This window comes from Bactrocera oleae, chromosome 2, assembly GCF_042242935.1.
Source record: "Bactrocera oleae isolate idBacOlea1 chromosome 2, idBacOlea1, whole genome shotgun sequence".
Lineage (NCBI taxonomy): Eukaryota > Metazoa > Arthropoda > Insecta > Diptera > Tephritidae > Bactrocera > Bactrocera oleae.
In genome coordinates this window covers 23,880,660-24,138,201 of record NC_091536.1, presented here as the reverse complement: position 1 = coordinate 24,138,201, position 257,542 = coordinate 23,880,660, and the positions used below count along the sequence as shown (strand labels likewise).

General features: G+C 34.8%; 21 protein-coding genes and 2 non-coding genes across 45 annotated transcripts; 10 read left to right on the top strand and 13 right to left on the bottom strand.

Annotated features, from left to right (window-relative positions):
* Nucleotides 1-18,938: 18,938 nt before the first annotated feature.
* Nucleotides 18,939-20,295, bottom strand: mdlc (RING finger protein mdlc). Its single transcript, XM_014233215.3, has 3 exons — nucleotides 20,075-20,295; nucleotides 19,296-20,010; nucleotides 18,939-19,231 (listed from the first exon to the last, which is right to left on the bottom strand). The coding sequence occupies exons 1-3, from the start codon at nucleotides 20,172-20,174 to the stop codon at nucleotides 19,060-19,062; spliced, it is 987 nt and encodes a 328-aa protein (XP_014088690.3). The 5' UTR covers nucleotides 20,175-20,295; the 3' UTR covers nucleotides 18,939-19,059.
* A 213-nt stretch (nucleotides 20,296-20,508) lies between these two features.
* LOC106616523 (S-formylglutathione hydrolase) lies at nucleotides 20,509-21,789 on the top strand. Its single transcript, XM_014233209.3, has 2 exons — nucleotides 20,509-20,656; nucleotides 20,726-21,789. The coding sequence occupies exons 1-2, from the start codon at nucleotides 20,608-20,610 to the stop codon at nucleotides 21,589-21,591; spliced, it is 915 nt and encodes a 304-aa protein (XP_014088684.2). The 5' UTR covers nucleotides 20,509-20,607; the 3' UTR covers nucleotides 21,592-21,789.
* An 844-nt stretch (nucleotides 21,790-22,633) lies between these two features.
* LOC106616539 (uncharacterized) lies at nucleotides 22,634-43,967 on the top strand. Its single transcript, XM_014233229.3, has 3 exons — nucleotides 22,634-23,067; nucleotides 38,061-38,667; nucleotides 42,672-43,967. Exons 2-3 carry the CDS (start codon nucleotides 38,607-38,609, stop codon nucleotides 42,815-42,817), a joined length of 207 nt encoding a protein of 68 aa, XP_014088704.1. The 5' UTR covers nucleotides 22,634-23,067; nucleotides 38,061-38,606; the 3' UTR covers nucleotides 42,818-43,967.
* Nucleotides 43,968-49,951: 5,984 nt separating this feature from the next.
* idc (identity crisis) lies at nucleotides 49,952-54,242 on the bottom strand. The gene is made up of 12 exons (XM_014233281.3): nucleotides 54,007-54,242; nucleotides 53,577-53,945; nucleotides 52,821-53,278; nucleotides 52,619-52,753; nucleotides 52,448-52,558; nucleotides 52,327-52,393; nucleotides 51,466-51,669; nucleotides 51,052-51,378; nucleotides 50,650-50,996; nucleotides 50,442-50,576; nucleotides 50,270-50,380; nucleotides 49,952-50,213 (listed from the first exon to the last, which is right to left on the bottom strand). Exons 1-12 carry the CDS (start codon nucleotides 54,136-54,138, stop codon nucleotides 50,048-50,050), a joined length of 2,562 nt encoding a protein of 853 aa, XP_014088756.2. The 5' UTR covers nucleotides 54,139-54,242; the 3' UTR covers nucleotides 49,952-50,047.
* A 169-nt stretch (nucleotides 54,243-54,411) lies between these two features.
* On the top strand, nucleotides 54,412-56,250 carry LOC106616566 (transcription factor Ouib). Its single transcript, XM_014233282.3, has 5 exons — nucleotides 54,412-54,676; nucleotides 54,732-55,294; nucleotides 55,378-55,512; nucleotides 55,572-55,682; nucleotides 55,774-56,250. Exons 1-5 carry the CDS (start codon nucleotides 54,527-54,529, stop codon nucleotides 55,931-55,933), a joined length of 1,119 nt encoding a protein of 372 aa, XP_014088757.1. The 5' UTR covers nucleotides 54,412-54,526; the 3' UTR covers nucleotides 55,934-56,250.
* A 420-nt stretch (nucleotides 56,251-56,670) lies between these two features.
* Nucleotides 56,671-62,106, bottom strand: psidin (phagocyte signaling impaired). Of its 2 annotated transcripts, XM_014233250.3 has the most exons (9): nucleotides 61,501-62,106; nucleotides 61,145-61,369; nucleotides 59,898-60,091; nucleotides 59,544-59,842; nucleotides 59,268-59,421; nucleotides 58,903-59,175; nucleotides 57,439-58,821; nucleotides 57,178-57,376; nucleotides 56,671-57,082 (listed from the first exon to the last, which is right to left on the bottom strand). In XM_014233250.3, exons 1-9 carry the CDS (start codon nucleotides 61,556-61,558, stop codon nucleotides 56,898-56,900), a joined length of 2,970 nt encoding a protein of 989 aa, XP_014088725.1. In that variant the 5' UTR covers nucleotides 61,559-62,106; the 3' UTR covers nucleotides 56,671-56,897. The 2 variants fall into 2 exon arrangements, with proteins under 2 accessions (XP_014088725.1, XP_069968472.1); XM_070112371.1 differs by lacking the exons at nucleotides 61,145-61,369; nucleotides 61,501-62,106 and adding an exon at nucleotides 60,202-60,220.
* A 796-nt stretch (nucleotides 62,107-62,902) lies between these two features.
* LOC106616550 (coiled-coil domain-containing protein 174) lies at nucleotides 62,903-65,031 on the top strand. Its single transcript, XM_014233247.3, has one exon. The coding sequence runs from the start codon at nucleotides 62,997-62,999 to the stop codon at nucleotides 64,749-64,751; it is 1,755 nt and encodes a 584-aa protein (XP_014088722.2). The 5' UTR covers nucleotides 62,903-62,996; the 3' UTR covers nucleotides 64,752-65,031.
* LOC106616551 (uncharacterized) lies at nucleotides 65,032-68,410 on the bottom strand. Of its 3 annotated transcripts, none has more exons than XM_014233249.3 (8): nucleotides 68,259-68,410; nucleotides 67,935-68,096; nucleotides 67,279-67,460; nucleotides 66,752-66,876; nucleotides 66,445-66,686; nucleotides 66,165-66,371; nucleotides 65,886-66,094; nucleotides 65,032-65,818 (listed from the first exon to the last, which is right to left on the bottom strand). In XM_014233249.3, exons 2-8 carry the CDS (start codon nucleotides 68,049-68,051, stop codon nucleotides 65,593-65,595), a joined length of 1,308 nt encoding a protein of 435 aa, XP_014088724.1. In that variant the 5' UTR covers nucleotides 68,052-68,096; nucleotides 68,259-68,410; the 3' UTR covers nucleotides 65,032-65,592. The 3 variants fall into 3 exon arrangements, with proteins under 3 accessions (XP_014088724.1, XP_036233182.1, XP_036233183.1); XM_036377289.2 differs by lacking the exon at nucleotides 68,259-68,410 and adding an exon at nucleotides 68,155-68,217; XM_036377290.2 differs by lacking the exon at nucleotides 68,259-68,410 and having other exon boundaries at nucleotides 67,279-67,490; nucleotides 67,935-68,039.
* TRNAG-UCC (transfer RNA glycine (anticodon UCC)) lies at nucleotides 67,093-67,164 on the top strand. The gene has a single exon. It is a non-coding gene; the product is annotated as a tRNA-Gly (tRNA).
* A 2,559-nt stretch (nucleotides 68,411-70,969) lies between the features above and the next one.
* TRNAG-UCC (transfer RNA glycine (anticodon UCC)) lies at nucleotides 70,970-71,041 on the bottom strand. The gene has a single exon. It is a non-coding gene; the product is annotated as a tRNA-Gly (tRNA).
* Nucleotides 71,042-73,142: 2,101 nt separating this feature from the next.
* Nucleotides 73,143-84,759, bottom strand: LOC106616541 (hexosaminidase D). 6 transcript variants are annotated; one of them, XM_070112291.1, is made up of 10 exons: nucleotides 82,498-82,585; nucleotides 82,307-82,445; nucleotides 76,365-77,118; nucleotides 75,871-76,014; nucleotides 75,258-75,818; nucleotides 75,057-75,200; nucleotides 74,281-74,978; nucleotides 74,027-74,227; nucleotides 73,646-73,955; nucleotides 73,143-73,581 (listed from the first exon to the last, which is right to left on the bottom strand). In XM_070112291.1, exons 4-10 carry the CDS (start codon nucleotides 76,012-76,014, stop codon nucleotides 73,366-73,368), a joined length of 2,274 nt encoding a protein of 757 aa, XP_069968392.1. In that variant the 5' UTR covers nucleotides 76,365-77,118; nucleotides 82,307-82,445; nucleotides 82,498-82,585; the 3' UTR covers nucleotides 73,143-73,365. The 6 variants fall into 6 exon arrangements, with proteins under 6 accessions (XP_069968392.1, XP_069968393.1, XP_036233204.2 ...); XM_070112292.1 differs by lacking the exons at nucleotides 82,307-82,445; nucleotides 82,498-82,585 and adding an exon at nucleotides 84,603-84,759; XM_036377311.2 differs by lacking the exons at nucleotides 76,365-77,118; nucleotides 82,307-82,445; nucleotides 82,498-82,585 and adding an exon at nucleotides 84,603-84,759 and having other exon boundaries at nucleotides 75,258-75,556; nucleotides 75,632-75,818.
* A 793-nt stretch (nucleotides 84,760-85,552) lies between these two features.
* Ssdp (Sequence-specific single-stranded DNA-binding protein) lies at nucleotides 85,553-93,455 on the top strand. The gene is made up of 2 exons (XM_036377313.2): nucleotides 85,553-86,382; nucleotides 87,892-93,455. The coding sequence occupies exon 2, from the start codon at nucleotides 88,910-88,912 to the stop codon at nucleotides 90,233-90,235; it is 1,326 nt and encodes a 441-aa protein (XP_036233206.1). The 5' UTR covers nucleotides 85,553-86,382; nucleotides 87,892-88,909; the 3' UTR covers nucleotides 90,236-93,455.
* A 265-nt stretch (nucleotides 93,456-93,720) lies between these two features.
* LOC138857979 (uncharacterized) lies at nucleotides 93,721-94,954 on the bottom strand. The gene is made up of 2 exons (XM_070112338.1): nucleotides 94,198-94,954; nucleotides 93,721-94,121 (listed from the first exon to the last, which is right to left on the bottom strand). Exons 1-2 carry the CDS (start codon nucleotides 94,630-94,632, stop codon nucleotides 93,873-93,875), a joined length of 684 nt encoding a protein of 227 aa, XP_069968439.1. The 5' UTR covers nucleotides 94,633-94,954; the 3' UTR covers nucleotides 93,721-93,872.
* Nucleotides 94,955-95,099: 145 nt separating this feature from the next.
* On the bottom strand, nucleotides 95,100-97,449 carry MED17 (mediator complex subunit 17). Its single transcript, XM_014233284.3, has 5 exons — nucleotides 97,252-97,449; nucleotides 96,450-97,200; nucleotides 95,823-96,394; nucleotides 95,332-95,752; nucleotides 95,100-95,270 (listed from the first exon to the last, which is right to left on the bottom strand). The coding sequence occupies exons 1-5, from the start codon at nucleotides 97,344-97,346 to the stop codon at nucleotides 95,187-95,189; spliced, it is 1,923 nt and encodes a 640-aa protein (XP_014088759.1). The 5' UTR covers nucleotides 97,347-97,449; the 3' UTR covers nucleotides 95,100-95,186.
* A 348-nt stretch (nucleotides 97,450-97,797) lies between these two features.
* LOC106616562 (RNA-binding protein 42) lies at nucleotides 97,798-98,896 on the top strand. Its single transcript, XM_014233272.3, has one exon. It carries the CDS (start codon nucleotides 97,894-97,896, stop codon nucleotides 98,836-98,838), a length of 945 nt encoding a protein of 314 aa, XP_014088747.1. The 5' UTR covers nucleotides 97,798-97,893; the 3' UTR covers nucleotides 98,839-98,896.
* Nucleotides 98,897-99,101: 205 nt separating this feature from the next.
* On the bottom strand, nucleotides 99,102-101,800 carry LOC106616560 (PA-phosphatase related-family protein DDB_G0275547). Its single transcript, XM_014233270.3, has 5 exons — nucleotides 101,643-101,800; nucleotides 101,179-101,380; nucleotides 100,382-100,797; nucleotides 99,777-100,192; nucleotides 99,102-99,702 (listed from the first exon to the last, which is right to left on the bottom strand). Exons 2-5 carry the CDS (start codon nucleotides 101,362-101,364, stop codon nucleotides 99,296-99,298), a joined length of 1,425 nt encoding a protein of 474 aa, XP_014088745.1. The 5' UTR covers nucleotides 101,365-101,380; nucleotides 101,643-101,800; the 3' UTR covers nucleotides 99,102-99,295.
* Nucleotides 101,801-101,901: 101 nt separating this feature from the next.
* LOC106616527 (coiled-coil domain-containing protein 115) lies at nucleotides 101,902-102,918 on the top strand. Its single transcript, XM_014233212.3, has 2 exons — nucleotides 101,902-102,280; nucleotides 102,658-102,918. Exons 1-2 carry the CDS (start codon nucleotides 102,006-102,008, stop codon nucleotides 102,857-102,859), a joined length of 477 nt encoding a protein of 158 aa, XP_014088687.1. The 5' UTR covers nucleotides 101,902-102,005; the 3' UTR covers nucleotides 102,860-102,918.
* LOC106616526 (oxaloacetate tautomerase FAHD1, mitochondrial) lies at nucleotides 102,861-104,107 on the bottom strand. The gene is made up of 3 exons (XM_014233211.3): nucleotides 103,723-104,107; nucleotides 103,562-103,658; nucleotides 102,861-103,495 (listed from the first exon to the last, which is right to left on the bottom strand). The coding sequence occupies exons 1-3, from the start codon at nucleotides 103,854-103,856 to the stop codon at nucleotides 103,004-103,006; spliced, it is 723 nt and encodes a 240-aa protein (XP_014088686.1). The 5' UTR covers nucleotides 103,857-104,107; the 3' UTR covers nucleotides 102,861-103,003.
* Nucleotides 104,108-105,066: 959 nt separating this feature from the next.
* LOC106616564 (dipeptidyl peptidase 9) lies at nucleotides 105,067-114,251 on the top strand. 7 transcript variants are annotated; one of them, XM_036377300.2, is made up of 11 exons: nucleotides 105,067-105,260; nucleotides 105,891-107,522; nucleotides 107,594-107,813; nucleotides 109,525-109,801; nucleotides 109,884-110,163; nucleotides 110,714-110,876; nucleotides 110,956-111,261; nucleotides 111,315-111,884; nucleotides 111,942-112,164; nucleotides 112,221-112,413; nucleotides 112,496-114,251. In XM_036377300.2, exons 2-11 carry the CDS (start codon nucleotides 106,459-106,461, stop codon nucleotides 112,695-112,697), a joined length of 3,498 nt encoding a protein of 1,165 aa, XP_036233193.2. In that variant the 5' UTR covers nucleotides 105,067-105,260; nucleotides 105,891-106,458; the 3' UTR covers nucleotides 112,698-114,251. The 7 variants fall into 7 exon arrangements, with proteins under 7 accessions (XP_036233193.2, XP_014088753.2, XP_036233191.2 ...); XM_014233278.3 differs by having other exon boundaries at nucleotides 105,067-105,361; nucleotides 106,459-107,522; XM_036377298.2 differs by having other exon boundaries at nucleotides 105,067-105,361; nucleotides 106,014-107,522.
* Nucleotides 114,252-115,112: 861 nt separating this feature from the next.
* Nucleotides 115,113-209,156, bottom strand: InR (Insulin-like receptor). 4 transcript variants are annotated; one of them, XM_070112270.1, is made up of 22 exons: nucleotides 208,885-209,156; nucleotides 208,279-208,701; nucleotides 207,384-207,759; nucleotides 140,819-142,985; nucleotides 127,741-128,156; nucleotides 127,527-127,665; nucleotides 127,296-127,462; nucleotides 126,941-127,220; nucleotides 126,733-126,880; nucleotides 126,458-126,666; nucleotides 126,185-126,362; nucleotides 125,890-126,097; nucleotides 125,681-125,795; nucleotides 125,366-125,564; nucleotides 124,818-125,299; nucleotides 124,400-124,707; nucleotides 123,758-124,327; nucleotides 123,534-123,705; nucleotides 123,338-123,465; nucleotides 123,024-123,285; nucleotides 122,721-122,901; nucleotides 115,113-122,016 (listed from the first exon to the last, which is right to left on the bottom strand). In XM_070112270.1, the coding sequence occupies exons 4-22, from the start codon at nucleotides 142,686-142,688 to the stop codon at nucleotides 120,252-120,254; spliced, it is 7,797 nt and encodes a 2,598-aa protein (XP_069968371.1). In that variant the 5' UTR covers nucleotides 142,689-142,985; nucleotides 207,384-207,759; nucleotides 208,279-208,701; nucleotides 208,885-209,156; the 3' UTR covers nucleotides 115,113-120,251. The 4 variants fall into 4 exon arrangements, with proteins under 4 accessions (XP_069968371.1, XP_069968375.1, XP_014088693.2 ...); XM_070112274.1 differs by lacking the exon at nucleotides 208,885-209,156 and adding an exon at nucleotides 180,784-180,814 and having other exon boundaries at nucleotides 208,279-208,870; XM_014233218.3 differs by lacking the exons at nucleotides 207,384-207,759; nucleotides 208,279-208,701; nucleotides 208,885-209,156 and adding an exon at nucleotides 156,925-158,468.
* Nucleotides 209,157-235,868: 26,712 nt separating this feature from the next.
* LOC106616536 (uncharacterized) lies at nucleotides 235,869-237,797 on the bottom strand. 3 transcript variants are annotated; one of them, XM_036377321.2, is made up of 6 exons: nucleotides 237,595-237,797; nucleotides 237,261-237,538; nucleotides 237,023-237,176; nucleotides 236,659-236,961; nucleotides 236,371-236,587; nucleotides 235,869-236,184 (listed from the first exon to the last, which is right to left on the bottom strand). In XM_036377321.2, the coding sequence occupies exons 1-6, from the start codon at nucleotides 237,697-237,699 to the stop codon at nucleotides 236,003-236,005; spliced, it is 1,239 nt and encodes a 412-aa protein (XP_036233214.2). In that variant the 5' UTR covers nucleotides 237,700-237,797; the 3' UTR covers nucleotides 235,869-236,002. The 3 variants fall into 3 exon arrangements, with proteins under 3 accessions (XP_036233214.2, XP_014088701.2, XP_014088700.2); XM_014233226.3 differs by having other exon boundaries at nucleotides 237,023-237,173; XM_014233225.3 differs by having other exon boundaries at nucleotides 237,023-237,191; nucleotides 237,595-237,796.
* Nucleotides 237,798-242,018: 4,221 nt separating this feature from the next.
* LOC106616518 (uncharacterized) lies at nucleotides 242,019-244,055 on the top strand. The gene is made up of 6 exons (XM_014233203.3): nucleotides 242,019-242,178; nucleotides 242,253-242,533; nucleotides 242,649-242,814; nucleotides 242,913-243,215; nucleotides 243,459-243,675; nucleotides 243,728-244,055. Exons 1-6 carry the CDS (start codon nucleotides 242,065-242,067, stop codon nucleotides 243,904-243,906), a joined length of 1,260 nt encoding a protein of 419 aa, XP_014088678.1. The 5' UTR covers nucleotides 242,019-242,064; the 3' UTR covers nucleotides 243,907-244,055.
* LOC106616519 (uncharacterized) lies at nucleotides 243,960-252,635 on the bottom strand. Of its 4 annotated transcripts, none has more exons than XM_014233205.3 (5): nucleotides 251,654-252,635; nucleotides 245,253-245,703; nucleotides 245,026-245,191; nucleotides 244,427-244,955; nucleotides 243,960-244,163 (listed from the first exon to the last, which is right to left on the bottom strand). In XM_014233205.3, the coding sequence occupies exons 2-5, from the start codon at nucleotides 245,636-245,638 to the stop codon at nucleotides 244,126-244,128; spliced, it is 1,119 nt and encodes a 372-aa protein (XP_014088680.1). In that variant the 5' UTR covers nucleotides 245,639-245,703; nucleotides 251,654-252,635; the 3' UTR covers nucleotides 243,960-244,125. The 4 variants fall into 4 exon arrangements, with proteins under 4 accessions (XP_014088680.1, XP_069968355.1, XP_014088679.1 ...); XM_070112254.1 differs by having other exon boundaries at nucleotides 243,960-244,182; nucleotides 251,654-252,627; XM_014233204.3 differs by having other exon boundaries at nucleotides 243,960-244,182; nucleotides 252,417-252,627.
* Between the last annotated feature and the right edge of the window lie 4,907 nt (nucleotides 252,636-257,542).

Genomic DNA, 257,542 nt, shown 5'->3' with positions numbered 1-257,542 from the left:
CAAGGCTGAAATCAAACCGCGAAAAGTTGAATAAGAAAAATATTGCGAAATTGCAAATACAAAAGTTTTATAAATTCACTTATATTTCATAATAATGGAAAATAACAAATATATGTCAACAAAACTTATTGCATACAATTTTATTTCAAACACCAAGCAAAGGTAGCACAACCTCCGCTGTACAAAAAAAAATTTTTTTTTGTTAAATTGAAAGAAAAGCAGAAGAAGTGTTGGCAACGTGAAATACTACTGTGGCACAGCGCCATCCTCCACTTGGTCCCTTAATATTTCGATAATGGTTTTCATTTCAAGTTAAACTTATATGCTTTCTTTTTGCTCATATTACGTATACGCCCTGGAGGGGCCCAACAAATAATATAATGCCAAATCTTTTTGACGCCCTTGGCAAAATGTTCAATTGTTTATGTGGGGTCGATATAGCAGTTACATACGGTTAGTAACGGTTGTGCTGAGTTTAACTCTTTCTTTCATTACTGCTTCGGCTCACAAATCTCTGGGAAGTTGTTATTGATAGGCGCAAATACACCAAGTTTTTTATGCTGTTGTATAAAAGTTCTTTGATTTCGAACAGGTGTTTGTTATTACTATGAAATACAAAACGAAGAGACTGGCATAAACTGTATAAGTACATAAAAGTATTTCAAAACAAATAACATAAAATCATAATACATAAAATGAAAGTAATGCTACAAATACATATGTATGTGTATATATATTATTGGGGGAGAAAAATATTATTATTACAAAGGCAAAGCATTAAAAAACTGATTTAGAGCAAAAGTAAATTGCGATTATATTAGAAAAATGTTAAAAAAATAAGGTGGCCATTAAAGTAGCAGTCAATTTGCTATTTGACTTTCGACCTGATCTTAATCATTTCATAGAAATATAGCTATCAAATCAATATAAACATTAAAATTTTATTTCATTCGTGGGTTTTTTACTTTTACTTTTCACATCACATCGGCTAATTTTTTTTTTTTTTTTTTTTAATTTACTAAAATAAAATTTAACCGGAAGTCTCGCATTTAATTTCCGTTTAGATTGTTCAAAAGAACAAAACTTCTCTTTTAACTCAAACAAAATGCTACGCAAATGCCAGTTATGATGGAGGGCGAAACTCGGGCTACGAATAAGTTGGCATCCATCAACAGTAAGGAAAGAAGAGTAGTTGACAGCACATGTGGCATTCAAATTTCAATGACATCCGCCGTCGCTTGCAAATATATGATTTGCTCGCTTGTCTCCTCACACATTCACGCTGGGTTATGAGGCGCTGTCAAATTTAATTTTGACTTAAACAAAGCGCAACGGGGCTTTGCGCCAACAAGCAACCATTCAGACATCAAACCAAGCCAACACCGCAGTAAGGACAACGCCTTAACCACTCGCTGCTTGCCGCTTTAGCTGTCAATATCAGCATATATTCCCGGCATGCCTACAAATTTTGTCGCAATAGTCACACTGTGAAGCCAGGCAGAAACGCGACCCACTGAGAGCCTGAGATAGAAAATAGAATTCATAAATTTGGAATTCAGCCAAATTGAAGAGCTAAATTGCCTCCGTTAATATTTAAATCTTAAACATGTTTTCGGTATCGAAAACTTGTGATTTGGCAGGCGTTACAACCTTTAATCCTTTTTCGTCACCCGAAATGATCATTATCGACCAAAAGGCAGTTGCAGTGCCCGGCGACTAAGAATGTCATGGTAAATGTCCAGACTGTAATTTGTCGATTTTTAATTGGCTTAGTAGGTCTATGCAAAAGAGCATATTTCGATTTTGCCGCTCAATGGCCCACGGTTAACCACTCTGCGTCACATTATGCCGCCCGCAGCGCGAGAAAGTTACACTTAGCTGACAAACGCATAGGTGAATGCACGTAGCAGGAACCCAACCCACACACAAGATAAGACACGAGTGCTTACAGTCGAGTTCTACTCCTAAACTACGCCTGCCGCAAACGCTACTTGTGAACACGAACTGTAAGCGTGGCATGCAGCACCAACAACGGATGTCTCCATAAGCACTTAACTTGTTGCTTACTTTATCTTCCATATGCAGCATATATTCCAGCGTCTTTATCTTTAATCTGTTCGTCGGCTTCCTTCCCGTCTGCTTCTTGCGTCGGTTCAGAGTTCACTTCAAAATATGCCTTTTGCAATAGCAACCATGTTTGAGCATCTTGTGTATATATCTGAGAGTCGATGTATGTACATACATACATTGTTGTGGTGTGTCTTTTTATTTTATGAACTTCTTATTGCAAGCAAACAAAAAGCTAAGGAGCCAGCAAGTTGCAGACAATATGGAAAATTTAGCTTTGCTTTAGTTACTCCCATCGCCGAGATGTATATATGTATGTTTATGTGCATACCGCAAGTATGTAAGTACCATATCTGTGTGTGTACATAACCACTGTAGAGTTTTGCGCCTCGCTGATGCAAACAGTTTTGAAAGTTCGCCGCCAATCTCACTTTTTGCCTTCGTTTACAATGCGCTCTGCCTAATTTTTGCGCTTCCAGCGCCATTTAGAAAGACTTTCCGCTAGACACGCTGAATTGCTGGTTTAATCGATTTTCGTCTCGCCTCTAAATTTTCATAAATTTATAAAACGGCAAACACAGGTGTATGTGTGTTATTTACAGTTATATTCGAGTAAGTGTATTACGGTATAACAACATGAACTACTCATATGATGCTTTTCCTTTGGCAGACGCTTACCCGTGCATTGTCTTTTTCTTTATTTTTATACCCTCACAACTTGTGGCAATAGAGTATAATAGTTTTGTTCACCTAACTCTAGCTTTTAATACCTAAAACTAATCGATATACATTGGTAAAAAATTATATATGTATATCAAATTTATGAGGATTGTAAAACGAGTTGAATTCCGCGTGATTATCTATCCGCCTATTCTGTGCAAGCGATTACTTGAGCAAAAACTAAGGTATATTGACGAAACTTAATACAGGTGTTCTCTGACACTATAAGAAAGTTGCCACCATTGCCAAGCCCAAAAACATTGTTAAGTGAAAAACTAAAAAGACTACAAATTAAGATAATAAACTGTAATTTTATACAGGGAATCGCAGAAAATCGTAGAAATTTCTATTTGTAGTTTTAATATTTTTCAAAATTAAGCGTGACCCGGCACTAATTGACATAATGTAATTTCAAACAAAATTATTTAGACTAAATATTTTTAGCATCACTTACTATGGGAGAAATCAGATGATAACCACGCCCACACCCCATTTTAACAGTTATATTGAAAAGTAATAAAAGTGCGATAACTCACTAAATAAATTTGTTAAAAAAAAAATATTTTCAAGAAAAAAAAAATTTTTCGGGCGACATCTTAGGCTTGCCAAATCCAGTTAAAGTTAAAAGTTTTTGGAAAATTTTTTTCTTACCTTATATCGATCGGAAATTTAATTCGCAAAAATATTCTATATAGCTAGAGCAAGCTCGAGCTTATTCACAAATCCTACTAAAATTCTCAACAAAATTGAAATTTTAGAACCAGTCTTGCGGATGAATATTTTTGAAAGCATTTAAAAATATAGATTAAAAAAAGAATACTATTCTAGTAATAAAGAAAAAGCACAGTTGAATTAGTATGAAGTTGATTTTGATAATTTTTTGAATTCGTCAGCAGCTCGACCTTGACAAGCCGATAAGCCTCTTTTATTTTGAATCGGCTTCAGTTAATTTCGTGAGGAAAAGCAGAAACGTGGCAAGTTCTTCTGATTTCTCCCAAAACCAAGGGTACTACAAGTACTGGCAAGAAGAGTTTACTTTTTGGAACCATCCTTTTGTAGGAGCTATAATTCGTTGCTGTGGTTGCAGTCAGGCAAATGGAAGGCTAAAGTTTTCAACGCCCTCAGGCATGTATAAAATTATTTGCAGAACCGTAAATTCCCAATTCAATTGATTTAATGTGGAAAATTTCCGCAACTCTATAAAAGCTCAATGCAAAATAGAAACTTTTTCCAACAACGTAAGCTCTCGCCGCTTTTTACGCCAATCAGATTACTGATGCAATGGTACTTAATGGCGGTGAGGCGATTTCCATGGACTAATAAAGATATTTATGTGTATTCTCGGGTTTATTCTAGCGCTACCGCGTCGTTTGTAAAAAAAAAATGCGGGCCACGGTACGTCAATTTAAATGTAAAGTAATCATGTCACGTGCGAATTGATTGAATTTTTTTCTGTCACACCGTCAACGACTCACACTGCTTTGGCTTGCTGCTTTGGCATAGTGAATAGCTGGGATGTTGGAACCTCCATTGTGCTTCGGCGAAAAATGTGGACCTAAACATTTTCCATTGCAATTCGTATGCAGCGAATGCCGTTGAGCTTTTCGTGCGCGTGTGGCTGATTTAACTTTCAACATGCGAAAGTTTCTGCGCGAAATGCCGTTGTGCTTTACCTTAATTCGCACTTGACCGCCACCCTAAGTGTGTGCTTGTGTGCGCAGCTAAGAAAATGTGCGTGAAAGAGCGAAAATTGCTTGCGATTAGATTAATTAAAGCCGTTTACAGATTTTACTCGCAAATTAGATTTTCTGGCAATTAATGGATACTAATGGATGAAATTTACTTCTGGTTTCCTACAAAAAGAATTTTTTACTTATATCGAATGGCGCTAGTAATCGAGAGTCTAGAGAACCACAAATAATTAGTACTTTAATTAGTACTTTTAGTGTTTTAAAGAGTTTGACATTTTGTGCAAAAATAGTGTATGTTAAGTTTGCCACAAAGGTTGTTACACCCCGACGTCTTTAGAGATCTTAGAAATAATCTAAGTAGATAAATGATCAGTATGGCGAGCTGAGTCGACTTAGCCATGTCCGCCTGTCCGTCTGTATATAGGCTTTCCCAGAGACCCAGCTGCTCATTTGTCGGAGTCGTCGACAATAGCATATAGCTACCATACCAATTGACTTACCAAAATCATGATGAAGATCTTTTTATACCCCTTAATGCTGTAAGAAATGCATCTGTGAAGAGTTTTATAATTTCGGTTCAAGCGAAGTTTACATTTTTTTTGTGTGTTTTACTTTATTTTGTAGTCGATACTGACTAAAACTCGTTTTAAATAATTTTATTAAAACAATTCTTTTCTGGTAAAAAAAAAACCACATATTAAAGTAATGTCTTGTATCTCTATAAGCTTTTCTAGAGCTTTTCATACAAAACCATTTGTAAAATGTGAATAACACCACTACGCACAAATTTTAATATTTTTTTACTCAAAACGGACCACTGCCCCGCCCACATACGTATCTCCTGAACCACTAACGCTTAAATAACTAAATTCGCTTAGCACACATTCTTTAAGAGCCCCTACCGACAGTGTGAAAATGGATGAAATCGGATTATAACCCCGTCCTCTCCCCATATAACGGTTTTGTTAAAAGCTACTAAAAGCGCGATAAATCAATAACTAAATACGCCAGGAACATTAAATTTTACACCCAGCATGATAAAGGAGGGCTTAATAGGAGCAGTGGTCAAAATCACATATCTCCGGATCTATTTAACCAAACTCGGTACATAACATTATTCTGACGATCCTGTATTACATTGTGAAAATGGGCGCAACCGGACTACAACCACGTCTACGTCACATATCATATAGTACAATTTTAAATTCCATATGATTCTTTCACTTTCCAGTACACAAATCATGCACCAATAAATATATTAAGATGCAACAAAATAGACATCCAATAGCCAATCGATCGCATTCCCGCCATCAGTGAAGCCAACGAATAACCAACTTTTATGACTTCCAGCAGTTATGAAAAAAATAACTAAAAATACAAAAATAAACCATACAAAGTTTTATTTTATTATTTTTTTTTTAATTATGAAAAGAAATAACAGTAAAGCAAATCAATGAATATATCTTACCCTAATTGAATTGCTGAAACTTTATACGAAACTCTAACATTTGCAGTTGGCGAAAAGCGAACGACGCCACTTTTGTTGAATGGTCATCATTTGGCAATTGCTGATAACGACATTCATCAACAGGACCACCATGCCAACGCTCCCTCGCCCCCTACACACACACACACAGGCACACTGGTGGTGGCGACGCTGGTTTTCGCATGCAACGATTGGCTCGTAAATTATTGTTTGCTGGCCTTTTCTTATTTCATCGACGTGCGTTCACCGTTATTGCTGCGTGCAACTTGTGCAAATGAAGTTTTTACAAACGCCAACAGCCTCAATTCTATACCAAGCACCTACCTCCCCTCCCCCCCACAACAAGCAAACACAGTTTGGCAATCACACAAAAAAGTAAATATAAAAACCACAATAATTTTGTTAGTGTTGCCATTGTTTGCATGTCGCATGACGCAGACACACACACACAAATAATCACAAAAGTGTCATCATATTTTTGCAATTTCACACAATTTTTTAGGACTCCACCAAGCCTGACCACCATCACTGGTGTCGCTTTTAAAAAATATTAGAATTTGAACTGTGGCGCTCAACTTGGTCCGCAGAAAACCCGTTAGTTTTTCAATTACGCCACACGCAGATTACGTTGATAGTTTTCTCATGACTGTGTTGGTGTCAGCCGCACGCTGCATTGCAAGCCCAAATGCATTCAAGCGAGTCAGAGAGGCATTTACGTTACGCGTGGCCCTCCGCCAATCACAAATATACGAATGTGTGTGTCTGTATGTAGAATTTCACATCGAGTTGTGGTAGAGATTCAATTCAATAAAGCTAAAAATCAGATGGAGCAGAGGAAAATTCAAGGAATTTTAATCGAAATTCGTCGCTTTAACATTCCCCGACAGTGAAGGCTAGGTAAACAAAAATTGGCATAAATAATAAACAAATATAGTTTTAAAAACTAAAAAAAAGACGCTTTTAAAACACTTCAAACTGAAAAATGAAAAATAATTCCTTATATAAACTGACAGCATGGATATTTGATGCTTTTAGCTGCATAGTTTTATAGCCGGTGTACGATTTCGCTTATTTTCACAGTGTGTGATAGGAATGGCTGATTAAATTCACATACCAAATTTGGTTAAAATAAGTTCGATAGTTACTGAGTTAAAGGATTTCAACTAAACGTTGGTGATACCACGCCCATTTTCCAATTTTTACACCTCCTCCTATAAAGCTCTTCTCTAACATCTTGCTTGTGAAATTTATTGCTTATGGCGCATTAATTTAGTGAGTTATCGCACTTTTAGTAGTTTTCAACATAACCGTTATATGGGAGTAGGCGTGGTTATTATCTGATTTACATTCATTTTCACAGCGCATGAAAAAGTGTTAAAAAGACTTCCTCCCAGCAAATTTGATTGAATTATCTTCAGCGGTTTGGAAGCTGTGTACGTTAAACCATTTAGAGGGCGGAGCTAAATAGTTCAGCCAATACTTGTCCCTTATTACCGTGATTCCCTGCACCAAATTACAGTTCGGCATCTTATATAGATTTTCTTTATTGGTGTTTTGTGGGCGCGGCAGTGATCGGATTACGCTCATCTGCAATACCAACCTCTCTTGTGCGTCAAGGAACATACAAGTTTCATCAAGATATCTCAATTTATACTTAAGTTATCGCTGGCACAGACAAAACATACAAAAATACAGCTGAAGATAATAAAAGCGTTTTAGGTTTAAAGGCAAGAGACCATAATAAGTTCAAGGCTATACTAAGCGCCGCGCGGCTCTTATTATGCAACAAATTCGCTTGGTTTATCCCATTCGCTATAACTCATATTCATGCAACTGGAAGCGCATCCCAAGTCCATTGTCTAAATTATTTAGTGCATATGTGAGGCCACGCCATTGCATTTACGACAATATATGATTATGTGCGATGTGTTTGTATGGGCGAAGGCGCACATCCGCAGAATGAAAGAGGCAAAACTTCCTTGAACAACTTATGCCATTTCCGTTTCCGTGAACAAACAACAAAGCCGAACCGGCGTACAGGCGTCCAACAATAGACAACACAATCAAGGCGGCAAACGCGACAAGAACTTCCATAAATTATACACACACACGCACACACCCAAAAACATACAGCAAATGAAGAGGCAGGAGGTTAAAAAATACGAGAAGCAAGTAGGAAATAAAAGGGGTTCAACAACAGTAAGCAAACCAAGGTAATACATGAATATGGAAAGAAAAAGAGAAAAGCGATAAACTTTCGAAGGCATTGGCGCTTTGTTGACCAAGAATAATTTTTCGAAGCATTATTTTCGTGTAAAGAAACTCGAAACTTTTCTGCAACTGCAACACCTAAATGAAGTTTACGTGGACTCGCAAATATCGGCGTCACGATGTCAACAGAACACGCCAAGCGAGACGATGGAAATTTGAAGATGAGAAAGTGTATGCAAGTATGTGGTTTCAGTCAAATCGAGAAGAAGAAGAGACGCAAAGAGAACAATAAAGTGGTAAGGAAGATGTACGTAACTTTTTAAAATTGCCAAAGTTTACTTTTCGCCACAAATGCTTGGATTACCACAGCGGCTCGCTCGCGCCATCGGCCATCAATACATGATGTGTGTGTGTGTGTGCTGCAAATACAAAATTGCATAAAAAATGTGCGCTCGATATACACGTGTGCTCAATTCTTGTCTAAGTCGCCAACGGGTTAATAAAGTAAGTGGCAAGTGGGCGATAAAGGCGAACGTAATAAGCGGCAGTCAAGGAAAGTAGAGATGTTTATGGTGACAGCAGATCAGGGCGAGGGCGAGGTGTGTTAAAAAAATGCAGTGAGGAAATGCGCAAATGTAGCGTAATGGCAGCTTTAGGTGCAACTGGAATGCGCGTGAAAGCAGCTTACTTCCTGCGCCTGTGTTTGTTTGTGTGTCTGCTACTGTTTCACGCATAATGCAACTGGACGCCAAATGCATGCAACTCATGCAACAATGGCGCACGTTAAGTAGCTTGACTTCATGGCTACTTTGGTCATTGCAAATGTTATGCGGCAAGTGAGTCGTTGTAATATTTTATGGTGTTTTCGCACAATACGGTACTGTGTTAGCGTTAGCGGCAATAAGTGCGCCAAGCTGGTGCAAAAATGAGCCCCACAATTGCCATACACATAACTTCGCATATGAAATGCCTTACTTTATCAGACTTTATTCCATTAGCCAGCACTAATGAAGCGTTGCGGCAGGTGGCGAGAAAAAAAAGAAAACAAACCAAAGCGTAAATGTTGTTGTGCGCTAGAAAACTTGTGTTAAAAATAAGATATTTATAATTTAAAATTTATAATAATAACATTTATAGTTTTGTTCTCACTAAACTGATGTCCTGAATCCTGAACGATTAATATGTTAGTTCAATAGAAGGTGTGTTACGAGCCGAATAACTATATGTTATAGGTACCTAATTATACCATATCAAGGCTAACGGGCTCTCCATTGGTCATTAGTTTGGATCCAATAGAAGCGAAAAGTTAATATTGCAAAGAGGAACTAAAAAACTTGGTACTAAAAATCTTGTATAAAACGGATTAATTTTGAAGTGAATATTTCCTTTGAGACATTATAGTCATTTGTACTAATGTTCCATTAATTTCCTTAAAATAATTAACTCATTTATTATTAACGTTTAATACCTATATTCCCACCTTCAATTACGATCTTCGCAAAAAACTAAAAACAAGACAAAATTTAACTTCGGCTGTACCGAAGCTATAATACCCTTCACAACTGCACTTCTTATAGCATAAATGATATAAAAAAATCGTTATCCTGCTTTTGCTCGCTCAGTTTGTATCACAGCTATTTCCTACAGTGATCCGACCTTATCAATATATTTGGAGATTGTAGCGTTGCATTAGAAATAATCTATTCATAAATTCGTGAAGATATCTTGTTCAATAAAAAATATTTCCATACAAGGACTGGATTTGAATCATTCAGTTTGTATAGCAGTTAGTATATGCTTTAGTGGTCCAGTATCGACGACTTCTTGGGGAGAAAAGAGCATGTGCAAAATTTCAAATTGATGTCTTAAAAACTGAGAGACTAGTTCGCATTGGTAAATCGACTCTGCCCTTCACAACGATAATTTTTATAAATATTATATAATGTCTATACCATAGCTCCCTGGTTTATTGTAATATTTAATTCCAGAGACTTAAAAATACGCGTCTTAACTTACATTTAATCGCTTTAAAACATTCTACTAGACGTATAACATCAAATATCAAATGTTAGAAAAGAAAAATCTAACAGATATACAATGAAAATGTTCACAACACGATAAAAATATATAACAGAGACAACACTGCAAATATCGAAAAGAGCTGCCATGGATTTCACTTGAATTTCAAATGAAAATATATTGTATTTTTTCTGTTTCTTTTGTTTTTGAAATTATTTCGCCGATGGATTTTCGTCGCTTAACCACCTGTGGTGTTTTACAGTTGATTTGCAGCACGTGGCCAAATCTTTTAAGGCAGCACGCTGGTTGGATTTACGCTTCACTGAGCAAGTCGGGTTTTTCATTTTTCATTTTTCTTATTTATGCTTTTATTATTTTTTGTTCCCGACCAACGCTGAATTGTTTCGGTAAATCTGTACTGACGGATATGGGGTGTGTTGCATGACATGCCAATAGGCATATTGTTTGGAATAACTGTCATTAACCAAGTTACCAATGCAGACATTCAAAAGACATCAACAATGCGTTTACTTAAAGTGTTCTACAAAAGCAATCGAATCAAGGCAGACTGGTATGTTTCCTGGTCTCCTTGCGCCGTCCACCTGACAAACAAGCACGAAAAAAATGGAATTTCAATTCAAGCATGAATCGATTGACACAATGCGGAATTCGCAAGAACAGTTGCCGAAGACAACACTTACGAAATGATAAAGCTGTCATCTGGATATATAAATAATTTAAGTAAAGCCGCACTGAGATCAATATGTGAGAAGGGTGGTTAAAAAGCCGGTAGCTTCTGCTGCATGCAATACCAAAGCATTAAATCGCAAGCACAGGATCATAATACAAGAATTTACTTACCCTATTTTGGCTAAGCAGATGAACTGAGATGCTTGGGTTCAATATCACAATCTCATGTTTCAACGCATCATACACATAGCAATTGAATAAGCGCCTACTTAGGCGACCACAGGCTGCCTTTCAGGATGAAGGAGAAGTTCAAGGCTGCAACTAACAGCTGCCGCAAATTCATACAAGTTTAAGGAGGCACACGCCTGTTTATTCCATAGCACTGAAACTGATTTTCAGCAGTTTCACATCCACCATTCTGTCCCCAATATAACTTTCACATCTGTATTGCGTGTACACTGTGGAGCACAAGTGAAATCGAAGAAGCTCTTTGCGCCGTCATTGTGAACTACAAACCTTACAAAGACATTGGCATGGTTCAGCCTTCAGAAACAGTGCACAGGCGATACTCTAGAATGAATACGGAGGAGATGTGAACTTGAGGCGAAATTGAAAATGATAAAGTCGAATTGAAGGTAAAAGACCATCGGCTTGGTGTAGTATTGCAGTAAAATGATAATCACCGCCTGTGCACACTCACTGGAACATTTCGTCTTATTTGTTTTTGTGGATCAAGGCTTCGATCTACATAAATAAATGAGTTGAGTGATTTCTGGACAGGCGAATTATGTGCTGTATGGCGAACCAGCTTACACTTCTCCTTTTTCTAATCTGCTACTTCATTTCTTGTCTTCTCTCTTTTTTTTAATTAAGTCATTAGGAAATCACCGCAGGCGGAATTCGTATACTTTGTATTGAGTTAGAGACAATAGTACTTCATTGAGTCCTTAAAAAAATTCAATCGGTCTAAAGACATAACTTAATTATCATGTAGTCACCTGGAAATGGTTAAAGTGCGATATAGATGTAGACAAGACCGATGAATAAGTAAAGTCCAAACAAGCGTTAAAACAAAATATATATCCGTATTCCCCCTCAGCGTGGCCGGTCGGTGGACATTTAAACGCCTTTTATACACATTCAATAATAAATTCAATAAGCGAGTAGGGTTTATGGCTCGCCGTGAACGGCAACGCCCGCTTCGCTGTACATGCGAACGGTACTTCAGAAACAACAACATACGGACGGTTAATAGCTGGACCGCCAAAACGCCCAGCAGCGCATTACACAAACACGCACGTACGTCCAACACACAAAAGGCATATTTAAAATTCAAAAGTGCACTTTATTGCCTGTAAGTGTTGCCAATGTGCAGAACAGTGCGATTTGTGCATACCAATCTTATCGTAAATCGTAAAATGGTTAAATGGTATATGGTAAATGCTAAATTGGACGTTCAAGCGCGCGCCTCCCATTTTGGCGGCTCTTTAGGGCAACCCAAGTTGGCCGCACGAAGGAAAACGTGCCAGAGATGGGTGTCGGTGCGCAAGGGGAAGCACAAGGCGTACACAATGGAGAACAATGATTTTTATGGCCAAACAAAAAGTCAAATCTATAGCCGGGCGAACAATTGCTCTTCATACAACAAATATATATATATATGTATATAGTATCATATATGTATGTGTATTTGCCTCTTGCTTTTTCCCATTGTTGGCGCGCTGCATATTGCTGGCAGCGCAGCGGGTGCACATCGTGAAGCTGCAGACGAGTGATGAAAGAAAAACCAACGCAAACGAAAGAAGCCCAACTGAGAAAGAGAAATATTTCCATATTGGATTAGGGCACACAAAGAACGCGGTCATGCAGAGCAGTCGGAAAGGATTCGCACCAAAGACCACACCGCTCAATTCACCACACCAGTACAATGGCAGTATAACGACAGTTCAATTCGCCCACATCCGTTAGGCGCATATTCCCTGCACAAACAAAGATGTGTGTTGGATGCAAGCTCATAGATTTAAGAATTGTTTGCTTTGGGGCATTTTGATGTGCCGCTCGATAGTCGGACGGGGACGATTACAATGTGCTTGAGGTTGCTGGTACGCCACTTTGGGCATTTCGAATTATGAATAGTTCATCGGATAATGCGGCGGATAGTAAATGGCCTCAAGGGCGACACAAAGGAAGAGAGTAAAAGCGAAAAAATAAAGAGCGAATATTAAAGCGATTTATTACGAAATCAGATGTTGCCAGCAAATGCCTTTGCCTGTTGTGGAATGGAATGGTGTATGGCATGCAGCAATAGCAGCAGTATTTAAGGCTACGTCCAACTGAAGTTTTACACGAATTAAAGTAACTATTGTATTACTAAACTAATCTCTTTTAGAGCGGCAATACGTTATCTGCTATAAAGACCATAAATAGTTGACTGAGCCTGTTAGCACATAATTGGCCAAAATTTTGTATAACATATTCCGAAATCTTAAGCAGAAAAAATGCCTTAAGCATAAGAGAAATTTCGCCATGCTTAATACAAGGCACCACAGATAAAAACAAACCGCGCATCCATAACAAAGCTCACTTCATAACCAAATGTTTACTTTTTGGACTTTTGAACACAGCTCTTATTTGCAAGCAAACTGAAATCTTAATTTCTTTCATGGGGGTAATAACTTACAAGCGTTTCCATCATATATTTTTCTCAAATATTTTACCGAAAAGGACACATTTTCTCAACGTTTAAACAGCAACTGAAAAGTCGTAATTTTGGTTACCATTTGGAAAATTTAACACATCAACAGCAGCTGCTTGGTATGTCCAACATTTCTACACAGTGCATTAAGACGCTCCAAACTTTCAATTTTTTCATCGAAAAAATTCTAGCAAATTCACCTGAATTCAATTTATTTGCACGACGAAAGTCCAGAACTTTGCAGTTAAAGCAGCACGCTTTGTGAGCTCAGCGCCCTCAACCATTCTATTCGGAGACAGTCAGTGCCTAGCCAACACCCAACTGTGACTGCCCACAACAAACACACTCGCCTGAACGGTTCCTTACACTTATTTCACACTTTTCCGTATTTGACAGCAAAGGATCAACTTGTCGTTTATTGTGTCAATTATCATTAAGTCCATCCGCAAGACAACAATACGATACAAGTGTGTTGTTTTTATTGTAACGTTTGTAAATTATCGTTATTGTTATTATTGTGCCAGATTGACTGTGCATAAGTATAGCTCGGCTTTGGTCTGCCAGGCATTTTGACACTTGGCTTGGCAGAATTTGTGGCTTGCGTTGAACGGAAGTTAAATACTGTTATTTACTTGCTCAATTTCGTGTAAAAGGTTTACCGAACGAAGTTGTTATTATTGTGTTTGCTTGTTTTCTAAAATTAGAGTCTTTATTGCATCGGATGTCATAGGTTCCGTGGTAATTGTTGTTATTAGCAAAGCTGAAAGTTCTCGTTTATGAAATACTAAACACAATTAATATTCGTGACATTTACAGTTCTTTTATTATTAAACATATTACGACAAAATTAGTTACACATTACAATGACAAATAGTTTCGGAGATGTGAGCGTATTTGTAAGATTTTTTATAACTTGGTGTAATCGGAGCTCAAAAATTTAAACGCGTTTTTCTCGAAACGCTGTTTTCAGAGTCGGTGAGTAAAATTACTTCGAAATAGATTCGTCAGATATTTTTCGAAGGAATAAGAGCCACGCTCAAGCGTAACGCTTTTCAAGAAAAAAAAAACATTTTTTTATGCCGCTATTTAGTCAAAAATCAAAATTTTGACCAGCACTTCGATTTTCATCTTTATCATAATATATTTTATTGGTTTTAAGATTGGAGATTAAGCAGCAAAATCTTGCTCAACGTAAGACAACTTGTTTCACAAAAAATGGTATTTCTTCTGACTTGCAAGTGATTGAACCCCCTTAAGAGCAATATGCATCGATAGCGCTTACTAGGATTAGAATTTTTCTATCAGCTTGACCAGTACAGTCAGTAAGTACTTATTTAGGTTAGTTTGGATAGTTACACTTTTAAAATACGTTCAGGATATTAGTCAAATGAAATACACCAAAAATTTATAAATTGAGTGACGTTACAATTTCTTAAACGATATGAAACTACATCTAGTTGTTGTTATTTAGCACTTTGGTTATATGATGCAAGGTTAATTTGTTTTTGTTATGTACAGGTTTCAATTTATGACAACAAAGGTCAACAAAAAAGTTTAAATTGGTGCATTGAATTGTTCCGAAAAGTTCTCCAACTCAAGCAGCGAGCGAGTCGAGCACTAAAAAGTGCTATCCGCCCACATGGTTTCGCCTCCCGAAAAATTTTAAACACAGACCGGCCAAACAGCGGATGAAGCAAACGGACGCAAAGCCAAAACATGAATTTTATGTCATGCAAATTCTTTCTTTGTTCTTGTGTTTGTCTTTGTTTTACAAAAGCCAACCACACCGGAAAGCAGAGAAAAACAGTGTCAAAAAACAAAAATATGAAAAACCCTGTGCCCTGTGAACGGTTGGATGGAACGACACGCGAACTGACAACTGGAGCCTCAGAGAGCCGAAGGGGAGAGTACGTATAACACTTCAGATTTGGGTTCATGGGTATTAGGTATATACGAATATGGGCCAAACCAAATGACACAAACAACAAGTGTATGAGAAACGAATTTTATAACAACTACAACAAACGAAGCAAAGCAACTATAACAATAACGAAACAGCTAAACAACCGCGTGACTGACTTTTGATTCCCACCGGAGAAGGCAACGGCAGCAGCAACGGCAAACAATAACCGGGACTTACGGTGTTGCAGCTGCAATAATAATAACAGCACGAGTACACAAGCGCAATTTGTTGCACGAAGTTGCTGCCGCAGACAACCAACACAACTTGAAGCACCCTACGTCGTCCACTTATAAACGACTGCGGCGCTAATGGCGGCGTTGGTGGCGGGCGTTGTTGGCGGCAATGTTCTGTCACACTGACTTCTCTTCGCTTTTGACATTTTTGATATAAATATTTTTACCGCATTGTTGGGCTTAATCCTATTGCTCATTGCTTGCTGGCGGCTTTCTCTGCTTTGTAAACTGTTTTTATGTTTCACAGACTGAGTTCAAATCGTGTTGTTGCTTTTCGTTAAGTTTGTTTAAGTGTTTTGTCTTTGTAGTTGTGGAAAATGTCGTTATTACATAGTGTTGTGGCGTTGAATGAGTTTTGCGACAAAGTTTGCACACAACAATTTGGCTAATGTCCCATTTTCAGTTGATTTCCTTCTTTTCTTTTCGTTGGTCTGGCGACTTTTCTTAAGTATACAAAGATTGGAAGCAAAGTGCGCTGTTTATTACATATTTAACCAATTTCCTTGTTTGTTGTTTGTAGGTACATATACATAAATATACGGATAAGGACCGGTGGATAATCAAAAAAAGTTTACTAATTTAGTAAACGAAAGCACAAATAAACATTAACAATAGTTATAACAAGAAAATATGCTTAAAATATCACAGATTACAGATTACACGTACCAACACGGAAATAAATTCTGCATGATTTTATTTACTAGAGTGAGTGGTATAACTATTGTATTTGACTTTCAAATGAACATCTAAAAAGAAGTCAGGAGGAACCAAAGCTTGATCTGGGTGGTCAGTAAATGGTAACTCTTCCTAATAACCAAATTTTTATTGCATAAACTAAACTGATGCACAGGGTGGCATGGCGCAGCGTCTTAATGAAACCAATAATTGTAAAGAAAATTTGAAAGTGGACATAGTGAGCCAAAATGTATCCAATTCTCACAACAGCCGGTTCTGTCTTTCGGAATTAATACGGATTTTATCCGGCAAGGGCTGTAATTGCGGCGCTCTAATCCTGTTTGGATCGGTAAGTTTTAAGTTAAGCCAAAATCTATCGATTGCTTCAGTTTGTTTGAAGATATGGATCAATAACGGTTTTGGCATAAACAGCAATAATTTGCATTTAATTATCTTAAATATTAGATTCAAAAAGAATATTTAAGCGCTTTGATAACGTATGTGGATATCTCATTGGCTGTATTATAGCCAGTCTTTTGCGCTTATACCGGTTGTTTGTGCGATTCTACACCTGCCAAGATCGGCCGAATCGAAAACACTAAAACAATATTCATCAATTCTTTTGCATATGTTTACCAAAAAACTATAAATATTGTATATTATCACACTGGAATAGTAGCAAATACACAGAAGTTTGCAGCACAACAACGTAACACATACTTATCCGTCGATATCATTTAAAGGTTTTAGGCGCTCTAGCTTAACAAACAGCCAATCAAACGCTGACGCACAAAGTCACAGGTTGACAGGTTTCCGCAACAACGCTTAAACATTGATTCGATTTTTTAATAAGAATGATGTAACTAACTGACGAAAAATAGTAGTAAATTCATTTTTACTAAATTCATTTTTACTTAAAACACTAATGCTATACATATATTGCTAATGGACCGTACATCATTAGAAATGTATTGGTAGAATATAGATTCAAGCGAGATTTACAATTTGTAGATATGGATGCCATTAATATCGATAAAGCGCAGACTAGTGTCACCCAAAAATTGTGTTTAGTTTGTTTAGCATAAGACAACAAAAATAAGAAAAAACGTTAACGGCGGTTGCATTGAAGCGAGAATACCCTTCACAAATAGAAAAAGTTTTTATACAAGAATTTGATTTTCATCGGTCGGTAAGTTTAATTTTCATTTTTTAATGAAATCCCAACATCGGGATTACGAAATAAAAATTAAATTTTGAATCTAAAATTTTTGAATTAAAAATTCGCAACCCTGAGACAGACACACAGGCGGACATGACTAAATCGAATCTGACATTTTATATAAATATGTATGTATATATACTTTATAGAGTTGCCGACGTTTCTTTCTGGACGTTACAAACTTCGTGGCAAACTTAACATACACTGTTCAGGGTATAAAAAGCGCAATTTACGTCATACATCTTTGGAGGTCACACTTTATATTCACATGCATAGATTTCGTTGCTGTTCCATCGAGTGTCATCGCCTATGCTGTTTTGGAACGTAAGCATAAAGGATGTGCCTCACAGCTATCAACTTGCCATCGCACAGAAATACGCTTTATCAATGCAACGAACTTATAGAATTTCATTGGGTGTGCGTGTATGTACTATGTACATGTGTGTACGCATGTTGCGTATCGATAACAGAAACTGCTATTCTTCGTTATTGCCTTACAACCTAATATCCAATATTGGCTTTTTTGACTTCTCTTTTTGCTGCTTGTGTGCCGGAATCGCTTATTTGACTTGGCATCTGTCTATTTGTCTACTTCGAATGTTTGCAATACGTGCAAGCTTCATGCTGCTTCCTATCAGTATTGCTCTGACCTGATGTAACACATATACATGGCTATGTACATTTGAAACTCTACTACATGTACATATGTATATAAATGTTATATATGTGGCAACAACCCTGACCTAGAGGATTGGCATTGCATTTTACTCAAGATATTTAGTTTTGTGGAGAATACAAAAAAAAAATAATTTCTGTCATGGCTTTCATATTCAATTTCAGGAAGATATAAAAAAAAAAATAAGGTAAGGTGTATTCGCTTTTAAATTCAATAAAAGGTGGGATATTCAGCCCGAGTGCATTAGAATATGTACGCTTAAACATAAAACATATAATATGTGTATAGATACGTTCATGTGAGTTAAAGATTATTGCTATTTAATAGTATTAAAACAAAGGAAAACCTCTTAGGTACTTACAAGTATATTCAGCCAAGACGATACCTGTCGATACCTTGGTATTAGTAGTTCGTAGCTGGTATATTTTCTATATTTGGTTTTTCTGTTAATTTGTCCGATAAGCAAGGTTTTACCAGAGAACTTAGAAGAACTAGTTAGAGTTAGAACTAGTTAGAGTTCTTCTAAGTTGTCTGGTTTTACTATGCATGCAAAAATGTATTGTAAAATGGTTTTAATAATTATTGCTATGAAGTTCATTTAAAACTTTTAATAATCATTGCTTTATTTTGCCACAGAGCATAAAAAAGTAAAAAATATTATTTCCAATGACAACTCTATACACTAACAACTATATATGTATTAACTACTTAAGGCTAGTCACTGTCAGATGAAACGCATTTCCCACTTTCGGATTCGTTCTTAAAACGCGCTAATAATTCCTTTGCAGGATTAAAAATGCCATTTGTCTGTTGTGAACAAATAATGCACCGCTGTGACTTTTTATAATTTTCCAAAGCACATTTTTCGCAGAAGTAATGTTTGCACCTAAAAATAAAAAATATTTTGGAGTAACTTTTGCCCACATGGATATGTGTGAGATTATACTTACTTCGTCACTACCGGATTTTCAAAACTATTTCGACATATGAAACATTTAAACGGCAACGTCTCCTCATCTGAATGTATTTCATATTTCGCATCGTCCTCATCGGATTCGGCTTCACCACGTTGCTGTGCTGCATGATCGAGTTCCAGTTGCCAACCAGCTTTATAGTCACTTCGATCATGCAAAAATTTACAACTATCGCCAAACCCGCAATAACCGGTTTCTTTATAATCTTTACATATATCAGGCTGATAGTCCCACCGCACAGTGGCACGCAAATGAGCTGGTGCACGAATCGGTCCTTTCCTAACCATCCCAGAACTGGCATTGCCTTGTGCTGTGCCTTCTTTTTTATAGTATTGTGCGTAGTTATTAAGACCGCGATAGACTTTATCATCCGCCTTGCCTTCAAGTTCTTTATTAATTTTCAACATTTTCTCATGTAAAGCTTGTGCATCACGATCCTGTGCTGTGTCTGTTTCATTTATAGAAGTAGCCCCTTGATCTTGTGGTCCACTAGGCAAAGCACTTCGTTTCGACTTATAAAAGACACTTATTTTGTTATCCTCATCTTCATTCCCACTTTCAGAGGAAGCCTCAGTTTTTCGTTCCCTCTTGTTGACCAATTGTTTGGTACTTTGAAAATTGGGATTTGACCGTTTACGTTGATTATCACTACGCACAACTGCTGAGGTAGTTTCACCATCGCTATTCTTCTCTACAATTTATACAATAAGTAAATTCATTAAATATGTATAAAATTACAATTAATAGCTGAGTACCTGATTCTGAACTGCTACTTTGTTTACGACGTATGGTTGCTTGTTTTCTAATATTTCGTTTCTTAAAACCAAACGAAGAAGTGCTGGCATCCTCGGACATATTGAAAATATTATAAATTATTCAAATATCGATAAATGCAATAAAATTAGCCTGTCCAAAGCATCTTATTATTATAGTTTTCTCTGTTGTTGTTTGTAAAACCTTTTGGTTGGCGCGAAAATCAGCTGTTTACCTGTTAATAGGTGATGCCACACTTTATGACTATTGTGCAGCATGTACACACCAGAGTTGCATTCAACAAATTTGTTAAGTACTATTAGATTATAATAAATTGTTTTTGTTTATATGAGGATATATTTTTTATTTAAAAGCTTTTACAACGTTACATTGTTTAGCCAAAATTAATAAAGCAGCAGCTAGCCAAATATTTAATTATATTTTTTTTTCAGATTTTTTAGACTAAATTTAGGCAACACTACATTTTGTAAAATTCATTGCAATATTCATTTTGATTCATTTAACCGGCAATCAAATGAGACTCATCAACAGCAGTCTTAGTAAATTTTTCAAAGTACAAGAAGGTCAATTCTTAATCTGATAATTGATGTCATTTAGATACACTTGATAATTCAACGTTCTTCATTTTTTAGGACCCAGAATGGCGCTGAAATTGTTGTCGACCGTTAAATGCTTTGGTGGAGAACAGCGGGTTTATTCGCATACATCTGAAATTCTGGGTTGTGAAATGAAATTTGGTGTCTACATGCCACCACTTGCTGTCGACGACCATATGGAATGCCCTGTTTTATATTTCCTCAGCGGACTAACCTGCACTCACGAAAATTTCATTCAGAAGTCTGGCTTTCAGCAGTCCGCAGCAAAGCATGGCATTGTGGTTGTTAATCCAGACACTTCACCCCGAGGCTTGAACCTTCCAGGAGAGAACGATAATTGGGATTTTGGTAGTGGTGCCGGTTTTTATGTAGACTCCACGGAAGCGCCATGGTCTAAAAACTACAAAATGTATTCTTACGTTACAAGCGAATTAGTCGAAATAGTGAATGCCAGTTTGCCAGTGCTACCTAACAAACGTGGTATTTTCGGGCACAGCATGGGTGGTCATGGTGCTTTAATATGTGCTTTGAAAAATCCAGGTGTGTACCAGTCAGTGTCTGCATTTGCACCTATATCAAACCCAATTGAATGTCCATGGGGTAAAAAAGCGTTCAAAGGTTATTTAGGTACAAATGAAGAGTCTTGGAAAGATTGGGATGCTACTATGTTAGCTACCAACTATGCTGGTATACCTTTGGAAATATTAGTCGATCAAGGCTCGGATGACAATTTCTTAAAAGAGAAACAATTGTTACCTGAAAATCTGTTGGGTGTCGCCGCTGATAACGACCATTTGCAATTGATCTATAAAAAACGTGAAGGTTATGATCACAGCTATTTCTTCATTTCTACCTTCATTGCAGAACATTTTGATCATCACGCCAAGTTCTTGAAGACATAACCTTTGGTAGCTAGTTACTAAATATTTGCTGTCAAATCAAGTAACGTCACACTATGTGTACTCTATAACTGCGCCAGACCCAAATTAATTTAAATTGGTTAAAAGGCGAAGGACATAAAATATGTATTGTGTCTTTTAAAGTTCTTATAAACAGAATGTTAGTTTAAATAAAATATTTCTTTCATCTGTATCGGTTTAGTTAGTGGAATTTTATTTTGAAATTTTTTATTATATATTTTATAGGGTCTCCTGATTTTCCCCTATTCACCGTATATTAAAACTTTATGAAATGCAGTGCCAATACAATGAACTGTTTTCATAAGGGTAGTGTAATTGACAGATAGATGGCGCTAACAGGAACTTTTTAACTACAATAATATCGAATATATTTAAAACCGATACCATCTGCTGTTAATTTGACCCTTGACAGCTCTACTGGAAGAAATTCCTAAATTTATGCTCTAAATTACGATATCGAAGTTATTGCTTCTGGTAGCACAACTAGGAGATAACTCTTAAGTTCCAATAGTAATTCATAACTTCATCCGAACGATATGTGGCAAATGCGCTAATGCAGCGTTCTTCAATTGATAATCTTGCATGTTGCAGTAATCCTTAATCAACTACCAAATTTCATTGACTAGTTAAGTACCTCAGGTCCAATGTGTTGTTGACTTTCTAATAATACATTGTGACCACAACAAACGCATATATAAATATACTTGAATCCTTATATAATATGCACAAGTTAATGCATATAGCTACACAAACAATTCAAATGTCGCTAACCCCAGCTTCCCTTGTATAACATACAAACAATTTTGTGACAGCAATTCACTTCAGGCTATCATTAGCTTTTCGTAGTAAAAGCACACACAATACAGACAAAGCAAATTATTCGTATTCTCGATTGGAGCTTTCATTCATAAAACCCAGCTGATGGCATTTTGGCGCCATCAGTTTGTCGCTTCGGTCGTGAGTTCGTTTGCTACGCAGCATCCTTGTGCTGCTGTGGCGAGTGAATAGCAAATCAGTCGAAGACAGACAATTAAATATACTGGAAGTGTTTGGCATTTTACGCTCCCTGTCTAGAACGGCTCTCAGTAATTGAGCAAAGTGCGTGTAGGTTTTTTGCTAAGCAGAACATCAGCTAAACAAATTGCGCCAAATAAAAGATAACCATACCTGAGGCGATAGTCAGAAGTGAAATAAATAAAATAGAAGTAAAACATAATGCAACGAATTTTGACGCATTACTCATACGCAATGTCATACTGCGTGCCGTGCGAAGCGTGAGAACGCTCGATTCGTTTGCTTGCTATGTCCATCCAATAAAGACGCCACAAGACATTTATCAGCCTTTGGCGCCACAAGATTTTAAGACAAATCGCGAGGGGTGTGGAGTTAACAGTGATACTGTAGTGAGTCGAGACAGAGGCGGCAATGCTGGCGGCGTCAACGACCGCAACATTACAAGTAAGCGTTAGATTGTGGTAGAGTAGAGTAGAGTATGGCGTTTGAATTAGTTTGTGTGTATGCCGAATGCCATGTTTAACCGAATGAAATTCCTGATTTTTGTTGGGGTCTTCTACCCTGAAAAGGATGCTAGACCATTTAGCGAAACTGCGAGCCTTTTGCATTTATTTATGTTTGAGCTGGGAGAGACAATTTTGCCACGTCTTCTTTGACTATCTCATTCACGAGCTTTTGTTGATTGATGTGTGCACTTCTTTGTTCGAAATATTTTTATTTGTACGTCCGCAATTTCAAAGTCACTCCTAACGAAAGTTTCTTCCGTTTCTACATTCGTTTACTGTTTACTTCAATTGTTCGTTTGCTCTGAGTAAGCTATTCAATTATTTCCGAGATTGCAAATGCTGGTGATGGAAAGACGGCTGCATTAGCTAAACAAACAGACCTTAAATTGCTTCACACAAAGAATGAGAGTGTGTGTGTGTGTGTAAAGAAAATAATAGGTTTAAAAGCATTATAGCATGAGTGCGTGACATCATCGAGAATCATAATTGATTGTTGCCGTAAATTTTATAATGTGTTTACATATACTACATATATTTGCAGTTGTTTGGCCGATCTGCCTAGCACAGGTGTCAAAATTATTCTAAAATGCGTGATCAGCGAATGTCTGTTAAATTAGTTTGCAAAATTTTAGCATTATAGGAATTCACTCGGAGGTTTGACTTAAAAACAATATTCACAGTTCTATATTATACCATGTCTGGGTTTTCACCCCTCTACCTATGAAACGACGGTCACAAAACTACAACTGTCAAATGTCGAGTTGCACATAAGTATATTGTTTGATTTTTTACGAAACCATATTCAGTGTGCAACAATGGCTTACTTTGCGCGTGCCGTACGTGCGAAGCTGCTCGAATTGCCTAATGTGCGAATGTCATCTATATATGTACTATATACATTTATAGGTTTTAAAAATTGTTTTAAATTTCATTCGCACACTGTGAGTTACTGTTTTTACATCAGGAAAATTTCTTTTGGAGAAAAAGTGAAACATTTTTTTTGTTTAATTCTGCGCATAAGTAGAAAGTTTTTCGTAGGGATTTTTCTAGTTTTAAAACTTGCCGTAAATCACTCAAATGTAAACGTTTTGTGTATGTATTTCAATAATATATCAGGGTATTATTAAAATTTTTCTGCTATGTATAACTATCTGCATTGTTATACATCAGCTCAATTTTATTTTTTATCATTTTCATTTGCGAATTAAACGCCAAAGTATCAGAAGACAAATCCTTTAATCAAATACCTTTAAATTTCGTATTTCCTTTTCTTTTTTTACTTTGGATATATTATTAGTGATCTTGAACGGCGGTAACAAATCTCTTCGTTCACATATTATATTTTTTGAAGTTGCAGTCTTTCAAGTTGCTAAACGTCAAACCTAACCGATTCAGGCAACTGTCAAACGTACGTACCCACTCTTGGTGTACGCTCACAAGTTTTTCAATTTCCATTTACTCGAGAGTTGTACATTTCTTTATTTCTGATCTATATGATTTCATGACTGCTGAAATATCTAAAAAGATTTTGAAAATTTTTAACCGTTAAGAAAGACAAACAACGCTTAGCAGTGGTGGAGATTATTTCGGTTGATATTCGTCTACCATATGCAACGAAAATACATGTACATATCGCTATACTTGTGTGCTAAAAAAGTTTCTCCAAAGGCTCCCTTTTTGTCTTGTAGTGGATGGAGCAATTTGTTATTTCATATACAGCATAATTACCTGTTGGTTGTTCACTCCACCTACACCTCATTTATCTCCATTATTTTAACCACTTTCCAGTTATTTTGCAGCTGAGTTTCCGCCATTAGTAACGGATGTTTGTGCCTAACAGTGTTGTGTTTTTGGTCAGTTACAAAAGCTATACTGCTGTCGTTATTAATATTTATGTACAGATTTTGGATTGAAGGTCATACTACCAATTCCAACACCGGACGTGCGCATACACTTCCATTTAAATTTAATGATGAACTATTTTCCAAAAAAAATTTGCTTATATTTTTAAATTTTTTATAGAAAAATTTTTATAACCGCATGCTATGTTATATTGTTAAAGTTAATTCGTGCGAAAACACGCATGTTTTGGTGAACTTTTTGTGGCGACACAGTTTAAATCGCTTTATTAAAACCAATAGAACATTTAAATATGACATTCGAAAAATGTTGTATACAAAATTAATGAGGAAATATTGGAAAATACGGTCAGGGTTTAGTCATTAGATAATACTTAGTTTCCCCCTGTAAAGCTGAGAAGGTTTTTCGAAATTTCAATTCTTTTTAGCACTTTGAAGAGTAAAAATTATTAACAAATTTGAAAATAACTCTCCGGTGTTAGCTTGGAAATTATGTACAAAAATAGTGTTCAAAATTTCAAAATAATCGCTACAGTAGTTTTAAAACTGACTTTGAAAAAGTGTGTTGTTTGGAAAACGCTTTAAAGTTTTAACACTAAAAAATCTTATGTGAAACGTTCATAAGACAGGTATAAAATGACTCGTAAATTTTATTTAGCTGACTTAAAATTGTTACTCATTATTATTGAAATATTATGTATTCAACTAAAAAAAACATAAAATATATTTAATCCCATTTTAAGGTGCAGTCTGCGCGTAGTTAGCGCCACCTTAATTGCATTGTTTGTTTCTCTTTATACGCCATGGTTGTAACACAGTCCTCGACCGCGACACGACATTAAATACCTGAAATATTTAGCAAACGTTTATGGTTGCCGAAAACAAGCGCTCACACTCACAACACCTACGCACTACACACATATGTATATCTATAAGCATGAGTGTCGTGCGTCCATTCAGCCACTCGCTGTTATAACGGCAATTTATCTCCTCCATATGCGCCAATATGCCAAGATGTGTACGTGCCTTAACGGGGGCAAGCTTCCAAAAGTGCTTCAACTTTATACACACATAACTATGTGTGAGTGGTTAGGTTTAAAAGCCCTGCAGGGAAACACGAAATGGTTAATCAAATTATATAGTTTAGAAACTAGAATAACTTTGTAAAACTCGTGGAATTTGGTGGTTGTTTATCCTCTCTATCGCTCTCTGCGACTGCAACAACGAGAAAAATTTTTAATGTATAGGTATTTATATATAATTCTCCATACTACTACCAGTTTTTTTAATCTGATTATAAATTTAAGTTTCGACCGTAGGTCACTGTATGGGCAATATCTTCCAGTAGAAAATTTTATTTATTAAAATTTAGTTGTTTCTCCTAACCAACCAACTAGAGCATTTCTTGCAAGGTATGCACGTCGCAAGTGTCATGATGGGCCTATATTTACGGCTGTATATGTACTATTATCTTGCAAATTAGATCAATCAAAACTAACTCGATGGAATATTAAAAATAGATTCAATTTTATAGCCTAATATGTATGGAGGAAAAAATTTAAATGATTTAATATTGCACAAAAATATGCGTTATTTTATAAGCCTGGTGCAGAAACATTTGAAAACTCTAAAAAGTAAAAACAAAAAATTAAAGGAAAAATAAATTACGGGTGTTTTGGATCAGGGCCGTAAGGTGGTTAAAAAAGTTTAAAACGATATCTCGATTTTCGGTAAAACTACGAGTCCTATGGACCATGGACAAAAACTAAAACTTCGTTAAATAAATTCTAAGGTTCCTGCTTGAAAAATTATCGATCATCACACAAAGGTACATAGCACGCAAATGCAAATTAAGAATCTTTTGATGTGGGCGTCAATTCATTTTGCTATGAGAATTTTTTTTAAAATGGTTATAAACTTGACCACAACCTTTAGTTATCTTCCAAATAAGGAACTAGAATTTTTTACGCATTGAAGTTCTAAGAATTGTCAATTGGGAGATTTCAGTCAAACTTTTTCAATACAAATGTCTTTAATAACTGTTTAGTTTAACTGGGAGCACCTTTCAATTAATCGCAGAGTTTATGCTTTTTCCAAGATAGACGAAATTGATTACAAATTCGAGATTTGTGACATTTCGTAGTGACTATGACAGACATACGTTGACTGTTAAGTTTATGACAACAGAATATTCATTTCGTTAATTAACGGCACAGTTTCTAAGGCCGATGATATCAATGTTATCAGCAGTTTTCACTCTTATAACATGTTCTATTTCAACTCTCTACTCTTTTGGTATTGAATCGACAAAACTACGTTTCTCGTAAAAATCGCCGTACCTTTGGTAGAGCTTTCGGCAGTTGTTGCTCTCTGACAGCCCTTTCAAGCAGATTACACTCAAATCTATCGAACCGATACATTTTTTTCAAAATGGGGTTAAACTATTCGGAGCTATTCCACAACCACACGTATATCCGATATCTGCATGCTTTATGAATAAATTATACACATACATATACCAATGTATGTATTTTGGAAATCATTTAAGTTTTTTGTAAATATTTATTTTTACAGCGAGCGCAAAAATTAAATTTGTTTTCATAATAATGTATGAGTGTCTGTATCCTGATAGTTGTTTCATCGGCTTATATTATTTGATTGACAAGTCGCTTGCGTGCTAAAATGGAGTGGCATGTTTGCTTCACATACAATGTATACGGTATTTTGTTTTGTTCATATGTATGCATGTTTTCCAAGCTTGACTCGGTTTAAAGTCAGCAGAGGTGCGTGGGTGCATGCAAATAAATCGTCGCATGCATACATGAGCTTGCCCTTGGCTTCATGTAACAGTAGCACTAATAACGATGGCTTATCTCTGTAAGCTATACGAGCCTGCAACTACATGCTTGCCCACAAATTGCCACACTGCGATACTACCGTAAGCTGATGCATATGTGTCTGTTTCCGACACATATACAGGCGTACTTCGCATGACACACGAATATTCACTCATCCTCAGCCTTCTTCATAGCACATTCCCCATTTTACGCAGGCTCAGCACTCACTCATTCAGTGCCAAGCCAATAAAGGCTAGCAGAGATTAAATGCAGATAGAATGCATAAATCGTACGCACTAAGTATGCGTGCATCCATATACATATTTATAAACATTCACATCATTATAGAAATATGTTTAGGAATGTAGTTGCAGTTTGGGAAAGTTGACATGCCTCATAGAAGTTTTTTATTCGGATGCAGCGGTAGAGTAATTAAAACTTTAATCAAGGCAGGGCCGTAATGCATTGTCATTCATACCAACCATACCAACCAAACCATACAAAAAGTTCTACAGAGTTGCTAGCACTCTTGTTGTTGTCTATAAGTAATTATCACAAATTATGTATGAGGCACATGCCAAGCTTCTCTTCCGCGTTAAATTTCATTTTAGTTGCTAATTGTCGCATTAGGCCCCAAGCAGTATGGACAATGAAAGAGTAAATAAGGTTTGCCGCTTCAAATTATAGCCAATAGCTAAATTATTGAAAACGTTTATACTAAAAAATATCACCAAAAAATAAATGAAATCTTCGAGAACTTTCCTCGCTCGAAAAAGTTTGCTTTCAAACTCTTATTCGTATGGAAACCTTTCGTAGCGAAAAAGCTGTATGATATATAAAAATATGTGTACATACGAGTCCATTAACATTGAGGTCACTTAGAAATGTCACATTTCAACTTTTGCAAGGCTGATGAGAATGTGTAAATAATCCATTTGTTAAAAGCATACAACCTTCCACCGGAATCAAAGTATGCAATTCAATAATCTTTATTATAAGACTGAACAATATAGCAGCCAATGCATTGATATTTGCTTTATTTTTTTGATAGAATTAAAACTTAATAATTTATTACAATAGACATTGCATATACCCAGCAGACCCGACGGGCATTCAAATTGAGATGCCCGAGGCGACAACTTAAATCAATCTCTCGCCACACACCATTGCGATGTGACTCACAAAAACACACAAAGAAAGAGTTTGCAAAAGGATAGAGCTAATGGATATTGAACGTCTCTGTGTTGGGATCGAATGTGATAGCAGCGAAGGTGGGAAGCTTTTGACGGTGAACGGTGAATTCGAGTAGATGTCAAGAGCTGCAAGGCGACCAAAAAACCAAAGAAGAGGCAGGCTGAATAAATACTTGTAAGTCAACAAAAAGCGAAACCCAACCACTATGCTAAAATTAGTGAAATTAGAAAAATGGGAAGAACTGAATCGATATAATAAAAGGCTTTTTGCCGGTGCGGTTAGCGACCGCAGAACACAAATGCGCTGTTTGTCCGCGAATTCCCTACAGAACAGACACCCACTCATAAAGTCGACGAACGAACGGATGAACGCTCGGTTGAATGAAAGGCTGTTCGTCGATTGGACACTGTTGATGTGAGTACGTACTTACAAACATACATAAGTACACGTAATGCTGCTGGCTGTTCATGTGTAGTTGCTAGCTGAAAAGAGGAGTTTTTACACCAAAATTCAAATGCTCGAAGCATAATAGTTGAATTATTTTTTTATCAGTTTTCAACAACCGAATTGGCGTGTGCTCTTCATTTACCAACACCCACATGCAAACATAGAAATTTGAACCGGTTTGCTGGTTGGCTAGCCACACATGTCTTGAGCGCAAATCGAAACACTGACGTGGTACGTCAAAACTTTTCGACTGGTCAACAAGGGATCGATGCACCCACCATTGTAGTGTGTTGTTTTCATGATATCGGCGACGTGTGTTGGAGAGGCGTACGTTGCTATGAGCTTGGAACTACGAACTGTATTAGATTCTGGTAACAAAGGCCGCATTTGGCGATGTATCTGTTCATTTTCACAGTAATTTGCATGCTGCTGCTTTGTGCTCCACTGCAACCGTTCTAGCGTAAATTTGGTGCTTAATAAGTGCACTACGCAGTATGTACATATATATATACTTGTATATATACATATAAACCATGCATATACAAATGTATGTAATAATATTAAACTCGCAACTATACTTATTATTACGCTGTTGACTTTGCTATGCATACAGGGCTTCTTAAGTTCGTCAAAAAGAAGTGCGTGAGAGAAAATTACTTTTCGGCAAAAGTTTCGACTTATTATCACAAACTATAAAAATAATCCACCCATCTGTGGTTGAAAATATTTTTTGACAGCTTAGCACGCTAGCATTTTCTTTGACTTTTGCTTACTTTTCACGACTTGGGTGCTTTCTTCGTGGATTTTCTCGCAAATGTTGGAAAACTTTTGCGTTACTAAGCATAAAAAGTCAACTCATTAACGACACAACACTACAAATGATGGCATCGTTCCTAACCATTTTCTCGCTTTGATATCTTACCGCCAAATACTCTAAGCAAAAACAACTATTTTTTTAGAAACCGACTTAACAATATACAAATTTTGCTTAACTGTATATAGGTTGAGTATTTTTACTGTTGTTGATTACCTTCTCACACAAATTTTTGAAAGCAATAACAATCGATTAAGAACCAAAGAGTGAAGTGTGAGTTATAATAACATAGCGCCAAGAGAATTTCAAATATTTACCCTTAAATTATTCTGACTGAATGAGTTCTCTCATTGTAATTACAAATTTGAGCAAGCGATTTCGCTCATAAAAGACTTAACTCGAGAAAACAAAATAAAAATTCAAATAAGTATGGACTGAATTCACACGGAACTATATGTATGTTATAATATGTTAAACTACAACTTACTATCAATTTTGTGTATTAATATTAATATTTATATAATTTTTCGGAAAATTATGTTAGTGACTATTTTAGGTTGAATTGTGATAAAAGCTAAAACACTTTTATATCACATATATATTATTTGTATAGTGTTATATACTATACAATTTACAAATGCTTCTCTAATTTGAATATTGAAAAATCGTGTGCTCTTTACATTATGTGTATCTGCAACACTCATACGTCACGGTGCTCTGCGATTTCTCAATCTAGATTAATGAAACTAAGATGTTTCGAAGTTATTTGCAATCATTTAATTTCCATGTGTTTTTGTGGTCGAACTTATTCATTATCGGAACCTTCAGTGCTTGGCTGCCGTGGAGAAAATCTCTTTTCGTTGAATTCTGATGCAACATCGGCGAAAACGAAAATAATATTGCGATCGGTTTTGATATAGTAAACTCCGCGGATGATGTCGGACAATGGAGCAGCTGGGTTCTTAGTACATATCATTTGACCACATGCTTTACATTGACTTGCTATTTTTTTGCTGAATTCGAAAGAATTATTTCTTCTTATTTTAGCCAGATTTAAAAATTCATATAAAATATATATATAAATGTATGTATAAAGTGATTAGTATGTTTGAATAAAACATTTCTATTCAATCTTTCACTTTTCGTTTAAAGTTTAATTATGCATGCACTGTAATTAGTGCTATAAACCACTAGCTGGATTCAAGTGAACACATAGTTTTAATGGCAATATGAAATATGCATGAGCGTCTGCCAGTTAATGATTATAATTAATAATTATTATATATGATTTGTTTGATATTGTTTTTTTTTATCAAACATTCCCTTAAATATTAATGAAACTGCAAAAATTCTGCTTTTGCTTCCTGTAATTAAGTGCATATACAGTTTACAAAAGCACGTTTGTGGACTCTTATGTACACATATACACACACAAATAAAGATCGAATCACCAAAACAAGAAAAAACATTAACGTCGGCTGCACCGCAACCATAATACCCTTTACCGGTGCGTAGCTTACAATTTAAAAGGATATAAAAATATATTTATTTCAATATTGATCGTTCAGTTTGTTTGGCAGCTATATGCTATAGTGGTTCGATAGCGGCGGTTCTGACAAATAAGCAGCTTCTGGGGAAAAGGACGTGTGCTAAATTTCAACTTGATATCTCAAAAATTGAGAACTAGTTCGGGTATATACAAAGAGACGTACAAGGACTCAACACGTCAGCCTTATCGTTTATATATGTATGTACTTCTCTTCCTCTTGAATGTTGCAAACTTTACTGGACGTAAAAACATCGTGGCAAACTTAATATAAACTGTTTAGGGTACAAAAATGTCGTAATAAGTATTATGCAGAAATAATGAAAATTTAATTAGGTACGTACAATTAAGGGGTATACCATTATGCAGAAAATAATAATATATTTTAAATTTTTATTATTCTATGCTTTGCTGTTTACAAGCGCATTTTTCTATAGCTTTCTGTGTAAATTACAGTATTAGTAATCAACACGTTTTCTACAGAAAAATATCAATATCTGCTGAGCCTTCTTGACTCTTCTTTATTGCTAGCAATAACAATTGCTCAGAGTATTTGAATGGATGCATTATTTTGACAGCTTCTGTAAACTATTTTATGAAGATGTGAGTAAGTGGATTTGTGGTAATGCCGAGAAATTGTTAATTGGATATAAGGGATTTGTGGCGCTTTTTTGCAAATCACTTCCTAATCTCACATAGATCCAGTTGTTAACACAGTTATTGTTTTTATAACAAGTGCTAACCTAATGTAGGCTTTACGTACAACTTTATAAGCATGCGAGAATTTTTTCAAAGAGAAGATTCCCAATATTAATTTCAACCAAGATTTTACAGAATGCAATTACGTACACACGTATTTATATTTACTTAATCTCATGTAATGGTTGGATGTATGCGCATGCAATTGAATTTTTCGTATATTACGAGTATATAATTCATCTTTGACGGCTGCCCTTGAAAACTTACCAGTATTCTAGTAATTGCATTAATTGACATTTTGGCCTCTTGCTTTTGTGCAATTTACACATGTCTGTACAATTTTTAAGACTGAAAAATAGAATCAACATCTCGTTGCAATTTCGAAAATGAATTCGATCAATTCGAATAGCAAATAAAGCAAATGCCATGCTTAATATGGCCCCGTACAAACACAGGATTATATTATTTAAGGAGAAAACCACATTTTTAAGTGCGTAGGATGTTCATATGTGCAACTAGAAGCATTGTTAGAAAATACTTTTGCTTTTACTTATTTATTCAACCAATTTTGTATAGTTGAACTTTTTCTCTTTGACAAAGACACTCGTACTTTCTCAATTTTTTTTTATAATATTTACATTATATATATTTATCAACGTTTTGCTTTTACTGATATATTTAATATATTATATATATATATTTATATAAAGTGTATATTATATACCATATATATGTATGCATATAACAGTCCTTTCGACTTAACTCAGCTTTGGTGTTCATCATAGGACCTGACGAACGTTTTTTTACGATCGGAACAGAAATATGTATGTTCATGGATCGCGAATCAGTAAATCTTTTACAGTATGCCACTCAAATGTGCAGTTATTTAAAAGAAAAAACTCAGTCCGATGTCAATTCAAACAAATGTGCTCGTAGTCATGGCACGATTTTCGGGCATCATAAATTGGAAACATCCTTAAATTCAACTCCCAAATTTCTATACATATGTACATTCTTACATGCGTAGAGAGCTCGTTTCATTCCATTTTGCATAGAGTGAAACATGCATGATTATATACTTACACACATACATATGTACGTTTTCTCAAAATCGTATTTTTTCCAGTGGATGCTCTTGAGTTTGCCTTTTCAGTGATGCGTTTATATTTGCACGCAAAATTGTTATTTTAATATTATGCTTAGTGCTCGAGTTGCTTTACTTGATTGGCTTAGGAAACAAATGCAAACGAGTGCTATACATTAGGGTGTTCACTGTGGTATAAAAATATCTAAATTTAGGTTAATAAGCAGAATAATAATATATTACGTACATACGGCAGCCTATTTAGTTTGATGCCAAGCCAAAATTGGAAGTGGAATCGTAAAAAAGTATTTACGTATGTTACTACAAATTTTGTAATACCCACAAGGAAATGTCAGAGACCCTATAATATACATAGGTTTGAGTATATTATATAATTGATTAGTGTGACGAGCTAAGTCGATTTATCAATGTCCATCTGGCTGTACATACACGAACTAGAAACTGCTGTCCCCTTTTTTTGAGGAATCCATCCGGTGCTGTGCAGCTCTTTTGTCGGAACCGCCAATAACGGATCACTATAGCTTATAGTTAAGCAATTTCGGTTTTTAGTGCAATTTAAACACAAAAAGCAAATTTACTCTTTCAGCAATCTTCCGAGTTGTTATTCGGACCACGGACCACATTTTATGCACATCGGCTTCATTAGGCCTTCCAGGACGAAATTTTGCAAACCAGTTTTGCCAAAATTTTCGGATTGCTTGAACTGCATTTTTACCCTTTTGATAATAAAACAGCAAAATAATGCTGTTTTCGAACTTTAATCTTCGGTAGAGCACAAAACAAAGGATATTCCAAAAAATTTAAGAAAATTCTATACAAACAAGCCTTACTATATCAGCTGTTCAAATATACATATAACGGTAAAGAGGTTAAGTGTAAAGTTGACTGCGAAAATACTCAATAAAGTCAGCTGTTGTCATCAAACGCAACTACTTAGTGAACGACCCAATATACATATACCATATAAATATATACAATATAATATACAATATACATATATCGTTTCGCTCATTTGCTCTTAAAGTGCATGCATACTTAAACGGGCTTTAGTACTTTTATCCATACATATGTACTTGTGTACTTATTTCACATTTGAACCTTAATTTTTCCTATTGCATTCGCAAATTTTTAAAAAACGCAGAACTTTTTCGCATTGGAACGCATTTGCTGACAAATTCAAGCAAGATTAGAGTAAGTTAGCATGTTGTCTCTGCTTCCATTATGAATTTAAGTTCTACTTATGTACACATACATATACATACAAAGAGTTGCATTCGATCGAAAAAAAACATTGAATAAAATGGCAAGAATAAACAGTATCTCGCGTTTTTATTATTTTCATTTGGTTTTCTCTCATTTCACTGGTTTTAGTAATTTTAATCAGTTTAAGAGTGCCAAAACAAAGAAAACAATTTATGTATGGGTAATGCAGGGATAAGGTGTATGGGTAATTTTATTGTCATTGAATTCTTCGTGCTAAAACTCATTGCACTTCTCTCAGTTCCGCTAATTTAATGAATTATTTTTGTTTAAGTAGAGCATCCTTACCGTTGGATACCTTACGCTTTACTCATTACATAAACACATACAGATATACATACACACCTACACGAACAAAATGCTTCAGCCGTTCGTCGTCATGGCGGCCATAAATTTATTTGATGTCAGTGAATATTTGCACATACATATCTATGTATGTATTTAAAAAAAAAATGCCTTCCTTTGTACACCGAACAATTTGCGGACTTCATTTACGAAGTACGAGTACGAGCGAACGCACTACATACAATTGGGAAGTAAGCAAAAATTTCTCAATAAACTCATTTTTATTCACTTCTTCTCACTAATCAGATCAACTTCAAAATGAGAAAAAAAATTGCGAGACAAGTGCAAATAAAATAAAATTAAAAAACTTCATATTTTTTTCTTCTACGTTTATTTGCATTTCTCCAAGGACATTTAGCATATATATTCCAAATGAACTGCTAAAATGCGAGTACGAAAATATAATTTCCAATGGTGTCCATTCTAACCTAGATGGTTGAGTTTTAGCTATGTACCCGTTCTGAGGTCCTGCCATAAAATGTGTCTTCAATTCGAAATTTTTTCCATCGAAATGACAGTCTAACCAATTTCTTAACTTATTTTGTCTGGCGCTTAATAGTTTTATACTTGTTTCTTTGCTTTTGTTTTTTCTCTGTACTATTTCTCTAATATTTTTATTGCCCTTCAGCCATTGAAAGTGCCCATTGCCGTTCATTAAATTCTTTACGTCAGCACTTTGCTCATTTTCGACAATGCACGCATTATAATAAAGGATTTTACTCACGATTGACACTTAAAATTTAAAAGGAGCTTACCGCTCTGCGAATTGAGCGCTGCCTTTTATTTATTTATTTTTTGAGTGCCAAATTGCGCTGTGCTATCTTTCGGGACAAGTTCATATGCACACGCTTACTTGCACACGCATGGCTTAACCACGCGAAGTAGCTCAGTCTTTTATCGAAATGTGAATAAACCTTTGATACACACATAATGCTTTCGGGAAGGAGAGTTAAATTGGCTATGTTCAGTTATAAATTTTGGAAATCATTTCCTCCATTACCATTTCAGTTTTCAGTATTCAACAATCAAATTTGGGTTGTGCTTCATTGAGCTCTTTGGAATTTTATCTGCTGCTCCTTTATCAATTACCGCCGCACGATTATTACAATTGAACAGCTCCAAAAAAAGATAAGAATCATCAGTTCATTGTTGTTTTGGGTCTATTGTGAGCTTTACATAGCGCTTTGGCATAACCAAATAACTTTTTCATGTTTTCGGCATTCATATGGCCTCTACAGAATTTATCAAACCAAATGGTTGCTTCCCCGGCGCTGTGTCCATGTAACACGCATAAAGCCAATTTTTGATATTAGCAATATTTTTTTCACCAAAAAACTCGATTTCATTAGCGCACAAGTTTTGTTTTTATCAATTTTTATACCCTGAACATATTAAGTTTGCCACGAGGCTTATAACACCCAGAAGCAAATGTCGGAGACCCTATATAAAGTCTATAAATAAGTGATCAGCGTGACAAGTTGAGTCGATTCATATAAAAGATCTGGCCGTAATTTTCTCTTCAAGAGTCTATTAAACAAAAGTGTAAAAATCTTACTTCTAAAAGGCAGACAAAGCGAAACTTTCTGTGGTCAGTCATTTGTAATTTTATGCGCCACATTAGTGCAGTAAAAGTAGAAGTACTTTAGTGCACGCATACCAAGATATTAAAAGCTTTCAGTATAAAAAGTAGGTACATATGTACCTACATATGCGTCGAAAACGCTTTCCTTTATAGAACAGGCGGTAAAGCAGAACATATAAAATCCTTATAGAGAATTAAAATGCGTTAGCGAAAAAATGGAATAAACAAAGCAATTAGCAGCGATGAAACAGAAAGGCAAACTAATGACTATAATCAAGAATGAAATATATCCCATAATAAAGTATGTAGATAGGCTTATTATTCATTAATAAGGACATCATAGCCATACATACTCAAATGTCAACTAAATAATACCGCAAAAACGCTCAGAACTAAGTGCATTGGCGCCAAAAAAATACACAAATTGTGATGCTTACAATATGTTTTTATATAAGAATGTGCATATCCTGACTATATTTTTAGCGAATTTTGTTGAATTCAGATCGAACAATATGTCCGAAAGAAGTTAAACAGATTTATATCGGATATATTACGAAATTATTCATTGTGCATACTATTTGAGAACAGTGGTGGCTAAGAAGTTTGGTATGAAATGCAGCATTTCCTAAAGAAAGCAAAATGAGAACATAAAAAAGTACATGTTAGGGTTTTTGACTAAGTCTCTTTAGTTTTTTTTTCAAAGCAGAAATTGAAGGCAATTTACTGTAGAACCGTGTTAAATAATTTATTAATAAATTCAAATAAACAAATATATATTTCGTGATTGTCTTAGGTAGTCAGTAAATGATTCGTATGCTTTAAAATTTGTGTTTAGACCTTTATTCCTTTATTTTTATTTCTAACGGCTATTTGAAAACTACATTTTTCTAACAAGTGAAATAATAATAACCTACGTTTCAACTAGTATACTACCATACAAACATTTCATAAGCTTTGGTCAGCCCTTCACTAATCACATACCTGTGCAAAATAGACAAACCAAATCTAGTTTTCTTACGACCCAAAACTGTTAGTTTTTTTTTTACATAAATCGCAAATTCATAGGAATAGTAGTAAATAATAGTAGTTTGGTCATCAGTTTGATGTTTCAATGAGGAGTATTAGGGTGTATGTATTGGTAAACTTTCCTTCTTTTCTACAATTTATGGGCAAGTTTTATTTTATATGACCATCGCTGCCATGGAGTTCATTAATTTTCGTCTATTCTATCCATTTTCGACAGGCAAAGTCAATTTCCATCAGAAGTGGCTACAACAATTCACAAAGAGCATAATAAAAGCGATTGTTGGCGCATCATCAATGAGTACCATATATTTCGGAAAGTTTCCACGGGATAGCATCAACAGAATCTAAGCAGCTAACACTACGTTTGGAAGTGGCAAACAGCAACGGCGGTAAAAAGAGGGAGGTGCAAAAATTTGCAAAGGCCATAGGGAACATAACGCTTGACAGCTCAGCATCGGCGAAAATAGCTTTCCACTACCGCAACACTGTCGACTTCTTAAAGTCACATTGTCAGCGTAGTCTCGTCAATCACAAAGAAAACACAAAACCAACAACAACACAAACTATACATCTATTTACTACTGAATCAGGCGGGAAACTAAACGCTCTTCCCACAGTTGTCAGCTGTCACCGTTAGCAAACAGAGCAGTCATAAGCGTTAGCTCACCCGTCTGCTAACGCCTCTAATCTATAAATTCACTTGGCTACATTGGCTTAGCTACGCTTCTCCGTTTCGTTTCGTGGACAAAATACTGCACAAAAAATGCCTGTGGGTGGGCGCACAGCCGGCAAATACGGATATTCCGACAACAGTTACTACAGTGGTAAGTTCATACTTTTATTCAGGGCAAATCAACTCACACACGCACTAACCTTTCGGCCAGAAATGCTACTACCAATAGCACAGCGAACAGTTTAATAATAGAAAATCAGAACTCCCAGTGCCACCCCCCGCCTTTGAACCACCCCAATTTCTAATGATACAGAGTTGTTTTATACACTTGTATACATAGAGAAGAATAAATGTGCGTAGCACCAACTATGCTTTGACACATTTCCTTGTCACCGAAAGGCAGCATGGTTCCAGCGTATCGGAGCAAGAGTGTGAACATTAAACTCTCAGCAGCATCAAACAAGAGCAGAAAGTACAAACAAACTGGTAAGGAAGGGCTAAGTTCGTGTGTAACCGAACATTGCAAACTATTGCAATTTGCAACGAACAAAGGTGAAAGAACACCTTCAGGTATTAGCAGAAAAGATACTTTCTGAATTTCATTAAGATTTCTTACATATTGACCAATAGATGCGGTTTGAAGTGAATCGGAGGTTCGAAAATATTTATGTTAGGTATATGTTGGCTAAGGGAAGTGTTGACCTGCTTTTACCCATTTTTGGCACAAGTTATAGTGCGTTTTCGACAATTTTTGGACGTAAGATGAAATACCTTGATGACACTATTTGTGCAAAGTTTTATTCTGATAACCTTATTGATGTTTGATTTGTATACTGTAAAGTGAAAGAATCAAACGAGATTTGAAAACTTTTTTATATGGTAATTGGACTTGTGCAGTTTCTAATGGGAATGTTTGGGTAATCTCACACACCAAATTTGGTTAAAATATTTCGTATAGTTCCTGAGACATAGGATTTCAGCTAAAGGTAGGCGGTGCCACGCCCAGCAAGCTTGGTTGGTATATCTTAAGCGGTTTGGTAGGTATGTATATTAAACCATTTAGAGGGCGGAACCACTCTTACTTTAAAAAAATGTCTAGCCCCCAGTGACCCTTGCTACTCACCCGGGTCACTGGATTTCGACTCATCTCGTCATCCTGATCATTTATATATATATAACTGTATATCTATCACGATTAAATTTAGGTGATACAAGCAACCATTAGGTGAACAAAACTATTATACTCTGTAACAACATGTTGCAAGAGTATAAAACAACGAATGACTTTTGCGCAAAAAAGCTAAAAAATGGTAGTAAACAAGCATGGTGGAATCTCAGCGCTTAGCGTTTAATACAAATGGCCAACATGCTCTTGCTGCTTATTCATACATATATACATATACTTACAAGCTATCAGAATAAAAGCGCATTGACAGTTGCTCAGTGACCGAATTCAATGAGCCGAAAAAGTACCAATATATCACGTTTTTGCCCACCGCAATCTCCATTTGACTTTTGTAACATAAACTCATGTTCACCCACACGATTCAATCTTATTATTGCTATACAATCATCACTCTTTTCATTTTCGTTTAACGCTCTCAATGACACGCGACAGACTCCTTAATGCTCGCAATGGGGTGGAGACATGAAATAAAACCACAACAGCTCGACCTTCATTAAGACTTCCTCGAGCTAGCTATTTTGGACGAATTTCGAGCTTTGAGCGCTCATTCATTTTTTGATGCAAAAAAATTACAATAAAATTTCTGACACCGGAATGGGGTCAATGCAAAATCTATTTCCACGAGTAATGTCCCACTTAGAGTGTTTTAAATCATTTTATTATGATATATGAAATTCGTAGATTAAAACAACATCTCAATGGATTTAAGAAATAATGGAAAATGAAAGAAATTGGACCTTTGAAGGAAAAGAATCACCGTGTATAGCATTCGATTCTTTGATTTCAATGAGCCATTTCCCTTCCAAAAACTAGAATCGAATCGCCGAAATTTCTCTTCGATATCTTTATTATGTGGACTATACAAAAGAGTAATAGGATGACTGTGACATCTGCTTGCAGCTTGACTTTTTATTTGGCTTCAAACGTGCAACACATGCTTTATATGGTATATGAGTACCGGTGGTAAAATGGACCAACAAAAGTTTTTTTTATTTAATGTATTCCTAACGACTACCTTGTTAACACTTTTATTACTCAGTAAGTTTGAAAGACTTGCATGGTTCCATTGGCTGCGAGAACTTTTTACTATTGTTTTCGCTCAATTTACAAGTTTCGCTGCATCTAAATGTGCTTCATGGTAAATAGGAATATGCATAAAAGTTCATATTTTATTTACTCGTTTACTTATTTGAATTGAAATCTTAACGTGAAAAGTTTAACAGTTACATATATATATATAGATACACAGCATTTTCACGGATGACTTTTTGTTAAGGATTAAAAGAACAAAGGTTAGCGAAGTGCCCGAAGTGGCCGAAGGTGTTGAAAGCAGATGAAACGAAATACAAGCGCACTTAAACGTTGTTGTTAGGTAGCTGCCAGTAATTGGTGATGTCGATTGCAGGGCTTTGCAGAGTGGACTGAAGAGAGTCGAAACTGACAAGCTGAATAAATTTCAAGTGGCGTTTCGGTGACAGCTTCCAGCGCTATTCGTTAATGAACGCCACCATGTGCTTTCCAAAAAATCTTTTATATATTTAATTTACTATATTGCAGGTGCATATGCATTTTTATAAGTAAGCAACGGGAACATGAATCCATATCTAGTTCAGATTATATTTTAAAATTGTACCACTCATATTAAACCGGACTGTTATAACTAATTATAATATTTAGTACTTGGTGGCGAATCTTTTGTTGTTTAGAACTGCCCGCAAGTGCTTAGGAATAGAATTCACCAAGTTATCGCATACTTCTGGTTCTCCTAGCGAATTATTTCCAGATATAAATATTAAATAAGATTAAGGTCAGAAACTATTTTTTCTTACTCGAATTATTTAATTGAAGATTCTACTTAACGACGAAAGTAAATTTAATTTATATGGATCCGATGAGAAGATGTTTGTATTGCGCCAACTCAAAAGACAAATTCGAGCCGAAAAACACAGAGGCCACAGTAAAACATGAATGAGGTTCTATGATGGTTTGATGTTGCATTGTGATGCTATGGATGGTTTTATGTATATGTTTGCAAACCTTAAACGAGCCATATTTTTTAAACCAAGCAAAACAGTCTCATTATGTCGAACCGCAAATGTCTAAAACACAAAAATGTATGCTTACGGTCAAAAAGAGTTGAGATGGGCTGACAGCTTTGATCTTAAATTCGGCTCACCTTACTTGTTTTTTTACGGTTATTTGAAATTAAAAATTCGTACGGCAATGGACCGCACAGACAAACATCCTGTAATCAAAGCGTCTCATCATCCCGACCCTTGACTCAAGATCTAATTTGAGCTGCACTGGTCCATTAAAACTGCACGCCCAAATCGAAATAATAAAGATGTTTTTCCTAGATTGCAGATAACAGAGGGATCGCGTCGTAAACAAACACACGATAATTGACATATTGAGATCAAACTTCACACGAACATAAAAAAGGTTGTACCAATCCGGGTTAAATTGGATCTTGAGACATATCGTTTAGTTTTCCATGAACTATACAGCCTATTGGTAGGAATATAATGTGGAAAATCATGTAATTTCAAACACAAATGAAGCAATGAAGGTGTTTTTATTCAGATCTAGATAGACTTTATAGGTGCCCAAGCATGTGGATTTCTACTTTGAAAACTTAAAAAATGTTTACACTTGCTAAATATGCAGTGGTGTTTTTATATTGATTTAAATTGGAAGAAAATTTCATCGCCATCTAAAAAAATCACCATGACAGCAATCTTTCTCAAAATCCATGTTTCAAGATCGGAACAACGTGCGTGTCTGCCAGATAATGGCATATGGCGTGGAGAAGGAGAGTAACGCATTTAGTAGTAACTATAAATGCTTTCATATCACAAACCGAATAAGAATAAAAACCGAACACACATAATTGCTTTGAAGCTTGCATTAAGCACTCAAATCAAATTACTCCTTTTTCTATATTTTTCCCCCTTGCCTACCTTTTGCAGGCCATTCCTACAAAAGCATCAACGATGAAATTATTTGGGTGAGCATCGGCATGGGCGTCACTATAATTGTTCTAATCACCATAGCGCTGTGCTACATCGCTTACGAGAAATGCCACAAGAAACGTGAATACTACATTAATGCATAACGCGGTACCTTGGAGACGGTGAATTTTAATAGCAACTGGCAGCCAATTATGGAAGCGAACGGCATGCAGGGTCATGTGGCACGCAGCACATGCAACGAAAGCCAATTTGCAAAAAAGATAGCCGAAATGTATTCAGAACGCAAAAGTGTACGCGATATGAAGGTGCCGCCATAACTGAAGAAGATAAAAGTATACCGAGCAGCGTGAGGGAGTGCATAGCAAACCGCAAAGTTAACAGCGCATTGGCATAAATAAAAGTGCCGCCTCCCACCAACCATCGACCGCAAACCGCTTGCTCCGTTTACTGCAACTGCACTTCGCACTTCCTCTTACACACACAAATGCAATGTACACACATATGCACACATGCTGTTGTAATAATATGCGGTAGATCTAGTTTGTATGATGCGCATTTCGAAATATCTGAGCCAAAAAGCGCCAAATCCCCCACAAAATTACATTTTTCAAACGCGCAGAAAACATTTGCACTTGCAACCAGAAGCGCTTAATGGCAATTGCTTAGCCATTTTCTTTGCTTGGCTACTCGTATTTTGGTCATCATGAATGTGTTTATATGGTATATTTAGGTTTCCCTCGCTTGTACAGGAACAGCAAGTCAAATCCCGTTAAGTTGGGTCAAAGCGTCGAAATGGAGGACAATGGTGCAGTCAACCATATAAACATATTTACATTGCGCTCTGTACGTATGAGCCGTTTGCAATGGCAATTTAGAGAGGTGAGCTTATAAGGAAAAATAATACTCCCACATTTAAAAAGCTTTAAATAAAATAAGGTAAGGCCTTTGAAAATTCGATTGAATTGAAATAACTTAAAAATAAATTAAAATAAAAAACGATGATATTTAAAAGACCTGAATATATTACTTTAAAGATGAAATATTAGTAAACGAATTTTAATAGAAAATGTATAAATCTACTTATAAATATTATATATATACACATATATAAATGGCATCCTGTTTTAAACAAATTAAAACTATTTACTGTATATAAATGTCAATGAAGATCCTGAATACAGAATTAGATATCTAGTAATGTACCAAATTCAATGTTAAATTTACATTTCCAAGAACTATAACTAAATAGGTTGATCTCAACCAACTATACGACTTTTTAGGCTATGTGTGAGTATTTTTCTTACGTGTAAAACGTTAAATAAAAATCTTTTAAAAAGTTATAAAAATGTGGAGATTATACTATACAAGAATAGTTACTAAAAAAAACATTTTTAATTATAAATAAATAATATTTTGATAGGATTTTTCCTAACACACCTGCATAGTATTACTAAGAAGATTGTGTTTATCTTCAACTTCAAACTTCATTTAACTATAAAATTACTTAAAAATACGTGGTGTCCCACCAATAACTGAATATTTTGGTTATAAATGCACTATATATTATTCTTGAAATTTATTATTTATTCAAAATAAGTTCCATTATACTCAATACAACGTTTAAAACGATTAACCATCATATGTATAGATTTTTTGTCATTTATAGGAATGTTCTTCAGCACCTCGGTTATGGCTGCTTGAATCGCTCGGATCATCATAAATAATACATAAAATACATAAGTTTCAGAAATAGAAAATAGTCACATGGTGATAGATCAGGCGAAAACGGAGGCTGCTTGCTGAAAGAAATCGGTTTTTTCAACAAAAACTTTATCAGTCCTTTGGTATTTCATTCATTTATGTGAAACAAAACGCGCAAAGGCCATTCTTTAAGCTCTTTCTTAGCCAACATTCTCGTTGTAAAAATTGCATTGATTCCAATAATTCAGCACGATTACTAGCTTCTGGACGACATGGCCTTTGGTCGTCGTTTAAAGCATCACGAACATTTTTAAATCGTGTAAACCACGTATAAACTTGACTACGACTCATACAATCATCGCTTTAAACTTTTTTCAACAATTCATTTGTCTCAGCGAATTTTTTTTCAACTTTAACACAAAATTTTATATTTGCTGTTTTGTAGAAATAACTGTAACTTTAACATCCGTTTTACATGAAGTTAGGTGCATTTGAAAGAGAATGAATGTATCCATTTAATGCTGCAATTTTTCAATAGATAAAGCTGCATGTTGTATGATTAAAATATATAGTTTGGTTATTTTTGGGACACATATCAAGTAGAGGTCAGATAAAAAGTATTAAATAACTAGAAGCGTCCGAAAGCATCTTATTATATTGTTTAAAAAAAAACACAGAGTTTAAAAAAAATAAGAAATAAAATAATCGATATATGCTATATACTTCGCCAGCCCAACACCTGAACTTAAGTAAAAGCAATCTCATGCAAGATTTATAATTTATTTTTTCTGACTCTTACAAGTAAATTATATACACGTAATTAAAAGTTACAAGTTTCATTATATTTCAGTTTAACTTTGGTGTTCTTTTGAGAATTTCAGTCCAGTCTATTGCATTTCTTGGTGTTGTAACTTTAGACCTATCGTTTGTAGTGAACTAAAAACATTTGGTTTTTAAAGTGCCACCCTCGTATTGCAATTAGTATTTTGTAAATTGTGTCAGCCAGTTCCAATGAAAAGTGGCTGATATGATAAGCTTTACTAAAGTAATAATATACCACACGGTGCAGAAGCCAAAATCGTTAAAACGAAAAAATAACACATATTCAAAGTGATATTACGACTTATATATATGTATTCAAAATTTTTAACTGTACTGTAGATAACCTTGAACTCTGAGCGCTGTTAAAACCGACTTATAACATTTTGATGTTTTCCCTGTAAAGGTTCATCCTTAGCACAACTACTTTAAACTTATTATAAACATAATTGGGCGTGGATATACGAGCATTAGCATTTACTAGCTGTACAATGTGTGTACGAGTAGCTGAAGTAATCACCTAGTGTTTCATATCACATACTATAGATCTAGTAATAGTAAGTACCATATTAACTGCAGTTCTACCAGTATTCACTTAGTAGTAGATACACAGACTATAAACTTACTTGCTTGCATGAACACATTTGACGCCAGATGAGTTAAAACAAAAAACACTTAGCAGCACACACTATAGAGGATCAAGCAAGCGAGGTTAGAGGAAGAAATTTTGGAAGTGGAAAAAGTAAATTTTGTACATACATACATACATAGACCTAGTATATATATGTATATATGTACATTTACCTAAACGCATATAAAATGATATAATAACTCTCACGCATCGTTGTAGAGTAGAACCGTTTTGTGTTTATTCTTTTTTTTTTTTTGCAACGCGGTCAGGCATCGCTCTAAGGATATTAGTAACATGAAAACAAGCAAAAGAAAGAACGGAACTCAATAGAGAAAATGTCGTTGAAAGGCAAACGGAAAAACGTTGCACCTAATGTAATAAGCTTTAATATGTATTCGTGTGATGTATGTTGGTATTAGTGTTGTCAAGTACGTAATGAGCTGCGGAAATTAGTATCGACATCATTAGAAGCTAATGCTAAGCTCACTTTGCTCAAAACAGCCAGTCATATGTTACATAAATGCTTTTTGGTTTAACATTTACTATAGAATATTTTTTTGTCAAGTACAACCGTTATTTTTGACATGAAAGTATAGAATTTCAACTTTTTATCTCGTTAAAGTTGAACATTGTTTTGTTCTCTGTCACGCTACTGATATAATAATATACATGGAATATGAGATGAGAGAATGTGAGAATATGATAACGTAAATGGAATATAGGAGATATTAAGTCGAGCGCTTGATTCTTCATGTGTTTTCCTCCAAATTTCTGGTAAAGTTACTTATTTTTAAAGAGTGTGAATGTCTTTTACACTTCTTTACGAATTAAGTATGTGAACAAATACTTACCGTGGCCCCGAATTGAGGAAACTTTGTATCTTGGTTAATGTTCATACATTCGAAATTTTTCTCATTCGCATACAAAAATAAGATACAATGTTAAATGCTGCACCGAAGCTGTAATATGGCAGCTATGTGCTATGATGGTCCGATCTGAACAATACGTTCGAAAATTGTAGCGTTGCCTTGGACAATAATCTATGTCAAATTTTGTGAAGATACTTTGACAAAAAAAAAGATACTTTTCCATAAAAAGACTAGAGTTTGTTCGATCAGTTTGTACGGCAGCTGTAGTTGTTAGCTGTTCGATCGGAACAATTTGTTCGGTAGCAGCAGATTGTAGCAGCAATGTATATGCTATAGTTATCCGATATCGGTGACTTCGACAAGTGTGCAGCTTAATGGGAAGAAAAGGAAGTGTCGAAATTTCCGACCGATATCCCAAAACGTGATGGACTAGTTCACATATATACAGATAGTCAGAGAGGCATAACTAAGTCGGTTCAGTTCGACACACAGATCGTTTATATACATACATACATACTCGTATGTATATAGGTACTTTATAAGGTCTCCGACTTTTCTTTCTGGGTTTATCAAACTTCGATGTGCAACTACAAAGCTCCATTTGGATACATACATCCGTGCAAACTCTCATATTCTATTTATAGCCAAAGTACAATATTTTGCGACAAAGTCAAGCGTTAAAACACATATGTACAAGTTTACTCTGGTCAATCACGTCAAGCATACTGATATGTCCCGATGATTGCACATACAGAAAAACAAACAGTTGACCTGATGTGACTGCTCATCAGTATTTTACACCCCCATACATGGGTTCGGACATGTGTACACAGATTTACACTCAAATATGGAAGCAGTGGGAGAATGCATCAGAAAAGCATAAAAACAAAATAGTGAAAATTGCAATATTTTATGAGCTTCGAAAAAGTGTCGCAAGCAAAAGTTCGACGTATAGCTATTACATGGCCGCGAAGAATTCCTAGAAAAATGTATTCTGAGTATTCAAAAGGCTTGAGTGCAAATTTATATGGTATTTCAAAATTTCTTTTGCATATACATATGGTATATCGAATGTACATATGTTAATTATTTGGAACTTAGAGTGAGCTTTTCGAGCTTTGGCGACAGCGAATGCAGCGATAATTGTTTGGAAATCCAACTTATTAAATAATTCTGCTTCTGGACACGATTTTGCATTCATTATAAATTGCTTTCCACGGTTCGCGCACAAATTGCAAATCCACAAAAAGACTTTCTATATTGCTATCATTGATTGACTGAAGGCCATCAAAACGCACTCAAATTTACTCATATATAATATTTCAAAATCAACGTCTAGACGAGTTTCTGCCGTAGGGTTGAGTTTTTTAACGTCTTTCAAAGGGTTTATCAACCCGGGAAGACAGTGAAGTGGATTGGGTATTTTGGATTTCAGAATTTCCCAACGTATTTCTACGTTGGATGTGATCTTGCCCTCCTTTAGCAACAGCTTTGCCGGATTTTTCGTGACAATCTATAAAAGCAAGAAAAGGTTCAGTTATCGGTAAACACAATGTTTAAATAAATGCTCGATTCTCGAATCACCTATCATAAGCATTCTCATTTTAAACTATTCACTCAATTTCTGGAAATCACGACACCCTTCCCCTCCCTTAATTTCCTGTGGTAGGGCGCTCTTTGAGAATAGCAAATAACTATAAGTATTATAATGAATTATATTAATTAAACGTATGTGTATAATATTATAGCCACCAACACACACAAACATACTCGATGTAAGTGTACGCATTTACAAATAAATATGTTAATATTACAAGGCAAAAATGCTGGTTTATATTATATTATATTATCGCCTTGGGCACATGCATTTGATTGATGAATGAAACCTAACTATTGCATTACTTTATATACACATATTATATATGTATATGTATATATACCTACATATAAGAATTTTGGTGACAGTAATATATTAAAGTCCAAAAGCAAACAACCACACGCACACAAATAAAAATATATATTTACTACATGGAAAATAAAACAAATAAAATACTATAATATTTCCGTATATTTTACAATGAACAGTTAAAGCATTACAATGTAAAAAAAGTGTTGAGAATAAATGTATGACAAGTAGAAACACTCTAGTATACCCGAAAATAAAGCAATCGCTCGATCGTTGGTAAATATAACCAACTTCTCTTATAATACGTGTTTTGTGGTTCTAAATATATACAAGTATGTACATATTGTGTTCGGCTATTTGCTATAATTTTTTATTTCTTAAAAATATTGTTACAATAAATGTGTTCGCATGAATTTTTATTAATTCAAAATAAATCAATAATATTATAATTAAATTATTTCCAATAAGAAATTTTAAACTAATTTTTTCTATTTAAATATTATTACGTGGTTGATTTAGTTAAATAATTTAACTCCCAATATTCATTTTGATATTAACGGCACAACAAAGCGGATTACTAACCAAAAACACTTTTGAAAGTTATAAAAAAAGAAAAAGAGATATGAGTTTGCCGACGATTACATAGAGACTTTGTCCTATAAAAGTTTCATATATTTATCTATTAATGTTTACATATGTATGTATGTTACTAATCAAAATATACTCGAGTATGTATTCAACACTAGTCTTATAAAAATAATTACATTTATTGCTATATACGAAAACAATTTTTTAAATATAATAATATTGATATAAATAAAAATAATATGTTTATGGCAGCGTTAATATGTGTGTTTGTATAATTTTTTATGTTTTATTATTTATCTAAATAAAACTGATTACCAAAACAAACCAAGTATTATTCTTAACTCAAATTTAAAAAAGATAATCAGATGGTCCGTATTAAAATTGAGCCTATGGATGTTGAGTTCACTCGCACATAACTAATGTAGAACTTCAATCAGTTACAATAGCCAGACTGCAATATCAGGCTTATTTGACATCCACAAGCATTTCAAGCCCTTCGCTCGATTTCGCTTTTTTTTAAAGAAACCGGAATGTGTTATAAGTTCAAATTTTTAATTATTATTTTACCGAGTACTTTTCTAAAGCTCTATATTTAAAAACAAAATGAATTAGCAACACCATGTTTAGTATTTTCTATTTTTATTCAAGGGCTTATATTAAATCAAATAATCATAAATGCCCGCTACATAAATTTTTAAAAATATGTCTGAGGTCTAACGTGGTTTTTACATTCAGCACTTTATTAAATAAATAAAGAGTTGCATTTTATTTGTGTGTATTTAGTTTAAATATAACTTTCCATTTATTGCATAAACGTAATAAAAATCCGAAATATTTTATGAAAAGAAAAGTTGTTAGTTTATATTTCTAAGATCTGCGTGGTAGCGGTAACTACTTCGTGATAACTTTCCAATGTTTCCACTTCTATCGGTTCTATTTTGACTCCAACGCCTTTTCGCTCATGTGTCATTTTGTGATTACGCAGTTTGTAAGCTTGTTGAAAGCCTTTACCACAAATATCACATCTGCATAAATAAACAATTAAAATACATGTAGCGAAGTACACAAATTTAAAGCTTACACATGTGGTTTTTCTCCCGTGTGTATCATCTTGTGAAATTTCAAAGTGTTTGTATATGTAAAGGATTTTCCACAAACATCGCATACATATGGCCTTTCATTCGTGTGTATCCTATTTATGAAACGATACATAAACAATAATTGTTTGATATTAAAAAAATTGAAGAACATACCTATGATGTTTATTACGAGTGGAAAGGTCAGCAAAAGCTGCTGGACAATAACTGCATTTATATGGGCGATTTCCGGTGTGAGTATTCATATGTCGCGTTAATTGCTGTGTCTGTGCAAAGCAGTGTCCACAAATCCTAGTGTTATAATGTGTTTTATAAATAAGCAATATTTATCACGTGTTAATGTTACATATTTATTAATACTTACTCGCACTCATGCGGTTTGATACCCTTATGCAATTTTATATGTTCAGTAAGACGTCCTTGCGATGGATAAATGTTTCCACAAATATCGCAAATATATGACGTAGGTTTGACTTTTTTCGGTTTGGGTCCTCGCTTTGCCGGCGAGGTCTTTTCTTTCTTAACTAAATCCCGATTTACTGTTTGTTTAGATGTTGCTCCTGCTCCTTTTTTTAAATTCTTTGGCGGTCTTCCTCTACCTCGCTTAGGTGCCTCTTCTTTCATTGGTACATACTCTTCATCCGAATATTGGAATTCATAATTAATATCTTCTAAGTACTCGGCACCGTCGGAAATAGCTGAGCCTGACCGCTATAAGTAATAAAATTATTATAAATCTACCACGATTAATTCAGTTTCTACTTACATCAATTGTGTCGAACTCTTCAAAAACCTCCGCATCTTCCTCAATTGGCTCATAAATATCTAGAACTTCAGTTTCCTCCGGATCCGAGAGTTCCTGCTTAATTTCAGTAAGATCAGGCTCAACTTTCAGAGCTTCTACTTCCTCCACCTCAATGGGTAAATATTCCGTTACTTCTTCCTCAACCTGTGTATCTACTACAGCTGGTGCTATGAATCTACTAAGGTGTTTATGTGACCTCTGGCAGGTAACACGAAACTTATATGCCACACGCAAATATTTTATACATTTGCAACATATTTTATCCGGATAATGATCAAAACGTTTAATCTGCATTGAAATATATTAAGTAGTCGCAGAAAAACCATACGGCAGAACTAGTTAATAAAAATAACTTTGCGCGCGGCAAATACTTACTGGTACTCCGCCACACTCCAAAATCATTTGCGTCATGTCTTTTTCGTCATCCCTATCAAATATAGTCGTCATCACTTCTTCGGGCTGCTTTAAACAAACCCTGCATACAATCCATTTTTCGTTTAAACTAGATTTCATAATTTGATGTTTACTATTTGGATCCTTGGTTGTGCCAATGCACCCAATATATCTTTTGTTTTTAAGAAAATGTTACAATACGAGAACGCTGTGACGCGATGCCAGTCTGCTTGGTCTGCTTTTTCACACTTTGACTCACAAGGCCTGCAGATGTCAATCTTCGAAACATTTCGGGTACAGTTGGCAGCGCATATACAGGGTTGTTTGAGTATGAAAATACAAAAAATATACTAAAATGCCTTGTAGTCCACTACTTTTTTATAAATCCCTTTAAAATTATTATTTGTCATAAATAATTTATCGTTCTATTGTATAATACAGAAAATAAGTTCAATTTTAATTTTAATTCATTAATGTAAAGTTCCTACGAAATACAACTCTGAAAATATTTGTACACATACGAGTACGTATATGCTACGACTAAATATGTATGTTGGCCTTTTTTAACAATTCGTACAAAAATCATTATATAAGCCTAGATTTATACAATGACAAAAATGTTGTAGAATCAACATTAACAAACCGATTCAAATCGAAGAATTGAATTATTTCTGGAAATACTTATTCCACTTACAACTATGCATATAAAGTAGCCCCAAATAAATAAAATTAAAAAAATTTGCTAAAGAAATATGAATTTACCAATAACATTTTTTTATCACCGACCAATTGGCAGAGATAAAACAATTTCTTAAGTATATATATAACATATTTCTTCTATTATGTGTGAGTGCGCTCATGGGTTCTCCTGTGATGTGATTGAGTAAATTTTTTTCCACAGTATTTACAGCTAAAAAAATTCAACAATTACAACATAAACGAAAAATTAAGCTGGTATATTTACTTGTATGGTTTCTCTCCTGTATGGGACATGACATGAACTTTGAGTACGTTCGAATAAGAAAATGCTTTGCCGCAGGTTTCGCAAATGTACGGTCGCTCCTGTGTATGAATCCTATGTAAAATATTATATAACTTAAATATTTTTTTTGTATATAAACGTTGTTTAACGAACCGTTGATGTTTAATACAAGTTGATGGATCTGCAAAACTAGCTTTACAAAACTTGCATTTAAATGGTCGGTTACCTGTGTGCGAATTCATATGACGAGCCAATTGAGGCGTTTGAGAAAATCGTTTATGACAAATTCTAAAAAACAAATATAAATGTATATGATTAAAATAAGCTAATATATACAGGAATGTCTTGTACTTACTCGCATTCATGCGGTTTCTCTTTGGTGTGTATCCTTAAATGTAATGTTAATTTAGACTTTTCATTATAAACGTTACCACAATAACTACATATAAAATTATTTGTCTTCTTTTGCCAATTCCTGGAGGAATTTTTGCCGTTTTCAGTTTTATTTTTCGGCGTAGTTTTCATTACATTAGTAATTTTTTTACGGCCTCGTGCTACTGGAGCTTTTAAGGACACAATTTTAGTATTCACTTGAAATTCACATTCGACTGATTCACTAACTTTTTGCTGATATTTTTTTAATTTGTGTGTCGAGTCTCCACATAAGAGTTTTTCAATATGACCCTCGGAGCTAAGAGTTTCTTCTTCTTTTAATTCCTCGTATTGTGTATTGGAGTAATATACCAGTTCATCAGATTGTTCTGTATTCGCATCTTCCAAAAAATCCATTCGATCAGCTTCGATTTCCACAAACTAAAAAGTAAGAATTAAATATACACATATTTATATATAAAGCAGAAAGTGTTGAGAAAAAACACATACTGGTTTAAATTTATAATAAGATATTTTACGAAAAGCGGTCAAATATGGATAGGATTTGGAAATGAATATAAATTTCTTAAAATATACCTAGAAATAACGGTCGAATGTAAGATCTTCCTTTAGGAAATTTGGCAACGCTTGATTTTCTATTAAGCTCGATGGCAACGCTACGTTTAAATTTGTTTACATGGATATTTAAGATTCATGAGAATGCTCAGCATATACAAACCTCAGCCTCGTTCGAATCTAATATGTTATCATCAGCTACATCACAATCCTCCGTAAAGCCTTCTATAACTTCAAACACAAAATTATTCTCATCACCTACTTCTTGGCTTGGCTCGTCAATCAGTACTAAAGATTTTTCACATTTTTTGTTTTCAGACGTATGTTTACTAGAACTGCTTTTATTTAAAATCTCTACAAATTCGTCGGTTTTATCAACAGGCTCTTTTAGATTGCGCTCTTCAGTAAATTGATGTAAATCTTGCCATTGTTTGATTGAGTGTTGACAAAGCTTTCGAAACTTTTCTGCTGCTTTTAGCAATAAAAGGCATCTATTACATATTCGATCTGACCAATGTTGGAATTCATTCATCTACATGAAATAAAATATAATTATATATAAGTAGCTCTAAAGTATTGTCAATATTACATACTGCGATGGAGCCATAATCAGCTATTTGTTCAGCAAGATCTGACTCCGCATCAAATATAGCAATCATCTCAGTTTCCGACGTTTTCAAGCAAATTCGGCAAACGATCCATTTACTTAAACAATGTTCGTTCATTGTTTTTACTATTTATTTAGAAGCGCACAAAACATTTACAATACTCAATTTTATTAATATAGTTGGCAATGAAGTATGCTGTTTCTTCGTTGCCAAAGTTTGTTTGGCATACTGTCTCCAACTGTTCTCAATTCGAAAGAATTCTTGTAAATAAAGTGTTGTATTTTTTGGCATGTTTTCGAAAAATGTAATTTCTTTCATAACCACTTGCATATAAAATAACATTTTCACCAAAATTATAAATTTATTTGGCAACACCGCGACTCATTCTGACGTTTTAGTATTGTTGGTGTCTCAATGTTTACAATAATTTTATATTAAAAAGAACTTACCTTATTTATTAACATATTAATATATATTAATTGCAAATTAGTAAAAATAAGTTATTATGGATGTAAAGTTGGAAGTTGATACATTATCAATGTGTCGTATATGCCTACAAAATAGTGAAGAAGGTGAAGAAATGGCGTCTATTTTCGACCAAGATGCAGATTCAATATGTCTGTACGAAAAAATTGAAAGTTGTGGAGGCATAAAGGCAAATTTTTGAATATATAAAATATTTTACATTTTTTAAGATAATTTGTTAACAGATTCTCACCGAACCTGAACTTCCAACCCGTATTTGTACGAAATGTAATGCATTCCTTACAATCGCACATAAGTTTCGTATAATATGCAAAAATTCTGACGATTATCTGCGTGAATTTGTTTGCAAATCTTCTGATGACTGCGAAGATGAGGACAATAATTCAGAGTACACAATGGAGTATAGTCCAAAAACATCAGTTGCACAAAGTCTGCAGCAATCTGGTCACACTAACGACGAGGCGATTGATTATGAAGAAGTGGCAGTATACTCAGAAATTTGGTTGCAGGATGGTGACAATGGGGATGATCTGATTGTTGAAGACCACGGAGATGGTTTACAGCAACTCCAAACACCTCAAAATCAGATTACAAATCCCAGCCCTTCAAGGAAAACATTAGGTATATCGTCGGACGGTGCGGCTATTATACGTGTGAGAAATGACCGACAACCAAATAAAGATAAGCAAATTCACATATGTGACATCTGTGGTAATGTGTATCCGCGTAAGTATGCGCTAGAGGCGCATATGAGGCGACATCGTAATGAACGACCATATGAATGCGAGTAAGTTAAGATTTACAAAACACAGGTGTTGTATTTATCGCATAAAAGGTTATAAACGAAATAAATATCTTGAATTGTCACAGAATCTGTTCGCAATCATTTCATCTAAATTTTCAACTAACGCGCCATATCCGCAAACATACCGGTGTGCGGCCATATGCGTGCCAGTATTGCAAAAGAACATTTGCTGATCGATCCACAATGCTTAAGCATGAGAGGTAAAGTTCGCAATGATTATTATTATATTGGGCAATAAATATTTAATATTTCTGTATAGGATTCATCGCAATGAACGGCCTTATACATGCGATGTTTGTGGAAAAAGCTTTACCTATTCCAGTGTTCTAAAAGTTCATACGCTAACACACACGGGAGAAAAACCTTTTATGTAAGTATCTACTCATGGCTAATATTTATATCTTAATTACTAATTATTTAAAGCTTTGTTTTTAATACAATCAATATTATTTACCAAATAGATGCGGAATTTGCGGTAAACGATTTTCTCGTGCTCATCACCTGCGAGCACATTTGGAAACGCTATTGCATCAGAGTGATCCTCGTTCCAAAATACTGCTCAAGCAAATCAAACGTGAAGAAAGTCTAGGAAACGTATGTGAAGAATTACTAAATTCGTAATAAAAACTTGTCAAGACATTGACATTGGCTACTAAGTGTAGAGATTATTTACTGTAAAACATTTCATTTTCAAGTTGAACCATGGCAAATTGTATGCGAAGACAGCCTATGGTAAATATTTGTAAAATGATCTTGGGTCGCAAAAATGATTAAATAATTTTGCTTGTCTGAATCAACTGTTTGTAAAGCTAAAAAAAAAAAATTTGAATTGTACCACTCGATCATTTTAAAAATAGTTAGTACGATTGTATTATTACAATTTATTTTTTTTTTTTTACAGTTAAGCTATATATGAATATTAAAGAAACAGTAAAATATTCAGCAAAATCTTTATTATATGAATGTTGGCATAAAAGATCACACTGTGGTTTCCACGTTTTGTAAAGGATTTGTCACTATCATAGTCAACTATTAACGAAAATGATTACATTTATTAAATTACACACTGAATATTCACTTTTATTGTATCAAATATACAGAAATTCATTGGGCAAAATTAAGGATAGACTTTGTTGTTAAAAGTGCAAAACAGTAATAATTTTCCATTACGTTTTGCTTCTAGAATGTAAAAAAATCAAATGAAATAAATATCCCAATTAAGTTTATTTTTTTAACTAAAAATTAAATAACAAAACATACGCGTTTATTGTCCATAAGTTGTACGCAAACGCTTTAATTACATAATAAGAATGGATAAATTAAATAACCAGGATATGAAAGAGTACTGTTCCATTCAGTTCTTTTTTTTTTTGAATTTCAAATAAACTTTCCTAATGTTATAATTTGTTATTATAAACTTGCATCCAACTTTTTATTACAATATTGATGTTAATAGCATTTTCTCATTTAATTTCATGTTTTCGTTTTATAACTACTGAATTTTATGTTTTCTGTTATATATTTTGTTTGATTTGCACAGCAAAGAAAAACACGGTTGTAAGTGGCAACGACCATCGTTAGAAATCTACTTGCTCAACATACGCATTTTATCTTTGATTAAATTCCGGAGTTCCGAAACCATAAGCTCATGAGATTCCTTAAATATTGAAGCGACATCACCAATGAGAGTTGCTTCTACTTCTGGCTTAAGCGACATATCCGCCATAAAAGAGTTTAGTTCACGAGCTAAAGTCGGTGTTTTCCATTTAGCTGCAGAAAAACAGAAATCAACGTTTTTTGAAATAAACTTAATGATCTTAATTAGCTATTTAAAATTATTTGAAACATATACAAAATGTACGTACTTATGGCTGCTTCGCAACTCTGAAATTGTTTTCTCATATGACGCATTAACTCGATCAGTAATTGGCTGCGTTCCTTCTCATTTATGATATTGAAGTCACTATTGCTTTCCTGACCAGTCTTTCTTCGGGGTTTGGTCTTAACAGGTTGTTGTAATTTTTCGTATATAACCGACAATACAAAAGCGTATAACGACAATATCTAGAATAATCATAACAAATTAGTTGAAGGCGCTTTTTTTTTCTTTTTAGACACACACTAACTTCTAAACACGCAGCCACCTTATTCTGCCATTCGCGTCTACGCCAAAGACCATCCGCCGCTGAGTCACTTTCCGTTATAACTTGTACACATAGTTGTACAATTTTAGTCGCATTGTCGCTAACCACTTTACATTGAATTGGCAAATTACTCGCTCCGCTGTATAGCTCCAGAACAAGCTGTGCGAGCGAACTGAAGAACTCTTCATATGGCACTTCAAGTAACAGATGCAGTCTAGTTGGTAATAAATTGACTAGAAAACGATTTGACAGTGGCTTGTAGTTCATGAGACGCAGACGTTGAAATAATCCAGACCATGAATCGCGAAGCAATTCGATTGTGTCAATTTCTCTTGCGCTTTCCATATCATTAGAATTGCTGTTGCTGTTTGCATTCACGGTTTTTTGATTCGTTTTCTTGCTATTAATATTTCCATCGATATTTTGTTTATCTTCCGTTGCATTTGCTATGTCTAAATTCGGTTTTTGGTGGAAAATGTCGACAAACGATGCTACTAAACGCAACAGAAGTTGGCGTATTTGCAACACTTCCACTTCTTGATCAAACGATTCTTTGCGTTCTTCGTCAACATTAACCAAATGCACCGGGTCCCAGCGTATCAGAGCGCCCAAATCGCGATTGTCCGATAATTCATGCCATGAAATACGATCCTCAGCAGGCTCAATGCTCATAGCTGTATATGCTGCTAGATTTTGTCGCACATTACCATATAACATAACCAAATCACACAATTGCGCCTCTATAGAAGTACTGACATAGTGAATGCTATTTGTAAGTCGTTCTTTAAAATTCATAAACTCTTCAAGTTTAGAGAATGTACAAAACCGATATGTCAATGTAATATACTCTAAGCGTTCCTTGTAGCTGTTGGTGAAAAACTTCAATGTCGCGTCAAAAACTGTGCGTGCCATAGAGAAACGACCACACAATGGCAATAAATTGCAATGAATGTAACTCATCGAGTCGAGCTGTATTTGCTTGATATCCAAGTAATCGTACATTTCTTGTGCGCCCAACATACAACCGAACATATGATATATCTTTAGGCTAAGCAATTTTACATGGAAATTACTGGTGCTATTACGCAGTACATATTGTAAAAGACATAGCGCTTCGAAAATTCGATCCGATCTTTGTTCTCTCAAGCTTACATCATACATTACATTTGCGGCCAATAGCGCGTACGGATCAGATGGACCCATATCGGTGTGTAGTAAATTCTTACCAAAAGAACTTAAACCGTGTTCGTAGTGCAATTTTAGGGCAGTGTAAAATGCAAGTAAATGTTCCGTTTGTAAATCTAAATGTGAACCACAAATGCGTGAAATCTGTAAAGCACAGATGTGCTTTTGCATTTGTTCTTTCTAAATTATCACACGAAAAACGGAACGGTTTTGAAATTTCATTGCAAAAAAAAACAGTTTGTTTATCATTAAATTACTTACATCTTGTGGTAATGTAGTGGAACTAATTCCACTCTCCAGTAACAGCTTACTAGCTAGCTGCTGACGACCTTCCATACTAATGGAGGGCAGGAAGAGCGCAATATCGTGAGTGCAACAAGGTTTGTCGCCAAAGAGCCGAAAATATTCATTTATTAATACAGAAAAGTCACCAAGTAAAGCTTCTGCATCCATACTTTGTGCACGCATCCGCTTATGTAGTTCCAAGCGGGCTAAATACGGTCCACGTACTTTGCGTTCAGCGGATTCGATCATCTGTAGAGTTAGTAAAACAAGTATAGGAATTTTGAATAAAATAAACAAAAGATTTGTCAACTATTTATTAATAAAATACATAGATAACATACCTGGCAAAGAAATTCATGGCATTCATCTAGCGTACTTAATTCACTTATGGCTACTTCGTCGTTATTTTTCTCGGTCAGAGTGTTTTGTGAGGCATCTTTCAGCAATTCAAAACAGCTTATTAAGAAATCCTGGTAATAGTCCCAACGATCCCGACTTTTTCAAATAAGAATTAAATTTACATTATCTACATAGATCTTATTTCTATTTCATATCAAATATTTTTTTATTATTACTATTAATATATAGCTGTAAATTTACAAAAGAAAAATACTCACTCATCTTTTAACAAGTTTTTTAGAAGGGTATTTGTCTCTTGCCACATTTTCAACTCTTTTAACAAATCGATTTTCATATAAACGGGAGCGCCAGGATACAGTTTTTCACATAGAGCACCGCTAAGGAATTCCAAAGCATCTTTATACTTTTTCTGTAGTTTTAAAATATGCAAGTAAAGAAAAACTTCTTGTTCGGACTCTAGTTTATTTTCATTGATCATTTTTTCTACCATGCGCTGGGCAAGCGCTAAATAAATTTTGGTCTTTTCCGGAAATTTACTTTCTGGTCCACGTATGCCCTGAAATTACAGTGAAATTGTAAATCATATTCAAAACGAAACTCAATTTGAATACCTGAAGAACAACACTCATTACAGCCCAAAAATAATACGCTGTCTTTGGTTGAGCTTTATACAATTGCAGCGCAACAGATTGCTGCGATTTAAAATCCTCCAAGCGCACATGCGATATAAAAAGATGGGCTAATAGTTCCTCATTACCGGGTGATTGTTTTACAGCATTATTGTACAAATAAACAATCTTGTCCACTGTAAATTGAAAAATATGAACATATAAAAATTATTTATAGCATGTTTCCACCCTCTTAATTAAATGTTTGAAATTATAAATTAATATTTTTCGCTAATCTCGGTGGTACTTATGATATGTAGTGTATGCGCCACGGTAATAGCTGACTCTACTTATAACTACATGAATTTTGTCGCATGCCAGATATGAATAATGTGCATTTGGCGGCAGGCAAAAAACTAAAATTATATTTTAATGAGTGCAACAAAAATTTCTGTAAATATGTAATTGCTTGGAATGCTACTAACAAAGAATTCGGCTAAATTGGTTTGCGTAACGTATATTAGTTCCGTAATTTGGGAATTGTCCGACTGATTTGACATTTATTTTAAATTTGTATGGATTAAAATATTAAAAATATTTGGACATCAATTATGCTTTGACAGTAAGGATTCCACAACATTTTACAAGTATTTCTTACAAAAACTCTGATTTTTTCTCTGATAACTAGTTATTTCTTGTCAATTTCATTGAATCTAATTTTTAAATTTTCTCACTACAAAACTTTCATTAAACAATAATTAATAAAATAATTAATTTTAGTTTGTAACCAAAATTTAAGTCGTCTACTTCTGCAGCGAATTTATGTAGGGTGTGAAGAATACATCCATACGTATGCATTTACAAACATATGTATGTATTTATATACATATGTAGATCCGAATTAAAAATCATCTACTCATTCCATTTGGGTGTTTGAGAATTATTTTTATCACATTTAAAAAGCTAATTAATGCAGGTGTGTATATACATTAGGGCGTACTATATATACATATATCACTTTAATTGCACATTACTATATATATTTATAATCTAACAGATGTAAACTATTAATATAAGAATAAATAATAATAAAATAATCTCTTTCTGGAAAAACTTCTTACAAAAGTATTTTAATTGAATATTTGTTTTTATTTTTATTTATTTTTTTTGATTTTCATTAAACTGTTACATATATAGGATACGAGTATACTTTAATGGAAAAACATATTATTATATACATATTTACTTACGTTGTTCCAATTCTTTATAGCAAAATGATAACACCTGCAATGTTGGATCATCTACCGGTTTCTCATTGCTCACAGTTTTTAAAACAATCTGACTCTCTTCATATCGCCCCAGTCGAAGTAATGCTAACGCTTTCAATGCGCGAGCACACCACATATTTGGATGTTTTTTTAGAAGTTTTTCGGTCTCTTGAAGAGCTTTGCGATTATTTCCAACTTCCAAACTATCTAAGAATATAAATGAAAATGTTTTTTTGGGTTGCAAATTTTGACAAAAATTTTTCCATTTCATATCAATAATTGCATACAATTCTTCGTCCACATGCTGTTGTTGCTCACACGTGCCATAAATCACTTACCATATATTGGTCGCAACCGTCTCTCAAAGACGGTAGCGTCATGCACTTGTTGCGACATCTCTCCTTTGTAATCACACTAGATAGCTTTAGATAGCCGTTTTATTTTAAAATTGTTTAAAATTCAATACGTTTTTTATTTATCAATCGTGTTTAATCCTTAACTTCGAACACTTTTTACACAACCTCTGGTCATAAGTTCCTACAAATGCATGTAGTCGAACTGTGCTTTTTCGGTTATTACGAAAGCCAATGTGGTGATTTTTTCACAAAAACTACCATAGATATTTTTTTAAATAAATAAATTTTTTTTAATAATGGCTAAATTATTTTAAGCCTTTTTTATTGCCAACTTTTTCCCCCGAAAATATTCCAAATACATATGTATGTCAATATGCTGCTACAAAACACATTTTCCCATCAAATGTCTCTTTTTTGTTGTTATTGTCTGTGTCTCACGTACTATTTTAACACGAAAGTCTTTTGTGAACAATTTTTTAGTTATTACTTAATTTTTACCTATGATATTGATAAAATTAAATATTTTTAAACGAATTGTCGCACCTCGCCGAAAATAAAGGAGCATACGGCAAAAGTTGCAAGTAAAGCATTAGCAAAAATAAATGTCACAAAAGAACGAGCAACTGAAGATATGCCTAATTTATATATACAGTGAAAGTTATACCATTGAAACTTTGCTATATATAGAAAAAATACTCGTGAAAGTAAAAATCGGTTTTTTGAATATTCAAAGATGCAGTAGTTTTTTTCAAAACTTTCTGAAGCTTTGGAAATTTTTTTGTCATTGACCTAGTAATATCCACATTATATAAAATTAATGAATGGGCGTTAGTATAGCATCCCCGGAATTCGCGTATTATAGTATTTAATTTTTTTATGTTTTAAGAATTTTACACTTATATTAATCAATATTATATCCATTAACACATCCCTAAATTGTTTTTATACATTTGCAAAATATGTGTATAAATATTAATATTAATAAAATTAATATAATATTAAATAAATGGATATACTATTGAATAATATAAGTGCAAAATTCATAAAACATATAATAATTACTTACTTTAATATGTGAACTTTCAGACTTAAACCGCGATTATCTCGAAAACTGTAAATCTCCTGAAGCCATATGTAAAGCTTTCCCATAAATGGAATGTTTCTTAGAAAATATACGGTGAAATATTCTAAAACTTTTGTTATTAAATATTTAATTTATTTTAAGGTAACATTGTACGACCTTCATTGTAGATGACAAGTTAAATTGTCATCTAATATTATTTTGCTTCCATACGTAAATATTTACGAAAGCTCGTGCGTAAGTATCTACCAAAATTTAAATTCTGGGCTGCCACTCCAACCGAATTAAATTTTTAATTTTCATGTAAATGGCAACGACAGCTAAACCTCGTACATTTCATTTCTGGCACTATTCATTACTTTCTAAATAAATTCACAAGTTAAATTAATAACCAGAGATGAACGATCCTAATAAAGCTATTAATGTGAATTTATCATCGCTTTTAAGTTTAAAAGCTGAGCTATTACGTAAACAGGCAGAGGTAAACAAAGCAAAATCTACCCATGCTGAAACTCAACAGAATGAATATACTGCAAAAAAATTGCAAACATTCATTAATAATAGAGCTGCCTCGGAAGATGCTCAAAGCAGTAAAAAAAATAAAAAGTCTCGAAACAAAGAAGTGGAAGTCGGTGAGAATATTACCGTTTATGAGTACGAAGACACCGAGTTGATGGAAAAGTCAAAACGAGTGCTGGAAGCAAAAAGCAAGTTTTACGAACGTATGACACGCACTGGAGGTCAATTGAACTCAGATGATAACTGCTTAGTGTTATTTAATCGCAAGCACCAAGAAGAATACAAGGACAATAACTATTCCAACAAATCTAATGAGCAATGTACAGAAAATGATGATAAAAACAACGAAAGCGAAAGTGAGGATGAAATAGCATCAGATGAAGAAGACGATTGGGTCGAATATACAGATTGTTTAGGGCGAACTAGGAAATGTCCACGGGAAGATTTACAAGTCATTAAAAAAAGAGATTCTGAATTGGCAGCTACTATGCCGGAACGGTTGGATCAATCTAAAGCTAATTGGATGATAAATACGAAAGACACCGATATAGGAACTCAGGATGAAGATGCACCTTTCGGTACAACGCCATGTGAGAGTTTATTCGGTGATGGGATTTCCTTAATGTCCAAACATGATGAACAACGGGTCAATTGGGAACGAAAAGAGCAAGAAAATCTCGACAAGATTGATGTTCACTACCAGGATGTTTTCTTTGATGAAGCTAGGCAACACGGTGTCGGTTATTATACCTTCTCCACCGATGAAGAAGAACGTAAAAAACAGCAAAAAGAATTGGAAGAAGCTAGAAAATGTACCATTGAAGAGCAGAACCGTCGTGAAAAGCTCCGTGCACAGCGGGAAAAAATCATTGCAGAACGCGTGCTTGCAGCAAAAAATAGGCAACGGGCTCGTCTTGGTTTGCCTCCTCTTGAGAAAGTTGAAGAAAAAGAAGAAGATGCAAATACAAAGAAAGAGACAAAGGAGGAGCGCAGAGCTAAAAAACGACAAGAGAAAATGAGACGAAAAAATGAAAAATATGAAAAAGAAAGGGAGTTGGATCGTCAGAATCACCTGCGCCCATGGGACAAGGAAAAACTGTTCAAAGAAAGTAGCAATTTAGCTATTGATGAGAGCCAAAATGAATCTGAGCCAAAATGGTCCTACAAGCCAGAGAAATTGCCGATGTCGCAAGAGCAATGGAATCAGAAGAAAAGATCTGAACGTATATCAGAATTTGGGCCCACTGCCAACCCACAAATTCAGAGACAATACCAGCCAAAACGTAAAAATTTCACCAGTATGCCTCCTCCAGAAGAACTGAGTTTCATGAACGATTCCAACAATGACAAGTCTTCTACAACTGAAAATTTCGCTAGTTATCAGTCATCTAAAAGTGATAGAAGATTTCTTTGTCGCAGTTACTGTACAGAGACCATAGAACCAGAGGTATTAGGAGTGAACATAGCGCCACCTATTGACTTAGATTATGTTTCGCCACCGCATACTAAGAAGACAAAGTCCAACAGTGAACTAGAAAAATCAATTGAAGAAGGTTTACGATTTCTGCGTAACAATTCTGATAAAGGCACTTTGACCACTAAATCCAGTTGGACAGCAAAGGCAGACTATTGAATGATTGAGGCAACCAATTATATGTAAAACATACAAATATAGCTATACATTCTTTTTAAGCAAATTTATTTAATAGTATTTGGTATGTAGCATTTTCATTCACTTATGGTTGTCGAACAAGTATTCAACGATTAACAATTTTCTTTTATAAATACAAATTTATTCAAGCGACAATATGCAATATTGCTACAAATTGTTATTGTCAGTATGAAGTTTTTGGTAATATTGTATATTACAAAATTTTCTCCGATAAAATAAAAGTAAAGCCATTAGAGCGAAATTCCAGTGTTATTTTTCCTTTACAAATTTGACATTACTCTTTATTTTTGCAATATTAAGGAGTACTTAAACTAAAGCGAAATATTATAGCAATACTTTCACAAAAGTCACCTACGGTACATAGTGCGTGAATGTGCGCAAATTGCGTTCGAAATGTTCTTTGGATTTTTATTACAACTAATATTAATTCCATTCACCCACTTACATACATATGCATCTATAAAATATTACTACAGTCGGCTTGCTCAATCTACTCGTCTTACTGTAATAAATTACATTTATAAAACTTGCATGTGAATGAAAGTTAATTAGCGCTTCACATATTTGGAACATTTCTAAAGAACTTCAGAACTAAAATAAACTTATATTATATATGCACGCTTTCTTATTAACTTATATACCAACATAAGTTTAATACATAATTTTGTAAATTTATATATGGTTACGCTATAATCTAAAATGGTTATAAGAAAGCTTATCTGCAATTGTAACATTTATACTAAGTTACACGTTCTCCAACCGTTAGCCTTTGTAGCCTAATAGTTTAGTATAGAACAAATTATTAAAGCATGTCCTTGTCGACCATATCAATAACGATATCAGACATTTTTTGACGACACAAATCGTTGGGAGGAAAATTCAGGATTGGTGCACCGGCCTCTATGTCATCTTGGTGCATATTTAAGTACATATCTGGTGCATTTTCAGACGAACACGTTGACATGGGTATAATATCCATTGCAAGTCCAAGTGCAAAACGTCCATATTCTTTCAATTCAGCGCGAAATCTATAAATAATTCAGAAAATGGCAATATGAAAGAAGTTCATCAATATAAGAAATTGATAAAACATACAATTTGGCAAATTTCTCTGTAGTATCACATAATTCTGGTATATTTGTGCATAATAATTTCATCCAACCAAAAACTTCTGATGTATATAGTTTAATAAACCCGTTTAAATGTTCATCGCGCATTACTTTAGTTGTACAACAAAATAATAAATTGGCTATATCCAATGCAATAGAACTGTAACGAATCAGTTGAAAATCTACCAGGCAGACCTAAAGAGAGCGTAATTACTTAAATATTTGTATAAATAAATAAATTTTAATATATTGGAACATCTCTCACATCTACGGCTCGTTTTTGTTCTGTATTATCACCGGAATATTCATAGCGATAGAGGAAATTGTTTACCCAACAGTCACCATGACAAATAGCAGAAAGTGTCGTTTCCGCACTGACTAAATGAACCATTTGGGAAAAGAACGTTGAACACCCCGCAAATTTTTTCATTGCTTCCAAATATTTAGAATCCTCCGGAAGGATATCAGAAACCTGTTAATAGAGATTGCCAGCATGCATAGATATATGCACATTTGAATAAATAATTTGATATTTAAATATTTACCATTTTAATGGCATCCTTTGTAAGCCTTTCATAGTAATTTTTATACCAATTCGCATTTGAGGAACAAAAAAGTCCTTCGGTAATAAGTTGCCGCAATCGTTTGAAATGAGCAGGATTTTCAAATTTATAAGCCAAACTGAGAGCATGAAATTGAGCCACCTCTTTCAGGACCAAGTGTGTCTCTTCTAAAGTTAAACCCTTTTGGCGATCCGGCATTTGGAAGTTGCGCACGCGCAAGTCCTCTGAAAAAGCTTGAAGTTAAGTCAAAGAGTTCATTTTTCATATTTTTTGATGTGGTCATCCATACCCATTATGAGAAGATCGTCTCGCGCATAGTAACATTTAGGAATGGCTCCAAAAACTTTTGATGTTTTGTCTTCTTGAAATCTCACCAGTTCTGGTAATATTTCGGTATAAAATAACACCTCATTTCTGAATTTCAAAACAAATTTAAAATATTTGTTAGGTACATATATGTATATATGTAGCTATGGAAACTTTCAGTTTACATTTAATTTAAAAAAAGAATTAAGGATTATTTAGTATCGAAAATAATTTAGGTCTTTAATATCAAAAATAATTTTAATATTGATATTGAATATTTTAAGACTTAACAAAAATAAGCACAGTGACAATAAAGAGATGGTAGCGTCGGTGGTGTAATGGTTAGCATAGTTGCCTTCCAAGCAGTTGATCCGGGTTCGATTCCCGGCCGACGCACACTTTTTTTTTTATATGCAAATATAGCTCATGCTTTTATATTAAACCTACCGATGTTTACATATTTATTTATATACATACTTATATATATATATAGTGAATTCAATTACTCACCTAAAGAGCGTATCGCTTTTATAAGCTTCTCGACGTTGTACATTTTCCGGCATTCTCTTGCAAATTACATTCTTTTCCCATTTTTGTTTTTTACCATCCGCTGAGCTTTGTCGATGACCAGTAAGATGTGTACGATATATTGTCGCCGTATAATTGTCCCCGCGCCCAGAACCCGGCTCCTCCTACCGAACAGAAGCAATTAAAATAATTATCTAGAACAAGAGCAGCTTAATAAAACAAAACAAAATTATGCTTGTATATATGTATGTACATATGTACATAACACAACCCACACTGACTGCATTGAGTGTTCCCACAATTTCAGTATTAACCGCAATACAAACGTATAAAACAATATCAAAAGTAAATTAATTCAATGTATCCAATTGCGAAAAAGCTATTTTCTATTAAAAAAAAAAAACATAGTAACAACATTGTATTTCACTACCCACTGCTTAATCCTGTCAATAGTGTGTGAGGTTGCACCTTGTGATGTAACATTGAATTCACATGTGGAGTCTTATTATTGAAACTGTGCTTACAAACACTTTTATTTATTTAGGTATATAAATATGAACAATGTACAGATTTATTACACATAGATGTAGATATGTACATACGTTAATGAAATCGTTTATATTAAATTAGTGCCATACCTCAAATCCATTGATTTCTACTTCCGGCTCTATGTCACGAAAGATTTCCCGAAATGTTTCTAATGTTATTTTAGAACATGATGCACTATCTCCTGGAGTCTTATCAGTTACTCCCATAATCTTTAGAACGCTTTCCCGAGTAGGATCAAAGGCTATACAAAACTGAAAGAATATTGAAAGTAGAAGGGCTGAGAATGCTTTAAGCCTCACATTATAATACTTATAATTATATTTAATTTCGGTGTTTTGTACTGTGGTTTTTTACAGATACTGATTCTATATTATTTCAGTTCATTTTGTTCCCCGCAATATTATAAAATTCACCTTTATTTAATAAGCAATGAAGACAGTTTGCGTACAAATGTTTGCTGTTTTCCGATGCGTTACAATTACAATCCTCCACTTGACGTTTCCGATGCTTTCGCAAATTTCTCGCATCGATTTTCTCTGCTAAAATTTGACAACTGTGCGGGTCGCTAAGAAGGGGATGCTAAGCGGCTGTCAGAGTCAAGAATTACATGTACATGCATTTCGTTTCTGCCTTTGTTAATGTCAATTTCCGGTATACTCATAGCTGAGAACGTATATCATACATATCATATTAATATACGTTCTCTGGTACTTATCCTTCGTTTTATCAGAGAACGTAAATGAATAGAGAAGGAGCAAATGTTAAATGAAATCTTTTTGAGTACTAATTTGTAATTCCACATGAGGGAACATCGAAAAATATAACTTCGAAAAAGAAAAATATACCACGCAATGTGCGAAATGCTATAAATAGACACAACGAATATTCCTATATGAAAAATCGTTGCGCATACCTATTTAGATCTCTGTTTTCAATTTCTATGATATGACAAATTTATAATTATGAAAAGCTTTCTGAATTAAAAAGCTGTATTACCGGTAAAAGCCCCAGAATTCATAATAAAATAAACATTCAATAGGCAATTTTTCCAACTTATGTACTTATGTGCGTTGCGTGAGTAATTGCTTATTGAACAAAGTATAACAATAAAACGGTGGCTAAGCGGCCGCGTTTCCACTTTTGTGGTGACTTAGATCGTAAGCGCGAAGGAGTTAAGCTCATTCCGAATATGAGCATATAAGTTCGAATCCTAAAACTGAAATTTAATTTAATTTTTTTTTAATTACTTGGAGTCTAAGCATATCATAATTCAATTTTTTTAATAGCATATTTTACTTCCTGATATAATTAAAATATATCAGGAAAATATGTTCATATGTTTAGGTTTATTGAATATTTCCTTATTATGCGTATTTACACAAATGTGATAATCACACATACATTCTTAAATACACGTACGCTGATGTTTGCTTCTTCTTGCCCCGCACAAACAATGACTTTTGTCTACGCTTTTTGCTTTTTGCGGGTTGAACGATCGCAGGCAAGGAGGGATTGGGGCGCACTGCCACATAATTATTTCAGATATATATTTTATTTATCGAATTTAGTTTAAAAACGATTATAGGTATGAATTTATTGGTATATATATATATATATATATATATAATATATTATATTACGAAAATAATTCATAAATGCATCAGTATTTTTCAATACAAATTAAGCAACATATCAATATATTATGAGCCCTCACTTGACACGCCTATGTGCATGGTGGCAAGCCAACGAAATAACGGCGAGTTCGCGCGGACATTGTGTTGTTGAAAAAAACCAAATGACGACTTTGCCGACAAACATACATATTTATATACATACATACAAACGAGCTCGCATACATATTGACGCCAAATTTTGCGCATCGTCGCGGAGTTGACAAAATTTGTTTCAATCGACAATTTTGCGACAATGTCGATCGGCTATGTTGTCTCGTTTGTCCTTTTTGCAGTGGTTTGCTATTGAAAGTTGACTTATGCTCTTTTGAAATATTGCGATTACCAATTGGGCTGCATTTTCATAGCGTCGTATTTAGATAAAATGGGCTAAATCGAAAAACTATGAAACAATGATAATAAGTAAACATATAAAAGTACTATATGGACTGTGCTTAGAATATATAGAAGTAGTTAATGATTTCATATGAATGGCAATTTTATATAAATGTTATAATTTAATGACATAAATAGTGCATAATATGAAAAAAATTAAAATAATATTTCAAATCGCTAAGAGGTCATGTTGCCAATTCTCCTTTCTGAAGGGAACATCAGACAAATTCTTCAATTTCTGATTTTTGGCATCATTGCGAGTAGGCAGCTTGTAGGCAAAATACAAATGCGAGGGGAATGGTAGGATCAGTTGTAAAATTGAAACTTTTACTGAAGACATTCAAATTCAATTTCATTCATTTTTAATCTCGCGCAGGAATTCTATATGAAAACCAAATGTGGTTTACCAGGCGCACAGAAAAAATAGCGCGGCACAGAGTTATGAACGAACGCACTTTGCTTTGAAGCAGACGCACGTTCGTTATGAATGAATTTGTTGTCGTTGTAATATGAAATACTTAGAAAATAAGACGGGAGTTCGCTTGAATATTATTGGTCGATGATGGTGCGTCTACGATTTTTTGTCACTTGCGCGAATGTTTGATTTTTTGCGAAAGACATATTGAGGTACATACATATGTACATTTGTGTACATATATGCAAATATATTTGGACATGCGAATGAAGGAAGGCAATTTCAAGAATATTCACATATAGACATATGAACATTGAAGCAAGTAAACAATATTCATTTACGTTCTCTGGTTCTAGTCCAATATTTTACCAGAGAACGTCAATGAATTCTTTATTTATTCATTAACATTCTCTGATTAAACAAAACTGATTCTGACTGACTGACTGACTCATTTGATAATAATTAATATTATACATATATAAAAACTCCATACCACGTGTCTTTTATTTTCAGATACAATTATTTTAGTTTCCAATAATTTATAAATGATTTCAGAATTTTTTAATAATAATTTATTCTATAATTTTTATTCAGAAATTATTTACTAAAATGTAATTAAAAATAAAATAATATTAAGAAAGTGTGCGTCGGCCGGGAATCGAACCCGGATCAACTGCTTGGAAGGCAACTATGCTAACCATTACACCAACGACGCCCCCATTTTTATTGCTCAAATGTTTTATTAAACAGCAATCTTGCTACTCATTTCTACATTTTAACATCAAAACTTGAATTACTCGTATACCTCGTAAGAAAACTACTTGTAGGTATGTAGTATAAAAATCCTGGAATATTAATAAAATTACAAAAATGCTTTTCATTTATAAATAATTTTATTTTTTGTACGAAATTTTGGTGCGGAATTAGACACGCCATAGTTAGTTCAACGAATTGTGAAAAAATGCAACTACTTATAATACTTTGCGAGTAAAAAAGCGAAGGATATAATTTTAGAAAAAAATTAAGAAAATTTCGAGAAAGAACACTACATAAAATAATTCAAATGAAAAATAAGTAAGGAAGGGCTAAGTTCGGGTGTAACCGAACTTTTTATACTCTTGCAACTGGCAATGATTAAAACAGCGGAACTACTCTGGGTGTAGCAAAACTTTATATTAAACTAAAAAACCGTTTACTTCAGCTGCACCGAAGCTCCAATACCCTTCGCAGGGCGATACCCTTATTATAGCGTAAAAGGGTAAGATATTTATTTTCATATTGATCGATCAGTTTGTATGGCAGCTATATGCTATAGTGGTCCAATATCGGTTTCGAGTAATGAGCAGTTTCTTGGAAAAAACGTCTGCAACTTTTTTTACGCTTTAAGGGGTAAATATAAGGTCAATTACCCCTATGTTTACATTTTTTGGGATCTATGAACCTTTTGTTTACCTTTATCCAAGTCCACAACCTTTGCTTACATTTAGCCAATTCAACAATTTGTTTACAATTAGGTTCATTGACACTTTTGTTTACATTGAATGGGGTCAATGACCTATTTATTTACATAATAGGGTCAATGGCCACTTTTTCAATTGTTCAGATCGGACTACTATAGCATATAGTTGTCGTACAAACTGACCAATCAAAAACACATCCCTGTATAGAAAACTTTTTTATTTCACAAGATATTCGAACAAATTGTTCAGATCGGATCGCTACAGCCGGCAGTCAATCTGACGATATTTGAGCGATGAGTTGGCGTATATACAGACAGACAGACGAACGTGGCTAAATCTACTCAGTGCATCATGCTGATCAGTCATATATTTATTTAGTAGGGTCTCCGATGGGTGTTTCAAACTTAGTAGCAAATTTAATATACCCTGTTCAGGGTATAAATATTATACGAAATACGTGAATGGATTACAATAAAATTTGGTATTTTATTAAGTTATATTATAGATCACAGGCTCACTTAGTTTTATAGCTAGAATTTATAAATCATTTCAAATGTTTTTAGCATTAAACTATAGCATATCTAAATTAATACCTTCAGTTAATTTTGGTAAGATATCTTATATATAGACCGATATATACGGTATAAAACCAACCGGAAGTTTGAAAATCTTTTATTAGGTATATAGGATGTAAGGGTAGTGTTGACCCGATTTTATCTATTTTTTGCATCAGATGGAACTTAAAGTTGTGTTATATAAGAAGTAAGAGTGGTTTTTGTCCGGTTTCGCCCATTTTTACACTGTAACATAGGAATATCAGGATACCGTCAACAACGGATTTGGATGAAATTGGTTTGAGTAGGTCCGCAGATATGGGTTTTCAAATAAAGGTGAACGGTGCCACGCCTCTCGTCCAACTTTGATACCGGCTTCTATTAAGCACTCTTGTACCATTTTGGGTGTAAAATTGTATATCTCTGACACATTTATCCGATTACGCCTATTTACAATACTGAACTTCTTATGGTGTCAAGGAACATGTTTTTCATTAAGATATCTTAAGTTTTACTCAAGTTACAGCTTGCACGGACAGACAGTCACCTGAATTTCAACTCATCTCGTCATCCAGATCATATATGTATAAGTATATAATCCTATCGCGATTAGTTTTAGGTGTTACAAACAACCGTTAGGTGAACAAAACTATTAAACTCTGTAGCAAAGAGCAAATATAATATTATTTACACTAATATTACATATCCATTTGTTTTGCAGTTGTTGTTGTTGTAACGGGTATCTAATCCCCGCTTGGATGGTAAGTTTCAGTTTTGTTTGTTTTGCAGTAAAAGTCCTCGGTAAAAAAATGTTATGTTTTTTATTGAGTAAAATATTGTTTTCTAATGTAATGCATTCGTATAATACTATTAGAAAGCACTTTAGAAAATGTTAACAGTGATTGTTCATTGAACATTGAATGAAAATATTTAGAAAAAGTGTTTTAGGCAAGATAAAATGTCTCCTAGAATGTTTACATAATTGTCGAGGCGTTTATGAACGATATAATATAAAGCTATTGAAGTCATACATTATCGCAGCTGATATCATTCGAGCAAATCTTGTCCGCATTTATTGAATTAGTCGGAACCAAATTTAATTGCGCCAATTCAGCATTAAAAGGAAGAGGACGTTGTGGCCACACTCGTCGCTGTAACAATCTTTGTCCTCCCAATAACTGTCGTTGCAAACTGGCAACCATTGGATAAATATTTTGCTCAACAAATTCAACGATAGTGTACTGAGGAAAACGAAAAATTTATATAAAATATGTATGTATATATTTTCATTTCAACTTTCTATACCTCATCAAACACATCAAACATAACCTCATATGCTTCTCTAGCCATGGCACTTAACTCATTAATGTAGAGCGGAGTATTGTGAGTCAATTCGTATACACGTGATGGCGAGGAGAAATTATGACGCACATTATATTCGGACATCCAGGCACTACGATCCTGCATATGCAACAAATAATTCTGCAACTCCGATAACTTTTCAAATAGACGCAACGCATATTTATAAACCATGCTGCCAGGATATGAACACGCAGAGAATAGCTGACTATGGTGTGAGTTCGGATGGAGCTCTATCCACGGATGTCCAGAGCGCCTAAAAATAAAAAATAAACTTCATTCAAAAGAAGAACAATAATAATTATAGCATATTTTAATTCTACCCACCGACTGTCTGGATGAAACGCACACTCCAGAACCCGCAATATATCGTTCTCCTTCGGATTTGTAACGAAATAACCTTTCGATATAGTAGACAGCGATGTGATTAAGCTGGGTATACCAACTGGAAGCAATTCGCACAACACTGCAAAGTGATCGTAACGCTGCCATCCTGTTAATGCCAGACCACGAATGCCTTTGGAGAAACTATACACAACAGACATAATATTTTGAAAAATAGAAAAATATTTTGCGTTTACCGTCCACTCTCTTTCGCAATAACCGCTAACCATCTCATATTATTTTCTAAATGACGTTGCAGTGGCGGTATCATTAGACTCTCGCCAAATGCGCCTTTAAAAGCAGATGCCGTCCAAATGGTCGGAAAAACCTTCGCGTACATGTCCCATAATTGAGGCTGAATGAATCTGTAAATATCATTGGCATATACCCAAACCATCGGCTCGACGTAGCTACCAATATGAGAATGCTGCATTTCGCTTAGCATCATGTCGCGTAGCATATCATCCCAGATAACCACCTGAAGTTGAGGCCAATGTGTCCTTACGAAATTTGAAATAGTGGTGACGTGGGAAAGAAAGATCTCGTGGCGGCCATGTTGTCGACATCGAATGCATTCGCCCATTCGCAACACCTCATCACAGCCAATATGGATATGTGTAAATGCGGTGGAATATACTGATGCTCCGCCAGCTGACGTACTGCTACTGTTCATAGCCGCTTCGGCTATACTTAGATGAAACTCTATAATTTGAGTCAAAATATTCTGTATAAATCCAATAGAATCTTGTTGACTTGGGCATAAAGATTGTGGAATTTCGGGTATTTCACGCAAATTTTCGAACTCTTGCAGTTTCAAGGCGAATTCGATGTGTCCAAATGTTTGTACCAGAGGCATAATAGATAAACCTTGCAGTACAACGCTTGTCAGAAAATCCTTTAAATTAAAAAATTAATAATAAAAGTACTGAACTTACCATGCCATAAACAAATACGTTGAATAATTGTAAATCACCTTTAATTCTTCCACCTTATAAGCATTTTTAGCAGATAGTGCTTGCAAAATTCCTGTGTATGGAAACATATCTTCGTACTCAATTAGCAGCCCAGTCGCACCTAATTTTTTCAGCATCGGCAAGAGTCGTTTTAAAAAAGAGAGCTAAAACAACACAAATGTGTAATGCACTTCTACGTTTTTATTTAGAGATAGGTAAACCTTTGGCGGCGCACCCTTCAAATCTAAATGCACGAGGCGCTCATTAGGTGGGCGAGATCCACTCGGTCCGATGCCCGCAATAGCTGGCACGCCCAATCGTAATAATTCATGCTCATATTGTGTCTGTCGCTCAGCTGATGTAAGAAGACGTTCATAGTCCATGCTCTGGATCTCCCCCATACCGGCGTTACGCACACGTTGCTGGTTCTCAAGTATCTTTAGCCGCTCGTCTTCGAAGAGATAGTTTGCACCAAACACGGCTATTTTTTTGTGACGCGACCCTAATAAAACTGGCTGACCTGTGGTTTCGAGCAGGCCAATTGAAGGCGAACTTTTAGATGGTTTGACAAAGCGAAAAATGCCGGAGTTTTTACCGCTATGCGCTGCAGCTGGCACAGGTATGCCGCCAGTTGGGCGGCGCGCTTGTAGATTGTGATTGTGATTGACACTGGATGAAGTGTTCTGCTGTTTTTGTTGGTAGCGTAAAATACGATTTGCTTGCGAGATTAATTTTTGCAGAAAATACACGTGTTTTTGTGGATTATCAGTTTGTATAAGATGCTAAACAAAATTATATATTAACTGATGTTTTAAATGATATCAGCAATCTAACATTAATTTCACCATCGATTTGTACGTCTCTGCTATTATAAATGAAAAAAACCCAAGTCCAAAGGGCAAACAGTACCAGACTGGAAACGATTAGAATGCCACTGAGTTTACGACGCCAGAGCAAAATAAGGCAATTGGATTGCATCTAAGAATATAATTTTAAACACATATGTATAATAATTATTATATTATTATTATTATTTATGTTATCTGTTGTATAACGCTTTTTAAGAAACACTCACTAAATTTTAGCATCAGTTTTAATATATTCGCTTTTGGACTATTTAATATTTGCTCATTTCTGTCTTTATTTTAGAGAGAATAGTCGTATATATTATATAACTACAAGTAGTTAATTTATTAACGCAATTGCTGACCACTTGTGCATACCAATTAAATCCTCTACAAGATTAACGAGCTTTACTATATCTCAATAACCACAATTATAAGTAAGTGTTTAACTTGGTTTATTTTAGCGCTTAATAGCCTTCTTACTGCTTCTTTATTCCTCTCTGTCCTTGCTACCGTTGTTTATCTCGCGGTGCAGTTTTAGGCTACCGAAAGTATCAAATGAGGTAATAGTGTTCCCTCTGTTTTCCTCTTATGTGGTAGCTGCAGTCGCGAAGAATCTGCCCCAACATGGCATTGAAGCCAACAAGTAGCCTCAGGAGTGCCTAAAGTTGCGAGCAAATTTTAAGCCTATGTACATGCATACGTATATATTTATGTACTAGTATATATGTAAGGAAAGAAAAATTCGTGCAGCTAGTCGACAAAAATCTCGGTGTTCTGGTACTTCAGCAAAACGGCAAAATGTAGCAGGGGAGGTATTAACGAGCGTTGTTTGATAAATACGGGCCGCACGTCCGTGTATGAAACGCACCTATTTTATGATTTAAGCAAAAAGGTGGTTTATCTGCCGAACAGCTTAAAATTATATTTAGTTGTTTGTTTATAAACTTCTAGTCATTCAGTTCAAGCTTCGGCGCATGAAATCTGTTTTTTTCTCTATATATTAACTATTTCAATTATACATATGTCTTCAATTCTGTAATAAGCAAAGTTATTCCCTGCAACATGTATGTTTATAAGTTTTCCATGGCTGCACAATTTTACTACAGACTCAAGGTACTTAGCTTCATTTCCTTGAAGCTCATGCTAGTTCATATATATTCAGCAAGTCAGATGAAACCACTTGAGCTTAGTGTTTTTGTTGAAATATATCTGGCGGCGCCATTATATGATACACCTGGATATTAGGGAAGCCATTTAATAAAATTTTTAGAATTCGGTAAAAAGATAATTTTCTCATAACGAATAATATACAGTTTTTATATAGGTATTGGGAGAATTGTCGGTGTGTTTAATATATACGTGGTTCATACATTATTTATTGAATAAAGCTTAATTAGTCCTTCAGACAATATTCTTAAATCGTAAATTTTTCACACGTGTACGTTAAATGCAAGTCTTTTTTTCTAATTATTATTTAGTGACTAAAGCCTGTAATGCTTATAGGTTTTAATATGATTTATTCTTTCTTTCACAAAAATGCTGAAAAATTGCTGTCCAAATATACACACAAATACCATCTCATCAAATTTGACTCGGTCTGGTCTATTTAAACTGCGCGCGCTAACAGAGACGATAAAAAAATTTTGAATTTTTTGGCAGAACCTTTTTTCATGTTTGCGTGGAGCTTGATCTCCAACACGAAAAATTAGTCTGGCGATTTTTACCATAAAAAAAAATTAACAACGAGTTCGTGTATAATGTTGTGTTTCCAATGGAATCACGGCTAGCGAATCGTTGAAAATGTAGCAGAAGTTTTTTGGGTAGTCTACTTTATCACGAACACAGCTATTTTACTGGCACAAAGCAGTCAGTGTAGGCCGTGAAGTCATCAAAAACTTGCCTCATGCGAATCGTGCAGTCACTACTGTTAATAACAGTAACATCCATTAAGCCTATTTGAAGACGATAATAAATATTTGTATTGAAATATAGCTTGTCAGCTATACACTGTTAACGAGCGTGCGAGCTACATACGTAATTGCCATTTACTTGCTCAGAAGTATCAATAAGAATTGTAGAGGGATGAACCAGATGAACCAAGAACTACTGAACTCCACTGCAGCGCATAATTGGACAAGAAAAGCTGCACTTTACTGAAACGAATTCTTTACTAATATAGTTAAACCAGAGAACTTAGAACAACTTTTTCTCTGGTTAAACATCTTATTTGGCTACCCTAATGATACACACACACCTACATATAGGCACATACATTTGTTTGGAAAGTTTTTGAGTAGATGTTGAGATGCTTACAAATAGCTTGGGTGGCTGTCAGTATTGTTTATTTTTCCCATGATATTTCACAGAGACGACGGCGGATACTATTGCCGTGGCTATTACCTATGTAAAGCCACAGTACAACAATTCCTATATACTCATCACTTTGGTTATAAATTATGTGTGCAACACCATAATGCACTCACAAGTATGTATATGTACAAATATTGAGATATGCTGCATCTTGCTCCTGATATGCACAACGCGCTGTATGAAATATTAATGAACGGTATTCTGCACATCCATGTTTAAATAATTCCGTTAGGCGCTAGATTTTTTTTCTATTTTTTTCTTTCATTTTATGCGCTGGAAACGTGTATAATGAGTGGTAAATGCACTTCGTCTTTAGTCGCACAAATTGTTGCAACAGAGAACAGAATTACTTTTTCATAAGTAAGAGCATGGTGTATATTATCTAGCGAATAAATTTCTAAGCCACAAGTTGGGCCTTGGATAAAATATAGAGGCATAACCACGTGACAACTTTGAAGTATTACTGAAGATAGTCAAATGACAGTATGACAAGAATCAAACCTTTTAAAGGAAGTTCCAATACAGAAGGCCTTGCTGTCCAATAAAAATGAAAGCTTACCATAACAGTAAAAGTAAAAAGCAGAGATGAAACCATTACATATGATCAAAGAATGAAATCAATTTTTTTGACACTTGAACTATTTGCGGCTTCTGGAAGGTGTACTACAACCATTTCACGTGAGTTTCTCAACTTTCAGTTAGCTAATGAATAGCCCACAAATACGTGCAATTGAATCCTCGTGAATTTGGTATAGTGGAGAGAGTACAAAGTAAATCGTGTGCAACGTGAGCGAGCAAATGTCACTCTCAATTGAAACTGATTGCTTACGTCAAATTCATTTTACTCGCAGCAAACATATAATCCCCGTACAGGTTTTAAGCTGCTGCATCAACATGCTCCACTAAATAGCCACTACAAAAACGTGTGAAAAGATTTAGGTATTAAAACAGCGTTCATGCAGAGAAACTTTGGCCACTCTGTATCGGAAATTTTTCTTCTGGTGTTGCCCAGTTTATTCCACAGAGCAACTCGGTTCAACATTTGTCTGATATTCCATTTTATTTCTTGAAGAATAAAAATTCTTGCACGTTTTATTTAGAAATGGAACAGAATGCCTAATTTTAATTGTGTAGCAGTAAACTGCACGAATAAGAATACAAAGCAAGATTTCCAAGCATAAACAATGCAGATAAACATTATAACCCTCCAAATCACACTTGATTTGCAATACTTATGTCCCAAGTTACCGCGCCTAATGGTCGTCTGATTGAGTTGCCAACTCTGCAGCTGTCAACTGATTTGATGTATATTATTACATTAGTCCATATCCTTTAGTATGTATCCGTATTAATCGTTTGCAAGTCATTGCTCATTGCGGGGTAATGCAAGAAGTGCAACATTAATTTATAAGAGTTACATTATCCCTAGTTCAACACATCTACATTACGCTCAGGTCAGTTTAGCAATTCACATGCGAGTAATGGTACAACAATGCGTATACGTAGTCTCTCTCTGTCAACTTATTAGTGTATTGCTTACTGTTTAACGAGACTAGGCTATACTGAGGAAAGCCATGTTATGACATTTATTTATGTTCTAACTTTATTTCCATACCTAAACACAACATGAAATAATCGAGACTTTTATGTTCATAAATGCATGTGCAGAGGCATAAGTACTTAGGTATAATACCCTTCACATGTGCATTTCTTATAGCAAAATGGGATATAAAAATATTTATCTTCATTGATCGGCCAATTTGCCCTGGAGAATATGCCAAATTTGGACAGTTGCAAAATAAGTTTCCCATACATTAAGTCCTTGTATCGAAATCTACTCAGCACGTCACGCTGATCATTTATATACATTGTTATTTTGTAGGTTCTCCAACGTTTTCTTCAGAGTGTTACAAACTTAGAGGCAAAATTAAAAGTTTTAAGTTTTTCTTAAACCTGATCTTTGGAAGGTGTAGTGTATCTGTAAACGATTGTAAAAACGGAAGTCACTTAAAAACTACTAACTGAATCGACCATACTTGCCCGTCACAAAAGTACGGAGCTACATTCAACATCCGCTCGGTCCACTCTTTAAATTACCTTAAGTGCACAGATTCGTAAGCAACGCTACGACGCTGCCTCTGCTAGTTGCTATACACTCGTACTACTATACCACCAACAACTAGCTTTGTCGCTGTGTTATTACACCTGCAGAATGCGGATAGTAGAAGCTACAATGTTTTCCATGACGTAACATGTGTAGCATCAACCACCTTTGTCTTTACTTTAGGAGTTTTTATGTGGCTCTCGCATTCGAAATTTCGGCCACACGCAAATTTGCGACGTTGTTATTATAATTTCTTGCATTTATCGCTGGAAACATTTTAATATGAAAACTTCGGAGCATAAGCATTTTGGAGAATGCATTTATAAATGTAAATCATATGATTAAATACTAAATTCTTATACCTACATATACTATATTTAAAGTATTTGTAAGTACCTATGTCACAATTACAAATTAAAGTATTACGTTGTCAAATTTAACTCTCAAATTTTTAGTACATTTTAATGGTCAATTAAATTCAAAAATTTTTTTTGTTACTTTTAGTAACCAACGAAGGCCAAAATTTCAGAGCATGAGCTGAAGATTTGGAGGAAAATATTCTTACAGTGTTTTCGCCAACATTCTCCTCTTTTTTTTTATTTATGACCTAGTTGTGGAAAGTAAGTCTTCTGCATTTCAAAATTGCTGCATAATGCAGCGTTGACCTACAAAATCATGATTTATATTACTGTAAAACATTTATTCCCAACAACAAACCCATTGCCAATTTGTGTGCCGTCTTGTTAAAGTGACAATTTATGATTTACATATAATTTGTATTTGCAACTATTGTTTCTTTGATTGGTATTTGCTTACAATTTATTTGTTATTGTAACTTTAATTTCATGACTTTCGATATTTTCCATGGATTGGTTTGTCCATCAGCTCATCAATAGATTTTCGTCCTTAGATATTTATTACTTAAATACATTTTTAGACTCTTGGATATAATATTCTCCTAACGGTTATTTGAAAACCCCTTAAGGAGCATACTTGGTATTAAATGAAAAAAAATCAATTTTTTCATATTTCGCTGGGTTATACCTTAAAAAATACCATACTCAATTTCGAATTTTGAGTTACAGCCTTCTAAAATGTAACCGTTCAGTTCAAACATAGACATCTTTTTCTAGAAACAGCATTTTTCGAATTTTTTGCAATGATTACTCGGATACGAATGATCCGATCACTATCAAAAAAACGACCAAAGTTTTGAATAATATTAAAATTTTTATAATTATTATACTTTTTTTATATTAAATTTGTAACAACCACAAAGTAATGACGGAGACCCTAAAAAGTACATACTTATATAAATGATTAGCATTATGAGTTGAGTCGATTTAGCCATGTTTTTCTCTCAAAGAAGCTACTCATTTCGGAACCGCCAATATCAGACCACTATAGCAAATAGCTGCCAAACAAACTGAACGATCGGAATCAAGTGTTTGCATGGAAAACTTTCACATTTGAAGAGATATCTTCACGAAATTTGGCACGGGTTATTGTCTAAGGTAATGGTGCAGTCTCCCAAGAAAATTTTCAGCTTGGATCACTATAGCATATAGCTGCCATACAAACAGAACAATCGGAATCAAGTTCTTGCAAGGAAGCTTTCTGTATTTGTGAAAGGTGTTATATCTTAGGTGCAGCCGAAGTTCTATCCACAGAGAAGGGCGGAATCATTACAACAGTCGCCTGAAAATTTTATACAACATTCTACAAATATCATACTTTAATGTACCATTGGTTTTAATTCACCAAAACATACCAATTTTTGGACGAATTAATGTAACCTAGTCATAAGTTACAGCAATATCACCAGACGTTAAAGTATTAAAATCCATTAAAAAATTTAGTTTATAAATAGGATCATACACACTTAGCTGCTTATAAACATCTGAGTATATTTGTTTATTATAAGAAGAACTACAAAAGCTTTGTTTACCGTTATTAATTGAAGTGCATCCGTTGACGTACTATTTGTCTTTCACTAAGAATTTTGTTTTAAATTATCACATTTTTAAGCGCCGATTATTGTATTTCATTATTATTAAATCAAAAATACGAGTGTGGACATACTTTTTCTGAAAACAAACATTATATAGTATGTATATACGTATGTATAAATTCACGCACAAAAACTGAGTCACAGGTTTTTGCCTACCAACTTCGCTGTTAACTGACTGATACTAATTTGCAGGTCCACTAACAGTATAACAACTAGCACCACACTTCCTTTTGAAAGTAAACGAGTAGCAGCATTGAATAAACAGTGTTGCTTTTTACGTAACGCATAATACTAAACGGGTAATTAATTTCACTGTATCAGATAATTTCAAAGAACTAATATATTACAAAATTTTGATATTAATAAAAACACATATTTATAAAATTTTAACACATTTTAAATAAAATTGCGTCCGCATTGATTCTCTTCCCGTAATCTTTACCTTCTATAGAGGGAGTTCGTCGTGATGGTATCGGTTATACAATGCAAAAAGCAGTTGGAAAAGATTTCTGAGGCCAATGGATCAGCAAATTTTTTTTAACTACAATGTGTACATGCCATCATTAGAAAAATCTGCTTTGGGAATTCCTGCGGTTTTCTCAAATTTACATTTCATAAATTTAGACCTATGGAATTGGTTTTATGAAGTTTTGTGCTAAAAAAGTCACAATGAAAATCCACGAATTGAGGAACAAGTGGGCATGAGTAACTTTAATTTTTACGCACAAATATACATTTAACATATTTAACCTCCGTAATCAACGCATTGTCGGTTGCGTACTATACTATCTAAGAAGATTTATATATTTGAGGATATGGATTTATTTCTAATTTATTTGAAAGGTAAAAAGCAAAACGAAAACAAACAATGAACATCAGACTGTAATATCAAGAAATATAATAGCATGACAATATACAATACTAAAAGTTTTTGTAACCGCTAATTACAAAAAACATTTACAGTTGAGTAATACAAATTGAGTACAAATGTACTTTGAGATAAACTCCATTACGTACGATATGCAACATACGCTCAGAAATTCAAGTCGAATTTCATTACGCACAGAAGTTATATTCTCTCAACTTTTTTGTGCTAGGTTGTGTATGCACGATCAACTTGAAATGGTCGCTAATAAGTCTCAGTTCATGCACAGAAACTTTTGTTGCACATTATTGGCAACTATCTTTTGGTACGGCAACTCAAGTCGAACAATTTTCTGCATTCATTTACTCTGTACTAAATATTTCTCATTAGATAATTTTTATCCCTATTTATTAATTTCTAAAATATTTATATACATAGAAAAAAATAGAAGTATTAAAATTTCCGAATATATTGTAAATGAAATGAGGGCAATTGCAAACATGAAAAAATTTCAAATTTAAAGGAATTTGCCCTTCGTCTTTTCTCGGTGTGAGAGCGCTTTAAAATTATGTTTTTTATAACAATTTCATTGTTGCCAGATCAGACAAAATACTCTTTTTTGGATATTTAATGAAAACCCCAAACGTTTATTGCGGAAATTTTGAAATTATTTAATATTAACCGTTTAATATATATATGGTAGACTAACTATTTAAATCCTATTTTTGTGATTTTATAGTATATTAAAGCAGCCGAGACATCAGATCACTAAGCATTTCTTTAAATACACGAGATTTGAAGTGTTTCCTTTTCTTTTTATTATTTTACATTTTTTGTTAGTGATCTTAACAACGGTTACAATTCTCTCCGTACAAATATTTTTTGGCAGGATTTCAATCTGTCCGTTTTAGTCGGTAAACCTTTACAACAGCAAAAAAAAAACTTCAGATTCAATGATTTAAAAAAGTAGAGTTTGGTGCAACCTTAATAGTATTGAATCAATATTTAATTCCTGACAAAATATTTGATATCGAGAATTTATAGCATCTGAAAAATACTTGTAAATGCTTAATTTTTGAAATTTTCTAAGAAAATCTTACTTCAACTTCACGCACTTCACTGGTTATTATTCTCCGGGCTATTTGGGTGCTTCAGCACCTTATTATATTTATTTTTTTAAATATTATTCGACAACCCTGCGACAAGAGCTTTTAAACTGATGCGTCAAAGACATTTTGATTTTATTGATTTTATCTAAAGCTATTTCGTGTAACTTTTTATTGTTGTGCAATGCATGCTTGCAAGGAGTTTTATACAATTAGTTTCATTGGTTAATATTAATTTAACACTTAAAATAAAACCACTCACCTAAAGAAAATACCGCCCATGAAATTAATGACTAGAACCAACTATCGAAAATGTAGCACTTAATAGAGAGAGAGCGTGAGAAAAATACTCCAAGTAAATGGGAGAGAAATTCACAAAACCATAAACTCGTAAGGGGAAAATTGAAAATTTATCATTTGTAGGAAGAAAAGAAAGCGCCGGGAGCATCGCTGCAAAGCAAAGCAAAGTATCTTGCATCAAAAACTAATGAAAGGATGAAATTGTAATTCAAGTTATGAACTGTACAGAATAATAACTGTTAGAGAGAGATAACACCTATATACAAAAAGGGGAATAATACTAGTTTCTATAGAAATGTAAAGGAAAAGGTGCCTGGTGCTACGGTAAAAGTTTAGTGCCAAAACCGACCAAGTTGCCAAAAGTTTTTGAGTGAATATTATAAACGGCGTAATAACCATAGCGTTTAGAACTCATCATTTTATATGCACCGAAATATTTCGCATTTAGCTTCTTATCTGAGTATTTATTCTAAAATTATGCACAACTTTGAAGTCTGAATGTGTAGATAAGAGTTCAAAAGGATTACTATTTTGTTGTACGTAATTCGATTCATAGTAATGCACACAAATTTGTTGGCGTGTATGAATGTGTTTTCATCTATGACCACCTTCAAAGTATGATCTTAGCTGTTATATTATATAAAAGCGCTTGCTTGAAATAAATACATTAGCGCAATGTTTTGAACTGTATACCTATTATTCTAAAGCGCTACTATTGGTTTTTTGAAATTGAAGATGAAATGTCGGTAGGTATTACATGTTTAAAAGTAAATTATATATACATATGTATTGTACACATAAATATTTAAAATTTGAATAGTAATATATCGCACTTTAGTAGTATCAACATAATCCATTAGGAATTTTCTGATTTTTGGCAACTCTGTATATGTGTGTCGTATTGCAGTATATAATAGCCATTTAATAACGCGAGACACACTTGAAGTGAGAAGTTGGAATTGAATTTATTAGTTTTTGACGGTGAATAACGTAAATTTAGTAATAAATTATAATTAATAAAATTCGAATTGTAATAAAGCAATTTGAACTTAAAATGGAAGTGAACGAAGATGCAATTGTATCTTAAAATTACTTGTGAAAATCTATGGGAAAATTTTCAAGTAAAGCGAATAGAATTTTATGGAAATAGAGCAATAACTATAGAAGTAAAGAAGAGGAGGCGATTTAAGAAAGAAGCGGTGACAGAGACAGCAGCTAGAGTGAGAGAAAGGTGATTGCGAAAAATCGAAAAGAAGAAAAAACAGAAACAATGAGCACACAAACAACAAAAAGTCAGTAACAAAAATGACAATTCGGCAGAGACGTCGACAGTGTTGATTGCAAAGTCGGCGACGACGACAAAATGTTTCATCGGCGTACGTGTATGAATGAAGAATTATATTTCATTTAAAAGTAGTGTTACAAGGTTTTGATTAAATATAATTCATTCAAAGATAAACAATCTTCATAAAGGATAACAAAATCATAAAAGTGTATTGAATAAAATTTTGAATATTGGAAAATACATAAAATCTAAAGTAGTAATTAAAACAGAAAGAAGAAGCAACAAAGTGTATTAAGGAAAAGAAACAACAAATTACCGAAAGCTAGTGGATCCTCTCATACACAGTTTTATCACGTAAAAGCGAACTTGGAGCGTAAAGCAAACGTGAAACATTAAAAATCTGGGTACAGCAGCCAGTTTCGGTGTATATATTTCCAGTGGTGTTGTGCAAAGCAAGGCAAGTAATAAGTGTATCAGAAAACGTTTCTTGATAGGTGGAAACGTAACATCAACAATGTAACGTGATTGAAAATCGCTCTCATATAAGCGTGTCTTAAGTCCTTTATTGTTTTGTTTTTCTCTTACATATGTGCTTATATACATATCTATGCATTTAGCTGGGGATCCATTAACTTATTACAAGTTATGATTTGATCCTCATGGCCATTATACAGCTTGAAGGAATGTTAGAGAATTTATGTATTTATGTTTTGCTTATATGCATACAAAATGTCTGAAGAATATTGTGTCTAAATTTGAAATCGGCGCTATCTGAGGATAACTACTATCTAATCAATGAATGATGATACTTTGATTTCGGATAAAATCAGTACCAAGCTTTGAGGAACATCGTAAAACCTACTTTTTTCCGAGAGCTTAGCTGGCAGATTCTATATTTAAATTGAGTTAATTATTACCGTCTTAATGAATTTCAAACAGAGTTCAGAGATATATTTGTGAATCCCTATAAAATCAAAATTGCAAGATTTTTTAAATACATTTATTTACACTTAATTATTATAACTTTATCCAATGCACAAAGCAAATTTCTTTTCCTTTTTAATTATTCATTATTATTCTCGTGTGCAGATCAGTAATTTCTTTATTTATAATAATTTTTCCGATTAGTAGATCAATTGTGCTACTTAGGTTGGTATGAAATAATAAATTAAGCAAATATTATTTATCGCAACGACAAGTCCGCGCCAAAAACGTACATGACAGCATCCGTAGTTTTAAAATTTTTAAAAGTAAAATTTCATTTTTGAAATATTTGTTTATTCGGTATCGCAACATTGAGCTAATGTGGCTCCTTTAGGCAAACTATTACGGCTAGATTAATGTTTTGTAAGCTTTATTGCTTTTATTTGCATAAATGTACATATGTCCCAAACATACATGTTGATGTGCATAGAAAAGGGCAAATGTAACATTTGTTAGCGGACACATTAATTTTTGCCTGAATTGCCACTGCAACTGTAGTAGTGCACCGAAGCGCATCTTTAGTAATAAAATGAAAATCGATTACTCTTCAAGTGCAAATCTGCTCAAGTCTCAGATTCACGTATTCGGAAGAAGGCTGCAGCCTCAGCTTTATTATAGCGGCGTTAGCATCTGCGTAAGCGCAAGTCCTCGGGTTCTCGCCACCTTCTACTTGTCCTCATGGTTTTTGCGCCCGTTTGGCATGGTAAAGTGTTTGTTGATCGCGTTGAAGGTACAACGTAAACGCACCTTGCGTTGTTTCATCCTCCGTCCCCTTCACGTTCCTATGTCATGCGCTCTTTTATTGTAGTTTCTGCTACAAAAGTAAACGACGGCGGCATCGTCATCGAAATCATCATCACCGACTTCGCCGCCATCGCATGCTGAACAGTTTGTCAATTCCTCCATTATACTGTTTTTACATTTCGATTTTGATTTTATTTTTACTCACTATCTCCTTTTTCTTTTTGGCTATGTGTTTCAGGTTGTGTGCTGCTTTCTGTGTTATTTGTATTTTGAGCGTATCAGCAGCATAGGCAACAATACAACAACAGTATATGTACAATAGCGCCGACGGTAGCAGTGCAGTCACAGCAACACTTATATTAATTGTGCACGAGTGTATCAACGACTGCGACGACGACACTGCTGTTTCAGAGATTCAAACGTACACGAGCACGATTATTAGCGACGTTTATTTAGTGAAGTGGTTGGAAAAGCAGAAGAGGCGGCAGAAGTAGCAACAAAAGCATACAAAATAAAGAAAAAACGGTAAAAGAAGAAGCAAGCATGGCAAACATGAACTAAATTTTGCATAAGACGAGAAACGAGCATTTCGATTGTAAAAAGTTCACTTCGATATGTGTTTTTGCAAATAAAAAAAAGCTAATATAAAACGTGGAATATAGTTTATGAGTGAAGCTTAGAAAGAAGTAAAAAAGAAATTGAATTAATACCAGTAATAGTAACATCAGCAACAGTATTGGATTTACTGACAAGGTTTAGTGAAAGAAAAAGCAAATGTGACTACATAAAAGCAAAAACACGAATAGAGGAGGACGAGCGAACGCACAAATTATCCACGAACGCAACTGATATAACAGAAAGCACATTAAATATGCTGAAAGTCAAAAAAGAAAAGAGAATGACTGCGTGAGCTTCGCAGTGGCGGCGAGCGCCTATTAAATTTTGTACGGTGGCCTCAAAACTTAAAGAACTAGAAAAAAGTAAATGGAAAACAGATTAAGAATATTACATGCGATAGTGAAAAAAGTGAAAAATTTAATATAAAGAGATATAAACTTAAAGACACATTAGTTGGAAGATTAAAGAGTCCAATACCGGCAAACAGTGTTTAAAATTTTAACCACTGCGAGTAAAAAACGGAAGACTCTAGTCGGGTTCCGATTATATTTATAAGATTAGTTAGAGTGACTAATTGATCCCAAAACATCAAACAAAAGTTGAAAGTGAAAAAACAGCGCAACACATCACAACACAGAATGTATGGAAAAGCAAAGACATCGTCAGTGCCATCAGATGCACAGGCACGTGAAAAATTGGCGCTATATGTTTATGAATACCTGTTACATGTTGGCGCCCAGAAAGCAGCTCAAACATTTCTATCTGAAATTCGGTGGGAGAAAAACATTACGTTAGGTGAGCCACCTGGGTTCCTGCACACATGGTGGTGTGTGTTTTGGGATCTCTACTGCGCCGCGCCAGAACGGCGAGATCAATGTGACCATTCATCTGAGGCTAAGGCCTTCCATGACTATGGTTTTGTTAGTTCCGGCTACGGAGTAAATGGAATTGGTCCCGGGGGACCGCATAGTGCTGGTGGTCCAGCTCCTAGTCCACTGGGTCAAATGCCACCAGGTAGTGAAGGTCCGATGGGGCCAGGTGGTCCAATGGGTCCTAATTTCTTTCCAAATTCCACAATGCGACCGTCGCCACCGACTCATGCGTCGAGTCCACAACCGCCACCATCACAAATGATGCCTGGACAACCGCCATTTATGGGCGGGCCTCGATATCCTGGAGGACCCCGTCCTGGTGTACGCATGCAGGGCATGGGTAATGAATTTAACGGACCTCCTGGTCAACCTATGATGCCGAATAGTATGGATCCGACGAGACCTGGAGGTATGGGTCCCATGAATCCGCGTATGAATCCTCCTCGTGGGCCAGGTGGAATGGGTCCTATGGGGTACGGTGGGCCTGGAGGCATGCGAGGTCCTGCACCAGGACCGGGTGGAATGCCACCAGGTATGGGTATGGGAGCGGGCGGACGACCGCCACAGTGGCAACCAAACGCTACAGCACCAATGAACGCTTATTCATCATCTTCGCCTGGGAACTATGGCCCTGGACCGGGTTCGAATGGACCACCTGGCCCAGGAACGCCGATTATGCCATCACCCCAAGATAATACCCAAGCTGGTCCAGGCGGTCCAGGCGATAATATGTACTCGATAATGAAGCCTGAATTTCCAATGGGTGGTGGACCAGATGGAGGTGGAGGAGGTCCGGGAGGCATGGGTCCTATGGGTGGAGGTCCTAATTCTATGGGTCCTGTACTTAATGGTGGTGGTGGAGACGGTACCGGATTAGATGGCATGAAAAACTCACCAGCAAATGGAGGTCCGGGAACGCCTCGTGAAGATTCTGGAAGCGGAATGGGAGATTACAATTTGGGCGGATTCGGTGGTCCGGGGGAAAATGATCAAAATGAATCAGCAGCTATACTAAAGATAAAGGAAAGTATGCATGAAGAGGCCAAAAGGTTTGAAAAAGACTCGGAACACCCGGACTATTTTATGCAATAACAACATAGTGGCAACAACACAACCACGACGCACACGACAGCGGCGGTTGCTGCAGTGGCGGCGGCTTTAGGAGCAAATATGTTGTGCGGTCAAGCTGCAGCTGTTTCTCAAAATCTTAGCACCAGTAACTCTAGTGGCAACAACAATCTCATAAACAATGCCAACAACAGTAGTCCCCCCGCATTAACGCCGCATTTCCATAAGGAACTTAATTTTTAAAGAAACAATTTTTGATTACAACTAACATCATACAGAATCAGATGATACAAATTTATATATATATATATATATATATATATACAGTTATGAAAAAACCACTGTTTAATTATCAATAACAGTATATATAAATAATCCTAATTCAGATTACATGTCTTTTAAAATTACCAGGTTGGAAATGAGACCGACCGTAAAGAACAGTTAAGAGAATGCCCAAAAATTTAATATTTTTTTCCAGATCTTTAATCGATCCCTGTCTTGTTCTGTAGACAACGCGCCAATTCAATAACGCGGATAAATCTCAAATCAAGCGAGCTACTTAAAATGATCTTTGAGTAACTTTTACTTTAAAAAATTTGCAAAAAGTATTAAGATTGTACAAAATAAAAGCGCAATTAAATATAACAATAGATACCGTGCACAGCCGATTTTACAAATCAAATAAAAGATAAATAATTTCGAATGTGGAATTTAAGATGGTCAAGATATCGAAATTATACAAATATGCAACACGAATCCTACATCCCTGTCTTTGCTTCATTGCTAAGCATGAAGCAAATATAAAACAACATGAATATAGAAAAATCCGTAAAGACATGTTTTTTTTTTTGTAAAAAATATACATACATTTACCAATAATTGTTAAACCTAAAATAAATTTAAAATAATATGGTACTTATTAAAGCGAACTTAAATTGTATAATATTAAACATAAACGACTACATATTACTAAATGCTAAACGCAGATATGTTAAAATATAAAAACTTATACCTTTTAAAAGGATTTCACCTATGAGGAAATACTTTAATGCAAAAATCGTGTATATTTAAGAGTATTTAAAGTAAACGCGGTAAATGCAGCACTACAGCTGTAGATGCTGCATTAACTGCTCAACAATATACGTGTATAATATAATACTAAAATATGGAATATGTAAAATATATATAAATAAAAGGTATATAACAATTATTTGTCAGACGCAGCACTCGAATTTTATGAAATCTCTTTTTTTAGTTGCATTAAGTATATAAAACATGCTTAAGCGTCGAAAGAGGAGAGAAGCGTGGACACCACCTCATAATTATATAAATTGCACAAATTGAATGCCATGCTGCGTAAAACGAATAAATTCTCCTGAAATATTAATATAAATATTTTCGTTCATTAAAATAATCAAGCTTTTATAAAGCAAAACTGTAGTGCTCAGCACAAATTTGAATTAATTGGGCACAAGAGTACACCCAAAATAAATTTATATTATAATATTTTCATGCAATTTTAAATGGTTTATATATGAACATATGGACATAATTTAAAAAGTGTAGTAAGAATAATTATATGGTTTAAATGTATACATATGTTCTATTTTTTCGCTTTCATCAAATTTTTTATTTTTATTTATTATGTTTGCAAAAATTTTTCCGTAGAAAAAGAAATTTTATTGGTTGATTAGATATGAGCGTTTTCGGAGGTAAAAAATATATATGTATGAAGTTCCATTCTCTTTATATATCTTTATATATTTAGTTTGATATATTCAATATTCCAAATTCTGAAGAGTTATAACGTTTTTTAAATATTCAATTAGTTTTAAAGTAGTGCATTCATGACAAAACACCACGTGCTCTTAATAAATTTGTTTTATCCATATTGATTCAGTATACACCATAATTTGTAATTACAGTATGAAAACAATTACTGTTGAAGGTGTCACAAAAGATCTTACAAGTAATATCGGCAATGGTGGTGTGCCAGCAAAAAATATACAATTAGATAAAGAAATAAATCTTTTGTTCGCATATAAAAATATGTAAAATATATGTTTATATCTATTTAAATACTATATCATAAATGCGTACATGCAGATTTAGTAAGGAATGAGTGATTTTATGCGGCTGAGGGGAAAATAGAATCATCCCATATACACGTATATATGTAGACATAAATATACAAATATTTCTATAACTATGCTTATATACGATACATATACATATAAGCTGCATGTGTATATATACTAATATATGATGCAATATTGTACAAAAATTCAAATTATATACACAGCATATGTAATTAAATAAAATATTTACTTTATATATAAAAAATAATTATAATTTCAAAAGATAGCACATTACAACTTAAAAGTCTTTATAGTTATCATTAGCAGAAGGGAAAGCAAAGAATAAATAAAATATTAAAAAAAAACATAAAAAGCGAAAAACACTTAAAAACAAAAAATGGTTGAATAAATTAGTTAATAAGTACAATGTAAGTAATGAAATATGAATATCTATTATGTAGGCATGTATTGTACAATATTTATACACGGATTATTGATCATTGTTCTTACATGTATGTATGTATGTAGTACACGTTTTTTTTTTTATTACTGTGTCCTTAGAGCGGTTTAGTCTTAATTTTACTGATTTTTCATATCCCAAAAATTAGGGTTAGTCCTCTTTGATGTATTAATTTTATTTTAAAATTCAAAAAAGATAAATCAAAACACATGCATTATATTGGTATTAAAAAGAGCGTTTCATTAACTGCATCACTTTTGAAATACATACATACATTTTGTATTCATAAAGGTAAAGTTGATGACAATTTTATTAGTATCTGAAAATTAATTTGTAGTTGCATATTTCAACAAATATTTAATACGAAAACCATTAAAATAGTTTTCGACAAATGCAAAATAATGAAAATATTAATTTCTAAAATTTTATATTATAAGCTTAAGATAAAAAATAATATACCTATATATATAATATACATACATATATATATATATATATGAAATAAAAATTTGCATATGACAAAATTGTGTGAAAGAAGGAATGGACAATGAATGCACACTTTTATGCGATTAATGTCATTGTAATTGACGATGATGAATGTGATCATCGTGGTAATATTTCGTGATGAATATATGAATTTTGATGCAGTTTGTATGCATGAAACGATAAAAACCGCAGTTGCAAAAAAAAAAAAAAAAAAAAACAATTAACAATAAATTATGAGTAAAACGAATTATTGAAATGTGGTGGTGAATTATGCAAATCTGTTTAAAATAAGTATTTTTAGTGTTAATTATATACAATTTGCAAATGGCATAATAACATAACACATGAAAAATATAAAAACTATAAAAACGTGAAAATGATGAATAAAGTTTTAAAACAAAAATATTTGTAAAAAGTAAAAAGGAGCTTAATTTTGTTTTATTATCTTTAGTTAGGGCTTATGAGAAATTATAGCACTGTAGCGGTCTGCTTTTAATTTTTAATTACACCATTTATTTTTAAATCAACGTGTTCAAAAATTGAAGTTTATTTACAAATTCCTTTGTTATATACAAATATAAGAAATAAAATGTGTTTTATAGAAAATTCTTCTTATTAGACTATTTTCGATAAGTACTTAATGAACACCGAAACGTTCAAAAGTACTTTGAATACTTGTGCTTCGTTGACAGAGGTTTCTATGCGGCATTATTAGAGCGTGCCGGCTGCCGCTCGGTACACAAAATATGCTTCCACTGCGTTGAGTTTTATTGGTTAAAATACTTTTATTATCCACCGACAGTTCAATTGGACCGGGTAAATTGTCGTTGCGTCGCGACACTATGAAGGTATCCTCTAGGGAGATAGTGTTGGCACGATTTGTACTCTTGAATAAGATACAGTATAAACATAAAATCATTCATATATATATATTTCTATACATATAAACTTTTTTTACTCACCCAACGCTCCAAATCACAAAAACGTATTTCGTCGCCACTGGTGGATGGCAATGATAAGTCAAAGCAAGTGCAATCTGTTATGTCGATTGTTGAATCTTCAGTACAAGTTACACTTTCGTGTAAACATTCTTCGGTAGTAGCTACACAGGATTTAGACATGGACTTAGGAACACGTAAATACAGTCCCCGATTAGTGGAAAATAGAACAGGTGTTGTAGATTTTGTCGCGTTTATTTGTTGATTGCGATTACTGTTGGTGTCGGTGGCGGTGTTTGTTTGAGCGCATCTTTCAGATTTCTTGCCAATTTTAATTTGAATAGCATTAATGAAGTTTTCATTTTTTGAACGTTTTCGTGTAGGTGGTGGCGTTTGTGTTGATTCATCGCTGTCGGTTTCTGCTGATGTACAAGGGTTTCTCCAATTCCAAGGTGCCATCCAATAAAATTAATTGTATTATTTTATATAATTATCTTTCTTCCTCACATACTTTATATTTTATATTGATTTATCCACTTGTCTCTTGGCGATTAGTGCTGTGGTAAAAGTATAAAATATTGGCAAAAAGTTGTTAGTTTGCAGCGTGGGTGATTTTGAGCCCGGTTGCTCGGTGTGCGAAGACCCAAGTGTTTGTGATGTGAAAATGAAGTATGAAAGATATGTAATATGTAACACGCTTAATAGTGGTTACTCCATTGTTGAACTTTAGTGACATTCTGATAGCATATATCTGATACATATATCAGTATTATAACAAAAAAGCTATTTGTGTGGGTGTAGTGAATTATTTGTTTGCCTTGGTTACGTATAATGTTTGTCCCCATGAGTAACATATTTTTATATGGAAAATATTGTACATATTTTCTTCGCTATTATGCTACTTTTAATTTTAATAAAAATATTGATTTTCACAGAAGTTCAATGGAATTTATTTTATTTTACGTTCAAACTTTAACTAGTCCCTTTTTACAATATTCTACAAACTGTGAATTTTAGACTGAATTACTAGTAAGCGCTGCCATTAAAAACTCCATTTTATTGAGGAAACTTTTGCCCTCGATTTTATCAAAGCGGACCTGAAGTAAATAGTTAAAAAAATGTATCACTAATATACAATGTATTATTAATTTGACTTACTTCTTTAAAGTGACCTCCCAAATTTTCCCAGAATTTTTCTGGTACTAGTGGATTGGGTATAAAATCTGGACGTGGACTTCGAGCAATATAAACTTTAACATCGATTTGCGGGTCACAACGTATTTGTACCGCAATCATCCGATCTCCATTTGGAGACGCCAATAAACATGAGCTGGCATTGCCTAATGGTTCAACCTTACCTATTCCGAGATTGTTGCTGTTCGATAATACCGTCCAAGCCATACATCGAGCCAAATTCAGAAGACACGATATTTGATGTGAATTGATCTGACACAAGATGAGATCACGCAACTCTTGTGGTTCATAAGAAAGATGCATTACACGACCATCACGGCAAATGCATTTTAGAGATCGCTCTTTAACGTGTATTACTAACGAGGTCCGATTTATTGTGTCGTATCTGTAAAAATTTATATATTTATATATATTTATAACGTTTATATCAAAACTTAGACAAATTATTTTCTTACCCATGTGTTACAATATTAATTTTCACACACGACATTATAGGACTGTTCATCGCATTCCAATGCGACACGATCTGAGGGTCTTTCACATCCCTTGCTAAAGTGTCCAAAACGTATTGTGTGCGCTTTCGCATAAATATATGCTGAGCTTGGGCTATTATTTGTTCTAGTATTGTTTGTGATTTTGTCATTTCTAGTAAACTTTCACGATCTGCCGCTTTCGGGCCAGCAAGCATACGCTTCTTACTAGGCCCCAATGGCCCGCTTGTAGGGTGGGGAAAAGGATGATGCGAATTATTGTGATGCACTTCTCGTAAAAGTTGATGTAATGAATGTTCAAGTACATGATCATGGTCGTTAATAGGTCCTGGTTGACTTGAATCGAAAGTTGTAGAATGACAAAGCGAAATAATAAGTTGAATGCCTGGTAGTAAAGTTGCACGGATTTGATTTCCAATTACAACATGTGGTATTGGAGCCTGTAATTGAATTGCTTCTCGCGCAAGTTGACTGAAAAGTTCTTTACAAAATAGTACATTTTGTGCAAATTCCAACGTTTTCTGCCACACACCGGCCTGGAAGTAAACAATTTTTGTCAATAGTAAACAAAATTGTGTTTCAAAATCCTACCTGTTGTGTTATATTGGGTCCATGTCCCATTAAATTAACATTAGCAGTGCATAAATCTTCCTGGTCTTTTTGAGTTATTACTTTTATATATGCTACTCCTTGTAGCTCTGCTGGAACAATCACCCGCAATGAGGATGTGGTTTTCGGCGATTGAGTTGGTAAACCATTATTTCCACTACCAGCGGTACCTGATGCCGCTTCATCTTCAGCTAAATCTTCTGCCTTGGTCACTTCAAATGTACCGCTCATTCCGTATTTTGATCCAGCTGTGCGATAACTTAAGTCGCCAATAATCGCATTCGAAACTTTTTTCAGCCGCCAATTCTGTCGTAATCGTAATAATTCAATATGAAAGTCTGTAACATTGCGGTTACGTTGTTCGCTGTGCGAGTTCCTCAGTCTTTCTGCACCACTCAAAAGAACTTGTGCTGCTTGGCCCAAAGCTTTTTTACGACTATAGACTTGCACTATAGGTTTTATCTCATCAGGATCTTCTGGTACTGGGTCCAAAACTAAATAACGTTTATCCTTAGCTATAGAAATAACGTCAGAAAGTACGCAAATTTCGGTTAAAGCATCATTAAGCTTATTTCGAACCGAGTCCCATGGCCATAGACTTGGTTGAAATTGAGATGAATCTTTAACGTCATCTTCAACTGATTTATCCTCCTTCTTTAGGTCATCTAAAGAGGTTTTACTAAAATCTATTCGAGCAGCACAGCGGGTTAGTGTTTCGGACAAAGTTGGAGGACTATAAAAAAATAAGTTATTACATTTTCTTTAAATTTTTGAATTCACTCACGGTTGGTAGATTTCAGTGCCATCGTATGTTATTTCCTGAATTTGATTTTCACACGTTGTTTCAACAGAAACATTTACTCCATTTGTTATATTCATTACAAATATAACTTTTCTACCCACAAGTAAATATAAAAAAATAGCATCCAGAAAGGAACACTAAAAAATTCTTTACGATGAGACAGTTCACAATCGCTGTCATCAGAGTAGTTGCCATCTAACGAAGTACTTGTATATTAATTTTCGTAATTTTTAATTGAAGAAAAAAAGTGGTATATTTTTTATCGATGCAATTGTTTATAAAATACTAAAAAGACTAGACTATATTTTGAATTTATTTTCTTCAAAATTAGAATGTAGCATTGAATGTTTATAAAGAACGAAAAAAGAAGCTGTGGAAAATTAGTTCCTTCAAGAATTAACTAGGGAATATAATAGAATGCGTATTATTTATCTGTCAAAATCATCGATATTTTCTGAAAAATTACATTACCGATACTACATTTGACTGTTTACAACACTATTCTATAATTCAAGTATTCGCATTATTTGTTCAGTGTAGTAACTGTCAATTGTTTTGTTGATATAGAGGATTTATATGATTTCATAAAAATAATTTTATCTTTTTCTGTAAACAATTAACAAAATGGCTACGAAACGTAGATATATTGAGGATGAGCTTTCGCGATTCGAGGCAGAAATATCTAAACAAACTTCGCAGCCTGCAAGAAATTTATTCGTTCCTTCCCAAGTAAGGCCTATTATTGCAGCGAATACGTACAACCAGGTTCAGCAAAAGTTGCAACAACACCCGCAATCGACAACAATATCTTCGACTGTGCAAGTTACTCCACGTGTAACTGTAGCTCCACCAGTGATTCCACCACCAACATTTATGTCCACTTTTGTACCTACGCAAGTAAATAATACTGGTGGACAATTAAAAACTGTAGCACCCTCACCTATTACAGCGACGCCTGTTGTGGTTAGTAGTGCTCCAAAATTATACCAAAGCAGACAATCGGTGAATGTGAGTGCTACACCGCATATCGACATAAATGCCATACAATTTGACGTCACTCAAAAATTAAAAAAGCTAAAAGCAGAGAAATCAGGTCCAAATCCTATAGCAGAAGAAGCAATCAAAGCTGCTAGAGCCTCATCAGCTTTGCAATCATTTCAAACAACGGAACGAAAAAAGAAGGATCGTAAGACTATACGAGTAGCGGGGGGAACAGTCTGGGAGGACTCTTCCTTAGCAGATTGGCCTGATGATGATTTTCGCATATTTTGCGGTGATTTAGGTAATGATGTAAATGATGAAGTTTTAACCCGGACGTTTAATAAGTATCCATCATTTCAACGAGCACGCGTTATCCGCGATAAACGGACTGGAAAGAGCAAGGGTTTTGGTTTTGTAAGTTTCCGAGAGCCAGCAGATTTTATACGAGCAATGAAGGAAATGGATGGTCGTTACGTCGGAAGTAGACCAATAAAACTACGTAAAAGTACATGGAAACAACGGAGTTTGGACATAGTCAAGAAAAAGGAACGTGAAAAGCAGCAAATGTTACAATCCTTCAATTCATAATTTTTCCAAATAAAACGATACATAAGTTTATGTGAATAAATTATATTCATTTGAAAAAGATTTTTGTGTCAATCGAGTAATAGTAAACATCCTGGAATTACCTCAATGTAAGAGGATATTGACTTTAATAGTCATTAACTCGGAGGCAGCTTAAAACTTCAAAGACATTTCACTTTTGTTCTTGCACAAAAATTTTGACTAAACAGCCATTAGTAAAGATGTCTGACTTAAATTTTTTATAACAATAATTAAAATGATTTAAGTTAAACTTTTTGAATATAATTAAAGCATTTACTAAATTAAAACAATAATTTTCGGCCCATGTTTCCTATTGAAATATATAAATATTTACATTTGTGTTTTTTTATACATTTACGATAATGATAATGTTAATTATTCTACTTAAATATATTACAATACTTAATTTTTTGAAGTTCTTAACTAACATTATACCCGTTCAAATAAGTCGACGGCGTTCATCCTCGGGAAGATCGCTCACTTCGTTTATATTTTCTTTTGAAGATAAACACTCATGTGTCTTTGATTGTAGATTCAACTGCTTATAATTTTGTGTCAATCTTTCACATGTTCGCAAATAGGGGCGTTGACAATGAATCGAGTATAATGAAGGATAATATTGTCTATAAACTACATAAGTACAAAATAATCCAATTAAACTACCGGCCACAACATCCTCCCAGTGGTGATGATAGTCGCAAGTTCTACTAACTGCTATCAAAGCTGCTAAAATTAACGGCAATATTGAAACGCATAAACGCCAGGATTGACCGCGACCACGCGCACTCAGTGCATGTAGTTTGGCGGCTACATAAATAGCGATGAAACCTAACCCAACAAAAGCAACTGTAATAATAAAAAAGGGTCCATTTTAGATATATGCACATACACTTAGAAAGGGTTTGATGGTTAACACTTACAGGAAGCATGGCCGCTGGGGAAACTTTTACGGCCCTCACATATTTGACGTAAGTCACCAGTGCAATTATAATAGTCCAGCGAACCATTTGAATCGGTGGCGTTGTTGAGTACTACAATACCATTAGGAAAGCAGCGGTAAAAGAAATCAGGTCTATGACGCCCTACTGTTATTTTCAAGAGGCTTGTTGTAACACCATTTAATCCAAGCGCCAAAGTCCAAACCCAGCTTGCTGCGCGAAAGTCACGCCGATCTCTCGACAGCCACAAATTAAACAATGTTACAAATAATGGACCAAATATCACAGATAATATGAGTGTCTGAGCCGAAACTATGTCTGGGGTGCGAGGATTTTTGTACAGCCACATCTCTTCGGGATGAACTTTTCGTTTGAATGGCTTTGTTGTTTCCAGTGATCTTAAAGAGAAACATTTAGTTATTAGATTGCCTGGGACTACGAGAATAACGAAAAAGTTATGAATCATTAAGTGATATCTTTGATATTAATCTGATACATAGTATGTATGCATACAAGCATACATATACAAAGCTACTTATTCACTAAACAATTATATTTTGATTATTTTTCATGGGATTATTACTTACATAAAAATAAATACTAGCATTACACGTATTCCGACATCGATAGCGTCACTTAAGCGTCTTTTTCTATTGTCCCCATCAAAACAACAACAGCTCTCCCCATCGTCATCGTCATCGTTAGAGAATCGAGGGCATTTTCTTCTATTAGAGAGCTGAGCGTTGGAGTTATTAGTATTAACCAAAGCCTTGTACCCCATGATTTTATTTAAAGCAGTTCGCTTAGTTGATTCATCACTTCTGTACAATTCATCTGCCGAACTTTCACTGAAACGGCGATTCGGGGTTATGTCAACATTCAGATTAGAGTTCATTAATACTGAGGCTACTTTACTTGTCGTTTCTGCTGACGTAATTGTGGTTGGTGTTTTTATCGGAGGTGTTCGAGTAAGCTGATAAGATGTTTTATGGGCAGAAGGAGACTGAAACAGGTGGTTAATAATGTTAAAAAAAATAACAAAGCAAATTAAACCTTACAATGTATTATTATTAGGAATGTACTTCGAGGTAAGAAATAGAAACTCATTTAGTTAAATGATTTTTGATTATTTAAAATATTTGGGCAATATGACTTCTGCTGTGATATGTCAATATTATTACTCAAAATCATTACAAATTTACACGCACATATTTGTATTTGACAGTAACTCTTATTGATCTTTAGCATAAGGTGAAAGTGAAAGATCACTTGTTATTGTTACATCTAATATTATTACAATGATAAGTTAATTTGTAGCTACGGTGGAATATGTTCTTTGTTTACATTCAAGTTTTAGTAAACCAATATAAAGTGTACCACATACCATCGGATAAAACTCTTTTTCTTTATGGCCATTTTGTTGCTGATGTTGTCTTTCCTTGTATTCAATAGTATCTGCTTTAGGATGCAAATTTTTAGCCTGATTTGCCAACGCTTGAGTTCGTTTGCGCAACTCGGTTTCTGAAGAGAAACTCGAACGTAAATCATGACTTTTTAGTTCGCTATCCATTTCAATATACTTTTCACTGTCGAAAAAAATCATTTATGAGTGTATAGTAACCACTTAATGTACTGTTAAGTCACTCAGTTTATAATGTTTAACCATGACTGACATAAACTACTCTACATTCAATAATTGCACAAGTGCAAACATATAAAATTCAGTAATACTTTTCTATTTCTTACTCAAGTTATCAAATCACTCTAGGCATCCTATTACAATATCGTTATAACTTTTTAAGCAATTTATATAAAAATAATATCAATAAGTATTTTGCTTTAGCTTACGTTCTCCTAGAACTTTAAAATTTCCATTGTACCAACGAATCAAGTACAAATTACGGTGCTTAGCAACTCTTTTGTCTCTTAATATTTTTTATATAAAATAAAATAATATCAACAAAATGTACTTCAAATGTTAAATGCAAGTAGAAATATATACAATTGTGCATATTTGTTATCAACACATGGGTTTCAATTAAATAAACAGGTCACAATAGGATGTTCTTTATCGTTAAATGGTGAAAAAATCGATAGCACTTGCAGTCATATGATTTGTTTGATAAATGGGGATATCTACATTAAAAGTTTGATTGCTTAGTTATTCGAATCAACATATTAAATTTGCCTAAATAACTATTTTAATAAAAAATGTCTTCGAAGAAAGAAGAAATTGGAAATTTACTTGATCTGCTTTACTTAGAAATGTTGGATTTAATAGAACAATACACAACGAGCCGAGTGAATATTGAAAGATTAATGAATAGTGGACAGTTGATGTTGGCCAAAACACGGTACCTTCAAGGATCACAAACTATAAGTTCAGCACAAATTCCGACCGAGTATAGCAACACATTCAATGCACTTTGTGTTTTAGAGGAACAAAAGAATGACACAAAAATATCAAGTGTAGAGTACAGTTTAATGTAAGTGCATAATTTCTTCGTTTTTATACCCTGAATAGGGTATATATGTTTGGTACGAAGTTTGTAACATCCCAAAGGAAACGTCGGAGAAACTAGAACAAGTATATATATATAAATGATCAGCATAACGAGCTGGCTTGATTTAGCCATGTTCGTCTGTATGTACGCGAACTATAATCAGTTTTGAGATATCGATCTGAAAATTTTCACATGTCCTTTCCTCCCCAAAAAGCTGCTCATACGTCATATGTAATAGTATATGGCTGCCATACTACTGAGTGATCAAACGCAGTTAACATTTTTTTCTTGCTTTTTATCATTTTTGTAACTCAAAAATAACATTAAATTCAATAATTATATATTTTTTTTACTTACAGGAGACGTAGCGTCGATAAAGCTAAAGGATTCGTTGAACCGATGCATTGGTTCACTTTACTACCACCAAGTAGTTTGCGAACCGCATCTGATCACTTCAAAAATTGTTTAGAATTAGTATTGGAAAGTGCGAGTGTGCAACGAGAACTTCTTGCAGTAATGGAACATATTGATAGACTTAAACAACATTGCAAAATAATATGAATTCTTTTTCTAGTAACAATTTACTTTTAGTAATTTAAATGATCTATCAATCAAACATATGTACATTTGTGTTTTTATATGTGACTACCAGAAATCTTACATATGTATATATATATAAATTTCTTACTAGTGATAACATGATTTCTAAACATCGTCTACAACCTCAAACGCAATCCTCAAGTTATCACCAATACCAGCCTCAATTACGTCACCTGCTTTTACAGGCGATGCACCGTCTGGTGTACCGGTGAGAATAAGATCGTTTGGTTCAAGCGTCATATACTTTGAAGAGTAAGCTATAAGGTCGTCCACTTTAAAAATGAGATCCGCAGTATTGCCTTGTTGACGTAGCTCTTCATTTACTTTTAACCATAGTGAAACTTTATGAGGGTCTTTGATGTCGTTTGCAGATATAAAACCCGAAACAGGAGTTGAAGTGTCAAAACCTTTACCTAAGCTCCATGGATGACCATTTTTTCGTGCTAGTCCCAGATTACATTGCGCAGTCATATCAAGTGCTAGGCAATAGCCACTTATGTAGTTGAAAGCTTCTTCTTTTTTAACATTCTTACATTGCTTTCCAATTATGACTCCTAACTCAACCTCATGCGCGACTTTGGTAAACACTTTGGGAATCTTCAAATAAATATTTTATAATAATTAAATATATTTTGAAATCAATCGAAAATATATCGTACATACAACAATTGGGTTGCCTTCAGTTACGTAGGATGTTGTGGGCTTAAGGAATAAAAGCGGCTCTGTTGGAACTGCTACGTTTCGAGTGCGCACAATATCCCTGAAAAGATATTCAATTAGTACCATGTACATATGTAGTATGAATTTGTATATTTTTCACACACATATAATTAAGTGCTGCACCAAGAATTTTTCTACCTTTCCTAACAAAGTCATTATTCTCAGATGCGATTGAAGATAATGCCATTTTCTGATATGCTACACTCACGTTAACACGAAATGAACTAACTAAATTCATTGTTCAATGATCTAATTAATAAGTGGCAATATGTGTTGCGTCAAGTGAGCAAGGAAATTTATGTTAGGAGCAGCAAGCAGCGTAAACGTTATGAGACAATCCCCTGGAACTATGCGAGAGCAACACTCACTCTTTTGCTTGATAATAATTGTTACTTGTGACCTAAGTTAAGAGTTGAGGAAGGCATACACTGATATTTATAAATAATCATTTATTTTATCTCTTGATAACGATTGGGAGAAGGTGACAGTACTAACAGCTGTTTTCGTTTTTTTGTATTGATAACAAACAGATCTGTTTATGCTAATGCTGCGATTAGTGAACGATGTGCTGCCATTCCGTACTTACCGTTCGTATCAAACGAAATTTTTCAAATGTTATGCCTCCAGTGACAACATATAAATCAGCTGTTCTATTTTGCTACTATTTGTGCATTTTTACCATTGCTCAATTTGTATAGATGGTTTTGCACACATCTAGTTATTCAGTTTTAATTTTTCATAATGTACGTTTCTACGGGAAAAAGGCAATTTTCGTGGATATCCACGTTACGGAGGGTAGAAACTGTGGTGAATTTTCATTTATATTGCGTTTTCATAAGGTAGGTCGTAGCAGCTGACCCGATATACGGTTTTGAGTAGTTGACTAATCGCAGCATTATGATATCTACGTAATAAGGGTTGTTGTTGTAGCGGCAGAATTCTGCCGAGTTGACAGTCCTTGGCCGGAATAAACCCTGGGACAGTGAACGCATTCATTTGCCATGACGTTTACAATAACAAAGTGCAACGTGCTCACTATGACGATCATATGAGAACTGTGCTTAACCTTATAATAAATAAATATAATAAAATTAATAAATAATAGTATTATGGTTATATTTGAGAAAGGATATAAGATATACTAGCTAGCAGAGAAATGAGCGTGTTCCAACGTATCAAAAGTTATCAGACCCTGTTGAAAGCACAGGAACATTGAGAGATTGTCATATCAGGTCTTATAATATTTTTATTATAAAAAAAGACCGCAAAGATAATCCAATAGGCCAATTCTAGTCAACTAGTCTTTATATATTGTGTCGTCAATAGCTTTGCTAGAATAATGTGCTTCAGTTTTATTATTTTATTTCAGATGACGAAATACGTTAATGTGATTTGTTGCAATAAGAAGAAGAAGAATTATTAGTAAAATGTCAATAAAAATTACAGAAATCTGGCAATTGTAGTGAAAAACAACTGGAAGTACGCAATTAATTCATTGTGGATATATTTAGTATTAAAGAAATCGAAAAATTCTAATTTAAAGAGATAGAGGATGGAATATTAGTGAAATATGCTTAAAAGGAACAGAAAAAACTGAATTCCATTTTAAATGCTTACGTCGTTTAGACCTTTCAGCGTTTTGGTTGTTATACATAAGTATTTAAATATGTGTAAATATTTTGGTAATGGAAATATTTGAGGGCATTATCGAGCTGCAGGACCAATGATTGGAGATTTTATGAGGTATGGAAGTTCTTCCATTTTGCTGAAATTGGACAAGTTTTAAAGTTGCAATTTATTTGTTGGGCTCTTGTTGTATTTCTGATTTTTGCTTATTGGAATAATAGAGTGCAACTGTCAGTAGTAAAGAAACTTAACGCCAAAAAACAAGACCAACTGTCAATGTGACAATAAATGAGTGTCTCGACGGACAAAGAGCAGTGGTGAAAATAACAATATAACAACGCATCAGAATGCATAGATCGCATCTCACACAAGAGGTACCGCCGAACTTTATGAAATAAATGACTTGGCAAAGTTTCTTGTATTTGGAGTAGGGCGAGCAACAGTAAAGGCGAAACCAATTTGCCTAGTCATACTCCAATTAGACAAAATAAATATATAGATTTAGCCAGCAATTTTTTCAGATAATGTTTAAATCAAATGTATTTAAAAAATTATAATCAATTACATAAAATTTAAGTTAAGTTAGTCATAGAAAGTGTTTACAGTTTCGTTTCTATTCGTTTTCATGTCTCTTTCTACAATATAGCAAAAGAGAAATCGAGAGGCCTAAATTATGCCTATCTAATAAAAACCTTAAGTGCTCGCAGATCAAGTTAAAATTAACGAGTACACAGTGCTTTAAATTGTTTGTTGTTTCATTTATATACAGCAAATTACACATATTCGAAAGACTGAGAAATGAGAAAGTTAAATCAATTAAAATTAAAATAATTACAATAAACAAAATATAAAGTTTGTAACATTATTACAAAAATGTCAAATAGTTTGTACATATATGTGCGTATGTTTACTGAGTGCTAAAAATGAAAATTGGAACAAAGTGTAAAGAATAGTATAACTTAAGAAATAAACAGATAACTCACATATTTCAAGTTTACCAATAAAACAACACAACTGAGGACCAAAACTAATAATAATAATTTACTTAATAGTGTTTAAAAATACTCAATACTCTCATATTGCCATATAAAATAATATAATCCTACTATTACGAATTGTGCAAATTAATAAAACTTGAAACAAAGAACGTAACACTAATGTTTCTAGACCAATAAATTTGGAGACTTTTTAATAATAATATCATTTAAATTAAGATGGACACATCTTTGACACAACAGCGAAATCGTTTAAAACCAGCTCCTACTACTACGACTACATCCGCAGCCAATGCTACGCCACTGAGTAGTAGCAACAGTGGTGGAACCAGCGCGATTTTAAGCAATCATAACAGTATCAGCAATAATGCCGGAATTGTGAATGCAAATAGAAGTGTTGGGAGTGCTAGTGTTGCAATTATGGCAAGTTCTGGTGCGGTAATACCAATTAATTCATTAACACAGTTATCAACACAATCTTCATCATTGGAACGTATAACCACAACATCATCATTAGCGAATCTATTAGATGGATTTACTTCACGTGTATCGGGCGACCGTACTCAGAATACTGTCAGCACCCCTAGTAGTATTAGTTCTCTGGGTAACACCGCAAATGCCTTCTACTCTTCTTTAGGACTTGCTTTCAACTCCCTGACATCGCCAATTTCTACGGTTGCTGCTGCAGCTCAAGCGACTACCGCTGAAGCTGCAGCTGTTGTTGTAGCTGCTGCTTCAGCGCTTTCAAATCATCTTAGTTCACCAACAAGCGGAACACCTCCTAATATGGAGGGCTTATATGATGACGATGATTGTGAGGATGACGACGAAGATGATGATCGCCATGTACCAGCGCCAACACCTAAAAAGACATGGTCAGAGATTAAAACCATTGTTAATGATATGCGCAAACAGTTAATCAATTTATCCAGCATGATGCCATCTAATATACAGTTCCGTACTTTATCTGACGGTCGGGTGCGATGCTACTTTCTGAGTACGCCACCTAATGCCTGGGAGCCAACATTGCTTTATGCAGACATTAATATGAATGCAGCAGAAGAGACTATTTTGCAAAGTAGTCCACCCTTAACTGATATAAATGATAGTATTGATAGCGTTACAGCGTGTAGTAACATTACGTCGGCTACGGATGGGGGATCAGATGACGTAGCTGATTCCTTTGGAAATGTTGTAACAAGTCGCTTGCCATCACCAACTTCTTCACACGCTTCGTCTCCCATATTGAATTCTTCTTTCCTCAGAAATAGTTCAAACAAAAGGTTTGTCAAAACTTCATTAAGAAATTTTTCTTAATTTCAATGAGAAAATATTTTCAATATATTTATATTAGACTTCAATGGAAGATAGTATTACAACAGCCAATGTCAAGTGTGGCTGCTACGGCTGCTAGCGGAGGAGTTAATCTATGGTCAAGAGAGTTCCAGCTACTGCAAGAACGGAAACGACTCTCAACGTGGGGCATTACTTCTTTTGAATTACACAAACCAAGCGGAAAAATAGTTTTTCCCTGCTTTAGTGATTTGTATCAATGCCTCGATACGGGGTATAATGTAAGTACAAACACCAATTTTGAAATACAGTCTGAAATTGAATGTAAAAACAATAAGTGTAAAATATTTCTGTAATGAAATGTAATTTTTTTGTTTTGTTTCTTGAGTTACATATTTACTTTCTGTGGATAACTTTATTTCCATATATTTAATTGCCGGATAAGTAGAATGCAGCACTTTATTTTAGAATTATTAAGCGGGGAGTAGGTTTGATTCGTGTAAATCAAAGCCTATTTTTATGATTTTTTTTTCATTTTTTGTGTACACTTTGAAAAAAAAACTCGACTTCGGTCGGTCAGTTAATTTATTGTTGCAAAATAAAATATATTAACAAATTTGAATAAATCTCCAGCGTTACCTCGTGAATTATATATAGAAATAGTGTTAAAAATTTCAAAATGATCGGTGCAGTAGTTTTGAAGTTATGAGGGGCAGGGACTTTTAAAACGTGAATTGTGGGGAAAACGCTTTAAAGTTTTGAAATCTGATGTTAAACGTTCGAAAGACAGGTATAAAAATACTTATACGGCGGGTTTAATTTTTTTCTAATTTATTGAGCTTAATGAATCAATCATACATATATGAGTTATAATCTGTCACAGTTTGTTTATAATTGATCAAAACAAAACTTCTTTGCTTCTGGCATTAAAGATTAAAAAAGTGAAATCATGATACATTCAGATTGTTGTTCTTGTTCTTATGATTCTAATCGTTCAATGTGCCTTTTTGATTTATAGACTAACAAGTAGCTGTAAACATTAGTTGTCAGTTAATTTAAATCTTAAAAAATTATGATTATGATTTGATTACTTTTTTCAATTCGGATATGTCAGGTTATTAATATTTACATTTAATTGTTATTTTTTATTTAATGACTTATTTGCGGATAACTTTGATTTCAATTTGAATCAATGCTTTCAATTTAAATGACTAAAATTGTTGCGATTAATCTGTATATTATAATAATTTACTATTCAAATGAGTAAAAATAATAATGGTGAAGATAATAGTTACTTCTATGTTTTTACTCTATTCAAAAGACAAATGTATGTAAAAATTATGCTTTATTTTTACCATGGTTCTAAGAATGAATGGGTAAAGAAAGTTGTTTATATTTTTCGATTTGCAATGTAAATTGAATTATTTCCATTACCGAATTTTTATTTGGACTACACTGCTTCATAATGCAAACTGTTTTAATTTTTAATTTGTAATAATTATGTATGTTGGGGTCAATTAAAATTAGCACATTATCTTAATTTAATTGCTATAGGTCAATGGCCTTTAGCTGGTTGTGATAAGACAACGAATATTTGTCGTTCTACTTGTGGCGTAATTTCTATGGAAGCGTCTTAACGTAAACAACTATCTCCCCAATTGTTCTTGCTTTCTGTAACACATAAGGACCTTGCATGATCATAACCACAGATTAGTGTTCACCTAAATTTAAGCTAAGTTTAAGTTAACAAGCAAAATTGGCGCTATTTTTTTTTTCTAATTTGTTGGAAAGTGTATGTCGCATATAAAAATTCGGGTATGAAAGCCAAAAATAAATTTAACTTATGTTTTATAATTTCTGACTATAAAAGTAAAGTTAATATATACATGGTTTAGAATGAGAATGATAATTAGAATAATTCTATTAAATGGATTTCTATATTTCTTTTTATTACTATATGTACAAGTATATATATATTTTTTTTTTTTGCAGACCAGCCCGCTTTTCCCTACTCAATTACGAACATGTCCCCAGTGGGCAGCGTTAGATCCACAAATCTGCCCACAAAATTCTGATTTAATAGCATACATTAGTGGTAGCGACATATGGGTGACACATACTGTTAGTGGACATGAAGAGCGTTTGACATTCGTGCACGATGGTCGTCGTTCTATTGCCGATGATCCCCTTAGCGCTGGTGTGCCATCATATATAATGCTTGAGGAGTTTAGCCGCTTCCAGGGTTATTGGTGGCAACCACACTCGAATGGTAAAGCAATCAAATAATAAAAAAAACGCATGTTTTTCTACAGATGCCTTATATGTTTGTATAAACACATCTTATTTTTAAGATGGTGTTTATCGCATTGTTTACGAGGAAGTGGATGAATCGGACGTTTGCTTGTATACATTTCCATCATCTCAAGCAACGCCTGGGGAAATAGAAGAATATCGTTTTCCGCGTGCTGGCACAGCCAATGCAAAATCCAAATTAAAAGTAGTGCAATTCGTTCTCAATGAGTCGCTGCAAATTAGTGACGTTTGTATAAAGGATTTACCGTATTCACTCTCCTTGGTGTTTCCTTGGCTGGAATATATAGTGCGCATTGGGTGGACGCCCGATTCAAATTAGTGAGTATCATTTTATTTGTTGCACAATATGCTTAATCAGGGTTGCGAATTTTTCACTACAAAAGTTTTAAAATAATAAATAGATTTTAAATTTTTAGTTCTAAATTTCGGATCAATTCGGCATTTGAAATCAAAAATCAAAAATTAAGAATTTGTAGTTAAAAAAAAAAATTAAAAAAATCAATGAATTCAATTATTTTTAAGGCATTTTTTGCAACCCTATGTTTTGTAAAATTTGAGCCGAGCATTAGGAAATAACTTTTGTAAGCCTACTTTTTAAGTTGCGAAATGTGCTTTGACTCTTCGAACAACGAGGCTAAAAACACAAATTTAACGATTTTGTTTTATCTTTCAATTTTAACACCATTACAGTTATGTCCGATTATCATATCATGAATATACTGATTTCTTATTCCGATTGACTTGAAAGTAGTTCTTTTGGTTATATAACAATATATATTAATGAAACTAAATGAGTACAGATCTATAGACAATGTTAAAATAACGAATATTAATTTTATTTTGGTATAATAAAATCTTGTCTTTATAGCGTTTGGATGCAGGGCTTGAACCGTAAACAACAACGTTTAGATTTGGTACTTATACCGTTGGATAATTTCTGCGAAACGTACACCAGCACGGCGTCGTCGCCCTCAGGTTCAGTAGACCACAGCTGGAAGAGTCCATATTGTAGAGCTGTGTCACCTCTACAGGTATTATCCTTATTATACCATATAATAATCCGTATATTACTTTGGTAAACCGAAATGATCGATTACATATTCGTTATAGGTTATTTACTCTCAGACATCAGATACGTGGGTCAATGTGCACGATTTGCTTTATTTTCTGGAAATAACCGATACAACGGTGACATTTTTGTGGGCCTCTGAGGAGACTGGTTTTAGACATTTGTATCTGGTCACATCTAGTCTAAATACAGGCTCACTGAATGGTTATAAAGACGTGCATAGCAATACGAACAATTTTGAAATGAATAGTCGAACAAATTCAACGTCTTCTACAACATCAGCCAACATGGATATTCATACGGATTTCATCGATAGTGTGACGTTGCATCCCAGAATTATAAATAAAGTAATAATAGTAGTTTATTTAATGAGAGAAATGTTGACATATTATATTTTTAGGTAGCACTTACCTCCGGCGAATGGGAGGTTTTGCATCGAAATATTTGGGTGAACAAAGCGCAACAGTTAGTATATTTCATTGGATTACGTGATACGCCACTGGAAAAACATTTGTATGTGGTGAGTTTGCAACGTCCAGAACACATACGTTTGCTAACTGAACCAGGCTATTCATATCAAGTGGAATTTGATGAGGTAATAATAATATTCATTATACAAGATAATTTGGCTGGCATTGCTATTATTGGTACTTTACAGTCATGTCAATTGATGTTGCAAGTCTATTGCAACATACAGCGGTTGCCTTCCTGCAAAGTAATGCGTGTCACACAAACATGCCAAAATGGTGGTGTTAATGGCATACAATTATCACTGATGGGCTATCTTCATGAGGGTGGCAAACCTGAACCACAATACTGCCCGCAAATGTTCCGCCCTCAATTACCGTCGGGTGAAATTGTGTATGCAATGGTATTTAAACCACATAATTTTCATTTGGGCATTAAATATCCAACAGTGCTCAATGTGTATGGCGGTCCTGAGGTGCAAACTGTCAATAATACATTCAAAGTTGGTACATAAAATTCTAGTATTGGTTATTTTAATGAGTCATATTCGCGATTTTAGGGTAAACATCAGTTGCGCATGCATATGTTGGCGGCGCAAGGATATTGTGTTATTTGCATCGATTCGCGTGGATCACGACATCGTGGACTTAAATTTGAAACACACATACGTTGTCGCATGGGCCAAGTGGAGCTGAATGATCAAGTTGCTGCATTACGAATATTGGCAGATCAGTTAGGCTATATTGATATGAATCGTGTAGCTATACACGGCTGGTCCTATGGTGCGTAATAAATATAATAAAACGTTGTCATTTTAAATATTCTATAAATTGTATAGGTGGTTATCTCAGTTTAATGGGTCTAGTGCAGTATCCAGATGTCTTCAAGGTTGCAATTGCTGGAGCGCCAGTTACAAATTGGGAATATTATGACACGGGCTATACGGAGCGCTATATGGATTTGCCGCAGAATAATAAGCGCGGCTATTCAGGGGGCTCTGTGCTTAATTACGTAGACGCTTTCCCTGAAGAGTAAGTTCAAATTAATGAAAACCAAAATTATTGTTGAAAATATAATTAATATAATTGTACACATATAACTTCCATTGTTCAGAGAAAATCGTCTTTTACTCATACACGGCCTCATCGATGAGAATGTTCACTTCTATCATACCTCACAGCTCATATCAGCCTTGAATCGAGCAAACAAACCATACGATCTACACATATTCCCTGAAGAGAGACACTCGTTGCGCAATTTGGAATCCAATAAAAATTATGAGACGAAACTATTGGCATTCCTGCAAAACTTATGAAATTGCCAACATCATGCCTCCTAGCAATTAGCTATGCATATAATAATAACGACAACGATGACGATGACGATAGCAATGCTACTTATAATTATGTGTTGCAAGAGTTGTCATTGGCTTGTAGGGATAATCTCATCGAAAAAACGATGCCACATCCACAAACACCAAGTGGATAGTAAATGACATCGCTCAAAAAGCAATATCAGATGATTTGCAGAAAATATTAGTAATGCATGTGTGTTGCCGTTCTCATGTTTCGGGAATCGTTAAGCGCATGTAGTGTATTTTATTTCAATTGACCTCTAGCAAACTATTTAGTTTTTAAATTTTATTATTACTAACTCTTAACATTAAATAATTTGATTTGTAAAGCCAGAAATTAATAGTAGCTTCTACAACATTAGCGACACTAAATTGAAGCAACAAAAATATTATTGTTTGGCATTTCGAGAAGCGTGCAAAGTGAAAGTCATGGACGCAGAAATAAATATTAGTAGTAATGAAATTAGTGAACAATATTTATATACTTAAGCTAAATTATAAAAGGGCAAATATTAGCGTTTACTTAAACTAATTGTAGTCAACTGCAATAATTTGAATAATCGTATCACAATAAAAAAAGAGTGATGTAAAAATTAATAGAACCTATGGCTGCCAATACAAAGTGCTGCGAACTATAGATTTGTAAACTTTCCATATACTTTCAAATGTCTCATACGTGCTCAAACCACGTTGTACATAAGTTGGTCAAATATAATAATAATAATAGTTATAATTTTTTTTTCTGGTTTACGTAAAGCATAAAGTCATCTATTGCTAATATTTATTGCTTATATATTGTGTATTAATATTTATTTATGTGATTTTATGTGTTTCAGCAGAACGGGTACAACCTATAAAAAATTCTTGTAATTCTAATGCACCTAGATCTACTGAAACGCATTCAATTGCATTAAAATAAATTCGAAATTTCGAAATTAGGCGTTACGCCTTAAACTGAGTAACTTATAGCAGTATATACCGTTTTGTACCGTTACATGTAAGATTAATAAGGTCTAAACAGTTCATTTTATGCTCATAAATAAGAATAAGTAAAAAGCAATTTCAAAAACTGTGCTGAAAAACTGCATTGAGGTGATTTAATTGATGCTAATTTCCAACGCAAAGCTTGTCTGTTTATAGCCCAAAATGATTAATGTTAAAGCCCTAATCGTGTCGTTGTCCTCAATATTTAAATGTAATGTATGTAAATATAAAACGTTGCAATATTAAATATAAATTAAATATCAATTTACTTTACTAATTCATAAAATCATTATTAATTATGTTCACTGTTATATTTACGAAATTTTTGAAATTAGTCGCTAGTTTATAATAAAACGCAAAATAATGTATTTATTAGAAGAGACGAAACGTTGAATATTTTAATTGAACAAAAAAATAATAATAAAGAAGTATATATATAAAATTTCGTGATTATTATAACAAATGTATTGCTTCTTATGCATAAAAATAAACTTATACAAAGGCTATTTCGTGCATTAAATGCCTAAAGTAGCTGAAAAGTCTATCTTCATTTAAGGTATTCGCATAGCTACTTAATCTTTATCAACTTGTAATTGCTGATTTTTGTAGGTGGATAAATAATTACTCAATAATTTAACAAATTTTCAGAATAGTTTCAGTTTTGCTTCGGTGTTGGAAAAGTTAGTGTGTTTAAGGATTATAAAGAAATTTCATTCTTGTGTAAATTAAATCAAGCCTATTCAATATAATTATTTTAGATTTCAATCAGGTTTGTAAATAATGCATTAAAAATAATTGAATTAAAATTTGAATAAACTTTTTTTATTTTGTAATCCCGACAATCTTAATTAAAAACATGGTTTTTGAATTTTTTAACCCAAATACCGGTTAAAAAAAATATATATAGTACAATAACAGGATTTAAATAAAAATTGTATCTTCAAATTAAAAATAAATTTTTAATCACAAATACCGAATTAAAAATACCGTTTACGTACTTCGTGTTCTAACATTTCGGTTATCTTTTAAAAAGGTAAGCTTATTTTGCATAAAATATCAGTATTAATTCTTTTTGCCTTATTTATGTTTAATTGGAATTAATTATAGTGTTTCAGTTAGAAATATGTCAATCTCTCTTTTTTTATCCTCATAAACTCCAGCTTTTAGTTTGAAAAATAATTTTTTAGTTAAAAATATTTTAAATTTTCAATCCCAATTTTACCGAACACCAAATAAAAGGCATTTTTAATTACTTACCGTTGTTAGATCACCTGCAGGAAGAAGAGAGCTCTTTATAGGACACAATTCCATCGACTGACTGCCTCGCAAATCATTATTCAGAGTATCAATAAGCAAGTACATAGGACATAGTACATATGTATAATGAAACTGTTTTCGAAAGTTTGAAATTATACGTTTCTTTATTTTTTAATTTAGATATAATTTATTGATAATTACAATTTAATAGTGTATATTAATATTCCTTAAATTAAGCTACTTTAGAAGACGGTATATTCCAAGCGGGGATATTGTATGCACGTTTGTTATTATGTTTGTTATCCGTTTCATTTGATTAGTAATTATGTAAATATAAAAAATCTAATGCTAATTTCTTTTACTTATCAAAAATTATACTAACTTTTGGATTTCTTTAGCACATGCTTTGTAGCATTTTTCTCTAAGCAACCTACTAATATATATACATATACATATATGTATGGGTAAATATACATATGTATGCATGCACGTTTGATTATAATTAGTAATTTCTGCAGATAATTTCTTTGCATACATACATTATTTATACTAAACCTACTTGCCTAATTCTTATAAAAATGCAAGCTTTAACAATTTCCGTGATATTTGGTTGCTTAAAATAATAAACTTGTAAAAAAATATTCTCAATTCAGTAAATAATCAAAACGTTGGTATAGTATAATGAAGCTTTAACAAATGCCTTAACATTTTTCGAAACAATTATATTTGTTAGCGTTACATACACATTTTTACGATACATACATATGTACATAAGCTGTTCCATACTTAGATCTATTCATCATCTTGCTGATTTTCGTCTATTATAATGGCTGTTCAGTTTGTGAAAGATGTGTTTTAATTGATTTTTCACTTTGGTTTTACTTTATTTTATGCTGTCATCACTTTCTAAGCTGGAATAATAAATTTTCTCATTTTACAATCAGAACAAAGGAACTATGTATATATTTCAGTCTTTTCGGTGCTTTCTTTCAAATATCTATCGTTTTACTGTTTGTGTTTTGTGTTTTAGGTTTTTGAATTTTTTTTTGTTACTGTTACGGTTTCTATTACTGTTGCTTTAGTTTTTTTATATTTTTGTAAATGTTACATTATTTAAATTAAGCTAGTTATCTTAGCATTACAGTTCTAAAATATATTATTTTACAGTTTTAATATGTGTGTAACTGCATTTATGAAGGGCAACCTGTGTCTATTTAGTATACTTAATTGTATATACTAATATATACATATGTATGTATGTACATACATGTTAATGGGTTGTAGTTTATACTTCTTAGTTTTATTCTTTGTAAATTGGCGACAAATGAACACTTGGAAATTGCATCAGCAGGTGTGCACACCTCAAAGCATGAAAAAGACTTTATACTGAATTCCTTCAAAAATAAGCGAGTTCAGCTAGTATAAATAATTAAAAAAATAAAATAATAATCCTGTAAACTTCTTGGCGTATAGGCGTATGCTTGGGATCAATATAAAAAGCTTTATATTCGAGTATTTAAAGTATTATATATATTGCTTATTTTTTACACATTTTTTATGGTATTATCAGTATGCATGATTAAACTAAGCTTCTCCAAACATAGTTTCCTTCGTTATAACAAAAATTATGGGTTAATTGAGTGCCGAAGTTAAATGAGTAATTTTTAGGTACAGTTAATTTTACAAGAGCAAATCAAAAACTTGTTGAACTGTACTCACTGCAGGGCTATAGTAGTACAGTTGTATACTTATACGTCTGCATACATATATTTTGTAGTGCTATTGAAACTTGATATTACAAAATAAACAGTGATTGCACCATTATTCCTCAAAAGCCAACACTTATAACAAAATTTCAACTGCCTAGATTATTTATGATGTAACCGCGCTAAAAAATTAGACCATTGTTGAATAACAACTTTGGTAAGAAATTCAATTCGATCGACTTTTTTCACGATTCGCATTCTTTTATATCCTTGTCAGATATTAGCAATTCGTATAGTTTATTTGTGGGTACATATACTAGTATTATAGAGTGTTGTATATATATACATGTACATACATGTATAAAAAATAATACAAATATTGCGTGCAATATTACAATGCCATTTGCTATATAGATACATATGTATGTACACGTTTACATGTATTTAAAATTTGATATAAAAGAGGCCAAACGTGCTTTGTGGGTTTTCAAAAATCGAATGTAAATACAAATACATGTTCAATAAAATTATTCTTCGTTTATATTTTCGCAGATTGCTATTTTGATTTAGTTCTTGTCCTACAATTAGACGGAATCTAATTAAATTTTCATTTAAATGTTTATTTTATTTTGAGATAAAAATATAATTTGAATAATGAATTTGAATTTTATTTATTTAGAAGATCAAATATATGTACCATTTAAAACTGTAAGCGTTCTTCGTTATTTTTGGAGTGTACATCCTAGCAAACACCTATTTAATGCAACAAAAGCGAATTCAAGATTTAGAGTAGAAAAACTTCTAAACAAAATATGTAATAATGCTATCTTTATTGAATTTGTTTCGAAATATTCATTACGAATAACATCATTTAATCTAATACGAACCAAGATAAAAATATGATAAATACTACACGTCATTAACTATGAGTTTTGCACGATCATTATTTGACTTGTATAATGAATGTGTGTATTTATTTTGTAGTCTATTTTATTAGAAAAGAAATGAGGAAATGAGTTTGTTTGTTATAAGCAGATTCTGTAAAAAAAAGTTGTGGAACAATGTACTAAAGCGAATGTAAAACTTTTGTTTAAATAAAATATATTTTTATTATTACTTTCAAAAGCTGCATATAGATAAATTCAAAACTTTTGCACAATCGCCAATTCTTTTGCATTTAATTTAATGACGATTTTTGCGACTCTAATTTCTTAACTTTATGAATCTTATTTAGTTACTGGATGTTTATTTTGAAACAAAATGAAATTTACTTATTTTTTCCGTTAATGTTTTTAATTTTACGGTCAACTGTACAAACTATTGTTCATAATTTATTATAACGTCTTCTTTTGCTTATGTACATACATATTTTCAATTAACACTTATTATTATTTATCTTAACCCTATTACTATTAATTATGCTAATATATTGAAATCGATAAGTATTTACGATTCGCCAAGAGAAATTATTTTCATATAAATTCCTCAGTTATTTATTTCACTTATTATATTACGTGTCGGGCTTACATTTAATTTGTACTTTATGTGTTTGTTTTATTATTAATAAATTTTTTATATCGTGGGTGTGTGAATCCTGTATCGCTATTCGTGCATAAATCAGTAAATAAAATCAAAATTTCTAAAGAAAAATTAAATTATTTCTAATTTGGAAATCAGTTTTTAAAGTTATTATTTCAAGTTTTAACTACGTTTAACCGATAAATTGCTAATTCAATATACATATAGTATATGTATGCATGTATGTTGTTAATAGTTTTTTGTGATTGTTCTTTTCATAATTGTAGGCCGAATAACTGTTGTTTAACGTTTGTATATAAGCAGTAATGAAATTGCATACATTTTGTCTTCTTGTCTTAAATAAATTTTCATAAGCAATTTTAATTTTTATATATAAATAATTGATTAGTATGAGTACAAAAAAGTTTGTGTGTTAAATGTTTCCTGGCTGAACACATATATTCATAATTATCTCAATTAGAATATGATTTTTAAATAATTTCCTCGTAATTATTTGCTAAGACTTTGAATGCATATTAAAGTTTCAACTCTTTGTGTATTTATTCATTTACTTTAGTACTTTAGCTATTTATGATTTATTAAATTTTTTTTATATTTTTTATTACTTCTGCTTAATTTTGGTATTACATATAATTTAATTTAATTAATTTTTTTCATTTTGATATTTGTTTTTTGTGATTTTTAAGCCGAAAGCATCATAAGTACATTACATTAATTTCTATTACACGTAGTCCACAGTGTGAAACTTTATAGGTATGCATAATAATTTGTAAAAATTTAAATTTTGACTAAATATAACTTCAAAGAAATAATTAAATTTGTTTTATTCAAATGAATTGAATATGAAACTAGCATGCAATTCTTTGTCATAGCTCTCGCTTCTTTTTTAGAATGCATTTATAATGCGATGTCTGTAATCAAACTCAACTTTGTGGCGAGTTTAACGCTAATAGGAATCTTCTAATAACAGAAATTCGATGCAAGTTTTTACAATATAAAATCGTGGATTTAACAAAATTTTCGAAAATACTTTACAAAAACTGAAAGCATAACTTATTTGCTGGAAATGCCATTTCATCGTATTAATTTGCTATGGTAAGTTAAATTTCGAAAGTGTACGAATCTTTTCTAAATTGCAAAATTCAAGTGAATAAAGACAATACATTTCAGTTATTACACGACTGTCGAGAAAGAGTTTAGGGAGTAAAGTTATTTAATTTAGCTCGCTTTGTATCTTTTCTTCAACACCTTTTGCTTTTATTTTTCATACTTCAAACAATTAATTTTAACTGAATGCATAATTTCATTGGAAAACTCACCAACACATTTCTTATCTTCTTTCCCTTTTTTAATTATAAGGTGTGTTTTAAGTTAAATTTTTAATTTGCACAATTATTTGTATCCAATCCTTCATTCATTTTACTGTGTTGTTGCTTCGTCAATAATTTAACCATTTGGCTCTCTACATATTCATTTCATCTAGTGCATTTGCATCTCGCTATTATATAATATTCCATTACAATTCTCTGTGTTAAGCACCCCTTTCTCATTCATACAATAGACTGCGTTGAACATCTCAACAGTTTTGGTTTTTTATTTAAACAGTATACTAAATGATGCTTGGCATATCGTATATAAATATACCTATATATATATATATATACATAGATATATACATAGAAGTATATATGTATATATCTGTGTTTTTATATACATACACATGTACATATAGAATAGTATATTTTAATTATTTTATTTAATTTACTTTTTTGTCTTAAAACTATCAGTAGGAAAAACAAAAATTTGCACTCAGGATGTGTCATCTACATTGTATGTACATATATCAATCAAATTATATACTTATTGCCACCGGGTAGAATTTGCAATAATTTAGATATTTATTTTGGATCTAATATATTCGCCACTTGTGCTACATAATAAAGTTTCTTAAGATTCGTCGTTTGTTTTACTTTGGCAGTGTGCGCTTCCTTGTCTTTTTCTTTCTATGCTATTCCTTCGCTTTCTGATATTACGTCTCACGTCCTATGAAACCATTTGGTGGAGGCTGTTGCTGCTGTTGGGATTGCTGGCGTAACCACTTCTCTTTAAGTGAGTACGTGGTAGAGGGCTTAGACTGCATAGCTGGGGGAGGTGTAGTCGCTGTTGTTGCTATGGGTGTTAAACTTACATAGCTACTGCCACCTTCAGCCGCAGTTGAGAAGCAGCTGGTAGGAGTTGCTCCTGGGGAGTTACCTATTTTTGGTGTTGGTTTTTCATCTAATTTGTTTTGACTTTGGCTGCGGCTTCGTTTACCCCGCAACTTGCGATGTTGTTGCGCTTTATCACTGCCACGTCGATGACCACCGAGCAGTTCCATTTTAATATGTTCAGTTGGCTCATCGTCTTCATCTTCATTATCTTCATCATCATCATTGTCTACCACTTTGTGATCATCGCCAAGAGATGATGTCGATGATCTATTAGTGCATGGATCACGTGGCTTAGGTCCCATCATTGTATAAGCGGCAGCGTCACTACTTTGTGCAATGGTTGTCTGTGTCAGTTTTGAAGGCGGCAAGGTAAGCGCTGCTGGTTGATTCATTACAACGTAATTAGGATTATCAGTGGTGCGTAGTGCAGAATCTGACCTTGCTGCGCCTATTAGAGTACAAGGGGAGTTATCAATAGTCATGCTAGTAGATGGTGCCGTATTTTTACTGGCTGGCTTATCAGGTGTTAATGTGGAGTTTAATGATTCGTCGAGGCGTTTGTAATTCCTGTTAGCACTTGCTGAGAAATCACTCATGTCACCTGCGCCTGAAAGACACGATGTGTTTGCAGTTTCATCCAGCAAACGGTAGTTGGGATTGCTGCTCGTATTTACGTCGGAAGAAGGTGTGAAAAAGCGAGGTGTTACGTAGCTACTAGCACTCCCACTGCCTCCACTCTCAATTGTGCCCAAATTCTGACCGCTTATACTCTTTTCACGACCAACGCTTGCTCCTGCTGCTATATTAGAAGTGCTACTCGAAGAAGTTGTGGTATTCGGATTAGAACTTGTGCTCCTATGGCTGGCATTACTACCCGTGCGTTTGTGATTAAAGATGCGCCGGTTAATGTTTTTAAAGCGCATTTTGTCGGCCACGGCTTTCAGACCCGAATAACGCCCCGTTGTTGTATTGGTTGATGAGGCATTTGACGAAGCGGCCGATGCAGTAGATGGATGCAGGGACGAAGAAATAGGTGTGCCCGTGATTTCATCTGGCATTGAACTAGATATTGGCATTATGGTGGGCATGCGATGCCGCGGTTTATTTCGTGGCAATAGTTGTTGGCCGCCGCTTCCGATTCTGGAACTATGACCAGTCGTTGGTACACCATCAAAATCGTCCTCGTCTACAGCTGCGTCGTAAGGCGCATGCTCGCGATAATTCGGACTTGGATCATACATTTCATATCCGCGCTCGTCAATTTCACTCCTAGCCCCAATCAAGGTAGTTTGTCGACCATTCTTAGTATTAAATTCTGTACGAGGATCATAGTCTGGAAGTACGTAATTGGCTGTCGTCTCTTCAGTTGGAAACTGGCTATAGCGCGATTGACGTAGTTGTGAACCGGGTTGATGTAACTGATGAGAATGCGAGTGAGAACCACCACTGACAATACCTGCCGATGTCGATGGCACCGAACTAAGCAGAGTTTGATTGTTGTGCGACATTTGCGAGAAATTGTAGCTATTTTTGGACTGGGCGTCGGGCGTGCTGCTGATAATGTTTGCTGAGCCTAGGCTGTGGCTGTCGTTCGAATTAAATTAAATATGAAGTTTGTGGTAAAAAAAGTTAAAATTCATTGTGTAATTTCAAAGACAGTGTGATGGTACAAAAATGTATGAGTTGAAGTAGCTCCCGTATATGATTATATACATACTGTGTATGCATAATAGAAATTAGTGATAAGTATTATGTGTCCATATGCGTGTGTTGATAGATGTGGAATGAATTTAGTTAGTTTAAGAACACGATTGACTGCCAATTCATATAGGTATGTTTTTCATGAATGAAAAAAAAGCAAATAATGTACATGTATGCAATGTACATTGTTGTAATAAATAAACTCATATTATTTGGTATCTTACGAGCTTATTTATAAAAATTTTTTATTGATATATTTTAAATAGTTTTGTTGTAATTTTTGGGCTATAACCGAACAATTTCCAATTGGTTAAGACTGTAAGTTTTAATTTTGTTAGAAGTTTGATATAATTCTTTAATTTTTTACTTTTACCAATACATTAAAATGGGGCATTATAATAAATATCTATAACTACGGAATTGTTTTTTTTTTAGTTTTTTCTGCAGTCAATGAATCAATTTGCTACAAAAAGTAAAGGTTGGAATTTCGCTCATGTCCTTGCATCTCTGATATTTACTCATTAGAAATTTGTTCTGATAGCCTAAAAATTACCTAAATTTTTGAATGTTGCTTGGCTTGCTCTCACCTATATGGAGAGTGAGGATGGTCATCGTCTATGGCCATTGGACTTTCGCCTTCATGTTCTACAGAGGAAGTGTTAGCCAAATTAAGTTTATATTCGTTGAATTCGTCAGTACGTAACGGAGTGGTAGCGTCATCGATTTCGTTCTCCTCACTGAATATATCGCCAGAGGGATGCATACTCTCTGGAAATTTCAAATGCTCAAGAAATGTTAGAATTTCTATATATGTGCTATGTACATAATTATGTAACGTAAACAATCTTGATATATTCTTAATATAACAAATGCGTATACAGTGAACATACCGGTTCTTTCTTTTTCACGTTCTTGCGTACCCTCATTTGAGAAGTAGTATGAAACTTCACGAAAGCGTGAAAGATAACCTTCGGAGTCTGTGTGCACATGTTCCAATAGTACGCGTATAATTTTGAAGAACGATGGTCGTTTCGAGGGGCGATGTTCCCAACATTGTTGCATAATTTCATAAATTTTGTCTGAACAATTATCAGGGCGTTCCATAACTCCGCCCTCGATGACGAAGCGCAATACTTGATCATTAGAATAACCCTAAAACGTAAACGTGTTAAGCAATTCAAAATAACTTATTATAAATACATACGGGATATGGCTGTGAAGCGAGTGTGACAATCTCCCAAAGTACTACACCATAACTGAAAACATCACTGGCAGTGGAATAGATGCCATCCCGTAAACTTTCTGGAGGCATCCAACGAACTGGTAACAAGCCTGTGTTTGAAGAATGTTTTAGTTATGCATTATTTTCGTTTCTATGTTCAAAGTTTTTTCATACATACCCTTATCTCCTTTTCGATAGTAATCAGTTTCATAAACGTCCCGTGTCATGCCGAAATCACCTATTTTAACTGTTAAATCTGCACCCACCATACAGTTACGAGCTGCTAAATCGCGATGTACAAACTTTTTGGCTGATAGATAAGCCATCCCATCAGCAATTTCTATAGCCATCTATAGGAAACAAAGGTCAAATTTATTCGCATAAATAAATTAAAGCACTCACCTGGAAGACACGACTCAATGGTGGTGGTTGCACGCCAGATTCGCGGTACCTGAAGGGCATTTCATCACCTTGTACGCTATCGGGACGGTGCGCTCGTAAGTATGACTTTAAGTCGCCGAACTTCATCAACTCCATTACGACTAATGCAGGTTGACCGACTGAACAAACGCCGAGTAGCCGCACAACGTGATATGTATCGAACTGCTTCATAACACTGGCTTCGCTCAAGAAATTAATCCGTTCACGATCGGTGGCATTTTCATTGACCGTCTTAATGGCACATGGAGTATCCTCGGTACCGTTTAATCCTTTAAGTATACCTTCGTATACCATACCGAAGGAGCCTTGACCCAGTGGACTTAATTGTAAAACGCGATCTCGTTCTACCTCCCAGCCGTCCTGCACATATTGCAGGCTAATATAGTATGGGTTGACGGTGGGAATGATTTTGATGTCGTTTGGAGGAGCATATTTTCGTCGAACGTACCAGTATACACCGCCCATCAACAAGATAATTCCAATGACTGCAATACAAATAGCGGCAATCAAAGCTCCAGACCATTTCTCAGGCTATGATTTATTGAAAGAAATTCAAGAGTTTTGAAATACTATTATCTGTAATCGTTGTGAATTTTTACTTACCGGAATGTCAATATAGACAATTTCTGAATAAACACCATCGCCAGCCAATGAATTTGCACGCACTCTAATACTGTAATTTCCGGTCGGTAACGGCATCATGTAGCCATTTGTCAAATTGCGATAATTTACTTCAGTGATGCAACGTTTCTCTTCCACAGCATCTTGCTCGGATTTCTTATAGGAAATCGTATAAGAGACTACGTCGCCATTTGGATTCGCTGGTGGATCCCAATTTAAGCGAACCTCACTTCGCGTTGTATTTGTTTGTACTAAGGCTACACGCAAATTCTCTATTTTGTCCACACCCTCTGTAAGCAAGATCATTACATGGTATTCATATATTATATGATGGTTAGGAGCATTTTCATAATTGCAGCATATTATATACAAGTACATATAGATGTGTGTATATACGTACCCATTTTTTTAGTACGCACAAACCTCATGCGTATATCACTACATTCCTTCTCGGTGGCACCCTCTTCGGGCTCACGACATGCTTCGACACCGATCGTATAGAAAGAGAAATGCTTGAGGTTTTTAAATTCATATTTATTGGTGGTGGCCGACACATTTTGCACGAAAGTCTCATAAAATTGACCAGTCGAATCCATACGGATGTCAGTATTGTTCGATGCATTTCTATTGCCAAGTGTGGTTCGCTCAATTGGTGCCACCGTAGTTATAATGGTCGCATCCTCCTTGCTACCATCGTCATATGTCGTCTTGAGTATAATATTTTCTAAATTATCGGGGATAGTACGCATGTGGCGTACAAGAAAACTATCTTCAGGATTGCCCTCACTGCGTCGGCGTCGCTGTTTGGCATTTATATCCGTGAGCGAAATTTTGTTTTGATCGACGTTTTTAGGGTTCGCCTTTTTGCTATCGTTTGTGTGCCTGTAAAATGTAAAATATGTGTTAAAGGAGTCGGGGATCAGGATTTTTCTTTTAAAAATTACTTACTTTACATAAACGAAATTCTGTAGTGTATTCTCGAAATCGATGCCAGCAACAATTGTGGCCTCACTGGTATCGATGTCACTGTGACTTGGCGATTTTTCACCATCACATTTGCAATTGGCAGCGTTTGGTGGTTCCGTCACGCCACCAGGGCTATCGCGTGTAGGATCCTTTGTATCATCGTCTTTGTCTATTTGGGCGGCTATTTAATAAAGCGTAATAATTTCATATTATATATGGATGCAATACATAGATACCCATATACATTTACATGAGCGTATGAAGAAGACATATAAAGTGGACATATAATTCACTTACGATCCTTGCAGTAGTTACGAGAATCCAGGACTTGACTTCGTTTGTCGAGAGTAGCATGTACACGATAGACTGTTAGATTGCCTTGCGGATTCGCGGGTGGTGTCCATGTAATAGCCTAAAAAAATTCGTTTCAATATTTAGATGGTGAACTTAATTAATATGAGATATTGAAAAATGTAGTTCCACTAATTATTTACGATATTACTTACGATTTGAGAGCTCGATATTGCGTAGGCGTTTAGGCTTTGTACGAATTTAGGTTGCGCAGATTTCGTTTTAAAATGATGTATATCACTAAGTGCGTTACGTTTCTCCGACGATATAGTCCAAGTTTTAACATAATATGCGTACTGAGTATATGGTTGCAGATTTACGAAGATATATTGGTTATCTTTGGTGGGATCACTCACAATCCAACTATAATTATAGTAAAAATAGTAGAATATAGATTTTAATTTTAAGATAATTTTATAATAACAATTCCAAGCGCATTATTAGTCTTACCTGTCGTCGCAGATGCGCTGGGAATGTTGGGTGGCATTTTTGTACTTATCCTCCATTAAAAAATATTGATAACCAATGAATGTGCGGTTATCATCAAATACCAATGGATTCTTGATTTCCGCAACCGCAACACGACTCGACACCTTTGTCACGTTAACATACAATTCTTCTGTGTTACCTAAAAATCAGATAAGCACGTAGTATGAGTAAGTATAGTTTTTTATTCAGCACAATAAAGAAGCTATCTCTTAATTTTGTTATTTAAGCACTCACATGACCCCTTATGTCCGTTGGAATCCGTGGCCACTTCATTTTTATCGAATGTTGCGTTTTCTTTCATCGTCCGAAGGAGTTTCTCAATCTCATTGTAACATAGCTTTGGGTTGAAATGAAAGAAGACGCGACCCCTTTCAATATCTACGGTACGGTTTTTGCCCCAAACTGTTTCAAGATCATTATTCTCAAGTGCATAAATTGCAAATCTACAACAGACCGCAATTCATCAATAAATATATACAATATACTTGAAGTTTGTTCTGTATACTTACTTGTTTTCACTGAGTTCAGTACCATTAATACGCTTTAGGTGTTTGAAAAACGACAATGAAGTCAAACCGTATGTACCTTGTACCTTTAGAAATGTGCTGATTTCTTGAATGGACGACAGACCGGATTCCAACTCCTCCATTAAGTGTTCTTGAAAAGAGTTCGACAATATATATGGTTTTAATGCGGATATTTACGAATGTGACTTACTTCCGCCACGCTTAATGCTTATAGTTAGTCCGTTTTTAACAATATGCGTGCAACCAGTAAAGTCCTTCGCGCGCTCCACACTATCGATGTGAGCACCATCACACTTGTTCACGCAGTTGTCGCCGCATGCCTGGCAGGTCGAGCCGATTTTGTTGTAACCATTCGGGCATCGTGTGGAACACTTGCCGTCATAAGGCACAATAATTTGTGGTTTGTTATTTTCGAATTTGGTACCGATTCCAATACATTCCTCGGCAGTGAGGCAGCGACGATCCAAGTACTAAAGAAGTTAGTGGAATGAAAGGCGTCAGGATTAGCAGTAAATTTATTTTTCAAATGAGAAATTTGCTCTTACGCTAAAATAATTAGGAGGACATTTCTCTATGCAGGTGTTGTTGTAGATGGAGAAATCACGGCAACTGATACATTCATCCAAGTTGTTGGGCGAACAGCCTCCAAGACAGTTCTCATTGCAGCAAGTGTTCTCGTTTACGCAATTATTTTTACAGCGGTCAGGGCAGACTGTCAGGTAAAAAATTCGTATAAAATATTTTTCCGTTATACTGTCTACAAATAAAGGACTTACTCTTTTGGCACTTCTTATTGCTCCAACAACGCCTTTGTCCATCGAATTCCTTGCAGGTTAATTCGGTATCGACGCTATCTTCTCTGCCAGCCTTTGTGTCTCCCGGACATTTGGGACACTCAATTAATTTGCTATTATTCTGGAGCACCAAAGCAAACATTTAATGGATATTTTTGAGAAACAAAACAAATACCAACACCGGATTCGAACTTACCTCGATTGTTATTTCCGCGTCACTGTTTACAATGCGCTTCCAAGCAATTGTCTTCACATAACAAAGTACGATATTGTTCTCAAGGCGTACGCCACCACGTGATATGGTTGTTAGTTTGGAAAGGCCCAAATCCTCCAAATGTGGATTGTAGTAGACAATGAGGGCATAACCTTCAAACAGCGTTGTACCTCGAATGATGCTTAAATTTGGAAAGATTTGTGACAGCGATCGTAGATTGTGAACCCGATAAATGATGATGAATTCCGTGACTTCTGTTAGCAATGGAAAGGTCTGTGTGAACTCCTGCGGGTTGTGCTGATTCATGAGTGTGATGAGTAGGAAACCTTCTATGACCGTGCAATTGCGCAACTGACTCAATTCGCTGGGAGAGTTGCGTATATCTAAGGAGCGGCATACTGTAAATATTAATGGAGTTAAGTGTAAATATTTATTCGATTTCGAGTGATTTAAATACAAAATTTGTACAAAAAAACTTGTTAATTGTTTAACTAAAGCTTTGCAGAATATCTCTTAACCTAGGAATATAATAAATTACATATACACATACATAAATACTTGTATGTATGTACATACATAAGCATCTTACATACTTGTATATAAACTAAGCATTGAAGGTGAAATTGAGCACACAACACTGTAGAGGAGAATGTTTGGCCTAAAGTTTTTTACGTTCCAGACGTGCTAAACTCCTCGGTTAAAGCCACCGAAGGTGCGGCATTTAGAGAGCAACTTCATGTGTATGATTTTTGCATACGTTATGCATTTGTGTAGTATTGCAGTAGTTTAGTTTCTTTTATTATACACAATAGTTTTGATGTATTTAAATGCAATTACAGTGAAACGATTATAAATTTAAATAATCTTCTATCATTCTTGGTTTAAACGAAATAAAAGTACTTGAAAGTAACAGAAAACAGTAGTCTACTGATCGTTCTAGCTTTCAAGTTGTTATTGTATTTATGTGAATAGCTGGAATAAGTACTTACGAGTACACACATAAATATGTATGTAGGCAAATTACAGCTTAGTTAAATTAACACTCTTAGCAGGTTTAAAACTTTTCAAGTAAGTCTTTTTATGAATGTTTCCAACTTAAGATATCTCACAATTATTTTGCACTTTAAGCCAATAACGGAATTTTCAACGAAATACCTACTGTGTCACGGCTTTGGTATCTTTGGAAGTTTCTGCACACTTAATTACTACGTATATACACACATGCATATGGACATACATATGTACTCATGCGAGAGCCTCAGCTGCAACTTGCAACTTCAACTTAAAACAGATTACACAAAACCACAGCAACGTCATTTACGTGAATGAGGCCTGTTTGTATCGCCTACAATGTTGTATGTACGGGTATGTGAAGCATCAAAAGCCTTAAAATATTCCAGTTTTCAACCAGAAATTTCTGTCTGAAGTTGAACTAGTTAGAAAAAAATCAGTTTGATATAAGTTATAGAATTATTTCCTAAAGAGTTTATGATTTGATCAGTTATTTTACTCCGCTTGTGGTGTACTTGTATATTAGATTCAAAGTAGTATTTAACTAGTTGATTTGAGATGGCATGTTACGGCTTCAATTTGTTTATGTGTACTGTGCATTTGCTACGACTCCGTCATTTGGAATTGGTTGTTGGCCACATTTTTGCCGTATTGAAAAACGCCGTGAACAGAAACAACAACAAAGGCTCTTAAACGCATGCTCCCATTGAACATTGTAACAAATACTTGCTTAGAGTTTACTCACCCAAAAGCGTTGCCTCCATTCATCACACGCTGCAGTTCTTAACTGAACTGTTGTTTGCTAACGCATCAACAAGTTGTTTAGCAGAGCTTTGGAATTCCTTAAGTACATACAAGGCACACAACTAAACACACATGCATGTTTTTTGTATGCGTATATATAAGTGTAGACGTACTGTAAATGCATTCCAAACTTCGGACGAAACATTATTTAGTTAAGTATTGAAGATAATAACGGCTCTATGGTAATTATGTTAAGTAAATAGGTGTGTATGTATGTATTATATTAGTTGGATAAATAATGATCGCGATAGTGTTGAAGTCAGCGACAATTTGCGAAGACTAAATGACACTAAATGAAATTGATGAATGAATAAAGACACTGCAAAATGCAGTCAGACATTGCATTGACAATGTATTTGCGATAATCGTCAAGCTGAGGAAACACTTACGATAAAGGCGTTATGTAATACATATACTTTTTTTTGATTTTTTACGTTTTCGGAAAACGATGAAGACAGTAATCGCTGTATTAAATAATACCTGAGCTAATCCCCTTCTTTACAAAGATTAAGTTTGTTTGAAATATATCGTGAGCTTCATTGATAGATATCATACCGTACGGTCTGTTGAAGCGGACGGTAGAAGCGGTAGAAGCATTTACATTGCGCTCTTATAAGGTAGGTCGTATCAGCTGACGTACGGAAGGGAGGAATGTTGGTGACTGTTTGTAATGGACGCCATAGCGTATGAGTGATTTCACGCAAACTAAGCTACACTAAGTATTCGTCACTTTTACCAATAATTCTCAAAATGTTTGCGCTTAAGATGTCTAAGAAAAGCTACATATATAAATACGTACGTAGTTACGTCTTCATTCAGACTCGACAATCATTACACAAATATGTACTGATCAATTTGCTTTCAGGGCCAACATTTCAAAATGATTAATGTTGGTTTCTGAAGTACATACGCGTTCGCCCGCTTAGCTCGGCGCTGCTTTCTGGTGTTAGCTATTCTGTTTTTAATTTTCGCTATTGCCCCTATGTCGTGATTATGATTGTTTATTTCTTACCACCGCTTGCTATTTTTATGTGGATTTGTGTTGGTTTATAATTAGAAATATCTCGTATTAGAAACCAGAACAACAAAAAAAAAAAAAAACAATAATAATAAAAAGAGCATAAAAAAGTAAATTTAGCCAAAATGTTTATTTACGCACACGCAGCTCATGCCTGCACACGCACAAATTCGTACGTATCGCGCAAGAAAAATCGTTATTAAATAGCTGAATTTGCGCACATAGAAAGTGCGTTTGTACACACGGGTATGCTGATAAACAGACTACATAGTATGATCATATGTACATCAAAGCGGATTGATTTACAAGGAGCCAAAAAAAATCTAATGTACATGTATGTAGTATATTCTTACTTTACGAAAAAAAATTTAATAACTTTGTTTTAGCAAAAATAACAGAAAAGGCGTGAGAAACATGTGTGGTTGTTGTTGTAGCGGCAGAATTCTGCCGAGTTGACAGTCCTGGCCGGATAAAATCCGGGTTCGTTCTGGTTATGTAGACCTGTCGTGGGAACGGGTAGAAACATGTGTGAATAGCAACTCGGGAGGTAGAGGTGATTAAACTTCGAATATACTACCCTCTTTCCTTAAGACAATGCAGCTAACAGACATTTCTTACATGAATAAAAAGTGTATATAAAGTATGTATGTGAGATGTAAGTACATAGGTATGTAAGAATGGTCATTAAAGGGTGAGAGTACATTTATAAGCGTCTAAATCGCAATGTATTTCTATGGCAAACTTTTCATGATACTTACAACAATGTAGTATTTTCTTATCTGATTACCTCAAGAGTCACGGTCTTTTTCGTCGTGATTGGCGCACGGACGTTTGACGGTTAGTCACATACTTGTATACATGTAATGTTATTAGATTGGTATATACTCTGATATACATACATACATATATTTGTACATTTATGACTTCTCTCCTGGACCCATCGTTGAATGGAAAACACATTTCCAAGTATTTTTGAATGAATAATAAATGCCTCCCAAAGCAGAAGTCAATGTTCGAGTGAGTAATCAAGAAACAATTGCAAATAAATAATATGTATTATACATATATGTGTTTACGAAGTATAAAGTGTTTAGTTCATTCATCAATTGCATTACCATTGTAGTAATCTCACTCGTATAATTGCATGTATTTACGTTAAGTGTTTATCTATAACTATTTGCTCGAAATCGCAGATATTATTATTTCACTGGCGCCAGCAGTTCAGTTAGGTGGTAAATGTAAACGGAAAAAGTAAATTTTTTACTTAAAAAGCTCAAATTCATCACCTATCTTTATGACGGGGCATGATTTCTTAGAACTTTGCGACTAGTCGACCACTTGAAAAAGCAAACATTTCGTGAACCTCTGACGCCAGCGGGATACTCGGCATACTTGTATATATTCGTATATATGCTTGCACATATGTAGATGACTGCATACACTCTAGTATACATAGTGAAATATATTTACTTATACTTATCAGTTAAAAAATTAAAATTTCTGTTTCAAAATCCAATAAGAGACAGGGTTCATTTATAAAAACTTGATTTGGCGAATACACATTGGCAATGGCAGTATGCAACACTTTGCAATTTTGGTATTTCCGCTTCCAACATTAAATTGGCAAATATTTTCGACGCTCGTTTTTGCGTGGTATGCGAATATGACTAAAAGAGATCCATGCATTATTTTTTGATACAAATTCTTTTGCGGATTATCTGCGTCCGTGTGTATTATATACAAAGATTAAATAAATTAGCGAACAGAGTAGTTTTCCAGCAAGATGCTTTAAAAACATTTTAGGTTTAACATTGTACATACCTATAACATAATTTTCATGTGGCATCTACATACATGCAAAATAGTGATTCTACGGTTTTACATAAATACACTATATTAAAATAAAAATCCATTAAATTGAAACTCATATGACTGTGTTAACATGAAATAATCCTTTTCCTCGTCGATCGCTAAATTACGAGTTGCCTCAACAATTGTTTCCGTGTCTGAAGGCAGTCATAAGCCGGCATATGTCCATAGCTATATATGTTTGTATTTATATGGAGAGTGTGCAATGGAAAATCTCAGCATGGAGAGTAAAAGACACTAAGTGCCGTTTCACATTGGGATTCAAAAGAGTCTGATTCATTTGAAACCGAGCGCTCTTGCAACCATTCAAAGAATTTGAAAGTGAAAAGGAATGCTGAAAAGGGTAGCAGCGAGCTGTTACGAACAAGAACACAAAGCGTGCCACCCGAACACGAGTGGCACGGTCCCTTCGTCTTTCCTCGTCGTCCCCTCGCCCACAATAAACTGGTATGAGACTCTTTTGAGTCCCTGTGTGAAACGGCACTAACAGACGTAGAGAATTCGTGATGACAGTGCAAATCCGAACATATGTATGTAATGTAATGTTTATTCGATGCAATATGATGCAGCAGAGGTAATGTTTCATTGTTTGCGGTTGAATATCTCAGCGACTGACTTGCTGAAATTACTCGGCGATTGTTTTATGTAAGTACACATACCATGCTCGTATCACAATTATAATAACAACAATAATACATCATGTTGTTGAGTATGCAATGCCGGCTGGCGCCACACCATGAAAGTCACTTAAACAACAACAAAATCACCAAAGTCATCACAACAAGTATTTATTGCACAGCAGGTATTTTTAATAAATAGATATATATTTATGTGCTATTTCCCTTACAATTGACTCTTTTGCATGCCTCTATTTCACCGACTCCATACAAACCCAGGGAATTTCAGACTACTACTGACGAGCGTATAGATGTCGCAAAGTAAATATATGTCGGTACATATATCGATCCCAATTGTTATCCCATATTTGAGCTGACGCGAGCTCTTGGATGCCAATTAGGAATCCAGTCTGGTTTTGGTGATCATATAATGACGAATGATTTCGGTTATTATTTTCTGAAATTATTTTCAAATTTTATTTGCTTTTCGATTCCTTTTCATTATTTTCTTTACTAGAGGCATGCAAATACGTATGTAATAATTTAAAATGTTCCATTCACTAATTTTATTCCGACGTCCATATACCATACACTGCGCGTCACCTGGTTAGCACACCTTGATCAACCTAAAACAATTGCTTCTGATTTTTTTGTTATTAACTTTCAACGATGTCAACAAGAGAGCAATTTAAAAGTGAGCTTATCTATTGTTAACTTAAAAAAATTTGTTTGGCACTTTGCACGATACGATTAAGCACCGATTCACACGGTACGAGTGTTGAAGTCTGGGATTGAAGCACAAAACGTCGATTTAATGCAGTGGGCGCCCCAATCACCTGACACCGATGTAATTAAAAATGGGGGATGATTGGGTCGCAAAGTTTTCGAGTCAGGCGGACAGTATTTTACTAAAGAGGAATTAATTGAATACATTAAAATTGCATTAATTTCCTTAAATTTTTTTGGAAATCGTACTAATCGCAACCCACTCTGGTCTTTGAGATTATTCTCAAAAAAGCAGGATCGACTTATTATTAATATAATATAATACGTAAGTTTAAAAATATGTTCTTGGCAAAAATTTGTTTAAAATACTGAAAAGGGATATGTGCTAACCTGATGACCTAATTTTCATTTTCATTTTTCTGTTGTTTTCGGAAAAAAATTATTAAAAAATATAGAAGAAAAGGTAAAACAATAATTGCTGTTTTATTTAGTAGAGAATTGATGCGTTAATAGCGGCTAATCATTTTAGAATTGTAGCCTCTGTAGTTTAAATAAAAAATTAACCAAAACGGTTTAAACTTAGGTGACCATATTTGTACCGGCAAAATCAGGGCCGTTTTGTTTTAGTCATCGATTTTTTCCATATTATAATTCACTGAAAATCGCGACATATAAGAGACGGTAAGAGAGCAACACAATTTTATTCAATTAATTTTTTTTTAAATTTCTAAGCCCGGGACGCTTTACTCAGAATCCGGACTGTCCCGTCCAAACCTGGACGAATGGTCAGCTAAGTTTAAGCCCGAGCTGTGCTAACCTGATGAAGCGCAGTGTATGTCTATGGCATATCTGCCATACGCATGTAAATGTATTTGTACATATGTAGTAAATGCTTTCACACTTCTGCCCTTGTTTTCTTTGTTGTCTTCGGATGAATAAAATTGACTTGCAGTGCGAGTAGTGGAACAGTTCTGTAGGGGAGCTGCGTTGCTTTTGTGCAAAATATGCAAAATGCTTTGCAATAACAACTATGTCGAAAGCACTTGCATACACACTAAACAATCAATTGTCTCTCCGGGTATACCATACAAATGCATTTATATATGCACATGCACACACACGCACATACATTTGTTACTGAGACGGAGCATCAGAATAAGTGCGACATAGGGAAGTGGGATACTTAAGAACGTACATTTAGCACTTTGATTAAATTGTTTGTTTGCTTGACATTATTTCCCACAATTGACTGTTTGTGTATGATTTGTATTTATGATGGTGGTCATGTGAGTGCAAATACCCGCACAGAATACATAACTAGCAGACAAACTGACGCACGACAAAATATTTTGGTGAAAATAACTTATTGTGTATAAAACTTTACGATATATATTATTAGTAATAATAACTTCTTCACGATTAGTAATAGGTATATATTATTGTATAATAGTAGGCATTTCATTCGCCCACTTGAACTAACTGCACTCGTTCAAGGAACTAATCGATGCGAGAGAAATTCTGTGAGCAAATTTGTGAAAATGATCAAAAACGAACATTAGTGGAGAAAAGGAAAAAATTATATAAATGACTTTAAAGCAAAAATGAAGCAATTTATGTATGTATATACAATATGTTAATGAGAACGAAGACCTCGAACAGTTATATCGAGCAAATGTGCATAATCTGATGTTCTATAAACGACACTTCAGGTATTTTATATTTTGCATTTGGGCGCGACAAATTCCTGTTTACCGCACGGCCACTTGATTTGAAACATGTCTCAATTAAACGACATATCTCAGCTACTTGACTTAGTGTTACTTTATTGTGCTTTGTGCTCCCGTGACTTATTTTCGAGATGGGATTTTATTGGTCGCATGCAAAAAATCAATTTTCAATCAACATTATCGTAAGAACATTTATTAAATTTAGTTTGTAATACTTGATCATATAAAATTACAATGAATAAAAATCATTAATAAATTGTTGAACTACTTAAAAGCTGTAGATCGATTTTTTTTAGAATAATGGCAATCATTCTTCGATTTCTTAGTTATTTTGTGTTGAGTTCTTGGTTAGAATGTGCCCACATACTTGAAAGCTCCTCTAAGCAAAATGCATCAAAATGACTCTATATATACTACTTGAGTATTTTTTTTTATAAAGCAACTTATAAACACCTTTACATACATACATGCAAACATCTATTCTTTCATCTTCTGAAAATAAATGTTCTAAATACTTCATCAAATTTAGAGCACCAAGTACTAATAATAGACCTTCCTTATAAATATAAATTATATGCAGAGAATCATTTAGCGAATCGTTTCTATGCTAAATCCATTTCACTTTGAGGATCCAAAATAGATTTCTGCAAACAAATTTATAGCCGTTTTAATACGAGTATAAGAGAATTGTAGATGTCATAAATTAGATGTTATTACTTTTTCAACAACACGTTTTCGTGGGTTAGGAATGTTATAAATTGTCACGTCAACTGTCAGGACTTGGATAGATCTAATGTTAGAAATATTAAAGAAGATCGCGCTGGTATAAATGCTCTTGTTGTTGTTTTACTTGTTGCTTTAAATATTGTATTCGACTATCCTGAATTATGCATGGTAAAAATGCACGCAAACATAATAAATTGTCAAAATACAAAACTCCATATGCCAAACATATACATACAAGTATATATGTATAACGTGAAGAAATTAATCAAACATACCAATAAACACAATAAACATTAAAACACACCGAGAATGGCATATTGACAGCAAACACGCATTTTTTCTAATTGTGATGTTGAAGTTGGCCTAATGGAGCGGAACTGTAGGATTGCATATACTATTTTCGTGTTTACATCATTAACTGATGCCTACCAACAATTTTAAACTATTTTTAAGCCACCTCTGAATTACGGTTGGATTTTGGTCGAAATTTTTCTCTCAAGTCATACGTACACTCGAAGTGTGCTTTTTCTACTTATAAACAAATCGTTTCTCTATAAAGTAAATAGAAATAAAAACATTGTTACTACTTGTCAGTAATTTTAGTTTTGCTGTGAGCAGTATTCGGCACATTGACATCATAATTCTTGAACAACTTTTAATTCTTGAAAGTGAAAATAATCTTCGCAATTATCATATGATTATTAATGAATTTTGAATTTGCTGTTGCTTTTGAGTTTGCAAAAATTGGCAAACTTGTGAAGGAATTCAATTTGACATTGACAGATGTTTCAAAATTCATATTCATCGGCATCATGACATATTTTTGAAAATACCATACCTTTCGCAATTACTGTCAAATTATTGTTGTTGGTATTTATTTCATTGCCATCTGTGAGTGCATGTTTTGTGCAAATTTACAAATATACCATTAGCGAAATGAATATTTAGCAACAATTATGTGGTCAACGACTTATCAGTGAGTGACGTTATCACTTTCAATACTATTTTCAGACATTATATGTTTTATTGTTTATTATTTTGCTGCATTTTGTCAAATCCTTTTGCCATTCTTACTTCTGAATTCGGATTATAACCCCGCCCACTCCCCACATAACGATTTTCTCAAAAACTACGAGAAGTGCGATAAATCTATAACCAACTGCGCCAGAGACATACAATTTTACACCCGAAATTCGAACAATGGGTGTGGACCCGCCTACATTTAGTTAAAAACCCATATCTCAGGACCATATAACACAATTTTAAATTCCAACTAAGTATTTAACTTTCCAGTATACAAATCAAGAACCAATCAATGTATGCCTTTGAGGTGTGCCACCTTATGACCAATAATTTTTGAAGTCGGACCAAAACTATTCAGGCGCCCAGATACTGAATATGTGAACACCAGTTCCTATTCCGAACTTTTTACCGAAAATATCAGTCACCATGTCAGATATATTATTGAAATTCGAAAAGAATTTTCCCAGATTTTGATCCTTGCCTTGTTATTGATCAGAGGGAAATTTACATTTTCAATAATCGTATTTAATATTAAATTTTTAGTATTAACATATTTTCTGATTATTTACAATACCAAGGCCCATTCCCTCAAACCAGTCATCTTCATATATGTGTCATTGAACTAAATACATATATTGCAAAGAAACATTTTTGGAAGATACTGTGGATATACTGCTAATTTAATCCATGATATTGCGAAATATTGACGGGCCATATGAAAACGACAATAATGTTAATCATGAAAATCGAAAGAAAATACTTCACCTACGTTCATATACATACATATATTATATAAAGCATATCAAGGCAGTGGAATAATCGTCATTCCCTGAGCACCACATCGCAAATTGACGCAATTCACAACGGGTTCCAGCCGCCCGCAAAAAGCATAGACAAGTACAGTTGCTTGCTAACAATCATGGAGAAGGGAAGGACCTTACACAGCATTGAGTTGATTAGGGAAGGCGACATGTCGTCCAGTCTAATCGAGTACACAGCAGGTAATTCTATAATTATTAGTTGGAATGAAAATGACAAAACGTCAATAAAATTAAGCAGATCATTAATAACGTCATAGCACAAGAAAAAAACTGTTTATATATAATTAAGCAGGAGAACGGGGACCATGCAGCATCTAAATATTGAATTTTTTTTAGATTTTTGCCAATATCCCATCCTTTTTGTTGCATTTAGTTTTTATTTTAAAACATATTTAGCACTAGCTGTACGCGGTGTGTCGTGCTACTCCCCTTTTAATGCTCTCAACAGGTTGCAACGTAGTTTAATATTTTTGTTCACCTAACGGTTGTTTGTATCACCTAAAACAAATCCAGATATGTAAATATGGAATTATATATGTATTTACATATATAAACGATCAGGTTGACGGGGCGAGTTCAAATCCGGGTGACAGTCTGTCCATCCAATTGAAATCCAATTTCAATAATTGAGCAATTTCAATGAAATTAGGCATATAATAATTTGTAAAGTAAAAAAACTTACTTCCCTGGAGTATAGCAGCTAACTTCGCATTATTATTATATTATAGATTATGAACCACAATCAACTAGTTAGCCGATTAAATTCGTCATACAAGCAACTAGAATATCTCAAATGCAAAATGCAAATGCAAATCTCATTCAGAGGTCTCGTAACAGTTTAAAAAATATACTAAATAAATACTTTGGGTGTGGAACAAAAGCACTGGTGTTATAATATAGCATATTAGAACAGCAATCCATAATTGGAATAAGTCTTTTGATATTGTATCTAGTTGGATTTCAGAGAGGAATTTCATGTTGTAAACTGGTATAGCAACCTGGTAAGAGCAGACTGACGGCAGGGCACATACAAGAACACATAAACACATGTATGCTTATTTGTAGATACTAACGACTTACATCTATTTTGACCATTGCAATGTAAGCAATTATTATTTAAGTATGTGCATACATATGCAAATAATATATGACGCATTTTGTGTTTATCATTTAATATGTCTTGAATACATACTCGTACTAGCTGAACGGTGCTCTTATTATCTCTTATATGGAAGCAAATGGCTGAAGTATGTGCGACACCCCGTGAGAAACAAAACAAAAAAAAAAAAAATACAAATACAACCCAGTAAACACAATTAGAAATGTTAGAGAAATTTAGGTCATTACATAATAATAACTAGCGTAGTCCGCAAAGTAACTATATAGGTCTACGCTAGTATACCACTGATCAGATAAATATATAATAGCTGTATTCGATTCGTCATTTCTCTGCTCGACATCATTGTGCGTTGCTCTCTAATCAGAAAAATTACATGATACCAACACTAAAGTTATCGAGAAGAATTCGCACAAGAGAGTAAAGTGAAATAACCGCTATCTTCAATGCTACCAAGTTTTATTTTGTATATTTTAGGCTAGTTTTAGCTAGTGAATGGCTCAAATTACAAATTATTCGAGAAAATGAAAATACAAAGATTCTTTTTTTTGGGATTTTTAAAAACTTTAGGCTAAATAAATTATAATTGTGCAAAGAAAACTAAACTAGGAAGTTACTGAAAGAAACCGTTTTGCACGCGGAGAGAAGAATTTCTCCACCATGAATTCATATTATGTTAGTGCAGGGTTAGGCGTTCTCTAACATCAGAGATTACAGTTAGCGTCTAGTTTCCTAATCGGTTCTTGCACGATAACCAAATCTAGTGTTTGTTGGGAATAATCAAAATATATTATAAAACAACAACGTTGAGATAACAAGAAAACAGTCACTGTTACAATCAAATGTATGTTGGTATTTGTGTGTGTCTCGTATATTGAAGTAGTAGTGCTTCTTATCAAGAGATACACGTTCAATCTTTGGACAACAAAAAAAACAAAATTATTTTCTAACAACAACATGGCAGTAAATAGACGATAATAACTGCAAATAGCACGACAAAACACGGTAGCTGACCACCGATCACGCACTGGTAAACTCGAATGTGTAAATGCACATACATATGTATGAGCGTATATGCATACAAATGACAGTTTAGTTAAAGCCATCAACTGACCAATCAGCGCAAGAGTTTCACCAGCCGCAACATATGTATGTGTATATATGTGTTCACATATGTTCATAGATAAGTGCGCATATAATTATAACTGTAAACATTTTATTTTATTCGTTTATGCTTTTCAAATAGTTACTTTCCGTTCCAACTGTACACCATCTTACCTACGCATAAATACTTACATACCTGCATTGCCCCTTTGGCGCACCAAGCAAGTATATCCAAAATAAAATGGCGCAGTTAGCGAAACATTATTCTCGTATAATCGTACCTAACCACGTTTAAATATTAGCAGCGTAAATGTAAATAATGTGTAGAAGAAAAGTGAAAACTTGGTAATCTGAGTTTGGTGGCAGATGCTAAACCCCAGTAGTGTGAATTTTATGTGCTAACTGTTGATATTACATCAGCTATTCCATAAATACCATACATACATATGTATTTATGTATGTACTTGTAGTGGAGGTAATTGCTTCTTAAAACTTACCAGTCTCATTGCGGCCCAAAGCCACCGGTGATGTGCGGATAGCATTGCGGCTAGACGCTGCGGCAGCTGAAGATGTCGCAATAACGTGTGTTGTCTGTGCATTTATCGATGGTAGAAATAGTGATAGGAACGACAGAATTAGTAGTAACTTATACAAATATGTTAGATTTGGCATTTTGAAGTAACGCAAATGTTGCAGTTGCAATTGTAGTGTTGCGATATTGCTCGATTTGTGGTGACTGTGCTGTCGATGTGATGCTGTTGTTGGCGTTAGCACTGACGTTGACGATGGTAATATTAAGTTATAGTGATGTACATGTTGTTGTAATATCTGTGATTTATGTTGTACTGTACGGTGGTTAATGTGATGTTGCGGTTGCGAGCATACAAGTATATCGTTACTTAAATATCTATTATTACAGCTATTCTTGTTGGCGTTAGCATTGGCGTATTGTTGTTGCTCTGTTCGTGATGTATTAAATATATTTGCATAATTATTGTTACTATTGACTATATCCATTAGAAAATTATTTCTATTATTATTATTGTAGTAGGAATTACAGCGAATTTGTTGCATCAGTCTTGAGAGTGGAGGACGTTGTTGTTGTTGCGGCTGCTCTTGCCATGCCAGCATTTGCAGTTGTGCTTTTTCATTTTCATGTCTTTTATTTGATTTCGTATTCGTATTACAGTTTCTATTATTTCTATTGCTAATATTACTATTTGTCGTATATTCTTTGTTGTTGTTGCTGCTATTGCTATTACTATGGTTTTTGTAAAGAAAACTATGGATTTTTTCGTGAACCGGATGAAAAAATTGTACTTGTATGCACAATAATAAAAACTGAAATGAGCGCAATGCTCTCTCGAAGAGCGCAGTCGAATTTATACTTGTGGTTGTTGCTGTTGTAGCAACCGGGCTTTGATGTTGCTCGATGCAATTTGTACAGGCGCTATGAACTAATGATGATGGTGCCGAAGTGATCGCAGCTTTAGTTGTTGTCAACTCTAAAGTTTTTGTTGTTGTATTTCGTATTGGCGTTGCATGTAATGTTCTTGAACATTGGTGCATTTTCGTTGTTTCCTTTAACAAATGAGCTACCCTAACAGGTGTACTCATCACAGTTGCTGATGCAGGTGACATATCGCTGGTGTGAAAGCAACTCTTGGTGCACCTATGTCGCTGTTGCCGTCGGCAGTTGCAACACACAAACGCAGACACACTTGACTCCTCAAATTGCGCGAATCGCTGCACTTGTTGCCGGGCCAGTGGTTTTAGCATATTTCCATTATCGTTAACTAGCTTTGTTGTTAGTGTTGTTGCAGGCGGCACATCCATTAAGCGATGTCTACAACTGCCTGCGCTTATGGCGTTGCATGTGCAAGCGTTAACCTGCAAAAATGGTAATTGCTGATCGATGCAATCGGTATCAGCTTCGCATGTTGTTGCACTGGTGGCTGTTGGTGAGTTAACCGTTGTACATCTGCTGTGCGAATTTTTGAGCGGCGTTCCTTGTCGCCCAATGTTGCCATTAAAATTTGCTATTTTTGTAGGTGAGTAATTGCTGCAACAACGTGTGCAACACTCCTCCACTCGTTGACGGCAGATGATACAAACGCTCCGACAGTTGGCTTCGATCTTCATTGCCAACGTCATGTCGCCAGCAGCACGCCACTTCTGCACTCCCCCTCCCGTATCCGTGGAGTTTTGTGTACGCTGCGCCGCTGCTGCCGCCGCCGACCAACGTCGACCGCGTTCTGCACGCAGCGCATTGTTGTCAAGCCGTAACCTCGGCATATCGACGCGATTGCCACTGTGGTTGTGGTCGTTGTCCGCACTCAAAATCAATCGCTCACAATTAACATCCATTTTGGCTAATTACTTTTGGACTAACTTTGGACATTGACTTAGATTTCCCCTTTTTGGCTCTTGAAAATCTAGGGGAATTCCGTGTATTAGTATTTTTACTTTTTTTAATTCAGTGCTTTAATGTTTCTTGGGAAACTCAGAGTGTTCTGAAATAGTCTGTATTCTCGTTAATTTATAAATTTTGAGGTTGGTTTTCACTCTTCGCGTTACATCAAGTTCCGTTCAATGGCATCTTCGTATTCGTCACTTTGATTTTTGAATGGATTTCAGCATTTTTTGCACAGACAATGAGGTCAACTATAAAAAAGTAAGAAGTTTGAAGAACACATTAGTTTAAATTAAGATATTAAGTAAAATTATTGCTGAGTAATTTGAAAAAATTGTGTAGGAAATTTGGTATACTTGGATATTTGGTTACTATTAAACATTCTCATACGACTCGTTCTTAAATTAATACAATAGTTCATTTTGATTGCGTACGTTCTATTCTTCTTCCGATTTCGACTTAATGTATTTTTTATTTGATCTCCAATTTGTTGACCGGCGGAGCAAAGTTTTCAGCCATAAACGGCTATGTAGCCTTATAGTCAATTTTTTCAATAATTTTGGATAATGTAATGCTGTTTCTGACAATAATCTGATACTAACATGGACGAGTATTATGAGAACTCCCCTAGTCTAATACTCAATATAATCGATATTCTTGTTAATTTTGTGATGAATACACAATATCAGTTAATGTCTGCGATATCTTAATAAAAATCGATGCGTTGAAAAATTTTCCTGAGCTAGCCTCAATATATCCAGTGTAGTGATTTTTGACTTTCTAGCTGACTTTGTACCTTATATGTTTCTATATCGGCTAATTTTTCAACATTTTAATGCAATTAAGTGAATATTGCTTTGACCACTATATGGTTTAGCGTCAATAACAGATTTATTCGATGCACATCTTGATCTAGCGCTCATATAGGTTGACTAAATACCGAATATATCTTTTAACATGTGCGCTATATGACATTGAACACATTATTTCATACATAATATAGCTTGGTGCTCGGTACTCACATTTACCTAAGCCCCCTACTTCCGATTTGTAATCGATTCATAATTCGTCTTGTTGTTGTTGTTATAGCAGTTATCTAATCATCGCTTGGATGGTAAGGTTGTAATCGAAGTCATCTAACGGCAGTCCCATAAAACCTGCAGTTACGACGGGATCAAACCATGGGAAGAGGGGCGTTAGATGAGTGATATTTATTGGGCATGCAAAGAGATGATTAGAGCTTGGCGAGGGCTCATTGCACGCAGCACATATGGTCTAATGGTGAATTTGTATGCAACTTTTTCAAAGCAAAGTTTTGCCAAAACCTGCAGCAAAATATACGGCTTCACCCGAACTGACCTCCCCCTTACAAATTTTTTATGTTATAGTTATTCGTTATATATATATAAAGTGTGCATATACATATAAGCATAGACAAAGGGGGATATTTAGCTCACTCTTAGTTAGGATTCCATAAATACGGATGGATATTCAGCACGATTGTTTGCTTGACTTGACTTTGCCCACCCTTCGTCTCGGCCGCATTGCATAGTATGTTCAATAACAACAATGTCATCAATCACTCTGACTATCGCATCAACTGTCAAAACAATTGCATCAATGGCGGCAATGACAGTTTTGTCGGTAGTTGCAAAAACATTGCAATCTCAAGGAGGAAGCAACGAAAATCGCATTTGTGTACCAAAAAAAGTGCTAGGTGTTGTGGTTTCGAATCGGTGGTCCTGTATGGACTGAGGGTTTTGCGTACTGGACATTGATGTCTATGAAAGACCTAGGTCTGAGAATCCGCAACGAACTACTAAGTATATTGGGTAGTTATATTGGGTTAGATATTGAGGGGCTGCAAGCACCAAAAACAACATAATATCAAAGGCCAATCAAAGGTGGCAAGTAGGTAAATTAACGCTTATTAAGTAATGCTCTATAGCACACACATTTAAAAACAGTATACCTGTGTATACACATTAATAATTATCATGTCGGTTTGGAATGTTTTTGCATAAGCTGCATTCAGTGATGCTATAAGAGAGTGCTTCTGATGTTTTACCGTTGCGCATCGAAGAAAACAATCAAAGCAACAATTTTTATTGCTACTATTGTATTGCTTTTGTCTCTCTCGTCGCTATTATGCGCCCAGCACTATACTGACACAGTTTCGCTGCTGCTTTTTCCAAATCCATTCGAGCGTTCCGATGGCACCGAGTTACACTCTAGAGCTGGTTGTGCTTTAGTATGCTACTGCCGCGTCAGTGAGAATACCTCTCCATCGCTCCAAATTGCACATACACCGTCAGACGTTTATCGTTAAACTTTTATGGTTGTTGCAGTTGTTGCTAGCTACCCATAAATTATCAACGTCTATTTTTTTGTTGCGATTAAAGGGTTGGTGCTGTTGACGCCTTATGACACCCGACACTTTTGCGCAATGCGAGATGTAGCAGTAGCAGCAACAAATACTTGAGATGACCTGCTTTAACGCCTTCAAAAACAACCATATGTAATTGCAGCGGTAAATAATCGATATATGGTGGTGGGGTGTGGTGCATGCGGCGTCACTACAACACACCTTCCAACCTACCCATGTAACCCACCAATGATATATACTATATATGTTTATATATGTATGATAGGCTCATAACCCAGTTAACTGATCTAAGTGTAAAACAATTCTTTGAGGGCAACAAAGATCTCCCCATACCAATTAATACTGTACGCATGCATGTCGCCTGATGCAATTCGACCACTTACGAGTGAGTGTGCATACATTGATGCCTATGCACACATTTATCGACTGCGTAGCTTCAACGTTGGCGCAAGGCAGTAGAAAAGAAACCTTACACAGTCAAACCTATCTACTTGACTGCAGGTGAGAAGTGGTCTTTATATGGCAGTGCAGTGCACTTCTATGTTGTAATTACCCCGCAGTAGTAAATACATAGTTCGAAAAAGGCCCTACTTCTACTGACTGCACTACGGCATTAACTGACTTCAAAGATTTTGTATATTGAAGTACGAAAAATCTTTTATTTCAGATTTTTTTAAAACTATCAAAGTGAGTACGATATTACCGCCTGGCTTTTGGATGTTGCTCGCAAATGGAGGGATAGAATTTCGTAGGACATCGCGGCTAATACTGGTTCGAAGGCAGTTTACAACTAAGCCTTTTCACTGCAGGGTATATATGGAAGCTATTATGCATGTGTTGCATGTGTACGTGACGCGTCGATTTCAATGACCTAAATTCAGCTGTTTTGCCCCAGACAGTGCAGACTACATACCTATGTACTCGTATGTATGTATGCGCCAACACAGCCGGCAGCAGCAACAACAACTTTTACGTACACATATGCATAGGTTTTGAACATATACCGATACACATGGCTGCGTTGACAATTAAAATTTATTCGTGATAAAACTGATAAAATTCTCTCAAATCTTTTACCTTCCTTCGATGTTCTGTCAAAATTTTACCAAAACAAATTTCACAGTCATAACTACGTATGTATATTAAGACTAGCCGTATTTGAGACCGGTATACCATAATCAAACCGAAGCTACTTTCGAATCGCCAAATCTCGTAAGAGAGTACTTAAGTGGTAAATAGCGAAGCGAGCAGGATTAAAGAAATAAATAACTCAATTGCTATATTTATGTAGGGACATACATTTATTTATGCGAAAAAAATGAACATGTATCACATATCTGGGGTATGATTTTGTTACAGATTGTTGTAAGCTGGTGGTCATTGACATGGTACAAAGGGTTTGTGTGGGTTCCAGTTATAACGCGGCACAGCTGGCGCGATTAGTTTGCGATGTTGGACGAAAAATATGAGAAGCTTATTGCAATGGCGGCTGAAAAAAATATACAATTTCGATGCGCATGATCACACACACATACATCTATATAGTGCAAGAAGCTATGTACACAGATAAAGTAAAATGTGATTGTTTGAGTCTACAACTACAATACAGTATTTTTTTTTGATATTTCCCATTTATTCAGGTAAACTAAATTATATTTTATCCAAATATTTTCATTGTTTGCGATGCTGTGTGGATAATGAATTAAACACAAACAAACTGCAGTGCTGCTTTGGACCTAAAAGTGATAAGGCCTTAGACTGAAAACTGCTTAAGCCTCGTAAATTTTCGTTTAATCATCAACGATTTAAGAAGTTGATGCAGGTATCCATATTCTGTATTTAATTAAATGAATATTCGTGGGCTTAAAAGTAACAAAAAAAACGTGTGTCATCTTTAGACATTCTTACAAAATAAGCAAATATTATAAATATACATACTTGTATTACAATTAATGAAGGTAAATAGAGGCTGTATTTTGTACCCTGAAGCAGCTGTGGCATGCTTTTTTAGTTTAACATAGTAAAAACTTTCAACTGAAATTCGGTCATTGCCTCAGTTAGGGTGTCAATTTACACCATAGGAAGTTGAATTTTGTATGAATTGCAGTCGTCTTTAATTCGCACAAGTTATTTGCATATATATGTACATACATACAAGGTGCGCTCCAAGGTAAATAGTACAAAAGTAACAAAGTAAACTCTAGTGGCGCCATCTATATGTCGACTAGTGCGTTAGAATCTGCTATCCGTTATCGACTTCCAATAAATATCATGACATTTCATCTGTTGGAAGTGTCGTTATTGCGTTTTAAGTGTCAGTATGTTTTTGTCATCGGTGCGAAAATGAGCTTCGAACAAAGAGCCAACATTAAATTTTGTTTTAAAATTGGTAAAACTTTTACCGAAACGTTTCAATTGATGAAACAAGTTTATGGCGATAATTGCCTATCCCGTAGCAGAGTGCACGAGTGGTTTCAATGATTTCAAAGTGGTCGGTAGGACATAAATGACGATGAACCGAAACCCAAAAAATCGCGCCTGGAGAAGTCAAAAGTAAAGACAATGCAGATTTGTTTTTATCACTCTAAGGGTATTGTCCACAAAGATTTTGTTCCACCCGGCCAAAATGTTAGTGCGGTATTCGACGTGTTCGGCCCGAATATCGCGAAGATGGAAGTTGACCAAAAATCACATTTTAACAATCAACCACTTCCCGTATTCACCTGATATGGCACCGTGCGACTTTTACCTTTACGGAAAAATGCATTCAAGGCCATTCAAAAGGCTTGCACCGGCATACTGGCGGCCATACCGGGCAACGAGCTAAAACACTCGTTCGACATGCTTTTGGACCGTGCAAAAAGCTGTATTAAAGCAGAAGGAGACTATTTTGAATAAAATTAATTGATTTTGCCGATAAAACCATTTGTTATATTTTTTTTAAAAGTCCTGTTTACTTTGGAACGCACCTTGTATGTATATACACTTTAATGAAAACCGCTTTATTATTTTTAATTTTGTTTTCATGGTCTGGAAGTATTTAATGCGCAACGGAGTAAGTCCCTGTTTACACACGTACTCTTTTGTCTAAATGTTATGTTATTACATCATACATATATAAATTAATTCTAATAAAAATCGACATAAAATATTGAGATGCTATGATATTTATTTCTTTTAACTGCAAATAATTTAGTTCGACTATCATTTTACATATTATTTATAACAAGAAATGTAATGAATACAAATTTGGAGGAAAAAAATACGGCTTTTTAGGAAACTCCCGTCATATATTTGGCCTTGAAAATATTAATAGCGGTATATAATACATTTTAATGCATTAAATATTATTCTACCACTTTCATGGTGATTTCTTGTAAGCAAAATATAATATAAGACTTACATACAAATGAAAAATGCCATACGCGCGTAATCGAACTGCACAAACATTTGCGAAAATTTAATGAAAAGGAATGACAGAAAAACTCGACTCGAGTTGCTGGACTCTTGTCGCTCGTGTGACGCACAGAACGTCACTAAAAGAGAATTTGCCGATAATGGGCGACAAAAGATTTCCCATGTGAACGTCGACTAAGTGATAGCAGAGCAAAATATAATACATATAAGTATGTATGTATAAGTATATTAAAACAACAAAGCAATGTAAGTACATTACTGCTTTAAAAAAATGCGTAAATACTACATTTACATAAGTGTAACATTACATCATATATGTGTATGTAAGAGCAATATTAAATTAAAACTACGCAAAAAACAACTGCGCATGCCTCGAAAAGAAAAAAAAGACCATACTACTACGTAATACTACAAGGCAAAAATGGAACATTTTTCGAGACAAGGAGAAGCGGTTGGAAATACCCATAGAAAATGAAAGGAAAGAAAGAGAACTTCAACATGTTTGCATCGCCGCCGCGCCACACCTCTAATACATAACCAAGCGGTTAAAATAAAGGAAAACACACAATTGTGGTCATGGTGCATATGGGCTCCTTTTGCTCTCATATAAATTTGTATTTCGGGTAATTTAAGAGAAGAAAATTATTATCTATTGGTTGTTCAATATGAAATTCAGGTACAGTTATGTATGTTTATTATGTACATACAGTATGTCAACGCGGGACTTGGTTATCAAATAATCCTTTGCGCATACTTCGTGTATCTCTAGATTGTTAAAGGACTAATAGATGACAATATTTCTTGTAAGTGATTCATAAATTTTTGCTAAGGTTGTACATGGGTAAGTAGTGTGGCGAAGATTGCGAGTCGAAACGTCAAACGCGTGAGACCATATATTTTATTTTTTTATTTTTTACGTGAGTACATAACAAGTGCGTGTTATTATACACATATACATATGTATGCATGTATGTATGTATACCATATTTGCAGCTCAACTTACAACTAAAACTCGAACGAAAAAACGAATCGGTTGACTAGTTGGGTTTAGGATTATACTCTTTGCAATGTTTGATTTATCCAGATCAGTTGACTAACATATAGCGATTGAACACAAATACAGTTTTTGTGTATAGCCCGAAATGGAGGCTAGAAGAGCATAGTTTCTGCGGCTTTTCGGCAAGCGTGTTTCATATTAACAATAGTGTCTAAAATATGTAGATCTATAGGCTGATTGAGATTGCCGCCGAATACGTTGTGTACCGTGAAGTTTTTGTGTATGTGTGCTTAAATTAAATTACATACGCATGTACATATGTATGTATGTTCGAACGTTCAGTGGTATGTATACATTTTAATGAATTAGGGGAGTTTGTATTAGTTTGTGTTAGAATGGTGCAACCTTGAACTAGTTTTTAATCGCCACATGCCAATGCAATGAGACCAAATTAGGTGTGCTCTTGCGTTAATAATATAATATTAAATGTCACATCAAGTTGCATACAATCACAATTTGAGCCCAACTCCAGCTTTTCAGAATCGTACAGAACCTGCATAAAATTGCGGGAACATTTAAGAGATGACTTCAGACGTATTGTTAGAGATGTGCACCGTCACTGCTCAGAAGCAAGCTTTCATTCCTTATATCAAAAAATCAACTAAACTTTTTGGAGTATGCTAAAAACAAGACGCATATCACAGATGTGGTAAATGTTAACCCATACAATTTTTGGAGGAGAGCGGTCACAGATATGAATATGCATAAATATGCTAGCTTTTTAGCGAAGGAAATGTTGCCTATACTTAGGCTCATTGATCGTATACATAGATTGTATGTAAAATATTAACGTTAACGCAAATACCATTAAATTTTAATTCAGTTTCAAAGGAAATGGTTTTCGAACAGTTTGGAGATCGTGAACAAGAAATTAGGTGTTGTTTTTCCTAAGTATTAAACGTTTGGTGTTCTATTGCTTCTGATACTATGAAAAACCAAATCTCTTTTGTGGTACATATGTATGTAAGTACATTTTTTTGTAAGTAATAAATAACGAGTCCTACAAGAAACTGTTGATGGGTTCCCCAAGACACTCATATTTATTATGTCAGTACAGTCAAATAAACATTAAAATGACTGTCAATGTTTATGATTTTTCCAAAAGCAAATTCTGTAAACGTCGAAAAGAGACAGCATACATTTCCATAGAAGTTTCAAGTAGTTGTGTAATATCTATGCGATGCGATAAACCAAAAGTGTTGCGTAACCTGTGCAATAACTGTTTTTGTGTTAAAAAAATAAATAAATAACGAAAGAGTTTTCAAAAGTAATATACGTAAGTTATTATTAAGTTTCAATTAATATATATTTTTATTTTTATTTAGGCATTTTTAAGTTCCGAAATATTCATGAACTGGAGAAACACGTACAGCAGAGGTTTTGAGAGGAACAAGCATGGAATTAAGTGAACATTTCTTTTCATAATTTATTATTTAATTATATTTTTGTTACACTCTTTTTTATATTTATGTATATTATTATAACTAATTTTAATTAAAGGTTTAGAATTTGTTATAAATTAAAAATTATATTATTTACTGCGCAAAAGAATTTTTCACTTGTGATAGATTTACAGTCATAACTGACAAATTGACAGAAAAAGGCATGAGAGTGAGCAGTATAGATATATTATATATAGTGAATCAATTCCGAATACCCATGTGTTAAAGAGATTGAATGATTGAAACTTTGTTCTGCGCGCTGACAAAATTTTTTCAGCTGTGACTGTTATATGACCAGTCAGATGACAGTCTGACGAGGGTACGAGCTTTATTTGTAAATGTTTCACACATATACATACATATGTATGTATATTGTATACATATATAAGTGAATTCGTTGTTTTTTTACTCTACAAATGTGCAAATTGTGCGTTAAAGGTGTTCGGCGAAGTATTTATACAAACCACTGTACATACATACATACAAACATACACATATGCATATATGTTACATATGTATGTATGTCATTACGAATGTTTATGTAATTCTCGGTTCCAGGAAGTTCGCACTTAACTTCAGCGCCACTGTGGCGTCATCACCTTGCAATTCCCAACAAAAGCAATAAAAATAAGCATGTATGTACACATGTTTTCTGTAATGATGTACTAAGAAAATCAAATAAAAACGCAGCGAGCGACAATAACAACTGTAAGTTAACTAAATATGCGTCGACTAACTCCCTTAAACGCCAACCACCAAAGGGAGTTGCGAAATAAGTTAAGCGGTATTTCACCAGCGCCAGCGGTGTTGTGCACATGATAAAATAGAAGAGAAACGAATCTGAAATGAGTGTTGGCGGCGAAAAAATTCTGAAACATATGTACGTATGTATGTATGTAAGTAAGTATGTTTGCAGCTATAGAGCTGGCGCGACAATCAAATCAAGGCGTAGCAAAAATACATTAAATAATGTCTGAGTTAAGACCAGAAATGTTTTTCTGCTCATTATCGGCAACTTTTCTTTTGGTAATGTCCTTTTCTTTTATACCAGCAACTCGATTTGGCCACTTTCTGTCATTCACCGTAAAATTTTGTGTGCTTCATATATGAAAGTAATACAAATATTTGTATATTTTATTGTGATTTTTAACCTTATTCATCTATTTCTTAAATATTTCTATTATATTATGCATATTTGCATATTACAAACAAAAAAATATAATCAAAATTAAGTTTCCGAATATATTGTAAATATGGATATAATTTTAAAATGAAAATGAATTGGAACAATACCACGAAGCGTGTCGCCCGACACAATTCTTTCGTGTTTTCTCATCGTCCCCGGTTTAGGCGACAAAAGAGTCCATGTGTGAACCGGCATCAAACTACGAGTTGTGGCAGCAAAAGTCTCCTCGTATGAACCAACTTAAAATGTAAACATATATGAGTAAAAACACTAAATGAGAGCGTACACGAGAGGAAAGAGCGAGTTGTTGCGGCTGATAGACGAGCGAGTAACTTTGTGCCTAACTCACCTGTCGCGTTCTACTGGAACTGGTAGTACGTATTTACGTTATTGACGCCTAAAATTCTTCATGATGGGAATTACGCATATTTTTATTAAATTCGTTAAAATTCCGATAGTTCGTTTAAACGCTACATTCAAAGCCACCTTAAAGTAATCATATAATACGCTCATACATACATATGTTTATACATAAATATGTAAATTCTGCAAAAAAAGGGAACACACATACAAGCAATAATATGCGTTGAAGTGGGGTGGGGGCACAAGGACGATATGTTTTTGGGTGGGATGCCGAGTACTGCGAAAGGTATGTCAATGTGTTCGAGACGGATGAGAAAGTAAACAAAAACTAACATTCCTACATTATAAGGCTTTAGCATATAAATATACATACATACATATGTATCTGTGCGTATGTACTTATGTACACACCTACGGCCGCATTTGGAGAATGCTGGCGAAAAAAGTATTGAGCGAAAAGACATTAGCGCATTTACACATTCTAAGAAAAAATTTTTTACTCTGTTGTTTTCAGCTTAAGAATTTAGTTTGAAAGTGTTTATATGCAAGTGTGGTTCATATTTAATGTATACAAGTACTTACATAATTACATACATATTTGCAAAACTAGTTAGTTACTGACTTTTAGAAAGGTGATTTGTGACAGCATTTTCAGCGTAATTTATGTATGTACTTATACGTATGTATGTATGCAAATATATGCTAGTATGTACATACTAAGTATTTTTTTCGACAGTAGCGAATGTAGTGTGCAGCTGCTCAGTTGTGAGCGTAAAGCCATTTTCAGTGTATTACGTATACGCACTGTCTCTCTATACACATGTGTACATGTGTACGTACTTACGTGTTTGTATGTAGCATAGAAAAGTAAATGCGCAAATAAAAACGTTGTTGTTGTAGCAGTTGTTTTTCTCCAATTTATGCGCATAGTTGTTGTTCTTGCTATTGTTGTTGCACAGCATTTATATTATTCATATTATTAGTTTGTTTTGTTTTATTATTCTTCTTCTTCTGTATGGCTGACGTCGCTACTCTCGACAACAACTGCGCAGAAAATATAATCAGCGAAAATCGGAAAGACTGAATACATAGTGCACTTTCACACAGGGATTCAAAAGAGTCTGATTTTTTTCAAATTTTCTTTTGGTGTCGCTCTGGGTATTCACACGGTCCAGCAACTCGAGTCTAGTTTTTCTGCATTCCTTTTCACAAAATTTTCGTAAATATTTGTGCGGTTCGACTGCGCAACACTGCGTGCTGCGTATTTCATTTGTATGTTGAGATGATGGTCACACATTTTGCTTGCAATGAATTACCATGAATATGGTAGAACAATATGCATAATACAAGTACCTACCCGCTAAATAGTTTCAAAGAAATACCAAAGACGGGAATTCCCTAATCCACAAGAATGTATTGAATACCCGCTGCTAATATTTTCAAGGCCAAATTTATAATAGGAATTTCCTAATCTTTAAGTATTAAAAACTCATAATTTACTCCAAAATCTATATCTTAATTTTCTCCTTATTTACAATTTGTCATAATATTTCTATTATTCTATGCATACATATTTGCATATTACATACAAAAAATAGATAACAGAATTCAAATTTGCGATCGAATTCATTTGAAACCGAGCGCTCTTGCAACCATTCAAAGGATTTGAAAGTGAAAAGGAATGCTGAAAAGGGTAGCAGCGAGCTGTTACGAACAAGAACACAAAGCGTGCCACCCGAACACGAGTGGCACGGTCCCTTCGTCTTTCCTCGTCGTCCCCTCGCCCACAATAAACTGGTATGAGACTCTTTTGAGTCCCTGTGTGAACGGCACATACTACAGCACATCGGCAAGCAACCATCATTCAGCAAACTAGTGATGGCGCCACCGATGGAAAGAGCGGAGAGATGAGGACAAATATTGTAAACAACTATAGTATTTACCACATGTAAATATGTATGAATGTACATATTAGAACAATCGAAAAAATTAATGCTAATTCATTAACTTTGTATTGTTGTTCTTTTCTCTTCTCTGCATACATATAAGAGGCGTTCTCATACTCGCACACTCATCGAGACACAATCCAAGGGGGTGGCGGGTACGTTTGCTGTATTGAAGGTATATACATCTAATATATACATATGTAGGTAATTTCACTATTATGCCAATCAGATTTGGCGATATACTTATGCATATGTAAATAGAAATGAAAGTGATTCTAAAAGATAAGAATCGGGAAAATAGAAAGTGTCAGTACTTCAACGCCTTTGCTAGTTACAAGACTCCTCAAATTTCCAACCAACTCTTCTTTGTTACAACAAGTACAACATGTTGCTGAACTATGCCAATTGGAAATGTTTCAATGCGCCTACACTGCCTTTGATTTGTCGAAAGTTAAAGAAGGCCAAGCTTCAAGCATTATATTTCTTGTTATTTCTAGAAAAACTCATAGCGCGAACAGAAATGGCGAATGAGAGACCATTTGCTTACATCACAGAGAAGTGAAATATTTATTTAGTACACCAATATTTTAGATATTTTTATTTAAGATATTTTCGAAGGTAGCAGCTCAATAATGACCAGGCTTAAAGACAATAATAAAAATGGAACACTTGAAATCAGGCTGCAGGGAACTCCAGATGATGTAGGAGGGACTTAGTTGTAAGAAAGAGAAGAAGTAAAGAATACATAATATGTCCGACATCACTTAGTTTAAGAAAAGTTACCTTTCTCTAATTAAAAAAGGGTTATGTGGTTTTTATTTCGAGCTATTTAATATGATTTTGTATACTTTAAGATATATTTTCAGTAATAATTAACAAAAATCGATCGTTTGTGATCGTGCTTGCTCCTGAGCCGCCACAATAACATTTTGTACCGTCGCCAACAATACTCGTAATATTCACAACTAACAATTGATTGGTGGTGGAAAATGCACACATAAATTGTCCCTTCTTTTACCCAAATTATGAAAAGCAATTAGTATACGAGGATGCGGTAGTTGTCTGATTATTACTAATAGTATTTTTTATTGCATATTGCTACTGATCACAGGTTAATACTACTGATCGCAGGCAGCGTTCCTGAGTGTTCATACATAGATATAGCACTGTACAAAATACATTTTTGTATAAGTACTGTTACTAGCGGCTAGTCCTCATACAAAATATGGTTATTACATTTGCTATACATGTGTAAAGTACATACGTATATGTATGTATATTTTCGGTACTTGGTGCCTTGTTGTGCGTTTGAGAGCCATAAATTGCACTAGGTACATACAGGCACACATGCTTACAACCTAATTATGGAATCGTATTTCGGGAGTATTGCAGCCCTGTCCCTTACCTAGTAGTTTTGTTGTGTGATATGAAAATGAAGTGGAACGGTGAACAAAATTGTGCAATTTGGAAGAAAAATGTCCAAAACTATAAAAAAAAAGTATTGCTTAATTAGTAAGGGTGCCCGCAAAGTGGACGCTAAAAGCCGAGCCGAGGGCAAAACTGATCAATACGAGAAAACGGTTTTGAAATGTTTTGAAACGGCGTACATGTTATATATTATATTTAAAAAAAAGTTACGTATAATGTCTTTAATCTTTATACAAATAGTGAAATTCATCGTCCCATTTTGTATTTCTCGATGTTGTAAATATAAGTATGTATATGCATACTTGTATATATTTAATATTTAGTATAGAGCTGGAAGCAAAATATTATTTATCTGAGAAATTCATGTCTTCTCTTTTTACTTGCATAAGTACAAATAAATTTACCAAATAAAAAGCAAATATGTACTAGTATAATGGCAAAGTATCGCATCCACTCTGCGATACCTAAAATCGATCAGCGCTGATCAAAGTGTGTTTTACGCTCAGCTCGGCTTTCAGCGTCCACTTTGCAGGCATCCTAATTAAATAATAATACATAAGCAAATTACTTATCTAGAACAAAGTATGTATGTATGTATGTCGATTCTCTGAATCCGATAAAGCACTTAGAAGCTAATGATAATAACATCATTATTCGCGAAAATGCCCCTCTGAGTTGCTTAATCCAGAAATTTCAAAACAAGTAAACATACGTTGACTAATAAAAAGTCCAAACATATGTACATACAGACACGTACGCGAATATATAATATATATATATATATGCGTGTGTATGCACATACAGCATGTAAATGCGTATACAAATGTTTGTGTACTATTAAACAGCGCCAATATCACATCGCAAAATGAGTCACCGGTCACATAATTGTAAGTGCCGGATACGGATGTGGAATACTGTTATTACATACATACATTCGGCGAGTTTTCAAGAAGTTACGTCATTACCTTTCTTTTTGTACTAGTGAAATCCGCGGTGAAATTACTGCTTTGAGTATTTTGCAAATGTAAGTATGTATTTTGAAGTATATTTCCGTTAATTTGCATTAAATTATGACTTTTCCACTTGTAGGTTTGTCAGTTGACTTAAATTACGCAATCTTTTCTAAGAATTTTTCGTTTATATTGTTGAGAAGCACAGATTTCTGCCGCGATGTATTTATTAATATATGCACGCGTTTGTAAACTTGTACTTTATTTTAAATAATTCACAGTTATTTAGATTATTTGCAAGATTTTAGGGCCGAATCAACAAATACCTACATACATATGTACATATATGATAAGTGAGTCTGGAATAAGAGAATTCACATAAACGTGTAAAGTGACGAGCGGTTGAAAACAATTTTCACTTTATTAATCACTTTGTTGTTGCAATAATTTTCACGCGCGTAAATTTTCCACGAACACACACATTCTTCAAATCGTTCATACGCAAATTGAACCGCTGATGCACAGAAAGACGTTCTGCTCATTATCATATGATTGATATGCTAATGGCATATGCAGATCGATCCTCTCATCGGACATTGGAGGCCAACCGCCATGCGGCTGCGAGAACAGATGGTTGGTAGACGGGTCGAACGTCAGCGCGATTACAACTTCCGGCGGCGAAGCGGTGCCTGCTACATGCGGACAGCCTCGATCACTCCAATATATTGAAAAACAAATTCATAAAGCACTTTTAGATACTTACACCAACACTAAGCAATGATTTGCGGATTTTAAATGCGTTTGCTAAAACCGCAATTCTTTGCGCGCTGTAAATGCAAACAACTGGCATTCCGCATTTCACTAATTCTTCTACATTCTTCACACACACATACAAACATGCTCACACACATGCATGACGCTGAGTTAGGCGCAGTAAATACCAAAATACCGCCAAAACGCGTTTTATGAGTTACAACTACACGTGTGCACTGCGTTTTTGCTGTGGCATTTCTATGTACATATGTATATATGTGTGTACTAAGGCGGCTTGCTGTTGTTGTTTATATAGGACGTGTGACTCTTTGTTGCGGATTGTTAGTAATCGTATTATGATAATTTTTATTTTGTCTTTCACTTAGTTTCACTTTTGCTTTTTTCATTCAATTCGGCTCTCTTTAATAATATAATAAAAAATAACGAATTGTATCGCATGCATAACCGAACCAACATTGAAGTACGTATGCAATTTCCGAACTGTAATATGGCTATGCGACGAATTTTTCGAATGCCTTATAATAATATTATGTGCAGGTTGCCTTTGATTTACACGAAGAACTCGTAATCGCCAGAACCGAGTAAAAATCCCGCACTAAACGAAAGACGAAGTTTTTGTGAAAACTGATGGTTTACCTAAAACGACTGAACCAGCTAGCGTTGCTATAAACAAAACATGCGGCTTTCCGACCACCGATCGCATGCTCCGATCAACGACTGAGCAAATGTTGTGCTGAAACAATGCGTAGCAGCGGCTGCCGACCGACATACCGTACCTACATTTATTCGAACGTACTGGTGCTCGAGCAGCGAGCGAACGAATGATCAGCGCGGATATGAATATAATGAAAGAATATAATGTAGCTGCATGAATCAACTCAGGCGCGGGGAAGTATTGTGCATGCAAACACTGAAAATATCATAGGAAACTATTAAAACACACCAGCGCCGCCAGCGACATTAAAGTCGTCATCAAGACAACAGCAGTCGAAATTATATTCAACATTATATATACATACATGCACATATATGAGAATACGGCCGAACGCCATGCATATGAGAGAGCGTGAGCGTGCGAGTTAATGAGTGCATGAATGAACACCCGACTGATCAAACAGACGATTTGAAGTCGAGGCGAACGATAGGCGATGCGAAATGTCGTATTGACGGTCGGTTATGACGCTTTGGAGAGCACACGCGGCTAAATGCGCGTACGAATAGCATTTCTGTGACGTTTTTTAAATTATGAATGAAAACATTTCCAGTAATCAGATTGAAATAACAACATACATATATACTAAGGCACATACTATAGGGTTGGCGCATGTACTCACACTCCACCAATTATCTAACCATATAAGCATTTAAACCAGCGGTCATAGCACAATTGTGCAAGCATGAAAAGTATGATAAAGCATGGGTATAACCCAATCTAATAGACGGTGGAGCTATGGTGTGTTGTTGATCAATTCTGCTGGCGCATAAACATCGGAGAGCGATATGTGCTCATTTAAAGTGGTGAGCATGATAAACATTTTTGATGACAATGAGAGTGAGAGGCATCAGTAGGTAACAGATTTCGCTGTTGAGAACGCACGTGTGTTGTTTGGTCCTTTTTCGAAGTCTTATCTTTTCACATATTGTCGCAGCTTCTAATCTGAGATATCTTGTAAAACATGTATGCATTTACCTATATTTTACATGCTACCAGTCGTTATGTCGTGTAGACGAATGTGTGGAAAGTGATTCGTATACTTTCTAGATTATTTTGTTGAGTTGGTATTTTTGTTTTCACTTTTAGACAAGGTTGCATTTCCAGTGATTCTCATTCTCTATACACAAACATCCATGTACATATATCTAATTTAATATTTTTCTTGCTTTCTCTTGTTGTTATTCTTCAGCATACTCTTGAACCACTGGTTTTCCATTAAGTGAATAAAATTATTTCTTCTGTTTATATGTATGCATAAACATGTACTTAGAACCCATACAATTTATGGCAGACAATCGATTAAAAATGCAACCAGAAAGATCGGAATCAAGTCACAGGTAGGTAGGCACTCGTCCACATACATATACAGAAGGGGGCCTGGAGGTGACGCTCGACAGACACAACAACAGCGGCGATCAGCATTCGTTGACAAAGCAAGTGTAGATAAATAAAATTACAACAAAAGCTAAGGTAATCAAGCAGGCATTTCAATTATATATGGACAGACACACATACATACATATGTATGCATGCAATAGTGTGTAGCTGTTTCGAGGCGATATGCCAATTGTCGCTGTTGGTACACAGCATGTTGTTGTCGTCACTTTTGGTGTTTGTGTTGGGCCAATGATTCCATTGCCCGTTATTATTGTTTATGATGACGGTACAACAAATACTACAAATACTATGGTTACACATACACAATAGCATTTTTGCTTTCGTGTGGGTGTGCGCCGGCGATTAAGTTGTTTACGATTTTTGCGCTGCAATGGTGTGAGCGTGTGGGGTGGGTAAAGGCCGGCAAATGTTGATGATGCATTTTGCACTGCCTTTTTTGCAAATACCGTTGTTGTCTTTGTTGTTGGTGCGGTCCTATTAATACGGCTAGCACATACCTCCTCTTATTATACTCTCGCAACCTGTTGCTACAGAGTATAATAGTTTTGTTCACCTAACGGTTGTTTGTACCACCTAAAACTAATCGAGTTAGATATAGGGTTATGTATATATAAATGATCAGGATGAAGAGACGAGTTGAAATCCGGATGACTGTCTGTCCGTCCGTCCGTCCGTGCAAGCTCTAACTTGAGTAAAAATTGAGATATCTTTATGAAACTTGGTAGACATGTTTCTTGGTACCGTGAGACGGTTGGTATTGCAGATGGGCGTAATTGGACCACTGCCACGCCCACAAAACGCCATTAATCAAAAACAAATAACTTGCCATAACTAAGCTCCGCAATAAGATACAAGACTGTTATTTGGTACACAGGATCACATTAGGGAGGGGCATCTGCAGTTAAAGCTTTTTTTAAAAAGTGGGCGTGGTCCCGCCTCTAATAGGTTTAATGTGCATATCTCCTAAACCGCTAATGCTATAATAACAAAATTCACTACAAGCAAATGTTTTTAGCACTTCTATTGACGGTGTGAAAATAGTTGAAATCGGGTGGCAACTCCGCCCACTCCCCTTATAACGGTACTGTTAAAAACTACTAAAAGCGCGATAAATCAAGCACTAAACACGCCAGAGACATTAAATTTTATCTCTGAGATGGTATAAATTGGCTTTATAGGAATCGCGTTCAAAATTAGTCAGTGGGCGTGGCACAGCCCACTTTTAGGTGAAAACCCATATCTTGAGATCTGCTCAAACCGATTTCAACCAAATTCGGGGCATAACGTTCTTTTCATGTTTCTATGTCATAGTGCGAAAATGGGCGAAATCGGACTACAACCACGCTTACTTCCCATGTAACGCCATTTTCAATTCCATCTGATTCTTTCACTTTCCACTATGCAAATCAGGTAACAATGATTATATCGGGGTAAAACTTTGCGTGAATAATGCAATTCAAGTATGCCACCTTGCGGCCAAAAATTGTCTAAATCGAACCAAAACTGTTCAAACCCCTAAGTACTAAATATATGGACCCCATTGCCTATAGTTGACCTTCTACCGAAAATATCAGTCAATCCACAAAGAAATCTCAAACGAGTATACCATTTGACTTTGCGAGAGTATAAAATGTTCGGTTACATCCGAACTTAGCCCTTCCTTACTTGTTTTTATATTGTTTTTGCACTGGCGTTGATGCATCGGGCAGGCGGGAGGCTTATTTGCATTTGCTTGTACATTTCACTTCATGGATGACGTCTATGTTGTAAATAGTAGTTGTGTATTTATTGGTGGCTGATGTTTCGACGCGAGAATGACGTCCAGAGGTTGAGTGTGCATCGATGACGCTAATTGTTTTCCACCAATAATCGAAAAATATTCATGGATACAATTCATTTCCTTACATAGTATGTGCTTACAAACATATGTATATGTATATACTCGTATTATTGTACTCATATCAGTTATATATAAATCTGATGGAACAGTGAGACAATGCCTATAAATTAAGTTTGTAAAATGGTGTCCATAAACCAACCCGTAATTCCCAATCGATGGTTTCGCAAACATGTGGCTATTCATAAGAAATAAAAGCTAAACTGAGATAGAGGAAATCGCACATTGAATAGAAAAAACTAACGCTTTATTGGAGATCTACTTATCAAAAAGGGATTTTTAGGGCTTCTAGCACAAATATGGGTGATTTAAATCAAGCAAGCATGACACCAACCTTTTAATAGCTTACCTACATAACGAATAGCTGTACAATTCCAAATTCAAAAGAACAGCCACAAACGATCGAGTGGTGATAAACATTGGCGCTGCATTGAATTGTTTTGTCAATTTCTGTCACGTCATGGTTCAGTCGGCTAGATGACATAGTGTAAATAATTCAGAAAAATTATGACACCTACATACAGGCATACTTGAATGTGTGTATGTGCACACGTAAGAAAGGCATGTAGAATAATGAAAATAGTTGGCGAATGACTTCACGTAATAAAAATTGCCTACATACACGTAATGCGCATAAAAATGCTTGTAGTAATCTGCGCTAACATACATTTCCACATGCATATGCCTACACACCCTGTAGGAAATCTGTTGTTGAAGAAGTAAGATAACTTTGCCCAAAATACTCAAAATGCATTTATTGCAAATAAAACACTACTGTAGCAAGAAATCGTTTCATTCGCCCTAGTTTGTGTTGCACTGTTTAATTTAATGTTCAAAAGGTATCAAATTAAATATGAAAAGATAAAATTTCCAGCTTGTCTATTGAATGATTTGAACCAAGAGCTCACAAAAGAGTAGCTTCCTTCTATCCTCTCCGACTTTCATGGGTAACTTGTCAAACCCACAGATGACAGATCAGCACGATCATCACACTTTCTGTTATCTCTCTAAGCCACGATTACCAGTTATTACTGATGCATATTCCCGCAGGGTATACATGTAAGTAAGTATACGTGTTAATAGAGTAATCAACCACCACCTCTCTGATTATATATTTTTATCATTTTTCAACTCTTACATTCCTCTTGATGCCATAAAAATGCCAAAAATTTATTCCGCAATATATAAAATTGTCGATCACAAGTGTTCATATATACGACAAAACAACTGTATAGATAACCTAATTTATATTATTTATTCGCCTTTACTTATCGACGTTTTAAAATAACTATGTTGATATTTTCAATATAAGAATTATAGCATTGTCAGTGTGTACCGGTACGAAATAATTTTTTTTGCAAATGAAATACAAAATTTGAATGAGAAAAAAAAAAAAAAAAATTATTCAAAGTATTGACCATTGCTTTTTATACATTTTGACCACCTCTCTGGCAATTTGTGGACACCATGCCATTAGAAATGTTCGTCTTTTGAAGAATCCAATTTTCGACTTCTGCGTAGAAATCGAAGTGCTGCTCAGCCAATGCATGTCTTATCGATGAAAACAAATGGTAATCGGAAGGGGCCAAGTCTGGTGAATACGGCGGGTGGGGTAGCAGCAGGTATTGTATCCTGAACCGATTTTGCTTTGTGTTCAGATACATTGTCGTGTAACAAAATAACTTTGCCGTGTCTTTTGGCCATTCTGCAATGCCCGGTTCAAATTGATCATTTGTTGTCTGTAGCGATTAGTATTATATTAACAGTTTCATCAGGTTTTAGAAGCTCATGCTATACCCCAGCCTTCTGATCCCACCAAACACAGAGTATTGAATTCATATCGAATTGATCTGTTTTTGCAGTCGATGTTGATGGTTGTCCTGGATTAACCCATGATTTTCTACGTTTAGGATTTTTAAAATAATAAATCCATTTTTCATTGCCAGTGACAATTCGTTGCAAACTTGATATACTTTCGAGTACCTCCTACTGCACACTGTAATGTCTCTGGCGTATTTATTTATTGATTTATCGCGCTTTCAGTAGTTTTTAACAGTACCGTTATATAGGTGAGCGGGGTTATCATCCGATTTCATCCATTTTTATAATGTGGATAATGGTGCTTAAGGGATTTATACGGATCAAATTTGGTTATGATAGTTTGGAAGATATGTACATACATTAAACCTCTTAGAGGACGAGGACACGCCCATTTATCACAATTTTTAGGCTGCAGGTACTCCTTGCTGGAACCTTTTGTTCCATATCTTAATGAAGTTCTTATGTTGGTTATTGCACTTAATAGGTTTTCGTTTAATGACGTTTTGTGGGCGTGGCGTTGGTCCGATTACGGCCATCTACGAATTCGTGCTTACTTTTTTGCTAAGGAACCACTGTACAACATTTTATTATGATATCTCAATTTTTACTCAACTTACAGCTTGCACGCACAGATGGACGGATTGACAGACATTCGGATTTCAACTCGCCTCATTTATATATACTATATATAAGATAAGTTTTAGCTGATACAAACAACCGTTAGGTAAACAAAACTAGAATACTCTGTAGCAACATGTTGCAAGAGTATAGAAATTAGCTGGCGCTTTTTCATTTCGTTATTTGGTTTTAGCATTTTTGGATGGCTATTAGAAATATACACGCTTTTTCACCCAGTGTGCAGTGTTTTAGGCCATATGAATACATGATGGTATTGCATTAAAATTCTCCACATAAAACTGAACCCATAGCATACATATGTATGTACAATAAACAGTGAAGATATTAATTGTGGAAGATAATAAAAATGTTGTTACAATTTACCGCCGTTGAGCCAAAAATTTAGTGCTTCCATGAATTGAATATTAACTTACTTGACTATTTATTTAGCTTTTATTTGTTTAACAACATTTTTGTGAATGAATTTACTTTTCCTAGCGCTGGTAAAACAAACAACCGTGTGATAAAGGTGCATTCAAATACACATTAAAGCTTTGCTCTCATTAATATATCGATAACAAGTACACAGCTTTGCTGCCCTGCACAGTGGATCCATGAATGGATGAATGCCGGAATGGAAATTTATTGCTATTGACTTATTGATTGAAACACACTCGCACCAACACACAGCACATGTTAATATGCACTTCCAATACAGTGAGCAATATGTGCACGTGTGCATGCACAGTCATTGTTTGACTGATATACTGATAAGGTGCAAAGTGGCATAAACAATATTAAAGGAAAAACGTATAAGTAACATTAAAAAATAAAAGACCGCAATTATAATTTGAAATCGCTGAGCGGTTAGCATTTAATGTTTATTTGCTCAGACGGAAATGTTTCTTTTTTGTTGTTGCATACACATCCGAAATTCCATCAATGGCGTATCTGTGTTATAAAACAATTTTTAATATTTGTTCCGGTACGATTTGATAATAAATATTTACGCAAACTCCTCAGAGAGTGGAGCAAACTCGGTCATAGGGGTTATAAACACACAATAACAATAATCAGTGAGATAGTGAAGCGCCAAACATGTACATATGTACATATGTATGTATACATAAGACATAATGCATTCAGAAAAATTTATGTAAGTTTGTATGCACAACTTCATGTGACAAGAGTGTAGTGCATAATTTATTGGAGCACAGGTGTGCTCCTACCAATGTACCTATGTTAGCCTAATATTTAGAAGTGAAGTCTAGAAGATATAGCAGATAGGGGTACTCCAAGCGGCCAAGGTTCGAACAGAATGCAGACACTCGAAGGGTGGAATTGTTGATCGTCTGCACGTTTGAATGCAACGTTTTCCAACAGAATCTCAATATCTTCAAATATTCCAATGTAATTTGTAAAATACGCACGCTTTCTAAAAATAATCTTGAGTTTAGTACGGGATTTGCATGAGTGTGGCTGTTAGAATCATAAGCTGCCCATACAAACATATATATGCATATATACGAGTATGTAAGTATATTTATTACGATGGTTTGTTTTTTTGCTTAGTACACTAAAAAATAGGTTCTAAGACAACTCTAAGAAAATCTCTCCAAGTATGAGCGCTTAGTTTTAATGGGAAGGTCCTCCGCCTTACAGTTTCCTATTTCTTCTTAAGTATTATCAGCTAGAAAATTTCATATATCGCTACCAACTACTTGAAAAAATATCTCGTTTCAGAGATTTTGTAGGAAATTGAATACTCGACAAAATTATCTCTTGCGAGTGACGGTAAAAGTTTGATTGTTTTAAGGTAAATTTCTTTTCTCATTTGCATTTTATAACTCAATGAAAAAAAATTAATTTCAAATTGTAAAACTCAAAGTGTCGTAGGAAATTTTCAGCTCTACAAAATGGTCTTTTATAAATTTTTAGTTAAGTTAAGCGTTTACGAGATATCCATCGTCAAAAATCAACGAAAAAAAAAAATTGTCTTTGTCTTTTATCATATACAAGTAAAATCCACTTAATGCGGGATATTCTTCCTGAAATGTTGTTGTCGTACTCTAGCTTGTTATGACAAGCAAGTATTAAGCAAAGAGCTATAAAAATTTTCCTTATATTGTTATTGAAATAACCTTACATTTTATTAGAAAAAATCCGACGCTTTTCAAAATCAAAATGTTAAAGAGCTTAACAGTAAATTCAAATCAAATTCTACCATATACTTGAGTCCGCACTTTTCAGAGGCTTAAGGACAATATGAATATTACATGGATATACCAATAATCATACTACTATGCTAAGGATTACTAGTATGTAAGGATATACATACTTATACACATATACAAATCTCGAGATTTACGTTTTTTAAATTAGTTCGGAGATTTATTCATATTTTAATGGTATTAATTGGTCCATTTATCTACATACGTTTGTATGTACAACATTCCATATCGCCATTGCAGCTACTTTGCAAAAGTCAATTACCTGGATTACGGTTGGATTAGCGAACGTGCGCAAAATACTTCTGAAAGCTTAGGATAGTGTAATGGAAAAGAGATGCGTCAGAGTATTCTGAGTATGCAGTTATTATTTTAGTTATATATACATATATGCATTACATACATATATATAATATATGAATTTTTTATGGACTATACATATGTATGTAAGTTTGTGAAAATATTGGTTGCCTCGTGACTGATTTGAAGTTTACTAGCGCTGTTGTGCCTGATTGGCGCCTGGTTTTCTACTTCACCATTTTAAGAATATGGATTTTAACACTGAAATTACCAAATTTATTTAAAGAGAGGCCGGCTCGGTCTCTCTTAGGTCCTTACAATACGCCGCTTTGTCCTTTGTACAGCCGACATCTCTTACAAGAGGTCACTTTGTCTGCTGCTTGCGCGCCGCTCTTAACCATAACCATTTTCTCTTCATTTGCAAGTTGCGAACTCTGCTGCGCTCTTTTGTATTATTGTGTTTATATTTCCGCTAATTTCATATCTTTCTGTTTGCCGTTGTTTGCTGTGTTTCGCTTTGTTATTGTTTTAGGTCGGTTTTGCTCGTTTGTTTACAGCCCCTTCGCTTGGCGTTTAAGGTTCGCTGTTTGCCGCTGGCTCGGCTCCAAATGTGGCGCTTGGTTGCATTCGCGTCGATTCGACAAGGTCAATGACACTGCTGGGGCGGCTTGGAGCGGACGCGCTATTCGTTGGTGGAGAGGCGACCGAGACAGAATGCAGTCGTTGCTGTCTTTTTGTTTTTAGTTATTTTCTTTTGTTTTTTTGGCTGATGTCGCCATTGCTGTTATTGTAGTTGTACGAGTGGTTGTTGGAGCGCTTACTTTTGTGCTAGCCGTAATTGCATTTTTGTGTGGGCATAACTTCGTTTGTAAGCATTGGTTTTTGATTTAATTTTTGTTTTGTTGTTTTGGATAAGCAAAATAAACTTGAAACGTTTCGAAAACTAAATTTTAAGCTTAAAGTGTCGAATCTATTATTATGACCACAATCTATTGTTGCTTGAAATGCAGTATTTTCTTACATAAGTATGTAAGTGTGTGATGCATGATGTGCAAATTGATGTTCGACATCAAAATGAGTGTGACTGACGCAATATGTGTTAAAAACTTGGCGAAATTATTGGAGCTACCGTAAATTCGTTGAAATTTATATTAAATCGCCTTTTACTAGTGAAGTAAATAACTTGCGTTAATTTTATTTTGATCAGGGTTGTATGCATGCACCATAATGTGTCATATTCTATGAGCCATTATGTTAATATCCCTTAATTCGTTATGAATGGCTCCAATTGAGGCAAATCGAAGCAAATAAATAGCTTCATAACACGACTGCCGGGTACATCTTTGATCATTGAGTTTAGTATAAAAAGAGAGGTGTTAAAGGCCCATTCACATACAACTTTCCTCGCTCATACTGAAACAACGAAGCGTATGGGACAATGAACGGCTTGCTTGCAGTGTTTCACTCTAATAAAAATGGCTGTTGCTTTTTGCTTGGCAAAGCGTAAAAAGATCAGAATTGCTTAACATTTTGCTTGGCTTCGCATCGGAAATTTTTTATATTTTTTAATACTCATACAAAAGCGTACATCGAACTTTTCTGTCAAAACAAATGTCTGATGCAAAGCGAAGCAAATGTTCAATATGAATTGGTTGTTGTTGTTGTAGCGGCAGAATTCTGTAGAGTTGACAGTCGTTGGCCGGAATAAATCCGGGTCCGTTCCGGTTACGTAGACCCGATTGTCGTGGAAACGGCTCTATATGAATTGGTCATGAAAGTCAGTGGCAGAAACCACGTGATCTAGTCATTTGAACACAATTGTTACACTGGCTCCACTGCATAATCGGACAAGAGTTTGTCCTGTTATTATAAAAATTATTAAGAAAAAATTACAAAATAAACTTCGATTGAAGGAAACTATAAAAGAAATCATTTTAGGAAGTAGAAGCAGAGCGCCTAAGTTTATGCCTTTCAAATGCTTCGGTAGCATTATCATCTTGGATTAATTCGCGCTGGTACGTAGAGGTATATATGTATGTATATATATATTATATTAGATTATATACATACATATATGTGCACAATACGTATGTTTGCACTTTGGAGTAGAAATTGCGATGTTGTAGACATTTATATTGTAATTGACTAAAAAAAATGTGTGATCTGCATTACGGGGTACTGCGGTTTTTTCACAGAACTCCAAATCTGCTCTAACGACTTATTTTGATAATGTTACAGAACTTTGTTATGCGCATATACCATGTACATATGTGTATGAAGATATGCAAAAATTGTTCGGTCATTGTGGGTTCTTGAAGTTGTCTGCTCCCGTTTATTGCATTGACTGCGAGCTAGAAAAGTGGAACGATCGTTCCGAAGCTAGTCTTCTACGGAATTTCATGGAGAAATGATGTGAAAGTAGTTATAAAAGTCAATTTCTGCACTGATTCCAAGGAGTACTGTCAGGTGAAGCTAGAGTACAAGTATATAGCTCTGTTCTAGCACATGCAATATTAAATGGCCAACAAGTTTTACATAAAAAGTAGCAAATTCATTCATTTGTCATATATTACTTTTTCATACATACTTACATACATGGTTATATTGACATTGCCGATATAAACGGTTATCGGCTAAGAGCCCATTGCGATTGCATTGTCGGCATAAACATATGTGGGTGTGTTCACGTGCACGTTGTTTATACATAACGCATGAGTTATTTAGTGGTTATTGCACTTCTCCGATCGCTATTTGACGAACGCGTGTGATACTACCAACTGTCTGTATATCAATTACCTAATGAATGCAATGAAGGCGATAATTTTTTGCACTCGCTAAATTAATCGAAAATCTTGTTTTCTAATTACATTCAACATCACAGTAAATTGTCTTTCGAGCCTAAAGCTGGATATTATACATTGTTGGAACCACAGTTTCATAACCGATGAAGCTATTGGAAATTGTAGTTGGAAATTTCTGCGCTAAATTAGAACCCTTGTCTGTTTACCAAGATTTCCAGATATAATGCAACTTAACGGGTTTCACTGAGAACGGTTAAGCTATTATACCGTTTTATACGCTTTTGGGTAGCTAGTCTGCTAAAAATAAATTCAAGAGCTATTTGCAATAAATAAATAAAATATAGCGATCTGAATGCAAGAATGTGTATTTTACAAATTGTGTGCTTTCTTTGCTACATTAAATAGCCTGCAAATTTCACCACACGTTACAATAATTTTAAGGATTTCATCTATCTTCGATAATAATAGAAAGGAGTCAATCACATCAATATGTTTGCAACACTTGTTTACATATCTTTATGACGCTTGTCCACACTTCGTAAATCCTATGCCGGAGATAAAATGCAAATAAGACACCAATTAAAATATCCACGAGCATGTAAATAATATGTTTGTATTTTATAACAACTCGTTAAAATTTTATTGCGGCAAACAGAAAAACGGAGGCTTTTTCCACTAAAGTTTAATGTTTTGCAAGCGACCAACAAATTTTATTAGCTGCTATAAAAGTATTATAACTAAAGCGAAATTAAATGCTCATAAAAATTCAATATATTCTTAAATTGGTGTGTAAATGCAACAAAATCAAAGTGCAGCTACCGGAGGCCATACGCGCATGCTGCCATCTGAAGACTTGCGTCTCCTGGAGGGTGTAGATTTTGCAATGGCATAAAATCACACTTTCTACCAGCAGACAGACGGACTGTGGAGCAAGCCAAAAGAGCAGTTGGCGAAGCACCTTAAACAAACCTTTTCGGCATACATATACATATGCACATATGTAGATGGCGGTGGTCGAGTGACGGCTGTCAACGCAACAACTGTGAGCTCAAATGCGAACGCCTATTAAAACTTGTCTGTGTGTATGTTTGTTGTGTATTTATATCCGTTGGCGCTGGCAAAACAAGTGCTGATCAAATATGATGGACTTCTAATTAGTGTATGTGTGTGTGCAAGCAAGTGCACTTCCCTACAAGAACAGTGACGGTCATCTGATGAGTAATATGACAGTCATAGCTGAAAAAATTTTGTCAGCGCGCAGAATAAAGTTTCTATCATTTTCTTAAGAGCCTTGTGCAAAAACTGATGTAAACAAACGTATGTGTGTCAGTTTGCATCTCTCTTTAACACATGGGTAGACGGAATTGATTCACTATATATCTATACTGCTCAGTCTCATGTCTTTTTCTGAGTCATTGCTGACCATAAATCTGTCATAGCTGAAAATTGTCAGTTATGACTGAAACGCTATCAGAAGTGAAAAATTATTTTGCGCAGTAGATAATATAATTTTTATTTCTTTAATAAATTTCAAACTTTTAATCAAAATTAGTTATAATAATATACCTAAATATAAAAAGGAATGCAACAAAAATATAATTAAATAATAAAATATGAAAATATAAAAATAAATTTTCACTTGATGCCATCTCCTCCTCTCAATAGCTCTGCGTACGTCTTTCTCCAATCAGTGGATAGTTCTGAATATAAAAATGCAAATGTAAATTAACTAAATATATACTTTTATTTGAAACTTAATTAACTTACGTATGTATATTATATTTGAAAACACCTCTCTTTCATAAAATTGTATATTTTTAACAAAAAACCCAAAAGAGTTTTGCACAGAAGCGTGCAACACTTTTCGTTTGTGGCAAGAAGAACAGAAAAATTGTTTTGCGAAGTTGTTGAGAAACTTATATGGAATTTAATGCGTCCCTTTTTGATATGGTTTTTCATTCTTACACATGTAAGCAATATAATTCGAAAATGTCTCTTTTTACAAAATAACAGTGACGATCAGCTGACAAGTAAACTGTCCGTCAGTACTGACATATCAAATGTGAGTGTGTTGGTGAACCCATCAGCAGTTTCTTGTAGGGTTATTTATATGTGAAGCGAGTAATGCACTCAAATAACTCGTAAACTATACATACGTACATGGTATGTATGCTAAAGCAAAGCAATAAAGAATTGCCTCGTTTACTTCTCGGTGTTTGCCGATGTTTGCCGCTGAATGATTGGCGTGGTAGAGTGTTGATGTGGCGTGGTGGCACTGCGACACGCCGCCACTGTCTAACGCTACTTTATTGCATTTTAATAGCTGCACATTATTTTCAACAACCTCCAACAAGCAATAAAGCCGTCAACGGCCTTGCCGTACGAACGCAACAAGGCGCTACAACGGACGAGAGAAGCTCACAGTGAATGTTGCTAATGGACGTAACCACAAACAGTTAATGGTAGTAAAGCTGCCAAAGGATATGCCAAAATACATATCTACATATGTACGAGGTTTGTTCAAAATGTATCGCGAATTTTGAAATTTCGCAGGCTACGTGTATTCGATTTTCGATGGTTTTATTGCGTTATGTTGGTACTCATATCACTTACTTATGCTGACAAGGGCGGTCATTTTGTATGTTTAGTTAATTTTTTACAGCTGTTTTGCTTGGACGTGTTCTGGTGCTGGTCTTCGATTTTTCCTTATTACAAAAAATGGATCAAAGAGTTTGTATAAAAATGTGAGGGCACAAATAATGCAAAGTTTTATTCTGATAACTTCATTAATGTTTAATTTATATATTGTAAAATGTAGTAAACATATGATAGAAATGTTTGGGACAACCGCACACAACAGATTTGTTTGAAATTGGTCAAGTAGTTCCTGAGATATATTCATATAGAGTTAGAATTTCACTCAAAGGTGGACAATGCCACGCCCCTTGTCCAATTTTTCCACCTGCTCCTTAAAAATCTTTCTCTACCATCACTTTTAATAGTTTTCAACATAAACGTTATATGGGTGAGTGGGTGTGGTTATTAACTGTATGAAAAAATGCAAACGGGAGTTCTTGTCAGTAAATTTGGTTGATTTAGCTTCAGCGATTTCGAAAATACATATGTAGATGTAACCTAAACTGTTATTATTAAACTAGTATACTCTGTAGCAAAAAGGTTAAACAACTGTTTCAAGGTGAATTTTACGCAAGCGTGTGGTGAAATTTTGTACTAGTTGATTTTGGGGTAACACCTAGCGACTTTTATGTTTCCCTTTGCAGTTATCGCTCTATTTACACCGTTTGCTCGTGACTTTAATAATTTTGTTGTTTACTTTATTTATTGCGTTTATATATTTGCTTTTACTTAAAGTTGTCAGGGGCCACGAACTGCTGCTAAAAGTTGATTAAAGCATAGAAAACTGAAATAGTCACCTTAACATGTAAAAAGATGGTAACAAAGCAGCAAATAATACCACGCACAGTGATAAAAATCCAGATTATGCAACAGAATCAAATGTTATGTTGCTGTGTATGAAAAAAATTTCGGAACTGTGGCAACGCCCGGAGGCGCTTTATTCTTAAATTGTTCGGTTTATTCGAGAGTGGACGTGTTTTTACTATTATAAACTGGTTGACTAAGTCTTTGGTGTTGTTAGCGGTATATAACAAACTAATTCTTGGAGCAAGTGATTACCAGGAACTTTAAAAAGGGTCCGACTGACGTATTCAATATAGTATAATATAATATATACATACATACATATGTATGTGAAAACAACAATTAAAACTATTTAAAAAAAATATACATATATGTATATTCGACAACATTGAGCTAAATATTTGAACAAGGTATTTTTTAAACAAGCTGCGGCTTCTGATTTGGTATTAACTTTTTTACTGTCATTTCGCTTATTTTCTTACCGTGTTAAATCACACATACAGAGAATAAGTAATGCGTATATCGCCTATGTATGGATACGTACAAATATTGTTAGAGGTCTCTCTCCAGTCAAGGGCCAAACTAACATTAGCTACCCGCTTCGTCGTTATGAAACTAATGAAGAAATTATGCGTAAAACGGACAGTTTGGGCTACTCAGCAATAAATAATTTATTTGAGTGGATGTGCGTAAGTTTTTATTGCTGTGAGTGTGTGTATATAAGAGATATTGCTGAATGCGGCCAGAATATACGAAAAGTGAGAAATGTATGGACAAATTGTTATTTCTCGAAACTGTAACATAGAAAGGAGAGCAACGCCACAAAGGTTATTGAACTAAGAATCACAAAATACAAATTAATTTCAAGGCCTTGGTAGAGTGAAGCGAAGCATGAGAATTACTAATGAATATATGTGCATATACATATATACCATGTATGTATATATAAATACATAGGTATATACATATATACCATACGCAGCGAAAAAAAACTAGACAGAGCCGAGAAATTACGTGAAATCGACCACTTTAATATTATAATTTATTTAATATGCACAGTTAGTTTTAGAGACTATGTTATAACCGTTTTTTATTTCGATGAAATATGTAAGCTCAAGTTTAAACTGTGCCCGGTTGGTTAGGTGTTTCTAGCATTCATTTCGTTACTCATTTTATTTTGTGATATAGTCTTTTAGCCTTGGGTGTGCAACAAATCGATTGGAATACCATAGTTGTAATTTGCGCCAAAAATAGTTTACGAAAGTATTGCAACACGCAATGTCATAAACGAAACGAACTGTCAAACTTTCATAGCAATTGTAAACGAAGCTTTTCTCTCATTTCGTTCAGGAAGTCACGCATCTAGTATATACATAATAGTTTATGCCTGTCAACCGCATTCCAAAAAAAAAAAAGCCGCGAAACTTTCTCAATCTGTGTCTTTCATTTTTCTTACACATTTCCTATAGATAACACCACACATACATATATGTATTTATGTATGCATAAAAACAGCATGAAAATTGTGTTGTGTAGGTGATCGCTTAATAAACAGCAAATAAATATAGTCGATGATCGCAGTTTTGTTGTTTATTCACAATTTGTTGTTAATTTTCTTGTCAACACTATTCACTGGTGTCCAATCACTTTTGTTTGTAGTCGTTGTTGGCATTATTTATTATTGTTGTTGGTGCAAAGGCTGCATGTGCTGTTAGTTTTGGGCTGCTGAGTCATCAACTCCCACAAATGCCAAGACGATGAATATAAGTATGTACATACATACATATGTATTTAAGAGGAAAATTTTGAATAAAAATACGTTCTGTGAAAGATTAAATAGACAAAGTGGATCGAGTTGACAGTCATAGGCAGTTGTGTGTGTATGGGTTAATCGTTAAAAGAATAGTAGACGAGTCCGCCGTGAATTTTCCTATAAATATGTCATAGCGGCAGTTAGTAGGTTTTATAAAGAGTATATCAACTATACTTTTATGCGACAATGCTGCAAGAAGGATCAAACAAAGCTCATATTATGGGTTGGTGATCGTAATCTTCTCTTCCTTTATTATATACATACATATGCGTATGTATGTACTTACAATTGCGGCTGTGGCGGTCGATTACTTAAACATTTCTCGTTATGAAATGCTTATAGTCCAGTCATTTAAGCTTAAATTAGGTAAGAATCTCGGAATTCAGATACCCAGCTGTAAGTCTGTAAATACTTGTATATTGACACCCTAAAAGTTGTCTCAAAACCTACATATGGTAGGATGTACGCAACTGTTAAATTTCAAGGTCAAAGGTCACAAAAATCGGTTTTTTGCGCTTTTTTTGTAAATATCTCATTTCCAATGGGTTTTTTGCTATTGGTATTTATTATCAATATTGTAGAATACAAAATTCTCTACAAATTTTTTCATACGGTGAACCGTTTTCGAGATAGAGGGCTTAGAGCGCCCGGTCACAGCATCACTTCAGGTCAACCGGTGCCTCCGATCAAAAACGCGCCATATATAGTTGATGAACTATCGATAAATCAATGATTATAAATATTTGTCAATTTTTATTAACTATTATATTATATTTTATCATTTTCTTCATGCCTTAAATTTTTATCTATTCAATAATACTGATCACCGTTTCCTAAAATTAAAAAATAATGGAGGGAAAAATTTAAATCTTACTATAATTATATTCCCATTAACACTAATGACATTTTAATTAGAAAATAATTAAGTGCATCTTCTTTAAAATCTGTAAATTTGTAAATAATAGGACAAGATATTGATTTACTCATCATTTTAATTGGGCGTACACTGTCTTACGAACAAGAAATTTTCTTTAAAAAAGTTGGGAAAGGCAATGTAAAAACGGAGATATACTCGACTAAAAGTTTTGATAATTATCCTCATTCCAAAACACATATTTTATTTCTGCACGCATTAAGTGGATGTGACACAACTTCTGCGCTTTTTAAAAAGAGAAAAAAAAAAACATTTTTAAAAGTTTTTGAGAAACTGACCAATTTGGATGAACTAGCTGCAGCATTTGAGGAAGAAAATTGTTCGGCCCAGAGATTATTAGAGAGTGGAACTCAAACCTTATTGGCAGTCTATAATGCTCCGAAATCTGTGAAAAGTCTCGATCATCTTCGTTATATGCATTACGTCAAGTCTACAAAACTTAATAAACCTGTGCAGCTTTCAAATATTCCACCAACAAGTGCAGCTGCTCATCAACATTTCGAACGTGTATATTAAAAGTTCAAACTTGGTTAGGGCATGATTTGGAACCCCAGGTATGGGGTTGGGGAATGCGAAACGATTTTCTGGAGCCTATCATGACAATTTTACCACCTGCTCCAGAACATTTGCTAAATACAATTTTCTGCAACTGCAAGAGTGGTTGTGGTTCGCGATGCGGATGCAGGAAAGCGGGCTTGCAATGCTCTTTAGCTTGTGGCCAATGTAATGGGCAAGCTTGTCTCAATGCTCTACCATATCAGAGCGACATTAACGAGGATGGAACTTTTGACCCCGAAATCATGGAAGAACTTGAAACAAATGTCATTGAAGACGATAATGAAGACCAGTTTAAAATTTACCAGCAGCCGGAAGACGACGATGAAGAGGAAGAAGATGATTAAAATTATAAATTGTAGTTTGTGTACCCTTTATTCCATTTTTTTACTTTTAATAAAAATAAATGTATTGAATGATATTTTTTAATATATTTTTTATATTTTTTTTTTATCATGTAAGAAGTTATTAATATTAATAAGGTTTAAATTCAAATATAATTCCTATATTTTCATTAACAATTCTGCAATTTCATGGGCAGGTAAGTGTTGTTAAATAAATTAATACTGAATAAAAAGTGGATAGGTTAGGAAAAAATGATAAAATATAATCAAATAGTTAATAAAAATTGGCAAATATTTATAATCATTGATTTATCGATAGTTCATCAACTATATATGGCGCGTTTTTGATCGGAGGCACCGGTTGACCTGAAGTGATGCTGTGACCGCACGCTCTAAGCCATCTATCTCGAAAACGGTTCACCGTATGAAAAAAATTTTTAAACAAAATTTGTAGAGAATTTTGTATTCTACAATATTGATAATAAATACCAATAGCAAAATACCCATAGGAAATGAGATATTTACAAAAAAAGCGCAAAAAACCGATTTTTGTGACCTTTGACCTTGAAATTTAATAGTTGCGTACACCCTACCATATGTAGGTTTTGAGACAACTTTTAGGGTGTCAATATACAAGTATTTACAGACTTACAGCTGGGTATCTGAATTCCGAGGTGAACTTACTATAATGACTGGACTATTGCCATTATATTTTTTGTAGCGTCTAACCGCAATACATTAATTTCGAGGCTGGTCGCCCATATACATATGTATGTATGTATGTATGTATCTTTAGTGGCCGAAGAGGGCGTCAACCTGTAGGCAAAGAGTTGATGATGCAAACTATGCGAACCAGCCGACATAAGAGGACAAAAGCGCACAACATGCGACATCGTGGGACATAATTAGGTAAAAGGTCAACAGTGTCTTATGTAAACAAAAAAATTCGTGCATATTTATGCAAATAAAAGAGAACCTTCGCATCTGTGGCGTTATTTTATGCACATTTTGCAACATTGTAGCAGACTTAAACCATTTTGCAGAGCATATTGACATATTATAAATACTTGTTGACATTATAAATATGGGGCTTGGATCGAAATTGCATATACGGAGAAAAGGGCAAGCGAATATCCAATCTCACAGACGCGGGGAACAAAATAAGCCGACTGCGTTTGACTGATCGAGCTTTGTGACTGCAATCGGAGCAAGCAACAATGCGTGTTGCCTGTGGGAAGTCACGTTTTTGCAATTTTTGGTAGTAAGATGATTTATAACATACATATACATATATTAGGGTGGGTTAAAAATATGTTAGGGTAGGACAAAAATAAATAATGGTTTTTTTCGCTTGGTACTCTGAAAAATTGGTTGATAGACACCTCCTAAAATTTGTCTGTATAATTCCACGATTAAGTTAAGCGTTTACGAGAAACTCATCGTCAAACATCAAATCAGTCTATCAAAGGAAAACACAAAAAACAAAAAAAGAGAAAATAGAGATTATTTTTGCAGAGCAGTAAATTTCCTATAAGACTCTAAGCTTTGTTATTTAAAATGTTGTTCTTCCATTGAGTTATAACATTCAAAAAGAAAAAAAAATTTGTCTAAAATAGTCAAATTTCAAACGTTAATATCTTTAAAACGGTTACGTTTACGAAAAAACCATAAGAAACAAGCATAGAGCATTCAATTTCCTACAAAGTCCACAAAACGAAATATGTTTTCATGTGGTAAGTTGGAAGAGAGATATATATATTTTTCTATTTGATAATAAGAATAAAATAGAATAACGTTAAGCGAGAACATTTCTGTTACAATTAAGAGCTTCTACTTGTAGAGCCTTTATTAAAGGTGTCTATGTCTATCAACCAATTATACAGAATACCAAGCGAAAAAAAAACATTTGTTTTTTTTTGACCCACCCTAATAATAATATATGTGTATACATACAAATAATACGTATATTTATATTATATGAATCATATATTTCATTATCTTAAGCGAAAAAGTGCCAGCTACTCAGCGAGCTCGGCGCACTGCAGCGTACTGTGGAGCGTCAAAAAGCTACGGACAGCTGCAAATAACACCGGGAATTCGCGATATGCAACGCAATGAGCTGCATGTGACAGTCGCGACAACGCCAAAAGTGTTTACCATCAAATACCAAATACACAAATAGCGCGACAGCCATCTGCTGCCCAGACACTCGAGCGACACCTACTATCTGTTCCACAAACAACAATAGCAGCGTATCAACTTAAAATTAAAATCATACTAACTACTTACATGAATACAAACGTACTTGTATGCTAATGTATAGGTATGTGGCGTTGTGTGAGCGCCGGTTGTTTATTTACATTGTCAGCATGTGATTTGTTGTTGCTGTTTACAATTTTTCACAAAATTTTCCCTGTAATTTCAATTGTTGCCGTCATTTTGTTGGTTGCAATTGCAAATTGTTCGCATTTCACTTGTCACAGTGTGTACGTATGTAGGTGTTTCACGTCTGGCATCGTGTTGTGTATAATGAATGCGCATGTTGTTCACGTTGTTGTTTTTATTGTGGATGACGTTGTTATTTTTTGCACAGCGACCAATCAAGAGGCGATTGTGGGTTTCCCAGAGAGAAAAAAAACGCCAAAGTCGGATACATTGCCTTAATTTCAATTGATGTCGCAATTCTTAAATATGTGACGTCATCTTTATTCGCATGTCGAATTCTTGTCCATCATTCTTGGGTATATTTAGATATTAACTTTATGTAGGAACTGGACTTATTTCACTAGGAAGCATGAAAACACCGACTATGAATCCATATACGAAAAGCCTTGCTTTAAGCTTTGTTTAAATTGCTTTCGATTCGCCATTTTTCTGCTCGCAGTTCCATCAAAGAACTTACATAGACAAACAACAGCAAAGTTATCGAGTGGAGTACGATACAAGAGTGTATGCGGATACCCGATTTGAGTAGTAAATCCGCTATCGACAATGCTACCAAGTTTTGTTTTACACATTTTATAATAGTTTTGCCGTTGGGAATAACTATCTATAGTTTATAAATAAATCTAACCTAAAATCTCGGAAATGAGGGATTAACAAAATGTATGATCAATCAAAGAAAGAAACGCAACACAATTGCGTAGGCGCCAGCGGACATGTTTACGCAACTGCTGTCATTTTGTATATACAACTGATTTGTTCGATTCGTTACTCTTCAGGCAATATACATATTTTTACGTGCAATAAATATCAAGCTATACGGATCACACAGTTAGAATTGTATTTACGCTGCTCGTTGGGTTTAAAGCATATGTATCTGCATATAAGTATAATATATAATATCAATCGATCAATCGATTTTCCTATAAGGCATAACATGTATTAATTCAACTTTATTTTTGTGGCAACGCAGTGGGATTGCTTTTATTCGTTTGTGCGCATCAGTTTTCGCTTTGCTGCTATTTATATAGAAGTACATGTATGTATACAGCCTGTGTGTTCTAAAATAACTAAGCACGAGAATTCTATTTAAAGCATCCACCACATTGGGGTCGTCAAGAGACAAAATAACAAAAAAAAAAAAGCAAAGCTAAGCAAAATAACACCATCAGCAATGACTTTTCATGGGAACACCCTAAGCAGACTGTTATAAGTCGGCGTCTGCATTTAAGCATGAAATGCAAATGAAAGGTATGCGCCTTAAACCACGTTGCGTCTTATGTATATTGTCATATAACGAAATATCAATGCAAAATGTGATGTATGGGAAGTATGTACATAAAATCGACGACTATGTACTGTATTAGATAAAATACAAAAAAAAAAAAGAAATTAAAACTTAACTTTTTCCAAAATTATTTTATTTTATATTTTGTTGAAAGAACTGAAATCAAATAAACTAAGTTACGGGAATTGACGACGGCACAAACATTTTTAATGCTTGACATCATAAAAGATTAGTGTTTTTTTCTACACACCATATTAAGATATGCTTGGCATTAATCAGTTTTGCTTACGACATTCACTAGTCTTACAGAAGCAAGAAAGAACGAACATTTATTCACCTCTGTTAAAATATTTCTTTCATATAATACAATATATTAGAATTGGCTCGTTACTGATTAGATAATGGAAAATCGGAACTCATCTGTCATCGTACGGTGAGAGAAACACCTTCTAAATTGCCATAAAATATTTCTAAATTTTTTCTTAGTTTGATAACTATAATTTACCTTCATTATCACGAGTGGTTGGAATAAATACCTGAAAGTAGATAAATTATATTGGTTTAATATCAGTTTTGATTATTGCTTTTACGTCCTATATAAACAGTAAAACCACCGCTTAAGTGCCTTACGAAAAATACCAGCTTTTTGAGGTACTTAGGCGGGTAGGGTGCTTAAAAGAGCAGTTTAAGAACTCATGCGCGTACTAAGCCCAAATTAATTAATTAATAATAATTAAGCAGGCTCGGTACTTAAGCGGGTTTTACTGTATACATATTTGCTTTAAGCAAACTTATCATAGTGATTGCCGTCCTAAAAATATTCTCAAAACCGACGTACAAAGTTTAAAAGACTTTAGGAATTCTGTTATGCAATTTTATAACAGCATAAATTTACAAAGAATTATTGAGTTCTTCTGAGAACCATATTAAATTTGATGCTAAGATATTTATTTGTTATATAAGCTTCGACATATCTTCGAAAAATGGTATTTGCTTAAGAAATTAGCACTTACTTTGATCAAAGTGGGGAATGTACAGACCGCCAAAGGCATGAATACCATATTATTGGGTTCATGAAATTTAATTTTATACAAAGATAAGAACTTTAGGTCTAAATTTTCGAACATTGACCTAAAATGTAAATTTACCTTTTGATTTAGCCGGACGAATGAGAAGATTACCACATAGATGGTCATGACCGTTATTTTAACTAGTAATAGACCTCGTCTGAATTAACATTTAACAAATATTTAAAATTTGCATACTGCACATCTCTCTATCTCTCTCTCTCGCTCTCTAGCTCTTTCTTAACAAAGCTTCTTTGCCACTAACTTTTCGGACCTTTAATCTATGTCGTGTTACTTTCCAATCCAATCGCATTAATGAAATTGCACCAAATCAAATGAACATTTCAAAAGCCGTAAACGATAGACGACTTCAATAATGCACACACAGTGACATACACATAGATTCATGTGATAGAGTTGCTAAAAAATGGATCTCCACCGTCCTCTTCATTCGGTTTATACCTCAGTAGAACAGAAAGCCAACAACACAAGCATAACTGCATAACACTGCCGTTGCGGAATCACGTGTGGACCTACTTGCAAATGACCATTAAATTTATGAGCTTACGTCGCCAGCTTTCATTTGCTTCCCAACGCTTCGCATTTTCCCCTAAGAAAGCGACTTTGAGCCACCGCCGTCAGTTAAAAGAGGAAAAAATTAAACGTCTGGTATGAACTCTGTAATCTCTATGACTTTGCGCAGTGTTTGCGGGAAGCCAAAACCGTGTTCAAACTAATACTTTCAAAATAATAATTTCCCATATATAACTGCATATAAACAAACCAACGTTCCAGAAGAACGAAGAATAGTTATTTACAAAGATTCAAACCTTGAACGCGTCTATTATTTTGATTTTATTAGAAGTATAAATAAGGTAAGATCGGACGCCCATCTAGATTGTGTATTAATTCTTGTTGGTTTCTTTTTCACATGAAACTTGTTAATATCTAATACTCTGTACCGCCCTTTTTTTTGCCTTAAATACAATTTATAGGATCATGAGGTTATTTAACAAGTACACTTCGTATTTTGCATCACTCGGACCACTGTCTCCCGCGTAGCTGTTAAAGTAGTCAGTGCAATTATGCTAATTAGCTGTTGAACGTCAACTGGCCCACACACGCGCATACGCATGCACATTTATATAAAAATAACTTGGTTTACCGAAGAGGATGCCTTTGATATAACCATTTTCGCTCTCTCTTATATACCGTTGGTGTGGTGTGTGTTGTAGTCCTACTGTCTTCTAAATACTTAATCAGATTGATAGTGCCCTTTACCATTCTGCCAACATTTCGCCTGCTCGCGGCTAATTTTTACATGGAATCGCTATAATTTGCCGACACTGTCTAGTGCATTTTCTATTTTCATGCCACAATATTGGAGTCGGGCTTGGCTGTAGACATATCTTTTATTATATATGCGTACGTTTGTGTGCGCCATTTAGCTGGTTGTGCAGGCACCCTTTTTTTAATGAAGATCTTTCCAATAAAGATGCATTGTAATTTACTCCCGACCCAGAAAACTGTTCGGTAGGCTGGCTGACTGTAAGTGTATGTGTAGCTATGCGTTTAGATGTTAAGAAAAGTGCAAGCGCTAGAGTTGTATGCTTATATAGCCACCTCGCTAATCGAAGGGAAACTGGCCGCAAGGCAACAATTACATACAAATGTATGACGGTGTTTAGGTGTTGAAATTTCTCAGTGAAACAAATTTTTATTGAATGTAGACTTGCAACAATGCCGTTGCTTGCTGAGTGGAAGGAGTGACCAATTTCGAATTTTGCGCAAACACATGCCTTGAACCAAAAAAAAAAAAAAATATTTTTACTTTAAAATAGTTTTAATAGGCATTTTGTAATAATTTAACAAAAAATAACAAAATAAAACTCAGCTGTCGTTTGCTAAATAACAAAGAATCGTAGTTTACCGTCTACGAAGTTCGCATGCAAAAATTTTCAACGGCTGATAAAATATAGGTCAATGCTGAGAAGTCATTAAACATTTTTGCTTACGCCAAGCTATAATTTTTCACATGAAACTAAATAATAATTGGCATGAATTCATGTGTGTGTTTGTATATCGCAAAGCCACAAGTAATAAAAATACCCATTTCGTAGGCATACCCTGACCGTGACTGCATACGCGCAGTAAATATACTTCGAACGTAGTCTGGCAGCCCTGAAAAAGAGGCGACTACTCTAAGCATGCATGAAAAATGTACCCCATGTGGATGAGAGGTGACTATAAATGATACGATGCCTTCGAAGCGCTCCATAGTTTAGCTGTGCGAAACTACTTTCGCAACTACTTTTGTTGTTAAATGCAGGTATTCATGTCAATGAGACTTTAAAAAGAAAAAAGTGTTTAAAAAATATATGTTTTCAATCTTATACTCGTTTGTGAATATATATCTATACAGAAATCGGAATTTTCTATAGCATCCATAAAATGTAAAACAAAAATTGTTATCACATCTGCACAATGGCGGATTCATGTTAATCTCTTGCTTCGCTTCGCTTCAGACTGTAGCTTTGACAGATAAGCTTGATGTATGCTTTTCTATGGACTCATTCATATCAAGGCGAAGCAAAGCTAGATAAAAAGTTGGGCTAACCTCATTTTTATCCGCAACTGTCGCCATTATTATTAGAGAGAAGCACGAAGAGTTAAGCTTTTATTTTGACATATCGTATATTTTCTTCGCTTCGTTACCAAAGTATAAACTGTCGCGCAAAGTGGAGATCTTTAATGATTCCATTTTTCCCAACACGTTAGCCGATTATATATCGTGCAATGATGACGATCCTTAAAACACTAGCGATGATTTAGTAGCATTGAGCTGGTGTATAAGTTTTGGTTGGTTCAATACTGCTTTAAAGAGGAACATTTTATGCACTGCTCCAGTATACCGCAAAAGAAGCACATGGTCTAATAATTTTTGCAGCGGATGACAGTCACAACCTTGACTTTGTGTGTATATCTAGGCATAACCAAAACCGAGCCGTCGAAACAGCAATAAACTTTGAATACATATAAAAAATAAGCGAACGTGCAATATAAAGAAAATAAAGTGTCTCATGTAGGTGTGACCACGAGAAACCAGAGTCTTGTCATCGTCTCGTTTTCTCACTGAGAAAATCAAATAAGAAACAAAGGTGCTCGAGCTTTCTCTGGTTTTGCATAACCGCGAAAGAAGAAAAATTACACCTTACAGCAAAACGAGACAGAGCAACTACGTACATACTTACATACACACATTGAGTGCTTGAACACCAGCCAACTGAGCTTACTTATGAGAAATGCATCAACTTAAAATTTACGCGCGCAGCTCATAGAGCTTTTATGAACACACGAGCGTTACATACATACATACAGAGCCATTCACATAAACATTCGCAATATCGTTGCAGCAGACGCATTTGCATTCAAAACAACAATCACGAAAAAAGCCCGTACACGTGCCAAAAACAATAGCAAACATTGCAGTTAATAATAAATGCTTGGCTATTTAAAATAGTTCCAGCAAAGAATTTTTAGAAAATTGGAGTGCCCATAAATTCACGGAAATCGCAAAACATGTAATGACCGCAATAAAAACCACAGCTGAAATGTCTGGCGCTACTTCTCAGTGAACGTACCGTCGCCGGGCTTGGTAGGACTTCACATACATACATATGTACATATGTATACGAATGTATGCAGGTATGCTCCTACTTACATATGTATACACATAATTTGCATTGATTTGGGTAGGTGTAGCAACGGAAATAAAAAATTTAGCGCAGCTTTTTTCTAGATGCCTCTCATTCCGATTTGCGATGAACGATTTTTCCGTTACTGGATGGTTGGAAACTTGTGGGAGAAGGGTTTTTAGCAATATTTTATTTCGTTTCTTTCGTTTGCTTTGACATCCAAAAATCAAGATAGTGGTAAATGGAATTCAAATCTCGTGCAAATTATTCATTTGGTTATATTCACGTATATACTTGTATGTATGTACTTATATAGGTATAGGTATATCTGCCCAAGCGGAACTTGTTACGCAGAGTTAACATTTGCTCAAAATGGTATTTCGAGAAGGTGACAGGTAGCATGGTTTAAGAAATATTTACGTGAAAACAAATTAATTTATTTCATTTGAATATATAACTAATATATTTGTATGTATGTAGATAAATGTACATGTACATATATATGTGGGTGACGTCAGATATTTACCTCTTGTAGACGTTGGGTGAGAAGAGAATTGCTATATTTGTACATATATGCTTAACTGAAACTAATGTATATAAATGTTTATGTATGTATTTCCCACTTCTCATCTTTCTGCTGCATGACTTAAGCTTTACTATTATTGGATAGCGCCTTGAGTCTTATAGGATTTCTATCACTTTTCAGGCATTTTGTTATGCCTTGAATAATGTAACTTTATTGTATTTTGTCGGTATATTATCGTGCATCTTACACGAGTACATTGCATTTTCTGGTGTTGCCTTCAATAATGGTGTTATTGGCGTCAGACCGAAAGGATATTTCGCTTGAATACTTCTTATAGTTGCAGTCTCAATCTTAGCTGCCAATACTCGTATAACTGACAATATTGCTGCCCTCTGTTTGATGTTCTATTTATAAGACAATCCTGCCACCCAAATGTCTAACGAAATAATTCATGGTAAGTAGGCAGGTTGATATAGATCACATTAGGTTTGAATATTGTAAGAGTTGAGGTAAAAATCACAACAATGTAGTTTTATACGAACTGATTGATATGAAACACTCGTATGAAAGAACGCCAGAATGATTTATGATCTCCATTTAAGATATTAAGAAAGACACATTCGAAACACGAAAACACTGCTGTTAATAGCACTATTTTTAAATCATTATTTGTTACTTATAATTGTTGTAAACAAACTATTAATAAATGTGTTGCGAGCGCCACCTTTGCTGTTAAAAAATATACGCCTACGATATTCGAACTCACAGAGGCCGTCAGTTACGGCACAATAGAGTCAGCATGAGATAATGAGGCATGTGAACAAATTAAACTCGTGACATACCATCCGGCAACCATCAACATATCTGGTTGTCAAAAATAGATACCTACTTACGTTTTTATTTGTGCGCGCGTATAAACGCGTTAATATCTGAGCAATCTAGTCTATGCGAGAAGAAGGCAATTGTATATTTGCTATGTTTCTTTGTTCCGGTGTCGCTTACAGGTTACATATTCACATAATCCCATACCCAAAAATGAGTACGAAATATACATGTATTGTTTTCGACTACCAAAGTGACACAAGAGAGGCAGCACTAGAGAGAATTAGAGTAAAGCGAAATGCATGAAGAACGATTTTTTTCAATTTCCTTTGAATATTTACACTGGAAGAAGAGCTGGAGAAAAGCTGCTACAAAAAAGTAGCAAACGGGCCTATGAGACTTTACAAGTCTGCAAACACCAATTTTCATTTGAATTATTTAGTGCAATATTGAAAAAAATTGTTCTACACATGGCCCAAATCTAAGCGGTTTAAAATGAAAATCGCTTATCATCAAATAAACTGTCAATGTATAAGACTTCGAATTTAAACGTTTCTGTAGATGTCCCTATTATATAAGATCTTGTCGCAATGTACACATAAGGGTTTGGGTGACTGCAACATATACATACATACATACTATACATAGGTTCTCCTGGTAGACAGTTTGTACTTAAATGTTTGTTGTTTTGTTGATTTTCGATATTAAATCTATTGTTTTCGCTTTTGATCTAGTCACAAACGTCAACAACAATTGAAATATCTTGAGATATTCGTCAATGAATGCTACGTATTTTTCACATTTTTTATGTTGCTGTGCAAGTGTGTGTTCCCACTTTAAATGGCGAACAGGCCATGTCGTATACGCAACCTTTTCAATGTAGTTTCTAACTGTTCAAGAACTGAAAGCAAGAGTAACGCTCCTACGCCTTTTTCGCGTTACTTCAATCGCCGGCTAACACATACTTGTATATATGTATGTATGTCTGAGCTTGTGGTTTTTCTTTGCTCATTCATACACTACAAGTACATAATTGTTGGAAGTTCATTTAGCTTGTGCAGCGTGTAGGCGTAAGTAATAAACATATTTACAAATTCTTTGACGTTAACCACCATATCCAGTTGCGACTGGTTAATGCCTTTATGCGCTAAACGCTTAAGTATTGAACTAGTTGGCGTATTTTGCTAAACGCCCTGCGCTGTCGATTTATTTACACCGGAAGCGGTATATTTTGCGCGACCGCTGTGTTGTATATTTGGTATCATTTTTTTGTACACTTACTACTAATGCTTTCATGATTATTCTTTCTTGTTGTAGTTAGCTGGCGCTGCCTGAAGTCTGCCTTTCCATGATTTTTCGCTGCATTGCCAATTTTAGTGCCTCTTTGTATAATGTTAAAGTGGATGCCCACACACATTTTTACACACGATTTTTTGCTCGTCTGTGCTTCTGCCATAATTGAAGTCTGTTTTTGTTTACACATCTATTAGCTCATTTCAAATCACATACACACACACACACAGACTAATTTGAATATGTCGGCAAAGCTGTAACTCCAAAATAGTCAGTCCATTCAGTATGTCGACGATGCGCTGGGCAATTTCGCCATAATCCTATATTCGCCTGCTTAAATACCGCAGAACACTTGCCCATATACATATCTATATATGCTTGCCTGCAGATATAGTGACTCATTGAATCAAAATTTGTTTGTTTCATTCATTAATTTTGCCATTCATGTCTTCGCTCAAATACGGTGATGAGTTTATTCATTTATGTGAGTTGCGTTTTTTTAACTTGAAATTATTGCGAGCAAAAGCGATTAATTGCTAACTTCAATATGTATAGTAAATTTGTCAGTATATGATTTATTTTCTATTTATCAAAATTTCTCACGACGTTGTAAAATATTCTAGTTATACAGCATTGTGGCAGCATGTATGAATGTATGTATTTATGCGCTTATCTGAGCAAAAATGCGGAGTTGCTTGACTATATTCATAGTTTTTGTAAAATGGTGCAAGGCTGGTGTTAGCTTATTTTTCTAAAACAATATTAAAGCTACAGTGAAATTTTGTTGGCAACGTTTTGAATCATTGTATCTGTCATTTGGAATAAATAAGCTGTAATGAAATTAATGTACTTTGCTTTTATGTGAAGATGAGAACCTTGCTGAAACCGCATACCAATTTTGGATCGCAGCGTGCGTGCCACGTCTCTGTTTAAATCAGCAATATGCAAAGAACATATATAATATATTTGTTGTGCTGCGTGCGCGTACATGTATGTATTTTTATGCTTAATAAGTCGCCGCCGCTGTACTAGATCTGCTTGTGTAGCTCCAATGATAGACGGCTCTACCCAGTGATTGTCATTCACTCGTTATGACACGAGTTTTCAATGCTAACTTTTAAATTATTTACATTTTCAAAAGGTAATTGAAAATAGAATTTAGCAAAAATTAAAAAAAAAACTGTGCAACCGAAGTTATAATACCCTTCACACAACTTGATTCCAATCGTTAAATTTGTATGGCAGTTATATGATATAGTTATCTGATCTGAACAATTTCTTCGGGGATTACACTGTTGCCTTAAAAAATAACTCATGCCAAATTTCGTGATGATATTACGTCAAATAAGCTATATGCTATAGTGGTCCGATATCGGCCGTTCCAACAAATGAGCAGCTTCTTAGTGAGAAAAGGATAGGTGCAAAATTTCAGATCGATAGCTTAAAAGCTGAGGGACTAGTTTGTATATATACAGACAGACGGACAGACGGGCGGACAGACAGATGGACATGGCTAAATCAACTCAGCTCATCATGCTGATCATTTATGTATTTATTTTATAGGGTCTCCGACGTTTCGCTCTGTGTGTTACAAACTTTCTGGCAAACTTAATATACCCTGTTCAGGGTATAGAATTTAAAATTCCAAACGTCAACAAAGAACGACACATTATTTCGGTTTTACAACAACAAATGAGCAAAGCAAATAGTACGACGTGTGCCAAAACAGTTCTATTATTTGAAAAATGTTTAGCATCACATACAGTTACTTAAGACTTTATCTTGATGTGACTTAGATCTGCAGAACTTTACAAATTCAATTTCTGATTACTATAAAACGCAAGCGAGTAAATTATAGAAAAAAAAAAAATCAGTGTAAAATAAAGATGCTACCGTGCCAAATCGCCAACAAAGCCTCACTCTTTGAGAATGCATTGACATTTCGATGCAGCGATGGTGTATGCCAGCTTATGAAACACACTTTGTCAAAAATGGGTTTTTGAGGCTCTTGGCGCTAAACAAAAGCGACATTAGAAAATTTAATGATTGGAAACCACGCAGCGATAAAACACTTCAAGCTTTCGCTTTTGGCTACGAATGTAGTACAAGCTTTGCGAATTACTTATAATTTGTTCAGTTAATTCTTTGGTTTTCTCAATTGTTGACCTTGCGGTATACACCTATTTTTCGTAAGGTTAATCTTTAACAACTACATACATATTTATCGTATAAATAAACCTACACAGACACACACAAGGGTTGGTGTTATCAATATTTCGCTTTTAAATGCTGCTTGGTCTCTGTAATTATGTATTGGCAGCGACTTATTTTGCCTACTGTGGCGCCAGCAGCTAATTAACAGACGACAAGCATTTACATACGAGTATGTACATAAATACGTTCATAACAGAAATAGACTAAATATGAATGGTTAAATTCTTTTCGTACACTTTTCATTGTTTTTGCTTTATTATTCTTAAAGGTCGTATCCATATACTTATGTATGTGTGTATGGCTAAGTTTATGATCAATTTGATAAATAGCCGTTCGTAGTAAGAGTTAATAATGTGTTAAGGTGTAAATGAGTAAATAAAAATGGGACAACTAGAGTTTTGCACTCTGCGGTAATCAGTCACTGGTATTTATTTATTGGAATTTGACTTCAATCGAGGCATTTTTTTATTTAGCTTTTAAGTTTGTTTGTTATAGCTTATGTGCCAACTTTTTGTGTGGCTACCTCGTAAAAAAAGTAATTTCCAAAGACACTTAATTGCGTATATATGTATGTGTATACTATGAACACTGTTTTTGATAACAAACAAAATGTGTACGCGAAAGCAATTTTATGCATCAGCCTTTGCTACTAACTTGAATTTAACATAAACAATGCAAAATAAAACAGATACTGTTGTGTTCAACAAAAGAATGTTGTTCGACAAAGTCGAGTTTCGCACATAAAAATGCTCAACGAATGCGCAAATCAATGTATAAAGATCGACAATAAATTAAATGTCAAAGCGTATGTAGCAAAAATACAAATGTAACAACAACAAACACCACCATAAATGTATACAAAGCTAATTGGATAATTATGGAATGGAAGCCACATATTTCCACTCAGACGTGTGCAGATGTACACATGTTTATGTGTATAAATATAAATTCAAAAATAGAAACATAGAACTAATAAAAATTAGCGAATGCGTGACACATCGAAAAGAACAAAATTTCTTCTATGTTTTTATGCTTATTATAGAACTTTGAAAGTTGGTTTCAACAGGCTGTGCAACATGTTATGGTTATCTGCGGAAGGATCACATAGAGCTGTAAGGTAATAATTGAGTAGCACATATGGGTAATTTCCTCGGCCACGGCAACTCATCTTCAAAGAGTGAGATTGGGTAGCAAGCGGTCAATATTACTGCCAACAAAAGCAATGCCATGTGAGAAACAGATTTTTGGTTATCACAACAATGAAGCTATGGGTTTTGTGAGTGTTTTGGGAGAGCAGCTCACACTTAATTTAGTATCAAAAATGGTGATGAAAAATAAATAAGGGTAAAGTAGTTTCTATCTTTTAGGAATTGAAGGTAGTAGTTTCGGAATTAGCTGATGTCCATTTAAAATAATAGCTAAGTTTTGCAACATATGTCAAACTATTTTGTAGCATAATTGGAGTAAGCACCAGAAATAATCATATTTGTAGTTTATACTCGTTGATAAGAAAACTTCCTTCTATTAAATTTGGTGTTCACAACCTAAGCATGTTTTTATCGCTGTCAACGTGTTCACATTTCACAGTTGAAATCTATCGCATTACGGTCATATCAATGATAAGTGGGAAAACACGTCAGAGGTTTGGTATGCGCGTGTGTTTGTTAAAAACGATCGTTTCAAAACAAGTCGGTGGCATTTGTGTAGTTCACTTGCCATCCAGTGAGTGACTTTTGTTTATTGCCTATGCACACACGTACCTATATATACATATATATATATATAAAGTTGTACCTGTATTTACACTTGTGTAAAAAATGTATTTGCATGTGTATGAAGTAAATATAATTTAGGGCTTTCACTGTCACGTGCGTTACAATTACAGCCATGGCATTCAATAATATGCCCAATACCTAAATTACACCTGAAAATATTTCATTTAATGGAAATGTGTTATTTTTCTAAATTCCAATGAAATTTCACAGCGACGCTAATACGTTACCTACGAATTGCTACGTTACCCTAATGCTATTGTAATGTGCTTACGATTGAAAAAAAAAACCATTATTTTGCGCCAGCATGAGTTCACCTGCATGTATCTGCAATAATTTGCTGAGAATATATGGACAATTCCTTTGAGAAAGATGACCACTAATTGAGTAGGTTCAATCGGTATCAGTTCAGTGACAAAATCCAAGGTATCGTAACATAACCCAAATATATGAACGAAGTATTCTTACTATACATAATTTCCAGCGGTGGTAAATAAAAGTTAAGGAGCTCGTAGGAAAAACCAATAATAATAACCTTAAAATAGAAGATGTTTTAAAACTGACTATATTGGCGTGTTCTCTGCTGCCCTGCTTGTCTTATTGACACCGAAGTGGTATGAGATCAATACCATAAACACTTGTACATATGTTGCACTCAGCATTCAGTAAATTTGGCGGTTGCTATTGCCAATGTAACTCACCAGCGTGGAGCACGTACACAAGATTACCCAGTAAGAGCACGCAGGCATTGCGTCGTAATTTCAAATATAGATATGTTTGTTCATAGCTTTACAGCCATTTAGGCGCCAATGCAGCCGCCAACAACATCTGATCTCTAGCACTAGACTGCCGTAAATTTATATATTCTATATCCATATAGTTAAAATAATGTATATATTGTTGGAAGAGGCAATGTGGAAAGGCATGACGACATAACTTTTATGACGTTGTGGTTGGTTATGATAATTGCCGCACGTCGAATTTCTTTGTGTGTACAACTATACATGTCCATGTCCACCACTCAAACCAGCAATATAAGCAAGGACAAACCAATTTCTAGCTCCTAGGCGGCTATAGCCGAGGCCTTTTGGTACATATATACATATGTGTGGTGCTACATATATATTAGGTGCTGTTATCTGCGTCATTAGCTTCTTCAGCGGATGATGCTGAACGCACATTATTACCTGTCGTAAATTTTGCGATGACATTGGTGGTGTTAGCATAAAAGATTCCGGAATCACGTCCTACCTCATATCATAACAATAAGAAAACGAACAGTTGTGATTCACCAACTACTTCGAACCAATATTGCACAGATGAAAAACTCCGTGTGCTATACAAAGACAGACCTAAAAAAGCTAACAACTTTTTCTGCAGAAATTATGCTAGAACCGGCCATAGTTAAGGTAAATTAAAAAAGCCAGTTGTGACTTCAATGAATTTTTAAATTAATAAAGCGAATAGTCATATAATGTTCGGATCAAAAGGACCCGTCGCCATTGTCGTAAGGGTAGGAGTGTTTAAAAAAAAAAAACAAAAAAAAAAGTGAACATTTTTCAGAAAAATGTGTATACTGCACTTTTACTTATATAATATTAAGATATATTGGAGAAATCGCGGAACATTAGCCCAGGAAAAGTCTTTGCTATTGTGCAAAATATATTTAAAAAGAGAGATCTTTTGCAGAATTCATACTGTCAGTGGAATATGTTATAGTCATATCATCAACTAGTGACGCAGTTGTTGTAGACTTGCACTAGAACCGCTCTCTATCACTCTTTTGCCTTTCTTAAGTAGTTTGAGTTGTGTTTATCTGTTCAAGATTCGTATTTGTCGTGTTATGTTACACATCGGCTCGCTTGTACTTTGTCCTCCATGAGGCAGTTCCGTGCTCTATTCTCGCTGGAATTTCACGATCCCCTCAACACATTATACCTTGTAAATATGTGACTTCAAATCTATTAGCGCTTGATAGTATTCATATTTATTTTACGGGTCTCGGAGACAAACAGCTTTAAAAAGAATCCCACATTATATTCGTTCATCTCATGCAATTTCTCGGCGTTGCCTTTACTCTAGGCAAGCGTGCTATTCACATTCCCACATTCTGCGCGTATTTGTAGTTCCAGTTTGTGTGGAGTTTACGCACGGCGGTCATTCACATATGCCAACGTACCGTACCCAAGGCATGCGGCGGGGTCCAGCAAGGCACCCCGATGTGTCGCAGCAGCGAAAATAGCACAGCAGTAGCAACAACTATAAGCAGAAATACATTCGAAATTATCCGCATCTACATCATGCATCGGCCAGCATCCGTCACTGCTAACTGGCATCATACTCTGGGAAATTCTATGGACATTTTTGGAATAATGAAATAATGCAACAGTGCCACGAGTATCTTGCATGATTTACATATTGTCCATACGGTCTATAAAAATAGTTGGGGGGAGTGCTGGACGAAGCGCTATGCACTTTATTGTTGTCGTTTGTGTTGTTAATTTCATTTAAGATTGTTGTATTCGTATATACGAAGGCTAATGGAAATATAAGTGAACGTACCGTATGGAAACTAGGTTTACTGCTGCGCACGCATCATATTTCCGAGTGATTACTAAACACGAAGCGGCGAATACTACGGATTGTTTCGCAAATCCTTTATCTGTTGGCCGCCATATGCCGAATGTATTCGGTGTTTGCTGGGTCCAGTTTAAGAAATAGGAATTCGAAATTTTGCCGCTGTTAAAAGCTTTATAAAATATGATTGTATTCTGGATTAAATGAATGAGGACGCAGAGACTGAACTCAGAATATTCCAATTTGGTTTAGAGTGCAAGAAGTCACGCATGAAGTTTTATATTGTCAAAGCTTATGGGTTGTTGTTCCAGCGGCAGAAATCTGCCGAGTTGACAGTACATGGCCGGATAAAAATCTGGGTCCATTCCGGTTACGTAGACCCGACTGTCGTGGGTTTCTCGTAGTTTATTTTTTTTTAGCGGTGCGGTTATCTTGGTATTGAATAATGTAAATAAATACTAACATAATTTGTATAAAACATAGCCCTTTGATAGATTTCACAAGCCTGCAAACCCGTACTACTTGATCAAGTTTCTCTCCGCCCGAGGCACAGAAATCAGTTGCAGTTTCACTACTATACGAGATCTCTGCATACTATACGAGATCTCTTAGTATGTAGCGCTGATCTTTATATCGCGCTGTTTAAATGGATTATTCCAAACCTAAGCTAAGAATAAAAGTGTCGTGGGTTTCAAAGTAAAAACTCAATAATGCGAAAAACGCAAGATAAACAGTTTTGTTCAATCAACTCCGTAGTTGAGACTTTTAGAGTGGGGCAAATTCATAAATCTTCAACAAGCTCCATATTGCTGATTAAGCATTAATGGAATTAGAATACAAAAATTAGCAGAAATTGTCGGTATAGCTCACTAGGCACTCACTGCTCGGCGTTCATGCCGCCTGCGACGCACAAACCATATACATTGACTCTTCTAATGTAGACGCACTACAACGGGGATTTTGGAACACGCGGCTGCGCATGCGCCAGACAGCTTAAGGCTTTTTTGGCTTTGTTAGCCGCAACGTTACGACAACGGTCATATACGTAAAAGCTGTTTATCATCTTTGTGGCTTGTTTACCACACCACTTTTTGGTTGTTATTGTTGTTTATGATGTGGTTGTGAGTTTATTTAAATGTGGTTTAGGGTTATTGTTCGCCTTCACACTCAGACAAAGTTGCTGCCAATAATTATGCTGTTGTATTTGGTCTGTTTGTTGGCGGTTAAACCAAATAGTCGTTATTGTTAATATTGTTTTACTACTTATGTGGTTATTGTTATTATTGTTGTTTCTGTTGTTGATTTTGAAGTTGGTACGGTTTGTTTGTTCGTCTTGTTTGATTACTGTTCCCTCTTTGGGAATATTCTTTACGTTCCCTTTCGCGTGGTAGAATTACTCGTATGCCTAGTCCTATTTATTTTGTTTCGAGTTGCCTCAGGGTTGGTTTAGTTCGTCCATAAAGGAATCTGACGCCACTACTTCATTTTTTCGACTAAGCTTCCACATTATTCACATAGAGCGAAATGTTATATATGTATAACATACCGAAAGACGATCTGATATTAGGTAAATGTTAAGTACAAGGTCCTACGATAGTGCACCAACATGGCGCATTCAACACTAATTGAGTTCTTTTGAACAGCTCTCCTACCGACCTACCTCCATTTTGGAATGATATCATTTTTGTAAAACTAATGGCTCAGCGCAAATATTTCAATTCGTCTATCTGTATTAATGTTAGCTTATAGAAATATTATTAAGATTGGTCGAACTAGACTTTATGGCTACAGCTTTAAACTGTCAAGCAATTCGTTGCCTGTACAGCAAATACTTCCACTTGTCACATCACCCCACGTGTCCGCTTAAAATGTAAGTAAAAAATGCGAAGAATGACGACAATAGAGGAATTGTGAAACATGAAATAATAATCATCAGACTAAACAGGCGCGCATACCTTTGTATGGATGTATATTCTAGTGCAACAGCTAATTGAAAAAATCAGACGATGGTTCGATCAAAACCGTCAGCAAGTCAACAAAGGGGGCTTTGGAGGGGCTAAACTAGTATTTCCTTCAGTTGCTTAGTCGGTAAGATTCAGTGATTGTTATGACAACATTGTTGTATTACTTGTTTGGGATCAATGCTGCCGATGCTGCTTCGGTTTGGTAGCAGTGTTAGTGCCTCAGCCGCATTCCAAACCCCAGCAGCAATAGCGACGTCAAAACATTATTTGTGAATTTTTCAGAGCTTCTCAAATACATTGCACACATTCTCGCACACTCTCGCAGGTGAGAGACGACGAGATCTGATTGAGCATGAAGAATTGTGAGTGAAATATGAGAATTTTCAATGATATGTGCTTTACGAGCATGCCTTACACTGTGCTCATTCATAAGCAGCAGCGACAAACTGCGATTGTCGTCGATTATTATTATTTAAATTTCGAGAATATTCTGTGACCACGGAATGGTAGTATGACTGTGGGAAAAGGGCTATGATTAACAATTTGAGTGGATTTTAAAGCTATCCACGCTGTAGATCCTACTCTCATAAATGTTTAAGAACACACAATGTGTGGAGATTATCAATGGAGTAAGGATTTTTATGCGCATTTATTTTTTTCAATTGTATTGCTATTTTGTAGCTTGCTGAGCTTGTTGAGTGCCTTGGCAAATGCTCACGTCATAAAACTAACCTTACGAATCCAAGCTAAATTCACTCACTTTATTATTTTTGTTTGTTTAATTTTTGAATAAACAGAAAAACAAATAAATATGTTAATACAATAGTTTCCAGTTTCGTTGGGATGACATTTTTACTGTTACAAACAAACGAGGCATAAGGTTGCAGTCAGTTACAAAATTAAGAATAAGACTTCGCTCTGTTTAGTGGTGCACAACTGAAAACAAAGAGAATTAGCGTTCGGATGTGAAATGTGTACAAAATTCGTGTGCTATTTTTAGACTGCCCATTCCTGGAACTCTATCCGGTTAGCCAACTCTTATGCTTGCATATACATTCATACATATGTCCGATTGTGTACATTTATTGCGTGCTCGTAAATTCACTAAAAGCCATCCCCTTATTCTTTAAGTAAGCAATATGAAAACTGCGGCAACCAAAGCAAATACCTAGCTGCTTATGTAAATCTTCATTAGTTGAATTGGTTACATTTATAGGTATTCTGCTGATCTGCGCCTCGACAAACATGCAAAATTATGTAAGAGTATATAGCCAAGAGAGTGAGTGAGCTAGCTAGAGAAGCCGAGGCAAATAATAATTGCAGCCAATGCTTTTATAGCTGCGGTTGAGTTGTCTTATGGCTTTTGCCGGTCATAACTTACACTCGTTTGTATGTCTGCAAGAAAATACTTGCGGGACCGACGTGCAGCTCTTTTGAGGACTTTGTTGTGTCCACGATCGTGTAAAGCCGCTTGCATGCGATTTCTTTCCACTGAGTAAGCACTTAAAAGGTGCTATGCATTAGGCGCCGAAGTGAAAGGGTGGAGATAAAGATAATGTTGCAGGCAGTTGCCACCAAATCAAAATTATTTTCAGCCCCAAAAACGTGCAAAATATGGCAAGTAGAAATTGTGGTGAATGGAGAGCAGGTAGTGGAGCAAAAATGAATTTGTGGCTGCGGTGAAAAGAGCGGACGGGGGAAAGACAGGTTCGTTTGTGACGATGAATACAATAAATTGCGAGCGCATGACATTGTGGCATTTAAAATAGTAAAAATTTACAGCAACATATGAATTTGCCGACATTTAGCGCTGTGTTAAACCTCTTTTGTGAAGTTAGGCTATCCAATTCCGAAAGAATACGAAGTAAGATTGCGAATATCATAAGTAGCAACAATAAATCTAGACGGTATAGGAGAAATGAAGAAGTTGCGTAAATAATTACATATTAATGCCAATTTGGGCCTTCGTTATAACATCAGGAAACTCTCACTAGCCTCGCGGATTTTTAACATACATACATACTTGTATACTTCTTATTCATGAATCTGAATAACATTAAAATTTGAATATTCTTTTTTTGGAAATCGTGCTGGTTGTAGAACGTTCGAACCAACCACATTCTGAGGCGGATAGATCGGCTATTAAATAGTCTGCTCGCCACTGTCGGAGAGAGTTAAGCTCTTAAAAAGTACTGCGTCTAGCAATGTTAGCCGCTTTATGCGCTGCCCTTACGAATTTCGTCGTTTAAGTTTATGTAAGTTTGATTGCCAATTACCGCGTGCATTAAAGTAGTCGGGTACGCCTATATACGAAGGCACCGCAGTTTCGCATAATAAGAGACACACATTCGTACCACTTGCTTCACACTTTTACGCCTAGCGAATGTGGAGAGAGAACGACATATGCACTAAACGTGTTTTTAAAATTTTATATAATAAACATATGGACCCCTTAAACTTGCTGCAATATAAAAGTGATCGGCTGCAGTTAGTGGTTGAGACGACGTCATTGGTGACGACAAGCTCGTTAGTGAGGGCTGGTAGCGCAGATCGGTCTACTGATCCGTCAATAGTTCGACACTCCGACCGTATGACCAACAGCCAATTCCGAATAGCTTGGAATGTGTGGTATGTACTTAATTGCTATAACGGCCCGACCTTCCCATTTCACAAACGAAGTGCCGAGCGATCAGCGGCAACGCCAGACATACCATAACATTGAAAATAGCCAATAAAATATAGAACTGCAACAATTGCGTTTGTTTGCCTGTGAGCACTTAGCTCTATCAAGCCGAGTTCATGGCTACATAAGAAATGCCGTTAGTTCATACAAAAAGCAGTTGTATTACTTGTTTGTGTTCATATTACTTACATTACGAGTTATAATTTATTAATAAATGTGTATTTTTCTGTTATTTGCTTTCGTTATCCTCTCTGTGAGTGCCTTCGTGATATGCCACTTTATTTGCGGAATACAGTTGCGCCAAACATTTATTATTATCGCCTCTTATACCAGGAAGTTTGACAAACAAATGAGGCAATAAGATGTGTCGCAGCCGGAAAAGTGGGGACAAGATTGTAAGTGTGCTGTAGCCAGATGGCTTGGAATTTTAATGTTTCGCTTATACTCATTATATGGCTGTTTTCCTTATGTAATAATTGTGTTGACTGGCTTACCTGTAAAAGACGCAACTATTTTAAGAATATATACATGTATGTATATTAAATCTATTAAAATAGAACATGTAGATATTTAAAGAAATCTATAGTAATTACGCCAACAAAAAAGTTTGTATTCCCTTTTCACTCCCGTTGGAAAGGACGAGACGTGCAGAAGTGCATAACGTTTAGCGACTACAACAACTACAAGCACGGTGCGCGTTTTTATTGCTGGATTTTATTTCTCCTTTGCGCGTCACACAGTCGTATACAAAAGTACATTTCGTCACAGTTCTATATAAAATGCAAATACATATTGATATCGAATAGTTGTGTATCGTTGCATGTTGCAACACTGAATTCTGTTACAATTACATTTTTAACGGACATCAAATTTCAAGTGTTGTTTGTGAAAAAAAAACATTGAAGTGGAAATAACCTTTGATCATTCGTTTTATTATGGTGAGTTAGAAATTTTTTGATTAATTTCAAGTGCATTATGTGATAGTTACTTTTTTGAAAAATGTTTTCCAAGGTTAATTTTATGTAGTTGTATGTGCAGCACTTCAATCCGAGAGACAATTTCTTCGTGTGTTTTGACGATATTCCATTACTTTCTTTTTTATTGGCGAGGTTTCAATGTGTGCGATATTTATTGCTAATCAGTCATTCATTCAATTAATTAATTTTTCTTTGGAAAAGTAGTGCAGTCACACTGTGTGCACACTAGAGCACACATACATCTATTTCATCATGCCTTACCGTAAATCATTTACAGAGAGAGTACAGAGACAAAGAAATAGAGAAGATATGCAATTGAGTAGAAACCCGAATTGTAATTAATACTACAAATTTAAATTTAATTGATGTTCCTTTGTGAAGTTCGTCAAATGTGCATTGATTAAATACTGCCTAATTTTGATCACTTATATATTGGTTCAATGAACTTGGTTTGTAGGCATTGTTTAGCTAAGCATTTTGCTTCAGAGCCTACAATGTGTGAAATAAATTCCTTGACTAGGTGTTGTCATAAGGATGGATTGCGTCAGAATGTCGAATTTCTTCAGAAGAAGGTGCTGTTCTACGAAAATGCTGATTCCTGTGCCGATAACTTTCTGATTTCACCTGAAGAACAATTGTACAAGATAATTTCTTAGTTGAAAATATTTCGAAATGGAGCATCAGTTCGATTATTCATCAGTATTTCATTCAAACAATTCATCAATATTTTATACTAAGTATGCTATAATAATACTTTCGCAGATGCATACGTGACGACAATTTCAAATTGGCCGATTTGTTTGGATTGTTCATTCAAGGAAGAATTAAGTCAAAACCAAAAACAGAACAAATGATTTTGCATAACAAAAAAGTATAAACTTAATTTTTTTTTAATTTACTTTCTTTAGATTTTGTTCACATTTTGAATGTAAGAATTTTCAATAACATATAAATACTATTTATTAACATTGTTAGTAAATTGTATTTTCTATTGATCGAATTTCGAGCACTGGCAACGCTAGTCTTAATAAAATTCAGAGAGAATCTCTTTTCAATAAAAGGGTAACTTCGTGCCTAAAATGTATAAAATTGAGTGAAAATTTATCCAACCCCCAGATAACTAATATCAGGATTTTCAAACAACCGGTTGAATTGGTGATAGTATGTGAGGTATTTTAGTGAATGCACATATTTTCTTTTTCTGTTAATAATATGTGGTAACGAAAAGGTTAGTCACGTTTTTGTGTGCTCTTCGTTTTTTGACTTTTGAAAGAAATGGATCAAAGAATATGTTTTAAATTTTGCGTTAAAAATGGAACATTCGGTGAGTCCACTTTGTCTCAAAAAAGTGTTTATAAGTGGTACAGGCGCTTTAAAGAAGGGAGGGAAGATGTTGACGACAACGAGCATCCTGAAGTTGTGATCATGTCAACAAGCGAAGAAACTATCGAAATAGTGTAAAAAAAATTCTTGAAAACCGTCGAGTAACTATTAGTGAAGTTGCAGAAGATGTTGGCGTATCAGTCGGCCCATGCCGACATTACATTTTCTCGAATGTTTTGGGCATGAAACGTGTGGCAGCGAAGTTTGCTCCGAAATTGATAACCAATGCCGCATTAGTATCGCTCAGGAGTTGTTGAATGACGACGTATGAAATGTTCCGTTATACCCACATAACACTTTCTTACTTATTGAGAATTCATTAATTAATTTTAACCAACGCCGGCGATATTTTTATAGTTAAGGGAAAACTAAGTTACTAAGCGCCCCGTTTGCTGGATGCGGATGTTGCATGATGGTTTTCATCAAAAGCTATGAGTGAACTTACATTGGCGCTTAAACACTTATGTTGCATAGATAGGCACAGACCCAATCAGAAAATATGACATAACTGTATTTGTTGAATAGCTATGGATTTGAAAAGCTTATTTAATATGCATGTAGATATGTATACAATTTTATGTTTCAATATTAAAATTTTCAAATAAAGTTATATTCGTATATAGCTATCCACTCCAACATAATTACTATTACTTTTTTTCTTTTTGTATTCTCTGGAAAATAAAATATGTTCAATGCTAAAATCTTTTCGAGTTTCTTTGTTCTCACAGGGTGGTATGCTTGTGTGGCGCGATCTGTAACGCAGTTGGGGTGATCGAAATGACTTCACGCGTGTGGTGCTCATTAATAGTTCCGGCACGCATCCGGAACCATTTCAAAATTTCTTTCAAATAATTTTAGTGGCCCCCCCGTAGTGAAAGCGGGCGCGAGTGAATGATGGCCGGGTGCATGGTTTTAGCTAAATATAGCGATGACAACATGCCCGATTCCTATTGCAGCAACAGTTGCTGCTGTCACTTCGGAACATCAATGCATGCAGAGAGTTACTATAGCGGCATAAATACATCTGCTAGTGCACTTTCCCCATTTTTATAGAAGGCATTGTCGCTTAAAAATAAAAAAACAAAATTTCTGTAAGTTTATATAAAGAATTATTTTCACTTTTTAGTTTAAAATGCTTTAAAAGCGTGTTTTTTTTATAGTTTTTTTAAACTATATTTATTATATTAATAATCGGCTGGTTCATGACACAGACAAGCGTAACCAAGTTTAAGTGCAATCCGAAGGAGTTTCTACTTGGTTTTGTAACAGTCGACGAAACATGGATCTACTGCTACCAACGTAGCGTCGAAACAGAGGACTTTACTTCTCTAATCTGTTTCGAAGAACGTGACCTCGTACGGATGGCTGCGGTTTTCTGGGATTCACAAGGTGCGATCTTTACCGACTACCTGGAGGAGCACAAAACAGTCACACCGCTCTACTATACCGCCGATTCTACTGTGATTCGATATTTAGATAAGTCTTATATTGTAAAAGAGGAAAATTGTAATTCATATATACTTGTATATAATATAGTATAATATATAATATTATGTAGGCAACAAGCCTATAAATTATCTATAAATTAATTAAGGCCTATTTAAGGGCAGTAAAACTGGAAGCCAACTAAAATGCAACGACTAGAGTAATAAAAGTGTCAGATGCAAAATGTATGGTACACACGAAGAAAGAATATATACATAACCGCCACAACGCCACGACGAAACTTTGTAAATTACTTGCATGGGGTGTTAGAGAGATCTATAATTCTAATATTACTCAAGTTCTTACTATATCAATCAGCAGTTGAAAGCTACATCTAGTATGTCAATCGTCAAACAACAGCAACTGACGTTAGCCAACAGCTGTTAACTGAAGTGTGAAATGGCATTTTCATACATATGAACCTAGAAATATATAGCGATGTACTGCAACCGATACCCTGCTTATAATACCAGACTATTTGCAATGGAACGAGAATAACCCTATCAATTTTACGTTTGAAGTATTTCATTATTGTAAATTGACATTTAACTAAGATCTGAAGGAATTTTAAGTCTAAGCATATATCTTGTTTGACAAATTTTGCAATCACTTCTTCTCAAAAAATTAGGTTAATATATCTTAAACCGTTTCGGAAGATATGTGCATTAAATCATATAGGGGCGAAGCCACACCCATTTTACATAAATTTTTAATTAAAAATTTACGTTTAATGGCGTTTTGTGGACGTGACAATGATCCGATTCCGCCCATTTGCAATACCAATAATAGAACATGTGTACCAAGTGTATATATTGCTTAAAGATGCAGAATTTATAACCATAAAAGGGTTTGTGAAGGACAAACATGTTTTCCAATAAAATTGCGCAGGTTTCCGGGGAATTACTTTTTATTTCATAAGCATGTCCAGCGAGTAGTGGATGAGAATTAGTTGTGGAGATGATGAAAACAAAACGAACATAAAAACACGCGCTCTTAAAAGCTTTCGGTGACCGGTTTAGGTATCAGTTAGATGATATATGTTTACACAATAATATTTAAGCACATTTGTTACAGCTTTCATAAAGTGATTGGTATTTGTTTGCTTCGCGCTAAGTTCGCAGAGCATTTGTGAAGTGGCTTTTGGGGTCGCCACAATGTCTGTAAGGAATTTTAATGATCACAACACAATTAGTACCGAAAGTAAATTATACACGCGGCTTACTTTAGTGGCTAACAAAACCAGTTAATTTGTACAACGCTAGATTATGGTAGACAGACCAGAGAAAATGCCAAAGGCAATAGGAAAACAAAGCCTTTTTGTGATCATACGTTAACCGCATGTAGTGTAAAAATATTCGATAAGTGGTTGGAAAATTAATAATTGTGCGATCACTAATGAGCCTAGCTGATGGGCATTATTTTCGTTGAATTTTGTTTTTACCTTGCTACTTTAGGTATTGCTTCTACATTGTACTTTGTGATAGGGTACACACTACGTTCCTGGCAGCTTTTTAGCACTCAATAAATTTGTTAAAAATCCAAACGAATAAATTATTTAGAAAATTTGTGCCTGAGGATAGGTGAAGACATTCACAACGTTCTCATTAAAAGGCCCAGTAGGTATACGTGCAGAAAGATCTTTAAAGGCATTTCCTATTTTGATTAAATGTAATTTTGAAATGAAAGTTTCGTGACCTAGTTTGTGAATAAGTCTAACACTAGTCCGATGCCAAGGAACATACATACATATGCAGCAAGTTTCATTGAGATATCTTAGATTTTACTTAAGTAGACAGATGGACAGTCATCTAAAAATCAATTTGTCTCGTCATTATCTTCATTTTTTTTACAACGGTGTTACAAACAACCGTTAGCTAAACAAAAGTATTATACTCTGTGCAATAAATTGCGAGTGTAGAAAAATCGAATCAATCACAAGCGCCAGTTTAATGAAACAGTTCTGGCGCAGCCTGAAATGCAAATAGACATTTTTTAAGCGTGAGATAATATGCCAAACAAGTAAGTAGAAGTTTATACCTTTATTTAGTTTCCAACAACAAGCGAAACCACAGCGACTAAAAGCGACTAAAAACGACCGGTTTGGTTTATTATGCTTCGAAAGCAGGTGTTTGCTCAGAACTCAAGTGTGACTTTAGGTTGTGGAATGTCAAATGCAAAAAGTGGAATGCTACTAGTATTTACAATAGCATATTTCTAAAGCGCTTCGAGGAGCTAGCGATTATGCGCAAAATGTCTTGAAAACAACTAAATTAGTTGAAATGAAAGTTGAAAAGAGGCTGTGTTTAACTTTACTTTAATATTGTATGTTTATTCTATGTTGTTGAAAGTGGAATTTATTAACCAATTAGCTTTTTGGCTTTGTACATCAATCTTAATGAATGTTGGTAACTAAAAGTGTTTGAGGTATTGGTATCTTGACTAAGACATACATATGTATGGACTTGTATAGGGGGTAGACGTCATTCTCGTGAAGTGCATAAGTCCATTGGGGTCCGTTTTAATAAATACAAAATATTGTGAATAAACGTATAGTGATTGTAAGTGCAACCATGTGCATTGTTTCTTGGAAATCAGAAATTGTATAACGTTCCAAGGCGTACATATGTAATTTCGAATATTAATTTGTGCAGCTATTGCGAACCTTATATGATGCACACTGCTCGTGGTTCTGAAGAAGACACCTGCCCGCCTGTTTGTTGTTTTGTTTACGAGTTTCTGAGAAGTGATCGTTTGTTGCAGCAAAGTGCTTGCAATGATCATCAGGTGGCCAATTGCTACAACAACATCATTACGATTTCGTTGATAGCCGCTAAATTATATGCACACGTACTTAACTACAACTTGTTTGCCACTCATTACATACAATCTTCGTATCATATATTTGTATATAAAGTGAATAAGTTATTACTATGCTCTTACCGTATCACATTTAAGAGAGTAACAAATGTGTACTTCGAGGAGTATTAAGGAGCTTTTCGGGGTAAATGCCTAAAAATCAGTCTTAATAAAAAATATAGTTTCGCGGTGCGTACAGCTTAAGCCAGTGCGAAAAGAAAAACACAGTTTAAAGCGGCTTATAAGAAACTTCCCACGAATATAATTTGCGTGTAAAGTTGGAGTTTGAGTAAAAAATATCTAATGAATTCAAAGTAATTTCTAATTTTCAAATGTTTTATATGTGTATATATAATTCTATGCACCACTGGAAATTTTAAATAAGCGAACAGTGATTCCAGAGAAACTGTATTGTAGTGCTTAATTTATTATTGTGTTACTTTTTTCCCACAAGAGAGCTACAATCCTTGCAGTCTCAGTATCAGGTGTTAGAGCATTCAATTTGGGCCAGCATAGATCTTTGACAAGCTTCAGTATTTTTATAACGTTTAACTGAGTCTCACGACATACATATATACAATTTAAAGAGTGATAAAATAGAAGAAATGGAAAAGTAGACAGTCATAAACTAGCAAAGTTAGTAAGCTAGCAGTCAGGCATCGACACACTCAGACAAGTGGAAGAAACAAGCCATGATGTCGAGCGTCTAAATGAAATTTATGCGCTTACTTGAAATCACACTTCATTATTCGCTTTCATGCCGGTTTCGGATCGCAACTATAATTGCGAATCTACCGAATGCATACTTGTTCCCAAACATTCTTAGTTTGTTGTCTTAGTTGTCTGCTTTACTGCAAAATTTATTCTTTACACCTACCACATTCGTTATTTTTAGCGTGCTGCCAATTATTTTTACATTAATATTATACCCCGAACAGAGTATATTAAGTTTGCCACGAAATTTGTAACACCCAGAAGATAACGGCGGAGACCCTATAAAATACCTATATACATAAAGGATCATAAAGGAAAGTCTATATATATATACACTAGTTCATCAGTTTTTAAGCTATCGATCTGAAATTTTGCACCTAACCTTTTCTCACTAAGAAGCTGCTCATTTGTCGGAACAGCCGATATCAGACCACTATAGCATCAATCTGAACAATCGGAATAAAGTACATGTATGGGAAACTATTTTATTTGACGAGGTATCTTTACGAAATTCGGCATGGGTTATTTTCTAAGGCAAAAATGTAATCTGCGTTGTTGTTGATTGTTTAGATCAGATCACTATAGCATATAGCTGCCATACGAATTGAACGATCGGAATCCAGTTCTTGTAAGGCGCCTTTCTATTTGTAAAGGGTATTATAGCTTCGGTGCAACCGAAGTTAACGTTTTTTCTTGTTTTAATTAAATTTTTGCACTGTGCTTCTCAGCAACAACAACGGCCAGACAATTATGAACGCCTCTGATAATATCTGTTTGTTTGAAATAGAGCTTATTTGTAATTTAGCTTAGTTTACAGTTTAGTTTATGTATGTGTGCAAATTAGTTGTCTTCTTCAAATGTAACATTTTTGCTAGAGAGCTAAGTGTTTGATCTTTGCCTAAGATATAACAACTTCTTCAGGTGTTGTTTTTGCTCTGCACTTTTCCTGTTTCCGGAAAGGTATGGTGCCGATGCGAAGTGGCTTTGCTGGAGAAGTTTGTGTTTAGAAAATAATTTTGAATTTACACTAAGAATAATTTTAATAACAAAAAATTATAATCTTCATTCTTGATATACCTTTTTACACAGTACTGTTAGCTCAAGCTGAGGATATGTTGACTCATGTTGTTGTCTTTTAGTTTTGTTGTTGTCGTTGAACATTTTTCTATTAGGAACAATTTGTATATCAATTTTTAACACATTTCGGCGCTATTCGATTTTCTCTTAAAATAATTACTCACAAAACTCTACCAAAACACTGATTTATGTATTTAACGATTTTGACTTAATTTTTTTTAATTTCAAACACTATACAACTTTTATTTTCACTTCTTGAGTATATAATTTCGATACAACGAGCTTCAAATTATAAAATATTTTGATTTTTTTTAACGCAAAAATTGTGTGTACTTTAATACTATTCACAATCGAAGCACTTCATAAGGATAGTGAGCTGAAAAGAAAAAAAATCGAATGTTAAATATTTATCATTATTTACCTAATACTTAAAATACAAATATACATGGGCATGTATGTTAGAATATATAAAATATTTGGTAATCTATGTTACTAAGGAAAAACTAAGTTCTGGTGCAGCCAAACAGCCGAAAGTTATGCTAAGCGTAATATATATACATACGCTTTCTCTAATGAAGTCGTTGTTAATGGATCACTATCCTAAAAATGTATAGCAATTTTAGTAACAATCTCTTAATTAGCGGTAAAAATGTTCAGTGTTGGAACAATACTTATAAACACTTAAAATATTTTGACAAATAAATAAAAAATGCAAATTCAAATGCTAACAAATGATATTTTGTTTGAGTTAAATGAACCAGTGTTACGAGAAGCCAGCGCCCCTACAAAACTATTTGGTATAAAGTGTAGGGTCAGAAATTGGGGTTTTCTCCCATGTGCATAATAAAAATTCAATGTAACTTCAGTAATTTTTTCATTATAGTGCCAACAGTACCTTTTTATTACAAGTATTTCGGTGTTGCAATTTTCATTTCCAAGTGAACACTTTTTATTTCACTGTTACACAGCCCTGATAACATTACATCAAATTGACATACGAACAACAAACGGCCAAAAAACTTTACTTAATTTTCGTATTATTTTCTATTATGCTCGTTTTAAATTTTATTATATACATGTATGTGTAAGCATGCCGGCTTGTATGTGTGCGTTTTTTTATTACTTGTCGCTTTTTCTACGCCGAGTTAAAACTGCATATGCTTTCGTCGTGCTTTGCTTTGTAAATTTTTTAGTATTACTCTTTATTTTATCTCCGAAACATCGTTTCCGTCGTCTTCCCGTTTTTTCTGCCTTCGTGCAGGGTTTTCGATGCTTTATTGTTGTTTGTCACACACGCTTCAATTATGTCGACAGTAAACTGTTGGGAAAAAAAGTAATAAACAAGTGATGTCACAAGTGTCGAAAGAACGAGCCACTATTTAACACAATTTCCTTCATTTTAGGCATTAATAATTTTTTTTTGTGTATTGAAACCACAACTAACTGATCACAAGAAATCAAAAACCATATATGTATATTTAGCACTCTAATTATCACTTACATATATATGTATATATACACTTTTTTTTTTACTTTAATTTTATTTCATGTTTTAATTTTTAACTGTGCGATTTTCCTTGCTTCGAAGAATAGGCTTGACCAGCGAATTTGAGCAGATCAAAATTAAGAGGAGCAAGCCGGAGATGAAATATGTGCGAATAAGTATGTATAGGTATATTCGCACGAATTCAGAGCGCAGGCGCATTCGAGACAACCATAAAATAATTCACTTTGATCAACACATACGCGACGAAAGTGAAGTAACGACTAAATTCATATACTTAAAGCTAAAAACTGCGAGGCCCCCTTCAGTGGCGCTGGCGGTGGCGCTCGCTCGCAATGCTGGCAAATATCTCCGCAATCAGCAAAACAGCAAATTGAGAATTGAAATAAAAAGCGAAAAGCGCCAAACAAATACATACATATGTATATAGGACGGGCAGTATATGTATGTATATGTAGCCACAAGAAGGAACCACCACATCACATTTGAGCGTGTTTTATGCAGATCTCTGTGTACATACGTAAATAACGTATGATCGTGTTGCGCCGATCGAGAGAGATTGCCCGCTCATACCAGGTGCCTACTTATACCAATGTTTCATGTAACTCATAAGAGAAGGCAATTGTACACAGAACTCAAAAGCAGAAATAAAATATCGCACGGCAAAAGCAACATTAATGAGATAGACAAAGCGAGAATAATCATCGCCAACAACAGAGTTGCCAGTTTTGCTATTTTACAGCTTGTTTTGACTTTAAGAAGCTTTAATTTGAAAGCAAGTGGGTTGATTGTGTCTGCGACGATCACCTAGATCGTAAACTATAAAAAAAATTTTTTTTTGGATAATTTCTAGACGTTTACTACAAATTTGATAATGCCTAGCTAAGGTGTAAACGCTAATTACATACTTATACACAGTATTTACATAACTGCATTATTGTAAATACGTATACATATATATTTATGTACATATCCACCTTTTTGCATGAGCGCATCTATGTGACTATTTATATGCACTTGCGCCAAATCAAATCAGTGATACGGAGAAATATGGAAAGCCAGTTGATTGTAAAAGAACACATACATATGTACACGAAACAAAATATATTTATTGTAAATAGTGTACGTAATAAATCCGATTATAACTTAATTTAACTTTAAACCTGATTATTTTAAATGAATAGTCGAAGTCTACATAATGCAAAGCTAATTACGGTTAGGTCCATTCCTGGTGGCTCTTTCTTTACTCGCACACCGCAACGAAAGATATGTATGTGGGAGGGCCGAAGTTACTAGCGAGGAGTAGGTTGTAGTGAGTGATAGAAGATTGGAGAGGGAGTCTTCGGTAAGGAGACCTCCGTCAAAGTTAAGCAACCTCTTTCAGAGAGGTAATCATTTACTTCGACAGCATAGCGGCAATACTAATTTTGAGAGCGCTCCCTGTGCACTCAAAGTTAGTCAAGAAGTGTCTCGTCACACTATCGATAGCATTAACGTACTGCATTGTTAGACCCGTTTGTGTAATTGGCGTAATTGTTAAAAACTGCAAAGCCTGAAAACTAGATATCCGTTGTCCTTTAGCGGTAGATTTATGAATCTGCGTAAGTTCAGCAAGCGTTGGTCAACAACTCGCTCTTGTACGATTGCAAGATCCCTTCTTAGTTTAAAACGCAGGACGCCCACAGAAACACTTGCTCCAAGCAGGGTTTTTCTTGCCGCAATTGTTAGAGTTCTTACTGGACGTTGTCCAATAAGAATACCACTGCACATAATCGCATATAAATTAGGTACATATTATCTAATATCCATTGTCACCGACGCATTATCGCAACATGTAATACAAAAGTAAGAAAAATAATTTTGAAAATTCCATAATAAAAAATAAATAATTTTTAGATTTTGGAGCACACCACTGGTTAAATAAAATAACTCTTCGAAAATGGTTCTATAAGGTATGTGTCTAATGTTTTTCTATCCAATAAGATTGCAGACTGGAATTTCTACTTATAGTTTGGTATCTTTACTAACTAGTTTAAACCTTTACTGTAGAGTTACTTCAAGTTGTAACGGCATTTTGGCGCTGTTGGGGCGTTAGTAACAAGATTGCCTTTGGTGGATTTTTGACGTCAACTTAATGCGGCTGGGCATCATTAGCGCCGCTTAGCGTGCTTGTTGCTGCTTATTTGGCTACTGTCACTGCCAACTGCCAACTACCAATGTTCGACGTTGTCCGTCTGTCCGTTTAATAATAATACAGTTGGCTGTGCTGTTGTTTCTATTACATACATTATATACAAGTATATGTCATATACCTTACATACATATTTACATATGTAAGTATATATCAGTGTATATCAGTGTATATTCCGCAAGAAAGTCGAATTTTTGTGCACCAAGTTCACTAAGCGTTTTACCTATGGTCTCGGTGGTGCCATTTGGCCATCGCGGAGTTAGGCTTTGTGTGTCATAAATTGTGCTCCATTTAATAAAAAGTGGTGATATAGGTGAAATGTAAAAGCTATCTAAAAAAATTCCATGAAAATAAATTGAACAATATTACAAAACGAAACGAAACTGGATTATTACATTGTTGCGCGGGCGTCCCAAATGTTTTAAATTTTCTCAAATGTAACCGCAAAACGCGAACTTCTTGCCTTGAGCAATGTTCATCTCGCCACTATTGTAGGAGTTCTCACTGGACACTGTCAGGCACTTTCTCCTCCACTGTGCGGCTTTTGCAAAGCTGAGACTGACACATCTTGGTAATCATACATTCGGCGGTGGACTTAGCCATATCCGAAACGGATATTAGCCGTCGCAACAAATTTGTTAATGGACTCAAAGCGCTTTGTCGATATGTAAGGAGCTGGATCAAAAGCTTATAGGAGTTTTTAGGTACCACAACCTATTTTTTAGGATCGATCTCCCAACCTAACCTAACACTAACTAATGTAATAGTAATGAATGTTTTGATGTCGCTTACTTTACTTAGACCATTTTTTTACTCTACTTTCGTACATACATACATATGTAAAGGAATATATTTCACATTTTTCTGTATCAATATATGTATATGTATAGGGTTATGCTATTGTTTGTATACACATACACATATCCTTGCGTTTGGGAAGCCTTTGTGACATTGTCACAACGCTACTTTCTCAGGCTCAATCTACAGCCGACACTGACCTACCCCAGAAAAAGCAGTGTTCGTACAGATACAGGTTGTACGAGTATTTTGGCATTGCTAGCTATCTAAATTGTGGTTAACGATGCCTTCATGTGTGTACATAAGTATGTGGATGGCAGGTACTGTACTCGAATCTCTGTGTGAGTGCGTGGTTTTGTGTGAAGAGTACAGAAAGGATGCTTACTACTGAGAGTAATAGGACGATGCATATGCATTAACATACATACATACATCAGTACAATACATACACACATACTTATGGACATATGCACATTCAAGTTTTACATTTACATAAATAGATCAGAAAGTTATGTCAAAACGCTAACCAATACAATATCAAATATTAGACTGTTTCGATTTTTACATTAGGTAACTCGTGTAATTCTCAAACTGGGTACTAGCCATGGTAGAGAACTACATAAGAGAGGCTTTTAATATTAGAGATTGAAAAAATTGCCTATTTATCTAATAATTATCTAAATGATGATATAAATATGTGTACGCCCGGGTTTAGACTTTAAATGAAGGCCGGAAAAGGTAACCGCGAAAAACACACATTCATAAATAAATAAATGTACATGTAATAATAGGAATACATAAACAAGCACATATGTATGCCTTTATGCAAAAACAAGAGAAACGGCTTGACGTTGTGAAAATCTAGAACAGTTAACCGAAATCCAACGAAGTAATGTTAAGTAAATTAAAAATGAAAAAAAACAGACCATATAATAAAAAGCACATAAAATGTGTGGAAGCACGAGGAAAGAATGCGGACAGACAGCCAGCAAATGGAATGAACACCATACCTACACGCTTACAAACCAACACAGACGTAAACATTTTCATAAACACGTTTCGAATGCAGACGTTGGCTCTTTCACCGAAAACATACAATATCAAATCTAAAGGGCCGAACTGCGCAACGCGAAGCGAAACCTTCAGCGTCACACAAACAGACTGCAACCATTTCCATGACGGAAACAACCCTCCAGATGACGTTGACCCCAAAAGGCGGACAAAAACATAGACACACTTAAAAAGTTTTTCACAACTGCGGCAAAAAATCGAGCAAATTGAACTGATGGCGAAACTGATGTTCCCGATAAATGAGAGCAAAGAGCAGAAAGGCGAGGTTTCGCCTTTTACAAAATAAAATGAGTTTAGTCATCGGCGTAAATATTACGAAAAAACCATAAAATGCGTGAAGATGAATGAAGCGTGGATGGCGTCAATGGCAGAACCGGCAGCGGAATTTTTCCGTATTTACACATGCACACATACGATATACCATATATGCACAACTGCGTACTAATTAATTGGGTTGTGAAAGTGGGATTGGAGGCAAAGAGAATAATCAATATGTTAGTAGTACGCATCCGAAATGAAAAAGCAGAAAGTAATATTGTCTAAAACAAAAACAGTACAACAGTACTACTCACACAAATGGACGAAGAGTGCAATAATGAACTGAAGAGCAAATAACTACGAGAACAACAGACAAAAGTTAGCTATTGAAAAGAGGTAACATATTCATTTATGAGCACATGCGGGGGCAAAGTACAGCAACAATAAATTCGAGCACTGCAATAGCGGTATCTTTCTATCACAAAACCTTAAGTTGCTTCGAAATTATATCCTGAGCCTGAAATTTGGGCGAGACCCTAGGTCGCGAGTATGTTGCATTGATTTTTATAAGTTAAAATTAGTGGCCTCTTCAGCCGTTTGCTAGTAGTTCTTTAGCGTCTTTAGATTCAAAACCCAGCAGTCAGCAGCGAACGGGAAACACAAAATATGTAAGTATGTATAGAGAGAAACTAAAATAACTGCAAAATGCTGATAAACAAATAGCGGCACAAAAGAAAATACAATTAAGTAGCTACCAAGCGATCGGCGGGCTGTTGAACGTAAAAATGCGAATCAGCTTCATAAAGCGGAAACGTTAAAATAAGAAAAACAAATGACGATGTAAGACAAAATAGCGGAAAATAATAACAAGCGGAGCATTGTGCGAGCCTACAACTCAGCAAATTTTCGAATTTCGAACTATCGCACACTAGCACACGTGCATTACGGCTATATGCTCTCTCTTGAGTTGAGTTGTTGAGATTACACTCGCCCTGACCCACTACCAATGCAACGATATGTACATACTTATGTCTTTATGGTATAACAGTCAGAGCACAATGTGTGCTTGTCGTATGCGTTTGTTTTGGCATGATTCGGCGTCGGCTGTTCGTATTTATCGAAACCGGCTTTCTTGCACCTCGTAAATCAAGATTTCGGTCTGGCACGGTACAACAAATGCACATATACGTAGTTTTAGTCGCTCACTTCTTTGTTGTTATATTTATACATACATACGTATGTATTTGTTGCATGAATGCATAGTTTGAGGAATGTACGCCAAGGCATAACAGCAAGAGGCAATATAAACAGCACCGACGGCCAAATGAATACGAAGCGTTGCAATTGAATGGACATTCCCATGGTGTGTACTCGTCGAGTGGCGGCAAATATTTCAGCAGTGATCAAAACAAAATGGTAATGGCTTGCAATGCCTCATTGTCTATGAATTTGGGAGAGGTTATTGCCTTTTTATACGATTTGTTGGCGTACATGGTGTGATTGAAGTATGTAAGTTATAATTAGTAATATTTGATTAATTGATGGTAAGTACGAGTGCATGTGTAATGGATTTTGAGGCTATGCGAGTTTAACCTAAAGTTATAGTACTACTATAATAATAATTTATTAATGTAAAGTAAGTTATCCTCTCTCTTCAAGCTTGAATTTGTGTCTTAACATATAAAAAACATTCCACTGAAGTATGTAAGTAGGTCATTTGTTCCATCTTGCAGAGCGACAGTTTCTATACCATATATTAACGTTCATTTAATTTAGCTGGAGACTCAGATGCGTTAGGAAGATGCTTAACACACCTTCGAATATCTGTGCTAAACATGAACGTGACAACGCATCTGAGTTTAAGAAAGGTTGAGGTTGGGAAAGTAATATCTTTTACAAATTGAAACTTTCGTTTAGAACATAGTCAAATTAATTAGATTTACGGAATGAGATCTCCTTTGTAAAGAAATGGGTTACTACATGACACAACTATGGCAGCTTCACAAGCAAAAATATTAATTTTTTGTAAGAAAAATTTACAAGTCAAAGTGGCTTAAAATATCGAAACTATTCTCAAAAATCGTATACTTTCGATCATTACCTGAAAAATATATTTAAGAATGTCGTGTGAAAATTTCAAGCCGATTACGAGAAATTTTCTTCACCGTCTTTGAAAACAGCGTTTTGAGAAAAACGCGTTTAAAGTTTTGGAAACATTAACGATCCCTCGAAGACATCCTTACTAATACGGTCATATCGCCGAAACTATTTGTCGGATCAACTTAAAATTTTCGGAGAATATTCTCAAGTACATGTACATTCGCAAATGCAAAATTTTTTTTGTTGAAAATTACAAGTGGCTATAACCTATTAAGGTGTTATTGAATTCCAAATGTTTCTATTAGTTACAAGCCTTTTACACATAAGTTTAATTTTGTTGATTTGGCAACACTAAAATGCTAAAGAGAGGACACTTATTTAAGTCGCGACTGAGCAGTGGAGCCTCGATAATTGTTAATACTAATTAATACAAATATCGAAATAAATGCCAAAATCACCGCCTTAGGAATATGAGTGGTCAAGCTGTAGGCGTATATAATTATCATTACATAAATACATACTATACATATGTACATATATATGTATGCTCTTGGAATAGGCACTTAACAATTTAGCATAAAATAATAAAAAGAGTTATGTATATTTAGAGAGATACATACATATTTATCACCGCGCAATTAAAATGTATTAGAATATTCTAATCTAATAATCTAACAAAGCAAATCGCAGTGTGTTTACTTCGCAAGAATTCAAAATATACAGAATATATGTATGTTATATAGATACATGCATATGTGCAATAGTATATCTGGTATATGTACATATGTATGTATGTATATGTATATGAAACGACGCGCGTGTTAACATCGCAAATCGAGAGCCAGAAAGAATAAACACAAGCAGTAGAAGCTATAAAAGCAACAACATCGTCTTTGTTGTACAAAAGCCAATACAGATCCATGCGCATACAGCGGTGTGTATGTATGTACACGCAATCGTGTGTGTGTGCGTGTGCTCGTGTATTTTTAATCATTTCATTGCTTGTGCGCCGTCACTGCCATTCAACGCAAAATGGTGGCGCTGACTCTTGGGGCCGTCATATTAAATTTTTGTAATTTTGTTGTTATTGTTGCTAGCGCGCTTGATTGCTTGCTATTGTTGTGTTCAGGGAACCAATGAAAAATGGGAATTGGAGTGGACTTGTACAATTGTTTATTTACACATTCAAAGTCGTATCAATGAGTATTAAAAAATTGAATTCCATCGAAACTTTCCACCCGCCGTTAAAAGTATTATGTGATTTTGTTTACAATTTCTTTTCTATTGGAGCCCAAGGAAATTTTTCTTATCTTTAATAACTTCTTTCCTCTCGGGTTTTCATCCAATATTTTTTGAATAAAGCTACACCAATTTTTCGCTGTAATTGTTAGCTTATCTTGAAAAAGGTGAAGAAAATATTTTTTTTCTCAATGCCTACTTTTAGTTATATTTCTAACTGAGAATTGAAAAATTCCTAAGAACAACAACTTGAGTTTATCATGTAATCCTTGTGATTTTGAGAAAATTGTTGCAGTTGTTTGAAGTTAAACGCACATGTTTTCTTGAGCAAATTAAAACTAATTCTGCTGAAGCATGTCCAAACGCATAAGTTAATACGTTAACTAAAAAGGAGTCAAATGAATTTAGAAACGTCATAACATACTTATATTGTTTAAATTGTGCAGACCCCTCGAAACTTGTCAACCGCCTTTATTCTTACAGACGACGAGAGTAGCCAGCTATTATTCGGCTGCAGACGTGCGCACTTGTTTATATAGTGTTCCAGTGCGATTTGCTTCTTCCATGATGTTTTATTGCTGGCATTTAGCCACAACGCTTAAGACCAATTGCAGCAGATTAGCATTATACATACATATATGCACATACATACGTATGTACAATATTATGCGTATTGTTAGATGTTGTTATTTATGCTTATTTTGCATGCTGTGTTACTCTCTTATTTTTTCATTCGCATCTACACTGTACTCTAGCCAAAATTTCTATATGTATGTATGTATTTTCTTGCAGTTCCAATTCAACTCCCTAGCAGCTGCTCTCTACTCGTCTACTGGTAAATTAACGGCAGTTTGACCAAAAATGGCATTACACGTATTCCCACTTCAACTGTACTCCTTTAGCCCGACCAAATCCGAAGCGTCATCCGATTTCCGACAACATACTACGATTTCTGTTTTCACTTCGTTTCACTTTTTGTTGTGTGGCACGAAAGGTGTGCGACGAGCGGCAGGAATGTGTAAAATTTGTAAAACATGACAAATATATGAATGAATGAAGCTGAGACGCCTCGTAAAACAGTTGTAAATGCCATATTTGTTGTTCTGTCTGGACTGTCATTTACTACTCGGAATGAGCACTAGTGGAATCGTTAAGTTACATACACTTCTTTGTTCAAATGCATGTACCTGCTCGTACATATGTATGTATGTAAATATGAATAAACAATGTTCAGCCTCTTTGAGGTGTTGCACAACACCGACACACTGCAGTAAAATAATGGCCTAGCTTTTACATGCCGATACACTTGTTGTCAGGGGTTTGTGTTCAAGGAAGAGAACGGAAGTACCATTCAACCCGTTCTATTGCTGTTGTTTACATCGCTCGGGTGTAAGCTTCAGTTGGTTCATTCAACTAGCAGACGGAAGCTTAATCTCGGCAACCCCAATGAAGCTGCATGCTGGCGTAACACCACTTGCAGCTAGGGTTCGTATATATATACGTTTAGAAAAATTAATCATCAATGACAGGGTAGGTATCCGTTAATTTGGTAAATAATGTAAATATGTATATGTAGATTTTGAACTTCCTAAGTAGATTTGAGGCGTGATACAAAGTTTGAATGCTGGCAATCGCCTGACTGCCTGTTCATATTTTGTTCTGTTCGCTCATTTTCTTCGTCATATGTTCGTCAGCTTCAGCCGCATATGATTACACTTAAACATTAAAAGTCGTCGACTTCTTGTGGTCTTACAACCGTCTGTCGATCCCACATACATATATGTGCCATGTGTTCGGGTGTGATCCCAAATATGAGGCTATCTACGCTAACAACGGCTGCTCCCGAAATGACTGTCCACTTATCAGGGAAGGCATATAGGGGTTTCCCATTCCACCAAGGACCCTGCAAAGTTTTATGTTATCTTCCAAACGAATTTATTTTGTTTTTCAGTAATCGTTCTAGAAATTTCGGTATCTGTTGCTCTCTTTGAAATATGCTGTTTTTGATTCTCAAACTTCGATTCTCTCTCTGCTATAGATAATCCTGTTTGAAATTAAACATTAACACCAACCATAACAGATAATCAACAAATTGCCCATTAAAGTATTACGAAAATTGCTCGATACTCGTCTAGACAGTAGCTACACACAGAACACAGGACACCTCTTCACACGCTGTTTGTAAGCGCTCATCTCTTAGTAAGTTTTATTGTATATACATATATAAGAAGGTACATAGTAAGGTAAGGAGGTGCGGGCAGTAACTAAAATATCTGGAGTTTCAAAAAAAGACAAAAGCTGCGCAGACAGAGTGAAAATACACAGCAGCAAGTTGAGAGTTTCAGTCTGAATTACGCAGTTTCTCAGCTAAATGTGGATGTAAATACGACATGCGTGTTTGGGGTGACGTTAAACAGGGTTATTCCAACTAAGTGCAATGAACACGTGGCATTTGACCAGGCGGTGGCAGAGCAATTCGGTGAGACGACTACGAAATTCAGGTCACCAGACAACAGCGCCGCATTACATACATGTTTGCATACAAGCAGACGCATATTCCGCTGTGACTGGCAGACCGGAGCATGACGCCCAGCATAAGTATGACAAAACCGGTAATGAAAGGATAATCTACTACAATGGAGGCTGCACACACCCGCACTCATGGCTTAGTGTATAGGACTAGCGCATACGCATACATAGATGTTGGGATATGCACGTACGCTTGGTGGTAAGCGATCGTTAAATGGGCTACTTCTTTTTGCAGCATTGTATGCAAAGTTTAGTTATATCTACAATATGTATGTAATAAAAGCTTTCTACAGGCTGTGCAACTGCCTGACGAGCCGCATTTTTCTCTTTATATGCACACTGTCCGACACTTGAGTTCGCAAAACGTCTACACGTAGATGTTTGTTGTTCAAGGGTTGTTGCCCTTTATTTTACATTTATGAGTGAGCGCACAGTGCGTGGTAAGCTTTTAGGCGTTAGCCCACTTTAAAGGCAAGCGGGGATGTTTTTCATTACGTTCGATTGGTAGCTGCTGTTATTTTTTCAAAAAATAGTTATTAGTCATAGAGTATTAGGCAGAAATTGTGTAGTTATCAATTCCTTTTCGTCTAAATGTCTTTCCAACTAAGCCGTGCCCTCACAGATACAGATGAGGTTAATATGTATACATATACAACAATATAATATTCGTAGTTTCAAGTATTTCGAGTAACCACGTGGTGTTGATACTCAGAGGTTTTAAGTATCAATTAAATTATTTCTGCTACTAAATAAAGTTTCCTATGAAAAGGGCCTGTAACTGTAACCACAATTCAGCGGTTTTTGTGTTAAAGTAATGTTTGCTAAAGCATCTACTTAACATAATGTGCTTGGATTGTAATAAAAAACATGATATTCGTTTTAAAAAACGTTTAATAAAATTTTGAGGAATTTGACTTATAAGTTACCATAGACATATGCATGTAAGCAGAGATTGTCGACTCGGTTCCAACTGTATACAGATAGCAATTTTGAAGCAACAAGTAAAACCAAAGTGTATTGACTCGGCAATAAAAAGTGAAAAGGCAATAAAAGCGTTCGAGAATTTCTACGATTTCATTTATCACTATTTATTTGTTGTCATAAAATTTTCCTCCATATACATACATACTTCAATGAAGGGGACATGGCTGAAATACTTTACGGCGACTTGACTATGAATGAAATACATATTTACGTATGGCTTGTTGGTAATTTGGGAGCGTGTGAAAGCAGTGATATGAAATTCATCACAATTCCACGGATGAGCCGTTGAGCATGCTGTTCACACCGTTGGCACATGCGAGCGTGTCCTAGTCAACCAATACCAAGTGCCTTCATTTCCGAAGGTTTCACGTTGCGGTTTGATTCCCTGATTGCACACATATAAATATGTAGATGTGAATGAATATTTTCGTTGGTTTAACTTCTGTTGTCTGATTTGTTCTTCGATTTGTGTTTTGTTGTTCATGGCGTTGTGGTCACGGGTCAATGGTTCAATTTAAGTCAAATGATTGCGTAAGCACGGACAAATGCACGTACTCAGTTATGCCATGGCATTATCGTGGAAGGAGAGTCCTCTTAACTTTATAATTATGTTATGATGAGACTACCTTAGATGGCTTTCTTCAGGAAATTATTGTAAACGTAATCCTTAGTGCAATTTAGTTCACAGGTGCTTTTTTATAGCATGAAAGGTTTTGCAGCTATTTTTATCTTGACTTTGGATCAGTTAGTTTGAGTGGCAGCTATGTGCTATAGTGGTTCGTTCTGAGCAATTTTTGCGGAGATTGTTGCGATGAGTTGGCTAATAATCTATGACAAATTTCGTAAAGATAACATACCTTGTCAAATAAAAACGTAAGGACCTGATTTGGTTTGATCAGTGAGAAAAGGTCGTGTACAAAATTTCCGATCGATACCTTAAAAACTGTGCACCTAATTCGCGTATATACAGACGAACAGAGAAGCGGACTTGGCTAAATCGACACGGCTCGTCACGCTGATCATTTATATATGGACTTCATAGAGTCTCCGACGTTTTCTTCTGGGTGTTACAAATATCGTGGCAAACTTAACATATTCACGGTATAAAAAACGTAAAGCATTATTAGTTAAGGATTAGGGTACTAGACTATTAGTTTGATGAGCTGAAATTTGAAGTTTGAGAGAGTTCACTATATTGCGCATTGTTTTTCCAATTTTATTAGACTACTACAGATGTTACAGACTTAAGTATTAGTTTTTTCTTGCATAAGTCATTAGTAGGTGACCTTTGTGACATTTTGATGCCATTATTAAGTTTTAAGTGGAATTAAAATAAAAAGGATTCTTCGTAAATTATTTATTAAAATAATTTACATAGGCAAGAATTCTTTGTTTACTTTCTCGTAAGTCTACAAGAATATTATTTAACAATTAAAAATCATGGCAAATTTATTGATACGAACAGAAAGAAATATTTTAGATTCTGAGATCAACTGAGAGCTGAGGCTCTTGAAACCATCAGGTGCGTTCCAGAAAATGAAATACAGCGTGTGGACTATATTTTGTGCAGGAGAGTCTGCTAATGATATATGTGTATGATAAGAATGCGATTTCCAATGATAGGCTGTAGTGAAACATGAAACTGGTTAAGCAAAATACCATTACACAACTGTAACATAACTTACTTCGAGATTGCAACAGCGGATAAATGTATAATAGAAACAGACAGAAAATCAAATAAGGGACTCATCGGAAATCCTTTTATTGTCCATGCGATTTGTTAATTAAGTGTGATCCTGAGAAGACTAGATAATTGTTAACATTTTTGCAGACATTTTTTAGTTGGAAATTTGTTTAGCTAGATCGATTTGATAATTCCACGAAATTATCCCCGATTCACACGTCGGTAGACTATAAATTTTATGCTCATTATCAGTGTTAACTACTAATTAAACACAAAATTTGGAAATACGATAAAAGTGTACCTTAAGAACTAAGGCGGCGTCCGTTATGAAGGCGCACACGTGGGTACCATTAACCGCAACAGTCGAGTTCTGCTAAAGGCTTTTGTATTTGCTTCATCATTCCACGTTTTCATAGTTCATAAAATTGTCGTAGAAAATTCTCATTCTAAGTAAACATACATATACACATGTATGAATGTACGCAGTTGTATGCAAATGCTTTTAATTTCTAAAAGTGTCATTCTTTTTCAAGAATTTTACGACTATTTAAGTACGCACATGTATGGCAATTGTGAAACGCGTATGAAAGACCTTACATTGATTGTTAAAATGAAAAAAAAAACACTGCATTAATAGCACCATTTTGTTTTTATTTTTATGCCCATATGTAGCTCACATTTTTGAAATTGAAAAAAAAATATTGGTTGGTAAGAGACTAATCCACTATAAAGTGATATAGCCTCTCGTTGGAACTGTTAAATGTTCTTACAACAGTATAACCAAATACAAATATTTGGTACTTAATTTGCGTATAAGATAAAATGAAAAGGTAAAAGAATGTAAAGAATTTTAAGTAAAGTTCACTGGTACGAAGATAATAAAAAACAAGAAAAACAGCTAAAATATTCTTCCCAAATAAAAAAATTTTTCTTACACTGATTCCGATCGTTCAGTTAGTATGGAAGCTATATAATAAAGTGATCCGATTATGGCGGCTCTCACAAATTACCAGCTTCTTGGGGAGAAAGAGACATGTGCAGAATTTCAAATCGATATCTCATAAACTGAGGGACTATATATATACTATAAACTACGAGTTGCGGTAAAAAAAGGCTTCGTGTACGTACGAGCCGGCACTAAAAGAACACGAACATATCAGGAGCCAGATACAAATAGACGAATACGAGAATATACCTAAATTAACTAATCATCACCCATACAAATAAACGAAAACATTAAGCTAAGTCTTTTTATGATTTACCACAGGAGCTACGACGATCTAGCGACAAAAAAACTTAGCACTTTTATTAGCCTAATATGAATCACGTGTCATTAATAGTTTTACAGGTGAGCGGGGAAAGGTGCACACTGTCTTCATGGTAAATATATAAATGTGTATATATTAATATATTATATGTACATATGTAATTCTATTTGGGGTTCGAGCGCCGCGGCCCGGCCTTAAAGCGACGCCTCCCTTCGAGCCTTTGTTTTTGTTGAGTGTCTTTTCTTTTTAATTGCCTATTTTTTGTTTTTCTGTTTAGCTATTATTTTCATTCTTTTTCTATTTATCATCAACATTTTTTTTTTTAGTCACGTTTGTAGTTTGTGTGGCTCTTAAGTATGGTTGTCGGTAATAAAAGTTTTACGATATTTTTACGATGTTTTTTGTTTTTCCTTAGTGGATGTTATTTACTACAACTCAAATACATACACGCATTAACGCAGCGTCTGCTGCCTTCCATAACTCGTACTTAACTGGGTGATTTTATGAGTGAATTCAAATATAGTTGACATTATTCAAATGGCGCTACGGTTATTTGCATTACTTAGAGGCATTACACATATGCGAGCAAAAGTAGATCAGTAGTTAAATATAATAGTTGTACAACTAACAAAAAACTATACTTGTGTAATATTATGTTAAACAGAAACAACACCATGGTGGACAATTGCGAAACCCGATGACCAAAGCGGTTTTTCAAAGCTTCGTAGCCGGATAATAATATTTGTATCTTGACATTTCGTAGGATTAAACAAATTTAAAATTTTTTAGTAAAATTATAATTTTTTTAATTAATCATGCATATGATTAAATAATAATGTTTCACACCTTTTTATTTATAAGTCCAATCATTTCAAAAATGTTAAAAACTAATTTTTGGGTTTCAGTGTTTCAAGTTTAGTGCAAACAAGAATTCGCAGAGGGATTCAAGTATACTCCAAAACTTGCACATCTCACAGCTGACGAATGTAGGTGTGGCAACTATCAAATTGCGACATCAATGTCAACAAATTAGACAACAGTGTTTAGTCTCCACTTCTGCTGTCAGTGGCGGTATGCGTTTGCGAGAGCAGTTAGATAAGTTCATTGGTTTTCCATACCAAATTTCTTAATGTTGATAGCTTTTTTCATTTTTGAAATTTTGCCATGATATCAGATTTCGCTTCAATGATTTAACCCTTATACGAGAACTGCTGATTTAAAGGTCTTTTTAGCGCAAAAACAATGTGCTCGCAATTTAAAAAGGCTGTGGACTTTTGCAGAGTCCTTGTAAAGTCATACACATAAATATAAGCCAAAGAGTACGTGTAAAAATAAGTCGCGAGTAATAAGCTTCACTAGCGTTTTAACATGCCTAAACCATGAATTAATTGTTGGCGCTTTGCCTTGTTTTCGTGTTCGTTATACAAAATCATACTTCTTTTTTTGAATACAATTAAGCATAGCATAATTTGTACGTATCGAACGCTGATTATAATAGAAGTGGACATAGGTATACATTAAAACGAAAAAGTTTCCGGATATTGTAAATAAAACGAAATTTTTAATCTTCAGCAATATTTACTTGTCGCCTTCAAAATATGCTCCTTCTGAAGCGACGCACATATGCCACCTCTTTTTCCAATCATCGAAACATGCCTTGTAGGCGGTGTAAGGGATCGGATCGAAACGGGTTCCACAAAGTGGTAATTTAAGTATTGGAAACAAAAAAAGTTGCATGAGGCCAAATCTGGTGAATACGGTGGTTGATCGATGATATTGAACGAGTTTGTGGACTTAAAATCGTTGCACCGTGTGCTCTTTTTACAACAAATGCAGCTCTTTTGGAACAAGCTGAGCATTAACGCGTCTCATGCCCAAATTATCGGTCAAAATTGAACGGGCTGCTTCACGGCCGTTGTTTAGCTTACGTGATATCTCTCTTACACTCGTATGACGATTTTTGAGCACGATTTCCTTTACTTTTTTGATGTTATCTTCAGTGGTAGACGTCGAAGGACGACCGGAGCGAGGCATGTTCGACGGTTTCTTGACCATCCTTAAAGGATTTGTACCAGTCGTAGACTTGGGTTTTCGATAGAATTGATTCACCATAAGCCTTTTTTAACATTTGCAACGATTCCTCACAAGAAATTTGGTTCGAAACACAAAATTTGATACAAATTCTTTGTTCAATATTTTTATCCATTGTAAATCTGGCAAAACACTAATGAGGTCGACCGATTTCAACATCTGCTGCAAACAAACAGGTTGACAGATCGCGCTCATTTTTGGCATAGTAATTAAGGACACTACTAATAACTTAAAAAAAAAGTGCTGAAAAATATTCAGCGCGGTAAGTTTAAAGGACATTTTTCGGAAACTTTCTGGTCTTAATGTATATGTACATATGTATGTCCTTGCTTACTAAAAATACCCGATATTTGAATATATTTAAATAAATATTCTCTCACTTTTCAGCTTATCATTATCTCACTTACAAAAATATATATTATTCACAAAATTTAGTCGTAAAATTTCTCACATTCAGCAAATAGAGACAATGCAGTTATAATAACGGCTAAATTGGCGTTGTCATGGAAGACGCCCCACGAAAATGCTCGATGTAGAGCTGGAGTAAAGTTCACGTGTCGCAGTTGAATGAACGCTAAATTCATTTGATTTCGGAAGATATTTGTAGCAGCGACAGGAGCAAGGAGCACCAACTACAAAATGCATTGCTCGCACCAACATCGTCAATTACAAACTACAGTCTCTGTGCGGTTATTTGCTGAGAGCAGCGGAAACTAAGCTGGCTTGATGCATTTGCCAGCAGTGCACGTGGTTCTCAAGATGTACAGCCGGCAATGGCATCTTGTGTGCGTGTGTGTGCAAACGCTTGGATGTGTGAAATTGGCGAGCTACGGCAAAGCAGGTTGTTGACACAAAATACCGTTGCAAATACCAATTTATTCACACATGCATAATGTGTGCCGAATTTCGGTTATTTGGTTTTGCTGACTACAACAACAAGGAATTCTCAATGAAAGTCATGTATTACAAATGGAAGTTTGTATGTATTGTAGTCTTGTGTGTGTGTGTGTGACAAAAATGGCAACAACCGCAGTCAAAATACTACCGTCAAAAACCGCGTATAAATATGGCGCAATAAGTACACTCTGACAGTTCGCCGTTCGTTTTACGCATGCGCACACTCACACTTAAGAATATTGACACATTCACACAAATATACATTGGAATGTTAACATTATTATTTACGTCTGTGTTCATACGAAAGGTAAAATAAATTTCCGTTTGGCTTTTCAGTGCAGAACACAGTAGAATATTTAGGCTCGCAACTTTGTTAGTAAAGACATTCGCTTCTATAGGCCTTATTCACTGGATGATTCTGAGTTGAGACTTCGCTCGTTAAGACTTGCGTAGAGCTATTAACAGGGCGCACATTGGATTCTTTTTTTACTATCTTATTCTATTTACTAAATTCTGTTTATATTATAAGATATACAGCAATATATCTTTCAAACCATTTGGATATTGTTTTGGGTTTAATTTTTTACCACCTACATATGTATTTTAGTTTTGAATTTGACTTTAACGCTATATTTCGAAGTCAGCTACTGACTTATGGAACCATTTTTTTCTCTAAAACGTCAAACCCTGTTTATATGAAAGGAACAAGCTTCACATTAATACGTCAGTGTTCGGAGCGGGAATTCGACCTAAACAATTCCTCATAAGTCTAAAGTGTTGTCACATACAACAAAAGTCAAACATCTGTCAGAGTTGCATAGAAGGCATGAGTATTTACATAAGTATGTGCGTATAATTGCTGCATATTTTAGATTATGATATAGTTTGGTCTGGCACTGCGCTTATAAACTCATTTCAACATCAATGTAGAAATTATAAAGCCTTCCACTCTCTCGGAGGAACTGGGATAACACGAGAAGCCATGGCTTATTGCCAGTTGTGTCAAGGAGCGGCGAAATACACTTCTTGAGAAACGGCACGAACTAAGAGCAAGTGCGAAAGCAAGAGTGCAGAAGCGCAGATAAGTACTCAATTAGATCTGTAAAAACATACATACAGACATGTGTGTGTTTTTCGAGTATTTCATACGCGTGGTTAGCAAATCTTTGTGTTTTGGCACACTCATGCGCTCTGTTTGTCTCTCTTTTAATCTCTGATGGATTGTTTTCGAACGCCTGAGAGGGATTATATTTACCTCAATAATGGCTTATGGGTATGAATGTATCTATATATCTGTTTATTTGCTTTTGTCGGTTTTGTTTATGTTTACCTTTTAATATCACGTATAATATTCTATATAATTATAGATTGTAAGTTGCCGTAATACGCATACAATTGATATTATTGTTGCTTGAAGCGGAGGTAGTGGCTTTACCCAGCAAAAATTGGTCGGTCATGTAATTACAAGATGCTGCACCGGTAAGTGGTGGTGGTGGACCAACTCGCGTCTTTGCATCCGTTTATTGTTACCTTATCATAGCTTTATGTTTAATAATGGCTGTGTTGAGATGGTGGACAGGCCAAAGTTTGCGGCACGATTATAAAATGCAGCAATAAACATATGATTATGAATGAAACTATGAACTATTTTAAGTATATCATCAGAGATGCTTTTTATTTAATGTTAGAGTGTCTCTGTCGCCTTTAATCTGTGTATTTGACATACTCGTTTTATTTTTTTAAATGAGAAATATAAAAATATATTAACTTACCTTCTTAGGTTAGATTACAACAAGCGCTCAATTCTTATTGGAAAACTGTGAGAATCCGTTGCAATTCCTATATGAATGCATAGAACTTTGCGCTTTATTGTAACACACACTCATTTTAAGTTTAGTTGCTTAATGCTGTTCGTTTGGCAAATAATTTGTTAGATTTTCTTATATTGTTTGGAAATCCATCAATAGGTTAGCTCACATAACACTTTTGTTATGCGTGGATTAGTTTTTGACGCCTGAAAAAGGCGATAACTTTGCACACATTTTCCTACACAATACATGTGTATGTATGGGTATATGTATGTAATGTGACGAGTAATATATATATGTGACGCTTTTGGTTTTAGTTTTTCGTTTTGATTTACTTTACTTTTGCTACTTCACATGTTTACCGTTGCACATTAACTTGTGTATATGCGCACACAATTCTTAAAATAACATTCAAACAACAATTTCACACACGCACTTATATTCGGGGGTTTTGTTTGCGAGTATTCGCCGTAAACTAATTTCTCGGTTGCAGCCAATACACAATCCGCTTGCAATGTAAGAATTACTAATTTAAAGTATACATAATTACTTGTGTATATCTATTATATTTCACATTATCGTCCGTTTGCTCCTTCCACTCGAAGCGCGCCGATACAACTGGCAACTTCCGTCTTCCTATTTCTTGCAATTTTCGTGTATACTTCCGGCTAGTGAAGCTACGCTTCCGTTCGTGAGCGCACCACCCACTGGCTGTGCAAACTTTTGCTCACTACGGTTTCAATTCACGCCGTTGCGGCCAACGTCTACACCTATTTAGTCCAGTGGCGCCTTTGCTAACTAACACATTCGCTTTTTCTCTATACACACCAACATAAAGAAGACACTTCCTTTCTCGTAGGGCGATGTGGATGAATGAGTGAGTATTTGAGCATATAGAAAGCAGGACGAGTTGTACACACCCTGATCTGGCGTTGACCTTTGTAATACATATGCGTTTATTATTTTTGTTCTTGTTTTTCTTGTTCTTATACACAATTTGAAATTCTTGCTCCGTTATTCGTATTTTTATACACTTATTTTGTATTAGCTACAAGCACACACACACACACACAAATTCATGTTTATTTTTGTATTTTCTGCGGTTATTTCTAGCTGTTTTGTTTTGATTCATTGTGCATTGTCAATAACCGACATGACCTCATTGAGAACAATAATAACACAAATTTAGTGCTCACGTAGAATTGTTGTTGCTATAAACGCCAGGGAGCTGCGCTATGTGTGAAGTAAGAGTGCGCTTCAACTTATATTTGAAGTGATCTAATGAACAAATACTCTTAATTTTCACTCTTTCTTTCTTTCTCTCTCTCCCTCTCTATGAAAGCAATCAATTCAAGTAACGCCTCGGGTACCTGCTGCCTCCTTGCTAAATATGTGGACTCATAGCATAGGTCGCTTCTTCTCTGGCTTTTTGCTTAATGTGTTGTTGTTGTTATACTTGTTGTCGCCTGCGTGCAACGCAAATTTTGTATCTCTTATGGATATGGTTTGGTATGTTTTAGTGGCTAAGTGTTTTTGTTTGTATTTTTGCGTGCTTTTATTGTGTAGATATGAACCTAGCATAATTTTTCTGCTGCGTAGTATTTCGTTTCGTGCATTCCACTACAATTTACTATCTGCTATTGGAGCTGCTTGTTCGCCGCCCGCGTCCTCAATGCCAACCTAAATCACTGGGGCTTTGTTTGACTTATACATATGTATTTAGATAAATGTGCGATATAGCGTACGACCGAACATTCGAAGAATGTTGGCGAAATTACTTTTTGTTACGTGTATTATTATACGGTTTTTATTCAGTGGAACGAATGATGTCTAAGATGATAAAAATCGTTGCACAGTTTTAGGCGTAATTGCGTGTTTATTAAATTATTTGTCAACTTTTTAACTTGCTATACTTATCTCACGCTGTTTTTTTTTACTTTTAGGTTTACCCAAACACTATACACTACATATGTATATGCATATGCATGTATATATGGACATATGTATGCGCATACACGACTTCCACGTTTTGCTCACTGAATATTTTCGTTTACTTATGTGTCTAACACGTACTTATTTACATATGCAACAGAAATGTAACTTTTACGCTTTTCAAAAAACCACAAAACTAGTTGTATTTGATTGATTTCCCATTTTCACCTTTTTTGCTGTTTGATTTTGGTGTAACTGTGCGCGCGGGTCGGTGACTCTCTCACACATCCTTTCAAACGCAAAGTCATGAACAGACTGAGGCTACGAGTATTTAGGGTGGCGCCGCCGACAAGCAAGCATTGGCTGCAAACAGCCGCAGCAGCAGAAACGTGTGACCAAACGCCGAAGTAAAAACAAGAAAAAAAGAAAAACAGAAAACGGCGACCAAAGAGCCTGCAGTTTAATACAGACACACTTACATCGTATGTAAATATGTCTGCATCTAAAAGTTATGTATGCACATACATATGTTCATATTTATGTATATACAATGGTGCTTCATCTAAATAGATTTTGCTTTGCGCACTCTTGCTTTTTATTACTGCTTTGTACAGTAGTTCTGTTATTCGCTTGTCTGGCAAACCGGCTATTTTCGGCCCATCACAGTTTTCTCTTTAGACCTGCGCTCTTACTCTACCCTCAATCAAAAGCGTTTCCTATTGCTACATAACAGAGGTAAAAAACCCTAGAAAATTGATTAGACCAAGAGTTCCATGGAGTAGTCCGCAAATTGGCCAACTCGTTAATTTCCGCCAGCTCATTGCTATAAGGTATGTAGCATCGTGGTTGACGAGTGTCATCACTGAACGATCGTAAATAATTGACACGTTAAAATTGGATTAAATTGGATGTGGAGGTATACAAGATGCTGCTGAGGCATAGCAAGCTTAAATGGAGCACAAAATTTTATCTGAAAAATTATTATATAAAAATCCGTAGTACTCTTTCAACCACGTGGTGTACTTTTTCATTCAAGTACCATATAGTATGTATGCTACTCATCACTTTGCCGGGAAATCACACGCATTCGCTCATTTGAAATATTTTCTGTTTTTATCGCTCATTTCGCATTCTTGTACTGTCTCGTTGTTATTGCCTTTTGCCTTTCTTGCTTGGTTTGTTTTGTTCGCTATGTCTGTGTTATGTGTTATTTAAAAATGTATGGTAAGCGAAATAAATGAAAAGTGGCGAGTCGTTAGGCACCACCCAAATCGAATTAAGAGAGCGGCTCACGTGTCTACTACAAAGTAATTGTAGTGTAGTAGTAGTAACGCTGAATTGTGCGTTGAGTACGCTCCCGTCGGCAAAGAATGGAGCAAAAACAAAATACGTAAAGGTCAAAAACTTTTGAAGATGCTCTCCTACCTTCTGGTAATTGTGCTTCGTTAGTGCCAGTTCACACACGGAATCCTTTGTCGCCCAACAGGTTCTTTGTCTGTTATTCGTAACAGCTCGCTGCTACACATTTCTACATTTCTACATTCCTTTTCATTTTTCTTGGATTCGTTTAAAAATTTGTATTTTGTGATTAATTTGTGGTATAAAAGCAATATTTTCGAAAATGGTGTATAAGAATAAAAATATGAAACTCACAAATATTTTATTTAAATATTTTGTAACATTTAGCAACATTAAACGTAATAATGTATATAAATCAATTTTAGTGAAAATATAGTTACTTTTACTTTTTTATATATTCATAAAAATATTAAGATGCGTTTATATATATTTATTTTTATTACTGATTGATTGATTATTATTATGTATGATTGATATATGACTTAAAAAAAATAAGGGTCCGTGCTTCCCGATAGATTGGGAAATTCCCGTCATAAATTTGGTCTTGAAAATATTAATAGCGGGTATTCTAAATATTGTTCTATCACATTCAAGAACACAAGCGGTACAGTCCCTTTGTCTTTGCTCATCGCCCCTTACTTACAAACACCGGTTTGAGCGACAAAAAGCGTTCATGTGTGAACCGGCACTTAGTGATTTATTAACATTCTCTGCTTGGACTGTTGTAGGCGACATCTGACGGACATTTTTTAAAGCAAATAAGCCGGAATAATTTAGCTGGTAAATGAGCCCTGATTCTACCAAATATCACAACACAACACAGAGTGTCATAGTGACTACAGTAGTGGCGCAGCAATTTAACGCAGAGAATAGTAAATTATTTACATTTTCTGATGTAAGTATTCAAAGCTTATGACAAGCAATGAACTAAAATTTACCGGCTTTTTCCATTATATTTCTTTCGCTTATATAAATATAATCTGGTCGATTACTAAAATTAAAAATTTTGAAGTAGCCGATTTCTAGGAGAAAAAAGTGTCTGGCGGCGAAAAAGATTTTTGGCTTAAAATTGTCTCAAATGCAGAAACCACAAAAATGTAGTATAACTATGAGTAAATAAAGGTAAAGATCGAAGGACTAGTAAAAATTTTAATGTATGACAAAATGGCAACTTCCCGAAAAAAAGTATTATCGAAAATTGTATTGCTTCGATCATTGTATCATATCTAAGAAGGTCGCAGGAAAATTTCTAGTTGATCGCTCCAGCCATTTCAGAGGAAGTTCTTTCTCGACAAGTTTTGTAGCCGATTACACTAAGTTAAGAATTCTTACAAAAACGGATCAATATCAAATGGTACTATACATGTACGCAAAAATTGATTTTTGAAATTCACAGGAGGACATAACCCCTTAATTAGATTGAATTTTATTGGGTGTATTCACTTTTTAGCTGAACGTTAACTAGTCACAAATTAAAATTGCACATATTTATTACGACGCTAATGGAAAAGTGGTGTTCATTACATTGCAAGTAAACTTGTCTCTTAAAAAAAATTATTTTCCAAATTAATTCGTACACATCGTTTCTGAAATTTCATGTCAATGAGCTTACGGCCACGTCAACCTACATACATACATTTGAGTGTTGCAAGCCATGCATTAAAGCGTTGCGTGAAAGTCGCCACATTTGTAATTTTATGAAATTCACTGCCAGTAATTTGCGCCCAGCGACACAAACGTCAAAAGCTCAAATAGGACGCTGTAACCAGCAAACCAATCCGAATTCTATTTCGATGTGATATTATTTTAATTTGATTGCACGTAGCTGCTATTATACCATCAAATGCGGGGCGGGACGAGATGCAGCCATTTTCGAATTGAAAATTTACGCAATTAAAAGTCAAAATTTCCACTTTTTGTCATCCTTATTTAAATGCGCTTCACGCGATTGCCAACATTAACTGTCATCTGAGCAGCACAGTCGGCCGACAGCAAGCACTGTCGTCTCTCGTCCCATAGCTTGCGCCTCCGTTAAATGGCGTAATCAATACGCGAGAGAGCGTGCAAATATTATATGTAAACGGCAGGAAATACGAGGGGCAGGCTCCTATGACTTCATACCAGCGATATCAGCTTAAAATGTGAAGCAACGCACTGCAGAGAACAGCCAATTCTCAGTGATATTGATGATTGTGGCGCGTGCTGATTTCGATTGCGGCATGCTCGACAAGTTCTCAATAAGCCAGCGCCCAAAATGCCATTTATCAGCTGCATTTAGTTATCGCTACTCGGCAGTGTTGTCAGTGCTGGCGATACTGCTTAATTTGCCACACTTGCAAATTGCATACAAATTCAAAATACACAAAATCGCTTTTCCTATGAATTTAAATTCTTTTGTCCTTCCAAATCGCTTCAAATCGATGCAAGCTGAATTCACATTCAACACTCGACACGCTGCAGATTCGAGCGAAATCAGCGCTGCAAATACCCGATTCTAATTTAATTTAATTTGGTACAGTCAGTCCGATCTAAATGGCTTTCATGTTGCTGATAAACTTATCTTTGTTGTTGTTGCATCATGCTGTTGTGCTGAATGGTAGAGATGAGTTGTGACGCGGAGGAAAACGTGACTTGCTTAAAAGGGGTTTCGGGGTATAGGTCGGTGATGTGGTACTCGCGCTGTCATGTTGACACGCTTCATCATTTTGCGCTGTTGCTCCGCTGTCATCGCTTTGGCGGTCAGTTGTTTGTTTCACTTCAACCCTCGCAGTTTTTCGTTAACAGCTATCGAATATCTAACTGATAATCAGATTTGATTTTGCATATTGAAATCGTAAAATGCGCTTAGTCGCGAATAGTAAACAGCGAAGGCGAAGAGTGTGGAGGACAGGAGAGAGTTTGCCAGAGAAATGATTTTCGTATTCAAATTGGATTCTTTTGCGAGCAATATTTTTAAGCCGAGAGATCAGCAATAGTCTGTTAGTGGGAAAATGAAAAAGAAAGTATTTAAATGTTCATCGTAATCTGATTTAATATTGTATATTAGAAGTAATAAGCGCAGCCGTAATGGGACATTCGATTGCAATTTTCTGCTCTAAGCCACAATATTTGTGCCATATCTTTGCGTTATATTTGCTGACCGATTAACTTTAGTAAAACTAAATGATTATTATTATTATCTTCACAGTTTAAGAGTTAATTTACCAAAAGATCTTAAAAAATTGGATCTCGGTGATGATTGGCATTTCTACCAAGCCAACGATCCAAAACACAAGGGTTTAAAGTGCGTCTTTAGTTGCTTTATAATTGCCAGCACGTTCCGGAAACGCCGCCCCAAAGTCCTGCTTTGCTTTGGTTTAAATATTTTTAGGAAGAAACATTTTTTTCTAGAACAATTTACAGTAGTCGAAACGATCAATGCACCAAACTACAGCACTGACATAGGCATGGACCTAAGCTGAGTATCTTTTAGGCGTTGAATGTACTGATTTTTCAAAAATATCTTGTGGAATTATCGTAGGACGAGAGCGTTGGAAGAGTTTTTTTCCTATCAATATTCATATTGATTATATACCATAAGTTCGGACTAGATTTGAGATGACAGAGCAGGTATCCCCGGCATAACGCTGGTTTGTATCTGAGCGCTATATGTTAATGGCGGATTGTAATATGTTATCGTCTTACTAAATTGTAATCTCTTTCCTGCCATATTAATGATTTATTTGCAAAAAAATAATAAGAAATGCAGATATTTTCTGCGTACAATAGCAGAAAAAAGCAACTTTCTTCTTTTTGCTGAGTTGAGATGAAAATATCTACAATGGCGTAAAAATTTTTTTTTTCGCTCTGCTAAATGGACTATTCTTTTTTTACATAAAATGTCAAACTAAATTCAGCCTTAAATGTCTCAAGTCTGTGAATAAAAACGCGGCGCATTTATTCGTGTTTGTACTGTTTACTCGTTTTGGTGAAATCCATAGGAATGAAAATTTTATCATGATTCAATTACCAGTGAATTTCAAAATATTCGGAATTTTGTAGCATTTTCCAAACGTAGATATGCATGTATATTTGAGTAATTTAATGCGAGGCATCTACGAATGTGCAACTGATAAATATTCTGAATGCATTCTATTAAAAACAATATACCAATAACGCATTTTCGTCTGAGCTGCAATTGTTCAGAAATAATTGGACGAATTTGGCAAAGTAAAAGGTGTGAAGCATTGCATTCTCATTAGTGGGAGAGCATTTTCTTCCACCAACGATTCCGTTTTTTCTGTAATTCAACGTCGTCGGCCCAATTATTCGGCATAGTAGAGCCCTGTGGCCGTTTTGCCCTTTACCAGGTAGACGCTGGTAGCGGTCATGAACTTGTTAGTTCAGAGGACAGTGTTCGTCTTCTTCGGATCAGGTTCGCCGGGTGAAGTCCATTCTTTCGACTGTTTGTAAGTCTCTGGTGCAAACCAGATGGTGGTTTTGGTGGATCCATGTTTCGTTTAGTGTCAAGAAAACACGCAGTAACGTCTTCGTATTGCACACAGTTGCGATGCTTGTCCTAAGTGTAAAAACATAGCAGAAATCGCGCGGACAGCTTTATCATGCACTAAATTTCATGCTTAATGCTTCACAAAATCTTTTTTCCTTATATTTCGCGCATTTTCAATCGGCAGTCTACCTATACTAGAAGTTGCTTTACCACACATACAACACATGCATACAGTAATATACAAAAATATTCATACAGTGCTAAAATTCCATAAATATTTGAATACGTTTTTCAAATAATTATTGGCATTATACCAATATTGTAATTTTTTATGTAAAAGTACACAAGAGCAATGATTAACAATGGCACACAATATAGCAATAATAATTTTTAAGAGTATTATCATTTTATGCATTACTATAATTCGAAATAACCATTTTGTAGAAATCTCGGCAACAGCTCTCGTAACTCCTCCAGTAGTTTTGGGTTTTCTAATGCTTTTTTTTGTACCACCGGATTTTCGATCACCCCTGCAAGGTCTGCATCCGCATCAGCCAATGCATAGTTGATTGTCAGGAAAGTTAGGAATAAAAACAGTTCTGTTTAAATAAAAAATAAAATATTTGGTTGTCAATATCTTCAAAAGTTAAATATAAAAACTAAAGCCTTGGCCTTTGTGTTGCAGCAGAAAAAATTTATAATAATAAAATAATAGTTAAAACGACGTACGTGGTTCTGTCAAAGTTTAACAACTAACTGCTTTTGTTTATTCGATTTGTACTAACCCCAATATTTATGCTGTTTCAATTCATGTCGAATTTCCATATCCGCTGGTATATGACCTTTGTATTCTGTTTTGAGCAGTGTCTCCTGAAAATTGGTGATATAAAAATTAAGAAGCTCATCGTAGTGATCACGCCGCATTTCGGGGCTAAACATCATAGTGAACGCATAATGCAGATCAATCGCCGGCGACCCAAATATGCTTATCTGATAATCAAGCTATGCAAAGAAGTAAGAAAATAGCAGAAAAAATTAAGTTTTGCGCAGAAATGTTGAGCTATGTTGCTCACCAGCATAAGATCAGTCAGTTTGCCATCAACATTTTGGATCATCATATTCTTCAAATGAAAATCACCATGGTTGACCACTAAAATGCCATCTCGTTTACCACTACTGGCCTGGTTAAACAACTCGAGAGACTTTGGCAGTAGTAAATGTTCGACTGACTCAATGTGTAACACAAATTGTTTTAGGTCATCGTGTTCGCTTAGCACTTCCTTGAGCAATCTAATGCCATGCTTAACAAATGGAAAATTTTCAGGGTCAACAGAATTCATTGAGCCTTTATCCAAAGAAGTCATGACCGCATCTTCCTAAAATATTGCGAATTAGTGTATTAGTGCAAAATAATATTGATTTTTATAATTTTCATACCTCCTCTTTGTACAATTTGTAGCTGATCGCATGCAGTTTCGCTAGTTTGAGTAGCGCAATTTTCCCTTCATCCAAATCGATATGCCGTGATCCAATTGTGGTGTAACCTTGGAGCGTTAAATCTTCAAAAACCAAATATGTCGGTGTGGAACTGCTGTAGTCGATAAGGCTTTTTTCATAATTCATTAAAAATTTACACTTTTTTGCATTTTTGTTTGTTGTTCGACTGGTTACTCACCTTGGTGCCAAAATGGTCTGGTCGCCATATTGCCTCAGCACCTTCTCGATATTTGGCAACACTTTAGCATACATGAGTATTTCAGTTTGGAATAAACTCAAATTGCCTAGCATATCCTTCTTGAAGCCTTCCACGAAAGGTTTGACTTTTAATATGAACGAGGAGATCTTCTCCTGATTTGGCTGCGACTGCAACCTGTAGTTGACTTTAGCTCGGTACAAAATACTGGCGTAGTTATCGTTTTTCAATGTTCCCGGTTTCAGCTCTAAATTGGTCACCTAAAGCAAGCAATGTCAGCAATATTAAATTTTAATAGTAATTACTGGACACACACCGTCGTGTTTTCTGCTTCAACTTGTTTTAGAATATTTTTGAAGAATGACTCATTCAACCATTCCGGGATATTGAGATGATCCTCACTTTTCTCGTTATTTGCCATTTTAATACAGTTTCTGAAATGAAAATTTTCTATATGCCGTGTTTCGTTAGTGTACGTTCACACTTTAGGCGAAGAAAAGATGCAATGTGACTTTCGCTTAAATTGCTTTACATTTTATAGTTGAGTTATCTAAATTAAATAGCTGTTATTGCAATGCCTTATCAAATTAATGATTATTGCAATCGTGTCGTGCAGGGGGAACATAGCTCTTCAATGGGTGTAAAGAATTTTTATTAGCTTGTATGGTTGCGAACGTATTACTCTCTTTGTGTTCACGATCAATCAGGCGAGTATATATGAGTAGAGAAAAGCAAGAGGGCAAGTTGCACTCATCTATCTTTTAATAAATGTTTCGAAATAAGCAAATATAATATGATAAATAAGTAGTATTTATAAAGCTTCATTCATTTCTTGTAACTATTATATATTTGTATAACAGAGTAAAGTGTAATAAATGTACAAATGCTCTCTTAATGTGAAAATAATTAATTGCCTGTCTAAGAAATACTGTAGAAACTGTCTAATAATTATTTTAATATTACTTATACTATGAAAAATTTGGAGATGTGAGAAGGAGTGTTGATCAATAAACGAGTGTTTAGTGTAAAATATACAATTTATGAGAGTCCTCATTTTGATGATTTTAAGATGATATCGATCGATTGGGTCCATAACTATGGCATTGGCGTAACTTGATTATTATTCCATTGTTACAATATTTCGAACATGCTTTGGAAAGCTATTGTCCTTGCGCGTCTCTTTCAGTGTATATCATTCATTGGAAGCGTAAACAACACTTCTTTAATCATTTATGAAATTTGGCCAAGCAGCCAAATCAGCGGCAAAGCCGAATATGCATGACGCCATGGTGGGATCAGAAAAGTAGGCTGTGTTATGAGCTTCTAAAACCGTCTGGAACAATTAATTGAGAACAATACCAACGACAACTCATCCAATTGAAGCGAGCGATTGCCGAAAAATGCCCGGAATTTGCAAGTAGACTCGGGGCAATTACTGTCCATTATGATAATGCTTGGTCGTATGATTCAAGACTGCATAAAAATTATTTCTGAAACAAAAAATGCATGTAAAATATATTATTATCCATTTTATATTTTTTTAATAGTTTCTTGGACAGAGTATTTTAAAAGGCTTTTCCGGTCTAGCAAAAAGTACTTGTACCTTTCTTCCACCAGAATTCGTTTGGCCTCAACGCTATTTGAATATTTCTCTGAAACACTAAAATCACAATTTATAGCGAAGCAACGTAAAATATCTTATATATCTACAAATACAAATTAAAAATTCTTTCATTTACGTTTGCTAATTAAATATATTCGTGACAGCAGTGGTAGACCCAATTGATGGACCAACTGCTGCACTGGTTGTCAATATCGATAAGGTAGATTAAAATAATTGGAGGTAGATAAACCGGACTCAGGCGTAAGTGACATGATAAAAAGAGTATCAAATTAATGGTCAAATCAAAGTTGTTGTTTTAATTAAAAATGTGAAAGGGAAAAGCTGGTTTCAGTTGAGAACGACATACACATGCTTGTTAATTTAGCTAATCTTCTCTTCTACTATGGACACATTTGGAATGTTGTGCTACAAAAAGTGCCGAGGCACTGATTGGTGCAAAGGCCTAGCCTGAGTGGGCATAATATTTCGCACTTATGGATAAAGCCTTAAAATATTCAATATTTACGGACTTTTTTTCCGTTTAATTAAAAGTAAATATTACAAACTGAACCAGTGGAAATTTCGAGTTGCCAATATAAATTCATTTTTTAACACAAAATGTTTTTTGTAGCTAGCGCTTGGGAAAGGGAAATATGCAAAAATATGGCCGCTTGCACCGCCAACATGCAGTCTGAACACTATAAAACCAGAGTATGGGTGGTGCGGAAATTGCAATTGCATCGAACACATTCCTAATAAATAAACTAAAAAAATATTGTATAAGAGAAATAAAAAAGTTAACGGAATTTACGGGAAAACTTTAACTAACAACTCGCACACATACTCGACCATATACTACAAGTGTATATACACTGTAAGTCCTTATTTTGATTTTGATTGGGCTCGTGTACAAATTTGAATTTCACTTTATTTTCATTGTTGTCTGTGCATTTTACAACTACAGTGACGTGTCTGTGTACATTTGGTTTTTATTCAATCTGTTCGTAGTTAGGGTTTAGGCACGAATACGCCCTCTTTCAGTTCCTTTTTTATCTACTTTTTACCTGCTGTCTTTTTTCCACAAATTTTGTTTTTGTTATTTTTATTTTCTGTTCACTGTTCAATACCGGCAATTCCACTTGTTTAATAAACAATCGAACGGAACACGGATGCGGATGCTGATTGCCATATAAGTAAACCCAACATATTACTGTTGTTGTGCGCGGTGGGTGGCCATTTAATTGCTTCCCCTAGAAGAGCAAACTAACAGCGTTGTTTTGGCATTTTAGTTGGAATTCTTACCTTTCAATACCGTTTTTATTATTCACATATGTTTATATACGCTTGTATGTATGAATTTTGGTTTTTATTGCTTACAGTTTTATTTAAAATATTGTTATTTGCCAAGTGCAGGTAACACGAAAGTTGTTACCGCTCAAACTGCGAACGGTGCAGGGTATATGGAGACAGCGACAGTGCTAAACAATTACAACCGACGAAGAGAAAGAACATTTTTATTGCCGCGAATTGAAGTGGAAATGTAAAGCGTGAGAATGCAAACTTTGTAATTGTTGGAAAATGAAGTAAACAGTTTTGAAAACAAACATATGCTTGTAATTTCTAATATTCATTTTTTAATTGTGTTGTTTGATGTAGGCAATATTCGCTCTTTGTTCTTCTCAATTCTTTGTTGAGGTTTAGATACAGTTGCACAGGTATATTGGTCAGCTTAAGATGAAAGGAGAGTAAACTGCACTGACAAAACAGAATAATTTTGACTTCATGAATATTGATTTAGAAAAACATTTATGTGTGTACGTATATGATTTACATTTCGATTCTTGTTTGCAGTTCTTTTTTGCTATTAGGTAGAGATATACTGAGTTCATTTACTTGCACAGTTACGATTTGTAGTGTTATATAAACAAGAAAAAATGTTAGCTTCCGCTGCACCGAAGCTATGATACACTTCCCATGTGGTTTTCTTTTAGCAAAAAAGTGTATAAAGAGATATTTAAAGGTATATATTGGTCCGATCCGAACAATACGTTGGGAGATTGTACCGTTAGCTTGGACTATAATTAAATAAATTTCCTATTTATCTTGCCAAATAAAAATGTTAAGTTTATTATACCAGAACTTGATTTGGATCGAACAGTTTGTATGACTGCTATACGCTATAGTGATCCGATATCGACGATTTCGACAACATGCAACTCAACTCGTTTTACTGTTCATTTATACGTATATACGACGGGTTTCCGACTTACTGAGTGTTACAAATTTCGTGGTATACTTGTAGATACTTAAATACCTTTTTTAGGGTATCATATGGTAAATATACAAAGATGCAACTTAGCTAGATCCCACTTTGATCTATACATATATACTTAGGTATATTTATGTATTCAACAAGGCATTTAGTTAAACTACGATAAGACTTAATGAAATGGAGTGCATATTAACAATACAAGTATTTACACATTGCTGTGTGTACAAGTGTGTATGTGTTGCCCTTTTAATATTTTATGCAAATTCTTAATTGTGAAACAACTTATGCACATACAAACGTAGCTGTGAAATATCGCGTGACAGTGATTCGAATATACTTGCCATATAACACTGCAAAAATTGTGTGAGTACTCTTTAAAGAGAGTACGCCCGGACTACTCCCAATTGGATATAATTGGTAATGAATTAGTTTCCAACACATGTCTATAGCCTTAAGTTACGTATTAATTAGCTACAAATGAATATATTTAGAGTACGAGTATAGTTCACTTCAATGCTATCTCATACTCGTACAAGAAATTACCCTCTTTTATTTTTAGCATTTTAATGTAGTCTTTCGGTGACGGAAAGTTACTTCTAGTGTCTTCATAGCGCACGCTGCAACAAAAGAGAACAGCTCGTTCCATATAAAAACATTAAAAATGCAATTAGTCACATGTTCCTTTGAGACTAATCGCGAGCCTATTCCGAACTTGTTGCATGTTTTGCAAGGTTTAGTAAAATGTACACACACATACTAACGAATTTTAAAATTCGGCTGCAATTGTAAACAGAGTAATATTTTCAATCGTTTAGCGGCTCTCTCCAAAGCGAGATTATTACGACTATCTTGGTGACTATAAAAGCGATGCATTCAGGCTATGTGGGGTATTCGAAAGTTTTAAAGCAATCATGGTTAATGCGGGTAGTGAGTCTTGTGGCGAAAATGCCTTAATCACACCAGAGTGGATAAACGAAGAGTTCTTCAAGCGCATTCTCGATAAAGACGAAAGTGAAAGTGTGAAGGTGATACAATAAATGCCAACGAGCTCAACAAATTTAATAAATCAAATATAAAAATAAATTATCAATTATTGCAGATCTATAAATTGCTGCTCTCATCCGGCACTGCCAAAACTGATAACTACGCGACTGTACTGTATCGTGCTAAGATAAAGTATGCTTTGTGTTCCCAGCTTACTCAAGAGAAATTTCGTTCATTTGTAATGAAAACCGAGCATTTTGAACCGAACTGCCTGCAGAAGGATAAATTGAGTGAAATGACTCTTTTTGAAACCGAAGTGCGAATGTATACGAGTGTGTTGCCGACAATTGAAGCGAAGCTGCGCGAGTTTGGTGATCAGACGCTATTGGCACCGAAGTGAGTTGCATGAGCCATTACTCATAAAATCTTTATAAAAATTATTTATTAAAAATATGAAAATAGTAAAATAGATAATATATACATTTAAAATTCTGCTACTAAATATTTTTAGGATTTTCCACTACAGCTTGGAAGCGCCGCGTAACATAGTATTCGAAGATCTTGTGGCTGAAGGTTATTCTCTCATCAATAACCGTTCCGGTAGTTTGGATGAAATCAAGTTAGCTATAAAGAAATTAGCTAAAATACATGCAATCAGCTTTCAAATGGCACAAATGGTAAGTATTACATATAAAAGCGGAGTGTAGCTCAAATATTAAAACATGCCGAAAGGTGCTTATTGATAAGATATCTTTAATTTCACGTTTACTCACAGGGAAATAGGGATATTACCACATTCAATAAGACCTACGTCAACACGGTGAATGTAGATGACTTTACTATCTTAAGAGATGGGGTGAAACTAATGAAAGAAGTGATTAGTGATCAGCCAGATCTTCAAAAATATTTACCACACTTCGAGGCGGCAGAAAAATTTTTATTTCCCAAGGTTTTGGACTTATTAAATGCGTATAAAAACGGTAAACGTAGTGGAGTGCAAGTATTGAATCACGGTGATTTTCATGGGAAAAATTTAATGGTGAAATATGTCGATAATGAGCTGAAAGAGTTAATGCTGGTGAGACAATCATAAGCTTTAATTATACAAACATATATTTTTATATATTGTATAACCTACATCATTTATTAATTGAACGTGTTCTCTCATTAAGAGTGGCCCATGCAGTATTATTATTATATGTACTTATGACAATGAGGGCTAATATAACATTATAATTGAAAACTTGAAATATACTGTTGTGGCTACTCTGCACATGCTCAAATCCATTCGTATGAGGTTTATTTCTTGTTTGCTTTTCAGCTCGACTATCAAACCTGTATTTTTGGATCTCCGGCTATAGATTTACATTATGCTTTTACAATGATGTTCAGCCCTAGCATGCGATTAGAGAAAATGGATGAACTGCTTTATTACTATACAAAGCATTTTCAAGACACTCTACATTGTGTGCAGTACCAAGGACATATTCCAACCATTAAGGAAATAAGGGCGGAGATGTGCAACTATAGACATTGGGGTAGATAAAGCCTGTTTATAGCGATGTATATTATATCTTATTTTCCAAATAGGTCTTTACCTGATTTGCACTTTGCTTTGCCTCAACTATGCCTTCATGGATGGCTTTGACATGAACGAAATTGTCGAGTCGGAGACCGCAAGGCTTTCATTATTCGCGAAGACGAAGATTTTGGATGAGCTGCGCTTATTGCTTCCACGCCTCTTATATTTTGGTTATTTTGAGGAATAATACACTGACGCGTATATAATAGGGGTTTCCCGAAATTAAACATTTTTTTAAAATTTATTTATAATATTTGTTTTTATTATTCTTTTGTTTTTATTTACTATTGTAAATAACCTAAATGCAAATACATTGGTAGAATGGTGTGCAACTCAGCGATGTAATTTTTGTCATAGTAGAGCTCGCGACGTTCCTCCACGGTGGCCATCAAGTGATCCCTGTCTATTAGACCAGCGCATAGTGCATAGCGTATGGGTAGAAAGCTGATTAATAGAAAAAGTGCTGGAACATTATAAAAGAGTAATAAAAATCTTATAAAAATAGAAATTTTGTGAAAAAGCAGAAAAATAAAAAAGCATGCATTTGTGAAAGACATGTGTCAAGTTGTTGAGTAGTTTGGCACTTTAACTCCAATAAATTGGTTTGAGTGTCTTGCAAATCGTGTTATTTGTTTAATTAGTCGAATGTCGTGTTAATGGCTATTTCGGAAAGCAAGTAATAAGTTACTCGTATATTTGTCAATTACCCAAAATTTTCTGCCGCTTCAGTTGTTGATGGAAACTCTCAAATGTTAATAGTTCCATTTGACATCCAAGTAACTCCAAAGTCTGTACAAAATGTCTGAAATAATACTCAAAAAGTTCTTCATGATTTGTGGCCCGTTGCTGCGGCGTATAGAGCATGAAATACGAATATATGAGATCGTTGACTAAGGGACCCATATAGGTGAGCTGGTAGTCCACGAGCAGTACATCCTCCAATACGCCAGTAAGAGGTGCATGTCGGAACATCAAATTATTGGCGAGCAAATCTCCATGACAGATGCCGTAACAGGTTTGTGTTTGACGATTAGAAAAATACTCGGTATACGTTGCACGACATTTAATAGCCCAGTCTGGCTGCATGGCCTCGAAGTATGGTTTGTACATTTTTAACGTTGGCACTGAATCGAGCATATCGATAAAGCTCTTGATACCGCCAGATATGAATGAGCTATTGACAACATACGGTAGGGTCATGAAACTCTCGGAAAGTGTTTCAAAAATTTCGGGTTGCTATCAAATGTGAACGAAGACCGAGTAATGATATTGTCACATCAAGTAATAAAATATTTCAAGTATTCACCTCGTTAGCCAATTTATAGCTTGCCGCATGCCACTTGGCTAATTTGCGATAGCTTGCTTTTATTTCACTCAAAGTTAGCGCACGATTGCGAACGATATCGTAGCCGAGCTGTCTTAAATCGTCAAAAACCAATAACTTGAATGGCGTAAGAGCATGATAAAGGCAACTGTGAAATAAATAGGTATCTAAAATTGCAAACATATGTTGTTATAAAAGCGAATACGTACTCCGCGCCAAATCGTATGCACTCGCCTGCCAATCGCAGCACTTCCACCAGTCTGGGCAATACGTTGGTATAAACTCCGATTTCGGTTTCGAAGAGCTTTGAGTTTTCCAGCAAACGCTGTTTCTCGCCCTCCAACTCCGGTAGAGCTTTGACAATAAATGACTTTACATCACAGTCGGCTGACAAAGTAAACATCACTTTAATTCGGAACATCGCACTGGCATAGTGCTCCCCCTTTTTGGTTGCGGGCTGAATTTCAATATTTGTAATTTGAATATTTTCTCCGCTGTTCTGGGATTGCAAGACACGCTCAAAGAAGTCATAGTTCAACCATTCCGGCGGCACTAGTTCATCTTTGTCGTATTCTGATGCGATTAATGAACTCATACTTTGAATTATGTTAGCACAGTCCAACTTGTTGGAGCGATTTGTGTAGACTAACGACTAGATAACTAAATTTAAATTTAATAAGATAGAGTGAAAGTTAGAGAGGGAGGTATAGGTAGAGAGGAAGAACGATTTTTAAACGAATTTCCCATTTAATGCTTCTATTTATAAGTTTAAATATCATTTTATGTTGAAGTGCATTCTTCAACTTTAATCTAAACTAATCACTATTATTACCTTATTATTACAAATAATTCATTATTTATTTAGTATAAGCTCACTTAATTATTTTCTTAAAGTTATTACATCATTATTCGTTACATGCATATACATTTGTTCGCATATTTGTTTTCAATAATCTGTAATTAATATTATCGCACTTTTTCGCAAAAGTATGTGTCTCAGACCTTGCACGCTATAAATCTCATTAAGCCAGTGTCGACAAGATATATATGTATGAATGTGCATATGGTACTCGTATATGCCTGTGTGCCTTTGGAGAAGTTGCCGGCAGATACATAAGTGTGATTGTTTATATCAGTTACATTCAAATAATTTACTTTGTGAGAGCAAGTGCATCGAGAGAGCACTCAACTGTCCTAGCCGAAACTTTAACTGCTTTCGAACGAGTAAAGTTTTTGCATTTTTAGGACCACCCATGGTTTCTCATAAATGCGAGTAATTTAGCAAATAATTGAATTGACTTTGAGGTACCGGAAAATGTTAAATGAAATAAATAAACAGAAACAAACAAAAAAAAAAAAGAAAATCATCTACTATTATAAAATGATAACATCTTTTTTTCTGCTTTACTATATGTGATATAAAATATTGCAAATTTTTATTTGTTTGCCTCAGATTTTCCATATATCAAGCTTACGTTTATAATAAATCCGTTAGAATTTAACAGTTCAAAACATTCAGTGTATTTGAGAAGATTATATTAAGTCATATAATAAAATACCTCAGTCATAATTAACTTATTTTAGTCTCTTTCAGATTAGCGCTATTTGATTACAGAATTCTACAACATATACTAATGAATATTTTTCCGACCAATTACATGTTTTACATGTATGGTGGCTTAATTGGGTCTTATCGCACCCATAGAAACTTCTTCGTTAAGCAGTACGGTTCGTCAGCTACTCGCTGTTGTGTGCTCTTCTCAGCTTTGATATAAAATGAGAGGTTTTCAGATGAGAATGCTGCTGTTGTGTGCATACTACTCAGAGTCGGAACGACTAAATGTTGTAAAATTTCATTCAAATTAATCTGTATGCATATCACATATACAATGTTTCTCTATTTAAATTTGTCAATACGACATCTACATTGTATTTGCATTGCACTTGTGCTATGTAAGTTTTTATCATTAATTAAAACCTTTTGAATTTTATATTTTACGTGAGTAAACTAAGAATTATAGGGGTGTTGTTTATATACTTATTTATCATTTGGACACATTTTACTGATAATAATCATTTATTTAGCACCGATAATAAATCAATAAAGTTATTTAAAGCGATTAACGTGTCATATATATGTATACATTAAGTGTAGCTCAGAGTTTCCTTCTAGTATTGAATATGAATAAGAGACCTTCTGTGTTCGTAAATGGAGCCTCATTCCTTATCATTCATGTTTGACTTATACAAATCTTTGAATTATATTAAGTGGCGGCAATCCAGACAAATCGACTGTATTCCAAAACTCTGTTGATAATTATAATCAATTGAACAATTAGGGCACACAATACCTTCATACGAAATAAGTTAATATTTAAATTATTATTAGAAGCATGTATATAATTTAATTTGTGTGCACAGTATTTATTTACTTAATTTCTTTTTATATCATGAAATGAAATTATTGGACTATGGAATTGAGAAAACAATACTTCAAAGTGAAAAAAAACGTTCGTTAATGCAGGCGCTGAGAAGTTTTTTTTTGTCTGGCGCATTATCTGCCATATATGTGTTAATGAAATGTAAGCTGCATACATCGTAACATATACATATGTAGTTAAGACAACTATTTTTAGTGATATTATGTATTTACTCTCAACAGGGTATATTAAGTTTACTACGAAGTTTATAACTTCGAAAGGGAAATGTCGTAGACCCCATAAGGTATATATATACTATATATATATCCAAATGGTTAGCGCGTCGAGCTGAGTCGATTTAGTCATCTCCGTCTGTCTATAAGTTTGTCTGTATATACGCGAACTAGTCATTCAGTTTTTGAGATATCGTTCTGAAATTTTGCACACGTCCTTTTCTCCATAAGAAGATTTGTGGTGAGCGCGCCGATATAGCACCACTATAGCATATACTTACTTAGCTGTCATACAAACTGACCGAACAAAAAGCAGTTATTGTATGGAAATTTTTTTTATTTGACAAGATATCTTCACGAAATCCAGCATTGATTATTGCTGAAGGCAACACTACAATCTCCGATAAGTTCAGATCGGATAACTATAGCATATAGCTGCCATACAAAATAAAAATGAAGATTTTTTTATAACCTTTTATGCTATAAGAAATGCACTTGTATAGGGTATTAAGGCTTCAGTGCAGACAAAGTTAAAGTTTTTTCTTCTTTTCATATCTCGTTTATAAAGTATATACATATGTATGTATGTAATACAATTGAGAAATATAATATTTAAATTTTTAAGCGATAGCAAATTGCTGTTGCATTATCTATTTATATCAAGTTAGCTATAAGTAGCATAAACTCACTAATCTGCCAACAAAGCAAAGCTCCTAGAAGTCATTAACAATTCACACAACTTTAACAAATTAATTGTGCTATTATTCAAAAGCTCAAAAGCCATATAATATTTTAATAAGTGGCATGTATAAATATGTAGTTGGCTGTATTAGCCCATACTTGTTAATATTTTCACATATGAAGCAGATAATGTAGTCAATTAGCAAGATTGCATTAGCTGAAAATATACACAGACCTTTAAGCAGCTTATATATTACATGTATGCATGTCTTTAAAATACTATGTATACATATGTACCTATACTGAAAGTGGCTTGAGATATGAAATTTTACTAAGATATTAGCGATTTGTTCCACAAAACAACAAAATCTAATACAAAAAGCTTTTTGGGACTCATATCGCGGTCGTTTGATCTATCACTGAACAGTGATCACTATTGAACAGAGCTCGAAGAATAGAAGGGCTCATTTAGAAATTTATTTGCAAGTTTTGAGATTTTTCCTTCAATCAATTCATATGCGAACTTTTTAAGTAGATGTGTATATTCATGCTATACCTATGTGCATACATATGTTCTACCATATATTTTTAATTCGAAAAACTAAAACTCGGGCAAATAAACTTCAATCCGATCGATCAGCTAGAGAAAAGCACTGCTGTTTTGCATGCCATTTTGATTGTAGGTATCGAATTCATTAGGTTGCGGTGAAGAGGTCTTATCGCAGTGACACCACTACCACGTCGGTTGCACTTTCAAATGCTGTTATTTTGGTCGGCATAGGCATAGGGATGACGTGTGGTCCATGCTGCAATGTCACTTTATGGCTGACATCATGCCAGCAAACTGAGCAGCTTGTGTAGCCTTGAGTTCAATGAGTTTGTGTAGATAGACAGACAGTTGCATATGTTTGCGTAGCCGTCAAGGCATAAATCTTTCCGAACACAATGACGAGATGCGACAGCAGTGTCCAATGAGAGAATTCTGTATGATGTGAAAAACCAAGAGCAAAAGCAACGCATTAAAAGTGTTGTAGCAATGTTATTGTGTGTAAGTGGCAGCTTCAGCTGTTGAGAAAATAATTCTTGCAGATTTTTCTTCGAAACCTGCTTGATGTTTTTTCTTTTACAGCTTACCGATTGAACGTCTGTCATATTGATACCAAATTAAATATTTTTGGTTTTGTTTGGTTTGAGTGCCAGCTAATTGTTTTTAAATGATGTATCAATGTGTCATAGTTGCCTCAAGCAGTTTGGTCTGGGTTCACCGAAAATATATTTAAATTCACTTAGATGATTACTCTGAGACAAATGATCCGATCAGGTTTTTAGTCTGTACGTTCACCATACAATGATTTAACAGTTTTTTTTTATTGAATCAACCAAAATTCTGGGTCTAATTAAACTGTGCCATTCTGACAAATTTCTTAGACCGTACCATATTGTACGAACAAATTTTCTAGTATAAAATTTATTTTACGTTTCATCGACATAGAAGGCCGGAATTACTGCAACAGTGGAGGACGCCGTCGGAGATCGCGTGCAACACGAAAACTATTTTTAGAAAAAAATTTTACGGTGGATTTTTATAATACGCGTATCTTTGAAGAATTTACACAGTAGTTTACGCATTTTTTTTTCAAGCTGTCTTAATAGGTAAATCCCTTAAACGAAGAAGGAATTTGCATCATCATAACTCTGTTATTAGTGTAAAAAGCTAATCAGCAACTAAAAAACTAACCTATAAGTGCTTAGCGCTGCATTATTTTGTTGTAGATAACGAATGTAATATTTCCAATTATAATGGCAATGAATCAATAAATGACGCTGCAGTTTTCGCAATTATTTGAGTGTTGGGTAATGTGTTGATTGGCGCTTTAGAACACATGTCTGGGGGCTGAATACGGCACAAATTTGTTATTATTTTGCTTTCGCATTGTAAAATACTTGTTTTACTAAACAATAGAGATATGTGATAATACGCCAGTCGTTAATTTTGTAATTGCATTCAAAGCTAGACGTTGTAAAGGCGGCGCCTTTCATTAGTTTTTGCTCTTTCTGCTGTGGGTGTGTAAAAATTATGGCGCAGAGCTTTTAAAAAGTTTACATTTTTTTATTTGGTAATTAACGCTTTGCAGAAAGTACAAGGGAAAGGCAAATCGTGTGTTTTCTGCTTTGACAACACGCGGAAGCGAGTGTGTCCGCGGATTTTAGAAACATGAAAAAATATCAATATTGTGGTGATTCGATTTTTGGTTTTGGAAGAAAAATTGCAAATCTAAAAGCTTCTTGGATGCCATATACATCGACTATTCAAAAAGTTGACGGAGAAATTTATTGTATTACTGATATTTAAGGCGAGGAGGTTATGATTTTAACTCGACATTTTATAAATTTCTCTTTTACCCCACCAATATGGGTGTAATCATCATCATAATACGCTAACTTTACTGGCGCTCTCTAATTGAATTAAACTTCAACTTAAATAGCCGATGGAAATAGCCGATTCAAAATACCGGATAATAGACTGGGTATGGCTAACCGTTAGAAGAATGACATGAGCACATGAATGTCTGCTTTACCAGTATACAATCTTACAATATTTTATATCACCACATGGAGTAAGATAAGTCTTTCCGACGCTACGCATTTCATTGAGAAATGCCATTCCTCTTGGCTTTCAGAAACAAAGTTTTTGGACGAGATATTCTACAACCATAGAGCAGATAGTTCGCTGTTATCTCACGTTAGTGGTAGAAATACTCACTTTCCAACACTATAATTTCTCATTGAATAGTGCATATAGAACGAGTCAAATAAACAGCGTGGGAGTTTTTAAGTAATTGAAAAACGAGGCAAATACGAACGATGTAAGTAGAAACGCGGTTGCAGCTTACTATTGGGATTTCGTAGATACTTTAGTGGATAATTTAGTAAATAAAAAGCTACGGTTATGCCGAGCTTGGTGGACGAGGCCGCAAATGTTGCCACATTGGCACAAAATGTTCACATTAAGTGCAGCAGCTGCAACCGTAGGCGGCAAAAATGAGATTTTTCATTTGCGTAATTTTTATGCCGTGAAATGAAGCAGCACGTGCAGTAGTGACAGCAGCGAAGTCGTCGGCGCATTACCCAGATTCTGGCAGCACAAAAGAGTCTGCGTGCCGGAAAGTGAAGTAAAGAAAGTCTTTTATGTAACAGTAATAACTAGTAAAAATTAACTTTAATGATTTGTAGCGTTCCACAGCTATTTTATACCGTACACACACACATACGCACCCAAATTTCACCGTCAATACGCCAAGTTTTGTGTAATTTCCTGAAATTCGCGGCTGCTGGCGTTTATCGTTGCGCTGCGGCTGTGAATTTTCTTTCATGCCACCGTTTCATTGTGTGGCGGCGTCAGATTCTGGCTCGCGTTAACACCATACTACCACTGTGCAACGGCCAGAAACCTGTGTCGGGAGTGAGTTCGCTAACCTGTCGAGAGCATTGAAGCGCGAACTCGTAAATTACGCGATAGCTAAGTGCTTGCCGGCGTCATCCCATTCTCGACGCCCGTCTTTCCATTTGTTTTGCTCCAGTTTCTTTACAACGCAGTTTGGTGCAACCCTGCAAGTATTTCACTCGCTAACGCACTAATGGTAGCTTCGGCTGTCTGAATGTGCCGGTATGCAAGTGATTGTTAAATGTGTGAATGGCGAGCACATTAGACGCTTCACTGGCATTTATTCGGTTGAAATTCAGTTTATTTTATGCGATGAGCCAGAATTACCTGGTTTTCTGCGCTTTAAACAGGCACAAAAAATAATGCTTAAAGTACGGATATTTTACATAACTTCATATGATCGGCGAATATTTTCGGAGAATGTTGGGAGAGTTGCCGCCCTGGATTCCAAGCAGGTCAAATCAAGGCTTGTCGAAAGCAGCAGAAATTTGCGACTAGACGAGAGATAGTAAGTTTCTCTTATGCCAACGAACGGTCTCATGGTCCAAGACCATTTTTTGGAAAATGGCGGCTTGCAAGTTTTGCCTCACTTACCCATTTGTTACGGTGGATGCAGAACGCCAACACTGGAGTACGCTTTACATCAGATTGGCGTATCAAAATTGGCCGCTAAGCTTACTCAGTTCTTTTGGGGTGGTATCGGAAAATTATTAGAAAGATGGGAAAATGTTATATTTCAAATAGACAATACTTGGAATAATACTATTGTACAAGTTTTTCTTTTATAAACGTTGAAATTTTGAAAAAACAAGTAAACAAAAATAGTTATTTCGGGATTAGAGAACAAAAACGAATATTATTAAATGAAAAGCACTATATTGTATTCTAAAATATTCTACATTAAGATCTATACACTTTTGTATGCGTTTGAAATTTCGAAACGCTTTTTCCACTGTGATTGATTAACTCTTCAATTGCGAATTATACGCTATTAAAGCTGATACTTTGCTAGTCATGCACATTGCGCTCACAGCTTGTACAATTTCTGTGCTTGTAGACAACATACTAATGCCATACAAATCTGTTTTAACAGAGCTCTTTATTTGTTGTGTTGTCTTTGCAACTCAATTAAAAATTACTCATACGCCTCGGTTAACTGCGCACATTGTATTGCATACTTTAATACAATACATGGAGAAAGATAAGAAATGCCTGTGCTTTAGATAACTTTAGAATGTGTACATTGACTCTTGTTTTGTTGTTGGTATTCAGGTGAATATTTACAAATTTTAAACTACACTCAAGGGAAAAGACGAATTTGAATTTGCTTTCCTGCCTTTACTGACGTTAATAAAAATGTTTACTCTGATTTGGTATGGAGTCGAGATGATATTGCAGGCAATCAGAACCGGTATTACAATAGACAAATATAAATTATTGAGATTGCTGGCATTCTGATGCATTTGTTATTAGAGTGTTAATCTTTAGTAATTGAAATGCTGAGTTTCGTTATCGTTATCGATACTCGTATTAGTAAAGGCTTAATATTAAAGTTTCCATTCTATGTATTAGTGCTGTTCATTTAAGATTTCATTTATTTCAGAAAACAAATGTGTTAGTAAATTACTTTTGTTTGTGTTATTTTTATACCCTGAACAGGGTACATTTGGTTTGATACGAAGTTTGTAACACCCAAAAGGAAACGGCGGAGACCCTATAAAATGTATACATAAATGATCAGCATGATGAGTTGAGTTGATTTAGCCGTGTTGGTATGTTTGTCTGTCTGTCTGTCTGTATATATGTATATATAGAAAAACTCTTTCATTTGAAGAAGTATCTTCACGAAATTAGATCGGAATCAAGTTCTTGTAAGGAAGCTTTGTATTTGTGAAGGGTATTAAAGTTTCGGTGCAACCGAAGTTAACGTTTTTTTTTATTAGTTGTTAACGATTTCATTATGCTGCGTCTGTCTGTATGTTTATAAAACAAAATTTTCATATTTAAATACTCTTCAACCTTAAAATATTATGCCACATATATTAAATAGCGCGTCAAAAAAAGTATGAATGTTAAAAAGCAGAATGTAATAACACCCTTTAACAGCTGGCAATCAGTCATCAGCCGCGAGACTTGTTCGGAGAACCGAAATAAACCAGCAGTGATTTTTATATATACACGTCCGAGTAAGTAAATACGCCTAATGTTGAATAAATAATCTGAAACAAGCAAATTTACACATCCCCTCATCCAATATGTACATGTGCTTCGAAAATTTGTTAGTTTGTAAATGTTCAACGCTTCGCTAACTCATGCTACAACCAAATACACTCTTGCAGTCGTGGAGTATTAACACATGTGCGCACTTGCAGCGGATTTGTTAAAGTATTTTTCATTCTCATTTGGCGCTGCTGTAACATTCTCCCGCTCCCACGTAACTCCGAACGGCATTTTCGTGTCAACACATTCTTCATCGTCAATGTGTAAATGAAAAGCGCCGAACAAATGAAGTGAGCGCGTCAACTGTGTTGAAAATATGAGTAAATGGGTAACACACATATCAAAAAAAAAAAAACAAATGCCAAGACAAGAACGATCCGAATTTTGAACAGTAATTCTGAATGCCGACGTGAGTGAAAAAATTTGTAAACGCCATTTTTCATTTCTTACGATATTGGTCTGCGTTGCACGATGCCACTAGCAACCACAGTGTTTGTTTTTTCTTATATATGCCTGCATGTGTGGCATGTTCTATTGCTTACGGACATGTTGAAATCTCCCTTTCGGCGTTTTGTTGGTAGAGTACGCTGCGCTTTCATCTGGAGAAGGTTTGGCTGATGAGAAAGCGTGAGCATCAGCAGAGACTTTTTTGTAGAGCGCTTTACTTTGCCAAATTAATAACAAACGATTTCGTAAAGATGCTTAGGTATGTGTCAAAATTGTGAATTGCCAAAACATGAAATACATAAAAATAATGAGATTTTTTGTTGAAGCTAGCGGCAAAGCAGCAGCGGCAGAAATTGTAAATTAAATGAAAATATAATCTACAAAAGTGATTTAACTGAGAATTAGGAATACATCGCTACAGGTAAAGGGTGCAGTACTTTATATATTTATATGTACAAATGATCAACGTGTCTAGCCAGCTGATTTGATTTATTTATGTGCGTCTGTCTGTATACACACGAACTAGTACCTCAGTTTTTGAGATATCGATTTGAAAATTTGCACAGGTCCTTTTTTTCCAAAGAAGCTGCACACTTCTCAGAACCATCGATATTGGACCACTATCGCATAAAGCTGACATACAAACTCGATCATAATCAAGCCCTTATATTAGAAACTATTTTATCTGACAATTTTTCTTCACAAAATTTCGCACATATTATTACCCAAGAAAAAATTACAATATCCGTATATAATGTTCAGGTCGGATCACTATAGTTCTAAGTTTTAAGCTATTTTGCTCATTGTTCAATTCCAGCAATAGAAACGGTGGATTTCACGACTCGTAACGTTAAATCAAATGTCGAACATATCGACTAGAGAACGACGTTTATGTTGTATTTAAAGTTGTTTATTAATTTTTGTGCCTAGTTAATTTAAATGCAATGTGTTATTGAGTTTGACATTTACAAGATTAGACAAACAATATGCCGCCCACATGTTCGCACTCAATTGAGCAATGTAAGTTTTTCGATAATTCAACGGTTAAATGGTTTTGACAGCTGATAGTACAATACTCATATGAGCTGTATATGATACATACATATATGAACATACATACATACATAACTTCTGCTTGGCTGCAAATGTCATGTTAACTTCAAATGCAGCTAATTGTGGGTATATGACGATGGGGTATCATGGAGCAAGTGCGTGGATGAACTAACTTGCACATAAATGCTATATGGTGCAATGTTACTTGTTGTTGTTGTAAGTGAGATGCATATTTTTCGTGGATATGCTTGCTGTTGTTCTAAATTATTTGCAAAACACATACGCAGTTTGCTTTGTTGTGTGCTACACATATTTTCCATGTCCCCACTGTGGCTGTATCGGTTGGTTGTTGTTGGCATGTTAGTTTACCTTTACCAGAATTTCGTTTGCACACACACTCATAAGCGGCTTTTAGACTTAAAATTTTCAATTTTTGTGTAAACGTATATATTGGCAGCGTGTCAATTTTGATTAGGTTTTTGGTTTGTGGTTTTGGGTAAAACCAAAGCTTTGCTGTCACACCAATTGGCTGTTGCGAGTTTATTTTTCGCCATGGTAAAAGAACGCGTGACACAAAGTGATTTTCATTGCATAAGCGATAGATGTCCTCTGTATACAAAGTGAAGCTTTTCGAAACACACATACACAATATATCTGTGTTTTCTATCTTAAGTGGTTTAATGTAATTGATTATATCGCATATCGCATAAACTATCGCCCGTAGCAAACCAAATTTGTCAAAAGTTATGTCCGTAGTGGCAACGTAGAAATCAGTTGTTCTCTCTTGTTTTCATTCGACCAATGTTGCCATTTTTCAATTTGTATACACTATTTTTTACATATTTAGCTTTTTAGTTATAATTTTTCACAATGTAAAAGCTTAACACTAAAGTCCAATTATTAAAAGTAGTCTACTTATTTATAAATTAATGTATTCCACTGTGATTTTGAGTTATTTGAATAATATACCAAATATATTCAAGCTTATTTTTTAATTACTACAAAATATTGAGACTGGACTACCCTGCGTGGCAAGAGCGCAATTAGTTCACTCGCGGTGGTGAGTGTTCATTTACATCACGCTCTCATAAGATAGATCGTATCAGTTGATTTGGTCTACGGTTATGCGTCGGTGACTATTTTTAGCATAAGCTTCACCTCTCGACTTTTACATGTATTAATGATAGCCAATCGTTCTATGAGCTTGTGTAAGGTCATCTGTTTAGGGGCAGACTTTATCTGATCCTTTAAAAAAATTCTCTCACATTTGCGGCATTTGCGACAATAAAGCCGTTGACTTGTACAAAAATTTCTTGCCCTCGTGCGCTTGAGTATGTCCAGTTTTTTCTCGGTAATGCATTTTTGCAGTCGTGAGTAAACCTACAAAAGCGGACAACTTTGTTATGCTTACAAGTAGGCTATGAACCGTGTGAACGTGAATCCCACTTTTAAGTTAGCCTCAAGAGAGTGTGATAGTAATTTGGAGACATATAAAACACATTTTCTCGCGACTATTTCAAATTATAATGAAGAGTACTAGTGAATATTATTAATAGACAAATTACTCATTCTTATTTTGGTGAGAGTAAGAATATTTTAATTATGAGATGTGCTGTGTAGAAAGTGAAAAAGATAAAGGTTTTCTTTGAAGGAGAGGAAGAAATAGAAGTGCGAAATAAGTTTTATGTCGGAAAGTTGGTCGACATGTGTGCATTTACATGAGAACATTTGAACAATTAAGGCGGGCAATGATAATAAATTTTTTATAGCAACCGCCTACAGGCCAACACGCACCAATATGAGGAAACACTAAAGAGATTACTCTTCCATATATGACATAAAGCGGCTTAGACACAGATGTCGGCTGTTTCATTGCCATATTTCTTTTTAGTTCGTTGTATTCTTTTTTTTTTGTGTCTTAAGTGCGTATTTTTGCCCATGTATCCTCGGTATACATGTGCACGTGTGTATGGTGTGTACGCATGAGTACTGCTGGTCAT

What these genes read in the sequence shown, in the direction of transcription:
- mdlc (XM_014233215.3), bottom strand. Translation starts at nt 20,174, where the DNA reads ATGTCCGAGGATGCCAGCACTTCTTCGTTTGGTTTTAAGAAACGAAAT. An exon ending in AAGTAGCAGTTCAGAATCAG is followed by an intron (nt 20,011 to 20,074) that starts GTACTCAGCTAT and finishes TATAAATTGTAG; the next exon opens with AGAAGAATAGCGATGGTGAA. An exon ending in GAAAATCCGGTAGTGACGAA is followed by an intron (nt 19,232 to 19,295) that starts GTAAGTATAATC and finishes TTTTATTTTTAG; the next exon opens with GTGCAAACATTACTTCTGCG.
- LOC106616523 (XM_014233209.3), top strand. Translation starts at nt 20,608, where the DNA reads ATGAGACTCATCAACAGCAGTCTTAGTAAATTTTTCAAAGTACAAGAA. An exon ending in ATTTTTCAAAGTACAAGAAG is followed by an intron (nt 20,657 to 20,725) that starts GTCAATTCTTAA and finishes TTCATTTTTTAG; the next exon opens with GACCCAGAATGGCGCTGAAA.
- LOC106616539 (XM_014233229.3), top strand. Translation starts at nt 38,607, where the DNA reads ATGCCTGTGGGTGGGCGCACAGCCGGCAAATACGGATATTCCGACAAC. An exon ending in CGACAACAGTTACTACAGTG is followed by an intron (nt 38,668 to 42,671) that starts GTAAGTTCATAC and finishes TACCTTTTGCAG; the next exon opens with GCCATTCCTACAAAAGCATC.
- idc (XM_014233281.3), bottom strand. Translation starts at nt 54,138, where the DNA reads ATGAACGAACATTGTTTAAGTAAATGGATCGTTTGCCGAATTTGCTTG. An exon ending in CTGATTATGGCTCCATCGCA is followed by an intron (nt 53,946 to 54,006) that starts GTATGTAATATT and finishes TATTTCATGTAG; the next exon opens with ATGAATGAATTCCAACATTG. An exon ending in ACTTGTATTAAACATCAACG is followed by an intron (nt 52,559 to 52,618) that starts GTTCGTTAAACA and finishes TATTTTACATAG; the next exon opens with GATTCATACACAGGAGCGAC.
- LOC106616566 (XM_014233282.3), top strand. Translation starts at nt 54,527, where the DNA reads ATGGATGTAAAGTTGGAAGTTGATACATTATCAATGTGTCGTATATGC. An exon ending in AAAGTTGTGGAGGCATAAAG is followed by an intron (nt 54,677 to 54,731) that starts GCAAATTTTTGA and finishes ATTTGTTAACAG; the next exon opens with ATTCTCACCGAACCTGAACT. An exon ending in ACGGGAGAAAAACCTTTTAT is followed by an intron (nt 55,683 to 55,773) that starts GTAAGTATCTAC and finishes TTTACCAAATAG; the next exon opens with ATGCGGAATTTGCGGTAAAC.
- psidin (XM_014233250.3), bottom strand. Translation starts at nt 61,558, where the DNA reads ATGTCGCAACAAGTGCATGACGCTACCGTCTTTGAGAGACGGTTGCGA. An exon ending in CTATAAAGAATTGGAACAAC is followed by an intron (nt 60,092 to 61,144) that starts GTAAGTAAATAT and finishes TTCAATTTACAG; the next exon opens with TGGACAAGATTGTTTATTTG. An exon ending in AAAAACTTGTTAAAAGATGA is followed by an intron (nt 59,422 to 59,543) that starts GTGAGTATTTTT and finishes TATTTGAAAAAG; the next exon opens with TCGGGATCGTTGGGACTATT.
- LOC106616550 (XM_014233247.3), top strand. Translation starts at nt 62,997, where the DNA reads ATGAACGATCCTAATAAAGCTATTAATGTGAATTTATCATCGCTTTTA.
- LOC106616551 (XM_014233249.3), bottom strand. Translation starts at nt 68,051, where the DNA reads ATGGGAGTAACTGATAAGACTCCAGGAGATAGTGCATCATGTTCTAAA. An exon ending in CAAAGGATGCCATTAAAATG is followed by an intron (nt 66,372 to 66,444) that starts GTAAATATTTAA and finishes CTCTATTAACAG; the next exon opens with GTTTCTGATATCCTTCCGGA. An exon ending in AACAAAAACGAGCCGTAGAT is followed by an intron (nt 66,095 to 66,164) that starts GTGAGAGATGTT and finishes CGCTCTCTTTAG; the next exon opens with GTCTGCCTGGTAGATTTTCA.
- LOC106616541 (XM_070112292.1), bottom strand. Translation starts at nt 76,014, where the DNA reads ATGCAATCCAATTGCCTTATTTTGCTCTGGCGTCGTAAACTCAGTGGC. An exon ending in TGAAGGGTGCGCCGCCAAAG is followed by an intron (nt 75,201 to 75,257) that starts GTTTACCTATCT and finishes GTGTTGTTTTAG; the next exon opens with CTCTCTTTTTTAAAACGACT. An exon ending in ATTGCGAAAGAGAGTGGACG is followed by an intron (nt 74,228 to 74,280) that starts GTAAACGCAAAA and finishes TGTTGTGTATAG; the next exon opens with TTTCTCCAAAGGCATTCGTG.
- Ssdp (XM_036377313.2), top strand. Translation starts at nt 88,910, where the DNA reads ATGTATGGAAAAGCAAAGACATCGTCAGTGCCATCAGATGCACAGGCA.
- LOC138857979 (XM_070112338.1), bottom strand. Translation starts at nt 94,632, where the DNA reads ATGGCACCTTGGAATTGGAGAAACCCTTGTACATCAGCAGAAACCGAC. An exon ending in TTTGTGATTTGGAGCGTTGG is followed by an intron (nt 94,122 to 94,197) that starts GTGAGTAAAAAA and finishes ATCTTATTCAAG; the next exon opens with AGTACAAATCGTGCCAACAC.
- MED17 (XM_014233284.3), bottom strand. Translation starts at nt 97,346, where the DNA reads ATGAATATAACAAATGGAGTAAATGTTTCTGTTGAAACAACGTGTGAA. An exon ending in GACCCAATATAACACAACAG is followed by an intron (nt 96,395 to 96,449) that starts GTAGGATTTTGA and finishes GTTTACTTCCAG; the next exon opens with GCCGGTGTGTGGCAGAAAAC. An exon ending in ATTAATATTGTAACACATGG is followed by an intron (nt 95,753 to 95,822) that starts GTAAGAAAATAA and finishes AAATTTTTACAG; the next exon opens with ATACGACACAATAAATCGGA.
- LOC106616562 (XM_014233272.3), top strand. Translation starts at nt 97,894, where the DNA reads ATGGCTACGAAACGTAGATATATTGAGGATGAGCTTTCGCGATTCGAG.
- LOC106616560 (XM_014233270.3), bottom strand. Translation starts at nt 101,364, where the DNA reads ATGGATAGCGAACTAAAAAGTCATGATTTACGTTCGAGTTTCTCTTCA. An exon ending in AAAAAGAGTTTTATCCGATG is followed by an intron (nt 100,798 to 101,178) that starts GTATGTGGTACA and finishes CACCTGTTTCAG; the next exon opens with TCTCCTTCTGCCCATAAAAC. An exon ending in ATGCTAGTATTTATTTTTAT is followed by an intron (nt 100,193 to 100,381) that starts GTAAGTAATAAT and finishes TTTCTCTTTAAG; the next exon opens with ATCACTGGAAACAACAAAGC.
- LOC106616527 (XM_014233212.3), top strand. Translation starts at nt 102,006, where the DNA reads ATGTCTTCGAAGAAAGAAGAAATTGGAAATTTACTTGATCTGCTTTAC. An exon ending in AGTGTAGAGTACAGTTTAAT is followed by an intron (nt 102,281 to 102,657) that starts GTAAGTGCATAA and finishes TTTTACTTACAG; the next exon opens with GAGACGTAGCGTCGATAAAG.
- LOC106616526 (XM_014233211.3), bottom strand. Translation starts at nt 103,856, where the DNA reads ATGAATTTAGTTAGTTCATTTCGTGTTAACGTGAGTGTAGCATATCAG. An exon ending in GGTGCAGCACTTAATTATAT is followed by an intron (nt 103,659 to 103,722) that starts GTGTGTGAAAAA and finishes ATATCTTTTCAG; the next exon opens with GGATATTGTGCGCACTCGAA. An exon ending in CTGAAGGCAACCCAATTGTT is followed by an intron (nt 103,496 to 103,561) that starts GTATGTACGATA and finishes ATTTATTTGAAG; the next exon opens with ATTCCCAAAGTGTTTACCAA.
- LOC106616564 (XM_036377300.2), top strand. Translation starts at nt 106,459, where the DNA reads ATGGACACATCTTTGACACAACAGCGAAATCGTTTAAAACCAGCTCCT. An exon ending in GCCTCGATACGGGGTATAAT is followed by an intron (nt 107,814 to 109,524) that starts GTAAGTACAAAC and finishes TTTTTTTTGCAG; the next exon opens with ACCAGCCCGCTTTTCCCTAC. An exon ending in TGGACGCCCGATTCAAATTA is followed by an intron (nt 110,164 to 110,713) that starts GTGAGTATCATT and finishes TTGTCTTTATAG; the next exon opens with CGTTTGGATGCAGGGCTTGA.
- InR (XM_070112270.1), bottom strand. Translation starts at nt 142,688, where the DNA reads ATGGATGTTAATTGTGAGCGATTGATTTTGAGTGCGGACAACGACCAC. An exon ending in GTCCTCCTAATTATTTTAGC is followed by an intron (nt 127,221 to 127,295) that starts GTAAGAGCAAAT and finishes TAACTTCTTTAG; the next exon opens with TACTTGGATCGTCGCTGCCT. An exon ending in CTATCGAAAAGGAGATAAGG is followed by an intron (nt 123,466 to 123,533) that starts GTATGTATGAAA and finishes CTTCAAACACAG; the next exon opens with GCTTGTTACCAGTTCGTTGG.
- LOC106616536 (XM_014233225.3), bottom strand. Translation starts at nt 237,699, where the DNA reads ATGGCAAATAACGAGAAAAGTGAGGATCATCTCAATATCCCGGAATGG. An exon ending in TTGAAGCAGAAAACACGACG is followed by an intron (nt 237,539 to 237,594) that starts GTGTGTGTCCAG and finishes TGCTTGCTTTAG; the next exon opens with GTGACCAATTTAGAGCTGAA. An exon ending in CAGACCATTTTGGCACCAAG is followed by an intron (nt 237,192 to 237,260) that starts GTGAGTAACCAG and finishes TTATGAAAAAAG; the next exon opens with CCTTATCGACTACAGCAGTT.
- LOC106616518 (XM_014233203.3), top strand. Translation starts at nt 242,065, where the DNA reads ATGGTTAATGCGGGTAGTGAGTCTTGTGGCGAAAATGCCTTAATCACA. An exon ending in CAGACGCTATTGGCACCGAA is followed by an intron (nt 242,534 to 242,648) that starts GTGAGTTGCATG and finishes AAATATTTTTAG; the next exon opens with GATTTTCCACTACAGCTTGG. An exon ending in GTGCAACTATAGACATTGGG is followed by an intron (nt 243,676 to 243,727) that starts GTAGATAAAGCC and finishes TTTTCCAAATAG; the next exon opens with GTCTTTACCTGATTTGCACT.
- LOC106616519 (XM_070112254.1), bottom strand. Translation starts at nt 245,638, where the DNA reads ATGAGTTCATTAATCGCATCAGAATACGACAAAGATGAACTAGTGCCG. An exon ending in TGCATACGATTTGGCGCGGA is followed by an intron (nt 245,192 to 245,252) that starts GTACGTATTCGC and finishes TTTATTTCACAG; the next exon opens with TTGCCTTTATCATGCTCTTA. An exon ending in GCTATAAATTGGCTAACGAG is followed by an intron (nt 244,956 to 245,025) that starts GTGAATACTTGA and finishes CACATTTGATAG; the next exon opens with CAACCCGAAATTTTTGAAAC.